We start from the raw sequence: 243,781 nt of genomic DNA, 5'->3' as shown, positions 1-243,781 counted from the left end.
AATAAACTACTTCACACATATTCAGTAATTTATTTGTGATAAAGTGATGAAAAGTTCTAGGTCACTGATCAATATAAGAATGTTAGAAAAAAGATACCGTGTGGAAAACATAACTTAAAATAAAGTTATAGCTGGACATGACAGTCTGTCCAAATATCCAATGTCCTCTAGTTCTTAAAGAATTAGAATTTCTGTAAGTAACATGCACTAACTCAGTCAAGGCTCATGGTATTCACAACAAATGTAATTTATTAACAGAGCAGTAAATCAGGGTATCCATAAAAAATATGCCTGAACATGTAGTGCACTTAAACATACTGTCATGGCTACAGTCACACTATGAAAAAATAGGGTTGCCATGCTTGAGAAATCCCAGATTCTGTTTCTAGAAATTGGAGATCTAAGATATTTGCATTTCTGATAAAAGAAAATTATTTTGTTTTAGTTGAAGGGACGCTATAGTCACCGGAACAACTACAGCTTAGGGTAGTTGTTCTGGTGTCTATAGCCTGTCCCTGCAGGCCTTTTCAAAGAAAAGGCAGTGTTTACATTATTGCTTATATTACTGCCTAGTAGTAACACCTCTAGGGGCAGTGACGGCCACTAGAGGTTCTTCCTGGGTTAGTGCTGCACAATAGCCTCCTAATGCTTTTCTATAGGAAAAAATTGGATTGGATGAGATGATGATCTCAGCCAAGTAGACAGAGCGGGGCCAGGAGCGAGAAGACCCACGCACCGCTGGAAAAAAAGTTGAGTAAAACACCTTTTTAAGGAGGTTAATGGGGGACGGACACTTACCTGGCACATTGACAACTCTAATGTTAGAAATATATGTTTGTATTCCTGACACTATAGTGTTCTTTAAAGAGGCACTGTAACTGTCTGGGGACTTTGTCAAATGGAGAGGACAGGTAAAGGTGAGATTTACTTACCTGCACCTGTCCCTCGCGGGCACAGTCATCTTGATCCCGCAGGTCCTCTTCGGAGCTGACGTCTACTGTAGTTTTCAGGTCTCTGGAGGATCCCGCGAGATTCTCCATTGACAATTCCCTGCAGTGTTGGTGAGAGACAAAATAGTCTTTGTTTCTGTACATCTCTTCACTTTGTTGGAATTTCAGTGAAATTCAAACACAGTCAAAATTAGTATTTCATAAAGATTCTATTTTCAGGGGTGTGTCAGTACCGTTTAAATTGGCTGTGTATTTAAAACGGTACTGACACAACCCTTCTTATTATTCCCGACATACACTGTGTGAATTGACTGTGTATGTCAGGAATAAGATGAAGGGTGGGATGAATTGGCACTTTGAGAATATAAGATGGAGAGTGGCAGCAGGCACTTTGGTGAAATAAGACACAGTCAACTTTTTATAATTGTCAGATAGTACTAGGGTTATTCACTAAAGTGAGAATTATAAGGAATTCAAAGTGAATTAAAATTTAAAGCGGCTCTCTCAACGTGTGGGGTCTGCATAATGTGCGAAGATCAAGGATGGTTACATCAATGCTTGGTGTCCAGTGGCTCAGGGGTGCAAGGGACAATGAGTTATACTTACCTGATCCTGGCCCTCGGTGGAGCCACCATGCTCTTTAGTGCAGTGCTCTTTAACTCTTGGCCAGAATACAGCGCTGACATCAGCTTCTGGCAAATGAGGGGGGGGGGGGGGGCGGTGCTGACCGTCCATGTGCTCTCTAGATAGGGGGTAGTGGTTCTGTGCTAGGCTCCACCCCCTCAGGTAGATTCCACCCCCTCTCGTTAGGCCTTGGCCCTCCACCAGCCAGCGTTGCTCATTCACGGTGGGGCCTAAATGAGGAGGTGGATCTAGCTGATGGGGCAGAGCCTAATGCCAAACACCCCACCTATCCACAGAGTAGCTAGGATCGGACCTGTTCTTGGCACTTCATTTGCCAGAAGCCGACATCAGCGCTGTATTCTGGTGCATGCACAAGAGTACAATACTGAGGTTTATGAAAGATCCCATGAGATTGGAGCATCTTCCATAGACAAAACATTTTCCCCTCAGCCATCAATATGACGGATGGGTACGTGACAAGCTTCGAAAAAGGCTTAACTCCTTCTTTTTGTCAAGCAAAAAAAAAAAATTAAGGCAAAAGAGTCTTTTGACTGGGTTGAAATTTCAGTTAAATTCCAACACAATGAATGTGAGTATTTTATTTTGGGGGGGAGGAGTGACAGTGCCACTTTAAGGTCGGAAAAGCCGAATTTGAAAACATTCTATAATTGAGCTATATTTCCAGTTTGGCTACTTTGGACTTAAATTTGAACTCCACGTTGAATTCTTACTTCAGTGAATAATCTTGTGTGACTCTATGGCTGAGCACAATGGGAGTCATGGTTTAGGTTGTCAGTCTATTTTCAGTCCTACTTAAAGCAGCCTCATCACCACTTGGGGTCCGGTAATTGGGTGTGCAAGGAAAGGTGAGATTTACTTATTTTAGCCTGTCCCTGTTTGTGCCGCCATTCTCTTCCTGACGCTCTTCTTCAGCTCGCAGACAGTACAGCATTGAGGACTATAGAGAATCCAACTAGACTGTGGAATCCTCCATAGTTAGAGCTTAATATCCCTATAGCTGTCACTAGTAACGGGTGGGGGAAATGTCAAGGATTGACGGGGTTAGTCCGCCTTGTGTCAAGCGTTCTCAGACGAAGGTCAAATACTGAAACAAAGTTGACCCTACTTTGTCTCAGTATATCTTTTCATTGGGTTGGAATTTCAGTGAAATTCTAACACAGTCAATTTGAGTATTTCATAAAGATTTTATGTTTATGAACTACTAATTTTGGAGGGGTGAGGATGGGGGCTCAACATTGCCGCTTTAAATTACTTCCCCACTAACGTAAACCTTCCTTCATGTTTCTAAGTCCCTAGTTTATTTCTCATTGGTAAATCGGTGACAGCTTATTTACTGCACACAAGATGTTACAGTCTGTGTTGCCCATGACCTTCATCCTGCAGTGCCAACAGCTGGGGTGGCACAGTGAGCACCACTGATTCTCACTTCATCCAGGTCACCTTCACTCTCATATTCTCACTTACTCCTGTTCTCTCTTTGATTCTCACTTTCTTCTGTTCTCTCTCACACTTTCAGATTCTCACTTTCTCTTATCCTTTCTCAGATTCTCACTTTCTCCTCTTGTCAGATTCTCACTCTCTCCTGTTATCTCTCAGATTCTCACTTTCTCTTATCCTTTCTCAGATTCTCACTTTCTCCTGTTGTCAGATTCTCACTCTCTCCTGTTATCTCTCAGATTCTCACTTTCTCTTATCCTTTCTCAGATTCTCACTTTCTCCTGTTGTCAGACTCTCACTCTCTCCTGTTATCTCTCGGATTCTCACTTTCTCCTCTTATCAGACTCTCACTCTCTCCTGTTATCTCTCAGATTCTCACTTTCTCTTATCCTTTCTCAGATTCGCACTTTCTCCACTTGTCAGATTCTCACTCTCTCCTGTTATCTCTCAGATTCTCACTTTCTCTTATCCTTTCTCAGATTCTCACTTTCTCCTGTTGTCAGACTCTCACTCTCTCCTGTTATCTCTCGGATTCTCACTTTCTCCTCTTATCAGACTCTCACTCTCTCCTGTTATCTCTCAGATTCTCACTTTCTCCTGTTGCCAGATTCTCACTTTCCCATGTTCTCTATCAGATTTTCACTTTATCCTGTTCTCTCACGTTGTCAGGCTCGCTATGATTTCCCCTCTCCCAATTCCAAACTTCCCAGTGCTGCCTGTCCTCCTCCTCCTCCTGCCTCTCCCCTTGCAGCCTGGCTGTATATCCGGTGCTGTGTGTGTATCCAGTGGGGGGAGGCTGGCCGCAGCAATCACAGTGATACCAGGTCAGAGAAGGTTTTTGTCAATTTGCCCTCTCTACAGAACTGGTCGTTTATGGCTCCTTAATGGGTGACAGCGAGAGGACAAGGACAGAGAGAGGCAGATCCTAATTGGAAGGTAAGACTAATACATGCATCGTTCGAGGAAGAGTTAGTTTAACTTATCTGCTGCATACTTAGAGTGGCCGAAACGTAAGTCACCACAGCTTTTAGAGTTGGAATTCTCCTGTTGGGCTGGCTAATCTTGATGTGAGTTATAGTACTTCTGCATTAGAGGAACTTCCTTTCATTCGCAGAGACTTAGAGGATAAGTGACTTATTAATGCCACCAGCATAACATCTATTTGGATTCCTGAACATAGCTTACTCAGACTGCAGGTTAACCCAAGCTGACAGTGCTATTAAATGTCCACACTAGTGTCTGTCAATTTAGTAAACTGGGAATCGCTGGTGTGATTTTAATAATATACAGGCTGATACATTTGATCCTTTACTAACTTTTTTTTTTTTTTTTTACATAAAGCAAAATTCTATTGTAAAACATATTTAGCTGCATATGGTCATATTTATTTAATGTCAGATTTCTTATTAGGTGTTGCCATTTAGATGTAGCTTAAAACAAGGCATTCAATTAATTATAAAATAAACACGCCGACATTAACAAAATGTTGAACAAAACAGCTTATTAAAATTATCTCCCACTAGCAATTGTTACAGTTTTCTTCCACGTTGACTGTTTTGGCGATAACACACAACTCACTGTTTAGTAAATACATATACGGTCACAGCTAAGGCTGTGTTTATTCATGTCAGACTTTTATAAGTGAAATTTAAAATATGAATTAATTATCAAAACGTAGAATAGTACTGCTCATACTTTGATCAGCAAGATTATTTTGAAACAGTTGGCAGAGCAAAATTCATCAAAAGTAAGATTGGTTTTGAACATTTCATTCTAACCAGGCAGAGGTCACATCTAAAACAGATAACAGAACAAATGTCCTAGTCCTTTGAGGCAGATGCTATGGGTGAAACCTTTATGGTTATTAGTTAAAGTGAACGAGTACATTCTTGGGAAATCAGAGTTAATTTCAAATGTAAACCAAAAAGTATCCAAAATGAAAAAAATAGTCTAGGGAATTACTTAAATTAATATTGTCAGGAATCCAAACTGATTAAACATTTTAGGCCAACTTATTTTCCAGTTTGACTATTTTTGCCTTAAAAGGATTACTCCAAGCACCATGACCACTTTAGCGTTTTAAAGTAGTCATGGTGCCTGGAGTCTCTATGTGCATTGTTTTGCTGTGAAACGCTGCATATACAGAGTTTAACCCCTTGGCTGCTGGAGGTGTAACTCCACATCTAGCTGCTTCATGGGGTTTCATCGTCAAGCCTGGAACAAAAGATTTGGGCTGACTAATGTCAAATCTGAAATCTGTGCAGTAGTTCATGCGCAGTGTGCCAGTCATTGTCCGAGAGCCGTCTGCTGCTGCTGAGGTGCTATGTGAGCTGCACGAGAAATTAGGAAAGAAGCGATGTCCAGGCCAGTTGGCAGACTATAAAAGAGACACTGAGAATAGCCTGTCAAGAAGTGGTCGGAGCAAAGAAACATCACCACAAAGAGTGGATCACAGCTGAGACCTTGGGCAAGATAGAAGAGAGAAAACAGAAGAAGGTGGCAGTAAACAACAGCAGGACTAGGGCAGAAAAAGCCAAGGCCCAAGTGGAATACGCAGAAGCCCACACAGCAGTGAAGAACAGCATTAGGAAGGACAAGAACAACTACATAGATGAACTGGCAGCTAGAGCAAAACAGGCATCATACAACGGCAACATGAAACAGCTGTACGACACGACTAAGAAACTGTCTGGGAAGTACAGCAAGCCAGAACGATCCGTCAAGGAGAAGGAGGGAAAGGTCATCACAGGACTAGCGCAGTAGATGAATAGATGGTCTGAACACTTTGAGGAGCTCCTGAACAGACCAGCACCACCAAATCCACCAGAAGAGATCGGGAAGGCCATCACCCTGATGAAGAACGGGAAGGCAGCCGGACCTGATGACATACCAGCAGAGGCCCTGAAAGCAGACCTGAAATCATCAGTGGAGATGCTGTACCCACTCTTCGACTGAATGGAAGGAGGGTTATCTAATCAAGCTTCCAAAGAAAGGTGACCTCAGCAACTGTAACAACTACAGAGGTATCACACTCCTGTCAGTGCCAGGCAAGGTCTTCAACTGGATCCTTCTAGAGTGGATGAAGGACGTCGTCGATCGACAACTACGAGATGAACAAGCAGACTACCGGCAGAATCGATCATGCACGGACCAGATTGCAACGCTGCACATTGTAGTCAAGCAGTCCTTGGAGTGGAAATCATCGCTGTACATTTACTTTGTTTACTTCGTCCGACAAGGATTCTTGTTATCCCCATTCCTCTTCCTCATCGCCATCGACTGGATCATGAAGACATCCACCAGCGAACGCAGAAATGGAATCCAGTGGACCTTGTGGAGTCAATTGGATGACTTGGACTTTGCCGACGACCTCGCACTTCTCTCCCACAGCCAGCAGCAGATGCAAGAGAAGATCAATGTGTTGGCAGCTACATCAGCACAGGTTAGACTCATCATCCACAAGGAGAAGACCAAGATCCTTAAGACCAACTTCAGCAACATCAACCCAATCACCCTGAATGGAAGTTCCCTGGAGAAAGTACAGTTTTTCACCTACCTGGGCAGCATCATCGACCAGCAAGGTGGAAGAGATGCAGATGTCAAGGCAAGGATCGGCAAAGCAAGAGTCACCTTAATCCAGCTCAAGAACATCTGTGCTTCCAGAGAGCTAACCTTGACCAACAAGATCCGACTGTTTAACTCCAATGTGAAGTCAGTACTGCTGAAACCTAGAGGACAACCAAAACCACCAACAGAAGAATCTAGACATTCATCAACAGCTGTCTCAGAAGGATTCTCCACATTGGCTGGCCAGACACCATCAGTAACACCAACCTATAGGAAAGGACCTACCAACTTTCAGCAGAGGCAAAAATCTGGAAGAGAAGATGAGGCTGGATAGGGCATATCCTACGCAAACCGCCAACCAACATCACCAGGCAGACTCTCAGGTTTAACCCCCAAGGAATAAGGAACAGAGGCCGTCTAAGAAACACCTGGCGACGCGACCTTGAGGCAGAATTCACAAGGATGGGCTACACATGGAGTCAACTAGAAAGAATGGTCCAGGACAAAAGTCTCTGGAGATCTACCTTTGGCGACCCATACCTCGGGAGGGGTGGAGGGCATAAGTAAGTAAGTGTCAGCTGATGCTCTCAGCCAAAGATTGGTGAATGGATCATGTTCTACAGCTTTGCAGAAGTTGGAAGCGCATCACCTGCCTTAATAGAAGCCTCAGAGCCCGGTGGGGACCCAGGTAAGAGGGCAAACCATTGCTGAACAGGGAACCGGGCCTAGGTACTCCTGGCATCATAACCACGTTAAATTTAAGATTTACTTTTTATTCACTTTGAATTCCTGACACTTTAATAAATGACCCTTAGCTGATTTGGAAGATTTTTCAGTTAAAATGGTAAAGGACCATTGTAAATGCAATTGGTCCACCATGCTATTAGCAGTGTGTTGTAAGCACATTTTGGGGGAAATTTATAAGCACACAAATAGATGCTATTTATGGACTATATAAGGAACAATACCCATGGAAACTTATGTTTCCCAATATTTAGTGCTTTACACCCAAAATAACACTTGTTTTGCCCTGAAAAATCCATAGAGGGTTATACATAAAAAGCAGTTCTTGGCAAAGGGCTAAAAGTGGAGCAGTCCCTATGGAATCCAAGATTAATTTCTTACTGTTCACTCCACATTTAGAACGGTGCTTCAGAATGACTTCTTATATATAACTTTGGTAAAATTACACAAGGCTCTGCATGTGATAGACAAACAAGAATTTTATACATTTTAGAAAAAGGTGACTAAAAATCTGTTACTGTTGGATAGACAAAATCCTTAGAAAAAAAAGTTTTAACAATTAATACATATAGACAATCTGACAATGTTCTACCTGAATTCTCATGTGCATATTGCATGTATCTACATTAGGGGTGCCCAAACGGTAGATCCCTAGATGTTTTAAAACAACAGCTTCCGTGATGCTTTTGCCATTCTAAAGGCATTCCATGGGAGTTGTAGTTCTACAACATCCGAGGATCTACCTTTTTGGCACCCCTTATCTAAATCCTAGCAACATTTTTTTGTCCTTCAGATGAACCCTTAGTTTTGGCAGAGTTTTTGACCTGTCAGCAGGTCTAGACAGTGCCATCTTAACTGCATTATGGGCCCCCGGGCAAAGCAGTGCACTGGGGCCCTGCCTACACAAAAACTCACAGGAATAAATATGTAAATTATCGATAATATTAAGTTTATATTTATTGGTACCTCCAACAAATGCGATACATACATACAGACTGCTGAATACGCACACACTGACTGCTGAATACACGCACACAGACTGCTGAGTACACATACAGACTGCTTAGTACACACACACAGTCGCCTAGACACTAGCAAAATTAACTAGTCTAGACTGGGTCACAACGAAGGAAAAGCATGACCTGGAATAAGGATAGATCTTGAAGTCTTGAACAGGTTATTGGCAGCAATGTTCCAGAATGCATGTAATAAATCATCTTTTCAAGACTGTTCTTGTTTTTGCATCATATTTATCTGATTTAATTTCTGTTCTGATGTTTTGCAGAGTTAGCAGTGATGGAAAGCTTTCCTTTTAGCCTGGTGTTATATTTTTAGTCCCATGGGGACAGCATCATCCCTGGTGAACCCAGGGGAGGTTATTGAAGACACGTATGGTGGAGGTGGAGGAGAATCCTGTGAGATCCCTGTAGAAGTGAAACCCAAAGCACGTCTTCTACGTAGCTCTTTCAGACGGGGCCTTAGAGTCACTGGAGCAAGTTTTAAATCCACAGCCTCTGTGGACCTGGAATATGCCGCTGAATACGAGAGGCTGAAGAAGGAATATGAGATCTTCAGGGTCAGCAAGAACAATGAGATTGCCTCCATGCAAAAGAAAGAGGTCAAACTGGATGAGGAGAACAAAAGACTGAGAGCGGAGTTACAGGTACATGAAAGTTCCTTATGTATTCTAGGCAGATAGAGTTATACTTCCTGATATTATTTTTAAACCTTTGTCCCTCTAATTTAAGACTATGTCCTCTTGTTGTGGTAGTTCTTCTTCTTTTAAATATAGTCTCCTCCTTTACTGTGTTGGTTTTACCCTTTATGTATTTAAATGTTTCTATCATATCCCCCCTGTCTCATCTTTCCTCCAAGCTATACATGTTAAGATCCTTTAACTTTTCCTGGTAAGTTTTATCCTGCAATCCATGAACCAGTTTAGTAGCCCTTCTCTGAACTCCCTCTAAGGTATCAATATCCTTCTGAAGATACGGTCTCCAGTACTGCGTACAATACTCCAAGTGAGGTCTCACCAGTGTTCTGTACAATGGCATGAGCACTTCCCTCTTTCTACTGCTAATACCTCTCCTTATACAACCAAGCATTCTGCTAGCATTTCCTGCTGCTCTATTACATTGTCTGCCTACTAAGTCATCAGAAAGAATCACCCCTAAATCCCTTTCCTCCGATGTTGAGTTTAGGACTCTATCAAATATTCTGTACTCTGCCCTTGGGTTTTTACGTCCAAGATGCATTATCTTGCACTTATCCACATTACATGTCAGTTGCCACAACTCTGACCATTTTTCTAGTTTACTTAAATCATTAGCCATTTGGCGTATCCCTCCTGGAACATCAACCCTGTTACATATCTTAGTTTCATCAGCAAAAAGACATACCTTGGGGGGCGGAGCCAGCACTCAGCCCGATCAGTCGCATCCTTGCAGCTCTCCGACGATCGGACGACAAAACATCCCCAAAACCGACTAAAATAGCGGCATACGACCCGAAACCAAGCCCACTGGAAAGCTGCAGCGTTTGTGCACACGGCGACACCCAAATCGGGACCCGGCATGCCCGAAAACCGCAGTGGCCGGCTCGGGCCTACCGGAGGAGGTGAGGGGGAAGGACGGCCGCCTTCCCGCCCGACTCAGCGACCCACAAGCGTATGGCAAAAGCTTCCCCCCCCCCCCGTGGACCGGTGGGGGATATCCTGGTCCCCGCCAGGAGGGAGATCTCGCACGTCACACCAAGTGATGGCCCCTGCTAGCCCCTCATGTAAAGTGGCGGCGACGGCCTCCAAGATGGCGGCGCGGAATGACCCAGCAGCACGAAAGATGGCCTCCCAGCAAGGGAGCAGGACAAAGAATACAGACAGCCACAAGCCCCACCGCTCCCTGGACACCCTAGACCGGCTGTGCCTGAGCCTCTGCATGACACTGCAGAGCAAGGGGGTACCCTATCGGCAAGCAGCTCTACTAGTGGCCACATGGCTTCGACCTATAACCCGTCGTCGCCACTACGATCTCCCTGCCCGGGCTTTCCAGGCGGCAACCCGACCAAGCAGAAACCAAAAGCAGGCATTGCGAGCAACAAAGCCACATGATCTGGGCCCACACCCTCGCTATTATCCTCAGAAGTGTGAGACAGCCGGGCAGGCCCCAAATACTCCATCCGAACACACAACACTAGAAACGGGCAACCCATCTGACCTGCACACTCGAGCCCTACGCAGCGCGACACCACGCTCCCAAACAGCAGCGACGAACCAATAAACCACACTGGAAAAGGTACCGCGACACCCCGCAGGCCTAACCGATATACCCATGGGCCTCAATCCATCACCAAACGACCGACTCTCACCTCGGCAGGAGGAACCGGGCCAAAGAATGGACTACCTGTTCAAGCACACTAACGGCATCGGGTGAAGGTCTGCAGCAGAAAGGACTCTTAACTGCAGCTGAACTCAGTTTGCATTCATAATATATTTATTTTTCGTTCACTGACTAGCTTTCCCTATTCATGTCTCAACACTGCAGTCTTTTACAGTATATGCAGGGCCAGCCTGTAATGAGTTCACTGATCATTTGTCTTATTATTACATTGCTCGTTATTTGCTATGGGTATTTTGCCACCTTAGCTTAAGCTAACAGATATCCTACTCTGATTTTTATTTTTATTTTTATTTTTATTTATTTTTTTTATTATTTTTTTTTATTTTTTTCTCTTCTCTTGTTTATAGCATGGTTATAGCATCAGTGTAACTCACTTATAATTTCTTATATATGTCTAAAGCTAAGTGTTTACTAACCTACTTATATATGACTAAAGCTAAGTGTATACTAACTTACTTATAACTACTTATATATATATAAAGTTAAGCGTATGCTAACTTACTTATAGCTACTTATATATGTCCAAAGCTAAGTGTATGCTAACTTACTTATAACTACTTATATATGACTAAAGCTAAGTGTAAGCTAACTTACTTATAACTACGTATATATGTCTAAAGCTAAGTGTATGCTAACTTACTTATAACTACTTATATATGTCTAAAGCTAAGTGTATGCTAACTTACTTATAACTACTTATATATGTCTAAAGCTAAGTGTATGCTAACTTACTTATAACTACTCATATGTGTCTAAAGCTAAGTGTTTAAGTCTGTCAAAAACAAAAAAATTGTGCCTGTCATTCTTGTGCCCCACATGTCAAGTGTGGGAAAGGCCAGAGGATTGCTTATGGGGCACCTCCCGCCACTCTGTACAATTTGTGTGCACAGCAAAAATAAAGAATTAAAAAAAAAAAATGCTAAAAAAAAAAAAAAAAGACATACCTTACCATCAAGACCTTCTGCAATATCACTAATAAAAATATTAAAGAGAATGGGTCCAAGTACAGATCCCTAAGGTACCCCACTGGTGACAAGCCCAAGCTTCGAATATACTCCATTGACTACAACCTTCTGTTGCCTGTCACTCAGCCACTGCCTTACCCATTTAACAATATTGGAATCAAACTTAAATATTGCAGTTTATTGATAAGCCTTCTATGTGTAACAGTGTCAAAAGCCTTACTGAAATCCAGGTAAGCAATGTCTACTGCACCACCCTGATCTATAATTTTAGTTACCCAATCAAAAAAATCAAGAAGATTAGTTTGGCATAATCTCCCTGAAGTAAACCCATGTTGTCTCTGATCTTGAAATCCATGTGTTTTTAGATGTTCAACAATCCTATCACTTTCCCCACTACTGAAGTAAGGCTTACTGGCCTATAGTTGCCCGACTCCTCCCTATTACCTTTCTTGTGAATGGGCACCACATTCGCCAACTTCCAATCTTCTGGGACTACTCCTGTTATCAATGATTGGTTAAATAAATCTGTTAATGGTTTTGCTAGTACACCACTAAGCTCGTTTAATAGCTTTGGTATTCCATCAGGTCCCATTGACTTATTTGTCTTTACTTTTGACAGTTGAAATAGAACCTCTTCCTCTGTAAACTCACGTGTAATAAATGACTCATTTATCCTTTTTCTTAACTGAGGTCCCTTAACTAATCCTTGTTTTACTTTTCTTTTCACATTTATATATCTAAAAAAAGTTTTGTCCCCCTTTTTTACTGACTGTGCTATTTTCTCTTCTGTGTGTGATTTGGAAGGCTCTTAGCCTCTTTCTGCCTAATCTTATAGATCATTCTGTTTTCCTCACTCTGGTTTTTTTTATAATTACTAAATGCTAACTTTTTTTTTTTTTACTATTTGGCCACATCTGCGGAGTACCACAGTGGTTTCTTGAATTTTTTGCTTTTACTGACAAGCCTAATGCAATTATCTGTTGCCTTCAGTAGTGCAACTTTTAAATAATCCCATTTCTCTTGGACTCCATTTAAATTGCTACAGTCTGATAATGACTCCTTTACACATATTCTAATTTTAGAAAAGTCTGTTTTTCTAAAGTCTAAAACTTTTGTTTTTGTGTGGTGTGACTCAGTCACTGTTCTTATATTAAACCACACTGACTGATGATCACTGGATCCTAAACTTTCACCTACAGTAATATCGGATATCAAATCTCCATTTGTTAACACTAAATCTAGTATGGCCTCTTTACAAGTTGGCTCCTCAACGACTTGTTTTAGAGACAATCCCAGTAGGGAGTTTAGAATATGTGTGCTCCTGGCACAAGCAGCTATTTTTGTTTTCCAATTCACATCAGGAAGATTAGTCACCCATGATGATAACTTCCCCCTTCATTGTCATTTTAGCTATTTCCTCAACTAGTAGATTATCCAACTCTTCTATTTGTCCTGGGGGCCTATAAATCACACCTACACGAGTTACTGTGTGATTACCAAATTCTAACGTAACCCAAACGGACTCTATGTTCGCCTCACTAACTTTTATTAGGCTAGATTTTATGCTATCCTTCACATACAGGGCCACCCCTCCCCTTTCCTGCCTTCCCTGTCTTTTCTATATAAAGAGTACCCTGGTATTGCTATGTCCCAGTCATTTTTCTCATTATACCATGTCTCAATAACAGCGACTAAATCTACACTATCAGTTGTCATTATTGCCACAAGTTCATGGATCTTAGTCCCTAAACTGCGAGCATTTGTAGACATGACTATAAGCTTATCATTTTTTAACACACTTGCTACAGGCACCTTCTGTCCTTGTTTTGGGGGATAATTGGATTGATGTTTTATCACCCTTTTGCCCCCCCCCCCCCCTCCCCTAGTTTAAATACACCCTAGCAAAACCTCTGAACTGCTCACTGAGAACATTTGTTCCCTTTTGAGAAAGATGCAAACCATCTTTTTTGTACAGTTTATTTCCATTCCAAACAGAGCTACCATGAGAAATAAAGCCAAAGCCTTGCTCTCGACACCAATCACCAAGCCACAAGTTAAAGTCCCTAATACGCATCCGCCTGTCGTTCTGAGTGTTATGCATAGGCAGAACTTCAGAGAATGACAGTGTGGAAGCAACCTGCCGTATATCATTGGCAAAAGCACTAAAACACTATTTAGTCTTCTTAAATGTTTTTTTTTTTTTACCTCAAATTGTTAGAGTGGTCTTTAAGATTCCAGATCCCCAATTCTTAGTAAATAAAATAGCAAGCAAATTAACCCTTTACTCAGAGGTAAACCAGAGACATGAAAGCCTCTTCTCTGCAGCCCTGTCTGCCTCCACTTAAGCTTCAGACTTGTTCAATCATGCTTCTCATTGAGAGGTATTGTGGATCTAATGAGCATGTGCAGCAAAAACTGCATGTGTCAATTAGAGGATTCTGTTAGAGAAGCATTGGATCTATTGCTACTTTATGAGAAGCATTGGTTGGACGTTCAGTGTCCTTATGCAATGCATCAGGATGTCGCACGTCAATAACTGAGTTAAACTCAACTGTGGAAGAAGAAGCACCATCTAGTAGTGGCTGTTAGTAGTGGCGTACATACCGCAATCACGGGGTCGAAGCTGCGACCAGGCTCGTCACTCCAGGGGGCCCAGCCACCCTGCAGAGCACTGCAACCGGGTGCTGCCGCCATGTGTTGGGGTCCCCGGCCCGCGCGGCAAACCACCGGGGCTGCACTTTGAAGGGGCCCATCGGGTGGCCCATTCTGTTAGGGCCACCTGATAGAGATAAATTTCCAGGGGGCCCCGGTCAACGCTGCCGCACAGAATTAATAGCACAGAATTCTGTTATCTATGGGGGGGCATGGATCAATTTCGCACTGGGGCCCCATGGATTGTGTGTATTCCACTGGCTGTCAGGGTAACAGTCACTAAAGTTTGTATCCAACAATAGCCATAGCACCAAGGTTTAACTGGGTTTAACTGTATATATGTGATGACATCATGATTTCTTTACCCCATATTTTTTATAGGCTCTGCAGAAAACCTACCAGAAGATACTAAGAGAGAAAGAGAACGCTGTAGAAGCTAAATATCAGGCAATGGAAAGAGCCGCTACATTTGAACACGACAGAGACAAAGTGAAGAGACAGTTTAAGGTAAAGCAATAATGCACATTTCTGTCATTGCCTGCCTGATTTCTTAGCTCGGTGACAGTAAAATTCTAACAGGAGATCTCTTTTTTTAATGGTTATTTACAGAGTATGTGGTGCTGACAATATTGTATTACAGGTCTAATTTGTTAAGATACCACAAACTTCATGTGTTTTCTTTCAGTTCAGACAAATCACACTGTGTAAAGAAGCTCCTGTGTAATTTTATCTTATGTTAGGATTTTAATTGTTTTTGTTAAAACTCACAGGCATATTCACTAAAGTGAGAAATTTCAAATGTAAGGCGAAAATAGCTAAAAAAAATAAATTACAAAAATATCCAAGTCAACTATGCTGCCAGTTTGGCTATTTTGGTCTACAATGTGAAATTCCCTTTAAATTCACTTTAGTGAATAATCCTATTTTTTCTAAATGCAGACAGTCGGTCTTAGTCCTATATGCAAAGACAATAAAGCTTTAGATAACAGAATTCTGTGCTATAAATTGATGTCAGAGCTAGATATCAATGATGATATGCAGCGTACCAGATCTTGAGTTGCTTTGTGGCAGACATACTTATTTGAACTAGTTTCCACACTGTTATGAGAGCACTTAAATAGTATTGTATGCTTTTTAGTAGTACACTTAGAATACTTTACCATGTACTGTTTAGTGTATTGGATATCTTCTTTGATCAATCTGCTATATTGCACTTTACTATGAACGCCGTACTTTCAGTTAGTTATTGTCATATGTTTAAGACTGTTAGACACATAAATAAAGGCTACTTACTTTTATTGTCTTCCAAGTGAATGGAGAAGCACATTTTCATTGCAAGGTATTTCAATCAAAAAAGGCAAAATGGATAGGATAATTCAATAACACGTAAGTGTCAAAAACCAGAAGAACAGTCCCCTTTTAAAAAAAAAGGGGGTTATCCAAATAGCATAAATCCAAGGAAGTCAGCCAATCCAGAAAAAGGGTTAAAATAAATAGATGAATCCGATATTTCAATCCGATTCATTAACCAGGAATCAGTCTGTAACATAAAGGGAGAAGATGAAGAATGAATCTTAATACAAGCTAAGGTCAGGGTAGGATCCAGCGATGGCAAGCGATGGCAAGCGACGGAGAAGAGTTGTCAGGGAAAGTCTAAAATTGTTTGCCGGAAGTCAGATCCACAATAAATCGATTACTCAATTAAGGTCTGACTGAAGCTGAAGCGGTGGGACCCATAGAAAATGTACCTGTCGCAAGGAGAACGTGAGGAACACATTGATGACCATGCGGAACACAATAACAGCATGTGGAGACATTGACAGTGCAGACTTTTATTGCGTAACATGGTGTCCATCAGTGTCTTCTTAAAGACAAAGAAATAAATTCATATTATTTTTATTATTATTATTTTTGCCATTTATATAGCGCCAACTTATTCCCCAGCACTTTACTATATAATAGAAAGGAACATTTAACAATAAAAGAGATAAATACAAAATGTTACAGGAACAATAGGTTGATAAACACCCTCTCAAACAAGTTTACACATTCTTCTAAACAAAGTTACAGTACACATATACCCCTAATTCCTGACAGTTATTCTCACCTGGGAGGTTTCTATTGGTTCCATAATAATATACAGCACAAATTAATAGAGTTTGTCCAGGAAGCAGCTAAGATAGAACTACTTAGGGTATCTTATATGACAACTCCACCTTTTCTTATATTGAAAAATATATTTTGCTACATTCTACCTAAAGGTTACATGGCTGGTGGGAAGCCTGGAATTATGGGATTCTTCTCACTACTCCTCTAGATTACCATACTCACCAATTTATTCATCAGTATGGCTGAAGGAACCTTGGTAAGATTTATCAAGGGAACACAAGAGCAATTTTTTTGAAAATAACTAAATCTTGAAAGACATTTTGTTGTTTTTCATGGTTTCCATGACTCCGTATTTAGCACTTTTTGTCACAAGAGCACTTTTTTTTATCTTAATAGATCTAACCCGTTGTCTGGTTCTCCTTCAATTGTCCAAGCTGAGGACAAGCTTTCCACGATTTGTAGTAGATTATATAATCTCTTACTGCCATGCCCAGCCTCCAAAATCTTAGTGATTTATATGGCATTGATGGGAAAATAACGGAGCATAGCTTAGGTTGACTGAGCATGAGGAAATGCTATGGCCACAATTATCTCGATGATGCATTCACCATGATGCACAGTAAGCCTTTAGTTTGAAAATGGCAGCACATGCAAAAAGGGTAATTGCTGGAAAAAAATGGAGAGACTAAACTAGCAATACCCACAGGAGCACCAAAAATACCCTGTCACTACTTGTCACGGACCTTTTACTTCCTGATGCAATAGCTGAGGAACCTTATGTTTTTCAATGTGAACTATGTCGTCATTATAAGTAGATGTCAAACGATAAAACTTTGATATATTTAAAAAAAAAAAAGACAATTAATTGACTAAATTATTTTTCAACAGATCTTTAGAGAAACAAAAGAAAAAGAGATCCAGGACTTACTGAGAGCCAAACGAGATCTTGAAGCAAAATTTCAGAGGTTACAGGCCCAGGGAATTCAGATGTTTGATCCTGGGGAATCAGATTCCGATGACAACAGTACGGAAGTAACTGGTATGTGAAACTGTGGCAAAAGGATAATGCTATGATAAATTAATTTTTATGCTAAGGGGATAGTTGGCCTGAAAGGACCCATAATATGATCAACAAATGTTACCTACGGCAGGTAGAGTACTCCCCATGGTGAAAGTCAGACATATTTAAAATTCCTTAAGGCGGCCCTATCATGTTTCTTTTTAGTTTGGTTTTCCTTTCCTTCAGCTTATTTCAAGTTGCTTTTTTTCATATCACTTGCCAGTTGTTGTTTTTTTTTTTCTTAAAGCCGGATCTCAATATCTGAGTGCCACCATTTTGCTCTCCTCTGACCATGATATCTGCTGCCTGTCCTTATATGGGGTTAGTTTTACTGATGGATTGTGGACAAATTTGATTGGCAACTAATACACAACCTTGCGCTAAATTTTGCCCATTGTAAAGTTTTGTCAGATTGTCTACTATGCATATGGAACAGTAGTCCCTTTCCCCCCTATGTATTTTGTGAAAACAGTACTCAGTAGAAACATAAAAAAAAAAAAAAAAAAACTGGTTTAATATTATACTGTTTTAATATTATACTTGAATGTAATACAAGGTAAAATATTTTTTTTTTTAATATCAATGAATAGACTCAACAATGCTCTGCAATGAGATCAAATGCATTCAAAGTATCTTAACTTTAACTATATTGTGAGATTGCTATGTATATATCTTTTTAATAGACATTTTGTTGCATTCAAATTCATATATACAAGTCAGCAGTCAGAATTAAACTACAGAAAATGGGGGTTCTGTGGATTTTCATTACCGTAAGTTGATTTTTTGAACAGAGTCACCATTGGACTAAATATCCTAGATGTGGGTAGATGGAGTTTCCCCAACTATAGACTCAGTAAAACTTGACGATTGGTAAATTTTCTCCTTAGTCATGTTCATTTACATATTTATGACTGTATTAACATATTTTCTAAGATTCTGACACATAGTACACTTGGACTTTCTCCACTCATGTAAACTCCAGTCCAGTGGTTTTGCTTGTATCTGTTAAGCCGCATTATTACTACACAACTCCTAATTCTTCTACATTAAGTTCCTGGCACTCAATGTGATTATTGGACCGGAGGAGGATTGGGGAGCGAACCTTCAATGGGTAGTATGATGCAACTGCAGCAGTCATTCCGAGGACCTGAGTTTGCTCACAGTTCCATAGATGTGGAGGGGCCATTCGCAAATGTAAACAGAGGTAAGCTAAAATACTCCCAATATCCAGAGGGTATGTATGTTGCTTCAAGCCAATGCAAATTGTAAGCATAATATGTGTCAGTGAATGGAATCCTATATATTATTAATGTCATTTTACAATTATGTGTGGTTTTGTATAGTTTTCCATTAAAACAATTCATACAGTGTCTGAGCTGGGGAAGCTGCATGCCTTTCTTTGTAATTGCTCAATGTTAAACGAAAAAGATGAACAAAGTGACTTTGTAAATATCATTGTTGAAAAGAAATAGGAAAAAAAATATTCTTAGCAGATAACATCTACAGAAATTCTTATCTTTGTACAAAATTTGTACAGCCATTTAGTCTTTACAAGGACTATCTCGGATGGGCCTGGTCAGCTGTTTTGATGGATTGTATCCATAATATATTTTATGCCTACAGTCTAGCAAAAAAATAACTCACCAAAGTAAATGCAAATCTCTGGTCTCTGATCATTCAGTGAATCAGGACACGACTAAGAAATTTCCATCAATTTTGGATCTCTCATTCAATTCTTCTTTCACTGGTTCTCAGCTGGATGCCCTTGCAACTGTATTGCACATGTGCAGCAAGCTCCCCTTCCTGTGAATAGTAGTAAATATGTACATACGCTGCCTGTAAAGATGAAAGTAATGTGTAGTGTAGTGCAGGAGAAAAGCATGTTTTACTTGTAGTAAGGTTGTCTCCAGTTTTCTTCCAGTAACAATGGACCCAATATGGCATCTTAAATCGAGTGATTTAGGTTTCACCTTGACTAAACTTAATTTTACTTTGTAGGTAGTTTTAGTAGGAAGTGCTTCTATTCCTTTAATAAGTTTAACCTGTTGCCTCTCTTATATCTGTAGATGACTGGGATGCTGTAGTTACTAGCCTATTACAGGTCACGCCGCTGTTTTCTCAATCCCTTTGGAGTAACACTGTTCGGTGCCACCTGATGTACACCAAGGAAGCTAAAACTGAAGTGGACATCTTCCTGACGGTGAGAACAAGGCTCTTTTACTGTAATAGTATGTTCCACTGACAGACTCAAAAGGGAATTAAGCACCTAGTGCAGGATTGGCCAAATACTTGTCTCCTCACTGTTCCAGAATTTTGATTCCATGATTCCTTAAAGGGACACTCCAGGCACCCAGATCACTTCAGCTAATTGAAGGTTGCTGTGACCTTTTTGCATTTATTGCTGCAATGTAAAACATTGCAGTTCCAGAGAACTGCAATGCTTACATTGCAGCTCTAAGTCTGCCCTCTGACAGACAGCCACTAGAGGGCTTCTGGAATCCAAACCGACCTTTGGTCAGTTATCTGACGCTGGACGTCCTCATGGACTTCCGGCGTCAGATTTTCCCCATAGGAAAGTTGAATTGCCGCGCATGCACATTAGGTCTTCCCCGTCTGCTGACGTCGGCGGGGGAAGAGTGTGGGCGGATACTGACCCAGTGCCGAGAGACATCGGAGCTGGATTCAGGTAAGTAGCTGAAGGGGTTTTAACCCCTTTAGTGACATGGGATGGGGGACAGAAGGGAGGGGGGCACTCCAGGATTCTCTAGTGCCAGGAAAACGGGTTTGTTTTCCTGGCACTGGAGAGTCCCTTTAAGTCTGGCATGGTTTTGTATTGTAGTTAATGTATTACTTAGAGGGTACCCCTTCACCACCCAGTCCTATTGACTATATTCCTATAAGCTTATTTTCCAGAGATACTGCTTCAGTGGACAGAAATTGTAACTGTGAAGGGCCTTTATTTCTTAAAGTTCAAGGATTTTAGCCGTGAATACACTCAAAGTAAAGACTACAGTCTGTATTGTATCCTCTAATTTCTTCTTTTAAAGTGGAGGGGTACAGAGAGCCAAAACATAAAAAACTTGAATCACCATTCAAACACTTGTTGAATGCACAGTAGGATTTTGTGTAGATCAGTGTCTGAAAGTACAATGTGTGTTGAATTTCAAGCAGGTAAGTATGTTCATGATGTAGTGGGACAAGATAATCTAATTCACACTGTCAGAATCAGACTGTGATGCAAATTGATTGCAAATGGAAAACATCACCTTTATTGCACTAAATACAATAGAACATCACACAAGGGTTCACACTGGTTGCATTATACAAACATGCAGCATGTAAGATGCTAGTTTAGATTCTTTTGTTTCTGTGATAACTCCTCAATTAGCACGAGGCATGTAAAGCCATTTTATTTGCATTAACCCACCAAGGTGAATTTTTATTGTGCTTACTGAAACAAAGGCTGAAGTGTTAAACTTGGAACCTGTTTGCTTTGCAATCTGCCTCTTGTCTTAGTACATTGCTGCTGAATAGATTCCTCTATGTTTGAAGGAGAATGTAGAGTGTTTGGATTTGCTGCTATCAAGGTTAACTCGTATAGACTCTGCAACCATTCAGGAAGGTCAGATGCCCTGGCAGCATTTTAAAAATGGTGGAGCACTAGACTCCACCCCTACAATTTTATCCTGATCCGATCTCTGAACCCCCACACACACTCACACTGGTAACCATTATTATAAACAGACTCTCATACATAAGTAGCCTTTCACATACACACACAAGTAACTATTCATACACATGCGTTCAGGTAATCTTACATATAAGTACTGTACACATACAAGTAATCATTACTATAAATACAGACATACAACACACACTCACGCACAGGTATGTATTCATATATATACATGTGCAGACACTTTCCTTGAGCATTAAACTAGATTAAGTTAGATTAGATTAGACTAGATTAAAGAAAATATTTTTTTACATTAAGAACTATAAGGATATGAAATTTTCTGCCTAAAGAGGTGGTTTTATCAGAGTCCATATAGATGTTTGAAAAGCAATTGGATAAATATAAAAATAGAATCAAAGAGAGAATGTTCCCCCACAGCACAAAAAGGTAGAGGGGGAACACACTCTACTGGCTTTTATTAAACAAATGGGAGATTTTTCCTTTTTTTATTATCTCCTATTTGTTTAATAAAAGCCAGTAGAGTGTGTTCCCCCTCTCCCTTTTTGTGCTGTGGGGGAACATTCTCTCTTTGATTCTATTTTTATATTTATCCAATTGCTTTTCAAACAGGAGCATCTGGCCTGCTTGCAGAGAAGAGCAGGACTGGAACTGGAGGACGGGTAGCTCATCTTAAAGTAGGAGAAGAGGGGCTTGGGGAACCTTACTGTGTAGTGTGTTAGATTGGTGAAGGGGGCAGTGTATTAATTTGAGGGAGGAAGGTGGCAGTATATTAATTTGGGAAGGGTGGGGGCCAGTGTATTAAATTAGGGGCTGGAGTGGGCACTGTATTAATTTGGGTAGGGGGGCAGTGTATTAAATTCGGGGAGGGAGTGGGCAGTGTATTAATTTGAGGAGAGAGGGGGGCAGTGTATTGAATTAGGGGACGAAGAGGGCAGTGCATTGGGGGGCAGTGTATTAGAGTGGTGGGATGGGGCAGTGCGTTAAATTGGTAGAGGGGGCAGTGTATTAGGGTGGTGGGAGGGGGGTAATGTATTCTATTATAGTGGAGGGAGGAGGGGGAGTGTATTAGATTAAGGAACAGTGTATTGGATTGGGTAGAGGCAGCAGTGTATTAGATTGGGTCTGCATTGAGGCGCTGAACGCTCCCCATGAAGATGCTAATAGGCTGCACAGCTTTTTGCCACACATGCACAATAGCCTCTTAATGCTTTCCTATGGGAAAGCGTTGGATTGGCTGAGATCATCAAGCTTGATGATCTCAGCCAAAGTGAAGAACACACTCATAGAACTTCAAAATCAACAAGATCACGTAATTTTTTCTTTTTCTTTTTTATAGCTGTGTAACAGTATACATTCACCAAACTTTCTTAATATGTCAAAGTAGTTGGACTGAAACATTGGTTATATGTAGTGATGTCGCGAACATAAAATTTACGGTTCGCGAACGGCGAACACGAACTTCCGCAATTGTTCGCGAACGGGCGAACCCGGCGAACCGCCATAGACTTCAATGGGCATGCGAATTTTAAAACCCACAGGGACTCTTTCTGGCCACAATAGTGATGGAAAAGTTGTTTCAAGGGGACTAACACCTGGACTGTGACATGCCGGAGGGGGATCCATGGCAAAACTCCCATGGAAAATTACATAGTTGATGCAGAGTCTGGTTTTAATCCATAAAGGGCATAAATCACCTAACATTCCTAAATTGTTTGGAATAACGTGCTTTAAAACATCAGGTATGATGTTGTATCGATCAGGTAGTGTAAGGGTTACGCCCGCTTCACAGTGACAGACCAAACTCCCCGTTTAACACACCGCAAACAACCACAAACAGTCCATAAACATATACAAAGGCTTGAAAAGGAAAATAAAAGGACAGAGCGTAAACCCGACATTAGAATGGCCGGACTAATACGCTAGAGACAGAGAATGGTCAAAGGGAAAGCCGAGGTAAAGGAAGCCTGAAAATACACAATACCGTTTACACAAGCCAAGTCAGGGAAACCAGAATTCAAAATAACCAGGGAAAAGCCAAGATCAGGATACCAGGAAATCAGATTCACAATGATAAAGCACTCTCAGGAAACCAGGAACAGGAAACCACGACAGGGCAAGGTACTGGGGATAGCTAGGGATTTAAATATCACGCGGCGGGCCAGCAGCCGCGACACCCTGTTACGTCCCCCTCATCAGGCCTTTTTTAGTCGAATGTATCGCCCACTGTCAGTCCCTTCGGGATCCATCCCTCATTCATCTCAATAAAGGTGAGGTAATCTAGACTTTTTTGACCTAGGCAACTTCTCTTCTCAGTGACAATACCTCCTGCTGCGCTGAAGGTCCTTTCTGACAGGACACTTGAAGCGGGGCAGGCCAGAAGTTCTATCGCAAATTGGGATAGCTCAGGCCACAGGTCAAGCCTGCACACCCAGTAGTCAAGGGGTTCATCGATCCTCAGATTGTCGATATCTGCAGTTAAGGCGAGGTAGTCTGCTACCTGTCGGTCGAGTCGCTCTCTGAGGGTGGACCCCGAAGGGCTGTGGCGATGCGTAGGACTTAAAAAGCTCTGCATGTCCTCCATCAACAACACGTCTGTAAAGCATCCACCCTTATACGCTGTGTAAAGCATACTTTTTAATTGATTTTGGAACTCCTGCATCCTTTCTGACTTGCCTAAATTCGGTAACATTTCAGACACTTTCTGCTTATACCGGGGGTCTAGTAGTGGGGACACCCAGTACAGGTCGTTCTCCTTCAGCCTTTTTATACGAGGGTCCCTCAACAGGATGCATGAAAGACCCCATTTGCACAAGGTTGGATGCCGAGCTACTCATGTCCCGTTCCTCTTCCTCAGTGATCTCACTGAAGGTATGTTCTTCCCCCCCAGCCACGTACAAAACCACGGGTACCAGATAGGTGACAATGAGCACCCTGGGATGCCTGTTGTAGTTGGTCTTCCTCCTCCTCCTCAAAGCCACATTCCTCCTCTGACTCCTCTTCCTCACAATCCTCTTCCAGCGTTGCCGCAGGTCCAGCAAGCAATGCTGATAAGGCTGTGATGGTGACCACAACTCTTCCTCTTCACGCTCATCTACGGCCTGATCCAGCACTCTTCGCAGGGCACGCTCCAGGAAGAAAACAAATGGTATGATGTCGCTGATGGTGCCTTCGGTGTGACTGACTAGGTTTGTCACCTACTCAAAAGGACGCATGAGCCTACAGGCATTGCGCATGAGCGTCCAGTAACGTGGCAAAAAAATTCCCAGCTCCGCAGAGGCTGTCCTAGCACCCCGGTCATACAAATACTCGTTAACGGCTTTTTCTTGTTGGAGCAGGCGGTCGAACATTAGGAGTGTTGAATTCCAACGTGTCGGGCTGTTGCAAATCAAGCGCCTCACTGGCATGTTGTTTCGCTGCTGGATATCATAAAAGTGTGTCATGGCCGTGTAGGAAAGCCTGAAATGTCCACACACCTTCCTGGCCTGCTTCAGGACGTCCTGTAAGCCTGGGTACTTAAGCACAAAGCGTTGTACGATCAGATTACACACATGTGCCATGCACGGCACATGTGTCAACTTGCCCAAATTCAATGCCGCCAACAAATTTCTTCCGTTGTCACAAACCACTTTGCCGTTCTCCAGTTGGTGCGGAGTCAGCCACTGATCCACCTGTGTGTTCAGGGCGGACAGGAGTGCTGGTCCGGTGTGACTCTCTGCTTTCAGGCAAGTCAACCCCAAGACGGTGTGACACTGCCTTATCCGGGATGTGGAATAGTACCTGGGGAGCTGGGGGCGTGCCGTTGATGTGGAGCAAGACGCAGCAGCAGAAGAGGACTCAGCTGAGGAGGTTATGGAAGAGGATGGAGTAGGAGGAGTAGAGGAGGTCGCAGCAGGCCTGCCTGCAAGTCGTGGAGGTGTCACCAACTCCTCTGCAGAGCCACGCATTCCATGCTTGGCAGCCGTCACCAGATTTACCCAATGCGCAGTGTAGGTGATATACCTGCCCTGACCATGCTTTGCAGACCAGGTATCAGTGGTCAGATGGACCCTTGCCCCAACACTGTGTGCCAGACATGCCATTACTTCCTTTTGCACAATCGAGTACAGGTTGGGGTTTGCCTTTTGTGAAAAGAAATTTTGGCCGGGTACCTTCCACTGCGGTGTCTCAATAGCTACAAATTTTTTGAACGCCTCAGACTTCACCAGCTTGTATGGTAAAAGCTGGCGGGCAAAGAGTTCAGTCAAGCCAGCTGTCAGACGCCGGGCAAGGTGGTGACTTTGTGACATTGGCTTCTTACGCTCAAACATGTCCTTGACAGACACCTGACTGTGGGCAGATGAGCAGGAACTGCTCAAGGCGAGAGACGGAGTGGCGGATGGTTGAGATGGGGCAAGGAGGACAGCAGTGGTTGACGTAGCTGAAGATGCTGGACCAGGAGGAGGATGGCGGCTTTGAGTTTGTGTGCTGCTTGTACTCATGTGTTGATCCCATAGGCGTTTGTGATGTGCGATCATATGCCTTCGCAAAGCAGTTGTACCTAGGTGGGTGTTGGACTTCCCACGACTCAGTTTCTTTTGGCACAGGTTGCAAATGGCATCGCTGTTGTCAGAGGCAGACACACAAAAAAAATGCCACACTGCTGAACTCTGCAATGACGGCATTCTGGTGGTGGCAACAGCATGCGTTGATTGGCGTGCTTTCTGGCTGACCCCGGGTGCCGATGCATGCTGTCTGACTGTGCCACTAGCTCCTTGCGACGACCTCCCCCTGCTTCCAACTCGTCTCCTCCTCCTCCTCTCTGTCTCCCCATCTGAACTTTCCCCCTGTTCTTCTTCTGTTCTAGCGGGCACCCACGTGACATCCACGGACGCATCGTCATCATCAACCGCTTCACTTGTATCTGACAACTCAGCAAAGGAAGCAGCAGTGGGTACAACATCATCATCATCACACCGTACGTCCATGTGTGTAATGCTGCCTGACTGAGACATATCCCTGTTATCTACATCCTCTGGCAATAATGGTTGCGCATCACTCATTTCTTCCAACTGATGTGTAAATAACTCCTCTGACATACCAAGTGAAGCGGCTGTGGTGCTAGTGTTGGTGGTGGCGGCAGGCGGGCGAGTGGTAACTTGAGAGGTGCCCGAAGCTAAGCTGGAGGAGGATGGTGCGTCAAGGTTCCGAGCGGTAGCTGTAGAAGATTGGGTGTCCTGTGTTAGCCAGTCAACTATGTCCTCATAACTTTTCCAGTTCAGGGTACGTGGCCTCTGAACACTGGGCATTATTCTAGGGCCAAAGGGAATCACAGCACCACGACCATGACGGCCCCTGCGGGGTGGCCTGCCTCTGCCTGTCATTTTTTTTTCGATTAGTGGTACTATGCGTGCAAGCTACTGTGACAACAGATATGAGTGGCACTGTGCACTGGCAGAAGTTGGCAGAGTAGACGCTGTAGGCCTGACACACACGCTTGCAGACAACTAACTGCTATTTAATCTATTACAGTCAAAATTTTATTTTATTTTTAAATGTACACTACTGTTACACCAGATATGAGTTGCACTGGTGTGACACTGTGCACTGGGCAGGCCCTGAAACGCACACTCGTGAAGGAAACTGACTGCTATTATATTACAGTCAAAAAAGTTTTGGTTTTGTTAAATGCAAGCTATTGTGACACCAGATATGAGTGGTGGCACTGGGCAAGTGGGCACAGTATACGCTGTGAGCCTGACACACACGCTTGCAGACAACTAACTGCTATTCAATCTATTACAGTCAAAAAATTTTTATTTTTTTTTAAATGTACACTACTGCTACACCAGATATGAGTTGCACTGGTGTGACACTGTGCACTGGGCAGGCCCTGAAACGCACACTCGTGAAGGAAACTGACTGCTATTATATTACAGTCAAAAAAGTTTTGGTTTTGTTAAATGCAAGCTATTGTGACACCAGATATGAGTGGTGGCACTGGGCAAGTGGGCACAGTATACGCTGTGAGCCTGACACACACGCTTGCAGACAACTAACTGCTATTCAATCTATTACAGTCAAAAATTTTTTTTTTTTTTTAAATGTACACTACTGCTACACCAGATATGAGTTGCACTGGTGTGACACTGTGCCCTGGCAGGCCCTGAAATGCACACGCGTGAAGGAAACTGACTGCTATTATATTACAGTCAAAAAAGTTTTGGTTTTGTTAAATGCAAGCTATTGTGACACCAGATATGAGTGGTGGCACTGGGCAAGTGGGCACAGTATACGCTGTGAGCCTGACACACACGCTAGCAGACAACTAACTGCTATTCAATCTATTACAGTCAATTTTTTTTATTTTTTTTTAAATGTACACTACTGTTACACCAGATATGAGTTGCACTGGTGTGACACTGTGCCCTGGCAGGCCCTGAAACGCACACGCGTGAAGGAAACTGACTGCTATTATATTACAGTCAAAAAAGTTTTTTTTAAATGCAAGCTATTGTGACACCAGTGAGTGAGTGGTGGCACTGGGCAAGTGGGCACAGTGTATGCTGTGAGCCTGACACACAGGCTGGCAGGCAGGCAACTGCAATTACATTACACACAAAAAAAAAGCAGACTGATGTTCAGATGAGTCCTTCAGGACTGTAGTGGACACTGAATACACTAGCCTAGCTATCAATTTCCCTATCAAATCAGCAGCAGCTACACTGTCCCTCCTCTCACTAAGAATGCAGCTTCACAATGAATGTAAAATGGATGCTGTCCAAGAGGTGGGAGGGTCTGGGAGGGAGGGTCTGCTGCTGATTGACTGGAATGTGTCTGCTGACTGTGAGGGACAGGGTCAAAGTTCACTCGATGATGACGAATAGGGGGCGGACCGAACAGCGCAAATATTCGCTGTCCGTGGCGAACGCGAACAAGCAATGTTCGCCAGGAACTATTCGCCGGCGAACAGTTTGGGACATCACTAGTTATATGCAAATGCAAGGCTCCTTAAAATAAATCCGCTCTCTTGCCCTCATTGCAATCAAGCTCCGGGGAGGGAGCCGATCAGGTGTCATAACCACGATACCCCTCGAGCACATCGCCCACACCTGCTCACTCCACTCCCAGAAGGTAACTACGCTTCAATACTCTCACATTCATTTCCCAGCCTAGGAATTTGAAAACCAACACAACCCCCCTATCGCACCTAGGCAGACTGACCACACAACACTGTACAATAGTACACCTGATACCGCATGTTCAATGTACAAAAATTGTGCTTTTGTTGATATGCCACATCCATGTGTATCCATTGTTCTTGCTGTGACTATTGTGGCTAAGCAAGCTGATTGTTAAGATTTGCACACACAAAAAAAAAAAATCTGCTCTTTTGTTTACTTTGAAGCCCTACGAGCGTGAGGACATCCAGTGTCAGTTACTTAGGCAACTTTTGTTATAATGTACTTTTCAAAATAAACCTATGTTTCTATGAAACATAGAAACATAGAATGTGACGGCAGATAAGAACCATTCGGCCCATCTAGTCTGCCCAATTTTCTAAATACTTTCATTAGTCCCTGGCCTTATCTGACAGTTAGGATAGCCTTAAGCCTATCCCACGCATGCTTAAACTCCTTTACTGTGTTACCCTCTACCACTTCAGCTGGAAGGCTATTCCATGCATCCACTACCCTCTCAGTAAAGTAATACTTCCTGATATTATTTTTAAACCTTTGCCCCTCTAATTTAAGACTATGTCCTCTTGTTGTGGTAGTTTTTCTTCTTTTAAATATGGTCTCGTCCTTTACTGTGTTGATTTCCTTTATGTATTTAAATGTTTCTATTATATCCCCCCTGTCTCGTCTTTCCTCCAAGCTATACATGTTAAGATCCTTTAACCTTTCCTGGTAAGTTTTATCCTGCAATCCATGAACCAGTTTAGTAGCCCTTCTCTGAACTCTCTCTAAAGTATCAATATCCTTCTGAAGATACAGTCTCCAGTACTGCGTACAGTACTCCAAGTGAGGTCTCACCAGTGTTCTCTACAATAGCATGAGAACTTCTACTGCTAATACCTCTCCCTATACAACCAAGCATTCTGCTAGCATTTCCTATTGCTCTATTACATTGTCTGCCTACCTTTAAGTCATCAGAAATAATCACCCCTAAATACCTTTCCTCAGATGTTGAGGTTAGGAGTCTATCAAATATTCTGTACTCTGCCCTTGGGTTTTTACGTTCAAGATGCATTATCTTGCACTTATCCACATTAAATGTCAGTTGCCACAACTCTGACCATTTTTCTAGTTTACCTAAATCATTAGCCATTTGGCTTATCCCTCCTGGAACATCAACCCTGTTAGATATCTTAGTATCATCAGCAAAAAGACATATGTTACCATCAAAACCTTCTGCAATATCACTAATAAAAATATGAAAGAGAATGGGTCCAAGTACAAATCCCTGAGGTACCCCACTGGTGACAAGCCCAAGCTTCGAATATACTCCATTGACTACAACCCTCTGTTGCCTGTCACTCAGCCACTGCCTTACCCATTCAACAATATTGGAATCCAAACTTAAAGATTGCAATTTATTGATAAGCCTTCTATGTGCAATAGTGTTAAAAACCTTACTGAAATCTAGGTAAGCAATGTCTACTGCACCACCCCGATCTATTATTTTAGTTACCCAATCAAAAAAATCAACAAGATTAGTTTGGCATGATCTCCCTGAAGTAAACCCATGTTGTCTCTGATCTTGAAATCCATGTGTTTTTAGATGTTCAACAATCCTATCCTTTAACGTGGTTTCCATTACTTTCCCCACTACTGAAGTAAGGCTTACTGGCCTATAGTTGCCCGACTCCTCCTACTACCTTTGGTGTGAATGGGCACAACATTCGCTAACTTCCAATCTTCTGGGACTACTCCTGTTAACAATGATTGGTTAAATAAATCTGTAAATGGTTTTGCTAGTACACCACTAAGATCTTTTAATAGCTTTGGGTGTATTCCATCAGGTCCCATTGACGTATTTGTCTTTACTTTTGACAGTTGAAATAGAACCTCTTCCTCTGTAAACTCACGTGTAATGAATGACTAATTTATCCTTTTTCCTAACTGAAGTTTTTTTTTTTTTTTTTTGCAGTCCCCATAAACTTACCGTATATACTCGAGTATAAGACGAGTTTTTCAGCACATTTTTTGTGCTGAAAAACACTCACTCGTCTTATACTCGAGTCAGTTGTCTGTATTATGGCAATTTTCATTGCCATAATACAGACAAGGACCGGGGGCTGTCAGGAAGCTGTAACTTACCTTCACAGCAGCTCCTGTCAGCTCCCTTCTCTCTTCTCCGGTGCGTGCAGCTCCCAGGTCAGCTTCCTCTGCAACTCTCGCGAGAGCCGCGGGGTCAGAGCGTTGCCACGGGTTACCGTGGCAACGCTCCGCGCGGCCGCGAGAGTTGCAGAGGGAGCTGACCTGGGAGCTGCACGCACCGGAGAAGAGAGAAGGGAGCTGACAGGAGCTGCTGTGAAGGTAAGTTACAGCTTCCTGACAGCCCCCTCCTACAGCCCATCCACTGGACCACCAGGGAGTGAGAGCCCCCCTCCCTGGCCAGCTAACAAGCAGGGAGGGGGGCCGAAAAAATAAAAATATTAATAATAAAACAAATAATAATAAGAAAAAAAAATATTAAAATAATACCATAAAAAAATAATACAATTAATAATAAAAGAAAAAAAATAGTTACCTAAAAAAATAATAACATTAAAAAAAAATTAAAATAATAATTAATTAATAAAATGCCCACCCCCCACCAATGCTCTGCACTCACACACACACACTGCACACACACATACACACACTGCATTCATACACACACTGCACTGCATTCATTCTAAACACACTGCATTCATACATACACACTGCACTCATATACACACACTGCACTGCATTCATTATACACACACTGCATACACACTGCACTCATACACACACACACTGCACTCATACACACACACTGCACTCATACACACACTGCACTGCATTCATTATATACACACTGCATTCATACACACACACACTGCACTCACACACACACACTGCACTCATACACACACACTGCACTCATACACACACACTGCACTCATACACACACACTGCACTCATACACACACTGCACTGCATTCATTATACACACACTGCACTCATACGCACACACTGCACTCCATTCATTATACACACACTGCATACACACACACTGCATTCATATACACACTGCATTCATTATATACACACACTGTAAGTAAATATTCAGTTAATATAATTTTTTTAGGATCTAATTTTATTTAGAAATGTACCAGTAGCTGCTGCATTTCCCACCCTAGTCTTATACTCGAGTCAATAAGTTTTCCCAGTTTTTTGGGGTAAAATTAGGGGCCTCGGCTTATATTCGGGTCGGCTTATACTCGAGTATATACGGTAAATCTTGTTTATTTGGCCCGTGTTAGCCTTTGAGTTTGACATGCTTGGTCTTCGCCATTTACACATTAGGCTTATCTACCAACAGGAGCTCAGTGAGCCTGCAGCGGCATATCATAACCAAAACATCACTCTACATCAGACCTTTCCTTCCACTCTTACCTTCCAGAGTCCCAGCCTGCTTGTCTCAGTCAGACTCACCATTCATTACTTACCTTTACATGAGGCCAGTCAGGGACTGCTCTCTTTTGCTTTGCTGCTGTTCCTACAGGCTTCAAGTTTAAGGATTGATGGAAGTTACTTCATATCTTGGCTTTTTAATCCCACTTCCTCATGCTGTGAGCCAAACTGAATAGAGTTTAATATGCATGCTTCTATTCTTGAGCATCAATTGGAAATTTAAATAGGACAGATTTCACAAGCGTCCTGTGATTTTGAAATGTCTACTAGTTGTTGTCTACATATGTGTATCTATCTTTTTTATGTATAACGAAATATAAGTCCATCATATAAACATCACTGGGGTATTGTTATAAATATTGACAATTGTTTTTAATCAGTAGTACAGAGGGTTGGTCTGCAACTGCCTAGATATTGTCAGACTCGGACCCCATTATTCTCTGCTAACCATTTTTTTTTTAATCTGCCATTTTACTTTAAGGACCGCAAAAGGCACTCAGACCCTGTTAACCCTGTGAATTGGTCTGGTTCAGTGTTCCTTTAGTTTTAACCCTACAATGTAAAATATTCCCTTTTAGTAGATAATGGCAATGCTTACATTGCAGGGTTAAATACACCTCCAGTGGTTGTCTTCCTGACAGTCACTAAAGATGCTTTGCTGTCAAATTTGGTTCTCACAGCTAACCTTTATTTGATTTGAGTAGCATACCACTGGCCGCCCTTGCGCTTGTGCACTGCAGGTGTTAGAATCAAGACAATATACATAATAAACCACATATATAAATATAACTGTAATAATAAACACACCGAGACATATATGTGGAAGAAAAAAACCATAGTCATTATTTAGTTTACAAACACATTGTAACAATAACTCATACTTGATTTCACCGCCAAAAATATGCTTGCGGACAAGGGCTCTAATCAGAGCACCGACAGCGCGGACAATAAAAATAAATGCTGACCGCGAGGGCAGCACTCCTGGCGCCAAAACCGATGCCCTTGTGATGCTGTGTGAGCGCGCACAGGGCAATTACCTATCCCAACCCCGCAGGGCAATTGACCATGTGCAGTTCTTGTGCACTGCAGGTGTTAGAATCAAAACAATAAACCACGTATATAAGTAATAACTGTAATAATAAACACTGAGACAGATATGTGCCATAAAAGGCCGTGGTCTTTTATTTAGTTTACAAACACATTGAAACAATTACTTTAGTCATTTTCAAAACAAAATAAGTTGTAACCAAATATCTCCGGTCTCCAAAAACTCTGGTCCCTAAATAGCCAATACTTATTGATAACCAATACCCACCTGCTGCAGCATTCAGCTAATGCTGCTGCCTACCCCACCAGACCACGACCTTATCAATCATATTTTGTCAATTATTGTTAAAAATATATTTAGAGCGTCATTAGAAAGATGGACACCATCAATGACATATAAACGATCACACTGACCCTTAATGTCAATTGATGGCATAAATTTCTCCATGGATTTATTAAGCTTGTTGTTAACACTAAGGAGGCAGTCACCCGACAGACTGTCCGCTTCCACCAGAACAGTACTAGAAGTACCGTCTTGCTCACCGGCTCCTGACACCGGCACTTTCCCAGCTTCTGAAGGCTGACAGGATTTTTTTCTTCATTTTTCCTGATTCTCTTCATTTCTTCCTGCTTCAGATGGATGATGGTGAATAAATTATTCTTGGTCTGCAAACTCTTTTTCCCATGTCCCCTTTTGCAGCCTCCTGCTCTTCGGGTTCAATGTTAATCACAGCTGGCCATTCTTGGGGAAGTGATTTGTACTTGACAGGAAGGGGCAGTCATTAGGCACTGCATTAAAATGACACTATAGTCACCTGAACAACTTTAGCTTAATGAAGCAGTTTTGGTGTATAGAACATGCCCCTGCCGCCTCACTGCTCACACCTCTGCCATTTAGGAGTTAAATCCCTTTGTTTATGAACCGTAGTCACACCTCCCTGCATGTGATTTGCACAGCCTTCCATAAACACTTCCTGTAAAGAGAGCCCTATTTAGTGAAATTGCAGGGGGATGATCTATACACTAAAACTGCTTTATTTAGCTAAAGTCATTTAGGTGACTATAGTGTTCCTTTAACCATTCAGTACCTCCATTGCTGAATGTCCTCCTCTTCAGTTCATCCAATAACTGCTCTACACGCAAATCAGTGTGAGAGTAATCGAGGACTAAAAGTGGTAAACGTAGTAAGAATCTAATATACAAAAACTGGGTAGTGTTTGCACTCAATTACTCGGTGGTGCTGGTATTTTAGAGGTATTCCCTCTACTATAACCAAGTTCCGGAACTTGTCCAACTACTTTATAAAGAAATCCTCAGACCAACAGAGCTTACCAGGACAGCCAACAAGTCACAGCAAATAATGAATTACAACATATAAAGCGGTGAGATCCATCCATAGAAATACTGCACACGTTTATAGTGACTTTGCAAAGGACTTGTTTTCATTCATTTTTTCATCTTTTCATATTTTTTCTTCTTTTTTCATATTTTTCACGTTTTTTATGCACTTTTGATTTTTTCCTTTTTTCTGTTTTTCTTATACATTGATCCTTGCAAGGGTTTGGATCCATCAGGACTGTGTACAAATAGATTGCTATGCATAGCTTTAGATGTGGGGAGAACAGTGTCATACTCATGAATTGGATTAAGGACTAACCTTTTTTCAAGAGTATTTTGTGTATATATATGAACTTTGAGTGATTTCAAATTAATGACATATCTATGAATTTGATCAAGTACTGATCTTTATGCAGAGCTTTGTGTGTGTATATATATGAATTTTGAGGCAGTTTCTGCACTATCACAGTGATTTCAAATTAATGAATTTCAAAGGATTGATTTCTAGACCATATCTCTTATATAAAACTTTGAGTATTTAGTGCAGCAGATGAATTTTCAAACTATGATTGAGATCATCAGAACTTTATATGTACATATATCAATTTTTGATCACATATATATATTCTAATAAATTATTTTTTGCATACTAAAATCATACCTGATTTATCGATTTACTTTTGATACTATATTTTGAGTGCGGTATTTTTATTTTATTTCGTAAACGTAGTAAGTGCCAAAATCGAAAATGTTGGGAAATCGCAAAAAACTTTTTTTGCACATATCTGGCACTTACAACTAGTGACCTCTTTACACGCTCTTTTAAACTACTTAGAGGACTACCAGGCCCTTTTCACGTTTACTACATTATAAAGCATTGCTCATTTGACACTTAAGCATGGAAAACTGTGTTTGAATTATTTTGGGCAAGGGCAAATCACATCAAGAACAGTAATGCATAGGGGGAAGGAAGCAGCACAACGTTGCTTGCGCCTAGTTCACTTTTTGATTCCAATGGCGCCAATCGGAGCGCCGACTGCATGAACACTAAAAATAGCTGCTGACCACGAGGGCATTGCTCCTGGCTCCTAAACCGATGCCCTTGCAACGCTGAGCGAACACAGGCACTGTACAGCGCTATTAACGCTCCCAGCCCCGCAGTGCACATGGTCAATTGACCGTGTGCAGTTCTTTTCATTTACAATGCTCCTGGATGAGAAGAAACATTGGGGACAATGCAGGAGGAAGATGAAGCAGCTGCAGGAACTTGATTTCGGCGCTTACAAAAAATAGGTGGGTATAACCCTTCTTTCCATGTTTTATTAAAATTTTAGGGGTTGGACTTGAAACTAAAGGCAGAGGAGAACACAATCGTGTTAGGAATACAGGTTTGTATGGTGTTAGTCAATATGCCTCTAAGCATTAAGCTCTAATCTATCATTCATTTCTTCACATCTAAAGCAGGTAGAGGAAAATCTCATGTTGTATTTAAACATATGGCTCTTCATTTTCCATGCAGGAATACTCCCCAAAACTTCAGCGAATATGTGAGACTTTGGGCTTTTTCTTTCAAGTGGCTTATTTTCCTGAAGAATGTGAAAACCATTGCTTGTCTGCACGCAAATGGGAAACTGAAAAAAGTTCCCTGGTTCTTTTATTCATGGGTTCCACCTTGCCAAGGTATTTAATTTATTCTGTCCTAACTAACTGCATGTATAAAGATCACCGCTTCAATCTTCCTCCAGTAATCCACAGAGTACGGTAAATAAGAGATAGATGAGGTTAAGTTGAAATCCCATGGACCTCAACATGAAGATATCCAAATGGAGCTTCACAAACATCTTAAAAACATTATATGTATCTGAGTCACTGCTGCTTAATATAGAGGGCAGCATTATTTTATTAGTTCGGTGGGTGGAGGGCAATAATCTAAATCATTAGTATAACACTACAACGTTAGGAATACATATTTGCAGAATACATTGGGATGCAGCTTGAAGAGATGGATATTGAATCTCATCATGATGTTCTTCACCGATCCCTTAAAAGGAAAGAGTGGATTTTTCATTTTTCAGAAGGAATACATGACCTTTATAGTGCATCACCTTGTACCTTTTGTAGAACACAACAGGTTAACCATTAATAGGTAAAGTTAAATCGAAAGGGAAAATTAAAATTCAGCTAAGTGAGTTACCTGAGTAGTTAGATTTTCACTTGCAGATAATTGAATGAAATTCGTACCAATAAGTTCAGTAATAACAATATCTATACCTCAGGAAATATTAGAAAATATCAACTGTACCTTCCATAGCTACATTATTTGATATTAGTCATATTTGTATTGTTATTATTTTAATTGTTTAATTATTCTGTTGGCTTCCATGGTTGTTGGTACATAACCAACAATGTGAATAAAAGACCACAAGTATTGTATGAAGCAAACTCATTAATATATTTTTGTATAGCTTACTGATAGAATTTAATTATCTCATTGCTCATGTGAGTAAACCATTATTTTGGAAACAAATTTCTGATTCTGCTTCCAATTTGAATTTAGCTGCCTAAAGGAGGACTATAAACAAGCATTCCTGAAGAACATGGAGGCAAAACCTCGTATCATTTATCACAAGATGGAGGACCAAACAGCCACCTCAGACTGCATCCAGGAGCTACTGGAGCAAGACCCAAATACATCCAATAAAACCAAGGTAAAGGCATGCTGCTTGCACTCAAACTGACTACCTGAATGTTGTCAGGGTAAGATTAAAGAAGGTATTATTGGAGCTAAAGCTCCAGGCCCAAACATTTCAAGTGGCTAGAACTGCCCGAGCTTTTGAATTGCTGCTCTGAAGTGCGGATAGGCTGTTGCCATATACTGTTTGGCTTGGCTGAACAACATGTATAGGTGCTGTGAATACAACTCAGTATCTGGCAAAAGAGGGACATATTTCTGCTTTGTGGAAGCATACTCTGCACACAGTTTATATGTGGATGGATTCCATGTGACCCATGACCCAAACCACTTGCTCTACCAGTGGATCGATCTCTCTCTCTTTCTCTCTCTCTCTCTCTCTCTCTCTCTCTCTCTCTATATATATATATATATATATATATATAAATATAAGAGACATGTGCACTAAATAAAATATATAGATTTGGCAGAAACTACATTTTCGAAATTCAGACACCCATTATTCCTTATGGGGAATGAGTAAAGTTGGCAGTCACAAAGTTACAAATGCTGATAGCTCTTTTCTTAATTTTGATCTTTCAGCTGTTTAGTAGATCACTCAATATTAGATCATTTGATACCCTAACGAGGGATTGCCATATTTAAGTACACCAAATTGTGTTATCTGCTGAATACCATATTTGGTATTGATACCGGAGAAACTGACGGAAGCCAAGCACAGAGAGATGGACACAGGTTTCTTCAGGAAGGAAGAGATTCTTTATTGGATCACCGATCGGGACTCAGAGGGACTAATGTCACCAAAATACAGCAAGTTCTGAGCCCCGGACAATAGTGCAGGCTCCTTATATAGGCATATAACTCCTCCCATATTAAGCTCCACCCGCACATTCTCTTAACCAATCAACACAAATAAGAATTAACTTCCTGTTTGACCGCATGGCTTGTCCAGCACAATGGAGGAGGGGGAATACTATATCCTGTATTCTTGCACATGCTCCGTACACTACTGATCGTATCTTGCCTCGTGCAACCAACTGATCGATACGTCAGCATATGCACGTACACATGCCACGTGGTAATCTCGGCCTACTAAATTTATTTTTACCGAGATTCCACCACATTCCCCCCTTTGATGCCTCTTGATATTTTACAATTACTTGAGGCATCACATAACCTTAGTTTTGCTTACACCGCAAGTTACCTTGAACCAGACCAGACTTATCTTATGATGTGAATCTTTTAACACTCATCTTCCTGCATTGGTTCTCCTTGATCTAGAGCCTTATACTTATATATCGCCATTATCTGTGCAGCAGCCTTCCTCTCTGCTATACTTCCTATCAGGCTTTGCACAGACCTAACTACTAAGGGTATAAGACACGGTAGGAGTAGACACAACAATAAAATCAGTAGGACTCCACCTACCACTGCCTTAAGCTCTCCAAACCACTCATACCAGCTACCAAACCAACTACTTGGATTATACCCTTTCCATACCTGAGTAGGCACATGCGCTAGTTTAACCATATGGCTAGTAAGCTCAGCTATTGCTTGCCCTTCGTCGTCTATTTGAAGACAGCAATTGCTTAGGTTAAACTTCCCACATACACCTCCCTCTACTGCCAAAAGGTAATCCAAGGCTAATCTATTTTGGTAGACTGCTGTCCTCATCCTGGTGTTATGCTTCGCTAGAAGATTGAGCGCTTGTGATGTTTCGTTAGTGATAATCTCAACCACCGCCTGTAATCTTATAATGCGGTTGAGCATATAAATAGGGGTTCTATAACCAAAGGTACCATCCTCAGCCCACGTGGCTGGCCCATAATAATCTATGATACGCTGGGGAGGCCATTCATTATCTTCCCAGGTGCCTATCTCTATGGGTCCCCTTTTCTTCCTATGATTCACATCATACACTTTAACACCTAAAGTCTCACCTGTTTCAATCGGTAACAAGAAGAAGGATGGTTTGAGCATACCCAACACACATGCCCCTTCCCAGTCCTGTGGCAACTCCGAATAGGCTTTCTTACCACAGATCCAGTACAAATTTGCTGGGGCTCTCCAGGTAGATGTGATGGATAAATCAAACCACACATCCTTTAAATTGGCGTATCTAGCAAACGGGTTTGATGGTTCTGAGACATTTGAAGCCGACCACCAAGTTGTATTCTTTGTATCATCATCATAAGCTTTTTGCCCTAGACAAGTTAATTCTCCTACAGAAGTATTATACATTATTCCTTTCCTTGCTATGCAAACATAACCTATGATGGAGGTCTTTAATCTCCACTCAGATTTACCTCTAACACTCAAATGATAATCGGCTTGTGTAGATATTAGTTGGTCAACTGCCTCAGAACCGGACATTACCTCCTTTGCTTCCCAAGGCCATTGGTCTCCCATGTTAGTACCTCCACACACACAGCAGTTGGTAACATTAAGACTACCGGCAATACTTTCAGCTAGGTCAATGAACAGGTTTTTAGCGTTATGGGGGATCTTATTATCTATACTCATCTCTTCATAAAAGGAATGGTATACTTGATGAGTCTGGGAGGATACCGTATCAGTCTCTATTCCTATAAACAATAATGTCCCAGGATCTAAACCCGTCCCGTATATCTGAAACCCAAATAAATTTCCATACTTATCTAGGAACTTGTCGGGGTTATTAATAAGTATATGGACTGGGTTGCATTCCATAGACTTACAATATGGGCTAGTCGGCAACTTAGTCACTATCATGTCTTTATCTACTGTCTGTCCCCAAGTCGCCCACCCCACACAAGACCAATATGGGCAAAAGTTATAGTCTTTATTTGGGCATCTAGGACTTACATATTTATTTTTACTACTGGGACAAATATATTTATCATTAGACCCATACGTCCTCTCCCATCTAAGATCCCCACATACATTCCACGGCTTTCTACCACTCGATATCGCTTTACACGCATCAAATAGCAGAACACCCGAAGAATGTACGGATTCTAACACCGTCTTATTAATTAGGGTCCCCTGAGGATCTCCATTCCTGAGAGTCAACCAAATTGTACGAGGTTGATACTCCGGACTGAAGCACTTAGGTTCTCCTACTCCTAAATGGCACACACTATAGTCTATATTTAAGTATCTACATCTCGATACATCTCCTTTACACTCGTATTGTGAATGCCAAATTAGGGTTTGGGAAATATGGTTACCTGTTCTCGTAGTCTTAATGCATACCTCACAGCTAGGAGTGTCGGTACCTCTACCTTCCTGAATATAAAAACACATGTAAATAAACACAATCAAAAGCACATCTTTCGCCGTCATCCTCAGTCTTCGTCCGTGCGATGGAACCTCAGCTTCCAGGATGTGAGGGCTGCAGGGAATGGAGTTCTGCTCGTCTTCACAGGTGTCCCTTCGAGACTTTCCTGGCTTATACACTATGTGTTGGTAAGAGGACAGGCTTTATTATGGCCTTCTCACTCACACCTGTAACAATAAAATTTGTAATCCACAATAATTCCTCGTTACTCCGACTGAGTAGTGCGTTTCAACCGGATCTTGCAGGGATTCTCTGGATCTGCTGTAACTTGCCAAGAATCGACTGCTGCTGGTTTAACCCTGGAGTGATGTATCCACGGAGTCACTTCGGCTACTTTTATCGCTGTAGGGGTAGACAAAAGAACAACATAAGGACCTCTCCACTTGGGCCCTAACGGTACATTATTCCACTCTTTAATCCACACTTGATCTCCTGGATGATAACTATGAACAGGGGGATAAATATTCACAGGTAATCTATCTTGTACCCATTTCTGTACCTCCTCCATAGTCTTACCCAACTCTACAACCTGCTGCCGGGTAATTCCTTCTCCCAACTGACTCAAATCCCCCCTTAAGTTACCAAGTACGGGAGGTGGTCGCCCATACATAATTTCAAAAGGAGAGAGGCCCATCCTTCTGGTAGGGGTACTGCGGATTCGCAATAGAGCTATAGGTAAGAGAACGTTCCACTTAAGTTGGGTTTCCTGACACATTTTAGCCAACTGGTTCTTAATAGTTCTATTCATTCTCTCTACCTTACCAGAACTCTGGGGTCTATATGCGGTATGAAGCCTCCACTTTATACCAAGCATATGAGTCAGTTGTTGTAGGCACTGATGAACAAAAGCTGGACCATTGTCCGATCCTATAGAACAGGGTAGTCCATATCGGGGTATTATTTCTCGTAGCAGGAATCTCACAACTTCTCCTGCTTTCTCTGTACGAGTAGGACATGCTTCTACCCAGCCTGAATAGGTGCACACAATTACCAGCAGGTAACGATGTCCACCCGATTTAGGCATCACTGTAAAGTCTATTTGTAGATCGGACATGGGGAGTCCCCCCATAAACTGGACTCCTGGTGGCTTTACTGGTCCTTGTCTTGCATTATTCTTAGCACACGTTACACATCTTCGTACAATGGCCTGAGTCAAGTTGGACAAATTTGGTATGTAGAAATGTTTTCTGAGAGATTCTTCAGTACTGTCTCTCCCAGAATGTGTCCCGTTGTGATAATTGTGGACAATTTCTACCGCTAGTGATGCTGGTATGACTATTCTTCCATCTTCTAGCTGATACCACTTATTCTCCAAATACTTTCCCGGTTCAGTCTTTAACCACTCCTCTTCTTGAGTTGTATAAACTGGAGTCCATTGAGACAGTGGGGTTGGTATTAGAGCAGCTATATGCCCCACATACTCCTGTCTTCCTGATTCAGCAGCACGCTTAGCTGCACTATCTGCCATCCGATTTCCTTTGGTTACATCACCATCTCCTCTCAGATGCGCTCGACAATGTATGATACCGACTTCTTTCGGCTCCCACACTGCTTCCAATAGTTGTAGGATTTCGGCTGCGTATTTGATTTCTTTGCCTTCTGAATTCAGTAGTCCTCTTTCTTTATACAAAGCTCCGTGGGCATGAGTGGTTAAAAACGCATACTTAGAGTCCGTATAGATATTCACTCTTAAACCTTCAGCCAATTGTAACGCTCGTGTTAGTGCTATTAATTCTGCCTTTTGTGCTGATGTTCCTTTTGCCAGTGGCCGAGCTTCTATCACCTTGTCTATTGTTGTTACTGCATATCCTGCATAGCGGATCCCTTCTTTCACATAACTACTGCCGTCGGTATAATATTGAACATCGGGGTTCTGGATGGGAAAATCACGAAGATCTGGTCTACTTGAAAATACTTCATCCATTACTTCCAGACAATCATGTTGACTTTCAGTAGGTTGCGGCAAAAGGGTAGCTGGATTTAAGGTGTTTACAGTCTCTAAATGCACTCTTGGGTTTTCACACAACATTGCTTGATACTTGGTCATACGGCTGTTACTAAACCAATGATTTCCTTTGTAATCCAACAACGTCTGTACTGCATGTGGGACTCGTACATAAAGTTCTTGACCCAGAGTGAGTTTATCGGCTTCAGCTACTAGCAGGGCGGCTGCAGCTACGGCTCTTAGACAAGGTGGAAGTCCGCTGGCCACTGCATCCAGTTGCTTAGACATGTAGGCAACAGGTCTTTGCCATGATCCCAAGTACTGTGTCAATACTCCCACAGCCATTCTTCTTTGCTCGTGTACATATAAGTAGAATGGTCGTGTGTGATCAGGTAGACCTAATGCTGGGGCACTCATCAAAGCCTTCTTCACATCTTCAAATGCCGTTTGCTGTTCTTGGGTCCATAAGAAGGGGTCGTGCTCTGTACCTTTGATGGCTGCGTACAGAGGTTTTGCTAGTATCGCATAGCTGGGAATCCATATCCTACAGAAGCCTGCTGCCCCCAAGAATTCTCGCACTTGTCTTCTATTCTTGGGTATTGGTATTTGGCAGACAGCCTCTTTTCTCTCGGGCCCCATAATTCTTTGACCTTCAGAGATATGGAATCCCAGATACTTGACAGTTGGCAAACACAACTGAGCCTTCTTTCTGGACACCTTGTATCCTGCCTTCCAGAGAATGTGCAGTAGATCGTGCGTTGCTTGCTGACAGATTTCTTTTGTAACTGCTGCTATCAACAAGTCATCTACGTATTGTAACAAGACACACTCTCCTGGGATGGACTCGAAATCCAGTAGATCTTGACTTAGGGCTGAACCAAATAGGGTAGGTGAATTTTTAAACCCTTGGGGCAGTCTTGTCCAAGTCATCTGGCGTTTTGAGCCCGTTACAGCGTTCTCCCATTGGAAAGCGAAAATACATTGACTTTCTGCGGCAATTCGGAGGCAAAAGAAGGCATCTTTGAGATCTAAGACTGTGAAGTAAGTAGCCCCGCCCGGAATTAAAGCAAGCAGGTTATATGGATTGGGTACAACTGGATGTATACTAACAACCGCATCATTGACTGCTCTCAAGTCCTGCACAGGTCGATACTCATCTGTACCGGGCTTTTGAACAGGCAGCAATGGGGTGTTCCAGGGGGAAGTACAGAATTTTAGGATACCATACCGTATGAACTTATCCAGATAGGATTGGATGTTCTTCTTAGCCTTCTGCGGGATGTGGTATTGTCTTAGGCTCACTGGATAAACCCCAAGTTTCAGTTCAATTTTTATAGGTGGAATATTGCGGGCCAGTCCTGGTGGGTTGTTCTCTGCCCAAACTCCTGGTATGTTAAATAATGTCTCATCACTCCTAGGGTTTTGGCTAGTCAACACTGTATAAAGTCGCCACTCTTCTTCCTTTGGTACGGATAAAGTCATAATACCTGAAGGTCCATTAAACTTTAAGGATGTTGTTCCATTTGGTAGGAACGTAATCTGCGCTTGTAATTTTGATAGCATATCACGTCCCAGCAATTGGACTGGACATTCAGGCATATAAAGGAATTGATGTTTTACTACGTGGCTTCCCAATGTACAGAGTCGACTTTTAAGAACCGGTTTTTCAGCACTTCTTCCAGTTGCTCCTATCACAGTAATAGTCCTTCCAGATGGAGGAGCAACTAGATTAGTCACCACTGAATGTTCAGCACCAGTGTCGATCATGAACGCACTCCTTTTTCCCCCTATTGATACATCGACCATAGGCTCCGCTCGACCAAGGGGGATGGAGCCCGGTCGGTATCAATAGTCCTCCATGACCGTGTCAGCCAATCCTACAAAGTCCCTACCTTCTCTATCGCGGGACCTTTGCGCTGCTGGAATATACCTGTCTTCCCTAACACTTCCTCTGTTCCCATTACTCCCTCTATAACCATTACTCCCTCCGGGGCCTCCTCTACCTCTCGCTCTGCCTCTAAAGTTTCCGTAGCCTGCCCTGGGTTGGTCTCTCTCGTACTGCTCTCTTTGCGGACATTCGTTCCTCCAATGCCCTTCTTCCTTGCAATACGCGCACTGATCCCTACTCAAAGGCTCCCTATTCCATCTATTATTGCCTCTATCTGGGCCCCGTTTATCTACGCCTGCGATCGCTACCGCTAGCATATCAGCCTTTTTACGCATCTTGCGCTCTTCCTCTTTCTTACTTTCTGTATCCCTGTTCATATAAACCTTATTAGCTACCTCCATTAGTTGGGTGATGGACATACCTGCAAACCCTTCTAACTTTTGTAGCTTGCGCTTAATATCTCCGTATGCTTGGCTGACAAAGGCGGAGTTAACCATTCGGGAATTGTCTACGTCTTCCGGATTAAAGGGGGTATACAAGCGGTATGCCTCCAATAATCGGTCATAAAAGACACTGGGCGCTTCATCGCTTTTCTGGATCACCTCAACTGTCTTCGACATGTTAATGGCTTTCTTTCCTCCTGCTTTCATGCCAGCAATTATAGCGTCTCTATAGGCTCTGAGTTGAACCATATCAGCACCATTTACGTTCCAATCGGGATCAGTGTTGGGATAGTGTGTTGCGGCCCATGCTGCTGGATTAGCTTGGTTCAAAGCACGGGCTCTATCTTCTAGTGCTTTAATGGCTGCTTGATTTATTCTTGTCCTTTCCTCATTGTTAAATAAAGTCATTAATAACTGCTGGCAATCAGCCCATGTCGGATTATGCGTCTGTACTATTGAGGTGAACAGATCAGTCATGGCTTGTGGTTTCTCAGTATACGAGGAATTATGGGTCTTCCAGTTTAAAAGGTCGGTAGTGGTAAATGGGACATATACGAAGACTGGGTCAGCGTGTGCCATTTGACCTGCGGCATCGATATAAGCTGACCCGGGATTTAGGCGAAGAGGCATCTGATAGTGCTTTAATTGTTGGGCACCAGTCAACTGTCGGGTTTGGATGGGGCTACGTAGAGAGGCGTCAGTCATGGGTTCCGGTCGGGGAGAGGTAGGGTATGGGGATGTGGGAGGTTGGTTTTGGGAAAAGGTCGTAAATAAAACACTTCGAGCCGAGCTAGATGAAGCTTGACCGGAAGTCTGAAGTGGCGCCAAATCAGGATATTCGTTTTTAATGGGGGTGGGTTCTGGTTCCGGAAGGGGAGATTTAGTACGAGGGGGGGTGGATCCTGTACTGGAGGAGGAAGCGGAAGTGGATGAGGGTAATGAGGGGAGGGGTGCAGGGCTTCCTGCGTTTGCGTCACTTCTTCTTAACGGAAAGTAAGGGGGCGGCAAAGGGATCTCGGACTCAGGGGGCGTGTCCAAAATGGGCCTAACACCAGTCCTAGTGGACGAACAAGTCCTAGCTACCATGAGGCGACACTGCTCCTCGTGGCATGTCTGGAGCCATTTTGGCGAGTCATTTACGGCCTGTCTCCAACAGTCAATATAAGGAAACTGGCCGTAAAGTTCAGGCCTACCTGATACAGCCACGTGTAAGCGCTGTACCAGAGTTAGATCCAAACTGCCACGTGGCGGCCATGCCGCAACCAAAGTAGGCCACTCCCTAGTGCACAAAGTAACTAAACGTACAGGAGACATCTTAACCCCAAAATCACAAGTTTTGAATCCCTTTTTAAAATTCTTCACCATACAACCTAAGGGATCCGGAATCGTTGACTGCGACGCACCCATACTTAACAATGGAACGTCGTCGACAACGAATACTATACACGCGTACTATTCAACAGTCACACCCGTTTCCTCTGGCAACAGCACCACGTGGTACGGTTACCAAGTGAAACGTACACAATAACAATAAACACTCAGGGAATTCCCGTACACACACAGCTGTTACACCAGTCACTATATAATCAATATTATGCCCTTTGGCGTAACTATACAGTCACCCACGCTATAATTCTCTATATACGAATTACCCGTCTATAACACACCCCAGTAACATCGTCTTTTACAAATAGCGGTTACAGTACGGTTAGCATAGGTCAAAGCACAAGTTAAGGTCACAATACAATTATTAGTGGTTATGGTGTTAAACATGCAATGGACGACAATGATTAGTACTTATATACAATGTCAGTAAATATACAGGGTTATGGTACCGTGCACTATAATACAGCAACACACTATTAACACTCTCGCTAGACGGCTGAGCTCGCGCTATCTAACAAGATATACACTTTACTAAAACAATCGTTAACACATTTACAATTCCCAACTAAACTATTGGCCAGTACCTTGAATGGACTACCTAAAACTATATACACCCGTTTTGGTTAGCCACACTGCCCAATCACCACATATATAGCGAGCTAGAGAACCGAATTTACACAGGCGCCTCTTAGTCGCACTATCAAAAGTCTAGTGGGTTCCAAATTTACACGCCTTCCCACTTAGCCCAGATAGGATGAGAACTAGCGAACCGAATTTACACAGGCGCCGCTTAGTCTCCCGGTCCCTCCGACCTAGCGAACGTAATATACACCCTAGAACGCTAGTCTAGACAAGACACCGGTGTCCGGCTAGGGCTATTTACACCAGAACCCCGCCTGACTAACCAAATCAAACGGTCTGACTAAAGAGCGTTCGATCGAGCGGTGCGCCTTCGCTCCTTCCCTCCGACAGAGGGGGCAGATACACAGATTCAAAACCCCTTTGGGCCTACCGCACAATCGGTATACCCCTAGTGGGTCCTGCCGTCTAAAACAGCAGTTATCTTACCTCCTCGTTCCTGAACCTGAGTTCACACTCATCGACGGGGACACCCCAGCACTTCTCACGTAGAGGCCGATGATCTCCTGGACAACAGACCAGTGGCGCCGAGACGAAGGGAGGTCCACGCAGAAGTTCAGGGGTGCAGCCGTAGAGAACGTGGGCAAAGATAGACCGTCTCACGCCTCTGCCTCTCAGCTACCGTTGAACGATGAGCTTCCCGGCCAATGCACCAAATGATACCGGAGAAACTGACGGAAGCCAAGCACAGAGAGATGGACACAGGTTTCTTCAGGAAGGAAGAGATTCTTTATTGGATCACCGATCGGGACTCAGAGGGACTAATGTCACCAAAATACAGCAAGTTCTGAGCCCCGGACAATAGTGCAGGCTCCTTATATAGGCATATAACTCCTCCCATATTAAGCTCCACCCGCACATTCTCTTAACCAATCAACACAAATAAGAATTAACTTCCTGTTTGACCGCATGGCTTGTCCAGCACAATGGAGGAGGGGGAATACTATATCCTGTATTCTTGCACATGCTCCGTACACTACTGATCGTATCTTGCCTCGTGCAACCAACTGATCGATACGTCAGCATATGCACGTACACATGCCACGTGGTAATCTCGGCCTACTAAATTTATTTTTACCGAGATTCCACCACAGTATCCTAAAATGTGAAATCCCACATAAGGGTACCACTTTAGAAGGTTATCTGCTACACTGCTGCAAGGTCAAAATGAAGAAAAGCCCTTACTCTTTCAATTGTTTAGTAGATAGCTCCCTCATTTGGTATTGTTAATTAAGGCAGTCCCACGTAAAGATAGCAATTTAGGGAGTTATCTGCTAAACAGCTGAAAGATCAACATGAAGAAAAGCCCTTATCAAAACGAATGGATATGAAAATGAATCAATTGAATTCATTATAGATCTGTTCTGTTTTGTTTTCCTTTTCCTTCATTTAAAAAATCCAGATGCTTCCAAATTGGACAAATTTGTGCACATTTTAATTTGGAATGAAAGAAATTCAGCTTTGGCTATAACTGCTCCTAAGACAATAAATATATATATTTTATCATAAGATGCATGAATGAAATGTAGGCATACATTGTGTGTTTCCTAACAGATACTCTTTAACAATATGAAGGAAGACACCTAGTAATTTCACAATTAAAGGTTCGTTTTATCGTAAACTGCAATATATTTCATTTTTTTGTTTTTTAAAAAAAGATTTATTTGTGAGATTTTGTACATGTGTGTTTGTGTTTTAGATCATTGAACACAGGGGAGATCCAGACGAAGGAGCATATAAAACATATTGTCAGCTGGAACAAGTTATTAAGCAGGTACCACATTACTGTAGATAATTTTAATAGAACGGAGTGAGTACATTGGCATTGTGTCACTCTGCATAATTAGTATAAAGACCTATTTGACCTTCTTTGTGCTTTTCCATCACTTATATATCAGTAATATTATCTTTCTCCAAACAAACATACAGAGCATTACCAAATAAGGGAAGAAGGGCTGTCAACATTTGGTGTGAGGAGCAAGTGCAAATAAATGGCCTGTGCAAAAAACACACTAACCTCCTTTATTGTTTACGGCTGTATGTTTAAACAAATTATAGCACTTTGATTGTCACATGCCATCCTCTTATATAAGCTAATTTACCGATATTGAATATTGTCTGTAATGCTTGTCCACCTGTTCTCTTAAATAAAGAATTTAAAAAATAAAAATAAAAACACACTAATCTCAGTGGTATCAACTATCTCGGCAATTTCTATCAGTAAGATCTGCAGAACTTGACATAGCAATCCCAAAGAGTGATCCATAGAAAGACATGCAGAATGTGATTCCTGAGACTCTGTTGACACCAGTGACAATGTGAGCATCTTATCTTACTCACAGCCACCTAGAGGGACATCATACACACTCATCATAGCTTGGCAACCTGGTTATCCCAGATAGTGCCATCCAACAGGAAATATTGCAGTGGGTCAGTCCAAGTTTGGAGAACACTGTGATTGCAGGCCACCAGCCCATGCTCAAACCTACACTGGACTAGCAAATGCCCTACACAATTCCTGCCTGATACATCACTCCTGCAGTACTGTGCCAGCAGATATCTCAGTGCATCTCCAGCTATTTTGTGAGGCTGCTTCCCTCAACTCCTGTATGATAGTTTAGACTCACTGCTTCTATTGACAGCTCTCCCCTTCAATTAGAACACATTGCGTGGCCTCAGTTTCAATATAATACATTGCTTATTTTGTGACTGTTCCAGGATATGTTGGGCATTGAGATTTCTGACCCTGATGCTAAAGATGACCCAGGTGTTCCAGAGGATGACAACTTTGGGGACTTGCTGTGGGATGTTCATGATGAACAGGAGCAGATGGAGGCTTTCCAACAAGCTTCCCAGTCTACATGTGAGCTAGGGTTCCAGAAAGTGAGTGAGTGGCTTGTTGTGTTTAATAGATTATTGTCTTACCTAGTTATTTTTCTTCTTTAATTAATATTAATTAATATTGTATAAATCTTTAATTAATATTGTATAAATAATGCTAGAAGCAACCGTGTTCACTCCAGAGATCTACAAACAGAATATTTTAGCTAAAGGGATATATAGATTTGATTGTACATAACCAATTATTTGAACATATCATCATTATGTTTTAACATCCTCAAGAATAAGATGGAAGCCGACAATCTTTTTTTTTTCTTTTTTTTGTGCACTATTTTGCTTAGCTCGGGTTATGTGGTTCTCTGTTTTCTTAGAGTAAATCTTTAATATTGTACCACACACATTCTTAATTAGTGCATCTGCAGAACAACCATTCATGCTTTAAATTATTTCTATTAGTTAAAAACTTAAAAAGTTGCAGCAGGCTAATTTTCCTTTAATGTTAAGTTTCATCGTAAATTGTTAACAGTGGCTTACAGGCCATAATACTGATCAAACTGTCTTCCATCCTCACAGTATTATCAAAGTTCATGATTATATGAAACCAGTAGGATGGGTATATATTATTATATTGCTAAAATATGCATTAAGTATATATTGCTGAAAAGCAGATGTGTCTAGTTGAGGATGCCTGTTTATATGATCATTATTAATGTATAGCCAGTAGTTAGTATAGTAATAGCTACTACTGTTTGTCTTTAACATTGTGATATTAAGTAAAGCAGAGCAGATGAAGGGACATTGGACCAGTTCCATGATCTCAAAGGGCCAGTTAGAATACAGTGAGCAAAGCAGTGAGTGATAAATTTTTATATGTTCCTTTAACTAGAGCATGTCATTGAATATTAATCAGAAGAAGGAAAATACTGTAAAGTAAACAGATACATCTGATAAAATAGTAAATGGGTTGTGAAGTGGGCAAATATTTCTAAATATGTCTAAAATGAGCTGAGTCTGGTATGTGTTAAGAAAATTTGGAGTGGATTGAATTGGGCAGAGAGTCTTTTTTGAGTATTATGCTGTGTAGGGACTGTAAGTGAGCAGATGGATATGGAAGATTTTGACAAGGGCAGAGGGGACTAATGTGAATAAATGGTAGACAAATGTCCCATACTTCTCACATGGTTCGATCAAAGCCAACTTCCTTAAGTCACTGAGAAAGACTGAAATTATAATGAATAGTGATATATAGTGATTCACTTCATATCAATACCAGGGGAGGTGGGGACCTTTTATTTAATTAATATCTTTATTTTTTGTGTTTTCTACAAGTATTATGATCGCCTAAATGACTTGGTGGCTGCACCTGCTCCCATTCCACCTCTTCTTATTTCTGGTGGTCCAGGATCTGGGAAATCACTGCTTTTGTCAAAATGGTACGTTCTACTGTATTTCACTCTATAATTTAAATTAAAGTGTGTGTTACTGTCATATGATATGTAAATAGTTCATGTAAGTAGCTAATTACATTTTTAAAGGGACACTATAGTCACCTGAACAACTTTAGCTTAATGAAGCAGTTTTGGTGTATAGAACATGCCCCTGCAGCCTCACTGCTCAATCCTCTGCCATTTAGGAGTTAAATCCCTTTGTTTATGAACCCTAGTCACACCTCCCTGCATGTGACTTGCACAGCCTTCCATAAACTCTTCCTGTAAAGAGAGCCCTATTTAGGCTTTCTTTATTGCAAGTTCTGTTTAATTAAGATTTTCTTATCCCCTGCTATGTTAATAGCTTGCTAGACCCTGCAAGAGCCTCCTGTATGTGATTAAAGTTTAATTTAGAGATTGAGATACAATTATTTTATGTAAATTACATCTGTTTGAAAGTGAAACCAGTTTTTTTTTTCATGCAGGCTCTGTCAGTCATAGCCAGGGGAGGTGTGGCTAGGGCTGCATAAACAGAAACAAAGTGATTTAACTCCTAAATGACAGTGAATTGAGCAGTGAAATTGCAGGGGAATGATCTATACACTAAAACTGCTTTATTTAGCTAAAGTAATTTGGGTGACTATAGTGTTCCTTTAACAAAAGCTGTCGGCAACATGGCAACAAAATCATGAAGATTTCATGTGTAATGGCCAATTTAAATCTGAAATCAAATTCAGTGGGTTGCAAGGGGTCCATCATATGATCTAACAGATCTGTTACCCCTTTATAACTCTGGATAGAGAAGCAAAAATGTTTTTAAAAAATTGGGGTTAGAGAGATTAGACACCTTCTAGGCATCCCCTAGTTCAATTCTAGATGGAATAGTGGACATAGGGACTGCCTAACTTGACACCACAAGCCAGTGAGCGGAGGAACGACTAGGATCATTGATCACGTATCTGCACCCATTATTTAGTTCCCTCTACCTTACCACTCTCTTGAATAGATAGTGGTTAGGGTAAGTGTTAAGTTATGCTGAAAAATCAGACCACAAAAGGTGCCAGGAAATAGCACTCTTTTTTATGCTCTTTTTTTTTTAGCATAACGAATATGAGTTATAACGGCATACTTGTTGGTTATGTGACTAGATTAAGTATTTCAGTATAGCGATGTTCCTATCAGATTTATTCAGTGACATGTTCTCAGAAATGTGATTTAGAAAATGTTAATTAGTTTCATGTGCAACAAAGGTCTGCAATCTGTTATTGTTTTATGGATTTACTAAAATGGTTAGTTGTTAGGTAGGCATTTTATGAACAACCATTGTTTTTTTTTTTGTTTGTTCAGGATTCAGCTTCAGCAGAAGCAATCACCAAACACTCTGATGTTGTATCATTTTGTCGGGAGACCCATGTCCACCAGCTCTGAGCCAGCACTTATAATAAAAAGATTGACTCTCAAGGTAACATCTTGGTAGTAAGAAAAGGCAATTTTGAATGAATTCTGGAATATTTTTGAAATAGGACAGTGAATACCATATATGGGAAGGGTGTGAAGAGAGTGGTTCTAAAATACACTATACCCGACATTGTATAGAAATATACCCTAAATGCCCAAAAATCAGCTGTCTTACCAGGAGTCTGTTGGCATCGCTCTACAATTCTAAGGTTTGCAATAAAGGAACCTGTTTTGCATAGATTCTCAGAACTCAGCAGCTGTTAATGAGCCTATATTCACCACTTTGTATGTACTGTTTCTGTCCTCTTGGAGCCTATTTCAAGCTAGGAAGACAAGGTCACTAAAGGTTCACTTTATGAATCCCTATGAGATTGCTGAGATCTCTACAGCTGGTGGTTGGTGGAATCTTCTGTGTCCGAGATCTTGTGTATGGTTTGCGCTTTAAGAAGCATTTTTTGTTGTATCATGTTATGTTACTGTCTTGTATAATCTAACAAAGTACATTTTATTGTATCTTCTAAAAATTAATTAATTATGTTGTACTAGTCATGCAAGATGTGTAAATACTATAATTGTTACAGCTTCTGTCTCTGGGAGTTCAAATTTTGATTGTGCCTCATCCAGACTCCTTTGCAGTCTGTCCCAGGGACAGGGGGTGTGTCTAGGGACAGGGCAGTTCTGGGATATTTTAGGTTACTTACTAATAACAATTTACTCTACAAAATGTGATTTAGAACAGGAACAAAATATCTTATTTACACAGGCTGATTTCTAAAGGAACACTATAGGTTCAGGAACACATACATGTATTCCTGACCCTACCATGTTAAAATCACCATCTAGCCCCCCATAAGAAAGCATTGAATTGGCTGAGCTTGGCAGAGACAGTACAAGCCAAACACAGCCCTGACCAATCAGCATCTCCTCATATAAAAAGTTCAGTGTCTCCATTCAGAGGGTGGAGACACTGAGGGGCAGGGCTGTACATGAAGCACCTCTAGTGGCCATATGAGGAGTGGTCAGTGGAGGTATCCCTAGGCTGTAATGAAAACAGTGCCTTTTCTCTGAAAATACAGTGTTTACTGCAAAAATCCTGAAGGAATGATTCTACTCACCAGGACAAATACAATAAGCTGTAGTTGTTCTGGTGACTATATTTTCCCTTTAAGATATATCAATAGCTTGCTATGAGCGTCATTTAAAAAAAAACAAAAAAACTTTGAGTGGGTAGATATGGCGTTTAATTCTTTACAGTGAAGAGAAAGAGCTGTGTAAGTAATGTTTTATATTTTTTATTAATATTATGTGTCTCTCTGACTGTGTACCAGTTGATGCAGTATTCCTGGTCTATATCATCTTTGTCTCTGGACCCTGGAAAGTTCTTAGAAGAATTTCCGCACTGGCTTGAAAAACTTTCCATTCGTTACCAGGGCAACATCATCATTATCATTGATTCTATAGACCAGATACAGGTATGCATTTTTCCGATCATGCATAACAATACATTGATCAATTGTTCTATATTTTAATGGGTAAGGATTTTGAAGAACTTTATAGGATGTTCTGAAATGGACAAAGCGCTGTGTAAATCATGCGATCAAGCCATCATCTTATTGATAATTTAAAGTAGATTGCAGTGGTCTAAGTATTTATGGTCAAAAATGTCCCTTAATCTCCTGCCATTGTTTCAGTATAATTCAATATACGCATCTCGATTTGTTGTTTTGTAATATAAGCATTGTTCAGGTGATGTGCTTTATTTATTTGTTAGTGATTAGAATACCCCCCTCCCCTCCCTCTCCCCCCCACTGTAGAATGTCTTTACTACACTGTCTGCTCCATCAGTTTAGATAATAGGAAAGTCATCAAACGTGGCAGTCTGATGTTACAATCAAATTATATTTTACAGCAATCTGAAAAACACATGAAGTGGCTAATTGATCCCTTACCAGTCAATGTACGGGTAATTGTTTCTGTGAATGTTGAAAGCTGTCCTCAGGCTTGGAGGTAAGTACTAGTTTTTTTAAACTAATATATGCCCAGCCTCACACCTCTTGGTAAAAGGAACTCACTGAATGTATATTTCTCAGCCAAAGACAGTATGCACCAATATGACATAACAATGGGTTTCAATGAACCTCGTACAGCTTCACATCCCTCTTCTGCCAACCACTCATAACAGATTTTTGTAGTCGCATAAACCTCTACAAGTCAGGTAATAGCAATAGCTTTCTGTGAAAATAAATACTATATTGAAAAAACTCCTTTATCACACTGGTGCTGGTCTGTTTGATTAAGCATTTTTTTTTTTTGTATTTGGCAATCAAAAGTAAAGAATTTGTAAAGACAAATGCAAAAAAAAAACATCTCAAGTGCTCCATCATATATGTGCTACACTGACACACAGATAGAGAAATTCCACCTTTTGTAGTTTATTTTAAACTTAAATTGCTTGCTAAATTAAATATTACTTTATCTTAGATGTCTTCGTTGAGAATGCAAGACTCTTTAAGATTGCGGACTCAACAGGTGTTATTTGGTCAGTCTGCGTCCAGCCAGCAGTCTGTAGTCATGTGTCAAGTAACACAGCACTGGAAGCTTATTAAAGGGTTACTCCAACTCTTTTTCCACTATATCTTTATTTTAATTCATAATGCCTTATTGGCCACTTGTAACTTTGTCCATCACCTTTTTCCTAATTCCACAAGCTGTAAAATATTTTAAAACTTACCAGGAATCCAAATATCCAAATATTTTAAAACTTACCAGGAAAGCTGCATGTAGTTCTCCTTGGTGCTTTTCATGCCCCATCTATTGTCACGCCACATCACTTCTCCCCTCTCTGAAGTCTAATCAAATTCTTCTCACAGAGAAGCAATTGATTGGATTGCCCTGCTTCCCATAGAGAGTATTGGATTGGAGCTTATGTGTATGTTCTGAGGAAGGGAGGGAGTGTGGGGTGGACTAGGAGGATGGACAAGAGATGAAAAAAATAAATGTAGAAAATATATAATGTAGAAAATATAGGGAGGGCTAAGAGGGGTCACACGAGGCAAGAAGGGAACATACAAGCTTCCTCTTAAAAGCTCAGCAATTCCTTTAAGTGTAGAAGTTGATTACATCTGTTGCCAGTGCACAGTGCGGGCCAACGACAGACTTAATTTTTGCACAAAATTATCTTTAGGCAACCTGGAACAGGGTTCTGGGCTTCCTTAGTCACATGTGCCAGGGCTGCAATAGTGCAAATATCCCCCAGCACAAAAGTGCAAATATCTCTGTATAATTCAAGATCCATGATCAATTCTAAAAGCAGAAGCGTTCATGGAGCCTGGAGTGACCCTTTAAAAGTTTGATATTGCCATCGGGATACGAAGCCCATGAGTTTAAATAGTTCTAAATTTGCAAAACAATACTATTAAAGTGGGGAACAATCTGAGAAAGCAAATGGAAAAATAATCAAAACAAAATCAAAATGCTGATAAAGAAATGCATGATTAACACATGATTTATTTGCAATAAGCAAGATATATTCCAGTGATCCTTTTTTAAAAAAATTATTTTGTTTGCTACTGAGATGTTCCTTACTGGGTAGGGTGTAGGACAGTTGTAGGCATTTACCAATATGAAAAAATACCTTATTTATTTATAAAAAAAAACACCAGACAACATTTGTTTCCATATTTGTTTTAACAGATTATGGCCAACTCTTCACTTGGATCCCCTGAATTCAAAGGATGTGAAGTCTCTTATTAATGTTGAATGCAGCAGAGCAAGTATTATATTGACCAAAGAACAGGTAGCTTAATATTCATATTTTAGGATCCCTGAATTGAATAATTTCTAGCTGACAGCGTGACAACACTCACCATGCATTATGGGATATTTCAATTATTATATTATATTAGTCAGTGCATAATCATTTTCACTGCATAGGAACTATGATAACATTTTCTGACTTTTGTCTAGCCTTGCACAATCCAAATTTCACAGAACATTTTACTTCCAGTAATGCTGCTAAAATCTGAAAATATTATCATCTGAAAACCAGTCCTAAATTTCAATTGTGATTTTAATCGTTAAAGGAGCAGTCTAGGCATCTTATACCATAATAGACTATGCATAAAAGAGAAAAGGAAACACACCAAACACTGGTGTACACATGAAAATTGGAAAACAACTTGCTATATGAATGAGATGCAACACTGGCACAATATATCCAGAGTAAACTAGAGATTCTAAAACCATAAATTACAGACCGTACATAGCGTAATACAGTAGGAAAAAAGAACCCCCCCTGTATGTAATAGGTATTGCACTCACAGACGGAAGTAGATTATGTGCTCATCACCCCGCTGGGGTATGCAGAGAAAGGGCAAGTATGGATTCTTCTTGTAGTAGGTATCAAGAACTCAAATGTAGAGAGAAAATATGTCTACAATGGTGAAGTAAGTCAAGTAAGTTTAATGGTATTGCACTTATACTTAGAACAAGTAAACAGGTATATCTCCACATAGGTGGTATAGTGTAGAGGGATCTGCTTCTTTGCCATTACTTTACCATTGTAGACATATTTTCTCTCTCCATGTGAGCTCTTCATACCCACTGCAAGAAGAATCCAGAAGTTCCCTTTCTCTGCATACCCCAGCGGGGTGATGAGCACATAATCTATTTCACTCTGTGAGTGCAATAGCTATCACATCCGTTTTTCTTTGTGTGTTTTTTTTTTTCTACTGTATTACGCTATTTGCTGTCTGTAATTTTTGGTTTTAGAATCTCTACTTTATCCTGGACACATTGAACCAGTGTTGCGTCTCATTTATATAGCAGGTTGTTTTCCAATTTTTACTGTGCACACCAGTGTTTGGTGTTTTTTTTCTTTTATCTTTTATGCATATTCTATTTGGGTGTATTTGTGAGATACACTAGGAAAATCACTTCCACCAGTGTGTTTTTTCAATTTTAGTGTTTTCGAGTTTTTTTGTATATATCATATACCATAACCCTTACTTGCCAGTGTAGTGATTATGGTAACACTAGGTTGTAGGGGCTTTCCCACTGTTCTTGGTCAATCCATTTTTGAACAGTTAAACCAGAACAAGGGGTTCCAGAAGCACCTGCTGCTCAGCCATCTGTTTCCCTATTCCAAATGCAGGAGGTCCATTGCTTAGCTAGCAGTATTCATATCAATCATATTTTAAACCTATTTCTTGTAGGAGTTGGTCAGGTGAAGCATTCAGCCAATGAGTGGCTTTGAAAAATAGATTAAATTGATATTGCTGGAGTGAAAGTAGAACTAATAGCTGATCAGAGAGCCTGGCCACGGGTGCCCTGGGGTCCCTGGTTTTGGACAAGCTACTTAAAAATGATTTGACCAAGAGCTAGGGAATGGCACACGCAGCCCAATAGAACAATAACTACTACATAAGCATGTACTGGTTATGGTGCCGAGACGGTTACTTTAAGCTTGCATAGTTAAGCTCAGTGGACTGATATTGCAAGGTTAAAAACTTAGAATAAACTAGTGATTGTACAGACCTTTTGATTACATCATAGGTTGAAAGTGACAAATAGTTCATTTCATTAATGATGCTATTATGTGATAGGTATGGGATTTACCTGTTATGATCAGTAGCGCTCAGTGTGTGTTTCTTTAAGGTACCTCTAAATGGACCTTTCAGGTATTATGCACTTGACTATTTATTTTGTTGTATATTTAGCTACATTATATTCTAGTTACATTGATGACATGCCCTTTAATTGGTATAACTGGTTAACAAGAGTGGTTAGTTAAAGTTGTTTCAACCCTGTTAATGGCTCATCAGCAAATTTGCCAGTATATATTAGATATGAGTTTTCAATATCCAGATTTTCAGTCTCCAATATGTCATTGTTAGTTTATTAGTTAGAATATGCTTTCGTGGAGAAGGAATGTGTAGGTAGAATACAAAAATATCGATCTTGTATTCTTTTTATTTTTTTACTTTCTATCCTAGGAGAGAAAACTGGAAAGACACTGTCGGTCTGCAACAACATGCAATGCCTTATATGTGACTTTGCTTGCAAAAATACTCATATGGTAAGAACTAAAAGATATGTAAAAATGTTATTACATGGTTACATGGTTACATAGCTGAAAAGAGACTTGCGTCCATCAAGTTCAGCCTTCCTGACATATGTTTTAGGCAAAAAACCCAGTCTGAAACGCTTCCAATTTTGCAACAAACTAGGAAAAAATTCCTTCTTGACCCCAAAATGGCAGTCAGATATCTCCTTGGATCAAGCAGCTATTACCCCACTAATTAGAAATTATATCCCTGTATGTTATGTTTTTGCAAGTATTTATCCAGTTGCTGTTTAAACATCTGTATGGACTCTGATAAAACCACATCTTCAGGCAGAGAATCTTTTCTTTGCCTTAGATGAAATCTCCTTTCTTCCAGCCTAAATGCGTGACCTCATGTCCTATTTATAGCCCTGTTTATGAATAGATTTCCAGATAATGGTTTGTACTGGCCCTGAATATATTTGTATAATGTTATCATTTCCCCTCTGAGGTGCCGTTTTTCCAAACTAAAGCGATTTACATTTTTAAACCTTTCTTCGTAACTAAAATGCTCCATTCCTTTTATCAATTTTGTAGCTCGTCTCTGCACTTTTTCTAGTGCTATTGTTATGGTACTTTTTAGCAGTAAACCAAAATGTTTAAATGTCTATCTGTTCCTGTCCAAATCAATAAAATTAAATTGCGTATATACGCTGAAGTAATTAAGTCTGACACACAAGGTTCAGGTTAAAATAACTTCGAGAAAATTTATTGGCAAGTGATTAAAAAGCGGACGCGCAGGCCCTTTTAAGAGACATTTTACATCATCATTGATTATTAGAATATCAGCAAATAAACATCATTAATTGGATTAATTGTTAAGTGTCGGGATTAGTGTCCTCCTATCAATATTATTAATTGGCTCAAAAACTAAGTGGTTAGTCCCGTGCCCACCCACCAAGAGGTGGGATTGTTCTGGACACGGGTGGGGGACAAGGGGTCTTGAGCGTCATTTTACACGGTCGGTGATCTCAGGCCTCGTGGCCAGGTGCAAGGTCTCTTATGAATAGAACATTTCATTACTACTGTGTTCTCATGGCCTTCAAATTATACTATGTTGCAAATCTAAGGAAAAGTCAGCAATTCCTGTGTTAATCATGTCTTTATAGAAAATACAGTCTTTGTCTATTGTATTAGATGTGCTGGGAAATTCTGTCATGTAAGGTAGTTTTAAAATGAACAAGTTAGGTTATGAGGACAAAATGGAGGATTGTCACAGTATAAAGTTAAAATGGAGTTAATGCAATAATTGAATACACATACAATAAGGATTTTTAAATAATCCCACATCAGTCCCCCCTATGAAATGTTAGATTCTAAGAGATAAAACTTTATTAAGTTAGTACCAGGAAGACGTGTTAACCCAAAGGCACAGAAACCCCGTGGCCGCTAGCTAGGTGTTAATGCAAAGTGCAAGACTGTCCCTAGATCTGACCCTGATAGGCTGACTCATCCGTCAGTATGGCTCTCGAACACTTCACACCCATGGGTGTCCCATGGCGGCTAACCCACCACTTCTCCACACGGGGCCTTTACCATTCACTGACAGATGCTGTCCCTAAGCTAGTCCCTTCCTAGAATTCCTGCACTTTATCAACAAAAGGGATTGTTTGCAGCGGCAGACAGGGTGAGTTGATGTCTTGGAAATCTTGGTCATCAACTTCGAGATGGGTGAAAGTGGGTGCCGCTTGGTCAACAGTCTTCATGAGGGATTTTCTCAGACATGGGAGGATACAACAAAAGAGAAGAGCAAAGATAAAAAGAAAAATTAGTATAGCCATACCAATATGCATTAAAGCCTTTTGCCATCCTGTCATCCAACCAAACCATCTTTCCCAGGGATCTTGTATCCCAGAATTCCTTTTCAACTCTATAGACAGATCATTTAATTTCTCTATGGCTAATGTAACTTTACCATTAGGGCCTGTGTTTTCTGGGATATAGGTACAACATGTCAAGGTGTCGGGCAAAATTTTACAAACCCCTCCTTTTTCGGCTAAGATCATATCTAGGGCCATTCTATTCTGAAAAGCCATTTGGGATGTGGCCTGCAATTGTTCGGCCAATCCCTGGAGGGCGTCTCTGGTATAATTAACAAAACGCTGTTGATTATAATAAATGTAATTAATCCAATTTAAATTCTTGTTTGTGGTAACTATGGCAAAAAGTGATTCAAATCCTGCAGCAACTTCATCTCTTGCTTTAAATTCATTGGGCACCCCCCTAGGCACCCCAATGGCATCAATATAAACATGAGGATCAAAACTTCCTTTTACTGGGGCTTCACGCTTAACCTTAGTGTGCCTGGACTCATGGGTGACGAGGTGTGTATCAGAGATGATATGTATAGGCATAATGGCTTTAGCCAAAGTACACTCCCCCCACCACTCCTTGTCCATTCTGGATCTTAGCTGTAAATCCCCACACAACCAGTAGATGTCCCCTAATGACCTGGTGTGAAACTGCAACAAGTTCATAGAGACACTCCTGTAGGTAGCACAATACCCCTTAGAGAAGTTACCCAAGAATTTACCAATTCCATCATAATTAGCATAACAAGTGTAATTACCTTTATACACGGTAATACCATCTGGGGGTTTGACATCCTTGGTTAGGAGAGGATACTCCTTTGTCCATGCAATACATATGGACCTGTTAAAATCATAGTGATAGGCAAAAAGGCTTAAAACACATTCCTCTATATCTACTGGCAGGATTAGAGGTACAGTACCCAGGTGAGGCCGGGCACCACCACACACATAGCATGCAGTCTTATTATGCTTATTAGCATTATATTTCATCCATTCTAACCATAAATTTACATCATTAAAACCTGTTTCAGCGGCCATGGTATCTTCAAAGGTGGGGTTAGCAATGGCCATCATGTCTTGAAAGGTCTGGATATGAGGTTTTAATGGGTTAGGGACCATATGGGTGGCCCCTTGCCACTCAGAAGAGTTGCACATATCTTTTAGGAAGAAATGCCCTAATTTACGGTAGGAACCCTTTTTCCAATACATTCCCATCACATACTGGTCTGCATCCGTTGGGCTTGGATGCTCAATGTTAAGGATTAATTTCATTGGTGTACCTCCCCCAGGCTTTCTCAAAGTCATTCTCTGGAGAAGGGACCTACCTTGATCATCTACTTTAGATAAGGCACTTTTTGGTTTGTAACCCCAGGCAGGCCCGGCATTCCATCCCGCCGCCCCCCAATGGTTACAATTGTGCCCCCATTGCTTGTCAACTGCACAAACATATGGGTCTTTTGAATGAGGGATATCTCTGTAAATACTCTGGATTTGTGATGTGGGGAACGGGCATTCTACAATATCACAATAGTCAAAGGTGTAAGTAGCCACATGGGTGCATGATGAATTATACCAGAAGGTATACCCACTAATATCTTTGGTGATGGCTACTTGTTGGGCCTTTATGAGGCTAATTAGGGAGAAGGTGTACCAGAGGTACATGCTTGTGCGGTATCTGCTTCCTCGGGGGCTGGAGATTTCTTGCAGTGGGAAGCGTGGATCCAATTTGGCCTACCGGCCAGTTTGACGGAGGTTGCGGTAATCAGGAGAACTTGGAATGGACCGTCAAATCTTGGTTCCAGGGTATTTTTCCGCACAAACTTCTTGACCAGAACCCAATCTCCGGGAAGCAGGTTATGGGTACCTGTATCCAATTCGGGATCTGGAATTGAAGAGAAAACTTGGGCATGTATTTTGTTTAAGGCACTTGCAAGTTCAGTTACATAATCTACTAAAACATCTGATTGGAGCTGTAACTGCTGCGGATAATAACAACCTAGTCTGGGTGCTGTCCCAAATAGAATCTCATATGGGGACAGTGAATGCTTCCCTCTAGGTGTGTGCCTAACACTAAATAAAGCTATTGACAGGCTTTCTGGCCAGGGCATTTTCGTTTCTTGTGACATTTTTAACATTCTGGCTTTTAGAGTGCCATTCATGCGCTCTACTTTACCACTACTTTGTGGGTGGTAAGGGGTGTGGAAGGCTAGGGTCACCCCTAGAGCAGTCCAAATTTCTTTAGTCACTGTTGCTGTAAAGGCTGGGCCTTGATCACTTTCAATGACTTCTGGGAGTCCGAACCTACATACTATCTCTGTAAGTAGGCGTCTTGCGGTTGTTTTTGCAGTGATATTGGCCACTGGGTAGGCCTCTGGCCATCCTGAGAACATGTCCACTATGACTAGTGCATATTCATGGGGCCCACTCTTGGGCATTTGGATGTGGTCAATTTGAATTCGCTGGAAGGGGTACATGGGCTTTGCCAGGTGTTTTGCAGGCACCTTGATTGATCTTCCTGGATTGCATTTTGCACAAATGACACAGGCCTTACAGAAGCTGCTGATCAATGTTGTGATTCCGGGTGCTTCATAATACTTCTGTATGAGGGCGGCCATCAATTCTTTTGACAGGTGTGCAGGCCATGTGCCCATTGGACAACTGCTGGATATAAATTTTTTGGAAGACAAAATTTGAAGTTGTTGTAATATACTCCGTCCTTTTGGACGGCTCCTTTCTTTTTCCATTTTTGGATTTCTTCAGGAGTGACTGCAGCTTGCTGTTCTCGCAAAATTCGCAAATCAGTAGGAAGAGTTTGCAGAGCAAAAATAGGGACTTCTTCTTCTTCTTCTTCTTGTCCGGACACTTCTTCATCCACTTCCTGCGGATCCCTGGCTGCTAGCTTAGCAGCCTGATCAGCCAAATGGTTGCCCTTTGCTTCATCTGTATCCAATTTCCCATGGGCCTTTACCTTCAAAACGGCCACTTCTTCAGGGAGTAGGAGGGCATCCATTAGCTCCTTGATTGCAGTACTATGTTTGACTGGTGTACCGGCGGTGGTAAGAAATCCTCTTGTCTTCCAAATTAGGCCGAAGTCATGTGCCACACCCAGAGCATATCTTGAATCTGTATAGATGTTGGCACGTTTTCCTTCGGAAATTTTGCATGCTGAAGTCAGAGCCTGTAATTCAGCCTCTTGCGCAGACATTGCTGGCGGTAAGGATGATGATTTGATAACTTCGTCTGTTGTGGTTACGGCATATCCTGTATGATATCTTCCTTCTTCATCAGCATATCTTGAGCCGTCCACAAACAGGGTAAAATCTGGATCTTGTAATGGATTCTCATGCACAGTTGGTAGGTGCACTGTCTCCATTTTCATCTGTTCAAAACAGTCATGAGGTGTTTCGGGGTCATAATCATTCACTATGACCAGATCTTGAAATTCTTTTTCTAGGAAGTGGCGTGGCCACGCTTCCAGAAGGTCAGTTGTTGGGTATTTGACAATACCATTTTCCTGTAGCTGTTCTTCATCCATGGTGGCCCATAGCTTTGCCATGGGCCCAAGATCATTCCATGACCTTGTCTTCAATTTGGTAACAGGAATATGTGGGATAGCAGTATCCCAATGGCGGTAGAGGTAGTTAAGTTGTTGAGGTAGTTGGACCAAGACCATGCTATTGCCTTCAGAGTCACAATAGAAATCTTGAGCAGTGAGCTTCACATCAGTCCAGTGGTAAAGCTCATCTTCATAGCAAGGTTCGGGAGTAATGTCTGGTTTGTACCACATGGTACAGAAGGCGTAATCTGGGCCTTCACAGAGAGGCTTCTCATCTTCATAAAATGTCAAATGTGGATGCATGACTTTCTTGATACATCCACAAAGCAGGTAAATGTAGGTTTCATCTGTGATAAATCCATAATAGATACCCCCCTCAGGGAGTGGAAGAAGAGTGGATGGGTTAAGAACTTGACATCTTTGGATGGAAATGTTGTCAGGTAGAAGAAGATGGCACTGGAGGCGTAGGTGTCTGGCTGGAGACACGTGCTTGAGCTGGACTTGGTTGATGATGGCAGAAATGTCATGAGGGGCCAAAACAACCAGAGGGTGGCCAAGGACCAGGTCTGAGGTTCTTTCTATGAGCTCTCTTGCAGCAAAAACAGCCCTGAGACAGGAAGGAGTCCCTCTGGCCACAATGTCCAGTTGACATGAGAAATATCCAATAGGCCTCTGGCGGCCTCTTAAGTCATTAGTTTGGGTGAGAACTCCTGTTGCGTGGCCTTGTCTTTCAGAGACAAATAATTTGAAAGGTTTTGAGTAGTCAGGTAGGCCCAAGGCAGGAGCAGAAGCAATGGCACGTTTGAGAGCATTGAAATTGTCCAGAGCTTCATTAGGCAAACAGAAAGGGTCAGACTTAAGTGCGTCATAGAGAGGTTGCATGAGCAGGGAGGCTTCTGGGATCCATGCTCTGCAGTAGGAAATGAGGCCTAGGAAGGCATGGAGAGATTTTGAAGTCCTTGGAGTTGGAATATCCAGTACAGCTCTCACCCGGTCCCGGGTAAGATGTCTGGTACCTTGAGATAGGCAATGTCCAAGGAAAATTACTGAGGGTTGGCAGAACTGTAGCTTGATGAGCGAAGCTTTGCATCCTTGTTCTGCCAAATAACAAAGCAGACTAATTGAGCACTTTTCAGTAGTGGGTATATCATCTCCACAGAGCAGCAAATCATCCACATACTGGAGCAGAACAACTTCTGGGTGCTCAACTTGCCATGGGTCAAGGATGGTGGCCATGGCCTTTGCAAATTGACTTGGTGAATTTTGTGCCCCTTGGGGCATGACAGTCCAGGTATACTGTTGCATCTCATGAGTGAAAGCAAACAGGTATTGGCAGGATGGGTCCAGTGGGACACTGAAAAAGGCATTTGCTAGGTCAATGACTGTGAAAAATTTTGCAGATGGTGGGACTCCAGAGAGCAGAGTATGGGGTTTTGGTACAAGAGGGGTGTCCAGGACGGTAGCTTCATTGACAGCACGGAGATCCTGAACCATCCTGTACTTCTCTGGCTCACCTTTTGGAGTTTTCTTTTTCACAGGGAATAATGGGGTGTTGCATTCAGATTTACATTTTACCAGGGCACCCTTCTCCAAGAGTGCCTTGATGTGGGTAGAAATGGCAGCAGCCTGTGCTGGTTTTAATGGATATTGTGGTTTTCTTGGTAATTTAGCTCCTGGAATAAGCTTTACCACCACAGGGGGAACATTTAGGTGACCTATGTCCTCTGGGCCTGAGGACCATAACTTGGCGGGCACCTGTGTTTGTAATGCCTCTGGGAAATTGGACCTTAATTCTGCTGCTTTCTCACGGGGCTTTTCTAAATGCAGCATTAGAGGCAAGGAGCACAAGGCTGAGGTGTCTGATTCAGATAGAGGTGTGGACATTTCTACCTGCCCATCCGGGGTGAAGGTGATGGATGCTTGCAGGCGTGAGAGAACATCAGCACCTAACAGGTTAATTGGGCATGTGGAGGATACCACAAAGCGAGCAAGCAGGCTAGAGCCAACTCGTAATGGAGTTGTTAAAGGGCTATGTCTTGGCTGGCCATCTACTCCAACACAAGAGACATCAATATTTGACAGAAAGGATGGGTCTGGCAGGTCTTGTTCTCGCAGAACACTACGGGCTGCACCTGTGTCAACTAGAAATGTGGTAGGGTGGTCTTCAATGGGCAAAGTCACTGTGGCAAGTGGCCCCCCCTTATCCCCTGTAGACACTGCCATTACAGGGGTTACAGACACAGGCTTGCCAATTTCCTAATCATCGGGTTCCTCAATTATCGGAACCTCTTTCTCGGCCTTGGGGGCCGGGGCAGGCCTGGATGGCTTTCTTGGCTCTCTCTTGGGTTCTGGGCAATCACTTTTAAAATGCCCCTTGGCCTTACAATTAAAGCAATGGCCATCCTCCGGTCGGACGCCCTTGGGAACAGGGGCAGAGCGGGAGACCATGAGAGGAGCTGAGGTGGGTCTTCTTGGGGTCTGAGCAGATTCTAACCCTCTGGCAACTAAGAGCAGGGTATCCAGAGGAACAACCTTATATTCTGGGCGGGCAGCAATAATTCCCTTGCGTATAGAGTCTTTAACACCTTGGACAAACGCACCAGACAACATTTGTGAATGAATCTTGTCAGTAAGATCAAACCCCAAATCTGTAAACATTTGATACAGTCTTGCATGAAACCTTTCCACTGATTCTCCTTTATCTTGAATAACATCAGTAAGGCCAGCAGCCTGATCTGCAAGTTTGTCCTTAGCCCATTCTCTTAATTGGGTGCAAAAAGTTACTCCAGAGGGGTAATCAACGTCACTGCTGAGCAAATCTGTACTGAGGTGTCGGGCCATGCTGGGCCAATATGCATCCCCTGCTTTAATAGCACAAATGCTCAGTAGATCACGCCATGCGGCGGAATAAGTCTTTTGAATTTGAACTATCCCTCGGTAGAAGGGCATAGGCTGCTTTTCTGGGTCAGGGAGTGATTTCATTAAAGCACTAGCTTGAGTGGGGTTGAAAGCAACATATTTAGGAGGGGCCCGTTCTCCCCGACCCTTGTGGCCAAAGGGGTCATCGATAGAACGATGAGCTGAGGCTCCCGCAGCAACCTCCGATGAGACATGGGACACCCTGTCCTCCTCCTCATCATCGAACTCTATGATATTGGCTCTTTTACGCGGTGCAGGGCCCGCGTGAGGTGAAAGGATCGGGGGTTGGGGACAGGTAGTCACCGGGGATTACCGGCATCAGGGCTGAACTGGGGGCCGCCATATTGGAGGCGGGGAAAGGAGTTGCATTAGGATTAAGGGAAGAAGTGGCGGCCATGTTTGATATGGGCACTTCCGGGGCAGACTGAGCCGGACTGGGCATGACCGGAACCTGGGGAGTGGCTTGGGGAAAGGGAGGGTAACCGGGGTAGGGCAGGGCCATGGGATATGGGAAGGGGTAGGGCCAGGCAGGGGAGGGCAGGAGAGTAGGGTGGGTGGGTACATTTAAGGAGGTAGGATATTGGACTGGGGCGGAGCTGGTTATGGGAGGAGACAGGACGGGATTGGTAGGGATGGATGCAGAAAGAGGAGGGGTAGTTAGTTGGGCGGGTGCTGACGGGAGGGGATTAGCCATGGAGAGGGATTGCAGGGAGGAAATGGCAGATGAGATGTTAGGATTAGGCATGGAAGGGAGCGTGGGGATGGCTGAGGATGATGGGACTGTTAGAGAAGGGGAAGGGGTAAAGAAAGATCCGTCAGAATTCAGGACCGGGCAGACAGGGGAGGTGATGGGATGGGATTCGGGAGGATCGGGAGTGGGGAACATAGTCAGCTGGCTATCACCTATTGCTGACTGAACCTTGGGGATAGACATCCCCTGGGCGCCATTTTGGGGCGCCGGCTGAGGGTAAACCCCTGCAACACAATTCTTATGATACACAAACAATTTTACACCTTTGTGATTTATCTCTTCCTCAACCCAACCTTCTAACTGAATAGCCTTCGCTACTCTGTACCATGCTTCAGCAGTCTTTAATAAACCATTGTCTGTAAGCTTGCCTTTCATTTCTGCCAGTAACTTTCGCCAACTTTCTGGTTGCAATCTTCCACATGAAGGCACAGCAATTTTACATACTTTTGCAATCTTCTCAACACCTTTAACCATTTCTTCACCCTCTCTGTTCTCTACTAAATCACATGCTAACCAGCCCTTGCTGGGCTTATCTAAATCCTGTCCCATAGTCCCTCTACCCCTATACCAGCGTCCTAGATATAGAGAGAGAGAAGGAAAATTGAACAGGAACGTCTACAATGCTCGACTGCCACCCGAGAATCGTGGGACTTTCTCAGGTGCGTCTTCCCAAAACGTAGACCAGTCACTGAATCCGCCTACCCGGGGTGGTAGACACGGATTGGAGCGAGGTGAGAAGTGTGTGACCAATCACTTCTCTTTTAAGAGGAATGGGAGTGGATAGTATAATAATATAGAAAGTGTAGAAAAGATGAAAGGCAAGGAAAAATCCTTAGAGACAGACACAGGAGTACATGAGACTCCTCATTAAACAAACAAGACAACAATACAGTTGAAATACAGTGCATGCATCACAGTTCAAATGAAATCAACAGTAATTCCTTTCCTTTGCTCGTGTGCTTACTCCAAAGTCACCTCCCTCAACCCCGTAGTGTCTCCACTACCTACAGCCGCGGAAAACAACTGACACCGGTCCGAGTTCCGCCAGCCTCCCTCAACACAGCAGCCCACTGATAGTGTCTGCGCTACCCTCACCCTTGTAGTGCCCCTATAAAAACCCACTTTATAAGTCTCACTACTCCGTGGCGATGAAAACAGCAATGCCTGCCCGAATTCATCCACCACAAATAAAAAAATTGGAATGGCTCCAGCTCAGCGCTCAAAGCTGGAGGGTACCACCACTCTGCAAGCAGAGTAACGTGCACAGAGAAGCTAGCTAGGCTATCAAAGTGGCACAAGAAGGACCCCCAGGAAACTATGAGTCTACACAATCTCCACAGATCCAACACACCTCTTTTTCCCTACAGCCCCAGCCACGAGGCTCCTAAAAGAGTTAAACAGGAAAAGATGACCCCCAGGAACACATCCACAGGTCAACCCCCCTTTTTCCCTACAACCACAGCACCGTGGTTCCTAAAAGGAGTAAAACAGGCAACAGAAGACCCAGGCAAATCCCCTCAGGTCCACCCCCCCTTTATCCCAAAAGGGGCAAAATACAAACAGATAGACAGATATACTGAAGACCCAGGCAAGTCCCCTCAGGTCCACCCCCCTTTATCCCAAAAAGGGGAAAACAAGCAAGACAGAACCCCAGGCAAATCCCCTGCAGGTCCACCCCCCCTTTATCTCAAAATGGGGAAACAGGCAAACAATTCAAACACACCCAGGCAACAGATAGACTAAAATGCAGGTAAACAAGTGAGTAACGAGGCACCGGGCAAGATATTACCTGTCTTTGATGTCCTCCCGGGAAGCAGTCACAGACACGTGGACAGGTCAATCAAAGGGGCCGGAACATACCGGTGGCTCTGCAGAAGTCTCTACCGTGTACCTGGAGGTGATCAATCTCCTTTCCTTCCCCCTGGATTCCTCCGTCCACCCTTGTCTTCCTTAGGACGGCTCACCGGCCGGACATAGCCCGGTGCCCCACGTTGGGCGCCAAGTTGTTATGGTACTTTTTAGCAGTAAACCAAAATGTTTAAATGTCTATCTGTTCCTGTCCAAATCAATAAAATTAAATTGCGTATATACGCTGAAGTAATTAAGTCTGACACACAAGGTTCAGGTTAAAATAACTTCGAGAAAATTTATTGGCAAGTGATTAAAAAGCGGACGCGCAGGCCCTTTTAAGAGACATTTTACGTCATCATTGATTATTAGAATATCAGCAAATAAACATCATTAATTGGATTAATTGTTAAGTGTCGGGATTAGTGTCCTCCTATCAATATTATTAATTGGCTCAAAAACTAAGTGGTTAGTCCCGTGCCCACCCACCAAGAGGTGGGATTGTTCTGGACACGGGTGGGGGACAAGGGGTCTTGAGCGTCATTTTACACGGTCGGTGATCTCAGGCCTCGTGGCCAGGTGCAAGGTCTCTTATGAATAGAACATTTCATTACTACTGTGTTCTCATGGCCTTCAAATTATACTATGTTGCAAATCTAAGGAAAAGTCAGCAATTCCTGTGTTAATCATGTCTTTATAGAAAATACAGTCTTTGTCTATTGTATTAGATGTGCTGGGAAATTCTGTCATGTAAGGTAGTTTTAAAATGAACAAGTTAGGTTATGAGGACAAAATGGAGGATTGTCACAGTATAAAGTTAAAATGGAGTTAATGCAATAATTGAATACACATACAATAAGGATTTTTAAATAATCCCACATCACTATGATATCCTTCTTTAGAACAGGTGTCCAAAATTGCACAGCATATTCAAGGTGTGATCTTACCAGCGATTTACAAAGAGGCAAAATTATATTTTCATCCCGAGAATGTATGCCCCTATTCATACATGACAAAACCTTACTGGTCTTAGCAACTGCCGACTGACATTGCATATTGCTGCCTAATTTGTTGTCTATAACAATTCCCAAATCCTTCTCGTGTGTGGTTATCCCTAATTCACTACCATTTAGGGTGTAAGTTGCTTGTGCATTCTTGACCCCGAAGTGCATAACTTTGCATTTCTCTATATTAAATTTCATCTGCCATTTTAGTGCCCAGTCCCCCAATCTATCTAAATCCCTCTGCAGCAAAGCAATATCCTGCTCACATTGTATTACTTTACAGAGTTTTGTGTCATCTGCAAACACTAAAACATGGCTTTCAATGTCTATTTCAAGATCATTTCTAAATATGTTAAATAGAAGCAGTTCCAAAACAGAACCCTTCAGGACACCACTTACCACCTTTGTCCAGCTTGAAAATTTACCATTAATCATAGGCGTGCGCAGCCTATTGCATTAGGGTGTGCACCCTAAAGCACAAACACACACGCCGCGTATATATGTGTGTATGTATGTATATACACATATATACACACACACACTTATATATATATATATATATACACTGCTGTGTGTGTGTGAGGGTGCTGTTAGTGTGTGTGTCTGTGCTGCCATGCCTGATCCCTAGTGTGAGTGAACTCTAGCCTGCAGGCAACGCTCCGACCTCGCGAGAGGAACCCAGCGAAACTGCTGGCTAGAGGAGTTGCAAGGGGTGGCATTGTGTGTATGCATATCTGTGTTGTGCACATGTGTGTATTGGTGTGGTAATAATAGGGGGTGTAGTGTGTGTTTAGGGGAGTTGTGTAGTGTGTAGGTGCAGGGGTGTATAGTGTGTAGGTGCAGGGGGTATAGTGTGTAGGTGCAGGGGGTATAGTGTGTGGGTGCAGGGGGTATAGTGTGTGGGTGCAGGGGGTATAGTGTGTAGGTGCAGGGGGTATAGTGTGTAGGTGCAGGGGGTATAGTGTGTGGGTGCAGGGGGTATAGTGTGTAGGTGCAGGGGGTATAGTGTGTAGGTGCAGGGGGTATAGTGTGTCGGTGCAGGGGGTATAGTGTGTAGGTGCAGGGGGTATAGTGTGCGGGTGCAGGGGGTATAGTGTGTGGGTGCAGGGGGTATAGTGTGCGGGTGCAGGGGGTATAGTGTGTGGGTGCAGGGGGTGTATAGTGTGTAGGTGCAGGGGGTATAGTGTGTGGGTGCAGGGGGTATAGTGTGTGGGTGCAGGGGGTATAGTGTGTAGGTGCAGGGGGTATAGTGTGTGGGTGCAGGGGGTGTATAGTGTGTAGGTGCAGGGGGTATAGTGTGTAGGTGCAGGGGGTATAGTGTGTGGGTGCAGGGGGTGTATAGTGTGTGTGGTGTGTAGGTGCAGGGTATATATAGGGTATAGTTTATTAGTAAAGAAGGGCTGGACAGTGTTAAATAATAAACTTTGATTGTTTCATTATTTAAAATAAAATAACCCTACACATTTAATCCCCTTTCCCCTTATTACCTTATTATTTTGCAGGGGGGAGAGGGAGCATGCTGCTGGACATCCCTGGTGATCCAGTGGGCTAGTGATGTGGTCTGTACCTCCGCAGGGTACAGACCATGCCTTCCTCTCGCGAGAGCTGGAGTTTCAGAGCGTTGCCGTGGGTTACCACGGCAACGCTGTGAAAATATCGGAGATCGCGAGAGGGCTGCCCTGCGTGCAGCCTGGAGGCCGTTTGCTCCGTATCCAAACGGAACGGAGCACTTTAGAGCCTCTCTCCGGGCTAATTGGTAAGCTTGAGCCGGCAGGGGAGATTTTTTGATCTTCCCTGCCGGCCTCGATACATGTGCGGCGCACGGGGATTAGAGTGTGCCCAGGCACACCCGGCACACCCCGTGCGCACGCCTATGCCATTAATGACAACTCGTTGTACTCTATTCTTAAGCCAATGTTTACTATGATAGGTGTTTTGTTTTTGCCTTTACCATTTCGTGTGTTTTGAGAAAAATACCTAATTCACATTCATTGGAATATGCTTTTTACATAAACATCTATACAAACATATTAAATTTCTTAACTAGGTATATTTATTTACAGTTCTTCAACACCTGTTATCTACATAATGCTATGGTAACTTTCATAGTAATTTGTATTCACTATATTAAATAATGTTTGTCTTTGTGCAGTGCTGGGAGCATGGGAAACATTGGGGACGTTTTACAGCTCTGTCTGGAGTGTCAGGACACGGTATCACTATATAGATTGGCTCTGCGCTCTATCCAAGAGGTCATGCCAAATGCAAACGATAAGGATATTATGCGGGAGGTAAGATCTAATGTCCAAATAGTTTAAACACCTTCCCATTAATTCCTACATTTAAATATATTAAAAAAGATGTCAGTGGAACTCAAATGGGACATAGTCAAAAAAGGACTTCTGTAAATCTTGACCTTTGGAGTAGGTGGAAAATGGAAGCTGCACAATTCATGTTTTTAGAGTGTCCTCTTATCTACTGGAGGACAATGTTGCTCTTAACGAAGTTATGTATTGTTGAAATACAATTGTGAATGGTTCTATATCTAGATCTGGAGACACCTACCTTTTGTTTTTCTGTTTTTTAGATCTTACTTAACACGTCTGTGCCATTTTAAATGGAACCTGCACTACCCAAGATTATTTATATTATGTTAATATTATATTATTAATAAATGTGTTTGTGAAGTCTTAAAAATACAATCAAATGTAGAAGAGTATGTAAGTACATTTACCCCTTTCCTGAAAGTTTGGAATATGCAGCTTAATTTAATGTCTTCTGTACAGGTTCTCTGCTTGATCAGTGTCAGCCACAATGGAGTGAGTGAAAGTGAGCTGATGGAACTCTGTCCTGGACTGACGTGGACAGTACTATCCTACCTGATATATCATCTTCATAACATGGTATTACTAAGGTACAGCTGTGGTCTGCTTCAGTTCCAGCACTTACAGGTAATGCAACACGTCCTCCTTCCTTATAATAAACAGACACTTTTAATATATTTCTTCCATCTTTTACTCTTTATTTATGAAGCGCACTCACATTATGGGCTCTACACACTGAGAAGAAATGAGTTATAAATAACTAGTGACATTATTATTATTATTATTATTATTATTATTTTATTATTTATATAGCGCCAACAAATTCCGTAGCGCTGTACAATGGGTGGACTAACAGACACATAATTGAGATCAGACAACTGGACGTACAGGAACAGAGGGGGTTGAGGGCCCTGCTCGATGAGCTTACATGCTAGAGGGAGTGGGGTATAGTGACACAAAGGGTTGAAGTAGGGTAATTAAATAGTTTGTTAGAAAAGGGTTTATTGAGTGCTTGGTATGTCATTTTTGACAGTTGCAGGAAAGGAGTCATGGGGTGGGGGATTAGAAACCTGCTGACAGTGTAGTTGATATGCTTTAATGAAGAAGTGAGTTTTCAGAGATTTTTTGAAGGAGTGGAGGCTGGGTGAAAGTCTGATTGAGGAGGGAAGGGAGTTCCACAGAAGAGGTGCAGCCCTGGAGAAGTCTTGAAGGCGAGCATCAGAGGTGGGGATCCGGGCAGAGGATAGGCGTAGGTCTTGGGCTAAGCGCAGGGGTCTCGACGGGACATACTTGTGTATGAGGGAGGATAGGTATGTTGGAGCAGAATTATGTAGGGATTTGTAAGCAAGCACCAGAATTTTGAATTGGGCCCTATATCTAACTGGAAGCCAATGCAGGGACTGACAGAGCGTGGAGGCGTGGGAGGTGCGACCGAACAGGAAAATAAGCCTCGCAGCTGCATTCATTATAGATTGCAGCGGTGCAAGCTGGGAACATGTAAGACCGGTGAGAAGGGGATTGCAATAGTCAAGGCGAGAGAGAACAACAGCATGAACCAGTACCTTCGCTGCGTCCGGCGTTAGATATGGGCGGATGCTCGCTATGTTCTTGAGTTGGAAGCGACAGGATTTGGCTATCGATTGGACATGGGGAGTAAAAGAGAGGTCAGAATCAAGAAGAACCCCTAGGCAGCGAGCTTGCGACGTAGAAGTGATAGTAGCGCCATTGACTTGGATGGAGACAGACACAGGAGTAGCAGCAACAGCACTTAAGGGAGGAAAAACTAGAAGTTCTGTTTTGGACAGGTTGAGTTTAAGGAAGTGAGCAGCCATCCAGTTGGAAATAGCAGAGAGGCAGAAACACGAGTCAAGGTTGGTGGAGAGAGATCAGGGGAGGACAGGTGGATTTGTGTGTCATCTGCATATAAATGATATTGGAAGCCAAAGGAGCTGATGAGTTTACCAAGGGAGGCAGTATTATTATTATTATTATTATTATTATTATTGCAATTTATATAGCGCCAACAGATTCCGTAGCGCTTTACAATATTATGAGAAGGGATTTAACTATAAATAGGACAATTACAAATAAACTTACAGGAACAATAGGTTGAAGAGGACCCTGCTCGATCGAGCTTACATTCTATAGGAGGTGGGGTGTAAAACACATTAGGACAGGAATTTGCAATCAAATAAGGTGGACTGCCCTTTAGGAGAGGGCAAGAGACAGGTATGTGAGGTAAGGGTTAGTCTTGGAGGCCATACGCTTTCCTAAAGAGATGGGTTTTAAGGCACTTCTTAAAAGATGCAAGACTAGGGGAGAGTCTGATGGCGGTAGGCAGGCTATTCCATAGGAAGGGAGCCGCCCGCGAGAAGTCCTGCAAGCGTGAGTTGGCCGTACGAGGGCGGACAACGGACAGGAGGTGGTCACGGGCAGAGCGAAGAGACCGAGAAGGGACATATCTATGGATCTGTGAGGAGATATAAGAGGGGCTAGAGTTGTTCAGTGCTTTATGGGTGTGAGTTAGTACCTTGAATTGACTCCTATAGCATACAGGAAGCCAATGTAAGGACTGGCAGAGGGGTGAGGTGTGAGAGAAACGACTAGAGAGGAAAATCAGTCTAGCAGCAGCGTTCATTACGGACTGTAGGGGTGCAGTACGGCTTTTGGGAAGACCAATCAGGAGAGGGTTACAGTAATCCATGTGGGAAATTACTAGAGCATGGACAAGCTCCTTGGTAGTATCTGGTGCAAGAAAGGGGCGGATGCGGGCTATGTTTTTAAGATGGAATCTACAGGATTTGGAGAGGGTCAAGGAGAGAGTTGGAATTGAGGAAATGAGACACACGGGTAAAGACAAGCCTTTCCAGAAGCTTTGAGGAAAAAGGGAGCAGGGATATGGGACGGTAGTAGTATAGATAGAGAACAGTAGGGGGCCGAGGACAGAACCTTTGGGGACGCCGACAGAGAGGGGTTGGGGAGAAGAGGCAGTGTCAGAGAAAGAAACACTGAAAGAGCGCTGGGAGAGGTACGAGGAGCACCAGGATAAAGCAGTATCCCGTAGACCAAAGTTACGGAGAATGTGAAGAAGCTGTTGATGATCAACAGTGTCAAAGGCGGCAGAAAGATCAAGGAGGATTAGGATAGAGTATTGGCCGCGAGATTTAGCAGCAATTAAGTCGTTGGATACTTTGGTCGCAGCAGTTTCGACAGAGTGACCAGCGTGGAATCCAGACTGAAGGGGGTCAAGCAGAGAGTTGGATTCGAGAAAGTCTGTCAATCTGGCGTACACAACTCACTCGAGGATCTTGGAGGCAAATGGCAGTAGCGAGATAGGGCGGTAGTTGGATGGGGAGTTGGGATCAAGGTTGGGCTTTTTCAGAATCGGGGTTACAGTTGCATGTTTGAAGGGTGAGGGAAATGTGCCAGAGGAAAGGGAGAAATTGAAGATGTTAGCGAGAGGTAGAGCAAGAGAGGGAGACAAAGTGCGGATGAGATGCGAGGGAATAGGATCGAGGGAGTAGGTGGTGGGGTGGGAGGACATGAGCAGAGCAGAAACCTCTTGTGCTGTAGCAAGTGCAAATGAGCATAGGATGGCAGGGGAGTGGGGTTGGGTGTTGTATTGATAGCAGTAGGAGCAGTGGTGTAGCGTGGGTTGTCAGCACCCGGGGCAAGGCAAGTAATTTGCGCCCCCTAACCCGTGGATTTTAGCATAGTGCGTGGAGAGAGTGCCGTTTGTGCGTGGAGAGAGTGCCATTTGTGCGTGGAGGGGTGCTGTGTGCGTGGGGGGGGGGGGTTCTGTGTGCGTGGGGGGGTTCTGTGTGCGTGAAGGGGTTCTGTGTGCATGGAGGGGTTCTGTGTGCGTGGGGGGGTTCTGTGTGCGTAGGGGGGGTTCTGTGTGCGTGGAGGGTGCTGTTTATGTGTGGAGGGGTGCTGTTTATGTGTGGAGGGTGAACAGTGTGAACTTCAAAGGAATTAAAGGATAGGGCAGGGAGGATAGGTTGAAAGGTACATTGAGGGGACAGAAGGATGCCTACACTACCTCCTTTACAGTCGAGTCTGGGAGTATAGGAGAACTGTAGGCCACCGAAACATAAAGAAGCAGGAGTAGCAGTATCGGATGGGGACAGCCAGGTTTCAGTGAGTGCCAGTATTGTGAGTGAGTTAGAGATGATGAGGTCATGTATAGCTGTAGATTTGATATTACTACAAATGGAGCGAGCGTTCCAGAGTGCACACTGCATTTTGGTAGAGGAGGATAAACTGCAGGGTATTTGGAGGAGGTTTGCATGGTTTCTGGTTATTTTAGTGTGAGCAGATGAGATCAGGGGCCCTGGGTTGGGAGAGACGTCCCCAGCTGCCAGAAGTAGGAGGAGAGATAGTGACAGGAGGTGTGAATGGGTTTTATATAAGCGGCGACTAGGGTGAGATTGGGTTAGAGCAGGAGAGAGAGAATAGAGAAATGAGTGCAGGGCTTGAGATGAGAGAAGGGGGAGTGTAGCAAAGAGGGATTAATGTAAATGTGAGTGTGTTGTTGAGGGAAGTGGGTGGAAGGGGATATTTTGATCCTGAGGGAGATGAGAGAGAAGGAGAGGAGGAGAATATAGAGCATTGCTCTGATGGGTAAGTAATTAGAGGAAAGGAGAATGAGCAGAAGTATGGAGAAGGACTGGGTGTTAGTGGTTAAGAAGGTGGATTGTGCTCATTACTGGTAGTGTTTGCAGCTGCTATTTGAAATTATCTAAAGTTGTGTGTGGGATTCTATCTATAAATGTAGTAATAAACTTGGGGTGGGCGGGAATCTGAGCACTGTTCAGGTTTGCTAGAAGTGGTCTTTTAAAACTCAGACTGTGGAAGACAGAGATGATAGGGTCAAAACAGGACTGCAATAAAAGCTATGGAATGGAGATGCACAGAGGAGGTGAGGATTGGTCAAGCAAGACATTCGGGTGGGTATCAATAAAATAAGGGGGGGGGAGCAGAAATAACAGAGAAAGTCTTTAGAGATAATCAGAATGTTGAATAACATTTAAGTTAACAAACCAATGATGAGCAGGGCAGGGTGCAACTAGCTTTAGCATGCAGGACAAGACAAACTGCAGAATATATGTATGTACGAACAAACACTTTTTTATATATATATACATTTATACACGCACACACACATTAATGTGACACAGTTCTTAAACATACCCATTGTATTGTTTATTGAATAAATACTCAGCGATGTCCCTCTTGCTTCTGGATGAAGTCCATTTCTCTCCCCTCTGGACCGAAATCTCCCTCTATACATGCATACACCAGCGCATGCACAGTATAGGCTCCTCACTCATGCAACATACCTGTTTGTAGCCTCATTCATTGAAAACCATTAATGATTCATAACAAAAAATAATGATTTGATTCTACTGCTCATATGCCTATTTGTTTCCAGTTAACCCCTGCTGCTCTGCATTGGCTTATGGGAAATATGCAGTGCTGTAAATGCCTTTGAAAAGTTTTAGTACTCCTAATTTGTACGATAAGGATAAGAGAACAATTTTTTTATCCATATATATTTGAAATGCATTACATGTGCAGTTTATAACAATATGTGAAGCAGCATGTCCACCTGTATTGTCTCTTCAAAAATGCTTCTTAATATCAGCAAACCATATTGTAAGCTTATGTTAGTTTTCAGAGATATTGTGGAACATCTGCTATTATTCACAAACTCAATGACCCTTAGGAAAGATGAGAGTTAGTTGACTTATCAGACTGGGTTCGTGTTCAGGATTTTTCTGTTTAGGACAAACCCTTACGCAAAGTGAATTTCTCTGTGCTTTTAGATCTGCCGCCTCTTACAGTCCTGTGATTAGGTGTCTGTTTCTGATATAATTGTAATCCTAATTGTTGCTCTTTAGATTTTGAACTGAAAACCATCATTTGCAGCCAGCAAGCCTAAACAAATGTCCACAGTCCACAATCTAGATCTATGTTAAAAAAAATCACATTGTATTCTGTATGCTGCATTTATCTAAGGGGAGAGGGGTATAAGTATGTTGTCCATATTATTGGTATAATGCTTACTCACGTTAGACTCTATCCCCAGGCATGGGAAGCTGTAAGAATGGAGTACATGCAAGGAGGACAGAATATTGTATCTGAATACAGAGAAAAACTCATAAAACACTTTACAGCACAGCTAAGGTATTGTATGTATAGATACCAGGCTCTCCAAACCTGCATTTACTGGCATTTTATTTGTGAATTTATTTAAATATTTGTTAGATTGGAAATGAGACAATTCTCTGCCAGCCTGTGGCATAGTAAGACATACAATTCTACACATGGAGAACTAGAGGCACTCCAAGGTCCAAAAAAACACCTGGGGCTTGACCCCCAAATAGATGTGATCATCCATCCCCAAACCCCACCACTAGCCACTCTGAAACGCTTCATCTCAATCTACTGAAACTCTGCCTTGGAGTGCTATTACACAACATGTATACATGACCCAATCTTTCTAATTCCCCCTGCTCCTTCTCAATCTCCCAACTGATCCTTCCTCCTGCTCCTTCTTAGTGCCCTCAATACTCCTTCCCTGTCTTCCTACACTTTTCCATTGCCCCAATGCTCATTCTCTTTCCCCCTGGCTTCTCACTGTCCACTGCTCCTCCCATTCCTTTTCACTACTCTGAATGCTACTAACCTCTCCCCAATCCTTCTCATTCCTCCATGTGATCCGTCTCCATCATCTTGCTTCTTCAACTGTCCTCCGCTCCTTCTCTCTGCCCCCCTTTTCCTTCTCAGTGCCACTAGTTGCTGATTGAATGTTCCTTCAGGCTGTTACTACCAAGAATTTAATTTTCCAGTCAATTAAAGGAACTGGGAGGATATGTAAAGAGAAACTAAAAATCTAGCAGGGGGATTTTTAATAGTGACTGACGGTTCCCTTTTGAGATGGAGGAGTGTTGGTGAGGGTCATTGAGTGGGTAAGTGAGACATAGGAACATTTAATTAATTACCTACCTTAATGATGACATGCAGACCCAGACTCCTTAATATGATATGCCACATGTGCTTGTCAATTTGCTGGTGGCACAACAGCCCGTACTTCTGGAGGGGTTTGCAAGGCAAACCAAAGTCTTGCAAAGTGAAAGCAGTTCAATATCAACTTTGATATACAGTGATATTTCAATACACATCAAAGTTTAATATAATACTCTTTAAATTATGGATACTATAACGGTTAAGTTGTGTTGCTATACAATTCTTGGCAGACATTATAACTATAGCTATAGCTTTACGCAAGTGCAACTCTATTGAAGAAGAATTATCAGCTTGTTTACAAACACACTGGACCCATCAAATTCAGAATCATAAAGTTCTTGTTAAAACACAGAAAACACGTCTATCAATAAACCAATATTGAGAACATGTGTTCTGTTCATACGCCATCAAAGTGTTGGCAAATTAACTGAACAACATCTAAAAAGTTTATGCTATAGAAGAAATGACACCAGACATAAACCGACAATTTAAATTGATCATTTAAAGGAAATTGAATCCCAATAAGCACTTTAACAACAAATAATGTAGCTAAACATAACAAACTCATTTTTTTTTTGTAAATAGCACTCTAGCCATGTGGATTTGAGTAATGTGTAATGTTATTATTAACCCATTCGGTGTTCTCCTGCCAGTCAAGATAGAGTGACGTGGAGAAGTGCCGATGAACTCACGTGGCTCTACCAACAACAAGGGGAAAAGCAGAAACTGCACAAGTGTCTTATGAATCTCTTTGTAGCCCAAAATCTTTACAAACGGTATGTATTTCGTATCATAGATAAGTGCAATAATTACATGCCTTAATATTATAGCTGTGTCAAATTCCAAATAATACTATAGTTGGTGTATGCAGGTATACATTGACAACAGTGGAGAAAACCTGCTGTCTGTTAGCTGACATTAACATGCCTGAAATTAAAAGGACTCTACCTTTGACAGCAAATTTATATAGGCAGGGCTAAAAATGTACACTCGCTTGATGCCTGTTTTGTTGATTCTGTCTATTCTCTTGTCATATATTCACACTTATAAATAAAGATTGTCAAAAAAATTCAAGCAGTTTCCACTCGCTAATGGGAGTGAAAATTTAGCTCTGGTGAGTATGTATTGGACTCTCCAGGTTTGCAGTGCCGAGCAAGGCCCAGACTTGATATACTATTATTATTATTATTATTATTATTATTATGATGTTATTTATATAGCGCCATCAAATTCCGCAGCGCTTTACAATGGGTGGACGAACAGACATGTAGTTGTAACCAGACAAGTTGGACACACAGGAACAGAGGGGTTGAGGGCCCTGCTCAATGAGCTTACATGCTAGAGGGAGTGGGGTAAAATGACACAAAAAGGTAAGGATAGTATTAGACTAGTGACAGTTGCAGAAGAGGAATCAGTCAGGAGCTATTAACAGTTTAGAAGAAGTGCGTTTTTAACAGTTTTTTGAAGGAGTGGAGACTGGGTGAGCATCTAACGGAGGAGGGAAGCGAGTTCCACATTTCCACAGCCCTCGAGAAATCTTGAAGGCGAGCATCAGAGGTGGGAGTACGGACAGAAGATAAATATGTACACTGAGTATATTTATATATACACTGTATATATAAATATACACCGAGCAGCCGCAATATTACAATTATAGTTACAATGGCACCTCTCAAGGGGTTATTAGACCGCATGTAAACAATAAGTTATTTAATTTCATGTATTGGTAGCAGGAAAATGGGCAAGTAAAAATATCCGAGTAACTTTGACAAGGTTAGAGCATCTCCAAAACGGCAAGTCATGTAAGGTGTTGCCAGTATGGAGTGGTTAGCACCTAGTGATTAGTGGTGCAAGAAAGGACAATCGGTAAACGGGCGTCAGGATCATTTGTGCCCAATGCTCATTGATGCAAGGCTAGCCTGTCTGGTCCAATCACACAGAAAAGCTACTGTATCTCAAATTGCTGGAAAACTTAATGCTGACCATGAGAGAAATGTGTCAAAACACACAGTGCATTGCAGTTTCTACATATGGGACAGCATGGCTACATATTGGTAGGGGTAACAATAATGACCCCTGTCCACGGTCCAAAGCGCCTTTTGTGGGATGTGAGTGTCATTTTTTAATATCTGTATATAAGACAGGAAAATCAAGTCCTGACCCAAACTGTAATGTTGTTTTTCAGGGGACATTTTGCTGAATTGCTCAACTACTGGCAAATGGTGGGAAAAGACAAAACTTCAATGGCCACTGAGTATTTTGATGCTCTAAAACAATATGAAAAGAGCTGTGACGGGGAGGAGAGCATGATCCGCCTTGCAGACCTCTATGAAACACTGGGACAATTTCTCAAAGATTTGGGCCTTCTTAGTCATGTAGGTTGACTTCTCTGGCATAAACCTAGGCTGTTCATGGAAAGATCATGTCTGGACTTTACAAATGCTGGATATAAACACACATACAACCTATATAATTTGATTTTAGCTAAAAAGTAGGGCATGAACCGGAGAAAGCAAAAATGCACACATTATTAAGAAAACTTGCAACCTTTTCCTCCAGCAGACTACACAATGTTCATTCCAGTAACTATCGTTTGTTTATGGCAAATTCACTTTGATACTGTAGAAAGGAAGAGATACATTAAAGGGAAACTCCAGTGCCAGAAAAACGATCAGTTTTTCTGGCACTGGAGGGTCCCTCTCCCTCCCACCCACCAATGCCCGGTTACTGAAGGGGTGAAAACCTCTTCAGTGACTTACCTGGGACAGCGGCGATGTCCCTCGCCGCTGTCTCCGCCTCCGCGACGCTCCTCCTAGTGATTACGTCGGCCGGTGGGCGAGACTAATCTCGCTCACCGGCCGAGGAGACCTAATGCGCATGCGCGGAAATTCCGCGCATGCGCATTACGTCTCCCCATAGGAAAGCATTGAAAAATCATTTCAATGCTTTCCTATGGGGTTTTGAGCGACGCTGGAGGTCCTCACACAGCGTGAGGACGTCCAGCGACGCTCTAGCACAGGAAACCTGTGCTAGAACCCAGGAAGTGACCTCTAGTGGCTGTCTAATAGACAGCCACTAGAGGTGGAGTTAACCCTGCAATGTAAATATTGCAGTTTATGAAAAACTGCAATAATTACACTTGCAGGGTTAAGGGTAGTGGGAGTTGGCACCCAGACCACTCCAATGAGCAGAAGTGGTCTGGGTGCCTGGAGTGTCCCTTTAAGAAAATAATTAGATGGAGATCAGAATATCAAAAAAAAAAATGCTTACAGACCCAATATGTCTTGTGTGCCTCTGTCTCTCTGATATCAGTGTTGTATTCCAGACTATTGTATTGTCTTTTGAATATTTACTTGGGGTGTGTACAGGTATATGTTCTCTAAATCTGTTCAGTGATATACTTTCCATGAGCTCAAGTCCTGCAGGGCAGTGACACATGTCAACTTTTTGTTCACCACAACAAATTCAATACGCTGTAGTTGTTCTGGTGACTATAGTGTCCCTTTAAGAAAGATATTTTGTCAAAATGTTGCTTGGTGTCTTTGGATTGGGATTAAAGTAATTACTTTCGTCAAAACAAGAAGTGTGTCAGGACAGTACTGCGTGCTTGGTTATATATATGTTAACTCCAGCCATTCTAAGGCCTGGTAATACGTTTTACCTTAGTTTATTATGTTTCTGTGTTGGACTCAATTCTGCTTGTTGGACCCCTGCACTGTCCTGACATACTCCTTGTTTTGACGACGAAAATAATTACTTTAATCCCAATCCAAAAATACCAAGCAACATTTTGACAAAAAAATGTAAAAACACTGCATTATTAAAATTCTATATACAGAATGTTTAGGATGATGTGAGTGTTCACATTTGCAGAAGTTACAGGGCTATTCATTAAAGTGAGAATTCCAAGTTAATTCAAATGTAAGGCAAGACTAGTTGAACTGAAAGTGTAGCTAGCTGAGAGCATTTTTCCAATGCAAGTATTTTGACCTTAAATTTAAAGTTATTTTTTTATTCTCACTTTAGTGAATAACCTTGTAAATCTATCACATTTAAATCACTACTGAAATCATAGCCAAATCAAATGATAGTCAATGAATAGCATATCTTACAGTAATAAGAGATACCTGTTGACCTGTTGATACCTTTCAGCATTAATCCATTCTTATCTTCAGGAGAGAAAAACAATCCAGACGTGGACCCCTTGCCTAGAGGTTAAAAAGATCGTCTGGGGTTGCTTTATCTCTCGTGCAGAGGGAACTTGCTGGCATTTCGGATCTGGACTGCCCGTATGGGTGGGACCAGTCTGATATGCTTCAGATATGTTCTCTCTGTAATGGCACAAGATGAGCTAAAACCAGCTTGAGATCTGAGCGGGGACCCACCGAAGGGCAGGCTAATTGAGCTGTTGTCCATTCTCACCTCTCTTGCTACTTGTTTTTCTCTCCTTAAGTTTAAAGGGCAATCCAGATGTGGACCCCTTGCTCACGGTGCCTAGAGGAATATTGGCTATACCTCACTGATGATACCTTACAAGGTTGAAACAATCGTCTGGGGTTGCTATATCTCTCGTGCAGAGGGAACTTGCTGGCATTTTGGATCTGGACTGCCTGTATGGGTGGGACCAGTCTGATATGCTTCAGATATGTTCTCTCTGTAATGGCACAAGATGAGCTAAAACCAGCTTGAGATCTGAGCGAGGACCCACCGAAAGGCAGGCTAATTGAGCTGTTGTCTGTTCTCACCTCTTGCTACTTGTTTTTCTCATTCTTATCTTCAGTGTAAATGTCTAAGGGTGTATAGTAATATACTTTACATGTTCCCAAACACCAGAACACAAAACTCAAAACCTTTGTCATTTGTCTAGGCTGTGACCCCGCTGCAACGCTCACTCGAGATTCGAGAGACTGCATTGGATCCTGACCATCCAAGTGTAGCTCAATCACTACACCAACTCGCAGGAGTTTATCTTCAATCTAAGAAGTTTGGAAATGCTGAGCAACTGTACAAGCAGGCCTTAGAAATCAGCGAAAATGCTTATGGCAGTGAACACCTGAGAGTAGCTCGAGAACTTGAGTCATTGGCTGTGTTATATCAAAAACAAAACAAGTAAGATTGTGGGAGGTTCACTGCTTAGGAACAGAACATTTCACATGCATAGAAAGACATATTGTGCTAGTAGCCATGAACTCCGTTCCTCTTCTACTCATTGTGCTTATTCTGAAACAATCTACTCATTTAGTCGTATTCTACATGCATATCTCAAGCATTTCGGAATTCCTTTACTGTGTTTCTGCTAAGTAGCTGAAACAACAAAACCACAATCAGTGGATCTAGAACACTTTTTAAAATAAGTAAAAGAAACTCACCTCTGAATGCTACTTCTGCAGTCATGCCCTGAGGTTTCTCACTCAATATCGGTTCTTTAATCTAATTGTATGGGAGAACTATGCTTGTCAACTAAGTTATTTGGATCCACACAAAAACAGATGCATGTACACAAAGCCCTGTGGGAGATGAACTACCTTATAACACTATATATAACGTATTACCCAATTCTAAAGTTCCAATAGTAGCTTTCCCTAGTCAGCATTAACTAAGAGAAGACGCCAGCAGGCCAAACAGAAGGTGGGAGAATTAGTAAAATTCAGACAGATGTTGAGATCATGATACTGGAGAAATTAAAGCTGTACTAAAAGGCACACAAATGCTAATTCGTCATAGATATGTGAGACTTATTATGCTATAATTATCATTAATATATTTAATATGTCAATTGTTATGAATATTGCACGGTATGTGCAGACTCTCTCTCTCTCTCTCTCTCTCCTCTCTCTCTCTCTCTCTCTATATATATATATATATATATATATATAATATATATAATTATATCTATATGTATTGTTCCTTTCCTAAATAAATACTTTCTTGTTTCCTTAAATACAACAGTTTTTTTTATTTTATTTTTTATCTTTTGTGATTTCAATAGGTATGAGCAAGCCGAACAATTAAAGAAGAAATCACTGAGAATTCGCCAGAAAGCCGCCAGGCAGAAAGGGAGTATGGTAATGTGAATTTTTGACTTCTTAACATCAATGTTGACTTTGGCAGCTACTTAGTTCCTGTTGAGTATTTAAAGTGATAGAAAGAGATAGCAGATTTAATTATGCCAAGGGGTTTACAGGATTCCTGTCCCAGTACATTGTTACAACAATGAAATGTCTATTAATCTGTCACGGCTCCCTCCGAGCGGCTGCAAGTGACTGCACCCGATCGGTACGGTCACTAAGCTGAGCTGAGCCCATAGACTTACCTGTGACGCAGCGGACCACAACCTGATCCGCGTCTATACTGCGGTCCTATATAGCCCCGCATCTGGTGGGGTCAGGGGTCAAGCGGACGTGTGTGCTTGGTTACACTATATATACGTTAATTTCAGCCAATCTAAGGCCTGGTAATACGTTTTACCGTAGTTTACTATGTTTCTGTGTTGGACCCAATTCTGCGTGTTGGGCCACTGTACTGTCCTGACACACTCCTTGTTTTGACGAAATCCAAAGACACCAAGCAACAATTTTACAAAATATCTTTCTTAAGCTTGATAAGAACAGTTATTCTGTCGATTCTGCTTTGTGCCTTTGGTTTGCAATTAAAGAGATTAATGAAATAAAAACAAAGAATGTTAGATATTTTCCAATTTTACTCGACTGGCAAGCTGACTTTTTTCTCTATTGAACTGGAGTGAATTATTAGTTTTCTACCAAAGTCTAGAGGTGTAACCTCACTTTCCGGGTTCCAACATCCCTTTGGACAGTAAGGTAATTTAGTTGATTGAGTCACCATTTGCAAATCGCAAGATTGAGATTAATGCATCTGTCATCAGCGAATGGAGAGCTTGTTCTTAAGAAAAGAGAGTCCGTACTTCATAATGAACAGTCCATTCCTCAACTATTCTTAGTTACATTTCTTATAAACAGTATTAGTAATGAGGTCATGGTAAGGGGCCCTGTTTGTGGATCTGCAGACCTGATGTGGATGGTAAGGCACAGTGCAGTGTGCCAGGATCCTGCAGATTCTTATAATATTAAACAATAACAAACCAATACAAAAATCCTAATGTGTCTATGTATCTCCAATCTTTTGTGAGGGGCGAGTGGGGGAGGTGTTGACATCTCTGAGTTATGGAGTGCCCCAACTAAAGTGTGCTATTTGTTTGTCTTTCCAGTATGGGTATGCTTTATTGCGTCGTCGAGCTCTGCAACTAGAAGAACTCACCTTAGGCAAAGACACCTCTGACAATGCTCGGACACTGAATGAACTTGGTGTGCTTTACTATTTGCAGAATAACCTAGAGTAAGTATCGTTTATTAAAATACTGGATTATTAAATTAATTTTCAGAGCAATTTAGTGTAGCTGGGGTTACCCACCCAATTATTACAACAGACTTTAATGGGAGACAACATCCAATGTGTACATCAATTCTTACCACTTTCCAGTCGTTAACTGATTAAAGGGACACTCCAGGCACCCAGACCACCTCTGCCCATTGTAGTGGTCTGGGTGCCAACTCCCACTACCCTTAACCCTGCAAGTGTAATTATTGCAGTTTTTATAAACTGCAATAATGACCTTGCAGGGTTAACTCCTCCTCTAGTGGCTGTCTACTAGACAGCCACTAGAGGGCTCTTCCGGGATTATAGCACAGATTTTCTGTGCTATAGCGTCGCTGGATGTCCTCATGCAATGTGAGGACCTCCAGCGTCACTAAAATCCCCATAGGAAAGCATTGAAAGCATTTTCAATGCTTTCCTATGGGGAGGTCTAATGCGCGTGAGCGGCATTGGCACGCATGAGCATTAGGTCTCCCCCGCCGGCGGGCGTGATCAGTCTCCCCGTCCGGCTGACGTGGTGACGGGGAGGAGCGTGGGCGGACCAAGAAGCAGCGCCGAGGCACATCGTCGCTGCCTCTGGTAAGTCACTGAAGGGGTTTTGACCCCTTCAGCAACCGGGGATGGGAGGTGGGAGGGAGAGGGGACCTGCAGTGCCAGGAAAACTGATTGTTTTCCTGGCACTGGAGAGTCCCTTTAATCAGTAACAAGGTACCGTATATTCTAAGATTATTTGGTAGCGTACATCATAAAAATTGTATTGTAAATGTTGCACTAATATCATGTAACACGTATGATGGACACATTCAGCCCAGAAGTTTTTTCCGTCAATCATTCAAATCTTTTGAAAAGATTCTAAATAGGGGTATGTTTAGGATTGATGGAACTAAGTCCCTGCAAATATTTTCCTTCTCGCAATGCAGCCTAGCACTATTTAATGAAAAATAAAAAATATAGGAGGCTAACAGCCCTTAAAATGTTTATATATATATACATACGATACATATGCTGTTTCTAGTATATGAATCTATGGGTATAGGACAAGAGACAAATTATAGTGCAGTACAATTGGTGATGATTGGAAAGAATATAGATTGTCAAATTGCACACTCACACTTTTTAGAGCTGTCTCAGCTCTATTTAGAAGGCATGGACGAAAGAATCCCTGTCTATGGATATAAGTGGAGGGTCTTTAGAGCTTGGATTCAGAGTTATGCAAGCATCATGTAAAAGAAACATAAGAGAAAATCCAATGGTATAGAATGTACAGGTTAATGTTATTTTGGAGGAAAATATCCTACTTACATAACCCAGAGCAATGGCCTGCTCTGGTGTGAAGACCGTGAGGTGGAACAATCCCCACCTATGGATGTATGGAGGAACAGGAGGGATGATGAAGCATGTATGAAGGATATACTCCACAGGTAAGTGTATAAAAAAATATTACTTTATTTTATAAAAAAAAGCTGAAAACAGCAGCTATATTAATAAAAACAAATAGTTATAAAAAAACAAACTGTGGGTATAGGAGTCCTCACTTGACGTGTTTCGCCATAGCTTTGAATCAAAAGTGGAAGTTCCACTTTGTATATACAGTATATTAGTTTTAAGTGCTGATCACCTCCTATATTTCTTTTCACTATTTGTTTCACAAGGGTGAGGGAACCCCTTGTTGGTGTATTGCTGCTAGCCTCTGATTGATATTGAGTGCATATTCATAACTGGTTTATAAAGCACTATTTAATATTTCAGTTGGAAAAGCATGTGAAGCAGCAATCTAAGGATTCAGCCATTGTGTAATGTCTACTAGTCAAAGATAGTGTTATTTTGATTTAATAAGCTTTTGAAATGATTCAATACTGTTAGAAATGTTTCCAAGTGATTTAGTATGAAACAAGGGGGGGTTGGCTGCACTCACCTGAACATGCATAAATGGGGGTGCTGCTGGGGCCAAATTATACAATACTCAAGATCCCGCGCACTCACCTATCCCAGTGATGGCGAACCTTTTTGAGCCCGAGTGCCCAAACCGCCAAACATGCCAATTTTTTTTCCTTAAAGTGCCAACACGGCAATTAAACCTGAATATTGAGGTTTAAGTTTAGAAAAAACAACTCGGACTGTTGTCCGAACTAATTAACAACTTTTGTTTTAAAAGAACACAACAACAGAGAGTTCAATGATACAAATTTTAAATAATGATATAAATAGATAAAATTAAGCTTATATTTATTAGTATCTCCAACAAATGCAATACATACACACACAGACTGCTGAATATAGAGACTGATGAATACACAGACAGACAGTCTGCTGAGTACGCAGACAGACAGTCTGCTGAGTACGCAGACAGGCAGTCTGCTGAGTACGCAGACAGGCAGTCTGCTGAGTACGCAGACAGGCAGTCTGCTGAGTACGCAGACAGGCAGTCTGCTGAGTACGCAGACAGGCAGTCTGCTGAGTACGCAGACAGGCAGTCTGCTGAGTACGCAGACAGGCAGTCTGCTGAGTACGCAGACAGGCAGTCTGCTGAGTACGCAGACAGGCAGTCTGCTGAGTACGCAGACAGGCAGTCTGCTGAGTACGCAGACAGGCAGTCTGCTGAGTACGCAGACAGGCAGTCTGCTGAGTACGTAGACAGGCAGACTGCTGCGTACACGCAGACACGCAGACTGCTGCGTACATGCAGACTGCTGCGTACACACAGAGACGCAGACTGCTGCGTACACACAGACTGCTGAATACACGCACACACACTGCATTGAGGGGTGTGTGTGTGAGGGTTGCTGTGTGTGAGGGGTGCTGTGTGTGTGTGAGGGGTGCTGTGTGTGTGTGTGTGTGTGTGAGGGGTGCTGTGTGTGTGTGAGGGGTGCTGTGTGTGAGTGTGAGGGGTGCTGTGTGTGGGGTGGGGTGGTGGGTGTGGGGTGCTGTGTGTGTGTGAGGGGTGCTGTGTGTGAGAGGGGGGTGCTGTGCTGTGTGGGGGTGCTGTGCTGTGTGGGGAGGTAGGGGTGCTGGGCGGGGGTAAGGGTGCTGTGTGTGGGGGGGTAGGGGTGCTGTATGTAGGGGCGAGGGGAGGGGTGCTGTATGTAGGGGGGAGGGGAGGGGTGCCGGGTGTGGGGGAGGGGAGGGGTGCTGGAAGTGGGGGAGGGGAGCTGGGTGTGGGGGAGCTGTGTGGGGGGGGTAGGGGTACTCTGGGGGGGTAGGGGTACTGTGTGTGGGGGAGGGGGGAGGGGTACTGATGGGGGGTAGGGGTGCTGTGTGTGGGTGGGGTAGGGGGTACTGCTGGGGGGTAGGGGTGCTGTGTGGGGGGGTAGGGGTGCTGTGTGGGGGGTAGGGGTACTGCTGGGGGGGTAGGGGTGCTGTGTGTGTGGGGGGTAGGAGTACTGCTGGGGGGTAGGGGTGCTGTGTGGGGGGGTAGGGGTGCTGTGTGGGGGGGTAGGGGTACTGCTGGGGGGTAGGGGTGCTGTGTGTGTGGGGGTAGGAGTACTGCTGGGGGGTAGGGGTGCTGTGTGTGTGTGGGGTAGGGGTACTGCTGGGGGGTAGGGGTGCTGTGTGTGTGGGGTAGGGGTGCTGTGTGTGGGGGGGTAGGGGTACTGCTGGGGGGTAGGGGTGCTGTGTGTGTGGGGTAGGGGTTCTGCTGGGGGGTAGGGGTGCTGTGTGTGTGTGGGGTAGGGGTACTGCTGGGGGGTAGGGGTGCTGTGTGTGGGGGGGGGGGGTAGGGGTACTGCTGGGGGTTAGGGGTGCTGTGTGTGTGGGGTAGGGGTTCTGCTGGGGGGTAGGGGTGCAGTGTGGGGGGATGGGGTGTGGGGGGGGGTAAACGTTTGAAAAAAAGTACATTAAATTATTATCTTCTACCACCCCCCCTTCTTACCTTTAATGAAGGAGGGGGGGGGCACAGTCATCCCTGGTGGTCCGGTGGTCGCAAGTACTGCTTCCGGTTCGGGAGGCAGGGGGAAGCAGGGGAGGGATCTTTGCAGCAGCTCCCCTGTCCTCCCGCGCAATGCTGTGTGGAGCGTTGCCATGGTAACGCGCGGCAACGCTCCACACAGCTTGCTCGCGGGAGGACAGGGGAGCTGCTGCTGCAAAGATCCCTCCCCTGCCTCCCCCTGCCTCCTGAACCGGAAGCAGAGTAGGCGCCTGCCATTTCGGGCAGGTAGGTGCCTACTCTGCAGCGATGGCAAACCTATGGCCGCGTGCCCACAGAAAGGGCCCGGCGTGCCACCTGTGGCACGCGTGCCATAGGTTCGCCATCACTGACCTATCCACTAAACAGCAACTTCAATGTTGAAAGATTTTTTTTTTTTTTTTAAACACCTAATCTAGGCAAAAATAATGGGGGTTTAGTTACAATTTGTGATCATACATTGCATAAGCCCAGGGGTCAAGTCCTGGGGAATAAAGTGTGGGAACTCACTCGAGTTCCACCCTCACCCCACCACCAGAAAAAAACAAAACTTGCATGCATATATAAACACAACACACACACTCAGGTGCACACATACACTCACAGACACACACTCACAGACACACACACAGACTCACAGACACACACGTACACACACACACACACATACGTACATACATACACTCAGACACACACACACACACACTCACATACACTCACACTCACAGACACACACTCCCAGACACATACACTCACATACACACACACACTCACAGACACACACTCCCAGACACATACACATACACTCACAGACACACACACACACACACTCCCAGACACATACACAACCAGACACATACACAGACACACACACATACACTCACAGACACATACACACTCCCAGACACATACACACACACACACACACATACACACACTCACAGACACACACACATGCACACATACACTCACAGACACATACAAACACACACACACATACACACATACACTAACAGACACACATACACACAGACACACTCCCAAACACATACACAGACACAGACACACACTCCCAGACACACACACACTCCCAGACACACACACACACACACTCCCAGACACACACACATACACTCACAGACACACACACATACACACATACACTCACAGACATACACACACATACACACTCCCAGACACATACACAGACACACACACATACACTCACAGACACATACACACACTCACAGACACACACATACATACACTCACAGACACACACACTCACATACACAAAAATTATTTGTATTTTTTTTTTTTAATTTAAAAATGTCCACCCAGCCTTCCTACCTGGAGAGCTGGCGTGGACCTGTCCCTGGGGTCCAGTGGGGCTTCAGTGCGGCCGGCTCTTGTCTTGCTGTCAGGCGCGGCGAGGGAGCTGTGTCCTCTCTGCTCCCTCTCGCCGCGCGGGCTGTCTGCTGATGCCGGGAGCCGGAAATGACGTCATATTCCGGCTCCCAGCATCAGCAAACAGCGCGGCAAGAGGAAGCAGAGAGGACACAGCTCCCTCGCTGCGTCTGACAGCGAGACAAGAGCCGGCCGGGGGGGATTCTTCAGGTGGCCATTAGGCCACCTCTTGGGCCCCTCATGACAGGGGGAACATGGGGACATTTGGGGGCGGCATTTTTTGCCGCCCCCTGAGTGCCTGCAGGACCACAAACGGGAACGGCGTTCCTGCACTAAAAAAAAGTGCAGGAACGCCGTTCCCACGCGTTCCTGCAAGACTCGAGCCCTGCATAAGCCTGCCACAACGTCAATGTACCCCATCTTTGGCAGGTCCTACACTAACAGCCTAATGTCTACCTTTATGAGATTAACCCACGTACTTGGGGAAAAAATTCCATCTAGGGCTCTCTGCAGTACAAGGCTAAATAGGGCCCTGGGATGAGGCACCTGTGACAGGGAGGGGTGCAGGGCCGGCGCGTCCATAAGGCGGCACAGTCGGCCGCCTTAGGGTGCACCGGCTCTGGGGGCGCAAGATTTCGGTGACCGGCAGGAGGGAAGCGCTCCCTCCTGCCAGGTCACCTTCTGGACCCCCGGCGGGCGGCAGCGTTCTAATGAGAGGCGGCGAGGGAGCTCTAACCTGTCTGCTCTGCTCCCTCGCGCGCCGTGTGCTGATGCTGCGGGAGCCGGAATATGACGTCATATTCCGGCTCCCGGCATCAGTAGACAGCCCGCGAGGGAGCAGAGCAGACAGGTTAGAGCTCCCTCGCCGCCTCTCATTAGAACGCTGCCGCCCGCCGCACGGAAGCCCCACTGGACCCCAGGGACAGATCCAGGCCAGCTCTCCAGGTAGGGAGGCTGAGTGGATATTATTATTAATTTGTGTGTCTGAAAGTGTATGTGTGAGTGTCTGTGAGTGTGTATGTATGAGTGTGTGTTTGTCTGAGTGTGTGTGTCTGTGTATGTGTGTGTCTGTGAGTGTGTGTATGTCTGAGTGTGTGTCTGTGTATGTGTTTGTCTGTGAGTGTGTGTGAAAGTGTATGTGTGAATGTGTGTTTGTCTGTGAGTGTGTGTCTGTGAGTGTGTGTGTATGTGTTTGTCAGTGTGTGTGTGTATGTGTTTGTCTTTGTGTGTGTGTTTTTCTGTGAGTGTGTGTCTGTATGTGTTTGTCTGTGAGTGTGTGTCTGAAAGTGTATGTGTGAGTGAGTGTGTGTTTGTCTGTGAGTGTGTGTATGTGTCTGGCAGTGTGTGTGTATGTGTTTTTCTTTGTGTGTGTATGTGTTTTTCTGTGAGTGAGTGTGTGCCTGTATGTGTGTGCCTGTATGTGTGTGCCTGTATGTGTTTGTCTGTGAGTGTGTGTCTGTGTATGTGTGAGTGTGTGTATGTATCTGTGTGTGTATGTGTTTGTCTGTGAGTGTGTGTCTGTGAGTGTGTGTATGTGTTTGTCTTTGTGTGTGTGTTTTTCTGTGAGTGTGTGTCTGTATGTGTTTGTCTGTGAGTGTGTGTCTGAAAGTGTGTGTATGTGTCTGGCAGTGTGTGTATGTGTTTTTCTTTGTGTGTGTATGTGTTTTTCTGTGAGTGAGTGTGTGCCTGTATGTGTGTGCCTGTATGTGTTTGTCTGTGAGTGTGTGTCTGTGTATGTGTGAGTGTGTGTATGTATCTGTGTGTGTATGTGTTTGTCTGTGAGTGTGTGTCTGTGAGTGTGTGTCTGTGTATGTGTTTGTCTGTGAGTGTTTCTGTGTGTGTGTGTCTGTGTATGTGTTTGTCTGTCAGTGTGTGTGTCTCTGTGTGTCTGTGAATGATTGTATGAATGTGTGTGTCTGTGTGTTTGAGTGTCTGTCAAATCAGTGAGAGTATGTTTGTGATTGAGTGTGTGCCTGTCAATGAATGAGTGCGTGTCAGATCAGTGAGTCTGTGTCTGTCAGTGACGTCTGTGTGTTTATCATTGAGTGTGTGTGGCCGTTAGTGTGTATACACCACTGAGTGTAGCGTGGCGGAGCGCAGTACAGGAGCTTCTGTTTCCTGTACCCGGCCAGACTGAGAGGAGGTGCTCACTGAGAGAGCACTTCCTGTCAGTCCAGCCAGGTACAGAAAACTGAAGCTCCTGTAGAGGGTCTGCTCCGCAACGCTACAAGACAGGTAGGAGGCACACCAGGAAGGGGAGTGTGACCGCTAAGAGGGTGGGGGGTGCACCAAGGGACAGAGAGGGGAGGGGAGAGAAAAACCAAGGGACAGGGAAAAGAGGGGGGAGGGGAGAGGAACACTAAGGGACGGGGAAGAGGGAGGGGCTGGTTAGGAGGCACATAGGTGAAGATGTTAATTTTAGAGGGGGGGCGGAAAAATTCATCTTCGCCTATGTACCCAAAAATCCTTGCACCGGCCCTGGAGGGGTGCAAAACCAAGGAGTTAGCTAGACTAAAGTGATTTAGTAGCAGAAGTCACCATTAAAGTCTATGGGTATTTTTGTAGATAAATCATTTGGACATTTTTCTGACAGTATTGAATCATTTACAAAGCCTATTAAATTGAGGCCTCATTGATTTATGATGGAAAGAACAAACCTCTATGTTTATGAACAGAACATATGCATCTACCTGTAAATGATGTTGCCTACAATAGAAAAAAAAGTGTAATTTCTCATCACTTAGTAAATCTGGCTCTATGTATTACTGTTACTTCTAAACAGTAGAACTGTATATTTGTTCTTGCTATTTGTGTGTAGAACAGCAGAAATGTTTCTGAAACGCTCGTTGGAAATGAGGCAGCGAGTTTTAGGTCCAGATAACCCTGACTGTGCTCAGTCCCTAAACAATCTGGCTGCACTGTACAATGAAAAGAAGGACTACGACAAGGCAGAAGAGCTGTATGAGCGGGCATTGGACATCCGCAGGAGAGCTCTGTCCCCTGACCACCCATCCTTGGCCTACACTGTCAAGCATCTCGCTGTACTCTACAAGAGAAAAGTAATGGCTGTTCATTTACTTTACAAATGACTTTTCAAACTCTAATGTTTTAAATATTAATCTTACACACTTTTATTTTATTTCGTTTTGTGGCGGTAACTAAAATTTTTTTTTAGCAGAAGCACCAGAAAAATATCAAATGAGCGAGATATTGAGGAAGGACTGGTATAAGCGCTAAAGAGATTGATAATTATTTTTTTAATTGTTCCTTATATATTAAAATAAGGATTTGGCTAGAACGTATTAGCTGACCCTAGGTTTGGTAGCTCTAAGTGCACTGAATGAGCCTGTATTTTACCTTGCAAGTGCACAGAACACTACTATGCATTTGATTTACCTGTGCGTCAGTTATGCCTACCTTAGTTGAAATTCATTTAGCATTTAATACAATTCAGTTTTGTTCTTTTAGTATATTTACAATACATATTTAGTATATTTACAATACATATTATATTGTATAATAGTTTATCAAGAAAAAAACTGTTGCAAATGCTTTCATTGCAATATGATGGTACTTTTGTTACTTGTGTCTTGTTGTCTGCTCCTGTACAGTCACTTTTTCCCTAGTGTAATCTGCTTTTCTCTTTTGTTTATAAATTGAAAGGGTTATTTACTGAAATGAGAATTCAAAGTGAATTTCAAACTTATTAACAAAATAAGACTCACCAGAAACAATCTTTAAATCAGCTAGGTTTTCACGTTGGGTACTCTGGCCTTAAATATATAATTTACTTTGAATCCTCACTTTAGTTAATAACCCTGTTAATGTTCTGAATGTACAAATAAGAGTTTCATAAAAGCACAGTTTATTTTCCATTACATTTTTCGTGAAAAGCAGAAAGCATAAAAGGTAAAGGTTCTATTTTATACATAAAAAGATGGCTCGTGAGCAAGGAACACTGTTAACGGTAACATTTCCTTAATGCTATTCTGCACTTTAATACATAACTTTCCTGGTTTGTTTTTGGCCTTAGGGAAAGCTTGATAAGGCTATGCCACTTTATGAGCTGGCTGTGGATATTCGGCAGAAGTCTTTCGGCCCAAAGCACCCCAGTGTTGCCACCGCATTGGTGAACCTTGCAGTTCTCTACTGTCAGATGGTATGTACTTCATGGTAATAATGGGATTTACTACATAATTTGAAAGTCTGAATTTAAGGGAATATTTTTTTATTTGCTGGTTCTGTATAAAAATAGCAGCAAAATGTCAGGGAATGGTAAACTCTGCTCACTAAAATGGCTGAAGGCCCAGAGCAGAACCAGAGAATGATGTTAAATGTGTTTACAGATTTCCTACATACACATTGCATAGTACTGTGGGTTTTATTGCTATATGATACACACTGTATATTACTGTTTTATTGCTGTGGAGCTCTGTGAGAACCATACACAACTTCACATTATTGTGAACAGTTAAATTCTCCATCCCTGGTTCACAATGTTATTTGCCCTATCCACCCATGCCTATATCATCTGCCCCATACATACTAGTCTTTATCGATGTCACTTGCCCCATTCATCTTTCATAATGTATTCCTTTTTCCTCTTTCCCTTCCAGTAGATAGAGCCTGATAGATTTCTCCACTCCAGTCTCAGCAGTTTAATTACAGGCTAGGGGAGGTCTTCTATTTTATGATGCTGATTGTGTTTTATGTTGTCCATGTATTTCTATTACATATCTACCTTAATTTTTCTATTTTAACTTCATTACTCCCACTCACTACATGCCCTCTTGTTACATCTTGGCCTTATCCAATGACCCATCCACATTCCATATCCATTCATCCCATCGAACTTTACTTTGATGCTCCCCTACTCATTTTACCTACCCATCACACTCCACACCTCATTCTACAAAATCTTTTTCTTTCCATTTCCTCTCATGCAGTTTTCCATTCCAACATGCACCATCTGTGACAGTAGGTCTCTATCCAGTTGCTTTTCATTGTTCCTTCCAGTTCGTATTCCTGGGGTGATAGAAGAAGCTAATAGTCTGCGCGGATGTGAAATACTAACACATCTACCTAATTTTCACGCCCCTCTGACTCTTAAGAAAACAGAGTACAGGAAGGAACAGTGGCAGGCAGCCATCCCAAGGACTATAATACACTTATCATGTGAAAAATGATCTTTAACCCCTTAAGGACCAAACTTCTGGAATAAAAGGGAATCATGACATGTCACACATGTCATGTGTCCTTAAGGGGTTAAAGACTTGCAGATTATGTACAACTCTAAATTTTAGCTTTTCTCTTTACAGAAAAGGCAAGTGGAGGCTCTACCTCTATATGAACGTGCCATGAAGATCTACGAAGATAGCTTGGGCCGAGTGCACCCTAGGGTTGGAGAAACACTAAAAAATTTAGCTGTTTTAAGGTAATGCTGCTGGTGTCTCTTTTTCTTGTAGCTCCATTGAATTAATATGCTGCTGTAATGTTTTAAAGCAGTATAGGCAAAGAAGGGAATTGATTTAAATTTGGTTATTCGTAAACATCTCTTTATTTACCAAAGGAAAAAAAGAGTTACCTGCGCTCTTCCCAAATCCCTATGCATATTTAAACAAACAGAGGTTATTTAGTTGCTCCAATGGCCATGAGAGTTTAGCCCATCTGTCATGTCAAGGCAGATATTTTTGCCAGAAGCTCAAGGAAGCAAGGTAAAAAGTCAGTGTAGGACCCACCAAGAGGTTTGACGTGACCTTGACTTGGCAAGTGGGCTAAACTCTCATGGCCACTGGAGCAACGAAACAACCTCCTCCTCAGTATTGCGAGTAGGGGCAGAATTTACTATTACTTAATCTAATCTGCTATAATCTTTACTTAGTATTAATAAATTTGGCTGAAAGACCAATTTAGGTCTTTCAGCCTTTTGGTTGATAACTCCCTAATACCATGGGAATTAGGGAGTTATCGACTAAGCGGCTGCAAGAGAAGTCCCGAAATTCCGAATTGCCGAAGTCCCGAATTTCGGAATGCCGAACCGAACCGAAACGAAAATTTTCCCCATGCACATCCCTAGTATGTTTTGGGGCTGATGTGTACTGTGGTCATTGCTTTCAGAAGCAACTTTCAGAAGCAAATGATTGGCTGAGACTGGGAAGCTACCACACACTCATACTATCACTGTGGTCCAAGATTGATGTAACTGCATTATGTGATTGGCTGCTGAAGGGCCAGATTTGGGGTATCAGAGATTTTTGTCAATTGCTCGAAAACAAAGACTCATAGCATAATTTGCATCTCAATATAATTAAAATATAGATTCTGACTGCATTGTAGATGACAGGTTCAGCTTACACCAACCTATTTACATTTTTATTTAAGCATGCGGATGTTTGGATCTTTGAGGAAAAGTGAAAGAAAATGAGATTGGCCATCACTTAGTCAATCATTCTCTATTATTAACTATTTCATTGTGACGAATGGGATTAAATGTACATTATATTATTACATATAGAGTTCCTTAGCCTTGAGCTTTTAATACATAATAAATGTACATCCTTCTCAATTAGTATGACTGATGGTAAATCTCTGAATGGAGCAAAATGAGACCAAATGCTGAATATGTATGAGAAGCCCTCAACATAGTGTTTCTTTATCTCAACAGGTACGAACAAGGAGATTTTGAAAAGGCAGCAGAACTGTATAAAAGGGCAATGGAAATTAAAGAAGCAGAAACATCAGTCTTAGGAGGGAAAGCTCCCTCTGGGCATTCTTCTAGTGGTGGAGATACTTACAGTCTCCGAAATAACCTACCAGCCAATGCTTTCTCTGAGTGAGGAGGGGAAGATACCTCCTCTGATCAGCAGGGTTAACTCCAGCAGTTAAATAATGGACATGGCATCTTGGCACTTTGGTATACCAGCTGCTGGGTCCAGGAATACAAATATAACATCATTTTAAATACACAGGTTTTCTTTTATTGAAGCAGGCTGCTTTCCAAAGATTTGTAGCGTACTTCCATTGTAAATTGTCCTCATTTTACCACACCCTTTTCTGCATCTGAAGGTATGACATGGAGATCGGAGTTATATATTTTGGGAACAGTGATTCAATTATGCCAGTTTACTTTGATGAGACTAAGATTAGCTTTAACTGGAGATACAAATATTAGATATAATATAGATTATATCTTCAGGTGATTTTTAAGAATAAAGAGAGACACAGAATTGGGCACTAACGCCATTGTAGGGATTTGTTCCCGAGAAAAATAATATCCATCAGTTGCAGTCAGATAAATAGCGTTTTGAAAGATTTATAGCCAGCTTTGTTTTGTATCCATCTGTACAAAGGGTAAAACATTTCTGTGCTGCACTCCTCTTAATGTGACTTTGGGGATGGAGATATTGATGTGGTTTATGGTTTTTACCTGCACTATATCTAAAGAGATATGAACTGTGAATTAAAAAAAACAGCACACTTGTATTAATGAAGATGAGAAATGAATAGATTCAGTATTGCTTGGATTTGTGTGTGAAATGAGGCCAGTATTAAATAAAAATGTATTTTCATTAATGAACCATTACAACAAGCATATTGGTACTCTATTGTTTAGAACTCTAGTCCTTTCCCCCTGATAATGCTAGAAAGCTAGCTGCCTGCTTTGCTAGCATGGCAGTGGTAAAATCCTTGTCAGCAAAATAAAGCACCACATACTACATACTAAGTCGTGACAAAAAAACATTGTACACAGGCCCATCCATTTACCTCGATATATACTAACGTGTTGGGAATTGAAAGCAAATGTAAATTTTAGGACCAAAATAACTGAATTGGAAAATAGAGATACTTTGAATTCGTTGTGAAATTTTAAAAATTAACAGTTTAGTGAAAAATGCTCACAGTGATGGACAATAAAAAACAAAAGATACATCAGAGCCATATTCAGTAAAATGCAGATGGCAGTCAGCAGTCTTTATTGTATCTGAAGACTGATATATGACTGAAATATAACTTTCTCCAAAGATGCCATTTACGTTGAGGAGTGAAATATTCTGCATGATTTACCATACAAAGCACATTCTGAGGTAAAAATGTTCTCCAGCTAATACATCTCTTCAGGGAAAAAAAGTCACAGACACCTACAGTACCAAAAGTTAGCCATTAGTGGTAAAAGTAATTTATGAAAGAAAACACTTTAAACCCACTTTTAACAATGTCAACAGTTATATGATCACAAGTAAGTTTTCATTTAAATTACAGAAAAGTATTAGACTGGGTTTTCAATGTGATATTGCACTATTGTAATGCATACAGTGTTGCTTACTTAAGTAAAACTTAAATGAAATGTTAAATTTTAGGTGAAACTAGCCGAAGTCAAATTATCTAAGCCAACTTAGATATTTATTCCAGTTAAGCGATTTGGACCTTAAATGTGCATTTCACTTTGAATATTTACTTCAAATGCACTTTCCAGAATATTTACTTTATTACTCTATCTCTGTGCAAAAAAAACAAAACAAAAACCTGATATTTATTTGTATATTTTACATACCAGATTTTGTTTTTTTATATCAATTTAAATGTATAGTCAAATACCAGTTTCAACATGTTGATGTGATTTGTATTATTTTCTAAACTATTAAATTCATTTTCAACTAAAAATGTCATTTTTGTATGCTCTATTAAAAAAGATCTGTGCTAGATGACAATACAGTATAATAAAAGGAGATTTTTTTTTAACAAGTTAACAGAAAATAATGCTATTGCAGGCAATTTTCTAAATAAGGAAACCAATGGAATCAACAGGAACATTCTACAGACTTCCATATTGATTTTGTTAGTGATGGTTTGAACATGTTCCCCAATGTGTGTAGATGTGCACTGACTGTAGATTTCATACAAATTAGAAACATTGCTTGGTCAAAAGTATGTGAATATCTCTTCTAATTAGAGGCTATTTCAACCCATTGCCGAAGAATCATACATACAGCCATGCAATCTTCATAGACAACCATTGAAAGTAGATACTTTAATTCAAAAAAGCTTAAGGATTTTCAGCATTGCATCGTCATAGGACACCTCCTTTTCAAAAGCCAGTTTGTCAAAGTCCTAGAAGAGACACCCAGTCAAATTAAACTGGTTTAACCCCTTAAGGACCAAACTTTTGAAATAAAAGGGAATCATGACATGTCACGTGTGTCCTTTAGGGGTTAATTATAATGCTGAAATATCTAACTCTGGAAAAGTGAAAACATGTCTGGAAGAATTCACCATCAAGCAAAATGAGGGAGGAAAACTTTCTGGATTGTGGTGTTGTAGGCAATCCACTTTCCTGATGCAGACAAATGGGAAGCGGGTCATCTAGAGATCTTCTAGGTATAGGGTCCTGGAAACACATCTAATGGCCTCTTGTTTGAATGCTAAGTTCCTGGTGTTTAGCACCAGAAGAGACCTGTGTGTGGCTCTGGAAATTGAACTGAGGGTGCCTTGGAACTTCCAGTTGATTTACTTGCTTCTTACAATCCTTTTAATACCTTGAGAAAAAAAAAAAAAAGAGAAAAACCTATCCCTACTTTTAGTATATAACAGGATCCAGTTCCGCCATTCGCAAGCAACTTTAGTCAGACAGTGAAATGCAGTCCTTGTGATTGACCACAAGATGGTGCTGAGAGTACACCGAAGACACAGCGGTAGAAGTCTGTAATGATGTATTTAGCTGTTAGGGTGAACACAGTGGGTTTGCACAGGATGCAGCTAGCTATTCAGAAAAGCGTGTCGAAGTTCCAGGTGAGTATAATGGATAACAGGACAGAGTAAACATTAGTTGCAGGAAAAGTGCTCTTACTATTTCATTGCTGGGAGAGATCCCAGTGCAGCAGGAGGAGTGTTGGGATACTGCAAACAATCACGACTGGGTCAGAAGCAAGCAGGAAGGAGTTGAATGCTAACAGCTTGCAGTCCTTTGCAGGTCAGGAGAAGACCGGATGGTTGGTTTGTAGGTAACCAAAAATCAGAATCTACAAAGCAGCAGAAGTAAGAGAAATGCCGGCATTCATTAACCCTCAAGAACGCAGATAAAAGCAAGTCATTTCTTCCAGCACAAGTTCCCTGATATACCTGTATCTGGAGGTGTGTGCTTGGAAGTAACCCTATGTGTTAGATCTGTATCTGGGGGTGTGTCCTAGGGAGTTAACCTTGTGTGTCAGACCTTTAACCTTCTTCACATTTTGAAACTCTTTCAGGTTATAGGTTTATCAGCAATGATCAGATTTCAGCTCTTTTGGTGCTCTTCTACTGTTAGCTGGCTTGGCATCTGAACATCCAGGAATTTGTGCATGCTGTAGTATGGAACAATCATGCACTCCCAGTGCTCAAGGTGCTGCAATATGCTTAATTTGAGCCTATGCATTAAATGGATTTGTAGTTATCAGGAAAGTGTTGTTTCAAGTTCCTTTGCTGGGAGGGTTTCTAAACATTCATCTCGCTTGTTGTTTGTGCCTTCAATTATGTTGAAGCCATTACGCCTTTTAGAAAGTGTTCCTCCTGGTTTGGAGCCATCATTCTCGCCAACTGTCTCAACTCTTAGCTCATTTCATCCGAAGGTTGGCTACCCCCTCAGGCTTTTACCGCAAATCTGAAAGGCCACTTGATCATCCTTGAATACACTTCCCGAATGTTATTGTTTTTATGTTTTCACTTCTGTTGAAGTGTCTTCTTTGGCAGGAAGGTTCTCCTTGCAATTATTGTTTAGTCACCGTCACTACCCACCACTCCTCTTCTGCTCGATGTTCTGCTACACCTTCCTCAAATTGTTTTGGCATTGTTATTCAGGTTTAAAATGGGCTGGTTAGGTTAGACTTTTCACCTAGTGCACATTGAACCATGCCCTATATAATTGGTATAATGGATATTCCTAGATATGTCTCACACAGTTTTAACTGAATCCTATCTTCAAAAATAATGTCTCAACATTTTATTGTATTTATAAATGAATATTATAATGAGTCACTGGATAATTTGAAACTTCATGATTTTATTAGTCAACATTAATATACAGTATAGCATTTCTGTAAATAAATAGCTCTAACAGACCCAGCTACATATCAGCGGACTAGAACATTTTAGTAGTAGTAGTTTTAGAAGTACATGGATTGCAAGAATTCTTTTCCCAAGCAGACAAATTGACCAGACATGAACTTTACAGTCCATCTACATATTCCTCATCTGAGCCATGAGTTCATCCAAGCTCTGCTCCGACTCTTCTACTGTAGCACCAGCTGTGGGTTCCTGTATAAAGAAGATTAAGATGCAATTAAATAAACTACTCATACTAAAACCTTTAAGCACCAAATGTTACATTGTGTGTTTCAGTAGAAAGGTCTGTATATTATTTCCGGAATGAAAACGGTTTTTTTTTTTTTTTTTCAGACAAGCTGGAGCATCGGCAAACAAATAAAGAACATTAAAGGACCACTATAGTGCCAGGAAAACACTTTTTCCTGGCACTATAGTGCCGAGGGTGCCCCCACCCTCAGGGACCCCCTCCCGCCGGGCTCTGGGGAGAGTAAAGGGTTAAAACTTACCTTTATTCCAGCGCCGGGCGGGGAGCTCTCCTCCTCCTCTCAGCCTCCGATCTTCCCTTTCGGCTGAATGCGCATGCGCGGCAAGAGCTGCGCACACATTCAGCCGGTCTCATAGGAAAGCATTTACAATGCATTTCTATGGACGCTTGCGTGCTCTCACTGTGATTTTCACAGTGAGAAGCACGCACGCGCCTCTAGCGGCTGTCAGTGAGACAGCCACTAGAGGATTTGGAGGCTGGATTAACCCTATTATAAACATAGCAGTTTCAAAGAAACTGCTATGTTTATAAAAAAAAAGGGTTAATCCTAGAGGGACCTGGCACCCAGACCACTTCATTAAGCTGAAGTGGTCTGGGTGCCTAGAGTGGTCCTTTAACCCCTTAAGGACCAAACTTCTGGAATAAAAGGGAATCATGACATGTCACACACGTCATGTGCCCTTAAGGGGTTAAAGGGCCACTATAGTCACCAAAACAACTTTAGTTTAATTAAGCAGTTTTAATGTGTATATCATACTTCTGCAGTCTCCCTGCTCAATTATCTGCCATTTAGGAGTTTAATCACTTTTGTTTAGGATTATGCAGCCTTAGCCACACCACCCCTGGCTGTGACTGACATAACCTGCATAAAATAACCTCAAACTGTTTCATTTTCAATCAGATGTTTTCAGACGTTTTAACTCCTGCTCTGTAAATTGAACTTCAGTCACTCACAGGAGGCTCCTGCAAGGTATAACAAGCTGCTAACATAGCAGGAGATAAGACATTCTAAATGAAACAGTATTTGCTATAAATGATGTGTAAATATTAGATGACTCTTTATAGGAAGTGTTTAGGAAAGCTGTGCAAGTCACATGCAAGGAGGTGTGCCTAGGACTGCATAAACTAAAAGGTTTAACTACTAAATGGCAGAAAACTTAGCAGTGATCCTTACACCAAAACTACTTTACTTGGCTACAGTTGTTTTAGTGACTATAGTGTCCCTTTAAGCATCCAAACTGCGGCCCACAATCTAGACAGCACAATGTATTTTTATAGGAGGCACTGAAGATTCCTAGGCATTGCAATCTCATTATTACTGCAAGTATAGGAGAGGGACAGATCTTTTTGCTCAAAGAATACTGGAATTTTATTTTTAAAACAGAGCGCAGGTCTTGTATGATGACATGTATTTTTACATTAGGAGAGATTCACATATTCAAAATAATGGTTTCAAATTAAAGAAGTGCAATCCCATCAACTACATGTCTGTATATAAAATAAAATAAAAAATAAAAAATCTGTTCCAGTGAATGTCTTAAAACTGTCACAAAACCTGTGCAATTTTAGATGCCTTTTTGTACCACAATTCTCTACCGTTCTGTATTTGACATTATCCGTTCAGTCCAAAAAAGATATTGTAAAAATATAAAGAGCTGCAATTGTGCCCTTTTTGTTTATTAGTATAAAATCCATTAATCCATTGTTGTATGTTGTCTATGGGATCAACAGCAGAAATAAAAATAAATGGATTATGCTTAATATTAGAAATAGTGCAATATGTACAATTATATTATATTGAATATTTATTAGGAAATGCACATATCAAGCCATGTCCACTCTAAATCATTGGAATAAAGTCATGCTAAATGTGACCAAGTTGTTGTGGCTCTCATCTTTATTATAGTTCCACTGTACAGGCACACTCTGGTGTAAATGTCAACACCTCCTATGCCATTCTATGAGAAAATTATTGCGTATATGCACACATTTGTTGTATTTCCCCATGGAAATGAATGCAAAAGGAACTCACTGCTCGAATTATCTCTTTCACTTACAAAAAAAAAAAAAAAAAAGTAATAAGAACTAGTTGTGCAATTCACTCTATCCTTCTCCCTACGTTCATTATAGCCAGTAAGACTCATTATACAACCCAGATTTTGTTTGCAATTGATACTAACTGGACCTGCCCACATTAACCAGCAAAGTAAACTAGGAGAAGCAGTTAATAACAATTAAGTCCCATCATACCGTTATGGGTATAGTGTATGCCACAGTAATTCCCTCTGGGAGATCAGGCACTGGTCCAGAAGCAGCCTTTAGCTCTTCTGCTGAAACCTCTGAAACCAGCTCAATACCTGGAGGAAGGCAAGTAAAAAAAAAAATAAAAAAAACAAACAAACATATAATAACCCCAAATTAAGGTAATAAGAAGAGATTTTCATGTTTACAAATTGTCATCCTATTAATTAGCCAATCCTCCCTGATCCTTTGACAGACACTATAATAACCATCTACAGATACCATAAAGCTCTAACAACATTACTGTAGAAAAAAAAAAACACATAAAACAATCTTAAAATAATGTTATAAATTATGCTGAAACACAAACATGCTTTGATATGGCAGTAGAATGTTTATGGTTATTTAAAATAAAGAGGAAATAAGAATAGTCTTAGGGACTCACAATCAAAATGCATTTATGGTCCTTGTGAGTCTAGGCAGGAATATTAAAGCTGGACTTCTACTATTGGCTAGATGCTCTATAGATCTAGATCTGATGACCCACAACATATACAAGGCCACTTCCGCAATTAACCAATCCATTACTTCTCTAAGGAAAGTATGAGCAGGGTTCAGTCATCATGCTGTGTGGGATGATGGGCAGAACATGAAGTTAACTGAATTTAAGTATCGGAAGGAGGAAGTGACTGTTTAATTGACAGCCACTAGGGGTATGTTTTTGGCAAATGGAAACACTGCTGTTTCTCAGAAACGCCAATGCTTTAAACGGTCAGACAAAATGAGAAGCATTTATGCAATGCAAACAACCACAGTAAGATGTAGTGGTTTTAGTATATATAGTGTACCATTAAAAATATATACAAGAGCAAACATCTTTACATAATATAGTGGAGACAATAAAGAAGCATGCATGTTCCCAGACAAATGTTAAAACTAGCCTCTTATAACTGTTTTGATATATTTTGTTACCGGTAACCAGAATGGCATGCTAGATTACCAATTAAGCATATACATTTCCAATTTCCCAAGTGATTTTTCTACCCTTAGCAACGACCAGCTTTTTGTGGCTCATCAAGGTAGTACAAATCAGGTGCAGATTTAAAAATCGCATTTAATAAAGTTTATTTGAGAATATAATCAGTGGGTAGTTTCATCACCAATTTGTTTCACAATTGTATTAATGCTCTGTTGAGCATACAAACAAAGCAGAGAGAAGTAACATATACTATACACTCTATAATCAAAATTAATGTTCCTTATTCATTTTGTTCAAAACAGCCACATTGCAGGAAAAGGAAAACAAAGATGGGAAATCAATAGTGCAGTACACATTGTCCAATGGATCATAACCCTGAAATTGTTTTATTAAACTGACAAATGGTCTTACCCCAGTCATTATCCTCATGAACAATTTCTTCTTCTTCTTCTACCACTACTGCTTCCTGTTTTGGTTTTGCTGCCTCTTTTAGCTGAATTAGAAATTGACATTTAAGAGTTGATGGATTAAAATGATAAATTGCAACATTACATTTATTTAAACCAGGGATGGCAGAAGTAATCATCAAATACTGTAATCTTAGTGTTTTCCATGTTAGAGTAAGACATGGAATGAAACGGCCACGGGATATCATGCATATAAGTGTAACTGAGAACATCCCCTTCCACAAATCAACCACTTCAAGCAGAAGCTGTTTTGTGGATCAAATTGGCAAAAAGGCTGGGTTAGTTCTCTGATTGAGTGACACTCTGCCCATGCAGAGTCTTGATGTCACCTTCAAAAGGTATTTGTAAAATATCCAAAGACCCCCTCGTCTGACGTAGCCTCTAATTATTGTAAAATCATTTGACAATTTTATAGGGAAAATTAACATCCAGGAAGACAATTTGTTTCTCCATCGTGTCCACCTCACACATGTGCAAGAACACTGGATATGCTGGTTCTTCCAAATAGATAGATTTGTTTTTAGGAAATTTGCTTAGTTAAGAGACACATGTAAGGATTGTCAAACAAAATTGGCAAATGTATCCACCTGGCCTGCTAGCTAGAGGCTTTCGGGGAATTGAGAGCACGGGAATCCAAAGATATCACCAGCTATACCAGGCAGGTGCTCTCAGAACCTTCGAAAGCCTCGCCACCCTAGCCCCATTAACCACAAAGGACCACTTCAGATATATTCAGCTCAGGGACTTTGCGGGTAAGACACAGGTGAGGGAGGCTGCTCATACCAGACCAACATTCTTTGAAAAATTGTGCATATCCGAGGGGCCACGTACCGGCCTAATCACCCTCCTCTACGCCCAATTAAGCGCACCAACTGATAAGACATACACTCCCCCTTTGTCACACAATGGGAAACCGATCTACAACAAACACTAGAGGGGGGAGAGTGGCAAGATATCTGGGAAGCAGCAGCAAAAACATCCATCTGTGTACTCCATCAAGAACAATGCTATAAAACTCTTATGCGGTGGTACACCACACCGGTTAAACTGTACCGCATGGGTAAAACACCCATTGACACATGCTGGAGGGGGTGCAGGGAGAAGGGTACGTACCTACACATGTGGTGGACGTGTCCCAAGGTGATGACATACTGGGAGGGAATAGCCCACCTTATGACAGAAGTACTACACAAAACACTGACCCCGGACCCATGGTCCTTCCTGATAGCCAGACCAGTAGACTGCCTGACCAACAAAGAACAAAGACTGTTCAATAAGATATCCCTGGCCGCAAGGCGAGCCTTGGCGCATACCTGGCTACAAACTGACATGCCACAAATAGAAAAAGTCATCCACAACATCAAAGAGGCACACCTTATGGATAAATTGACAGCACAAATAAGGGACACATACCCTCAATTCATCAAGACATGGGAGCCGTGGGAGGACTATACTGATAGGTGAGAATGACATAGACACAGTGACGAATTTTCAGGTACACACTTTTTGGAGATGGCCACCGGTGCCGGCCACCCCGATCTCATGGATGCCCATTCTACACGGACGCAACCCTGTACTGCCCCTTCCCCCCTCTCCCCTACCTTCTCTTCTCCTCCCAAACTTCTCTACTTTTCACCCCGACCCACTCTCGGGTCATATCATAAAACTGTTCATGTATTGATAGGGTGTATAAGACACAGATACAAGGCCACAGGCCGCAAATGTATAGAGTATATTGATACACAGAGATAATGAAAGGGGTACACGTGGATAGCAACTAGCATCTGAGATGGACCAGAGGCCGAAGACACACCCTCGAGAGAGATCGATTGTCCTTACCTCACAAAACCAGGATAGTAAACTAATGTATATTGAAGGATAAGCTCCCATTACTGTTCATAATTGCTCTGGCTAGACCAGTCTTGTGTAACCTGGTATGGAACGTTTCAATAATCATTGTATATTTGTACCACTGGCAAGCAATATTTTTCTGTATAACCATACAAGCATATACCCTATAAGTATGTTATATCCAATAGACATGCATGAACTTATAAATAAAGATTTAAAAAAAAAAAAAAAAAAATTGGCAAATGTAATCGTACATTTAAAAATCAGTATTTGCATTTACATAGTCTTCTACAAAAAGCCCAGTCCTGCTAGCATTGAACATAGAAGGACTTTAACAAAGTCAGTGATACCCCGCTCAGCTTATGACACTACTGGATATGAATAAAAAAAATAATAATAATAAAAAAAAAAAAAAAAACATCCTATTGTTAACAGTAAAACTGACTCAATACCCAATCTTGTACTACATGTACAATAACATCTCTTAAACATACTTTGCATTTACCTTGAATTCCGATTGCTGTATTTTGCAGTATTTATCATCACACTGTGGATTAGGTTTCATTGCCATAGAGGGGAAGAAGTCTTGCAGCGCGTTGTATCCCAGGTAGAAACTAACTGTGCCAAAGTTCAAGAGGTACCTGGAAGACCAATTAAATGCAATTATACAGTGAAACACATTCATACCTCTGGGGTAGATAGGACTATAGATGTTTTTAACTTAAATACACAATTCCCTGCCAGCAAAGATGGGCAAAATGTTTCCTGTAGGTTATTCTACAGAGATGAGTACGCTGTCTAGAAAAACTCATAAGTAATTTAAACTAAGAACAACTTCAACAGGCACACTTTAATAAGAATAAATGTTTTCATGGTCCTATGGGTAATCATCGCTCAGGATGTTGTAAGTAAGATTTAGCTCACCTGAGCAATTACCAAGTAAACATGTTCCAGTAGCAGGACTTAAAATTGAATGTCTTATATTACTAGCCAGCCCTTAAAAGTTACTCGCCATGCAAGCCAGAAGGACCCATAGCACGTTTCTACTGGTGAGGGTTACATTTTCACTCACCAATGGCTTGTGGCAACTGGAAAATGTTTAGCCCGGTCACTAGTATATAAGATTAATTACACACGCGACCAGTTCATAGCTGGAATACAGCAACCACAGACAATGTTAGACTTTCAAAAGCTTCATCAGTGAGGTACAGCTGATACTGCTCTAGACTCAGGACTCCGCATCTAGATTAGAAGCTGTATCTCAATTAAGGCTGGATTAAATGCAGTTTAAAAAACGCAAAATATCTATTAATTGGTCATTCTCCACATCATTCAAAAAATATTAAAGAATATGGCTGCGTTAAAAGTGCTAAGTTACTTACTTAAGAACATTTTGTACAAGAAGCCCTGCCACGACTCCCATAGTGGTGGGAAGGCTGGCCGCACATACTCCCTCCCTTTTCAGAGTCTTTTCGTCAATATTTGCAGCAACTACCAAAGGAGGAGCACACTAAGTAGGGAAGGAACACAATTAAAAAAAAGACAAAAATAAATAAATGGAAAAAACTCAAACACAATTAAAAGGCAATCTCAATTAAATTAAAAAAAAAAAAAAAATGTTATAAGTAAATAATTTCCTTTACTATCTAGCCATCCATTTTACTAAAACATACTACAGTACTACTTACGTAGATTTAGTAGTCATACCACTAAGTCAAATTCTCTCAAAATACATTAAGATGTATATGCGAGTCTTTAAAAAGCATTTACACTGTCCATGCTGTGTGATTATATTGCAGATCCATATGTCGATTAATTAGGAAATGTAATGTTCTGCAGGTGAAGATAAACCTGTCATGCCAAGTTCCACTAAACATATAGCAGCTCATAAAGAACAAAAAGATCTAGATTTATCATAATAAAGTAAAATATTTATTTGCTTTAGGAACAGTCATAAAACTTAACTTCTGCACACTATTCCAATGCCACCATTATCAGAAGTCTACGGGTGCTACACTAGTTTAACACCCACCATCTGGCCCTGCTCCTCCGTATAGTCATTGGCCCTGCCTAATGATGCCATCTTGCCGTTTTCTCAGCCAGTGCATTTTCATCAGAACAGAGTCATCATACCCCATAACAGGTATGAGAAATACTTATTGGGGCGGGATTTCACTTTGATGGAGAGCAGGAAAACTTCCTTAGTGAGGGTTCTCCTGTCCTACCCTGTCATTCAATACTTACAGTACACCTGAAAGCTGCCAGTATAGATAGGTGTATCCCAAGAATTGACTGGCAGGTGGGGGGAGAGACCAAATGTTTAAAGAGCTTTAAATAAAAATCAAAAAACCTTGTTGGCATTTTTCAACACAATACATTGATGACATTTTCTGCTCTTAATTTAAAAGCCAACTTGTGTGTACCACAACAGGTACAGTGCAAGGTTAAAATGTAGTATTCCAGTATTCTGCACTTCTTACGGGTCCATCCAGGTTCTAGTGGAATGGAAGTGTATATCCCTTACATTCTGGTTCTAGAGATGCTCTACACACTAAAAACAGTTAGATTACATATTTATTTAAATGATTATTTACTTCCCAGGGATGAGCAATAACATCTATGGGATACAAAGGACTCTAATACATCATTATAAAATGTTTCACATAAATCAATAAATACCGCAAAACAGGCAGTTTCTCCTGGTTTGATAAGTTGAATGTGTCCTGAAACAGCATTCTCACTCACACCAGATTCCATCCAGGTTTGTCCAAGTTCATTGCAAGCCTATATTTAAAAGAAAAAGAAATAATATCTATAAAAAAAGTCAATAATTTAAAGACTAGGAATTACGAAAACAATGTTAAATTGTGATTTGTACAGAACATAAACACAGTGGCCACTTTATTAAGCACACCTACTCATGAACACAAGACATGTGGATTCCAAAATCTCAGAACTCTACAACCTTTATAGTTTGAAAATGTATGTTTAAAGAGAGTCATTCAATTTTCTTCAAAACTGGACTGTAGACAAAGGCTGATACCTGTTGCTACATGATGATTGTACAAATCCATGGATCATCCAGCCTCATTAAACATAGGTACATTGAGGTGGTAAAATTGTGTAAGGAATGTTTTAATATAAGGAATATAAGCACTGCGAACACAGTGACTACTGCAGCTTATCGTATTCATGCAAGAATTGCCATCGTTCCACCTGAAAACTGTTTGACAAAGAATTAAGGCACTCCACTCAAACAATCTTTGCACCATAACTGCTACAGTAAACTGTAGTGGTTATGGTGCTTATAGTGTCTGTTGAAAAATATGCTTGCTCCTTATTGAAGTCTACAATCAATTATTACCACAGTAGGATATCAACACTGAACTTCTTAATGCTATATGTCTGTTGAGAGAGAAATACATTCTAATAGGTTTACTTATAATAAATATACATGCTAAATTAAAATATTCAAACATCTTTCATTTGCTTAATCTTTGAGAAATTACCACTCACAGTGTTAATTGCCATCCGAGCTTCAAAGTTGTCTACGCAGCTAAGTACAAGGTCAACAGGATGCCCCTCTTTTAAACCTCCTTTGCTATTGAAAGGTAAAAAAAATACAATTTAGAGTTGGCCTTATGAAAACAGAGCAGTATACGGCAATATTTTTTTACTAGATATGTGTAAAACGGAACAAGAATTAACTTTTTCTTTCACATACTGATACAGTTATTGAGATAGCTCAGTAGATTGCATTCCAGTTGTAGCGCCAAACAAGATTATTCATTATTGTGAATTCAATGGGAATTTAAAATCTTAGGCCAAAATAGTCAAACTAAAGACATAGAAAACTTGAAGAATTGTTTTAATTCAGCTATTGTGACTCAAAATGAGGAATTCACTTTGACTTAATGACAAGGTTATGCATAAAACCGACATTTTGCAAACTAAATCCAAGTGGAAAAATTGAGCATAAAACAACTGATCTGGAAAAACTCTCCAACACCGTGGCTATTTTTGGCTAAATGTATGCATTTGTTATTTTTAAAAAATAAATGTTTATAAAATCCATATAGGCCTCCAAAATGTACTTGGAATCTAGCAAAAAGGTAAATACATGTACTTATTAAATATCTTGATATTAATTTTAGGAGTTTGTTTTTTTACAATATTTGCCTTCTTGGCTATTTTCTTCCCTCATAACGGAATCTGTCCAATTTTTAGAGGATTTTCCACATTGCATGTGTATGCGTGTATATACACTTAGAAACACAGTTACATGTATTATTAACTATAAATAAATCATATCTAATTATTCCTCCAATCATAGTTTAAAGAGATACTGAATTGTAAAAACGTTCACATGTATGCAAACACCCAATTACTATTAAAACCAACCCAGAGTAAATATGTTTTTATAAAAATATAGGAGCTGTGGGGAGAGGGAGAAAATCTTCTTCGAATATAATAATAATAGTACAATAACCAATTTGGTGAATTAGCAAGCAAATTAATTACAACATCACTGAAGTTTTTGAAGTAGTGTTGCCTCTCAGAAAAATGAAAAATGTTAACATCTGCATTTGTTTTAACATCAAAATAATTGTGGTATTCAGGTAAGCTGCCATAGCTCCATGATATGAAATAAACAGGGCACACAACTAATGCAGGAGAGGTTGAAGCATGAGAATATGCAAACGCAACCTCATATAGACAAACACATTCAAAACATGGCACCCAGCAGCCATCAGGCTCCACCACAGGAGGGAAGAAGACAAACTGGCCTATGGTTAATAACATATGTCTACCTTATTCTGTCCATGAAATGTTGAAAGTTGTCTATTGTTGTTATATTGTAGTTGTGCACTTCAAAGTGGACATCCGGGTTTATGTCCCTAAGTGAAGATAGAGGAGGAAAAGAATTCAGAATTTCAGAAGGATATTACCTAGATTCCTACAGTGATGCAGAGGAAATACTGTGCATTAATACAGCTGCATATAAACATAGGTCACCATTAAGGATGTGAGATTTATACACATACATTATGAAAAACAGCTGTGTTTTTGACAGGAGAAACCTAAAATAACAAATAGTGGCAAACTTAAACAAACATAAGGAGAGCAAAAAACAAGTTCTCCGCACTCAATTGCAACTTGTTTTTTGCTCTACTTAAACATGATTATGACAGCTATACAGAGCAGGGGTACAAAACAAACAACCCTATATCTGTTGTATGACAACATAAAAATTGTTAACGTTTAGAGTGTTACTCCAACCACCATGGCTTTTAGGAGTGGTGATGGTAGTAGGAATCTGTATGTGCAACATCTACTTGAAACTGTTCCAGAATGCCTAATATCTATTTTGTGCAAAATGACATCTGTTGCATGCGGAAAGCATCAGTAAAGGAAAGCATGCATCTCCCTTGCCTTCTTTCATTTAAGTCTCACCTCCCTATACTATTAAAGGAACATCTCAGACCCCTAAACAACTTTAGCTTGCTAAAAATGCTTTATGTGAAGAGTGTGTTCTCAGATTTCAATAAAAAAAGGACACTTTTGTAATGTAAACTGGTTACACCCCCTTGGCTATCAAATCGACAACAGGTCCTGTTACTTCCTGGTTTCGTTAGCTCAATGGAGATAAACTCAAGAGGCAGCAATGGCTCAGAGAATCTGCCTTGCATGCATGTTTTCATTAAAGTATCCCTTAAAGGACCACTATAGTGCCAGGAAAACATATTTGTTTTCCTGGCACTATAGTGCCCTGAGGGTGCCCCCACCCTCAGGGACCCCCTCCCGCCGGGCTCTGGGGAGAGTAAAGGGTTAAAACTTACCTTTATTCCAGCGCCGGGCGTGGAGCTCTCCTCCTCCTCTCCGCCTTCGATACTCCCTTTCGCTTGAATGCACATGCGCGGCAAGAGCTGCGCGCGCATTCAGCCGGTCTCATAGGAAAGCATTTACAATGCTTTCCTATGGACGCTTGTGTGCTCTCACTGTGATTTTCACAGTGAGAAGCACGCAAGCACCTCTAGCGGCTGTCAGTGAGACAGCCACTAGAGGATTTGGAGGCTGGCTTAACCCTACTATAAACATAGCAGTTTCTCTGAAACTGCTATGTTTATTTAAAAAAAAGGGTTAATCCTAGAGGGTCCTGGCACCCAGACAACTTCATTAAGCTGAAGTGGTCTGGGTGCCTAGAGTGGTCCTTTAAACTTTAATTTTTTTTTCAATATTCCTTTTCTCCCTCCCTCTGTCCACCCCCACTCCCTCCCCTTACTGGCTCACAGCTTGCACGTGCACTCTAAGCCAGTGATAACAATACAATCAAAAACTTCTCTTTAGGAAGCATTTGATTGGACCTCTCTGCATTGTGTAAAAGCTGGCTAATGTGGCGTACTAAATAAACACGCATGCAAAGTATGTTTAATCCTCATGGCAAATAAGGAATGTTACCGCAAAGTGCGTTCCGCTGCCTCCACTTTAGTAAGTCCTGCTTGGTGAGGCTGGAAAAAGAGCCTGTTCATGTTTGCCATTTCCACCTTGTCATAATCAAATAGCAGCAGCTGGAATAGAAACAAAAGCATTTACTCTAATGACTCACTGGGAGCGGCCACCTTAGAGTCATTGGAAATTGTTGTGAAATTTCTTCTGCAAAGAAAAAGCTTTATTGATCATACTATTAGTGTAACTAACTTTTTTTTTTTTTTTTTTTTAAACCAAACATTTTTTTGTCACATCTAAATTGAAACACAGAATACTAAAAAATACTAAAAATACTCTTTTAAAAATAAAAATATTTAATTCAGCTATTTTTTGCATTATCTAATTTGACATTTATTTGGAACAATTATTGACATTGTGTGATAACGTGTGTGTATAATAGAGCATTTATAGACTCGTCTGATACTCCTATGTGCATCTTATTACATGGGTTAAGTGGGTGACCCTATAGAGGGTTTTACATCTGACACATATAAACAAGCACACACAATTGGTATTTTGAGAAAAAAAAATGTATTACCTTACCAATGCCACATCTTGTCAGCATTTCTGCAGTCACGCTGCCAATGCCACCAACTCCCACTACCGCCACCGTGAATGTGCGGATTTTCTATTGTCACAAGAAAAATATAATATTAACAATTTAGTTATCAAGAAGATTATTGGTAAGATCAATAATGATTTCAAATTGTGGGTATAAAATCCATGTGGTCTCACCTCGTAATCATTGACAATTCCCATTCGTTTCAAAGCCATTAAACGACTGCAAAGAGAGAAAAAATGATGACAGATGTAATGCATTTTAGAACAATACATTCTATTAGCTAGCCATAACTTCCTGCGTGTTCTAGAATGTAGAGTACAATCTAGACAACAGACCATTTTAATATAAGACTTATCTAAACTTATATTATCCATATGAATATATATGCACCTTGAAGGGAAGTACACCTAACCCTATACCCTCTCTAATCACCCTTAAGGGACCTCTTTACTTGTTTCCTGGCACTTTAGGGCCTCTGGGCCCCCTCAACCTTATGACCCTCCCTTCAGCCCGGCGCTGGGGACTCTCCTCCCTCTTCCGACGTCATCCGATGAATGCGCATGCACGGCAAGAGCAGCGCGCGCAGTCAGTCCATAGGAAAGCATTGCTCAATGCTCTCCTATGGCCGCTGGCATCTTCTCACTGTGAAAATCACAGTGAGAAACGCGGAAGCGCCTCTAGCGGCTGTCAATGAGACCGCCCCTAGAGGCTGGATTAACCCATATGTAAACATAGCAGTTTCTCAGAAACTGCTATGTTTACAGCAGGCAGGGTTAACCCTAGATGGACCTGGCACCCAGACCACTTCATTGAGCTGAAGTGATCTGGGTGCCTATAGTGGTCCTTTAAACCCACAACGTCCAAATAGATCTACTGCATGGCATACACTGCTGTTATCAGCTCTGGATTTAACAGTGCTAATACACTTTATGATATAACTGTTATAATATTATTATGTAATTGGTGCTAGAAACCCCAAAACACTCCATTTTTAAAGAAAGTAACATTATGGACTTAGTCTAATAGCATTGAGCTGTTTATTTCAATATCAATGTTTTTTTAGGACAATACGTTCAATCAACAATGAAAAGCAAACATGTTGGTTCTTTTAATAAATGAAAAGCTAAATGTTAAAGTCAATAGCCATGTGAGGCGTTTTTCATATAAAATTGCATTCTCCTTCTTTTGTTTATTTTCCTATAGTGAAGCAAACATAATAATTATTCTGTTTATTTGCTTTTCATTTAAAAATGGTGCTTTCTGCTGTTGCTGTGCACAGCATTATTTTTGCTTTTTATAAGTTCAACAGCTCAGAGCCATTGCCAGATGTGTGTACGATCAAGCACCTAGCCATGCAGTCTGCATTCACAAACATTTGTGAAAAAAATAGGTCGTTCTGAAGAGCTCTGTAAATTCAAGTGTGGTAATGTGATAGGATGCCAGTTTTGCAAAAAGTCAGTTTGTGAGATTTTAGCCCTTCTAGATATTTCTCGGTCAACTGTAAGTGGTATGATTGGACAGTGGAAGCATAAAAAAGCAGCAACTCAGCCATGAAGTGGATGACTACGCAAAGTCACACAGCAGCGTCACTGAGTCCTGAGAGATATGGTAAGTAAAAGTCGCAAACGCTTTGCTGATTCCATAGCTGAAGAGTTCCAAACTTCCACTGGCATTAATATCAGTACAGAAACTGTGCGGCAGGAGTCTCATGGAATGGGTTTCCATGGCCAAGCAGCTGCATGCAAGCCTCACATTACCAAGCACAATGTAAAGCGTCAGATCGGGTGGTGTAAAGCACGCAGCCACTGGACTCTCGAGCAGTGGAAATGTGCGACGAATCACGCTTCTCTGTTTGGCAGTCTGATGGTCGAGTCTGGGTTTGGTAGATGCCAGGAGAACGTTACCTGTCTATATGTATTGTGCCAAGTGTAAAGTTTGGTGGAGGTAGGATAATGGTATGGGGCTGTTTTTCAAGTTTTGGGAAGGCCATTTTATATTACAGCATGACTGTACCCCACTGCACAAAGAAAGGTCCATAAAGACATGGTTGGATAAGTTTAATGTGGAAGAACTTGACTGGCCCCCACAGAGCTCTGACCTTAACCCCACGAAGACCTTGGATGAGTTTGGAACAGATATTGCGAGCCAGGTCTTCTCATCCAACATTAGTGTCTGACCTCACACATGCTCTACTGGATGAATGGGCAAGAATTCCCACAAAACCAGTTGAAAATCTTGTGAAAAACCTTCACAGAAGACGGAAAACGGTTATAGATGCAAAGGGGGTGAGGGGGGAGCACAAACTACATATTAATGTCTATCTATTTAGAATAAAATGTCAAAAGTTGCTGTTGGTGTAATGGTCAGTAGTACCAATACTTTTGTCCATATATTGTATATATCGTTTTGGACACACATCACACTGCATACAATTGTGACATTGTTAGTTTTGCTTTACAAATCAGGGTCCAGTTCACTACAGCTGTTAAGATCTTACCAGGAGTTTTACCACAGCAGAAATACATTTAAAAATATATCTATTTAGCAGATATAGCCCTAATGAATAAATGCATGCATTTATTTATGCATGTAGTCATGGTGAGTGTTTCTAAAAAGAGCTTGCAAAACCTGCAGTTCTTATGACTGCAACCTTTGCAAGCCATCCCCTTTTTCCTTGGAAGCGACTTTCACTCTCTTCACAGGGAAATACCGAATCAGATGCATCTCACTCAGAAGTCTGTGTGCACGCGCAAGCTCGTCTGCGTCTAGGCAGAGATCTGTGGAGGTACTGAAAGATGCTGGTCTGAGATCTGTGAGCAACAATGGGGAACAAGGCAGGTATGCTCAAGTAGAATGCTCAGAGTTGCTAACAGAAGGAGGAAGAAAACCTCCCTGGCTGTTTGACAGCAAGGTAGGCGTTTCCAATTCTACTAATTTCTACTAAAAAGTGGCGATTGCTTTAAAATAGGATACTCAATAGACACAAAGCACTTCAGAATGCTGAAGTGCTTTGTGGGTGTGGAGTGGTTTCTTAAGTGTAATAACTTTATTGATTAAACTAAAACTACATACCTACCAACATTTCATAGGGGCAAAGAGGGACTATTTAAAGAACTCGTTTTCCTGGCACTATAGGGTCATTAGGTCCCGCCCACCCTCAGGGCCCCTCTCCCACTGGGCTGAAGGGGTTAAAACACCATTAATTAAAGTTAAAACTCCTTCAGCCACTTACCTTTCTCCAGCGCCGAGGATGCCCTCCCACTGACGCCAGCTCAGAATGCGCGGCAAGAGCCGCGTGCGCATTCAAACCGCCCAAAGGAAAGCATTACTCAATGCTTTCCTATGTACGTCCAGTGTCTTCTCGAGAATCGCGGAAGCAGGCCTCTTGTGGCTGTCAGTGAGACAGCCACTAGAGGCTGGATTAACCCTCAGTGAAACATAGCAGTTTCTTTGAAACTGCTATGTTTTCAGCTGCAGGGTTAATCCTAGAGCAGGGATAGGCAACCTTCGGCTCTCCAGATGTTGTGGACTACATCCCCCATAATGCTCTTACACACATAATGCTGGCAAAGCATCATGGAAGGTGTAGTCCAAAACATCTGCAGAGCCAAAGGTTGCCTATCCCTGTCCTAGAGGGACCTGGCACCAGTGGCGTACATACCAGGGTCGCAGGGGTCACGGCTGCGACCGGGCCCGGCCCACCAGGGGGCCCGGCCGCCCTTCGACCCAGGTATGTACCCACAGGGCCAGCCTCTTCTGCTGGGGGGCCCAGGAGCCGGCCACCTCCGGGCCCCCCGAGGCTGGCCCTGCTGTCACCCGGCTGGCTGGCGGGCGCGCGAGGGAGCACTGTCCCCTGGGTGCTCCCTCTTCAGCTCCCTTGCGCACCGCACTGAAACCGGAGCCGGAAGATGACGTCATCTTCCAGCTCCGGCATCAGTACGCGGCACGCGAGGGAGCTGAAGAGGGAGCACTCAGGGGACAGTGCTCCCTCGCGCGCCCGCCAGCCAGCCGGGTGACAGCAGGGCCAGCAACACCACTGGACCCCAGGGAATCCCCCCAGCTCTCCCACAGGTAAGGAGGCTGGGGGGATTAAATTTAAAAAACAAACAAAAAACGTGTGAGTGTGTTAGTGTGAGTGAGTGTGTTAGTGTGTGTGTTACTGAGTGTGTTAGTGTGTGTGTTAGTGAGTGTGTGTGTGTTAGTGAGTGTGTGTGTGTTAGTGAGTGTGTGTGTGTTAGTGAGTGTGTGTGTGTTAGTGAGTGTGTGTGTGTTAGTGAGTGTGTGTGTGTTAGTGAGTGTGTGTGTGTTAGTGAGTGTGTGTGTGTTAGTGAGTGTGTGTGTGTTAGTGAGTGTGTGTGTGTTAGTGAGTGTGTGTGTTAGTGTTAGAGTGTGTGTGTTAGTGAGAGTGTTAGTGCGTGTGTTAGTGAGAGTGTTAGTGAGTGTGTGTGTGTGTTAGTGTTAGAGTTAGTGAGTGTGTGTGTTAGTGAGTGTGTGTGTGTGTTAGTGTTAGAGTTAGTGAGTGTGTGTGTTAGTGTTAGAGTTAGTGAGTGTGTGTGTGTTAGTGTTAGAGAGTGTGTTAGTGTTAGTGAGTGTGTTAGTGTTAGTGAGTGTGTTAGTGTTAGTGAGTGTGTGTGTTAGTGAGTGTGTGTGTTAGTGAGTGTGTGTTAGTGTTAGTGAGTGTGTTAGTGAGTGTGTTAGTGAGTGTGTTAGTGTTAGTGAGTGTGTTAGTGTTAGTGAGTGTGTGTGTTAGTGAGTGTGTGTGTTAGTGAGTGTGTGTGTTAGTGAGTGTGTGTGTTAGTGAGTGTGTGTGTTAGTGAGTGTGTTAGTGAGTGTGTGTGTTAGTGTTAGAGTGTGTGTGTGTGTTACTGAGTGTGTGTCAGTCAGTAAATGTGTGCGTCTGTTCATGAGAGAGTGTGTGTGTGTCTTAAGCACTTACCTTTCTCCAGCGCCGGACTCCCTTAACGCTGGGGATCTCTCCGTCCCCATCCGCCTCTCAGCTCCGAATGCACATGCGTGGCAAGAGCCACGCGCACATTCAAACCGCCCATAGGAAAGCATTACTCAATGCTTTCCTATGGACGTTCAGCGTCTTCTCACTGTGATTTTCACAGTGAGAATCGCAGAAAATCCTCTAGCGGCTGTCAATGAGACAGCCACTAGAGGCTGGATTAACCCTCAGTGAAACATAGCAGTTTCTCTGAAACTGCTATGTTTTCAGCTGCAGGGTTAAAACTAGAGAGACCTGGCACCCAGACCACTTCATTGAGCTGATGTGATCTGGGTGTCTGTAGTGGTCCTTTAAGTGTATGTGTTTATGCATGCACTGGCATACATACCGCAGGTGCATGGGTCGCAGCCCTGCCACCAGGTGCCCGCCGACATGTGTTGCGGCCCCAGCCTGCGCAGAGTAAGCGCTCGCGCGGGGGGAGGGGGGGGCCCCGGATCAGTTTTCGCACCGGGGCCCCATGGGTTGTGTGTACGCCACTGCCTGGCACCCAGACCACTTCATTGAGCTGAAGTGGTCTGGGTGCCTATAGTAGTGCTTTCATTTCATGGGAGTGATTAGAGGCGTGGCCAGGGTCGTTCTGAGAAGTTTTAGGTGGCTTACTAATACATTTATGCAACTAAAATGCAATTTAGAACAAGGACAATGTATCTTATTTGCGTATACTGATTTCTTGAGGTTTATTGTAGTGTAAGGACAGGTTACTGTGCGTATTACTGCTGTGGAGCTATGTTGTACACTTAAGCACACCAAGAAAGCTGAGCTCCTACAAAAGATAAACATTGGGCAAGAAAAGAGGGACAGAGGAATTTGAACTGAAAATAATGACTGTTACCTCCTACATAGGGACACTACGGAGGTATAAAAGTAGAACACACAGACAACAAAAAAAAAAAAATCTATTTAAGAATTGAACCTCTCCTGTATAAAATGTATATACTATGTGGTACAGTAGTTAATCATTGCAGACATTTTTGGACCCTATTTATCAATGGAAAACATTTGTTATTCTCGATCAAATGGCTAAGTGCCAAGTGAGATTGTGATGGTTTGCTCACAGACTGCTCATTATTAAGCACATATTAGCAGTATATCAGAATACAGAAAATGCATGCAGGGTTTGAGAATGGGTTACATTGACCATGTGTCTTCATACCTATAAGGGTTGGAATCCACCACTTCAGCACTCATCTTGTCAATCTTGGTCCTGTGGGTGTCATGTTGCTGCTCCTTGCTCTGGGCCAGTCTCAACTCATTCTCCAGCTGTCGGATCCTGGCTTGGAGCTCCTCTACCTGGCTACCAGAAGCCATGCTAGCCCTGCCAGCAGGCAGTATGGCACAGTGGGCACCAGGGTGGGTGTGATTCAGCCTCTGCAGGGATCTCCTGATCAGACAGACCCAGCAGCTCTCTCACTGCTCAGAGCTGATTATATGAAGGAGGGCTACTCGCTATGTATTTGGTAGTGATGGACTGGCCACTGGTCCAGACACTCTCTCCTTAGTGTAGCCTAAAGACACGTCTGCACTCAGGAAGAGGAGGGACAGACATGTGAGCAATACTACCGAATCCAACAGAAGGGAGATTGTCAACTTTTTATGATACACGGAAAGCTTATTGCGCCTTTTAATTCTGGAATTTAATTACCCTCATCACTAGAGGCATTAGAGAGTTCACTCCATCTAGCATTGTGTGTGCCCTGCCTGCTAAAGAGCTGTTGCCATCACCAAAGATGGCGTCGCACGCTTCAACTTCCGTTATCCCAAGCCAATGCGGATTTCGTCAAATACGTAAACCTGTAAACCTGTTTTTTTTCCCAATGAACTTTATTGACCAGTTGCATTAATAGTGTAAAAATTGTGTCAAAGGTAAAAAAAAAAAGAAAAATGAGTGTAAACATTGTACTTTGAGCTCAGTGTTTGTGATTGCTCAGCGATGGCGGACGAGGAGCTTGACACTAGCGAGGTGCGAGGGAACCACCGGCTGGATGAAGGCAGGTTAGATGAGTACCTGAGCCGCCACCTGCCCGGGTACAGCGCAGCTCCATCCGCCGGGCTCACTGTCAGACAGTACAGGTGAGAGCGCTGCCTGCACACAGTACCATGCCTGCAGATATATACCCTAATTACTATTTAACTGGAACAGTCATTCTATAAAGAAACAGTCATGGGGAAAAGTCCAAAAAGTTTAGCATTAAACTGGAACATTGGTAATTCTTTTTAGAATTTCTCTTTTCTCTCAATTTTAAAAAACAAAACCTAATAGTTTGCACAGCACATATAGGCTGGAGCTAGTGTACAAGCTGTGCCCAGACACTTATTTAATCCTTTTCCCTTAGATGAGGTCCCCAATGTACTTTCAGTGTCCGTTTTGGGTTAGCGCTCTTTATTAGATTAAAAATAAAAACCATGAAAAGTGACTGCCCACGTCACAGGTTATGTCGCTAAAGGGAAATATATATGTTAATGCCTTTTATTAAGTATATATTCATTTGATAAGTAAAGTTCAGTTGGACATTTAAAAAAAAAACTAAACAAAAAAAACATTGTTAAGGGGATGCAGCAGGCACCATAACAACTTCATAGGAATAAAGTTATTATTGCACAGTTTGCTTCCAGGTACTGATTTGCCTGAAGGTGTTAAACCATTTAACCAACAAAGTTGTCAAGCCTCTGCCCTTGTATATTTGCTCCATGTCCAAGGCATCAGTCAAGAAACTACGGACCTGGCTGGCTCCACTGATCAGCTGATGCTTTCAACCTATCAGCAGCGCCCCAATGAGAAAAGAGAGAGTGTAGAAATTATGGATATTTTTCACTCTTTTCTAAATGGGGAGCTAAAGGTGCTGCGCCCAGTCTGAGGCTTACTGATTGAATTGGGGGCAGAGCGATTGGGCGCTTAAACTTCATTTAAGATAGTGCCAGGGACCTCTTTGCACCATAACAACATAATTCAGAGAAATTGTCATGGTGTCTGAAGTGGTCCCTTATGTCTTAGTTTCTTTGATGAAAGAAAATTGAACTACATTTGCAGTAGATGTTCACCGTTTATTCAAATATATGAATAAATTCATTAAAAACTGGTGGTATACACAACCTAATAAATGGGCTGTGAATAAGATTTAATATGCAACTGTCTTCGGATTTATATCATTTGTAGATGTGTATAGCTAAGTGAAGGTTAGATTATGTATTTTTGACTTTTTTTCTTTTTGTATGAAAAAGATGTTTGGCCCTCTTCCTAGTTGTAATGTGTAATATAGACTAAGGTTGTACTTGGTATGTGAATCTGGAATGACATATTTTAGAACAGCGGTTATGAACTAGGTAAGAATAATGTGCATCTGGAATTGACTATTAGCAAATGTAGGTATTTTACCTTGCCACACTGAAGGGTTGCAATTGCATAACATTATACACTGATCAATCACTACATTAAAACCACCTGCCTAATATCGTGTAGGTCCCCCTCCCCCTGCCAATATAGCTCTAGTGCGTTGAGGCATGAACTCCACAAGAAGTCTGACCATGTCCTGTGGTATCTGGCACCAAGACATGAGCAGCAGATCCTTTAAGCCTTACAATTTGTAAGGTGGGTGAATCGAATTTGTTGTTCCAACACATCTCACAGATGCTCAATCAGATTAATGTCTGGGGAACATGGAGGACAGGGCAACATCTTGAACTCTTGGCCATGTTCCCCAAACCATTTCTGAACACTTTTTGTAGTGTGGCAGGGTGCATTATCCTGCTGAGAGGTCACTGCCATCAGGGAACACCATTGCCATTAAGTGGTGTATATGGTCTGCAACAATCTATAGGTACATGGTATATGTCAAAGTAACACATCTATGTAATATAGAATGCACACTATAACCACTCCGAATAGTCAAAAATATAACTTTATTCTGTACAAAAAGTACTACAGCGAAAAAAAAAATACAGAAAATAAATAAACACAATGACAGAAGCAAGGGCAAATACAATAATGCAATCCTACAAAGTCAAAAAGTTTTTAACCAGCCTTAGAACAGAGACACGACTCACCAAACTCCCAACGTTTCGGCACCAACTGGCTGCCTTTATCAAGGGTATACATGTCAAAGTAACATCCACATGAATGCCAGGACACAAGGTTTCCCAGCAGAACATTACCTAGAGCATAGCACTGCCTCCGCCAGCCTGCCATCTTTCCATAGTACATTCTGCTGCCATCTCTTCCCAAGGTAAACAAGCACACGCACCCAGCTATCCACATGATCTAAAAGAAAAGAAAACATGATCCATCAGACGAGGCAATCTTCTTCCATTGCTCCATGGTTCAGTTCTGATGCTCACTTCCCCTTTTAAGGCACTCTCAGCAGTAGACATTGAACCATTTTGGTAGGTACTAACCACTGCATACTAGGAGCGCCCAATAATTAGGAAGAGAGCCATTTTGGAGATACTCTAATGTCTCGTTTCCACTGAGTGGTAGGGTCTAGTACGCTATTTGAGTGTTTCCATTATGAAAGTGGCCCATACAACCGAACTAAACCGCACCATTCCTGGGCCCCCTTCAGATGTAGGTCCATAGGAAATGGTACGGTAAGGTTAGGGCGGAGCTACTGGCGTCACACTATACAATCCATTTATTGGCGGACAGGAAAACGTCAATGCTCACAACAAATGACACGCTAGGCGTTTGGTCTAAATCCAGCATGCCCCTTGGCTGTCCGACTTGCAGTGGAAACACTCACCTGAATAGGCTGGACCATTCTAACCCTTCCGAACCGTACCGACCCGAGCCATACCGCTCAGTGGAAACGAGGCATAACACAGTTGTCAAGCCATCACTATTTGTCAAAGTCACTCCGATCTTTTCACTTGCCCATTTTTCCTGCTTCAAACACATGAAATTCAAGAACTGACTGTTCACTTGCTGTTTAATATATCCCACCTCTCGGCAGGCTCCATTGTAACAAGATAATCAATTTTATTCACTTCACCTGTCAGTGGTTTTAAAGTTGTGGCTGATCAGTGCACATTCCTGAACAAAGCATGAGTTTAGGATGTTTTTTTTTTTTATCAATAAGAAGTTGAGGTCTAGCTGTATAAATAATACTTATTGAAGTCAGCAGGTTAAAGGTGTGATGTGAGTCAGTTTCATGATAACCTCAAGGTATTTGCTTTGTTCAAAACACAATTTAAAAAGGCTATTTTCTCGATCTGCTGTAAATTTATCCTCAAGTTGTGATATTTATTATCTTAGTGGAAATCACTGAAGATCCACTGAAGTAGCATAAGGATCCCAATCCATGAGTAAGAACCTGTACTGTTCAGGTGTTCTGAAACACAGTTACAGTCATGGGAAAAATACTTTGACTTAGAATTTTATGGTTTTACATATGAAGACATAATCATCTGTTCCTTAGCAAGGTTTCTCCACTTTGGCTTTATTTTTGTTAAATAAATTATGACACCATGTAATATGTCATGTGTTGTTTATCTGAGGTTATATTTACCTAATTTTAAGACGTACTAAGGAATAGATAATATGTTTATGATATTATGTTATCCTGATAAACACAGATAGTAAACAAAACTTTACATTAAGTCAAATTGCCATGAGAAAAAGATGGATCTTTATTGAAGTAACATCATGACTGAATACAGGGGGAATAATTAAATCAGCCTGACTTGTTTTGTCCCACTCCAGCTGAAGTGGGCACAAAACATGTCAGACTCATTGTTTCCCTCTATTTGACTGAGCTGTGGAGTTACTTTAACCCCTTAACGACGAGTGACGGACGAGGTCCGTCACTCAGGGGAAAGCGTTAATGACGAGTGACGGACCTTGTCCGTCACGCGTTAAAATTAACCCCCGATTGCCGCAGTGCCGGCAATCGCGGGGTTAACGCTGTTGCTGGGTGCCTCCGAGTCAGGGGCAGACCAGCAGCAGCAAATCCCGATATCCCAGCCCGTGTGATCGCTGTGACAGCCAGTCACAGCGGTCACAATGCTGCTGGGATATCTGATCTGCCTCCCTCCACCTCGTGTGGGTTTGTGAAGTGGAGAGAGACGGATCGGTGCTACATTGTGTCCCTGCGTTACTGCTAAGTACTTATAAAGTATACAATTCCTTTCCCTGTAGTTAAAAACAAAGATTAAAAAAAATAACCCTTTCCCTGCTGCTTGATGACTAGCAGTGATCAATATACAGGTCACAGTACTTTACTGTGATCTATTTTTTTTTTTTTTTTTTTTTTTTTACTTTCAAGGGTTACATTTTAGGTTTTTTGTAACCCTAAGGGGTTACATTTTATTATTTGATTTTATTAATTTGTGATTTAGTTATTTTGGTGGGTGGAATTTAGTGGGAATTAGGGAATAAAAAAAGATTATTTTTAGTTAGAGTTTTGTTAGCTGTGTTAGCTGTATTAGCAATGTTTAGAAAGTATAGCGCAGAGGAGGCTTATGCCCTGTTAGCAGACGACTCAGAGGCGACTGACACTGCCTCAGAGAGTGACGCAGGGGACGCAGGGGACAGGGATTATGTGCCAGATACTGCAGGACCATCAGGGGAAATCGACGATTCCCCTAATGCTGAACATGGCGCAGATGACTGGGTACCCCCTAATAATTTTTCCCCAGACTTCCCAGTGTTTACAGCCAATCCTGGCATACAGGCTGACCTGTCTGCCTATAGTGCGCTGGATGTTATGCAGCTGTTCTTGGGGGATGAGATTTTTGAGGAGATAGTCACCCAGACTGATCTCTATGCGGAGCAATATCTGGCACGCAATCCAGACTCTCTTATCTCCAGGAAAGAGAGATGGAACCCAACCAGTGTGCCAGAATTGAAACTATTCTGGGCACTGACCATGCTAATGGGGCTAATTAAAAAGCCCACAATTAAGATGTATTGGTCTAAACATCCTATTTGCAATACCCCCATTTTTGCCGAGACAATGACGAGGGAAAGATATGAAGACATACTACGATTTATGCACTTTAGTGACAATAACAAGTGCCCCCCAAAAGGTGATCCGCAGTATGATCTTCTTTATAACATACGCCCTTTAATTTCCCACTTTAACAGTAAATTTGCCACTATATATACCCCCAATAAAAACATTTCCATTGACGAGTCCCTCATGAAGTTTAAGGGATATATCCCATCCAAAAGATCCCGATATGGGATCAAATTTTATAAACTGTGTGAAAGTGGCAGTGGCTACGTATACACCTTCCGTGTATACGAAGGAAGGGATAGCCACCTTGATCCCCCAGGTTGTCCAGATATAGTAGGGACAAGTGGAATAATTGTCTGGGACTTAATAATGCCACTACTTAATAAAGGTTATCATCTATACATCGATAACTTTTATAATAGCATCCCACTGTTAAAAATGTTGTACTGCTTTAAGACCGTGGCCTGTGGCACTATTCGGAAGAGTCGCACAGGTTTCCCAAAGGCTCTAGCGAACAAAAAAATGAAAAGTGGGGAAACAGCAGCTCTCTGCCAGAATGAACTGCTGGCACTCAAGTACAGGGATAAAAAGGATGTTTTCATCTTAACCACCATTCATGTAAAGCACTCGGAGGGTCGCAGTTCGTGGCAGAGACGAATGTAAACGGGTGCCAGTCTGCATATGGCAATATAATCGTCATATGGGGGGCGTTGATCTGTCCGATCAACTGATGCAGCCGTATTTGATCATGAGAAAGACTAGGGCATGGTATAAAAAAGTGGGCATATACCTGATGCAGATGGCAATCCACAATGCCTTTGTCATTTTTAAAAAGGCAAATGCTGGGCTGAAAAGCACTTTTCTTTCATTCCAGTTTGAGCTCATTTCTGGGCTGCTAGGTTGCCACCCAAGGAGACCATCAGTGGAGCCTAGCAGAAGAATAGAGGCAGGTCACTTCTGCTTTAAGATTCCACCAACTCCTAAAAAACAAAACCCCCAGAAAAGGTGCAGGGTGTGTTACAAGAGGGGCGTAAGAGTTGAGACCAGCTATTACTGCCCTGATTGCCCCTCTCAGCCCGGCCTATGTATTGGCCTCTGTTTTAAAAATGTTCACACCCAGGCCGAATAAGTAGACCAGTTTTGGGGTGTGATTTTTAGTAATCTGTCTGATTGGTTACCAAATCTTGGCTTTGTCTACCGTTTATCCTGTCTTCTCTGATCCTTGACCTCGGCTTGTCCTATCGTTGTTCCGTTTCTCTTTACTCCTTTGACCTCGGCTTGTACCTTGACAATTCTCTGCTTGTATAGCCCGGCCATTCTAAGGACCGGTATTACAAGTTTTTCTCTCTGTGTTCTCTCTTTGTGGTCTGTCTGTGTTTTGGTTTCGGAATCCATGACAGCTTTGCCCGGGACGCAGATGACTGGGTACTACCCCCGGATAAGTTTACCCCAACTATTTCCCCTTTTCACAGCAAATAGTATGCACTTGTTCATAATTTGAATTGATGAGCTGCTTAAACTTAAAAATATATGTGGCCTTTGAGAGGTAATTTGCAGTCCTGAGCCGCTAAAATGAGACTTGGGCCCAGCATCCACTTTTGAAAAAATATGGAAGTGGTGTGTCTCCAATGTGCCCCTTCAACATCCACTCTGAAAAAGGTACACATGGGGGGTATTGTTGTACTAAGATGACATAGCTGAGCAACATATTAGGTGTTATACTGCCGTAGCACACATAAGGATAGCAAAATATACAGTAACATCTCCAAGTGTGTGTCAAAAAGGCAGAAAAAATGCTAATTGCAACTAGACTTGTTACAAACTAACAAAAAAATGATCCTACACTAAGGTTTAGAATATACCTTTTGAAATACCCCGGGGTGTCTACTTTAAGAAATGGTAGGCCTTTGTGGGGTAGTTTGAATTTAAAACCTGCTAAGATGCTTGGAAATTGCACATAGGCCCAGCGTCAAAACTCAAAGTTTGGTAAAAACCCATATGACTTGGTCTCCAATGTGCCCCTTCAACATCAACATAACCATGAAAAAGGTACACATGTGGGTATCGTTGCACTAAGATGACATAGCTGAGCAACATATTAGGTGTTATACTGCCATAGCACACATAAGGATAGCAAAATATACAGTAACATCTCCAAGTGTGTGTGTCAAAAAGGCAGAAAAAAATGCTAATTGCAACCAGACTTGGTACAAACTAACAAAAAAATTATCCTACACTAAGGTTTAGAATACACCTTTTGAAATACCCCGGGGTGTCTATTTTAAGAAATGGTAGGCCTTTGTGGGGTAGTCTGAATTTAAAACCATTTTATTAATCTGACATCATCAGAAGTGATTCTTTGAGCCAATCACAATGTTTTCCCATAGGATTGGCTGAGGGTGTCAAGGAGGCAGATCAGACAGAGCCAGGACAAGCCAAACACAGCCCAATCAGCATTTTCAGTGCATCTCCATGAGGAAAGTTCACTGTCTCCCCCAGGAAGCACCTCTAGTAGCCATCTGAGAAGTGGCTAGTGGAGTTATCCCTAGGCTGTAATGTAAACACTGCATTTTCTCTGAAAAAGACCGTGTTTTACTGCAAAAAGCCTGATGGAAATGATTACTAACCAGAACAAACATAATAAGCTGTAGTTGTTCTGGTGCCTATAATGTCCCTTTAAGTTTACATAATATATATTCCATTATTTGGTAAACCACATTTTCTTTCCTTACAGGTCTGGCCAGTCGAATGCAACATATTTCATTAAGAAGGGGTCAAATAAATATGTACTCAGGAAGAAGCCACATGGCCCACTTCTGCCTGGAGCTCATCGGGTAAAGTGCAATTTACAATTCTGTTTCTATCTTTCAGTGTTTATATCGCTGTAGAACATTAAACATGTATATAATAAAAATTGTCAATATTATTCATAATAATATATTAAAGGGTCTCTAAAGGCACCATAACTTCTACAGTGTGTTGTTATGGTTCCAGGAGCCCCCTATTGCAGTCTGGTAAACCAATGCTTTAGGGTGAAAAACAACCACCAGCCCTTCAGAGTGGAGTGCTATGTAGTTTAATACAGTATACACTTAGCCCTATAATGGGGATATGGAATAATGCTGTAATATTATGTAGCTGGAGAAAGGAAATATATATATATATATATTTTTTTTTTTTACAAAATTAAAAAACAAGAAGAGAAGAGAAAACTGTGGCAAAAGTAACCTCGACACAGTCTCTTGGAGGGGCCTGCTGGACAATCTCTTGCCAAAAGTCTATGGGCCCTTTAAAAACGTATGTGATTTATGTACTTTTGTACTCCAGAAAGAGACACTGACCGTTACACCTAATTCCCTTGAACTGTTTTGGGCATAGGACCATGTGCATGGTCGGTCAAAGCTATGACTTCTATGGAAATCCCGAACCCCTGAATCGATCTTGGTGATTTTTGGATATGTTGGTCCCCCAGATCGAGGTTATCAGGGGATGTGACTTTTGTGGGGTTTCCATGTGTTTTGGGGGTACTTTCAGGATATTGTAAAATGTATGTTTTCTGTGCCTGGAGATAATTGGGTTAAGTACAGTTCCTGACTTAATTATCTCTCAGGCACAGGGGAGAGATTATCCTATTTTGTGTGAGAGCCAATGTCATTACAGTGCGTACTTTGTCATAGTCCCCTCTCAGATCCAGTGGGGATTGCCCCAGGAATATGTTGTAGTAAACCCCTTACATGGGGACCTGCATATAAGGCCAGTTGTGGCTGCCATTTAAACAGTTCCTCTTCACCCGCAACATAGAGCCTCAGCTCATGTGTGGAGGGGACAGCTATATTCACTCTGGAGATTGCTATACTCATTATACTCCCTTGGATTCTAATCACTAGCTCTTGTAAGAGCTATCCTGCTATACTCTCTGGAGTAGGAGAGGTCTACCCACTGGAAGCTTGATCCTGGTCTTGGGTCCAGGGTGGGTGGAGGACAGCGAGACCCCAAGCAAGCTGTAACGCTGGCTGTGGGGACTACGGTGTTTATGGTGTCTGGTGGAATGCTTGGAAGTACTCGGAGTTACTAGGAAGCAGCGATTGGAGGAGGCACCTAGTCAGGGTGCCAGACGGTCTGTCACTAAAACCCTATGGTGTGTAACCTTAAACACTCTTGTGTGTATAAAACAATGCTCAAACTCACATGGATTTAAGCCAAAAAGACTCCGATCGTAACAGCACTTGTGAACTTAGGTGACCTTTTCTTATGTTCCAGAGATGATAGCTTGGAAAAAGCACAAAGACAGAAGCAACAGATCCTAGTGTAGATTGTCACACATAGTATCCAGATTTCTAAAAGTAAAATCACTGCTCACCTTATCCAGAGCCAAAGTCACCTGGCTCTGCGTATAGTAGCTTGTGGCGTTTAAGGGGGCACAACCCTTGTTGTAGTAGCAGTTAAGTTGGAGGCTAAAAGGTCTTTGAAACATTTATTTATGTAGCAAAATAATATAAAGTAAGATTAAAAGCAACATTGATAAAGCAATCTAAAGTGCAGTCCAAAGGTTCCACTTTGCCCTCCTAATGGGCTTTATCAATCTTACCTCTGTATGCTCAGTACCCTTTGTCCTTCGGGTGTGAGTTGCTTTAAAAGCTGAATTTTATACCCTCTACATTACCATTGTCTCAAAAGTATTAATTGGCTGAAATCTGTTAAAACGTAATGTGAATTGATATGATAACGTGGAAGTATGAACTAATGCTTTATTAGATCAACTCAGACCAGAAGGGATTCAGGCACCTGAAAGTAAGAGTCATAAGAATTTGTAAATAGCTTGACAGATTTGTGTCAGACAGCATCTGAGGACTCTATATGTTACACACAACCGCTCACAGTAACAGCTGTGGTACCAGAAGTGTCCAATTACATATGGAATATTTATATATAGTTTCATTGCAAGAAGAAACCTTAAAGGATCACTATAGTGTCAGGAAAACAAACTTTTTTTTTATGACACTATAGCATCCTAAGGACCCCCCCCCGACCCTCAGGGTCCTCCTCCCTTGGCGCTGAAGGTTAAAACCCCTTCAGCTACTTACCTTTATCCAGCACCGGCCTCCCTCGGCGCTGGGGACCTCTTCTCCCCCGCCAACGTCAGCTCCCGAGTGGAGCGGAATGCGCATGCACGGCAAGAGCCGCGCGCATTCAAACAGTCCATTGGAAAGCATTTCTCAATGCTTTCCTATGGACGTTCTGCACTCTGGAGCAGATGCGCCTCTTGCGGCTGTCAGGAAGACAGCCACTAGAGGTTGGATTAAGCCTGCAATGTAAACATAGCAGTTTTCTCAAACTAATCAGTAATATCTATACTTTGTACCATATGTGTTTATGACGTGTAACTTCAAAATGTGCACTGTTTCAGGGATAGCTATCTTTGGAAAACAACAAAATCATATACATATCAGTGAGTTGTGTATTATCTGTGCATTATGATATTTCTAGGTTAGTGTAAGTTAGTGAAAGTTTTGCAGGTTAATGTTTACATAGTGCAGGGATTAGTGTTTCCTAATTGCCTACACTACCCGAACACGTGTTAAACACACAAGATTAAGGTTGCCTAGGGTCCTAGTTAGGATGCAGATTAGGGCCACCTCTTAGAGCCCTGGGCTGTATTCAGTGAGTTGTGCGTGTGTGGTTGCTGAATGTTGTATGTGTCTGTGGGAGACTGAATGTGCCTTTGAGTGCTGGTCGAGTGTTGTTTGTGTGTGTGTGTGTGGTGTCTGAATGTTGTGGAATAGTCTAACCGTTGTTTGTGTTTGTGGCGTGTTTTGCCCCTCTCCAGCTTACCTTTCCTTGATGGTCTGGTAGAGGAATCCTGAGAGCAGAACCACTGGTAATCTGGTGAGGGAAGTTTGATCTGGACCAAGTAGAGCTGACCACTTTAAGATCTCCCTTGCTGTCTGGCGCTCGATTAATGAAAGCTGGCTGAGGCACTTGAGTCATTGAGAAGTGCTGGTGGACCATGAGGGAGTACTTATGCCTTATGAGTAATCCGATTCTGAGTGTAGGGGGTGAAAGGGGAACATGTCTCAGTCCTGCATGAGAATAGCATCAATGTCAGTGTAACTCCCACTCATTTTGGGAAGACTAGGACATGTATGTATGTATGTGTATAATGGAATTCTAATAAATATAATATACAAAATAGAGCGCACTCCACTTGAAATTAGCTAATTTTAAAGCCAGTGAAATTTTTAAACACTTGACTTAGCAAGGTAAATTTTATTTTCAAAGGATTTCCCATGCAAAGTGGGTTAATTTCACAAGAGCAATCATTAGGCTGGTACATTTGTCACAGGCTTATGCAATATATGATCATATTTTATATCAAAAATTTTTAGTTGTGTTTATTTTCTTTTTTTGTTTTTTGTTTTTTCAAAGATTTACCGGCTTTAAAGTTGAGAGTACTGTATTCTGTATATAATGGTTAAATATAAAGCTTTTCTTAAACTTGTGTTTTTTTAAATTAGGTTGACCGTGAATATCAGGTGGAGCAGGCATTATATGCGGCAGGCTTTCCTGTCCCAAGGCCATTACTGTACTGTAACGATGTTAAAGTTGTTGGAACTGAATTCTTTGTGATGGAGCATGTGCAGGTTGGTGCCTTTTATATTTTTTTTACATTCTTTCTTTTTATAGCGCATTGGTATACATACAGAGCTTGCATTGACATTTTTGCAGTATCATGTATAATAGTCGTGGATATACGTGTAGTAGAAATTGCCAAAGAAAAAATATTGCGCTTTTATTAAAAAAAACAAGATAAAACATGAGTAGGCACAAAGGGTTAACTAATAATGAAGACATGCTGAACTGCCATATTAAACAATATAGTTGTAGTGCCACTGGGTACTGGTTTTAATAAAAAAGGATAAGGAGGAGAACAGGAGGCCCTGCACTAACAGCTTGGTAACAGTAGTTAGTAGATGTACACCATCAAAAAATGCTTGGTTTAAATGAGGGCTTGTCAAAGCTAGGATGGGCAAGTTTGGCGACTTGAAACTCAATGTAATATTTGGTAGGAGTACCCAGAATAAAATATCAACAATCGGAGCGGGGCTTGGGAGCTGAGTTGAACGGATGCCATCTCCAACAGCTCCCGACCTCGCAACGATAATCTTGTGAATATCACGAGCATCTTAACCCTCTCGCAGACATCAACCCCACTCCGAGCATTGGGTAACCGAGAGGTGTCGACTAATGCCCTTCTTTCACCAAACGAAGCCGGGAAAGGTGAAACTAAAACACCGGGCTGCACGCTGAAGCGACTGGACGCATGCTGAGGGAGCTCCGGGCCCCAAACGACGAAAAACGTGCAAAATCGAGCAAAATACCCCGCAATCCTCAATCTTGCATACCAGCAACTACCCCAACACTCAATGGGGAGAAAGGGGAAGAAATCAGTGCCACACAGACCCACCCCGGGCCTCACGATAGGGGAGATGTGGATACAGGCGCGCGGTAACACTAAGGCTAACATGGCGGCCCAACACGGCGGGTGCTCGGATTTCTCAGAGGACCTATCCGATGCAGACGAAGCGGTTTACCAACGGCCCCCAGACCCACCACGGAAGGCACAACGCTGTGGTAAAGAGGCCGAAGCTGAACTGCTCACTGTGGCGGTCATGAAGGAACTCATGGCGGACCTGAAACATAGCTTTCACGAGGAAGTCGGAGCGCTCCGAGCGGATCTGCAGGGCCTGACAGGCCACATCTCCCAACTGGAGGGTACTACACTGACCCAAGCCCAAGACATCACCGCCTTGCAACACACTTTACTGGAACAACATAACCGGCAACTTGAGAATCGCCTCGCGGCGCTTGAAGACGCCAGGAGGGCACCCAACATAAAAGTCAGGGGAGTCAGCGAGGACATTGCTGAGGCCGAGTTGCCAAAATTAATAGAACGCATGCTACACGCTATAGTGCCACAGGGAAAGCGCACAACGATTGCCCCGGAAGGGATATTCAGGATCCCCAAACCACCAAATGCGCCCAATAACACCACAAGAGACATCATCCTAAAACTCAACAACAGCAGCCAAAAGGCGATGATTCTATCAGCCTTCCGAACCAAAACCCCTTTCCGATTTGAAAACATGGATATTTCGCTCTTTCCGGATCTGTCTAATGGCACCCTACCTTGGCGTAGATCGCTAAAGCCACTCACCTTGATCCTCCGTGAACACAAAGTGGATTACAGATGGCGGCCTTCCAGGACACTCACAGTCACGAAGGGTGCGGACTCACATAGCATTCAGGACATCCAAGACGCCCCGGCCTTCTTGCAACTTCTGCACCTACCCTGCGAACAACTGACCCTGACGGGGCCTATCAACGCAAATGACCACAGCCTTCACAACCGCACCCATACATGGGACCCGGACCGGAGTGTCCCATTTATCCCCCAAAGCTCCACGCCGGAGGCATACGCAGCGATCACCACTTAAAGACTTTGGGACTGTCACAACCTATTGCTGGCTGAGCTCGCTGCCTGCCATTCCACACTTGGAAGGGGCGAAATAAGGCATTCCGCCACCTATCATTGACTGCTGGAGCTCAACTAACTCCAAACCTTGAAATTGATAAGTTATGCTCAAAGTAGAGTATTCATTTTAGATGTTATGCTAACCTACTTTTTTCTCCCGTACCTTGACTAGCATAAACCTTAGCCTTCTGTTTTAGGTATTACCGTTTAGCGTAATCAGACTACACAAGACTATATACACTTTACGGGGCAGTTATACTCATACCCCTAGATAGCACCGATGAATACCTCTTCGGCACTTAATGCTTGGGACCCGGGGGGGGCGCGGACAGCCTGCTACTTAAACTACTCTGTGAGTGAGAGACCCAACTCTCCTTACAGGCCGGTCCCGCAGGTCGGCAGCATGGGATACCATTACACATAGCTCACTCCACTGTAAAGCGGGCTTTACAGCTCATAGCACTGCTGCACGTTATGTGCTGTACATTCTCCCGAATTGCCACAGACATTCTTCCCTCCACAGGGAGCACCCTAAACTCCACGAATCGACCAGGGCTATTTAGCGAGAGGACCCGTTAGTCCATATCCTCTAGGTCCCATGCACAGACCTGCCACCCAACACGCTGACCGCATACTCATAACTAACGGCGCTGAAAGTGCTGCCGAAGCCTCCCCCTTACATACCCCTATGGTATGACGCCCATGGGCCTTTAATATTCGCCCTCTAAGCTAGGATCTCACATCGACACATATAGGGACTGACAAGTGGGCTACTGCACGAAGCAGCTGCTAGTGACTAGCCCTACACGTGTAATCCAGGGAGTTAGAACCAAGACTGATAGACGGCACTTGAGGCGGCCATCCCTTTACTCTTAACGCCATCTCTAGGCATCTTATGTTATTTGTTGGCAATGTTTTACCTAGTGTTCTTGTTTTTTCTTTTTGTTTTTATCTCATGCACACAAAATGTACCTTGGTTAACTAGGCGGTTAACGGTGGCACCTTACCAGGTCAATATGCTGATCTGCACCAAGAATTTGTCTGCCTTACCCTGTAACTGATGTGTTGATTTACACCATTGAAACCACTATCTAACCAAAACGATGCAAAGGCTATAACTAGCCACGACTTGTACATAACCCCACGTTCCACCTGCACTAGCGTTAGCTCAAGCCTTGTACGGCCCACCCGAGATTTGCAGACATGCACTTAACGCAACACAGAAGACACAATGTGACACTTCCCTGCTTGTTAAATTCTCGGCCTATTTAAACCGCATCGTGACACCACCTAACCGCCTCTCAGTAGCTTAGCCTGAGTGGCTATGAATGATGGCATACCATGAGACGAGCCACACATAGCAGGGCAGCGCACAGTTGCGAAGTAAGCAACACATCTTTACTCAGACTAGGTAGGCGAACAAAGACAAACACCTATTTTGTAATCACAGCCGTGGTTTCCCTATTCATGTTTTACTGGCTTTCATGTTTTATCCTTACTGATGTTCACCATAACTATAAAAATGTGCTCATGTAATTTAAACCCCCATGTAAGAAATGTCAATGATGTAAGCGAGTGGATTGCCTTTGGGGTACCATGAGCTTTTCTGTTGAACCTATATGCACGAAAAAATAAAGAATTTAAAAAAAAAAAAAATAAAAAAAAAGAAACGAAAACACCGGGCCTACCTCACTCCTACGAGATACGGCCTGGAGACTCTCCTAGACAGCATCGGGACGGAATACCGCCCAGACTTGGAGGAGACGGTCACCACAACACACAGCAGCCCCACTGCAACCATGGGGCGCCGCACGCAAAAACAGCACCCGGTATCGGAAGCAGACCAACCAAACATCGGGGAAATGCTGCAACGACACGCACCCTCCAAAATGGCCGCCACGAGATCCTCCACAGTAGGCCTCCCGCCAGCTCTATCAGAGCGGGCTCACTCACCGGAGCTAAGGCCTGAGGACAAGCGAGACAACTCACCCCTGGCTGGCACAGAGCTGAGCGAGAACACCTTTGCTACAAAACAAGACCTACAAACATGGATGCAGGAGATTCAATCCCTGCTAGCTGCGGATATTGGCACTCTCAAGACGGACGTACGTAAAACCGCGGAGAGGGTGAGTGCCATGGAAGGGGACATACAATCACTGACAAGTGGGACATCAAATCTCACCGCAGCCCTGCAATCCCTGCAGACAGCCCACCAAGCACTTGCGACTCAGGTGGCCACCCAGGAGGACCGCCTGCGTCGCAATCATATTAAGCTTAGGGGAGTCCCACAAAGAATCACCCCAGAGGAGTTACCCCACTTCGTGAGGAGGCTCCTAACCTCCATACTACCGCCAGCTGCAGCCAGAAAACTCACCCTAGAGGGCGTATTTCGTCTGCCAGCAGGGAACAACACACCAGCCGCGGAGGCTAGAGACGTTATACTAAAATGTGCTACAACACATGATAAAGCGGCAATACTGGCAGCAATCAAAGGCAAGACTCCCCTACCGTTCGAAAACTCCAACCTGTTCTTCTTTCAAGACCTCACTCGAGCGACACTACACTGGCGGAGATCAATAAAACACTTAACAAGCCGCCTGAGAACCGCAGGCATGCAGTACAGATGGGGCATGCCGCGGACCCTGCTGATTCCGCACAACGGGACTATTCATAGAGCCACATCGGAGGCATACATACTTGCAGTCCTTACACTTTTGGGACTATCGGATGCTCCCCAGATAACAGCCCAGACAGGACCATCCCGGATGGGAGATCCAGCCACCACGAGACCATTTACCCCCCCCCGATCCCCAAGCACCGGCTCGGAAACCTGACACAACCTGCAAGCAGACATAGCAAACCCGGCTCCAGCGGACTCTAATATACCCGCACACTGAACTGTTACTCTTCTTATATATCTGTTTAGTTATTTTGTTTTACTTGTTACTACCTCTGTTATTAACCCGCACACTCCGTGCCAATCATTCACCCACGCACTCAGTGATAGTCACACACACAGTGATAATCATACGAGACCTCACTAACGAAGGGAAACTCCAGCCAAGCTACCTACACCTCCCCCCCCCCCCGAGCCCCCCTAGGTTAGAGGCCCCCACTACCGTGGTATGAGCCGTGACCCCACGATGACGCTATGTTATAGCCGACTGGCTCACAGAGATTGACCACAGCCAAAGTAGCACCACGGGTAGACCACCCATGACTTCTCATGAACGCCACAAACTAGTGCACTTACACATAGTAATACATAGCCTTATCAGGAGTACAACCATGTGACCCTAACTACGAAGAGCAGAAATAGGGGCTAACACTACTACATTAAGGGTTATACACCCAGAAACATATGTAAGCACTAATACTCGCAACCGTAATGCAACATGTTATAAAAAAGAAAAATATGTGCTGAACAACTTGACTACATACCGTGAAATGCATATTCTAAACTTTTGTATTTGTCAATATATTGCATGAAACCAAATAACGCACAAACAAAATAAAGAATTAAAAAAAAAAAAAACATGAGTAAATATGAATTAAAAAAAAAAAATATCCACAATCAGCCGATTCCCAGGCTAGGGAAGTAGACATGGTATACATGGTGGGAGCATTGAAGGTAAAGGTGCTGTGCATGCCAGGTAAGTCCCCTCTCCAGCCGCAGGCCTGTGCAGAGGCCCGCATCTCCGAGCTTTGGGCTCGGTGGTATTTATCCCTCTTCCTGTAAGGGGGGCACCTGTAGGCCTCAGTGTTTTGTCACCGCCAACGGTGGGTGGTTTTCCGGCCGTGTGGGTGACTTCTTAGGAACGGGACCCTGCATAAGTAGGTAGCTCGTGAGGATGGAGCCTTACGAGACTGAGGAGAGCGTCCGCCTCTCCCAGGCAGCAAATTCACCAGGCCTCACTTGAACCTCAGGAGCATGAGAGGGTAAGAGCGCTGCGTTTGCAGTGAGAGTTAACTCTTTCAGTTCTGTTGACTGGCAGGTCACAGATTGTGGCGGTTCAGCGTGCTGGGAGTCGATATTTCAGCTATTTTCAGAATTTGAGTGAGGAGCGCTTTGAAAATGCGTCCAGCCTCCATGAGGTACAGCCCCGCCCCCCAGATTGATGCCTTTTAATCAGCTTGTTGGTAACTAAGCTTTTATTTTTATTTAATTTTAATTACAACATATAAACAATGTTAATACACCTATATTTTTCATAGGTGTTGCTCAAACCAGTTAATGTCAGGTTTGTGTCATAGGAAAGCACTTTCATAGCTTGGCTTATATATACTTTGGCTGACTCGGCATAGAGTAAATTTGATAGGGAAGTTACTCTGGAAATCACAAAGTGACTTTGTGAAAGGCCAAATAGTGATGGATAGATACATAGACATAGATATATTGAATAAAACCTTAAAGGACTACTCCGGGCACCAAAACCACCTTAAATTTCCAACAGTATAATACTTGAGTGGAGTTCCACAGTACTCTCAAATGTGGAAGCAGCTGTACTAAGCTGAGAGAGTGTCAGATGATGCTCCCAGCTTAACCCTGGCTGTCCATAGTCAGTAATGTTTCAGAAAAAAAAGGACCAGTGCCTCAGACTCCAACTCAGTGTGAAACCTTTCGAAAACGGTTTAACCCTTAAATGTTAGAAAGCACAGGTGGACTCTGGCTGAAGTGATTGATATCAAGTGGCTTTGGTTTCTGAAGATGTCTTTTAAAAATGGCCATTAACTTGTTACGATATATATCTCTGGCATACTGCAATTTCTCCCTCCCTCCCCTTTTTTTTTTTTTTACTTATGTCCCCTATATGATTATACTGCCTTCTTGCCCCTTCCATTTATTTTTGATTATCTGTTCCCAATATTTGGCAGCAGTTAATGTTATCACCTCTGCCCATGATGTCTGTTGTTTGCCCTTATGTGGGATTAATTCTACTATTGAATTTATAATTGAAACAGAACCTTGCTTAAGCAGATTAGATAAAGATTTGGTGACAGAGCCTATTTCATGATTTTGCAAATTGCATCCCACATCTTTTTGTCAAGGCAAACATTGAAAATGAGAGCGAGAGAGAGAGAGAGAGAGAGAGAGAGAGAGAGAGAGAGAGAGAGAGAGACTAGAAACTGAACCGTTTCTCCTCCTCTCAGAATGTTTTCTGTATGCTTGCTGTCAGGTGCAAAGGACAGAACTTATAACAGTGATTGTCAGCGAGCCAAAATGGAGGCAATCAATTGCATGATGGAGAAGTGTATTCTACATTTGATTTGATTTTGATACCTCACAAATACATATTAAAAGATACACTGATCATCCACAACATTAAAACCACTGACCGGTGAAGTGAATAACATTGATTATATTGTTACAATGGCATCTGTCAAGGGGTGCGATACATTAGGCAGCATGTGAACAGACAGTTCCTGAATTTCATATGTTGGAAGTGACTTTGTGATAGACCAAATAGTGATGGCTAAACATAAAAAACGAAAACATTTAAAGGTAATTTAGGCACTAATGAGCATAAAGCCCAGTGCAGCTTAATTCACACAAATATAATGTCACCCTTTTACACGTCTTACAAATGATACAATATACATGTAGAGAATGTGACAGTGCCACTAGTGTTTATATTTACCCAATGTTACAGGTATTTTACTGACACTTCCAAATCCTATAACATAAAAATATAGGGAAAACACATCAAAGTGTAGTATACAGTTGTGCTCGAAAGGTTGCATACCCTGGCAGAAATTGTGCAGTTTTGAATTGATTTTGAAAATCTGACTAATCATGCAAAAAAATGTGTTTTATTGAAGGATACTGATCATATGAAGCCATTTATTATCCATATTTAAGCCATTTATTATTACATAGTTGTTTGGCTCCTTTTTAAATCACAATGATAACAGAAATCACCCAAATGGCCCCGATCAAAAGTTTACATAACCATGTTTAGCCTTGTTACAGAGACACAAGGTGACACACACAGGTTGAAATGGCAATTAAAGGTTAATTTCCCACACCAGTGGCTTTTTAAATTGCAATTAGTGTCTGTGTATAAATAGTCAATGAGTTTGTTAGCTTTCACGTGGATGCACTGAGCAGGCTAGATGCGGTGTCATGGGGAGCAGAAAACAACTGTCAAAAGACCTGTGTAACAAGGTAATGGAACTTTATGAAGATGGAAAAGGATATAAAAAGATATCCAAAGCCTTGAAAATGCCATTCAGTACTGTTCAATCACTTATTAAGAAGTGGAAAATTATGACGATACTTGAACAAAAATGAACTGCATGATCGGGTTGCCAGAAAGAAGCCTTTACTGCGCCAATGCCACAAAAAAGCCCAGTTACAATATGCCCGACAACACCTTGACACTCCTCACAGCTTCTGTCATACTGTAATTTGGAGTGACAAGATCAAAATAGAACTTTATGGTCACAACCATAAGCGCTATGTTTTAAGAGAATAAAGAAAAAAAGAAAAAAATGCCATTCTACCTGTGTATGATTTACTGAGAAGATTATAGGCTTAAAAAGTAACTTTTAAGTTATTAAAAGTTACTTTTTAAGCCTATAATCTTCTCAGTAAATCATACACAGGTAGAATGGCATTTTTTTCTTTCTTTTTTCTTTCTTTTTTTGTTTATTCTCTATGATATTCACCATTTAAGGGTTAAATTTTGGCCCTAGGTTAATTCTTTTCATTTTCTTCGTATAACTATGTTTTAAGAGGGGTCAACAAGGCCTATAGTGAAAGAATACCATCCCGACTGTGAAGCATGATGGTGGCTCACTGATGTTTTGGGCGGTGTGTGAGCTCTAAAGGTTTGGGGAAGTAAGTGAAAATTGATGGGAAAATGAATGCAGCATGTTATGAGAAATTACTGGAAGACAATTTGCATTCTTCTGCACAAAGGTTGCCCATGGTAAGCTCTTGGACTTTCTAGCATTACAATGACCCTAAGCACAAGGTCAAGTTCACCCTCCAGTGGTTAAAACAGAAAAAAAGTGAAGGTTCTGGAGTGGCCATCACAGCCTCCTATCTTTAATATTATCGAGCCACTCTGGGGAGATTTCAAACGCAGGGTTAATGCAAAACGACCAAAGACTTTGCATGACCTGGAGGCATTTTGCCAAGACGAGTGGGCATCTATACAACCTGCAAGAATTAGGGGCCTCATAGACGACTATTACAAAAGACTGCACGCGGTCATTGATGCTAAAGGGGGCAATACACAGTACTAAAAACTAAGGGTGTGCAGACTTTTGAACAGGGGTCATTTCATTTTTTTCTTTGTTGCCATGTTTTATGTTTGTGCCATTCTGTTATAACATACATATAAAAATGAATCCCATAAGAAAGAAAAGAATTGTATATTTGCCTGCTCACTCATGTTTTCTTAAAAATGGTACAAATATTACCAATTGAAGGGCATGCAAACGTTTGAGCACAATTGTCTGTAGACGCCTCAATCTAGCTAGACTCATTTAAGCGAGTTTAAAACTAAGAAATGCTTCACATGTCTCTCGCATTTGCACCACATCATACCTCCTTGAATTGGCATATGTCATGTCATGTTTATTTAGACATGTTGATTTAACCTGTCTCTGCATGTCTTTATAGTTTTAAAAAATGAGGTACCACCAAGCTATCATGACTTATCTAGCAAATCCTGTAGAATGTATACTGTATTTCTGATTGCTTGCCATGTTTTCACATTTACCTCAATAAAACAAAGATTGCCCAGGAAAAAAAAAAAAAAAGTGTGCCAAAAAAGATCATGTTGAAGTTAGCTTCATCTTCCTGAACTGAAATGTTGACTTGCAAGAATTACAGAAGAATCATGGGAAATAATTAGCATAAACAGCAGAAAAATGACTTATTGCTTATTTAAAATGGCAGTGCACCTTATTCGGCTCTATCAATAAATGTATGTTTTACCAGAAGTGTTTAGCAGAATGAATACACTCTAAAACATCAAAAATATAATTGTATAAGAATTCCACTCGTTGAGCCAGTCATCGGTATTGTTACTTTTGTTCTACTGGTCATTTATGGGGTAAAAATATTTATATGAGAAATTGTTTTCTTTCTTTTCTTGTCCTGCTTTGTGAAATGTTTGTCTGTTTTTCTTTTCCTTAAATCTTGCTAGGGACGTATCTTTAGAGATATAACTTTACCCGATGTCAGACCTGCGGAGAGAACTGCCTTATATGTTGCGCTCACTGAAACGCTGGCCCGTCTGCATTCATTTGATATACGTACCTTGAATCTAACTGGATATGGCATAGGGAAAGGATACTGTAAGAGACAGGTAAAAATTGTAACAAGTAAATTTGGACCCTTCACTCACCGCAAGGCTGCCATTGCTGTGGATAAACTTCAGTTATTGGCCAATGCTTCACTATTAAGGTATTCCGGGTCTAACAATTCTTTGAAATTAATTCACTAAACACTGCATTGTAGAGAAATGAAAACTTAAAGGACCACTATAGTGCCAGGAAAGCAAACTTGTTTTTCCTGGCTCTATAGGGTCTTTGGGTCCCCCCCACCCTCTGGGTCCCACTCCCGCTGGGCTGAAGGGGGAGAAATGGGTTAAATTCTTGCCTTCCTCCAGCGCCGGGCTCCCTCGGCGCTGGGGAGTCTCCTCCCTCTTCCGATATCTTCCGCGCGCGCATTCAGTCAGTCCATAGGAAAGCATTTCTCAATGCTTTCCTATGGACGCTGGCGTCTTCTCACTGTGAAAATCACAGTGAGAAGCGCGGAAGCGCCTCTAGCGGCTGTCAGTGAGACAGCCACTAGATGCTTGTTTAACCCTATTGAAACATAGCAGTTTCTCTAACACTAGATGGACCTGGCACCCAGACCACTTCATTACCACTTAATTTCCTTTAAAGAAATAGTGGTCCTTTAAAGACCACTTAATTTCCTTTAAAGAAATAGTGAAATGAAAATTTGAAGGAATAGAGTTTATTAAGTTGTTATTGGGGCTGGAGTCAGAGTGCCATCTTCCCTTGAGAAGTTCCTAAACAGTTTAACCCCAAAGTTGTATAAAAATATGAAAAAAAAAAAAAAAGGTATGTTAATAGAAATACAAATTATCTTGATACTTTTACTATGTATTGCATTTGATTCAAACATAAACCGTATATGATGAGCTAGAAATCATTTAAATTAAGGTAGATTGGATTGGTGGGTAAAATACTATTATGTAATGTTATACAGTACGTTAGAGCCACATTGTTAGGCAAAAAAAAAGTTGTGTTTTTTTTTGTTTTGTTTTTTTATTGGTAGCAGTCTTTTGACTCTAGCATATAACATGCCAATCTTTTTTTTTTTTTATATATATTTTTATATCTAGGTCTCTAAATTGTAATTCCATATAAAATGTTCCTTATTTCTCTGGTTATGCAAAGTTATTTGCATGTTTGCTGATTTATGTGTCAGGATTACAGTATGATCCAGCACGTAGAATTGTGTAACACAGAGGACTGATGGGTAACGTATACCGGACCTTAGAATGGCCGGACTAACGTACCAAAGAATAGTCAGAAATAGTCGAGATTAAGGGATACAGAAAGAGACACAACGATAAAGAAAAGCCAGGGGCCAGGGATGCCAGAAAACAGGGAAGTCAAAGTCAAATAACCAGAAAAAACAGAATCAATAACGCGCTCTCGGACAACCACAAGGGAAACCACGACAGGGCACAGAGCAAGAGGAGAACTGGGCCAAAATACCCCGCCTGTGGATCTGATTGGTTGTAACCGACCTTTGACCCTAAAGGCAGTTACCAGGTTCCTATTTGCATGATTGCTGCTCCGCACAAACCCTCCTGTGGATTGATTGCTGCTCGGCACAACTTTTTCTGTCAAGACAGTAAATGTCATTACCGTATATACTTGAGTATAAGTCGAGTTTTTCAGACCATTTTTTGTGCTGAAAAAGCCCCACTCGACTTATACACGAGTCAAGGTCTGTATTTTGGCAACTTACATTGCCATAATACAAACCAGGACCGCCGGGCTCATTACAAGTCCGGCGGTCCTGTTGGGGGCTGGCGGCAAGCTGTTACATACCTTTTTAGCAGCTCCGGTCAGCTCCCTTCACCTCCGTGCAGCTCCCCTGTCCGCTCCCAGTGTAAGTCTCGCAAGACCCGCGGCCATCAGACCGCGAGATTTACACTGGGAGCTGCATGGAGGTGAAGGGAGCTGACCAGAGCTGCTACAAAGGTATGTATCAGCTTGCTGCCGGCTCCCCCACTGCATAGCCCATGCCACTGGACCACCAGGGATTAAGATAGCCCCCCTCCCTGACCAGTTAACAAGCAGGAAAGGGGGACTAAAAAAAAAACTAAATAATAAAATAATAATGCAAAATATATTAAAAAAATAAATAAAAATTAAATTAAAAATAATAAAAATGCCCTCCCCCCACCCAGTTCACACACACTACATTCACACAAACACACACACTCTGCATTATATACACACAGAGTGTGTGTGTATATAATGCAGAGTGTGTGTGTATATAATGCGGAGTGTGTGTGTGTATATAATTATAAAAATCACAGAATTTCATAGCCCCAAGTTTTACCCTCAACTTATCCACGAGGCATAGCATATTTCACAATTGTTGGTCACAAAACTGCACTCGACTTATACACGAGATCGACTTATACACAAGTATATACGGTAATCACATTTTTATGTGCAGATGAATACGTGACAGTATGCCTACATTGTTATGTTAGACTGCCCACATAAATGCGTATACGCTCAATATAAATGTGTTGTTGCAGTACTGAAAAGCAACTACTACGAAAACTATCTTCTGAAAGCAGTGTAAGTGTTGTTGTATATATTACATAATTTTTCCTGGTGTTTTACAGGTAATCACCTGGACCAAACAGTATGAGCGAAGCGCACATACAGATATTCCAGCAATGAATCAGCTGGCCCAGTGGTTAATGGATAACTTACCAAGCAACGATAATGAAGAGTCCTTGATACATGGAGATTTCAGGATTGATAATGTCATTTTCCATCCAACAGAGGTATGGCGCATGTTTCCTATATCCAGACGAAACTCACCATAAGGCCCTATTACCATATTTACTACCGATATTTCTTTCACTTGTTGACATCAGTCAGTAAGAGCTGCATCAGCATTTCTAGACCAACATTAGAGTAAATCTACCAGGGTCATTCACTAAAGTGAGCATTGTTCAAAATGAATTTACATTGTAAGGCTAGCATAGATAAACTGGAAGCATAGCTGACTTGGGGAATTTATTTCCCAGTTTGACTATTTTGGCCTTAAATTTGAAATTCCCAACAATTCTCACTCTAGTGAATAACCCTGTGCTTCTCGTTTGAGGCTCTGAAAGACTATTTGCAAAGACAGGATAACGAGAGGGAAAAAAAACATGTGGTTTTAGTAATTGGCATTAATGGACATCAATAGAAGCTGAAATCGGAACTTGGTTAAAAGTCTCATAAGAATTTGTGCTAACTACATTTCTCCAGTCATAATACAATAAACTGTAATGTTGGCCAGACTGGTTACTTGTAGCACGTTTAGTGGTGTTTATTTGCCTTGGTTCTTCTGACAAATATTTCAAGATGTCTCTATAAACAGACTGACCTTCACTTAGAAAATAGTTGCCTTGTGATCACTACAAGTAAAGATTAAGCTCATGCCACCTGATACTGGACTCCATTCAGCATTTGAGTTGCTGCTTTGGCTTGGTCACATGGAATTGTATTAGTCTTATGGGTGTAAACGGTTTATTACAGTTCTGTCAGTGCAGCGTACACTATGCTTTATCATTGTGTCCACATTTTTTCTTTCTTCTAAACTCCTTAGTATATAAGAAATAGGAATGTAGGTCAAGTGCATAATGATAATTCAAACAGGAGTAAGTATTAACAACCACGTTTGTATACGCTCTCCCTACAAAAACAAAAACAAACCGTAACAGAAAAATTTATGAAGTTGCTCACAATAGAATATTTTAACAGAAGATACAGGTTCTTACAAACAGCATTTGCATACAATAACAATAATGGATATCTACACCTAAATATAACAACACTTCAAATGAATACAAAATCTTGATTGTAGATATTTGATAAAGCCAATGGTAGCTCTATGGAAAGAGCACAGGTGGAATTATTTGTAAAATGTGTGTCATTAGGATAACATCATATGTAGAGGTACTTGTAAAAGAAAACCACAAATAGATGCTAAATGGTGTAGTATGCAATAGCCAGCGTAGAAAATAATGTCTAGTGAGCCAATTCAAGCTTCTTTCGTAGCCCCTCAAATGGTACAGCCCATGTTGAACTCCATGTTTTAAACTGCCAGAGAAAAGTGATAGCATATATGCACCAAAACTACTACATTACGATGTACTAGGTTTTGAACCTAGGAAGTCCATTAGATTGTGTAAACGTTATTAATGATGCTTCTCATATTTATTAATCTCTCTCTTTTTTTTAATTTCCTATGCCTTTGAAAAAAGTTATTTCCGTGATTCTTTTTTGTTCTGTTAATAGATCAGTTTTTTGTTATTTAGTTAGGTGTTTTGCTATTATTAATATCGTCATGTTGAATCTTACTCATTAAGTTGAATGTTCAAGCTATTCCTGGTATTTTTACATAATTTTAGGCTCGTGTGATTGCGGTTCTTGATTGGGAATTATCCACCATTGGACATCCAGTGTCTGATTTGGCTTACTTCTGTTCACCTTATTTTTGGCCCTCAGAAGTCCCGTTATTTGGACTCAGCACTGACAAAAAGTTTAGTGAGATAACTGGTAAGAAATATGTAGCTAAATTTTTTATTTTTTTTAAAACAATCATTTTTTTTATTGAGGTAAAGGCATGACATACAAAGTAAGTATAGATCTCACTAATCTAATTTAAAATAAAAAAATAAAACTCTAAGTAACAAAAATTTAGGAGACCCCAGTGGGATTCACAGGCCTCTCATTAAAGGACCACTATAGGCACCCAGACCACATCAGCTCAATGAAGTGGTCTGGGTGCCAGGTCCATTTAGGATTAACCATTTCAGAGAAACTGCTATGTTTACAAATGGGTTAATCCAGCCTCTAGTGGCTGTCTCATTGACAGCCGCTAGAGACGCTTCCCTGCTAGAGAATGCTTTCGAATGCCGCAAATGCGCATTCAACCAATGACGGGGAAAGGAGGCAGAGAGTCCCCACCGCCGAGGGAGCCCGGCGGTGGCAAAAAGGTATGTGATGAACCCCTTCCTCACCCTAGAGCCTGGCGGGAGGGGGACCCTAAGGGTGGGGGGGACCTAGGGACCTTATAGTGCCAGGAAAATGAGTGTGTTTTCCTGGCACTATAGTGGTCCTTTAAGGTACTTAATATTGGAAAGTGATTTAAAGGGTTACTCCAGCCCTTTTGGAGGGCAAAACTATTCCGGTGTAAAATTCCCTATAGGGTATTGTGAAGAAGCCACCCTTCCCCATCCCGTTTGCATTAAAAAAATTGTGTTTTATTTATCTGGAATTCAGAGCTAATTCTGGGGCTGATCTAATATACCCCGACCAATGTCACTGGGGCCTCACGTGATCCAATCACAGGTGTCTCATAGAGAAGCCTGTCTTTGGTCCATTTCTCCAGCTCAGAGCACATGCTCTGTAGGGAGGGTGGGAGGTTTCTTTAAAAATAATTCTTAGGGCAATGGAGGGACCACACACTAGGAGGAATGGAGGGAAGCAATCCCTTGCACCTGCAAGGAAGTATATTTCTACATCTGTTGTCAGCGTGCTGTGCGCACGCACAACATTGACACTGGCAGCCTGGAACAGAGTTCTGGGCTGCCAATGCCATGTGTATCACCTAGCATACAATTACAAATAATTCAGTATGTGCAGGGTTTCAAGCAGAAAAACTGCACATACTGACTCATACCACTACAGCCTCTTTAAACACTGAAGTGGTCATGGTGGTTGGAGTTACACTTTAATCCGTGAAAAATAAATTACTACTCAAGTGGGTATTATGTATTTTACCCTTCATTTCCAATAAGCTATCTCAAACATAAGTCTCTTTTTAACTGTTGTAAATGTATATATTGTGTTTGCATATTGTATATTTTACAGCTTCTTTATTTTTGTTAGGAATGCCTGCATTTGAAGATTTGCTGAATATTTATAGTCATTGCCGTAGTATCTCCTTGCCAATCCCGGACTGGAATTTCCACCTTGCTCTTAGCTTTTTTAAATTGGCTGGCATATTGCAAGTAAGGATATCTTTTTTTTTTTTTTTTAATATTTCATTACTAATATTACTTTAGAATTGTTATAACATGTTCTCTATATAACCAAATTCTTGCATTTATTTCCATAATATTTTGGATTGCGGTTGTGGGAATTTGTGCCCATTTAGCTAAAAGAGCATTTGTTAGCTAAGGCAGTGATGGTGGAAAAGAAGGTGTAGCTCGCAACTGGTTCTTAAATTCATCCCAAAATTTCAGTGAGTTTTGAGATCAGGGCTTTGTGCATGTCACATTAGTTTCTTCACACAAAACATATTGGACCATGTCTTTATGGACTTTACTTTGTGGGCAGGGGCACACTTATGCTGAAACTGGAAAGGATCTTCCCCAACCTGTTATCAGACAATTGGGTGAATCCAGTCGTATTAAATGTCTTTTGTATCCTGTAGCATTAGGATGACCCTGCACTGGTATTAATGGGTCTAGCTCAAACCCTTTAAAGAAGCCCTTGACCATTACCCCCTTTCCACCAATATTTTACAGTAGGCATTGAAACACATCAACACGCAGCTGCACAGACACACAAATACAAACAATGATACAGACACAGGGATACAAACACTTAGCACATAGATACTAACACATAGATACAGATACATACATGTACAAAGACAGTTTCCTAAAATGTTAGCCTCCCTCTAGTTTCCTACCTTTTGAGTTCAGGAGGGTGGTTTCTGCTTTCTGGGACCTTTTGGAGTTAGATGCCTACTCTCCCAGTCTGCACCTCCCACACTTCTTGGTCTGTGTTAGCTGGGGAAAGTGACAGGCTCTCACTTTCTCCAAGTGCTGCAATATTACAGGGGCCTAGTCACGCTGTTAAGTATGTGAGGTGGTCCTGAGTGCATGCGCCACCTAGTGGACCCCCTTAGACTGCAGTTCCCAACCTGTGCAGTGCGGCTGTCATTATAGTGGGTTTTTTTCACGTACCTCTGTGGAAACTGGTTTGTACCTCTGCCTATACGCATACCACATGTTAGGAACCACTGCTCTCTAGGGTGTATCTTCATTGTTTAAATTGTTTGGGCTTGTGTCATAAAACCCAATCAGCAGTCCCCTTACCGCACTTCTGTTTCATCGATCACCCTGCCTCTGAGTCTGATGTCAGACGCCTACCTATTTTGTCCGACTCACAGCACTATTAAATCACTCACTCAAATGTTTCAGCGATTCAATACAGCCGTTTGAGCTCAAATTTACCCGTAATTCCTGTGTACCGAACCTCAACTTGTGACCTTAATTCTGCCTACCTCTCCACTCCTTACCTTGGACTCCAAGACCAACTCTAATGCTAAAGTCTTATAATTATTCCTGCGAGGTAAAGAATTATACAAAACCACACTCTTACTAAAGCGGACCTTAGTGAATTTAACTTAATTTCCTTCTGGATACTTTATTTCTAATTCCTCAACAATTACTTTTAGGTTCACTTTGGCAATATTTCATATTAAAGGACCACTATAGGCACCCAAACCACTTCAGCTCAATGAAGTGGTCTGGGTGCCAGGTCTCCCTAGTTTTAACCCTGCAGCTGTAAACATAGCAGTTTCAGAGAAACTGCTATGTTTGCATTGAGTGTTAATCCAGCCTCTAGTGGCTGTCTCCCTGACAGCCACTAGAGGCCGCTTCCACGATCCTCAATGCAAAAATTGCATTGAGGACACGCTGATGTCCAAAGGAAAGCATTGAGTAATGCTTTCCTATGGGTGGTTTGAATGTGCATTCGGTGCTGACGGCGGCAGGGGGAGGAGAGGTCACCAGCGCTGAGGGAGCCCGGCGCTGGATTAAGGTAAGTGGCTGAAGGGGTTTTAACCTCTTCAGCCCAGTGGGAGGGGGGCCACGAGGTTGGGGGGGTGGGAGGAGGGGGAGGGGGACCTAATAACCCTATAGTGCCAGGAAAATGAGTTTCCTGGCACTAAAGTGCTCCTTTAACCCCTTAAGGACACATGACATGTGTGACATGTCATGATTCCCTTTTATTCCAGAAGTTTGGTCCTTAAGGGGTTAAATCGAAGAGAACCTTTCTACCTAAAACATAGGACTTTATTGACAAGTTTTTTGCACTTACTAATTTCATTTAAAGTAAACATGCTATCCTGCAGTTCCACTAGAGTCACTCATCTCATCATCAGAGACTCTAAAGTTATGAAATATTTCTTCATAGTGCTTAAAGAGACTGTTGGTATTTATAATCTCTTGTTCAATCAATTTCCAATCACACAAAGAATTTAAAGTGACTTTTCATCTAATCAAATTGTTCCAACTTCCTTCCAAACTGTTTAAATTCAATCTCCAGCTACTCAAAGTAATCAAGTCTTCCGCAAAACCTCTTAAGATATTTAAAGTGAAATTGTACCTTTTTTAAATTCTCAAAGTGAAATTTTAATTTTAGGAAGAGATCTTAAAGATACAGTTTCTATCTATGTTTTCAATTAAAGACCCTTCAAAATCTTTTTGAAATATCAACTTTAGTGACATAATAAAGAGTTGAACCTGCAGTTGAGTTCCAGTCTTTCTTGGTAATTGAAAAGCCTAACAGCATGGTTACTTTAATGATGAAACAGAACACAATCTATAATATATATTGTATAATCATTCTTCTTAATTAACAGGGTATTCATGCACGGTGTATCATTGGCAATGCAAGTGGAGAAAATGCCAGCATATATGGTGCCATGGTGAAACCTATAGCAGATTATGGACTTGCTTTAGTGAAAAGGTAATATTTTCTACTAGCAAATTAAAGTACATAAAAAGGGTTAACAGTAACAAAGTGTTGTGCAAATTGTAAATATATCTTTAGTAATTAAAGTGATCAAATGGCCTAGTGAATATAAACATTGGTCAGCTATAACATTAAAACCAACCTGCCTGATATTATGTATGTCCCCCACGTGCTGCCAAAATAGTTCTGATGCTTTGAGGTGTGGACTCCACAAGGATGTATCATCTGGCATCAAGACATCAGCAGCAGATCCTTTAAGTCCTGCAAGTTGCGAGGTGGGGCATATATGGTTTGGATTTGTTGTCAAAGCACATTCCATAGATGCTCATTTGGATTGAGATATGGAGAATTTGTAGGCCAAGGCAAACCTTGAACTCTTTGTCTTCTTTCTAAAACCATTCCTGAACACCTGAAACCTGCAGTGTGTGGAATGCAAGATGGTTTTATTGGAGCATCACGAAATTCTAGGAGAAAACATCATGCCATCTGTGAGGAAGCTGAAGCTTGGGCGACATTGGACCTTCCAACAAGACAAATATCCCAAGCATACCTAAGATTTCGCCAAGTCTTGGTTGCAAAAGAAGTTCTGGAAAATTCTGCAATGGGCATCACAGTCACCTGACTTGAACCCCATAGAAAATCTCTGGTGGGATTTAAAAAAGGAGGTTGCAGCACACAAACCCAATAACATTACTGAACTGGAGGCGATTGGTCAATTGCAACGAGTTAACAGTCCTCAGGAACGTGGTCAGAACTAGTGTCTGGCCTTGCATCTCTTTGCAGCAGGTCATAACATCAAACGGGTGCTCTACTAAGTACTGAAGATGCTTGCCATGAAGGGGGTGAATAATTGTGAGACGGGAAAAGTCATTATAAGTTGCATTTTCACTTGAATTTGTGGAAACGTGAATCATTTATTATGTTGAGCCATTTCAATTGCTTTTGGTTGCTTTGTTCATTGCAAACAGCTGAAAGGCTGTCAATTTGACAATAAATACGATTTTGAATGGGAGTTGAATAATTTTGATTACAACTGTATATCAGTAGATCATCTCTCTCTCTCTCTCTATCTATCTATAATCATAGACCTATCATGTGATGTTAAATTGTGTCATGCATATTTAAGTACGTTCTTATTTATTTATTTAGAGGGAACCTTACTTTGCTAGATACCTCTAAACCATCAGGAGAGCTGTTTTTACAGAGTGTTAAAGGACAACGTTTGCTGGAGCAGGTGAAGAGCTTCATGCAGGAGCATGTATATCCAGCACAGCAGGTGAGACCTGTGGCAGTCTGTTTATTATAGCTATTGACATTTTTTTTTTTTTGTCACCTTTTGGTTTACTACTACTTTATGTATGTGAATAATACTGGTAGCAGTAGAGTAATGTTTGTTTGTTGGTCTAGATTTTCCAAGAAGGAAGGGTAGATTGCTGACAGATCAGAGCTTTTCCCCATTTTTTTTTACCTTACAGTCCACTTATTACTCTCCATATCTAGAGTAGTGAATCAGTGTCTGCTTTTATATGAAGAATTGTTGGGGTATAATTTGGACATATGGGTATAGCAGTAGACCACTTATGAAACTACTACAACTTGATTTCCCCAAATCAGATTTCTCTCGAAATCTGTCTAGTGTCCAGTAGAGGGCGCAAAGTACTATGCAATTGTATACTGTGCTTTTTGTTTTTTTAATTCTGGACTGTTAAAGGGGAACTGTAGTTTCTCAGTATTTTTAATATTATGTTTATTAATCCCCGTTATTAACAAATGCGTATTTGTGTTATTGAGGTGTGAAAAATAAACTTCAATGTAGAAATCCACACTTTATCCTGCAGCCAGGCGAGATCATCTTGTCAGTCATTGTTATAAGCTCTGCCCTTTGCATCTGACAGTCAGCATGGAGAGAATAGGAGAAATTTCTCCTCTTAGTTTGCTGTGTTTGCCCTGTCTTTGCCTTGTCTGAAGTGGATTGTGATGTCATATGCTAAATCTTTAATAAAAGTAAAAAAAAAAAAAAGAGCATGTTGTAAAAAAAAAGAAAAAGAGACCGAGCATGTTGTAAAAAAAAAAGAGAAGAGACCGTTCGCTTTTAAATATAAGCAAGTATGTAGTTAAATTATTTGGAGGTTTATTTGCTTAAGTGAGAATTGTCAGGAATTCTAATTAAATTTAACATTTTAAGGCCAATGTAGCTGAACTGATAGCGTAGTTGACTTGGAAACTTTTTTTTCACTACTTTGGCCATACATTTTAAGTTCACTTTAAATTCCTGAACATGCTTACCTTTGCAAACAACTGTGTTTGTGTTTTCAGCTAGTATATTGACATTCTTTATTGCACAATATTAGTATTGCAAGTAAATTTTAGACTTGGGCACGGGAGAAATTTTCTTTTCGTCCGAACCGTATTGCGTCCATTTCCTCATTTCCTAATTTCCTCGTTTTGAAATTCAGATATTATTTTTATTGATCTTCCCTGAAGCCGTGCTGCCCTGCTACAGTCTATAATGAATGCTGCCGCCGGACTGATTTTCCTCTTTAGTCACCCCTCTCACACCTCACCCCTCTGTCAGTCCTTACATTGGATTGAATTAAAGCATTGAACAATTCTAGCCCCTCCTATATCTCTTCACTGATCCGTACGTATGCCCCTTTTCGGTCTCTCCGCTCTGCCTATGACCACCTCCTGTCTGCTGCTCGCACCCATTCTGCCAACTTACGCTTGCAGGACTTCTCACTAGCGGCTCCTTTCCTTTTGGAATAGCCTGCCTACCACCATGAGGCTCTCCCCCAGTCTTAAATTGTTTAAGAAGTTCCTTAAAACCCATCTCTTTAGGAAAGCTTATGGCCTCCCAGAGTAACCTCTACCTCACATACCTGTTCCTTGCTCTCTCCTAGAAGGCACAGCATTCTACTCTCCTCCAGCTCTGCTTCACTCCACCTTGTTTGATTGCTATCTCCTGTCCTGTTGTGTTTTATACCCCACCTCCTCTAGACTGTAAGCTCGATTGAGCAGGGTCCTCTTCAACCTATTGTTCCTGTAAATGTTTGTAATTGTTTAATTTATTGTTTAAATCTCCCCCTCTTATAATATTGTAAAGCGCTACAGAATCTGTTGGTGCTACATAATCTGTTGGTGCTACATAAATGTCAATAAATAAATAACTCCAGAAAGCAGTCATCACAGGGGCTGTTGCAACCTTGGTGCTTCCACTATAGTCTGGGATCCATCCTATTATCCTTTCTACTCATTTTATGTCCATTGTATGCACTGTGGTATTGCATATCTCACGGTTATTGTTACCGTATATACTCGAGTATAAGCCGAGTTTTTCAGCACATTTTTTGTGCTGAAAAACCCCAACTCGGCTTATACTCGAGTCAATAGTCTGTATTATGGCAATTTGCATTGCCATAATACAGACTGGGGCTGTAGAGCTGTAACTTACCTGTCCTGCAGCTCCTGTTCGCTCCCTTCTCCTCTGCGCCGTCCGTTCAGCACCTCGGTCAGCTCCCAGTGTAAATCTCGCGAGAGCCGCGGCTCTCGCGAGACTTACAGTGTAAGCTCACAGAAGAGCTGACCGGACGGCGCGGAGGAGGAGAGAGCTGACAGGAGCTGCAGGATAGGTAAGTTACAGCTCTGCAGCCCCCACTGAACTACCAGGGAAGGAGAGCCCCCCTCCCTGGCCAGCTAGCAAGCAGGGAGGGGGGACGAAAATAATTATAAATAATAATAAAATATAAATAATAAAGTAATATTAAAAATAATAAAATACAAAATAATAATAACACAAATATTAATAAAACAAAAAAAATATTAAAATAATGTTAAAAAAAATATATAATAAAAATGCCCACCCCCCACCAAGGCTCTGCAACACACACACTGCATCACACACACTCACACTGCACTCATACACACACTCACACTGCACTCATACACACACTGCACTCATACACACACTGCACTCATACACACACACTGCACTCATACACACACACTGCACTTATACACACACACTACACTCATACACTGCACTCATATACACTGCATTCATACACACTGCATTCATACACACTGCACTCATACACACACACTGCACTCATACACACACACTGCACTCATACACACACACACACTGCACTCATACACACACTGCACTCATACACACACACTGCATTCAGTATATACACACACACACTGTAAATAAATATTCAATATAATTTTTTTAGGATCTAATTTTATTTAGAAATTTACCAGTAGCTGCTGCATTTCCCACCCTAGTCTTATACTCGAGTCAATACGTTTTCCCAGTTTTTTGGGGTAAAATTAGGGGCCTCGGCTTATATTCGGGTCAGCTTATACTCGAGTATATACGGTATATAGTGCTTTACAAGATAATATAATGAATTGCTGCAAAGTTGCTAATATACTTTACTTCTAATATGCGGTTTGTGTACATATATTTGTGTACACAATATTTTCTGGATGCTGCCAATGTAAATTAATACAACCCCCCCCCCAAAAAAAAAAAATTTTAACCCCAGGAATGGAGCAATCACAATGATTTTGATTTTCTGGAGAGTATACTTACTAACCGTGGTGGAGTGAAAATGATGTACACATGAGAACATAGAAAATATAAGATATAGACTTCCACAAAAGGGTTACATTTTATAAGGATGCTCTCATGCTTTTCAAAGAAAACTAAATAAACAGACTTCCCATACTATGTTTATGTTTTGCCCCCACACGCTTAAAATTTCCAGACTACATGGGTTCTCTGGCTAACTGCCATTAAAAACACTTGAAATTATTTATTTATTTATAATTTTTTTTAATTTTTTTTATTTTTTTACTTGGATGGATACATTGAGATTTCTCTCGTTTTCAAGTATGTCCTGGGTCCACAAAACATTGCATTGTTACAATAGGATACAATATTACAAAAATACAATATACAAAAAAATATACATTACAGGTAATAAATATATTCAACCATGACAGGTGCATTCTGCGCTGAGGTATTTTAGAATATATTATTGCTTTACCACTGTGAGTGTTCTGTGTTATTGGTCAGACTCCATAGAGATTCCTTTCCCAATAAAATTTACCATACTACTCCCAGGACTAAATGGCAGGTTTCCTCTCGAACTTACCTAATGCTTCAAATTGGTGTCTAGATGCTGATATTATTTTTTCTGAGGTTAACTTACCACCTGATGAGTCAAACTACTCTTTAACAGCGGGGTTTAACTCTTTAACTCAGCTATATAAGCAACAAATCAGAACTAGCTGGGAAATAGCATCCCTGGAAAATTATTTAAAGAAAGGCCTAATACCTAGAGGTCTGAGAGTTCCCACAACATCAACCTCACACTTAGATGAGGAAGACTTTGTAAAAGAGTGGGAAGAGGCAGCCGGACATTGCTCAGCAAACTTTATGGAAATTATCTGTAAATACGAAAATAAAAAGCTAAAGGAGATAGAGAAAAAGGTGGAAAAAGAGGTAGAAAGGGTACAACAATTCAAAACAGAACCAACGTTTAGTCTGAATGAAACTAAATTACAAAACAACTTGGAGAAATTCCAATCCATTATAAAACAACGCAAACACCACAAATTCTTAAGGGATACAAAAGACTTCAAAACAGGCAACGTATACAGGAGATCCCAAAGGAGGCGGAGGGTCAATAGAGACCAGTTCTCCACCTCCGAATACGAAACCAGTGAGTCAGATCCCGAGTCTCAAGCGTCTACCTCAACTGGAGACGAACAGAGCGGTGGCATCCTTAAAAAAGGGGTGACTTTTTTAGAAAAACAGGGGGTAGGCCGCCCCCAATTAAGACCAAGAACCAAGAGGCAGTACAACCGAAAGAGCCAGTTCTAGAGAATAAAAACCAAGTGATCAACTTATCTATATACAAGTTGTCACAAACAGAACTGGACCTCCTTAACAAGGGCCTATCCTTTATACCCACCCCACGCATTGATAAATTCACCTGGGTGAAAGATATCCACCTGTTTGCCCGAAAACTTCTGTTACACAAAAACTATCTCCTTACAGAGGAGAAAAAAGCAAAGACGCTAGGACTAGATCCTAAAGACTACAGAATGACTATGCTATTAGTGGGACTCTTAGAAGAAAATGAAGGGGGAGAATCAGTCTCACCCCCACTAACCAATTTAAAGAAAAAAAGTCGATACTGTCCCAAATTAGCAGACGCTAAGTATATAGAGACATTCGTTGAACTTGTGTGCAATGAGATCGAGAAAATCAAAATGTCAGATCTAGACTTCACACCCAATTCAAACCTTACCACTGCAGAAGTGAAAGCGTTAGACTCCCTAAGAAATAACAAGGAAATCACAATCAAACCATCCGACAAAGGGGGCAACGTGGTCATTATGGATACCACTAACTATGCCAATATGACTAAAACAATATTGACAGATGTAAATACCTACAAAGTTATCCCTAATGACCCCACTAAGAAATTTCAGGAAGAATTTAAAACGATCCTTGAAATAGGACTGAACCAAAATGTGATCTCCAGAAATGAATATGAGTTCATTATAGGTGACAGTCCACGCATTGCTACCTTCTATAGCCTCCCGAAGATACACAAAAAATATGACATCTTAACAGGGAGACCAATAGTCTCGGGAAACAACAATTTAACCCAAAATGCAAGCATTTACATTGATCAAATACTAAAACCATTGGTTACTCAACTCCCATCATATTTAAGAGATACCAAACAGACCCTAGCTGAGCTAACTAAGATACAGATGCCCCCACACTCTTTATTGTGCAGCCTAGATGTGGAATCTCTGTACAGCTCCATTCCTCACTCCTTGGGTTTAGAACACACAAGCTACTTTTTACGTCAAAGAGGTACCCAACTATATGAACATAGTGATTTCACTACACTACTACTCAAGTTCATACTAACACACAACTTCTTCTTATTTGACGGGGTATACTATCACCAGGTGCAGGGAACAGCTATGGGGACGTCTTGTGCGCCCTCATATGCCAACCTGCACCTGGGATGGTGGGAGGAAAAAATAGTATTTGCTCACCCACAAAGCCATCTAGTCCAATGCATCCACTATTGGAAAAGATACATAGATGACATAGTGATTGTATGGACTGGAACACACGACCAGTTCCTAGAATTTGTACAGTTGCTAAACATCAACGACCTTAACCTCAGATTTACTACTGAGGTAGGAACCCCAAACCTGACATTCTTAGATCTTACCTTGATCCCCAATTCAAACGGGACGATCAAAAGCGATTTATTTAGGAAAAGCACGGCCACAAATAGCCTATTAAACTGGAAGAGTCACCATCCAACACCCCAGAAAAAGGGAATCCCCATCGGACAATATCTGCGCCTCAGGCGCAATTGCAAAGATATTGACTATAAGACTTTAAAACCAGGGCCAGGGCCTTAAGAACAATGTTCAGGACTAAGGGGTATCCCAACAAATGTCTCAAAAGGGCCTATCACAGAGCCCTCTTAGTAGACAGGGAGAGCCTAATAAGAGAGGATTCTGTTCCACGCAAGAAATTGATGGAACAAGACAACAAGCAATTAAGATGTATAGCCACGTACGATGCTGGATGGAACTGTGTAAGATCAATTATGCACAGATTTTGGCCACTGTTAAAACAGGACGAACACCTGAGGGATATCATCCCAGCACAGGTAGCGCTTGTAGCAAGGAGAGGTAAGAACCTTAAAGACTCCTTGGTACACAGCCATTTTCAGAGACCCAAAGCACCAACACATTGGCTAACAAATAACCTCAAAGGTACGTACAAATGTGGTAGGTGCAAGGCATGTAAATACACCAAGAAAGATTCAAAAACCTTCACCGACAGTACCAAAAATCAGCATTTTGACACACTTTCCTTTTTTAATTGTAGCTCAAAAGGTTTAGTGTACCTGATTACCTGCCAATGCTCAATAGCATATGTGGGAAAAACCTTCCGCCCCTTCAGAAGAAGAATCCTTGAACATATCAATTCTGTCAAAACTACCAGACATATGGAGACTCCCATCTCTAGGCATGTAAAGAATGCACATAGTGGAGACCCTACAGTCTTGAAATTTCAGGGAATTGAATTGATTAAACAGGATCAAAGGAAGGGCAACTGGAACCAACAAATTAGAAAAAGGGAGTGTTACTGGATTTACCGGTTGAAAACCCTGTCCCCCAATGGACTGAATGAAGGGTTCACCTACACTCCCTTTATAACATAATCTCTATCTATAATGACTTACAACTTGATGAATATATAGAAACATATATTCTTTCCAGCACTGTAAATAATTCACTGTAAATAAATTAGTTAACCACTTAGCACATACAGATATCCCTTTTAAAAACCTGTGCCCAATCATTTTCTCTGTGCAGCATTATCCTTGGACATCACCTTTATAAATGAACCTCTGATCTATACCTACATAAATATTTTTGTACTATATCCCCTATAGAGGATGACATCCGTAGAGGATTACCACAATTATCCTGCGTATACCAATCCTCCAGGGAAATATCAGCTTACAACTCTTTGAAGTGGAAGACATTAGAATGTGATACTACAAGTTAATTATAAAACATAGCAATCAACATCCATACAAAGTCTACCACTCCTACTGATAAATCGAGAATAGATATAGCAAATGGATCACGGAGGAAATTTAATGTATTAACATTTAAATATGATGACCAAAGAGCATACCTATTTGAAGACTGGCACTATCTCAACAGAAGCCGTCAATCAAAATCGATGTTTGTCACAGAGTCCCTCCCACTGCTTCCACCCAGTGACAGTCACGTGGGGCAGGGCGTCACTATTGACGTTTGCTATTTTCCACAATCAGTCTAACTGTCAAATACACTTCGCCCCGCCTACCAATCCGCCCACGGCTAGTCACGTGGGCGGACAGGGACACATGACGCTCTGGTCACATGATGCAGGGCGTCATGATCAACGTCACAGGACTCCGGTCATGTGACCGGCCCACGGAGGAAGTACGGACGAAGGTGATTGGACACAGGGGATTTAAAAGTCCCGGCTTTTCCCAGGTGACAAATTCTTAGCCCCTGACGAAGGTGTCTGAGTACACTGAAACGCGCGTCGGGCGTTAGCCTTATTATTTTATTTTTTCACCTTATCACTTGTTTGCACACTATGGGTATTTAGACCCTCACTGGTTAATGTAATTTTCTTCCACTTTCACAGTGTTGTCCTTACAGCGATTGTGATGGCACATTAGGCAGTATTCGCTCTATTTCAGAGTCAGTAACAGATTAGAACACCCTCGAAGGTGTTGGGAGGTTATTAGGGACTACTGTACAGGCTCTCGGTTAGACAAGATACCAGAAGAGTGGGTTACAAGCCTCTATATAGATATTAGGGGAACTGGTCTCCAATCTATACCTCCTATGTAGAATCAGAAAGGAAGGGATTACTTTTAGCTGATCACTTTTTGATCATTGCAACACTGTATTTAGCCAGTATTGTAACTTCTTATCCTATGATTTCTTTATTGCTGCCAATGTACCTTTATGGGGTTTTTTTTTTTTTTTTTTTTTGTTAGCTTTTTGGTAACCAGACCTTAGCCACCGATACTATTTATTTATTGGTTAGGCTATAGCTACAGCAAAGGGAGACTGTTTATCGGCAAACTACGCTATTAAGGATTCAATAAAGACAGCAGTCAGTTTTTCTGTGCATTAGTACCGATTTCTAGACAGAAAGGAGCCATTTATCTCCTATCTCCCAAGTTTACCCCTTATAACACATCACTGTAAGGCTTAGTAGGCACAGACCTCCAAGTTGTTCAGCATAACCATCTTGCCAGTTAATTTATATCTTTCAATCTTCAAACTGTTTTATACAATCATGTATAAAAAGACAAGGGAGAATTCCCACTCACAATTTATGGAGCTAATGTATAATAGCTCAATAGTAGCGCTCTTGGGGTCCGTAAAGGCGACCCTCACCCTTTTTGCATGTAAATGCTCCTTGTTTCCTATAGGGATTGAGAAAGCGTATATGGTGCAATACCGTAGATCTTATATGTGAAAGATAACTGAGATGGGGTACTCACAAGCTTAGAGCCATCCAAGTCGGCTCTGATCCAAACGCTTGTGTTAAGATTAAAAAAAAAAATATATATATATATATATATATATATATATATATAAAAAAACAATACTAAGTTGGCATAAAACATAAAATCCAATAGTCCAAAGTCTCACAGTCTCTCTCTATATATTTATATCTTTACTGTTTATAATAAAGTATATGAATTTTTTTTATACTACATGCTATTGGCATCATCCTTCTATTTTTAAAAAAAGGTGTGTGGTCCTTAACCACACAAGCGTTTGGATCAGAGCCGACTTGGATGGCTCTAAGCTTGTGAGTTCCCCATCTCAGTTATCTTTCACATATAAGATCTACGGTATTGCACCATATGCGCTTTCTCCATCCCTGTAGGAAACAAGGAGCATTTATATGAAAGAAGGGTGAGGGTCGCCTTTACGGACCCCAAGAGCGCTACTATTGAGCTATTAAACATTAGCTCCATAAATTGTGAGTGGGAATTCTCCCTTGTCTTTTTATACATGATTGTATAATACAGTTTGCACTATGTTTGGTTTGTTTTTTATGTCTTATAGAAACTAAACACATTACCGAGAATATAGACATAAAGAATACCCAAGGTATTTCCACGTATACACTTTTTTTTTCTCCACTATCTCCATCACTATTACCCTAAATAGCGCTTCACCTACCCAAGGTTTTAGTTTCTATTTCAAAAGATAAGACTTAGGTGTTATAGCAGCTTCTTATATACATAGAATTGTTCGGACTATATTGTCACTGTCTAGAATATTAGCGCTGGTACACTCCCTTTTTCTTTGTGAAAAAGGAAATGTTGTGTAATATTATCAGGGTTATTTACTAAAGTGAGAATTCATTCGAAGTGAATTTAAAAATTTAGGTCAAAATACCAGAATTGAAATTTTTCAATTCCGTTTCAGTTTGTCTATTTTGGCGTTAAATTGGATATTCACTCTGCATTTACATTCAATGCCCAGCAGTTCACTCATTTGTGAATAGTCCTGTGTGTCTTCATTATTTTGTTAACTATTCGGATTCTCTTTCTGTGCTTGCAGGAGGTTTTGGAATATTACATCAAAAATGAAAACTCATCAGTGAGATGGAAGAAGCCTTTGGTCATTGAGAAACTGAAGGTACCAGATAGGGATTAATCCTACAGATAATTTGATCGTCCCTAGCCTCCCCTTCCTTTTTCACACTCCCTAATATATATAACAAATGTTTATATTCACTTTTTTTTTTCCTCTGCTCTCCTTTTGGAATAAGGTATATTTATTCTCTGTATAGACTCCTTGCAAAAGCGTAGAGTGATTGTACGAAATTGTTTGACCATAAAATATGTACAAATTTTGTTGTATTGTTCTTTCTTCAGAAAGTTCTAAATAAAAACAAAAAGTGTACAAAAAAGAGAAACTGAAGATACTGTAAGCATTCTGTTGCTGGAAATGTATTTGAATGTATTTTTTGGGAACAACTATGTCATACGCAGAAATGTCAAATCAGGTCAAACTAACCTAAATGCATTCTACGAAGAAGTAAGTAGAAGTATAGATCTGATTGCTGCAGTGACGACACTACTTGGATTTTGCCAAGGCATTCATCATGGTTCCACCCAAAAGATTAGTGTTCTTATTGGTCCAGAGGTAAATTCATGTTTCATCTTCGGTAGAACATAGGTTTAAATATAAAGTACAGAGTTTTCACTAATGGTAGATTTTCAAGTTGTACAAAAATGGTAAGTAGTAACCCTCAGGTTACTTAACATATTTTTAAAGGATCTTGAAATAGGTATTGAAAGTCATCTGTTTAGTATATATACCTAAAAAGCACACAAACACACAGGCTTCCATAGTGTAGTATACCTTTTATTAGGTAAATTGGATAAACCGTTATTATTCCTCCTCCCTCCCCATGTAGTGTACTCACAGAAGTGTTCACTGAGAGATAGAAAAATATAAGATATGAAGAAATAAATCTCCTAAATTGTTCCGATGTTACTCCTTCCAGCTGCATGCTGGTGAGACATTTGGAAAATTGTGATTGTTTAGAACTCTGCGGGAAACAACTTGCCTCTTTTGTCCAGCTTGAAAATTTACCATTAATGCAACTCTCTGTATTGTCTTTAACCCCTTAAGGACACATGACATGTGTGACATGTCATGATTCCCTTTTATTCCAGAAGTTTGGTCCTTAAGGGGTTAAGCCAGTGGTCTTCCCAAGAGCAAGAAATTTCTTCCAGTTTTAACACTAACCTTTTGTGTGGAACCCCATCGAACGGTTGGCCAAATCCAAGTAGATCACACACACTGCAACACCTTGATTTATACTTACTTCTTCATAGAATGCAATTAAGTTAATTTGACATGAAGGTGTTGGGCCCATTCAATTAGCCAAATGTTATTCTCACTTCCCACCCACAAACATCTTAGAATAATTTAGAGTCAAATGCTGGACTGGACTGTAGAGTTTAGAGACTCACTAGTGGACAAATAATGGCTGTAAATTAAATCACACCAGATGGCATCCTTCCCCCTCACGCTATAGTATACTGAAATTCATTTGTTTGAAGTCAACAAACAGTGAGGGAAAAAAATTATTTGATCCCCTGCTGATTTTGAACGTTTGCCCACTGACAAAGAAATTATCAGTCCATAATTTTAATTGTAGGTGTATTTTAACAGTGAGAGACAAAATAATTTTTTTTTAAAAAAACGCATGTCAAAAAACGTATAAATTGATTTGCAGGTCAATGAGTGAAATAAGTATTTGATCCTCTTATCAATCAGCAATATTTCTGGCTCCCAGGTGTCTTTTATGCAGGTAACCAGCTGAGATTAGGAGCCCTCTCTTAAAGGGAGTGCTCCTAATCTCAGCTCATTACCTGTATAAAAGACACCTATCCACAGATGCAATCAATCAGATTTCAAACTCTCCACCATGTCCAAGACCAAAGAGCTGTCCAAGGATGTCCGGGACAAGATTGTAGACCTATACAAGGCTGGAATGGGCTTCAAGACCATCGCTAAGAAGCTTGGTGAGAAGGTGACAACAGTTGGTGTGATTATTCACAAATGGAATTAACACAAAATAAGTTGTAAAATAGATGTCAGGTGCTCCATGCAAGATTTCACCTTGTGGAGTTTCAATGATCTTCATTGAGAAATCAGCCCAGAACTACACAGGAGGTTCTTGTTAATGATCTCAAGGCAGCTGGGACCATAGTCACCAAGAAAACAATTGGTAACACACTACACCGTGAAGGACTGAAATCCTGCAGCGCATGCAAGGTCCCCCTGCTCAAGAAAGCACATGTACAAGCCCGTCTGAAGTTTGCCAATGAACATCTGAATGATTCAGAGGAAAATTGGCTGAAAGTGTTGTGGTCAGATAAGACCAAAATCTCGCTGTTTGGCCTCAACTCACTATGTTTGGAGGAGGAGGAATGCTGCCTATGACCCCAAGAAAACCATCCCCACCGTCAAACCTGCAGGTGGAAACATTATGCTTTGGGGCTGTTTTTCTGCTAAGGGGACAGGACAATGCACCGCATCTAAGGGACGATGAACGGGGCCATGTACTGTCAATTCTTGGGTGAGAACCTCCTTTCCTCAGCCAGGGCATTGAAAATGGGACGTGGATGGGTATTTCAGCATGACAATGACCCAAAACACACAGCCAAGGCAACAAAGGAGTGGCTTAAGAAGAAGCACATTAAGGTCCTGGAGTGGCCTAGCCAGTCTCCAGACCTTAATCCCATAGAAAATCTGTTTAGGAAGCTGAATGTTTGAGTTGCCAATGTCACCCACGAAAACCTTAATGATTTGGAGAGGATCTGCAAAGAGGAGTGGGGCAAAATCCCTCCTGAGATGTGTGCAAACCTGGTGGGCAACTACAAGAAACGTCTGACCTCTGTGATTGCCAACAAGAGTTTTGACACCAAGTACTAAGTCAAAGGGGTCAAATACTTATTTCACTCATTGACATGCTAATCAATTTATAACCTTTTTGACCTTCATTTTTCTGGATTTTCTTTTTGTTATTCTGTCTCTCACTGTTAAAATACACCTACCATTAAGATTATAAACTGATCATTTCTTTGTCAGTGGGCAAAAGTTCAAAATCAGCAGGGGATCAAATACTTTTCACCCTCACTTTTAGCTACATAATGAATAGTGTGATGTGTTCATCATTATTTTGTAGGAAAAAGCTAAAGCTGAAGGTTTATGGAACATGTTCCTTCCGGCAGTTAGCGGCCTTACTCAGACTGACTATGCATTCATTGCAGAAGAGACGGGAAAGGTTTTTTTTGGCCCAGAAATATTTAATTGCCAAGCACCAGGTAATCATATTTTAGTATTTATGCATTTTACACGAGATAGGACAAAGCAAGGAAAAGGGACATCCTGTACACAACAATGGTAATCCTGACCATTGCAGATTGCTTTCTTTGTCCTGCTCCTGCTTGACATTTTTCTCTACTTGTACTAGTCTTCTTAGTATTACAGCAACAGATACCTGTATCCAGAGCCTGCAATTGACCCACATTTCAAAAAGCAATATTTCTGATCTCTTTTCCACACAAAGCGTCAGGGTTTTTCACCATATTCCTAATTGTAGTGAATTTAAAACCCAGATGTCAAATTATAGGTTAAAATTGCTCATTTAGAAAAAAAATCCAAATCCGCTATAGTTACAGCTATTTTCACCTAAATATTGTAAAATTGATAAAAAATTTTCCAGTTCCAGTTTGTAGTTAAGTGGATAGCTCTGTGTATCTCTGTCCATGTTCCCGATGACCAATCTGGTTAAAGGAACACTGGAGCACCCAGACCACTTAATTTCATTTAGGGGTGACATCAAAAGGCTCCTGATAGAAATGAGGCAAGTCTGGAGGGCCCACCTCATGGAGGTCCAAGCCGAGATTGGAGTCATCCACCAGAAGATCAGAAACAAATGTCCAGATTAATAGACTTACCCAACAGGTACAACACCTGAATCGGGCAATAGCCGCACTGCAGGCCCAACACAGACACCGAAATATCCGCCTTTGCAGTATCGCTGAGATGGTGGGAAGTGAGGCACCACTGCTATTCGTCCAAGAGATGATCACCTCTATGGGAATTAAGGGGTGCTTTAACACCCCGCAGATAATTTCACTGTTCCGTGTTTGCAAGTCTGCTACAGCACCAACCGAGGCCCCAAGGGACACCATAGCAGTTACCAGAGACATAGCGGTGAAGACTTCTTAAATCAATCCAGAATACGGGGGATGGTAACCTACAAAGACTGCTCGGTGTCCATATATGGTGACCTGCCTTACTCGTTCCTGACAGAAAGGATACAGCAGGCCCGATTGCCAGGAGGCTGAGGGACCAGTCAGTCAAGTATAGGTGGGGAATAGAGGGCTCCCTTTTAGTCCCCCATGAGGAGAAGATGCTTATATTAAAGGGACACTATAGTCACCAAAACAACTTTAGCTTAATGAAGCAGTTTTAGTGTATTGATCATGCTCCTGCAGTCTCGCTGCTCAATTCTCTGCCATTTAGGAGTTAAATCACTTTGTTTATAAACCCTAGTCACACCTCCCTGCATGTGACTTGCACAGCCTTCCTAAACACTTCCTGTATAGAGTCATCTAACGTTTATCCTTCCTTTATTGCAAGTTCTGTTTAATTTAGATTTTCTTATCCCTTGCTATGGTAATAGTTTGCCAGACCCTGCAAGAGCCTCCTGTGTGTGATTAAAGTTCAATTTACAGAGAAAGAGTTACAATTGTTTAATGTAAATTACATCTGATTGAAAGTGAAACCAGTTGTTTTTTCATGCAGGCTCTGCCAATCATAGCCAGGGGAGGTGTGGCAAGCGTTTTATAAACAGAAACAAAGTAATTTAACTCCTAAATGGCAGTGAATTGAGCAGTGAAACCTTAGAAGCATGATTTAAATACTAAAACTGCTTCATTAAAGGGAATGTCCAGTGCCAGGAAAACTATCCGTTTTCCTGACACTGGAGGGTCCCTCTCCCTCCCACCCACCCACCAATCCCCGGTTACTGAAGGGGTGAAAACCCCTTCAGTCACTTACCTGAGCCCACCGGCTGAGGAGACCTAATGCGCATGCGCGACAATGCCGCGCATGCGCATTAGGTCTCCCCATAGGAAAGCATTGAAAACTCCGACGCTCTAGCACAGGTTTCCTGTGCTATAGAGCAGGAAGTGACCTCTAGTGGCTGTCTCGTAGACAGCCACTAGAGGTGGAGTTAACCCTGCAAGGTAATTATTGCAGTTTATAAAAAACTGCAATAATTACACTTGCAGGGTTAAGAGTAGTGGGAGTTGGCACCCAGACCACTGGGTGCTTGGAGTGTCCCTTTAAGCTAAAGTTGTTTAGGGGACCATAGTGTTCCTTTAACGTCCGCTGATGACTCAAAGTCGTAAAAGATTACAGGTGTAACATGAAATGCTATGAGATTGCTGCACTTTTTATAATATAGAAAATAAATTGGTCTCGATGAGCTGACATACATTATGTGTATGAAAACTAAAAACTGCTCCTGCAAACAGCATGATTATGTTTTTAACGTATGCTCCAATAGAAAAGTTTTCTGATAAAAGTATAAACTATATTTTTCAAACATTTTAAATTATTTTTTCCCTATATTGAGAGAGATGCAAATTCATACATCATTAATACATCATCTCCATTACTTATCAGAAAGCTTCTGAATCACAAGAACCGTCTCTCTCAACAATTTAAGTATGTAGTGCTAAGTATTTTCCATGCAGAAATTAAAGCACATTCTCTTACCGATTTTTAAAAGCTATTCAGTGTATTACACCATACCGTGCCCATGCTAAAGCATTTGTATAGGTTATTTTTCACCTATTTTGTTAATTCTGAGTTGTATTTCTTTGCAGACACGGGTAACATGGAGGTTCTTCATATGTATGGCACTGAAGAGCAGAAGAGGCAATGGCTTGAACCTCTCCTTGCGGGACAAATCCAGTCTTGTTTTTGCATGACAGGTGAGAGTACTTTAGATTTCTGTAAACAATTTTAAGCAATCTCTACTCTCTTGCTCTATAAAAGCATGATAAAATAAATACAGCAAAAACCAAACAAACAAAACCACGGTTTGGTAAAAACGAAATAAAATAATCCATAATGGCACCTTGCAGCAGGAATCCTTTAAATTGAGGCAAATTGGTATCTGTGACTATAATGCGAGATGCTGTACTGTTGAGACTAACATTTTTGAAATTTAGTTGATTAAAACTAAAATATGACTAAAACTAAAATGGCATTTTAGTCAAAAGACCATGACTAAAACTAAATTGAAATTTGCTACCAAAATTAATACTGCACAGAGAAGCTGTGGAAGGGGCAAAAGAGACCGACAGAGACTTGGTTGGGGGAGACACCTAGAGGGGCTGGGAGGACACAAAGACACAGAGGGGCTGGGGAAGGGGCAAAAGAGACAGAGGCTTTAACTAAATCCATTAGATTTTAGTCTTGTCATCTAAAATCTCCAGAAGATTTAGTCGACTAAAACTAAAACAAATCAGATAACTAAAATACAACTAAAACTAAAATGGCTTTTTAGTCAGAAATTTATGACTAAAACCAAATTGATATTTGACGCCAAAATTAACACTGCTGTTGAGGAGCACATTAAGAGTATCTTCTTGTGTGGCTGCGCTACAACAAAAACTGAGAGCACCGAGCTACAACAATATGTCATTACTGATTTCCTCCTGCTTCTCCTCGTTAGATCTCCAGAGTGAAGATGTTACAATATACATTATTATGTGTATGAGAGAATTAGAACAGAAATTGGATTAAGAGATTTCTTCTGTTAGGTTATCGGTTGCTTTAGTGTAGTACAACCGCTTGACACAGATGTACCAGAACTGTTTCTAATGCATTTAATAAAAGTCAGGCACGGGTTTAGCCAACACAAAGAAATGTAAAGTTGTGCTACACATGAAATGTCATGCTATAAAATTTTGCAATCCAGGGCTAAAGACGCTGAATTTATTTTCCATCATTAGACTTTAATTAGACAAAATGTTGAAGCAATTAGTGACTTGTTCTGCACTAACTTTAAGGGAATTTTGCTTTGAAAAAAATAGAGTGCCACTAAGTGCAAATAAAGGAAATTCAGTCAATCTAGTCTACTAATGTCAATGTGAGTCATCAGTCTTGGAAGCAAACAAAGGTTTTTTTATTCTAACATTATAGTTGAGCTAATATCACAGATCATCCATCCTTGATAAACTAATGAAGGTAAGTATTCCAATTCTGCGAATGGCCACTGCACTAATATTAATAATAAATAATAATAATAAAACGTAAACTCTATATATAGTGCAATAGCTTTAAACCATGTTTATTTTTGAGATTGTCTTTAGAACTTTGACGTTGAAAGATGCAGCCAACTGTCTTGCTAATCCAGGGTGGTTTTGCTGTCTGTTCCCTACTTTCCCTAAAAAGCAAACGTATGATCGAAAAGTTCTACTTATCGTGTTGTGTTTTTTGTTTTCTTTGCATGTTACTGTATTATCTATGATGTTTAACAGGAATGGTTGTAAATCCACTTTGAAGTGGCCTTTTAAATTCACGCAGAACTTAACATTGACGTTGTCAGGGTGGCGGTCCGGTGCCCGGGACCCAGACACTATCCAGGCGGCGGAGCAGGACCAGGACCCAGTATGCCTGATGTTCAGAGTAGGAGTCACAGCGTGGAGGTGGATTAGCAGCGTCTGATGCTGGGTAACCGCACGCCCCCTGGTGTTGAGCACCAGCGTTTGTGCAGCCACAACCAGAACCCCGAATCAGCTTAAGTGGATACCAGGAACTAGGAGCTTGGAAATTAGCAGACCTCCCAGGAGCTGAATAGGGAGGCTCTGCAGCAAGATTGTATCCAGTACTAGAAACAGGGCAAGACTAGAGATAGGCAACAAACATGAAAACAAGACAGAACTAGTAGAACCCAGAACCAGAGAAGGATAGTAAGCTAAACCCAGAACATATACACAAGACATGAGGAAAACAAACATAACATGGGCATGACTAGACAGGACTGTACATGGACTGGGGATGCAAACTAAAACAAGATAAGATAACAAAGGCAAAACAAGAGGAGAAATAACTAAGTACTACATATGGAAATCATGGGGATTTAGTCACATTATATGATCATACATTGCATAAGCCTGCCAACAACGCCAATGTACCCCATATCTGGCAGGTCCTACACTGCCTAATATATGCTAAAACAACCAAAAGACATATATAGCACTTACCTGCAAGAAAGGGCAGAAGCCTTGAGGAGCTGCCTGCAGGAACACTGAAACAGAGTGAATGATGGAAAACGGGTGTGGCAACATAAAACAAACATTTAAATGAAACCTGGAGACTGGGAATCCCAGGGATGGATTACAGGAATGAACCCAGAAATCCCAGCATAAAGAAAACCAGACATAGAATAGAAAACCAAAAACCAAGAAAAACTAAACAAGAATTGTAACAAGAGTACTGGATACTAGAAGCCAAGGCCAGACATTCCACAGAACAGAGCAGGACGTGACAGATGTATGGTCTTTTATCTCAAACTTTTCAACCCACTCATTCCAACTGAAGTAATAAATTGGTGGGCTAAGAGGGTAGTTAAAGTAGACAACATAATACATCTGTAACTTTAAATAAGTGAAAGTAAATGCAAAAATGTTTCTAAGCATTTGAGTGACTGTAAATTAGATAAACCTTGGAACTGATGGAAATCAAACTCTGTTGAAATGTGTAATTGTACAGAATATAGCAATTAAAACATGCAGGTTTATTCCCTGAATTGAGCATTGCCAGAAACTGATAATGTGTCACAAATTCAAAGAGTGTCTACTGCAACATATTGGCCAACATCCTAAAAAGGGGCAAATAAGGAACGCTAGAATGGCATGTTACAGTGCCTAGCATAAACTTTTAGACAGAATCAGAAAGTAACAGTACTAGGTAAACCTAACAATTATGACCTCATTAGCAAGAATAACTCAAGGTCAACAACATAGCAAGGTCAGAGAAACCAGGAGAGAGAAAAAACAGGGAAAAAAGCAAAAGACAATAGCCAATGTACTTAGGGGAATACTGAACACCATGAACAGGCACTGGTCTTATGAAAGCAGGGGTTTAAACTACAACCAGACCCTGACGTCATCAACTTCAATTTACGATTTGATGCATGCACATCAATAATGCTGAGTCAAAGGTACAACAACAAAAATAAAGGTTTGCATCATTTTAGAAATAAACAATGCAAGTAGGTGTAAGTTGCAGGGAGGCTGCATCCAGATGGACACAAATACAGCAAACTTGATGCAGGAGAATCATACACAGCAAGTGACTACACATGACATATTTTTAGGCTGGAGTAAGCCTTATTAGAAAAATACTCCATACACTTTTCAAACTTGACTGTTTGGTCTAATATTTTGAGTTCCTTTTTTAGCTCTTGGCCATTCTGGTTTAGTGAAGCAACCTATGTTGAGTGTTAAAGTAACACTGCAGTCTCAGAATTCCTCCTGAATATAGAATACTTGTATATCCGAATCTGATATAGCTGAGCAGCCAACTCAAAAAGGAAATACAATTAATAATTAGAACAAGCTCTGCAAAGGATATTCATCATTTGATATTGACCAGGAAACTGTGTTTATAGCATTTTTTGCGCCAAAAACTTTCCAATACTTTCCTATAGGAAAGCACTGGATTGGCTGAGATAATCAAGCTTGATGATCTTAGCCATAAAGGCATGGGCCATGCGCAGGGAGACCAACTCAACGTGGGGGAAAAAATAAGTAAAATTACCATGCGATCGGAGAGGGGTTGGTCACCTAAACATACAGACACATACCATGACAGACACACATACACAGACACACACACTCATAGACACGCTGAAACACACACAAATTATTCTGTTTTAATGTTATCCAAGTCCACCCAGCCTCCCTACCTTTGGAAGAGCTAGAGTGGATCGGCTTTCCCTGGCTGTGGGAGAGTGATAGTGGGCGTCCGGCTGTGACTTCTGCAGATGGGCAGCGATTTCCCTGCTCTGGTCCCATGGCGACCTGGTGTCTGGGATTTGTCGAGCCCTAGTTTAAATGTTGATTTACATAACCTAAGCTTCTTATAGATGCAAAATGTGCTCGACCTGTTACAATTACACAAAAAGCAAAAGTGAGCTTCTTCTTATACGACCATAATTAGCGAGTATCTAAAAACGGCATAAAAGATACAGTCTTATTAAATCCAAATGGAGAAAGTGTATTAAGGGTCTTAATCCAACATGTGTCTCTTTGTAAAAGCAACCTTCCTCAATCCCCACTTCTTTTCAGCGGGGCACCTTGTCAATTGATGCAAATTTCATAGTGGCCGAAGAATGTCCCATTTGGATAAAATGATTGGCTACTGACTTCCTGTTCTATCTCTATAGGCTATGTTAATTGCAGACCTGTATCCCCTTAATGCGATTTTGTAGAGTTCAATGTTTCCTATGTAATAAACAAAGTGGTAAACCGCGCCACAAGATAAAAAATAGTATAAACAAAATTGTACATACATACAAGTAGTCCCAGTATTGAGGTAGTAAATATGAACCTTAAAGGATAAAAATAGAAACAATAGTGCAGTATGCCAATGTATAAAAAAATACAATAGTGCTATAACATAAAGAACCAGTAGAAGGACCAACTCACACTTTTCAGAGCTGCTAAGAGCTCTGCTGATTAGCGCCTGGACGGTATAATCCCTGTCTAAGGATATGGTGGGGTTATCTGGTATCCAAGGCTCCACAGGCGTGTATAAAATAGAAACACAGAGAAAATCCAATAGTGTATTATGTATAAATATTGGGATAAAAAACAAGGGGTAAATACCCTACTTACAATTTTCAGAGCACTAAACTTGCTCTGGTGGTGAGCGCTTTTGGTGGTATAATCCCCACCAAGGGATATAAGCAGGATCCAAGGTGCACAGGAATGAGAGGTAGATCAAAAAGCTGGAAACAAACTGCAACTTTATTGTAAAATAAAATAAAAAACCTTTGTATATAAAATCTCCAGTGAAAATACAAGGTCCAAAATTCAAAGTCCAGACTTCTTGATCCACTTTACGCGTTTCGCCCGAATAGGGGCTTCTTCAGAAGTGTAGATAGTGGGGAATGACAGTTCCGTCCTTATATAGGGCATCTGTCTTCTGATCCCAGTGTGTGCACTCTTCCTGTTTCCGGCCGGTCGCATGCGCCAACCGGAAGTGACGTTACGCAATCTGCAGGGGCTGATGGGACGTGTAGTCCTAATGATGTTACTAATTCCGGTAGTCGCGTGCGTCGCCCGGAAATGACGTCACGCGACTAGCGGTGCATTGTGGGGGGAGTAGTTTATAACACTACCCTTTACAGCATCCTCAAACAAAGGAGAAATAAAAAGCAATTATATATACATAATGATTATGGAGAGCTGTCCAATCTTAGTTTATTTACATGACTGCATATATAGTAAAGATTATAAGATGAACATATAGTAGTCAGGGTATTATGAATGAACAAATTTTTAAAGGGCCAGTATATATGGCCATAGAGGTATACACTTATACATATAGTGATATGGGTTTTATAGATGTATAACAAATTCTTAAAGGGCCAATATATATGGCCATAGAGGTATACACTTAAACATATAGTAATCAGGTGTTTTTTGCACTTTCTGGGTAATAGCAGGTATTGGGAAGTCCTGCTGGTTTACTGCTGCCGTTCATCCATACATTCTAGAGAGCGCCTACACCTGTGTTGTTTCCTATGTAATGTAGTCCACAAGGCAAAATCTGATAGACACATAATGTAGTGTTTAAGCTAGTGTTGTTTATTCTTGTGAGGATGAGAAAGCTTTTTAGTTGGTAACATGTATCCGCAAGATACGCATCCTGAACAGCAATACCAACCACTTTTCATGAAAATCCTTTGAAGCCAATTTTTATCATCGCAGTGTTGTGGGTCTGTTGACACTAGCTTATTGCTGACACTTTTCCCCTCTGTGCAAGAAATCATTGGTGGATTGAAAAAAGATTTAAGTAATGACCCATTCGTAGAAAGAATATAACATTTTTCTTAAAATTCTAGAGCAGTAGTGTACGTCATCTCACAGACCAGTATCTTATGTACTTTTGTCCAAAGAATGCATTCTAAAACACTTATGGACTGCGTCCATAGCTTTTTTTCTTCTTTATCAATAATAATGGCTTCTGGTATGCTCGGCTGAGGAAATAACTCATCATTTCGTGTAAATAGATTTCTGGCTCAATCATATTGGAAATATTATGTAGCACTCGCAAGAATTGTGTGTATGGAATGGATTAAAAAAACAAATGTGGAGGATTAAAACTTCTATAGTGTAAAATCGTGCTTCTATCAGTCTGTATCCCAGGTTACAAATCCAAAAAGTGCACTCTCTCTGAACTGCATTCTCATGACTAATTGTGGATGGAAGGGAATACATTTTTTTCATAGCCAATTGAAATAAATTGTGATATCCACGCCAGTCATTTGTAGTATGGAGTATTAAACAAAATTTGTTCTACGGCTTTGTAACGGAATGCAGTACATTAGTCCACGATATCCGTTGGTATCCTCAGGAAATCCACAGTCAGAACGGAAAGCACGGTAATATTCCCCATCCTCCCAATAACCGGACGGAACACAGTTTGGGAGTCAACTAACTCAGTTTATTCACAGGCTGGCATATTTAAGCAGTTCCCCATGCAAGGGGTTTCCTCACAGATAATCCAGGGGATTTCTCCCAACATGCATTACTCTTTTCCCAGCAGGCATTGCTGCACGAGAGGGATACTCCCACTAAAATGGACGATTAAGTGGATTATCCCCTCGTGCAGCAGAACTGACAATTTACTTTAAAATACATATTTTCCACAATATTCGGTATTTTAAGATGACCGAACGTTCGGTAAATAGCTGGGGTCGAAGCGCATACTTTGTGGGAATACCGCTCCGATCCCAGCTGAATTGACCGAACGCCGCACAAAACACATTAAAACATGGCGTTCGGTTTAAAAGTACCGACTAGCTAGGGGGAACAGAATGTGCCGAACGCGGGACTCCCGAACGCTCTGGAAGTCCAGCGGTGTTCGGATCATTGAGTAGCCGTTTTCAGTTCCAGGCTCTCGACGACCGAACACCGCTGCAGAGACAAAGGATCCAAGATGGCCGACCGCCGCATGGTCGGTAGCCGAACGGCGGCCACCTAGGAGAGCCCTTAATTACCGATTGCAACATTGTTGCAATCGGTTAATTGGTGCCACACGACTTGTGAATGGGTGGTCTACCTGGGGAGCCCGCATTCGTACGGCGAACGGCCGGGATAGCCGTGTTTCGTCGAATGAATGTTTTGTATGCTGGCAGCGTACGGCTGCCAGCATGCGAACGGCCATAACACAGCACATATACAGGTAAGGACACACAGTATGCATTCAGCCTATGGACAACCTACAATAAATATAGTTCAGAAGTGGCTAGGTTTGCCACAATGCTCCCCCAGAACCAAGCCGGCATACACAGTCTGATCCCAACGGATCGGCTTGGGGATGTCCGGGAGAGTACTCACAGATCACTTCTCGAGTTCAGTCTGTCTGGATAACCCATCAGCGTTACCGTATTGTTTTCCTGGCCGGTAATGGATGGTAAAGTCAAAGGGCTGCAGCGCCAAACTCCAGCGCAGCAGCCTGGCATTGTCTCCAGACACACGGTTTAGCCACACCAACGGGTTGTGATCTGTGAGTAAGGAAAAAGGTTGTCCATACAAATACGGCTGTAACTTTTTAAGGGCCCACACCACGGCCAGGCATTCTTTCTCAATGGCGGCGTAGCTCACTTCACGGGGCAACAACTTGCGGCTTAAGTAGGCTACGGGATGTTCTCCGCCATCGGCTCCCACTTGACTCAGCACTGCCCCCAATCCAAACATTGAAGCGTCTGTGTGGACAAGAAATCTTTTAGTTGGATCAGGAGCAGTTAACACAGGAGCATTAGTTAGGGCTGTCTTGAGTTGTTGGACTGCCTGCTCACACTCTGGGGCCCAGACAACAAGTCGGGGGAGGTTCTTTTTGGTCAGGTCCGTCAGGGGTTTGGCCAGGGTGCTGTAGTCGGGTACAAATTTCCTATAATACCCTGCAGTCCCTAGAAACGCTAGCACTTGAGTTTTGGTCCTTGGGGTAGGCCACTTAGCTACGGCCTCAATTTTGGCTGGCTCGGGTCTCTGGCGCCCACACCCTACTCGGTGTCCCAGATACTGCACCTCGGCCATACCTATGTGGCACTTACTAGGTTTTAAAGTTAACCCGGCTTCCCCAATACGGTCTAAGATCGCCCCTATATGGTGTAGGTGATCTTCCCAGGTCTGGCTGAAGATGGCTATATCATCCAGATAGGCACAGGCGTACTCCTGGAAGCCGTCCAGTAGCCGATCTACCATCCGCTGAAACGTAGCCGGAGCGTTTTTCATTCCAAAGGGCATGACCTTAAACTGGTACAGGCCAAACGGAGTGACAAACGCCGACTTGGGGATGGCATCCTCGGCTAGCGGAATTTGCCAGTATCCTTTACACAAGTCAATGGTAGTGAGATACTGACCCCGTGCCATCTTATCTAGCAGCTCGTCTATCCGAGGCATCGGGTAGGCATCAGACACTGTCTTGTCATTCAGCCTCCGGTAGTCAACGCAGAATCGGGTAGTGCCGTCCTTTTTAGGCACCAGGACTACCGGCGATGCCCAGGGGCTATCTGAGGGTTCGATAACCCCTAGCTGTAGCATTTCATCCAACTCGGCCTTCATATGGGTCCGGACTGATTCCGGAACCCTATATGGAGCCTGTCGCATTGGTAGCTGTCCCGGGGTTTCGACTCGGTGGGTGGCTAGCGGAGTGTACCCAGGTAAATTGGAGAAGGTAGCCCCTTTAGCTACGATCAGCGCCTGTACCTGGGCGCGCTCGTGCGGGCTTAGCCGCTCCCCCAGCTGAACTCCCCGGGCGGGCTCTATCGGTTCTTCCGGCTCTAGTAGATCAGGTAGGGGCAAGTTCTCCTGATCTTCTAAGGCGGAGGCACAGATTGCCGCCACATCCTCTATCCTCTCATGGTAGGGTTTGAGCATGTTTACGGGGAGCATGCGTCTCTTCCCTACCCATGAGCAGGGGCCGATCACATAGGTAGTGTCGCATCGCTGCTCTACTACCTGATATAGGCCTTGCCAGATGGCCTGCAGCTTGTCTGTGCGGACAGGTTTTAAAATCAAAACCTTCTGTCCCACTTGAAAGCTGTGGTCCCTGGCTCCTCTAGCGTACCAGCGTCGCTGACGTTGCTGCGCCGCCTGGAGGTTGGTGTGCACAGCCTGAGTTAGCGCCTCCAGACGGTCTCTGAACTCCAGTACATATGATACGATAGGGGTCTCGCTAGCCGTACTCTCCCCCTCCCAGTGTTCCCTAATCAAGTTCAAGGGTCCCCGTACCCTTCTCCCAAACAATAGTTCAAATGGGGAGAACCCGGTCGATTCTTGGGGAACCTCTCTATACGCAAAGAGCAGGTGAGGCAGGAACCTCTCCCAGTCTTTGTGGGTTTCCCCGAACGTCCGAAGCATCTGCTTCAGCGTCCCATTGAATCTCTCACATAGTCCATTGGACTGGGGGTGGTAGGCGGAATTGATTATTGGCTTAATGCCACATACCTTCCACATATGTTGGGTGACCTCGGCAGTAAATTGGGTGCCCCGGTCGGATATTATTTCTTGGGGAAATCCTACCCTGGAAAACACTTTCATTAAGGCTTCAGCTACGGTTTCAGCATGAATGTTAGTGAGGGCCACCGCTTCAGGGTACCTGGTGGCGTAGTCCACCACGGTTAAAATATACTTTTTGCCAGAGGGACTGGGTTTTGGCAAGGGCCCTACTATGTCTACCGCTACCCTGCTGAAGGGTTCGGCAATAATGGGTAGGGGACATAACTTGGCCTTGTGGCGATCCCCTCGTTTACCTACTCGCTGGCAAACGTCGCAGGAGGTGCAATACTGTCGCACATCCTGCGAGATTCCGGGCCAGAAAAACGCATGCGTCAGGCGGTATCAGGTGCGGGTCATCCCTAGGTGTCCCGACAAGGGGATATCATGAGCAATTCTAAGTAGCTCCTGCCTATACTTCTGTGGTACCACTAACTGTTTGTTAGTCAAGGTGACAGATCCCCCCACGTCCTTGGCCGTGACACGGTACAATAACCCTTTCTCCCACGTGTAATGCTCCCCCTCTAGCCCTGTCTGGTCAGCTTGTGCCCGGTCCCTATAGACTTGTAAAGTGGGATCGGTCTGTACTTCAGTGACAAAGGTAGTCGGGGTATCCCAGGACATGGGAGTCGGGTGGGGGTCATGGTCTCTTACCTGAGCCTCAGAGTGTATCGGTGTAGCCGTGGTGCGAGCCTGTTGTCGTGTGGTTACTGGATGGGCTTCCTGGTAGGGAGCCTGTGGGACAAAGGCCGAGGTCATCTGGCCCAAATCATTCTTTAGCACATCTGCTGGTAAGTTCTGCATTAGTCCCACTTCCACTGTCCCCTCTCCCGCACCCCAGTTCAAATGTACTTTCGCCGTGGGTAGTCGGTATACCGCTCCCCCGGCTACCCGAACGGCCACAGATCCGCCAGTATGCGTGCCCTCCGATACCAAATGGGGTGCTATCAGGGTTAAGGTAGCTCCCGAATCCCGCAGTCCCTGAACCTCGTTCCCCTCAAGCGTTACCAGCTGCCGGTGATGTTGCCGGTTATCGGTGGCTCGGACCGACATTACTTCGTGCAAGATACCCAGGGGTTCCTCCGCATGAACACTCCACAACTCCTGCGTGGCTGGTTCCCTCTGGTAATGGTGAGCAGCCGCCCTGGGTACGGGGCTTGGACACCCCTGATTCCAGGTGGGCCTGCCCCGATTCTGGGTGCATTCTCGGGCCATATGCCCCCATTGTTTACAGGCATGGCACTGGATGTTGGCCCGCCCGTTGTATCTGGAAGGAGTGGTACATGTCCTTGCGAAGGACGGAACGGGGCGGCTGTGGGCGCTAGAGGTGGTGGAGCGCTAGGTAGTCCTGTGGGTCGGGAGTAGCTTTTGGCTACAGGTCCCTGGTGCCTCCGGGCATCAAAGTGTTGATCGGCCAATCGAGCTGCTTCAGGTAGGGTGAGGGGTTTCCTGTCCCGCACCCATTCTTGAGTCTCCGGGGATAATCCGTTAAAAAATTGCTCCAGCAACATCATCTGACGCAATTCCTCCATGGTGGTGGCGTTGCTGGCCTGTATCCACCCTTGGGAGGCTTGATCCAGTTTGTGTGCCCATTCGGCGTGCGAATCTCGCTCTGGTTTGCGTAAGTGTCGGAACTTGCGCCGGTATGCCTCTGGGGTAATGGCATACCTCTCCAAGATTGCGCGCTTTACTTTTTCGTAATCTTTGCTGTCCTCACTGCTAGTTTGCTTGCTAGCAGTTGCACCCATACCGACCGTTCTAGCTCATGTAGATCACACAGTCTTTCAAAGTCCTGCAAGTACCCATCGATCTCGTCCTTTTCCTCGCAAAAGGCTCTGAAGGCCTGGTACGGGATCTTGGGCTTTACCGGGTTGTAAAGAGACCCTGTGTTGGACTCGGTTCGAGTCAAGGCGTGTTGTGGGCTGTGTGCCATTACGTATTCCTGCACATTTGCCATCACCATATTCAACATGGCATCCGATATAGGCTGCGGCAAAAATGCTAGCCTAGTCCTCATCTCTCTTTCATAGAGCGTTTCTTCCATAACTACTGGTGGTGTAGCGCTGCGGGTTTGGTCTCCCTCCATCAGCTCGGCAATTAGTACCGCCTTGGTTTTGCTGCTGGCTACTTTCCCCCTGGCTTCCAGTAGTTCTTTTAAAGTCTGTCGTTTCAGTATGGTATAATCAATCTCCATACGAATTGCCCTTGCTTTCCTTGTTCGGTAGTTCCAGTTACACGAACTCTGCTTTTCGGCTGTAAGGTTCGGATCCCGTCGCTTGCCACCAATTGTAACGGAATGCAGTACATTAGTCCACGATATCCGTTGGTATCCTCAGGAAATCCACAGTCAGAACGGAAAGCACGGCAATATTCCCCATCCTCCCAATAACCGGACGGAACACAGTTTGGGAGTCAACTAACTCAGTTTATTCACAGGCTGGCATATTTAAGCAGTTCCCCATGCAAGGGGTTTCCTCACAGATAATCCAGGGGATTTCTCCCAACATGCATTACTCTTTTCCCAGCAGGCATTGCTGCACGAGAGGGATACTCCCACTAAAATGGACGATTAAGTGGATTATCCCCTCGTGCAGCAGAACTGACAATTTACTTTAAAATACATATTTTCCACAATATTCGGTATTTTAAGATGACCGAACGTTCGGTAAATAGCTGGGGTCGAAGCGCATACTTTGTGGGAATACCGCTCCGATCCCAGCTGAATTGACCGAACGCCGCACAAAACACATTAAAACATGGCGTTCGGTTTAAAAGTACCGACTAGCTAGGGGGAACAGAATGTGCCGAACGCGGGACTCCCGAACGCTCTGGAAGTCCAGCGGTGTTCGGATCATTGAGTAGCTGTTTTCAGTTCCAGGCTCTCGACGACCGAACACCGCTGCAGAGACAAAGGATCCAAGATGGCCGACCGCCGCATGGTCGGTAGCCGAACGGCGGCCACCTAGGAGAGCCCTTAATGACCGATTGCAACATTGTTGCAATTGGTTAATTGGTGCCACACGACTTGTGAATGGGTGGTCTACCTGGGGAGCCCGCATTCGTACGGCGAACGGCCGGGATAGCCGTGTTTCGTCGAATGAATGTTTTGTATGCTGGCAGCGTACGGCTGCCAGCATGCGAACGGCCATAACACAGCACATATACAGATAAGGACACACAGTATGCATTCAGCCTATGGACAACCTACAATAAATATAGTTCAGAAGTGGCTAGGTTTGCCACAGGCTTTAATGCCTAAATTATGGGGAATCACTGTGTTAAAGCTTACAACTATAGTACCTAGCACCACATCACCATCAGGCAACTATAACTTGTTACGGTCATTAATCAAAGTTCTGCTATCTAGCAGGTAAGAATCAGTATGTTGGATACAATCTTGTAACTAAAAATGGAAAAACAAATTCAAGCTGTTCCAATATTCTCCTTTTAGCTGAAATAATCGGCCTGTCGGCGACCTTTGCAAGATTCTTATCTAATTTCAGGATAGTATACACAATGCGAATTTGGGGATTTTGCTGAATGAGAACTAATTTAGTCTTGTGTTAAAATCCCAGCTTCAAAATTCCTCATTACTGTAGATTAGAGAATTTCCATATATTTTTCAAAGTAGGATGAAAAGTCAGTAACTTATAAGTATTGTGGTCTGAGAGTTGACTTAGGATCTTTTTTCTGCAATCCATATAATTTAGATTGGCAATACCTCTGCCCTTATCAGAAGGACAGATGACAATTATTATGTCGCTTAAACAAAACTACACCATGCATAAAATTACTGTCTATACATTTAATAATAGTCTGGAAAAACATAGTTTTACTGTAATGTTCTTTCTTCTGTTGTGTGTGTATATATTTACCAGTATTGCAATCCGTAATGAACAAACCTTGAATTTGTTTTTGCCGTAGAACCTGATGTGGCTTCCAGTGATGCCACCAACATGGAATGCAGCATTCAGAGAGATGGGGATAGCTATGTGATCAATGGGAAGAAGTGGTGGAGCAGTGGTGAGTGGACACATCAATGCATGACAAGGGCTACTTTCAGATTGTGTTCATGTTCTAAGTCTATAAAGCAAATTTCAGCCATATTTAATGTAGCCAAGTTCATAGCCTAGTAATAGGAATCGTTTTTTGAGTTACCACTTGCTGAACATCTTTAGATTTTGCAGAAAATGAGGGAGGGTGGCTGGTGGGCATTGTTTTAGCCTATAATGTACACTTTCTCATAATACAAGGGGAGAAAAGTCAACCTTTATGAAAGATTCTAAATATAGGACTTCACATGCTAAATGTATAAAACTGGTGATATTTTATTGCCTTATGTAACAATACAATTTGCAGAAAAGTAGGGGGCATCCTGAATTAGCACATCCTACTGTGGTATAGGAAATACAGTGATCAAGAATGGATACAGCATTTTCCAATTTTGAAGTATCATTTCCAAGTAAACCAACTTGTTCTTGCTTAATTTAGGTACCATTTTATTCTTGATCATTATTGCTACAGATCTCAATTACCTAGAACAGGGGTAGGCAACTTTTGGCACTATAGATGTTGTGTATTACATCTCCCATAATGCTATTACATAAAAACATTGGCCTTTAGCTGAATACCTACTGAAAGTGGTGTTATTTCATTGTCTTTCTATGGTGCTTCTTAGCATTTTCAGGATACTTGCCAACCTCGGATGGATTCCCACACCTGGCATAGCCTCCCTGATGATGCTGTCAAAGCTGGCCATAAGAATGGCCTACACACTGCCTGTAGATGTGTTCTTAGGCAGATAGACAGAGTATATGTCTGTCTGCCAGGATGAGGGGAGGACAATATTTGTTTAATTTTTAACAGAAATGTATAAATTTGCTAGTGATTTGACTAGCACAATGTATGGATGAAATCTATAACATGCTCCAATTTTTTAGCAACCAGGTGGTTGGCAGTTTCATATTGAAATTGTTATATAATCCTTATGGTGATCACTTTAGTTATATAGGACATTATTTAGCAGAAGCTCCAGACTCATGAGGAATACTGCAGTGGGCCACATAACATATACCACATGCTACTAACTAATACCTACAGTATTCCACATACAATCGCGTACCTAGTACATTTTCGTACATGATTCTGTGACTGGTAATGGAGTTATATCTTTCAAGCTCTGTACAAATATTGTGCATTTTATGCATATGTGGTCCAGCTGCTAATGCTTTTCTTAATCAACATGTAATGCAAACCAGATTTTCTTAGCTTTAGACGCTTTTAGTTGCACCCTTTTTTCCCCTGTGATCTCATGGTGAATGTTTGACCCGTACCAAAGAAAATATGTGTCTCCCCCCCCCCATATGGTTCCCTCTGTTAGAACAGAAAGCTCAGATTTGCTCTCCAGACCATCAGATCACAAATCTTGATTTGTTCCAGGCTTTCCTGAAAAGAGAGCGTAATAACAAAACTGTGGCATTGCTGCAAGCCATGGTTTCCTTGGCGATTGTCTCCAAAACACATCTGAACACTCATGGAGTTTCTTCGCAATTTCTGCAAACATGTTTATGTAGAATCATGAACAGAGTGGTAAAAATTTACAATAGTGTGACAATCAGCAGGAGCATTCCATTTGTTTCCATAGTGATTGCCCCTTCTTTTAAATGTTAGCTGCACATTCATTTATAGACAACAGATGTTGGTAAGTCTAACTACAAATCATTGTACCTGTTATGAAAGCATGATAGGCATGGATCTAAATACCACACTCGCAAATATTTAAGTATCACTATAGGCACCCAGACCATTTCATCTCAATGTGTTCCCCTTTTTAACCCTGCATCTAAGAACATTGCCGCTTTGAAGGAATGGCAATGTTTTCTTTGTAGGACTAACTTGCCTCTAGTGACTTTCATACTTACACTTCTGTGGAATAGGGGAGCAAAACTCCACTATTTCAATTAGATGGTCGCAGAGAGGCCATCTGATTGGTGTAGTTCAGCTTTTTGCCAAACATGCGCACTAGCCTTCCAATGCTTTATTATGCAGATGGCAGAGATATATAGCAGTAGTACCAGCACTAAGCGAAGCCTGGATGTGCATGGTCGTGCTTATTAGCTGAGAGCACTCTGCTTATGAGCCATCCCAGCACTTCAGGGCTTAGCTTAAGAGAGCGAACGATAACTCATTGCAGGGGCTTCCTTCTGAAAACGATGCAGCAGGTAGGTGCCCAGGAGTGTTGCCAAACCATTCTCAATTTGTTTAACTGCTTACACTTGGGAGGATGCCAGGACTCTCCTAGCACCAGCAGTGGGCTTTGGGCTGTAGTGATTGTGGTTCTTGGAGTGTTCCTTTAAAAGCTTGCCACAATAACCAAAAGCATTCATGGGTGAAATTAATTTACTACGTATTAACTGGTTACAATCTGAATGGTAGCCAATATTGGCAAGTTTTAGATACCGTAAGATCCCATGCTTGAAACACATCTTGAAAGATTTAAAATACAGTATAATTGAGTAAGAGTCACAAATCACCTGATTCTGCCCCTTCTTCAGATGTGGTAGGATAATCAATTAGAATGTATTGTGATGTGCATGACTGCACGTTTGTGATCTCCGAAACTGCTCACGGGGGCAGAAAATTAGCTTTACTGTAAAGACATTTTCACAAATTATGCAAAACAACAAGAAAAATTTGATTTTCAAATACAAAAAACACACAAAACAACCACAGGAATAATATTTTCTTTACTATAAATTGATACATGTAATAAGTAATATATTTTTTTTAATAATACATTTAAAGTTCATAATTATGTTAGCATTTAAAAATTATCTTTGATGTATTCTCTCACGATTGTAACTTGTTCCTTATTCTTGAACTGCTTTCCACTGTTTTCTGCATTCCCCATACTGCCACCTACCCAACTAGGATTAGTGTTTATCTGATTCCTATCTGAGAAAATCCTATGGATTTGGATCGTTGTCTTGTTGACATTGCTCCATTGCTCCAATGAATTAACATGGTGAAATTTACTGACTGCTTGCTTAGTGGTATACTGACAATGCAAATGACCAATAAACTCCAGACAGACATCTTACTAGTACTTTTTGTTTAATTTTCATGAATAAATTAGCCATTTTAAATGTTACCTGTCTGGCGATTCTGTCTTTGCTTTACTGCAAGGGAAGTTGTCACCAATGTGGACAACAATTCTCTTTATAACTGGACTTGCTCTTATTGTTATAGCTCAAATCTTATTGTGCACTGTGTTGGGCACTCAGGGGTCTTCTTGTTGCAGAAATAAAGTAACATTTTATTCTGTTTTACAAACAAGCAAAGTCAACATTCTGGACCTCTTTTGCTCCTTTCTCAAGACTAGTCATACGTTTATTATGTGTTTTTTGCTGCCCTTGGAGCACCCGGGCAAGTATGCATATGAAGATTTGGTGAAAGTGTGTGTCATCACATCCTGTGCTTTAGATAGATAGATAGATCTAATTTTGATTTTAGATGCGGAAAGTGAAGGCAGTAGTTGTGATAGGAGCACTCAGGGCTGTAACCACCAAGTTGGTGGAGGGGCTTCAGCAGATTCCAGGTGGGACATCTGAGATCACTGTCCAGAAGAGTGCAGTTCTAGGAAAGATACTGCACAGAGCCATCAGACTCCCAGACCTCTGGTTGAGGACCCAAGAATGAGGATTACACACAAAAAATACTGCCTGTAGGGGGTAAACAATTAATTTTTCAATTTATTTTTTAAAATATTTTTTTATATCGCACTTTGTCCCAGGCCACAAATGTAAAGGCAGTATGAGTGGAGTTGTGTGAGAGGTTGTTGTCAGTCTTATTTTACCCTTTTATAATACATGAAGACCAATCAAAATTACTCGAACTGTGACTTACCATCCACAAACACTCTAAAATATATATATATATTTTTCTTTGTTTATGCTTGTCTTCTGCTTTAAAGCAGAACTGTCATATGTGAGGTCTATGAACATGCTGATATTTATCCGAAAAAGCTGGCTACGAGTTCTTTGAAATGTTCAATTTTTTTAAATTTTAATTTACATGGCATGCCAGGCTACAGCCAGAGCATTTCATTCAAATTAGTTTAATCATGGTGTGGCAGTCCCCATGAACACAGAACTGCAGCTGGGGTCATTTTTTTTCCTTTCCTACCTCTAACTGTGCAGTGCAATTTATTTACTGAAGTAAAGGACCTGGAGCAAGAAAAATTCCCCTTTATCTACTTGACGACCAAATGAACAAAATTAAGTTTTAGTTTTGCTACTCTCTATTGACTGTATCTGCTTTTGTCGAAGATAAAGAAATCAGTTTGTGAAGAAATACTGGTTGCTACCGTGATTAAGCATTGCTCGCTCCTTGCATGTTAAAACAGACTTTTATCCTCAAAAAAAAATTTTAAATCACACTTGGCATACAGTAAGAAGCAACTGTGACTAACAGTTAGCAATCAATGCGTTTCGTGTACCAAAACACTTTATCAAGATCTCGATCAAGATTTTGATACACAAAACACGTTGATTGCAATGATATGCCATGTGTAATCCCACCGGCCGAGGAGACCTAATGCGCATGCGCGGCAATGCCGCGCATGCGCATTAGCGCACCCCATAGGAAAGCATTGAAAACGATTTCCTATGGACTAAGGACTTAACCCTGCAAGGTAATTATTGCAGTTTATAAAAAAACTGCAATAATTACACTTGCAGGGTTAAGGGTAGTGGGAGTTGGCACCCAGACCACTCCAATGGGCAGAAGTGGTCTGGGTGCCTACAGTGTCCCTTTAATCACAACCAATGCCTAATCACTGGGGCAACCAGTATTTTTTAATTTACATATATCATTTATTAGATTGACTATTCATACTGTGACACAGATTCATTGATGCACTTAGGACAAATATAAGAGAAATGTAGGATTTGTGATATTTAAACATTTAAACAGGAGGAATCCCAACCACCCCCCCCCCCTCCTTTTTTTTTTTCTTTCTTTTTTTCTTTTTTTTTTCTTCTTCATTTTCTCTACTTTTTCTAAAGAAATAGGTTTAAACAATGTTAAATATAAAAGTTTTATCTTAATAATGTTCAATATATTTTTTCAAATGGAGAAGCTGTTTGTTTCTTCAACGGGATTTTCAGAATACATGGAATACTCCTCAATACTTGGTGTAGTTGATCTTCTCCAAGAACTGACCTTCTTTACAGTTTTAATAATGTATGACTGAAATGTGATCCCCATAAAAGCATATAATATTGGATTCAGGCAGCAGCGGGATAAGGCTATACTTTCGGTGACCTGCATCATTATGTCTATGATCCTGCTCATATTGCAGGTTGTAATCAATACATATATTAGATCTATAGCTCTTAAAAACTTAACAACATTATATGGTAACTGAGTTATAAGGAAAACACCCACCACTGTCAATAACACCTTCAGAGACCTGGCTTTCTTGATATTTGGCGTCTTGAGGATAATCTTGGCCATCGCTGAATAGCAATATAACATGACAATAAATGGCAATACAAAACAAAATACAATATCCATGATTTGAACTGTCGTCATCACCTGCTTAATGGAATCTTTAGGATAATCTCCAACGCACGCATGCCTGCCATTGTGTTCCTTTACTGTGCTAAAGTAAAAATCAGGGATACTCAACAACATTGACGTAATCCAAACAAAGAGACAAATAATCCAACATTTCCTTTCAAAATTTTGATGACTAGAGGCCTTTTTTACAGCAAAGTACCTATCCAGGCTAATACAAGCCAGGAACTGCATACCAGAGCTGAAATTTATAATGTACAGCGCTGAGGTTATCTTGCAAATTCCTCTTCCAAATTGCCACCCAAGGGCAGCATCCACAGCCCAGAACGGAAGGGTGAGGAGCAGCAACAGATCAGCTACTGCCAAGTTCAAAATGTAGACATCTGTCTTTGTTTTCAGCTTTTTTTGGTAAGCATATATAGCAATCACTAAAGAATTGCCTGCCACTCCAGTCACAAATGCCACAGCATAGAATGCAGGGAGAAAAATCTGGGCAAACTTCCGAACTTCTTGCTTCTCGCAGAGTACCTCATGCATGTCATAGTCAAATGTGCTGTCTACATATTCGTCGTAGTTTTCTGTGGTTGTTAAAGTAATGTTTGCTTGCTGGTCCTTCATGGTGCTTTTAAATAAAAAAAAACAAAAAACATTATATTCTGAGCTTTAATGTGCAAGGGTATTTTTCAGTTTTTAGACCAAAAAAAAAACCAAGAAGATTATGTATAATAATAATAATAATTATAATAATTATGTATACTGCAGACAGTAGTGTTCTTTATTAAAATGCAACACCACCAGGTGCAACAAAGCACACTGTTCCTTTTTTTTTCTTCTTCCATTTATTAGCATTATTGCATATGCAAAATTAGAGGAAATGTAATAATGTCTTCTGTATCAATAATTCACCCCTTCTGAGCTAATCAATAGAAGTACACTTACTCTAGTTAGAACAAATGACTTCATGCAGCATCCCAAAATTAAGCGTGACATAAAAATAGGGAGTGTATAGTGCTAGTGTAAAAATTGTAAACAATTATTATATAGACAAATTTAAAAAAGCAGTTTACAATATATAATTCTGATGCTGTAAGCTCACAATAAAAGGTTGCAGCCAGTTTGTGTTTTGGTTTGGTGCCACCTTCAACATGCACAGGTTATCCTCCCGAGTTAGATCTGCGTCCTGTGACCTCACATAATTACATCACACTGACGCGTTTCACCCAATCTACATCATCTAATTGTGACGTTGGCATGTAAATGTCCAAAACGTAGTGAATAATGGGGGATGCAAGGATCAACAGCAGTACATAAAAATATATACTTATTACAATGAGTGTAGAGCCTCCTGATCTTTCTGTAAAAACAATATGAGCAATCATAGCATAATACTGTATATCAGCAATATAGATCTATTAAAAATGTAATGGGTCACTCACCCTTTTCCGAGCCACAACAAACAGGCTCTGGCTATAATGGCTGTTGAATATTGAGCTTATTCAGGCTGTGAGTATGGAGTGTCCTTCCTGGTACCACATAAAATATGAGGATATTCAATGTAGTAAAAGTAAGGTAAACTTTACTGGATAAAAACACACAGGAAACCGCAATTGCATAAGCTAAAAAAATAAATAAAAGTCCACAAACACCAACGTATTTCAACCTGGATCGGACTTTTGTGGACTTTTATTTATTTCTTCATTCCATGAAGTTTGCATTTTTGTTTGTTCCCATCAAGGTTGTGTTACATCTGAAACTCATCCAGATGCCTATTTTTTTTTTTTATAATTCTTTATTTTTCAGTGCATTAAGATATAACAAGCGGGCATGTGGTACCCCAACGACAGTCCTCATGCTTTTCGTGAAACAGTTTTAACATTAGGGTTTAGGTTAGTACTTGCACAATTTTTATATTATAGTTTAATTCACATAGAAAGCATTGCAGTCTCAACGTATTCTTATATTTATGCAACGGTGGACAAGCTGGGTACATACATCTAACTGCAAATTATCTTACATGGCTAAGACTTAGCTGATTGTTAGTTAAATGAGAAACTAGCTTTAGTGTAGCTGAGATATAGCATAATCATAGTAAAACATAAGATCGAGTGGGACATGTAACTAGATCAACTCCGGCTGCCTAATCAAGTACTTGCTGAGTGTTGCCTAAGCAAAGGAGATATTGAGCAAAATAGTTGAACTATATGTTAACAAGTTGAAAGACAATTTACAGTATATAAGTTCGCTAAGACCTGCTTATGTTGTATAGACATATATTTTTAACAGCTAAATCGAACGAGTGTATCAAGTCATTTATAAAGGGTTGGGTGGTGCACTGGGCATTTAATTTTGCGCTGCACGGCTAGTGTCCATAGCGGTGGGTCTGCAGACCGTCATCCGATGCCACTGTTGTGCTGGTCCATGTCCACTGTCGCTGGTCCATGTCGGGCGTCGGTCCTTGATCGGGGCCATTGCTGTCAGGTACGGTGTGGAGACTTCAGGGCATCCCCGCTGGTTAGGTCTGTGCTGGCAGTTGCCTGTACCGACATGGTAAACTGGGGACATCTCTTTCGCATCGTGAGCCGGGATGTGGACTCCATCGCTGTGGGCCTTGTGCTTGCCGGTCGTCCGTGGTCTCACTGATGTGGGTCGCACGCCTGGGTGCTGTTTCGTCTGCGTGGAGCTGCGTCGTTTCGGAGGCGGGAGTCCCCTTCTGCCCCGGGGTTGCATGAGGGCTGGTGCTTGTAGGCCACGAGCCTGGAGACCATTGTGGGCCAGGTTCAACCCTTTCGGGATGGTGCGAGGAATCTTGGCAGGTTGCTTGGGGCTTCGCTTGGCTGTTCCCCGCTTATGTGGCCGGCACCTCAGGGGCTTGCCCCTTATTGCTCTCAGCCCGGGAGGGGTTGAAACGTGGGGATCGGACGCTTGGGTTGTGGTGGTGCCCTGAAGCGGACCCTCACTCACCCGACTGCCATCGGCTCCGGACGTAGCAGAGGAGATTCGGCGTGGCACTTCAGTCCATAAGCGTGCCTCTAGCTTGGCCCAGAAGCGTTCAAAAGCGAGTGTTATGGAGTCACTTGCTTGTTCCCAGGTGTGCATTGCATCTGGTTGTGTTCGTAGCTTGTCTGATATTGATGGCTGGTGGTGAACCGCCATCTTGGGTGTTCCCGTCACCGCGTGTCTCCTAGATGTGTTTGTGCCTGTCGCTTGGTGCTGGGTCCGGGACACTCCATCCGGCGGGGACCGGGATATCCCCCACCAGTCCACGGGGGGGGGGGGGGGGGGTGCACGATTTGCTCTCGCTTGTTGTGTTCCGCATCAGGCGGGAAGGCGGCCGTCCTTCCCCGTGCGTCCGCTAGGCCTCATTCTATTGCCGCGGTTCCCGGTCGGGATTGGTGCCGAGTCTGGTATCGACCGACGTTTCGACCCTCCCAGGTCTTTTTCAAGATCTTGAAAAAGACCCAGGAGGGTCGAAACGTTGGTCGATGTTTGTATACACCTTATGTATTAATAAAGCACTATTTGTCACCTATATGAAGACCTGTGAGTGCATCCCGTTTTTGATTTTTCTATATATATTTACAATTTTTTATTGTTGTAGTTAAACAAGTTCAGTGCAAAATTGATAAATAACATGGCAACATCGATACCATGTTTGAAGAACAAAGCACAATAAAGTGCATTTAACAGATACAGTAAATACGATGAAAAATAGAATAGAAGTTTAAATAATGTTATTCTTTTTCTGGGAGTAAGTAGCTTGAGCTTGGCTTTCTGTGTTTCCACGCCTCCCCCATCCCATAGCAGCTCCTGGTAGCCTAATTTGCCTGTTCCTGTGAGCCCCCCACATTCATATACACTGTGTGTGCCATTGGCTTCTATTGGAGATCCTGATAGAAATCCGATGTCACAGCATATTTCCTGTTTCTTGTGGTATTTCTTGAAAGCAGGCTAGTAGATATCTAACTATTTACTTGCTGTTTTATGCACACACTGACCCCCACTGTTAATTGTCCTGCTTTACAAATCTGCAGAAAGAAGGAAGTGGCTGAATTTTGTTTGCATGTCCTTGATCTAATTTGTTTCATATGACATGTGATAGGAAATGGGTGGCACAGTCCACAACATCTGGAGCTCCGAAGGTTGTCTGCCCCTTGTTGTAACACATGTGTTTCATCAATCTCAAGTACTTTATTCAAGTGGAAAAATAATGAATAAGTCTACTTAGAAAGCGAATACTGTAGTGTAGTGCAAGATCTTGTACAGTAAGGGGGACGTATCACTAATCCTTCCTCCTGAGATGTTTAGAGTGCAGGGGGCATATAGCATAGCAGCTGCTATTTTGGCAAATAGCTCCAGTGGTAATGAATAGGATGAAGAGAGTGTTCGGAGTGTTACATTAATGTAAAATCAAAAACAAAGATCGATAAGAGACACAGCTTATAAAAGCAGATTCTGATTGTGTGGTAAACGTATAAAAAAAAAGACATTTAGCACTGAACAACCTTCAATAAAATTTAAACAACCAATTTAAAAATATTTTATAAACTAAATCCATTCTGTTTAATGGAATACAACTAACGTAATGACTGCTGAAGAAAATGTTTAATAGAAACAGATGGTTAAATAATAAAGTTAAGATTACATTTCAGAAAAGAATGCACAAATGAAAAGAACGTGTAATGATTATGCTAAGTACCCTAATAGCAATAATAAAGATCTACAAATACACATTTTAATCGTCTAGATGTGAAACTCATCCAGCGGCTTTTCTGCAACTGTTTGTAAAGGCATGGCTTCCTCGTTGCTGGTCCAATCCAATGTGACCTCATAGAGAGGAGTGTTGGGGACCTTATGTGTATTCACAGTGAGTGCTGAACACATCCACTGCTTCTCAATAAACAGAACCCTACTTTATATCCAAATTCCAGTTTTCTCACAACAATGCTAATAATGAAAGGCTTCAGTCACAGTGGTACTGCCATAGGCTTATATAACATGCAAAACAGAGAATAGGGATTCGCTTAGTGCTAAGACATCTCAGACACTTCCTTGTAGCCATAGACCATGGGAATGTCCAGCAAACCAGATAATTTAGATGTATCTAATTTTTATTATGTTATACAATACTTTTTAATCTCCAAATTAAACATAAATACAACTACATCTTGGGCTGTGCTTTTAATATAAGCAAAAGTATGAATGAAATATGCTCCTTACCAGAGTAAAGTAGACAATGTATTTTTGCAAGTACAGTCCACACTTATTAAAATTTAGATTCACACTTTGTATAGAATCATTCACATAACTATAGATTTGAGGATTTTTTTATTTTTACTATTGTTTTGAAGGTCTACCCCGTCCTGAAATTGCTTCACATTATTACATTTATATATATATGTGTGTGTGTGTGTGTGTGTGTGTATGAGGGTGTGTGTGTGTATATATAGTTTGTAACATTGTATCCTATTGTATCAATGCAATGTTTTGTGGACAAAGACCCAGGACATACTTGAAAACGAGAGAAATCTCAATGTATCCATCCTGGTAAAATATTTAATAAATATATAATAAAAAAAAAAAAAAAACAACCAGAAAATGTAAAGATTGTGACTGCTCTTATTACTACTGAAGGTATTTGTATTGCTTTTATCTTTATTATTTTCTACAATTCGTCCTACTCTTATTCTTAAAGGCATTTGAATGTGTTTTCAGACAAAAAACACAGAATGTGTGTGTGTATATATATATATATATATATATATATATATATATATATACCCGTTTAGAATATAACATGTTTTAAAAAAATACACACAGATTTATTTCCAGCTCATATATTATAAATATATAATTACCTGTAACTGGAGATTCCAAGTTTCTGGACAGAAATAACAGATTTATATATTTTATAATATTATATCTGTTTGAGGTAGTTCATAGTATTCAATTACAATAGTTCAAGTACAATAATTTTCACATCATTCTCAGTTTTATGGTAGCATTTTAAAAGCATTGCGTTGTTAATGAAACACACATAATTATGTATATACAGAATTTTTTAAAAGAAGCATGCTCACCTAATAGCAGATCCCAAACCGTATTTAGACGAACGCAGAGTTTCTGGATTGTGTTCAGTGGTAGGGAGTTTCTCAGGAAAAGTATGCTAAAAGCTCTGTCACTATTCCAGCACCCCTCCCTTTTCTGTAAAAAAAAGATAAACTGTTTTCACATTACATCTTTTTCTCCCTGTAGTTTTTTCCCCCCATGTATAGGTACACTGCACCAGAATATAATGTTACCTTGTTTGCTATAATAAACAAATATTCACTTACGGTATGTTTGAAATATTTTTCCTGGCTTTACTGTAGTTTGCTGTGTTGTTTAAAGAATAGCAGCTGTAGTATATTTGTACTCTGGGCAATTTTAAACAGATTACCGGTAATTGTAATGAGATATAGGATTTGAGAACTGAACACCGATATATAAACAAAGAATTAAAGAATTAAAGAATTATACTTTTAGACTCTGGCACATCTTGGTAAAATCTCAATTCTGTCGTGTCCTCAAATATAGCAACATTTCAGACCTAGTTCAAGGCCTTTATCAAGTCCCTGGCCATCACTAAGGACACAATAAAGGAATATTTATTTTAAACAAAGTGCTGGACCATTCCTTTAAATTCAGCTGGAATTTTCGCCATTATTTTGGAGAGGACCAAAAGTCCTTTGCACCCACTGAAGAAAATGGTTTCCATTACTTATATACAAAATTCACACGGAGAGTACAGCAATCATCATCACGGCACCTGGTCAGCTTGTGTGGATCCTACTGATTGCACTGGGAACCTCTGGGCATTAGTAGTAGCAGGGCCGGCCTGGGGAAATAATTTGGCCCGGGCATTTTTTATTCACAGCGGCCCACTGAAAAGGGGGCGGGGCCAGATAGGGTGTGTTTTGTCATCCCCAATGACAAGCACGCCCCATCTCAAAGTGAGCATGTTGGTTCAATGCTCTTCCAGGGCATGAGAAAAGGGCCCTGTATTTGTTCTGCACAGCGCAAGCAAATTTAATAACATGCTTGCGTTGTGTTTGCTTGAAACTTGTCTCAGGGGTTTCCATAATTGGGATACTCACGGTATCCCATTTATGGAGACACTATGTGTTTGCTTAAATGGAATCTAGTGTGTGCATAGGGTATCCAGAGTGTGTATGTCAGAAATGTAGTGTGTGTGTGTAGGTGGTGCAGCGTCTGTGTGTAGGGGATCTAGTGTGTGTGAAGGAGTGCGTATAGGAGATCTAGTGAGTGTGTGTGTGAGTGATGCAGCGTGTTTGGGGGCTGCTGTGTGTGTGAGGGTTGTAGTGTGCATTTGTGAGGAGTATAGTGTGTGTGGGAAGGTGCTGTGTGTGTGGGAGGGTGCACTATGTGTGTGTGAGGGTGCAGTATGTGTGTGAGGGCGCTGTGTGTGTGGGCACTGTGTGTGGGTGCTATGTGTTAGGATGCTGTGCGAAGGTGATGTGTGTGTGTTAGGGTGCTGTGTGTGTAAGGGTGCTATGTGAGTGAGGGTGCTGTGTGAGTGTTAGGGTGCTGTTTGAGCTAGGGTGCTGTTTGAGCTAGGGTGCTGGGTGAGCGTTAGGGTGCTGGGTGAGCGTTAGGGTGCTGGGTGAGTATGTTAGGGTGATGGGTGAGTATGTTAGGGTGATGGGTGAGTATGTTAGGGTGATGGGTGAGTATGTTAGGGTGATGGGTGAGTATGTTAGGGTGATGGGTGAGTATGTTAGGGTGATGGGTGAGTATGTTAGGGTGATGGGTGAGTATGTTAGGGTGCTGGGTGAGTATGTTAGGGTGCTGGGTGAATGTTAGGGTGCTGGGTGAGTGTTAGGGTGTTGGGTGAGTATGTTAGGGTGCTGGGTGAGTGTTAGGGTGCTGGGTGAGTATGTTAGGGTGCTGGATGAGTGTTAGGGTGCTGGGTAAGTATGTTAGGGTGATGGGTGAGTGTTAGGGTGTTGGGTGAGTATGTTAGGGTGCTGGGTGAGTGTTAGCGTGCTGGGTGAGTGATAGGGTGCTGGGTGAGTGTTAGGGTGCTGGTGAGTATGTTAGGGTGCTGGGTGAGTATGTTAGGGTGCTGGGTGAGTGTTAGGGTGCTGGGTGAGTGTTAGGGTGCTGGGTGAGTATGTTAGGGTGCTGTGTGAGGGTGATGTGTGTGTTTGCAAGGATTGTGTATTGGGGGGAGGCAGGTAAATGCCGATATTGAGGTTTTTTGTTATTATTAAAAAAAAAAAAAAAGATTATATCCCCCCCTCCCTCCCCTCCCTTCTTACCTGTAGCCTGGAAGGGGGGGGGGAGGGTGCTGACATCCATCCCTGGTGGTCCTCGTGGTAAGTGAACTCTAGCCTGTGGGGCTAGAGTTCACTCTCGCGAGACCCGGCCGGTTGCCATGGCAACGGCCCGGATCTCGCGAGAAACCCGGCGGAGCTGCAAGTTAGAGCTCCGCCGGGTCCGCCTCTCCAGGCTGGCTCCCTCCCTCTCCCAGCCGGCGGCCGCATTTGACAGCATGTGGGCCGGTGAGGGAGATCTTTGATCTCCCCACCGGCCCTACATGCAACACAGCAGGGCCGGCGCTCAGATAGCGCCGGCCCTGCATAGACCGGCTGGATCCCCCCGGCCTCGGCCCGTGGCCATCGCGGCCCACCGGGCATTTGCCCGGTTTGCCCGATGGCCAGTCCGGGCCTGAGTAGTAGTGACACTATAGCTGTACAATCACCACTTTGTATGCCTATTATTTCACCACGTAAATCAATGGTTTTCTCTCGTTTTCACTGTATACACTGTATACATTCTTTAAAAGAATGAACCCTGGATTTCACTGTTGCATTTGTTTTTAAATGAAACGGGATACTAATTATACCAAAATAATTAGAATTGTTAAAGAATTAAATATTCAGAGAAGTCAATTTACCGTAATTTGAAAGTGAAACTAATTTAAGGGTGTGCCTGTTTTTCTGAAGTTGTTTATACAAGCCAATTCATGCATACAATAGAATTGAGTATTTGTACTTTTTTTATTAATGCAATGTTCAGTTCAGTAAAATAAATATTACCAAATTTATCACAGAAATAACAAACTAGAATAAAATATGTCAGCGTAAAAGATATTGATTAAAAACGCATCAAACCCACTATTTACACGGGGTACTGTAACATTAGGAACCTGTATTCCTAATGTTACAGTACCCCATTCCTTTGTTAAATACAGTTCACCCCGTTTCTTAAAAAATTAATAAAACAAATGTTTATAGTGAAATTTTTCCAGTGCCAAGGTGTTAGAACGCTGTTTAGGAGACGGAGCTCAAGATGCAGAAAAGGCCTGGAGTAAACCGGAACGCAGCACAAAAGGGGTCAAACAGAGAGTGGTCAGGACAGGCTGTACAGGATCGTCGTCAAAGGCAAGCAGGAGACAATACCAGGAAGCAAAACAGGACAGGCACTGAAGGTAGTTGGCACGACAGGAGCACAGTATATCTGAGCAAAGAGTCAAGGGTCAGTGGAGTTTAAATAAAGAGAGGAGGCATGTCCACTTGCTGTAGCTCCACCTTCCTGTATACCCCCTTCTCTGATTTCCATCCACTGTCCCTTTAAGAGGCCTTGCTTCGGCGCGCATGCCATAGGATTTCCCCCAAGGCTCCTCCTTCTGTACAGCCGTGTTAGTGAAGCAGCTTGCTTGGATGAACACAAGTGGCCGGCAGTGATATGGTTGGGCCAGCCACTCTGCAGGGAGGGTCGCTCTATGGAGCTGCCTCTCTGTGAACTGAGAAGGAGACGCAGCGTGGGAGCTCGAGGTACGTGAGCATGGGAGCAGGGACTGACGCAAGGCTACTTTGGTGTTGCTCATATCTCCACCACCAATGATGTTATGGAGGAGGCATGGTCTCTGCATAGTCTCCTCCATGATGATCCAGTCCAATGCTTTTCATAGAGGAGCAGTGGGAACCTGATGTGCACAGGAGGCATGTGCATTTAAGCTTGCCTATGGGAAAGCATTGTATTCAATGCTTTTCTATTGGCTTATGCGTCACATAATCGAGTTTTACTTGGTCAGTGTAGCTGAAGCACCTCTAGTGGCTGTCAATCTGACAGCCAATAGAGGTGGATTTAACCCTACAATGTAAACATTGCCATTTTTAAACATTGCAATATTTTACATTAGAGCATTGTTAAGCACAAGGCCAATTAATTGAGATGAAGTGGTCTGGGTGACTATAATGGAACATTTAGAAGAACCCTATGATATCCATGAGTTGTGTGAACACCGATCATGTTTTGGTTTACATATGATATTACTATATATAGTGATTTTACAGTTTCATGCGGCCATCTGTAGAGACTCGGCTGCAGTAATAAACATCTGACACAAAAAGCGTGTGAGAATGACAGCATCTCTCCAGTTTCATATCTCCACCCTGTAATGTTTCCAGAAAACACTATCTAGGAGAGATTGACCAAATTACTTTTAATTGTTATTGACCTTTAATTCTTCTTGTCTTTGGGCATCAGCACGACATATGAGCACAAAAGTATCAGTGTTGGATGATTTTGATAAAAAGGCATTTGGCACTTTAATATTTGACAGCAAAGGAAACTTCTTTTTTATTTTTTTGTTGGTCGATGTGATAGAATCCCATGTAACGTGGACATAGTGTGACTGAGGCTGGATGTACATTTTTGATGAAGAACTCTTTTATCCTCCGCTTAATATGAAGGGGCTGGTGTCCTTCTATCCACTGCTCTTTTTGTCTCTTGTCAGTTTGTTCGTAGCAGTGACTCCAACAACTCCCAATGACCTACCTTGTGTCACAGCTCCTCTGCCGGCAGAGAGATTTCTGACTTACCTTGGTACCGGCGGGCACCTGCCCGGTCTACTTCCGGTCCCCAGCGGGTGCGACGTTCTTAGGAAGGCCAGCCGCTGCGGTTCGGATTTTTATAGGAAACTTACCTTCGACCACATCAAAGATGGCGCCAATGTGCGTGCGACGGCATGTCATAGACGCACATGCACATTTTGGGGTCATAGGTCAGAGACAGCCAATTAAAGCCTATGAGGGTTATTTAAACCCAAATTGCCTTTTGGTCAGTGCCCTGTCGTGGTTTCCACTAGCTGGTTATGCGAGAGTGTGTTCCTGATTGTGTTTTTCTGGTATTTGACTTTGGCTTCGTTTTGACTTCCCTGATTTCTGGTATTCTTGACTTCTTGCTTTCCTCATCGTTGTATCTCATTCTGTGTCCCTGACCTCGACAAATATTTTGACTATTCTCAGGTACGTTAAGTCCGGCCGTTCTAAGGTCCAGTTAGACGTTATCCTTAGTCCTAGGTGTGATACTATTCTGCGTGCTGGAATAACTATATAATCCTGACACCTTGTCTGAAATGCTCTCTACTATGAATGGAACATTGTAGACAATAGTAGTGGATGAGAAAAAAAGAGTCTGAGGAGGGTAACCATTGTGTGAAGGGGGTACATTGGAGAAAATCATGGAGTTGTTAATTTAATGCCAACTCGCCTAGTTGCGAGAGCTGGACCCAGATGATTTAGTGACCATTGGTTTGGGAAATTCTATCCACTACAACCAATACATTAGTCTGACATTTGCAAGATTTGGAGATCTATGAGAAATGTGTATACAGAGGCCTTTATCAAGCTGTCAACTTAGTGTCACAATACCCTATTTAAAGGGTGTCAACCATAACCACAATTAACATATAATGTGCAAAATTAATCAATTAAATAAAAACAATCAGTCAATTACACACCAAATTAATATATATACATATTCCAGTGCAAAAAACAGTGCATTCATAATTGTTCAATTCCTAATAAATTAAAAAGTTCATCCATGAGAAAGAAACAAGAAAATTAAAAGAGAAGGGAAAAATAATTGATATAGCTTTGGACTCCATGAGGGTGTGGACACCACCAAAGACAAACCACACTTTTCTCATCCTAGCTGAAGTCTAGCAGGTGTTAAATAGTATGAACCATAATCTTTAAAATTATTTACATTTTGTTTTAGGATTCTTAATATGTAAATTAAACATGGGGTGGTGGCAAGCAGCCAAGCGAGCAGGGCTCAAGCATACTGAACACCTGAGATTTCACTCAGAGTTAAATGACTAATCCTCGAGTTCTGCAATTATTTATCCACATTTGCTTTACTGCTCCTCTTAAGGACTCTGCCTGTCTTGGACTGTTCTACCCCGGTGTCTTGGCACTATTATCTTGTTTTTATCCACTGTAGGTCCGCTGCATGGCATTGCTGAGATGACTTTATCGTGGCTTTCATTCTTTGCTCAAATTTCAGGCCTCCAGAGTGGGCATTTACGAATAGCTACAGACTGCTCCAGAAACTAGTCATGATCACAACAATATATATATATTTAACGCATTGCTAAACACAAATACACACACTCAACAATGAGCTCAACAAAGAACCACATTTGTGCCTCATAATTCCACTTTGTACATAGATTCATTGGAGCTTGTTTGCATATGCCTACCCACAATCCCTTGCAGTAGTGAGATCACTGTTAAAGTGAGATTTCTGTGGGAAAAGCAAGTCTTGTGGCTTGACTGGTGTGTGTATTTGTGTTTAGCAATGTGTTAACTATCCATTTTCTTCAGGTGGAAGGGGTTTTCATCCACACTTTTTCACCCACCACAACCCTCGGTGTGTGTATCTCTTTCTCTCACTCTCGATAAATGAACAGAGAGAGGTGGGACGGGTCAATGTTCTGTGAAAATAATGCTGACACAGAAAGACCTCAAAATAAGCCACAGTGCATAATCAGTTGGTGAGACTTCCAAATACACAAAATGTGGACTGATAATTAGTTGGAATTTATTGCTCATTGATAAATGTGAAAGGAAGTGGTATGGCTCACTGTGTTCCATGGTAGGTGAATCAAATTGCTTGATGAAAGATAAACCAACAGGTCCTGGAAGCATTTCTGTACGTGAAAAAATAGAATGTAGTACAAATAAAGCCCATTCCAGGGACAGGTTATGTGTGATGTTTCTCTACACTTTTGAATTCTTGTTGCTGCAGTTTCACAGATTAAGTATTTTAGTTATTTCTTCCTTAATACTTTATTAATATGTTACAAGTTATAGATATACATTTTTAGCAAATTAAGAAATTGCTATTCTGTTACTGAGGTTTGCCAGTTTTTTGCACCTCGTGGTATCTCCTGTGATGTCACACTGATGTTGTCTTTTTCTTTGTGTTACTCTTTGATATTTATAAGTCCTTGTCTTAAAGACTGCCCATGATGATCTTTTCAAAAATGTATTTTCTAACCCAATGTTCTCAACTGTGTTCCTACTTTTTGAAAATGTACCAGAGTGGTTATTTTCACATATATACATGAGCTTATGCATTTACAAAATAAAATATTGAACGGCACAGAAGGAAGTATAGTTATGATTAGGATACTATACTCACTGGATTATTGTAATTTAAATGTCTTCAGGGGGCCTCTCCAATGTAGGCTGGGTGGCTGGAGTCTTCTTTGCATTCCTCTCCACCACGTATGGGGTCAGGTTTTCAAAGATGACGTGTTTACCATCCAAGTGATGTTCAAATTGTATTGTATTCTATTGTAAACAAACAGGCATATAAAAACAATACTACAAATGAAACAAAAGTGTAAAAGGTGGCATTTCCTCAACCTTAGTGGACATCTTCGGGGACAAAAATTAAATACAGTAAAATAAATCATAAAAAACAATCACACAATGGTGAGTGTACTGTGAGTTTACTAGTGTAAAATAATGAGAGCAGATGTGCTGTTTAATGTTTTCAAACTCACTTTGTCCCAAAAGCATATAAATTAAACTGTTAATACCTCCCAATTGATTAATCTCCTGCAGCTGTCATTAAAAAAAATACACTAAGTCTCCAGTGAATTCTATTCTACCAATCTACTTATCTAATACTATCCTTACCCTTTGTGTTACTTTACCCCACTCCCTCTATCATGTAAGCTCATTGAGCAGAGCCCTCAACCCCTCTGTTCCTGTTCGTCCAACTTGTCTGGTTACAATTACGTGTTTTAGTCCACCCACTGTACAGCGCTGCATAATTTGTTGGTGCTAAATAAATAATAATAATGAATGCATGAAGTTGTATCCCATGGGGATATGTGTATATATATGCTAATCGAAAAAGGTGGCTATTTGAAAACGCCAACTGGGAAGCTGCATCTTTAAAAAGTTACGTTCCACTATTTGTGGTATTAATTACACTTCATACACAGTGGTGTAAGGGTTGTGTATAGACCTGTTTTTTTCTTTTTGTCTTGTTTTGTTAGAAACACTTATCATTTTGGCAAGTTTTTTTTAATATATTTTCAGTTTTTGGGCTTGATTTGAATATTTTTGATAAGCATTCCAAATGATTTAACATTTTGGGAGAAACTTTTAAAGTATATATTTTTTTTCATATTAAAATATATACTGGTATATAATATTAAAATATTTTACTAAATATTAAATCATTTGAAAACCTTATCCAAGAATATTAAATTGAGCACTCTGTTAGCCGCATGATGCCTAGAGAAAGAACACTGCTATTTGATTCTGACATTTGGAGGCAACAGCTGACTCCAAATGCAAACGCCACACTTGGAATCACATCTAGATCCTTTGTGCATGAGCAATGAAATAATGCATACTTCACCAATTGTATGGTTACTTTTAGTTCTGGAAAAGGAAGATACATTAAAAAAAAAAAAAAAAAAAAAAAACAGCAATGTTCAGAAATATTGGCTATACATACTCTCCCCTTTATATTTTGTTTTCATCTCAATAAGCCAAGGAGACCCATTTATATCAAGACATTCCTGGAAAGTAATCTGTCAGAAGGATTTAATATAGACAGCCCTTTGACGATATTCACATTGTATTTAAACACCACTAGTCCCAGATTTCATTCAGACGAAATGTGTGTTAAATATTAATGGTTTATTATTATTAGGATTACTAAGCGATAATTAAGTTGCTTGCATAAATAGAGACAAAAGTGATCTAACTCCTAAATGGCAGATAATTGAGCAGGGAGACTTCAGGGTATGATCAATACACCAAAACTACTTCATTAAGCTAGAGTTGTTTTGGTGACTATAGTGTCCCTTTAAAAAGTATAACAAGCCATGTGATGTATTATAATTCTATTCACATTTTCTTTTTTAATATTTAAAGGGTAGAGAGTTAGGAGGTCATTAACTAAAAATAAATAAATACAAATCCAGAGAGGCAATACAAATAAACATAAGAGATACTAGCAAGCAAGGTATTATAATATTGATGACCTAAATGATACTTACGTCTGCTATGAGCTCTACCCACATCAGAAAATGTAAACCTCTTCACAACTCTTGCCCTGTCAATGGGTATATTAATCATACTCCATACGCCTCTTCGCAGCAGGGATTTGAGGGATTTGTTGTTTCTGCACTGTGCATGGAAAAAAAATGAATTGGAACACTGCACAGATTAGATCCATTCATAGTAGGCTTACAAGCACCATTCAGGTATCTTTTAGCAAAACCTCTTTATTTTTTTAAAAAAACAGGACGGATGCCAAAGTTAAAGCCACCTCCACAAACCTTGTTAATATAAATAATACTTTATCGGTGTGTCAGTAAAATTGCCATGACATGAGCAAAAATATAATTCAGAGATCATCCCCATTGTGACTTGGTTTGTGGTGGCGGCCCACTGGCATGCTATGATGCGTTATTCGCTCCTATCAATGGCATTTTAATGATAAGTCAATAAAAGCTAAGTATTATTTATATTTATATAGTTTGTGGCTATTGCTTTAACTTTGAGATCTTTCCTGTGTAAGCTGTGTAGTGGATACTATGTTGCAATTGTTTGGTTAAATGTTGCAGTTGTTTGTAAAACAGTAGCAATGTTTTACTGTTTGATCATTTTCTCACTTGCTTATCTCTTTTTTTTGACAGGTGCTGGTAATTCAACTTGTAAAGTAGCGATTGTGATGGGAAAGACTACAAACTCATCCTCTTCCAGGTATGATGATATAAATTATTTGCCAGTCTCACCTCCTGAATATACATTTAAGATGGGAACGGTAATCTTCCATAAAAACAATGGCAGGATGCCTATAATCTGTAATGGCGTCTGTAAATGTACACGGGAAAGGTATGTCTTTAAAAACGACAACAGGACCTTTGAATCATGTTTAAGTTACTATGACACCTTGCAAATGATATCAAAATGTATTTAGTCAAATTCTAAGAAAAAAAATACTTTTTACATTTTGTTCTTGTAGTTACAGTGCTAGACTGTTTTTTTTTTTGTTTTTTTTTTTATTTAATAAGGTGATTTCTGACATCTTTTTGATGACTTGGAAACAAAATGGTGGGACATGTTAGAAATTATAATAAAGGGTTACTCCAAGTATTATAATCACTATAACCCTCTATAGTGGTTGTGATGGTTGTCATTCCCCGGTAATGATGCAAACCGTTTAGCAATGGTTTGTGCTCTTACCTTGGTCTTTCTGGGCTCCTAGCCTGTTTGCAGAATGCTAATCTTGCTAGCTATTCATTGGCAGAGAGTGTCAGCTGACTGCTCTCAACCAATGAATGGCACACTGTGCATGGACAGTAGCACAAAATTGACTTGAAAAACTATTACTATTTAGTTTATTACACTAAAACTATTAAGAGTATTGTTGTTGTGAAATACAAAGATATTCGGTTTATGGTACGATTTGTGACAAAGCACAACCTGTTGTGTTACTGTTTGTTAATTGCAGGTACAAGCAGCATAGTATGATTATCGTACCCATGGATTCCAAAGGTGTGGAAATTGTTAGAGCCCTGAAAGTTTTTGGCTATGAAGGTATGCATATTCTTTAGTTCTAAATTCTATACAGATGGACATTTTTGCAGTAGTACATGTAATACTAATGTTTGACATCAGATGATTGTCCAATATAATAATGAGTGATTCTCCAACAAAGAAATGTATTAAGGATTTGATTTAAAAAATGAGAAGCAAGTCTGGTGAAATAAAACATGCAGGTAGGTACATGCAAGTAGATGGCACAGTGGAAGATAGCACATACTCTGGATTTGCTATAATAAGTTCTGCTTCTATGTGCTTTTAATTTGGCAAGAAAACAAGCTATAAGACATAAATCCTATCTCCTCAATGAAATGTTAAAGGGACACCCCAGGCAGCTAAACCTGTTAAGCTTAAATTAAAGCGAATAGGCTCAAAATGCCAGTGGCTAGTTTATTTTCTTTCAAGTCTGTGTAGTTTTCCTGCAGTGCTGTAAAATGTTTTGCTGTTTTCCCAGGCTACTTAGCCACCCCCCTCTCACATTTCAACATGTTCCCGATGCCCAGTCTATGAAAGAAATATACATTTTGCAGCCAATGAAAATAGACGCATGTCTTTTCTAGTGTAAGGAATGCTCACAGTATAGACTGAACTGCAGCTAGAGCCCATATGTGCTCCTCTCCCTCCCTCCCTTTAATGCACGTAATACATTCTCCTCCAGTCAGCCAGCCTGCCTACCCACTGTTAACCCCTTATATGCCAGTTCCAGTCAACCAACCTCACTACCCAGTGTTATCCCCTCCCCTGCCAGTCCCTGTCAGCCAACCTCACTACCCACTATTAACCCCCGTCTTTGTCTGCCAACCTCCCTACCCACTGTTAGCCCCCATGCCAGGTACTTTGAAAGTAGTGGTGGGCTTAACAACATATGGCCATACGGTGGAACCAAATCCCCATGTTTATTCTTAGATAGGCATTTTAGTAGCCTTCTTTGTATTATGTTTTGTAGTCTGAGTGCGCCGCAACTATTTATTTTCTCATTATGAAGTTTGGTCACTGCGGCAGCACCTTTCATGCAAAATGCAAGTCTCGGGTGTGCCCCCAATCCTTTCTCTGTACCCCTGCCAGTCGCTGTCATCCAACCTCCCTACCCACTGTTAACCTCTCCTTTGAGTTTGACAGGCTTGCTGTAAGTAGTCAACAGAGTGAATAACTTCACCATCTGAACATTACCCAGGAGAATCTCAAATCATGTGGAATGAGAGACGTAGTTTTAGGTGACATTCACTAACAGCATTCATTGTTTTGCTATTAGTTCTGGTGGAAGCAACAATGCCTTGAAGCCTTAAACATTTTGGGACTTGCTTTTCATATTTAATCACAGTTTGATTTGTTGCTGTTTGGGAGGGCCAGTAATGTGAGGTTTAATTACATGAGTATCTCTCACAGTCCACATAAGATTACATTAAATTAAACAGGACAAAAGTTAATCTTTAACGTTATCAACTGCTAGCAAATGTATAGGTTTTGTAATAAATCAATACAGAGGTGTGGTCCCTTCCCTCACCTGTCAATCACTTTTTGGCTTATAGGACAATGCTGATTGCATAGCACTCTATGATCAGAAATAGGGCAGAGCAGTAGAACCCTTGCTCTATGTTGCATTAAGTACAACTCACATTACTGTGATTATTCCTGTAGTGATTATACGAACGACCAGGTAGATGCAATAAAGCCAACATGTCTGCATCATGAATATTATGAAATGCTGCTAAGCAGAACCAGTCATCTAGTGCAAGCTTGTCAAACTCGCAGGCCACATGCGGCCCACAATGAATATCTTTGCGGCCCAGCGAGCAACCAGTAGATGCTTACTGTTAAGGCAAAGTAGGTGCCGACTCTGCTAAAATTTACCAGGCCGGGTGGAGAAAAAGCAGAAAGCTAGCAGCAGTGATTGCAGTTGTTCTTCCTGCTCCTCACTGCTCGCGCGTGCACTCTGTGGTGATACCGGGTGCCGGAATATCACATGATTCCGGCCCAGCATCACTAAACTGCGTGCGTGAGGAGCAGGAAGGGAGATCTCCAGAGAGAAGATCCCCACTTGACCCCAGGGAGAGTCCCCACACCAGCTCCCAAAGGTAGGGAGCAATCAGCAATAAATAAAATGATTTGTGAGTGTATGCAAGAATGTGTAAATGTGTGTGTCTGTCTGTGTTTTGTCCAGCTGTGTGTTTCTGTGTGTGTGTCTGTCAGTGAGTGTGTTTGTGGGTCAGTGTTGCGATGGCAGCGGACAGACAGTGAAGGACCTGGAGGTGGACAGAGGCACGCAACGCCACGTTACGTTCCGATGTGCTCCACCTTCACAGAGTTTCAAGGAGTAGTGGGAGGATCCGCTTTGGCCATTGGGGGTGTACCAGAGACCGGACTCCGGAGTCGCATACTGGCAGCGGCAAAATGAGTGGAGTTTGCTTGTTGGCTAATATTGTTTTTTTTTTTTTTTTTTTTTAAACAGGGGTAGGGATTTAGTAGAGGGGGGGACTGGGATTAGAGGGGAGAGACTGGGATTTAGTTAAGGGGGGACTGGGATTTAGTAGAGTGAGGGAGTTTGGGGTTTAGTAGAGGGGGGGACTGGGGTTTTGTAGAGGGTGACTAGGGTTTAGTAGATGGGGATGCTGTTTTTTTGTTTTTACTGAACTTTTCAAAATAAACCTACGTTTCTATGAAAATGTGTGTTTTAGTTTTTTTGGGGCCCACATAAACTTAAACCTTGTTTATTTGGCCTGTGCTAGCCTTTGAGGTTAACATGCTTGATCTAGGGGGATGTGACAGCTTTGGTGCCACCATTGTTGATTCTTTAGTATTTTTACAAGCATTTAAGGCACTGAATATTGTTGTGAATATATTGACTACATAAGTAGATGCTACCAGAACGTGCCATGATAGGTTCACTATAATTTCCAGAGAATTTACCAACCTGAAGCATGTAAGCATTTAAACAATTTTTTTTTTAAGTGTTATATGTGAACTATGTTTCACTTTCACAGGTTGCTTCTTGGGGTTTAAAAAACGTTGGTTACCCCAAACAATTGAAAAACTTCAATTGCATCCTGGGGAAAATGACACTTACAGGAACATTTAATGAGGCCTTTATTTTATTTAATATGAAAAGCCAAATGTATTGTGGAATGTGTTAGGATGACTAAATCAGACTCTGTATCTTATTTGTTAGGGTTATTAAAAGTGTACCTGTGACCAGTGTATAAATCACCCGCATAAACAGTTTTGTGTATTTTAATTGTTCAGGAACATTACCAACTCTGCTTTCTTTTTTAGATACTCACCATGGAGGACATTTTGAGGTGCACTTTAATGATGTTAGAGTTCCGGTCTCTAATTTAATACTCGGTAAGCCTCGTTTAGTGGATACTTAGATTCATAAGGTATTTGACAATTCCTTCAATGAGACTATATATGTTACTACTCATCCTACCCTTATTACTAATATTATACTTCCTTTTCCACCTCTTGTAGGAAATGTATATTGGAGAAATGTGATAAATTAAATGTATTAGTAAACATCTTTTCATCCTGCGACTGGGAACTTCCATCCTAGCTCACTGTCAATCACTGTTATAAGTTCTGGTCTTTACACAAGGCAATCATCATAGAGAGAGCATACCGAGAAAATGGGGATATGAAACAATGTTTCTGTTTTACCTCCTTATTTGCGATGTGTGCCCTGGGTGTGCTTTGACTAAGCTGGATTGTGATTGTAACGGAGCGCCTGTATCCAAAGTGGTACCTCCGCTGTAGTCTCTCCCAGGTCCTGCAGTAAGGTAGTGAATATGACGCCCATATACCCAAACATCAGTTGAGACTTGATGAAGGGTACAATAGCTGGTTTTATTAGGCAAAAGCACACACATTTATATACAGACCTCTAGCAAAGCCCTGGCGTCTTTGTATCTGGGAGATAATTGAGTTGATTTTCAGTAAACTAATTATCTTCAGAAGAGAATGTAATACAGAAATATCCCCAAAACACATGTCATACATACCCTGAAAGGTCTGATTCTGGAAAAATAATGTTTGGATCCATGGGATACTGTTGAAACGCCATCCTCTCAAAGATTTAGCCAACCGCAGTAATAACCTAATAGCCAAAAAGAGTTCTATACGGTCGGAGTCAATTGTCAGTGTTTTAACGGGAGGTATATCTCCTTGGGGAAAGGGAGCTTCCTGGTGGTTCTAGGGAGCGATTGTTCGTCTTGAGGAACTGTACTTTCTTTCCAAAAAGCACCTTTGTAGGACGCTGGAAAGATAGGGAAAACAGTGTCCCAAAATGACTGTGAAAACCAAGTGTAAGTGACCACGCCGGAGTTCCACGGCGATTTTAGGTTTGTCCCGCTGATAGCGCCTGGCCCTTCCGGCTCTCTAAGAACGTCTTGTGGGTTAGGGAACAGGGGCATTGAGGCAGGAGCTTAGTGGCTCATAGTGTTTTAACTGAGTTTTTCACAGTAATAAAAATGTAAAAGAAAAGGAGCATGTGATTTTCAGTGTTGTATTCAGCTATATCATTTGTAGAGATGTGGTGGTTCCCCTTTGAGACAAAAAAAATTGTTGGTATGTGTTTTTACTTCTTGTAATATGAAAACGATTGTGACATTTTCCTGAAAATTTTATGTTGTGATTAGATTCGGTCTGCTTCCCTGTGCACATACATCCATTGGAAACCTCATTGCAGCCGGAGAACTAAATAATTTGTGCACTTGGACTAAATACTTTTATGAAAACTTGGCAAACATGCAACTAACTCTCTGTTAAACTCTTAATGATGTTTAAATATGCTTGAAATATAGCACATTAATATTAAATTTTCCCAAATGTAGAAATAGCAAATAGTTTTTGTCACGTTACTATATACCAGATAGTTTAAGTAACAGGGCTTGTCAAATATTGGTGTATGCATTTGATTAAAATAATAACTTTAATAACAGAAATGTTGTATAGTACAGGATTAATCCTATAAAGCGTCACTGTCACCATCCAAGGACATTGCCAAATTCACAAAGATTCCCAACGGTGACATCACCACAGGGAGTCCGGTGGCCGGAAAGGGGGGCAGGTAATGGTGAGCTTTATTTCCCTGAACCTGTCCCACGCGGGCACTGCTACCTTCCTCCATCTGGTCCTCTTTCACACCTGGCACGTCAGCACCAGTATGTGATGTCATTAAGGTCTATGGAAGATCCCGCGAGACTGCAGGACCCTCCATAGACAGAGCCAATTCCCTGCAGCCATCACTGGTGACAGTTGTTGGCATTGACAATACCTCTGCCAAGAGCCTAAGAAACTCAGGTGGGGGAAATATGCAGAGACAAAGTAGTCCCTAATTCAGTGAAATTCCAAACACAGTCCAAATACGTATTTATGAAATATTAATTTTTAGGTTGGATGACCGTGCCGCTTTAAGCAATACTTTGACTAAATTACAATAAAACACATCTAATGTATCTTCTTGTGGGTGCCAGACTCTTTGACACGGAGTACTTATACACATTATAGTAATATCGGTATGTTACAGTGCTATGTGGATTGCCTTTCAATAGAAAATAACATTTCAATAACTTTGTGCCAGTGATTCTAAAATTGCTACCAATAGAACACAATGTGACGTTTAACTGAGATATATTTAGGATGGGTAACATAGAAGTTGTAAGTTCCACCACATTATTGTGCATATGGTAAGACTAGCACATTTGTTCATTGCTTTATAATAGGAAATATGTGCTCTAAGGCTGAATATACCTTGGTACTGTCTGGTTTTAAATTGGAAGCTTCAGGCATGGCCAGACAGTATTACATATGTTATTGTTAGTGCCTCTATTTTTCGTTGCATTACTGATATGTAGCTCCACCAACTCCTATATCCTTTGCCATCTCTTTTTACTTGTTAGCCATCTCCAATAATATAGTGATTTATCACTACAGTAACCTATTGTAGCCTATTCTATACAATGCTATTGTATAGGCATTCATATTAACCATAACATTCCTAAATATTCTGGATCCTGCAGCAACCTTCTAGCGTGTTTAAAACAATTCAGATGGTGTAACGTAAGTGAATACAACTTTTTATTACTGTTTTACATTTAAAAAGCAAGGAGATGTTTTACACCTTTGACATACCCATCAGTAGGTAGATAAGAAAATGGACAACATACTACTTTCAGGCAGACCAACAAGGAAAGTATAAAAAAAATAGTATCAAATAAATACATACATTAAAAAAAAACTAAATCAGGACAAAGCTGTTGGGAAACACCTCACCATAAACTAAGGCTCAATCCATAATGTTACAAAGCTATTACCTTTAAAGGACAAGGTGTCCATAGAATCCCGAGTCCCAAAACTAAATGTTCTCCCCAATAAGTGAATGAATAATATGGCTTCACGATAAATTGAAAATCAGCAATGTGGTTAAAGGAACACTATAACTATATACTCCTAATGCTATAGTGTGTGCTGTCCCTAACTTAACAGTTCCCCCCACCTCCACTCTTGAAAGGGTAAAAAATAATGATTTACTTACCTCTTTCCAGCACTGAGGCTCTCTTTTCGCTGGCTAGATCTCTTTCTCCTGCAACACAACAGCAATGGGGGACCTAATGCACATGTGTGGCCAGCACTGCGTGCATTAGAGTTCCCTATAAGAAAGCATTGAATGAAAGCTTTTTTACGTGTAGTTTGAAGACGTTGGGCGTCTTCATACAAAGCGTGGGAATGTCCAACATAATTTTGCAAAGTAAACTCTGTTAGGCACCAGAAAGCACCTCTAGTGGCTGTTTGCAGTACAGCATATAGAGGTTCAGTTAACCCTGCAATGTAAACATTGCAATTTCTCTGAAACAGCCATGTTTTACATTGCAGGGTTAAGAAGACTGGGGCACTTCACAAAGGCCAATTCAATGAGATGACGTGAACTGGGTGACTTTAGTGTGCCTTTAATCTATAAAGAGAGTAGTAATGCTTCATTACCTATTTTGAGACCCCTGAATTGTTTTTGATGTATTGGTTGCATAAAACACCCAATTTTCTGAAATGTTTTTGTAGTGCCTACAATTCTGTATTTGGACTGCACTTCCATTAAGAAGTTGTCTTTGTTTATCCTCCGATGTCCAATTTAAGGATTGCCTCTTTGCTTTAGTGCTGTAGCTAGACAACCACATGAGGAGAGCATGTAAAAAGTTGCTGCAAACCTATGGCTTGCGTGCCAACAGAGAGGCCTCTGCATACCAACTTTGGCACTCATGTCATAGGTTCGACATCGCTGTCAACAGAAGGCTGCACCTATTACAGTAAAGTTACTCCTCTTGATGACATGGGATTTAAAAGGGCACTCCAGACATAATGTGGGCACCAATATAACATAAACGTATTTGATTGGCTTTGAAGTATTTATGTATTTTTCTCCACATTCTAAACTGTTTAGCTTTGCTGTATTCTCACAAAGCAACTTCCTTGATAGATGTGCTCCGAGTATGTACTCAACTCAGCCATTAATAGATCAGTGTGAACAGCACTGCTGACTCCACTCCATAGTCTATTACTGTCCTCTTATTATTTGCCCTTTTGCCCTTAAAATGGGTTTGAAATAATGTTACAGAAAATAAGAGGCCAGTAAATGACTGTGGGGAGAGTCAAGTCAATAGCTCAGCTCACACTTATCTCTCATTGGCTGAGCTACTCTGTTTAACTTCCAATCTGGCAGACGTTTTGTACTGAAGGGGTGGGGAAGAGAGTTAGGCTGCAAAATAAATTTCTCTTTTTTTTTTTTATATAAAATCTAAACATATTTGAATAGGTAAATAGTAAAAAAAATGGGATTCTGAGACCAAAATCGATTAAATGCACTTAGGCTGTGTTGATACCCAGAGTGTTTCTTTAAAGTTGCATTCTAACACTGTATCCTACAGTGTTAAAATACCTTTATCGGTCAGTGAGCAAAATCATTCATAGTATATGAACAGTGATTGATCCCTGCCATATACCCTTACATTGGCTGCCAAATTCCATTAATCCACTTAAAATACAGAATGCCATGTATTGTGTTAGTCATACACATCATTTAATTCTCTTACTTCCCTCTGTGTGTTCGATCCCCATCACTTTAGATTGTGAGTTAATTTGGACAGGGCTGTCTTCACCTAATGTCCCTGTATGTCAAACAGGTTTTGATATACCAAATTAAATGTTTGTCTTGTTTACTTATTTTACAGTGCTGCTGAATAGGTTGGCACTATGTAAATAACAGTAATTGTAAGCCATTTAAAATAAAGAACGCCTTCTGAATGGGTTAGTGTAATGTGGTTCATCTCTGTATCTTGATGAAACAGATACAATTTATAGGTGTTCTGTTATAAGTGTTATTATTATAAGTAACAATCACTGCTATCAGAAGAAAATAGTTTATTTTTTATTTTTTATTTTTTTTAGGTGAAGGGAGAGGTTTTGAGATTGCTCAGGGTCGCTTGGGTCCTGGTCGTATACATCACTGCATGAGGACAATTGGAGCTGCTGAAAGTGCTCTTCAACTAATGTGCGCAAGAGCCGCACAGCGCAAGACCTTTGGGAAAAGACTCTATCAGCATGTAAGTACCAATCAGTATTATTGACAGGGGCCAAAATTTCAAGATCTAAACTAATAGACAGTCCTAACATGTACTTGCCATCACAGTGTATGTAAATCATTTTTAGGTTTTGTCCCATCATATCTGTAGCTCCCCTAATACTTTCAACCCCAACAAACCGTCTTTTGTTCCCCTAAAGTCGCCACCTACCCCCTCTATCTTCCTTGTCCGTGTCACAAAGAGCACTCTCACTAAAGGACTGGTAGTGTAAGCTAGAGAAAGTGTTAATAAAATGGTAAGGCATGCAAAGAGTTAATAAGATGAAATTGTGAACAGAAGGTTAACGATATGAAAAGATATCGTTCTCTCCCTGTTAGTCTAATTTTTTTGAATTTCCCAATAATTATCTGTGCTGGGTGCTTCCTGAGGAGTGTGTGTCTGATATGAGGTTGGGTGGGAGGATGGAGCCCAGGTTGACTGGCACTGCCGATAACCCGAATGTGCCTCTGACAATGAAGCCCTGGAGTGCTGGCGAGGCATTCTTCACACTCCCAGGACAGAAAGTGCCTTCTCAATGTGGAGTTAATGTAACATTTTGAGAGAGTGCAAGAGGGAGGAGAAAGAGTATGAAGTTACATCCTCTCCGTCAGTACATGAAATTCCGCACTCGTAGGTGCTTACTTTCCACTCGCAAACTGAGGATGCGAGTGTATATTTTGAGCCTGATAGGAACATAAGTAATCTTTATGGTTACCATCATACAAGTGCTGCGTACTGTCTAGTGTAGTCTAATATAGCTTGCACTGTTCAGTGTAAATTACTACTTGAACATCATGAATGTACCATGGAATTTAGTTTTACCCCTAAGAAGGAAGTGGGGTAGAAACGCACAAAAAAAAATTAGATTATATATTATGACGGTAGCCAAGCTTCTCTTGATCACTTCATTTACATCCTTATGAATAAATGGGTAAAGAAATATTACAAAGGTGAAATACAATGCAAGTGGTGAAGCACTTACCGGGAGCTCGTGTAGTGTATTGGAAGCAAGAAAACCCGGCCAAGAGTTTCTCTTCCCTAGCCAATGGAGGCATGATTGACTATGACAATTGGAGTTGTGCCTCAAATGTCCCGAGTATTCCAATATATGTAAAACATAAAGGGCACCAACACAGAAAAGGAGAATGTGATGTAGAAGGAAAGAAATTCACTTACAATTTCCAAAGCCAAAATTCACTCTAATTGGAGCGCACCCCCCTGCCCTCCTGGCATGTGATTTCTGGAGACACCACTTGTAATTGCTAAACTAGAGGCTTAATAATCCCAATAACTATTGTGAACATTTTTAAAAGCCTTTTGTTTGACAGTATGCTGCTTGACATTTCCTTAAGATGATTTGACTAACAGAAATTGTTTAATGTGCTATTTGTTGCCAAAAACAAATTACACCCTCCCCCCAACCCCTTTAAAAAAAAGTATTAAAATCTAATTTAGATTTTTGCACACGGGCCCTTAGATTTCTAGTAAAGTTTTTTATTTTTATTTTAATTACCTCCATTTCTTTTCTCTTAAACTTTTATGGCTGTGGATCATAATTGGACTATAGATTGCAAGGGGTAGTGTATTGTTTCTGTCTTTGAATTAATTTTGTATTGAGGGAATATTAATGTGTTTTTAATTATTTATTTACTCCTAGCACCAGATTTAGAATTGCTGACAGGAACAAAAGCTCTCTAGCAAATGTATCACTTATTTTGTTATTTAATGGTAACAATTTATGTTCTTCTCCAACATCTACTCTGAGAAATGAGTTGGGTCTTAATAGCTTCATACATTTTTAGCATTCTTCAAAATGTTAATTAAGTGTTCTTGCATAGCAAGACCACTTAATGTTATCTCACATATATATTATTATTATTATTCTTATTATAGCCAAATTTGCCACCCTAACTCCTCCCACAGTTTTTACACTACATAGACAAAAATATACCAAAACGTGCAGATTGTTCCCGATCGGATTGCTATTACTTTGTGGAACGTTTCGCCGAATGGTTCACGGAATATCGTCGTTCTTGTGGCGAAATTTGTCCCATAGGAATGAATGGCAAAGCTAGAGTGGGAGCTGGCAAAAGCTGAAAAATCAGGACATGATTTCTAAACTGCCACCACTCCCTCATTTTCAGGCCCACCTACACAAATCTTATATCAAAACGTTCAGCTATCCCTGCTGCCACTAGAAATGTCCACGGCTAAGCCATAGTCCTGATAGTTTTCACAATATGACCATTTGTTTGCAACTCACGCCTTCCATTGACATTCATTGAAACTCCACTCTGCAAAGCTCACATTTGAAGGGCAATTTCTAAACTGCGACTGTGCCTTCATTGTTAATATCTCAGAGACATACTATACATCAAAATGTAGGTCTGGGTCTTGTGATTCTCACAATATAAAGCTCTTCACTGTAGGAATTATAGTTTTTAAAATACGACAGTTTGAAGATGGCAACCGCCAAAATACTCTGACCTGTGCAAGGCTGCAGCAGCAAGTGATGTCATAGACCATGGGTCGTCAACCTGGTCCCTACCGCCCACTAGTGGGCGTTTCGGGATTCCAGGTGGGCGGTAGGGATTTTCAAATTTTTTTATAGATTGGGTGAGCGGGCGGGTGCGAGCCGGCGGTACCCCTGCGACCGGGTACCGCCATCACCACTTGCGGCCCCGGCCCAGGCGGCAATCCGCCGGGGCCGCATATAGAGGGGTCCATCGGGTGGCCCATGCTGTCAGGGCCACCCGATGGATGTGGATTGTGAGAGGGCCCGGTCAGCGCTGGGCACTTTAACCACGCGACCGGCCCCCTCTGATGACATCATCTCTGCTGGGAGGAAGTGATTCCCCGGTCACTCCTCCCAGCATACTGAGAGCCCGCGCGGGAGGAAGGAGGAGGAGGGAGTCAGAGTGGGAACTCTGACTCCCATCCACCTGAGCCACCACTGGACCCCAGGGAAAGTCACTCTCCTGCACCTTAAAGGTAGGAAACAGGAGGGTGACTTAAATATAATGTGTGTTTGTTTGTGTATGTGTCTTTGTATGTATGTCTTGTGTGTGTATGTGTGTCTTATGTATGTGTCTTGTGTGTGTCTGTATATATGTGTCTTGTTTTTGTATGTATGTCTTGTGTGTGTCTGTCTGTGTGTATATATATATATATATATGTGTGTGTGTCTGTATATATATATATATATATATATATGTGTGTATGTATGTGTGTGCGTCTTTGTATGTATGTTTTGTGTGTCTGTATGTATGTGTGCCTGTCTGTCTGTTTTTGTGTGTCTGCATGTGTGCCTGTCTGTATGTATGTATGTATGTATGTGTGCCAGCAGGGCCGCCATCAGAAATTTTTGGGCCCCTAACACAGCTCAAGGTCTGGGCCCCCTTCAAGCCCGCCCACAGGGCCCGCCTCCAAATCCTGCCCACAGGAATACACACACACACACACACTAACAGATACAAATACTGAAACAGACATACACACATGCATACACACAGTGCACAAACACTGGCATACACACAATGGCATACACACAATGGCATACACACAATGGCATACACACAATGGCATACACACAATGGCATACACATATACACTGGCATATACACATACACTGGCATATACACATACACTGGCATATACACATACACTGGCATACACACGTAGGCATACACACGTAGGCATACACACGTAGGCATACACACACACACACTGGCATACACACGTAGGCATACACACATACACTGGCATACACACATACACTGGCATACACACATACACACATACACTGGCATACACACATACACTGGCATACACACATACACACATACACTGGCATACACACATACACCTCATTTTCAGCCACCCTCCTCTCTTCCTTACCGTCTCAGGAGGGTGGCTGGGGATGATGCGAGTCGGCTGCCTCTCCTCGCGGCCTTTCTCTCCTCCTTCCCGCACGGAGTAAACTGGGAGGAAGTGACCGGACGTCACTTCCTCCCAGCAGCACTTGCTTCCGGCTGCATTTTTTTTTTTTAAAGGGGCCCGGTCGCGCTATTACAGCGCTGACCGGGCCCCTGAAGATAATAGGGCCCATTGGGTGGCCCTAAATGCTTGGGCCACCTGATGGGCCCCATAAGCGTGTGGGCCCCGGTGGAGAGGCACCGGCGGCAGTTCGGCTGATACACGTCAGGCCCGGGCGCCAGTGTGCCCTGTGTGCCAGTCTGTTATAGTGGGATACCTAGCTCAGCCTTCCTACTGGGCATTGCTATAAGGAAGGTTAAAAAAAGGGGGAAAAAAAAGGTGGGGAGGGGAATTGAGGAGGGAGAAGAGGGGAGATGACGCACAGATGAGAAATCCTATTATGCGCAAACAGAGAAGTCGTCTGAATATCACCGAAAGAGGAGACCTTTGTTTGTTCCTTACGAAAATCGAACCAGATATCAAATATTTAGTCTTGCAGCATCAACCTCAAGGATCTCATTAATCACTAGTAAAGGTAATTTCAATTTACTTTATTGTTTTCTCATTAAACTTTATAAAGTTAAAAACATTATAAACATGCATTAATTGGAAATAAAAAGATAAATGAACGTACATTTATTTTTTTTTAAAACACCCTCCTTCGAAAAAAATATTCCGCACTTGCGCGAAAACTGGTGGGCGGTAAGGAAAATTTTTCAACCAAAAAGATGCATTAGTGGGCGGTAGTTAGAAAAAGGTTGACTACCACTGTCATAGACAAAGCCTTTTACACCTGCTAATTTTTTATAACTGTATGTTTTAATGTAACTGTGAAGCACTTTGGGCAACAACATTGCAATTAAATGTGCTATATAAATAAATACTAACAGTTACTCCGCCCACTCTAGTTGTAGACTACTGATGGAGGCAAGAACACTTCGCACAATTTCCCCAGAAATTGTAGCTTTTCTAGTCTTAATATACTCTACTCCTACCTGCTACACTCTGGTTCTCAGAAATGATTCCTACTTAGCATGAGCAGCTGCATATCAACCCCAGACTTAACACTTTCAGTGCAGCAATACAGAGCAGTAAATTCAAGAAAGAGACACAAACGCATATATGTCTTGCCTCAGGAACCAGGCAAGTTGGCTCCCTAGGAAGCAGGGAATTTCCAAGTGGGCCACAGCAGCATGGGAAGGTCCTGTGAGAAAATAAAAAGATTAGCAGAGTGGAGGAGCTAACTAGCAATTGGGAACATGCTGAGAGTTTTGACAGTCAGTCTCTTCTCGAAGTGCACAATGCTGAAGGCCATCATGATACACAATGTCATAACAGGTCTGGACTGGGAATAAAAAGCAGCCCTGGAAAAAAAAATGTATGCCAGCTCAGTAATACATTCTGGCAGTATATTGCAAAAGGACAGGTGGGAAAAAACACAAAATGACACCAAAAAAAAAAAAACAAATGATTTCTCCAACATGAAAGAGTGCTCTCATAGGTCTACAGTATAAACTCCACATTTTAACCCCATTACTTTGGAGCCTTGAGAAAAGTCTTCTAATGGGACTGAAACAAAGCTGTTTTGTTTATTTTTAAATCCCAGGGGTGCTTTCACATTGAATAGTTTATTGTGCTGGCGATTAGTTGGAGATATAAGTTTTTATCCTGTTAACTATGAGGTGTTGCAAATAAAAATCTGAATTGCGAAATGTAGGCTAAAATAGCCAGGCTATAACTACAGGGTGAGATGGATTTTGTTTCTCAAACTAGCTATTTTGGCCTAAATTATGTCTAAATTTGGAGTTTAGGGTAAAATCCTGCGAGGAGTAAAAATCGCCTATTTTGGAATATATGATGCCATTTGGATTATCATTCGCTATAATTTGGAGTTTAGTGCATAACTATTGTCAAACCATTTTGCTATCAGACAATGCATCTCAAGGGCCAGCAACCATTTATGCTTGAGAACTTGGAAGGAGAATCTGAAAAGGGGATGAGTAAAGAGGAGAAGGAAAGCAAAATATTTTTGGAAGGATTTGTATATTAGAAGAAAAATTTTGAAAAGGACAATTAATTTGATGATGAGGGTTGCTGAGAAGTAGGGGATTGCAAATAGTCAAGGCTGGTAAATGAAAGAGCAGATAAGTACCTTTGTGGTACAAAAATAGATGAGCAGACAGGTTTTTGAATATTGAAGAGGTGGAAACAGCAGGTAGGTTGATTAAATATGTTTTTCAATTACCGTAGTAAGGAAGAATGAAAAATGACAATTGGATTGTAAACTGTTGGTGAAGGTCATCAAAGGAGACAGCAGAGGTGATGGTGGTGTTAGTGGAAATGGTCTACTAAAGAAAAGCATTTAACTTTTGTCTGTTTATTTTAGGAAGTTAAAAGACATCCAGGAGGTGGCAGGAGCAGATTGTAAGGGAAATTTAGTTGGGAAGAAGGGACAGAGATAAATAAATGGGTGTCATTTAATACAAAATGACCCCAGCCCTCCCCCCCCCCCCCCCTTCGTTAACCCCTAACCTCGCAATTTTCTTATGTCACTCTACCCCTTCCCCTACTCTCTAAGCACAGCACAGACTCTGATGTCAAGTGCAGGACACTACTTTGCACAATCCACCATGACACACCAATGGCATGGTACAGTAAAAACAAACGTAAACATAAAAATTTACTGTTCTGTGATACTAGCACAATGTTATGAGCCGCATGCTGCGGGATATTTTACTGCAATGGTGTATTGCATTGTCTATATGGTATTTCTCCTCTCCTTTCCTTCTGTTACCCCCCCTGAGAAAATTGGTAATAAAAATTGTCAAAGTAAAAAAAAAAAAAGAATAATGACTCCATGAGAAGAAACATGGTCAAACAAAGGGCAACTGGAAAAATAATATTTGTAAAGGTAATAGGCGAAGAGGATATAAGGTTGAAGAGATGACGACGTATGAAAAGTACGATCAAAACCAGGTGAAGACCGAAGCAGTGGTAGGAATATAATGAGGGTGTGATGATTAAATGCACCATTCCCGGCAAAGAAGACTGTTATTGTTGTCAGACCCCGCCAAAAGATAAAATGCCTGGTAAATGTTCAACATCAACAGAATCATTTAACCTTGACTCATGCAAATATTCTAAAAATATACAGACAGAAGGATGTCTAGTTTTACAAACATGCTTTTATTTTTTATAGTAGGAGAAGGAGACGTGTAGATAAACAGTTTGTTTCCTGTTTAGTTTTGCTTATATATATATCCCTGTGCTCTCTTAATCAAAGGGATAAACGGCATGATTTTAAAAGTTAAATTAGAGTTCCATAAACACAAAGGATGCTTTTTTTGTTTTCATATTTTTTTGTCTCTCCATACAGGAAGTGGTTGCTCATTGGATTGCTGAAAGCCGTATTGCTATTGAACAGGCCAGATTACTGACACTGAGAGCAGCAAAAGCCATAGATACGGTTGGCAGTGCACGGGCAAGGAAAGAGGTATTGCCCATAATTACTGGTTTTCAGCATTAATTATTATTGATGGGTTCTTGTGGTTAGTAAATATTTACTGATTAGTAGAGGGCTAGCTTTAATTACAATTAGCAAGACTTGTTATTGTTGACAAAATACTTGGCTCTCACAAGTAGACACAACAATGTTCTTACAGGGCCAGATTAATGTAGGTCAGGGGTTCCCAATTATTTTTTGAACACAAACACACTTTGACATAGTGTATCAACATCGTGGGAGGGGGAGTGTCCACAATCATTGTGGACACTCCCCCTCCCACGATGTTGATACACTATGTCAAAGTGTGTTTATATTCAAAAAATTATTGGGAACCCCTGCCCTACATTAATCTGGCCCTGTTGGAACATTGTTTCAAATTTTTTTTTAAGTATATATACACACTCATTTCTACAGATAGTAAACAGATTGCAGTACTTAGGAGCAGGTGTGTTTTTGTGTGTAGAGTTGGTGTTTGTATGTAAATTTATCGTTTTAATACAGGGGTGTGTTTGTATGGAATGTTAGCATTTGTGTTCAGAGGTGTATTTGGATGAAATGTTGGATTTTAAATGTGGATGTACATTTGTGTGTAGTACATGTATTGGTGTTTGAGTGTTTCTATATAATTTATGAATAAAATATAATTTTGGAGAAAGAGTTCAAGGGTGTCTTTTTATGTCATGTTTGTGTTTGCAGGAGTGTGTGTTGTGTTGGTGTTAGATTGCAGGGATGTCTGTACATGTACTGTCACATACATACACATTAACTAACAAACAGAAACACACCGAGACATACACAGTAATAAACACACAAACACAGAAACACACGCTGACACAGATACACAAACCGGCGCATGCAAACACAGATACACACCGGCACATACACACTTACACATACGCACTGACACATATGCACACAGATACAACACTGGTACAAAAATACACACACTGACACACAGTGTATCTGCGTGTGTGTATGTATATGTGTGTCAGTGTGTGTATCTGTGTGCCTGTGTGTATTTGCCAGTGTGTATATCTGTGTGTATGTGCTGGTATGTATCTGTTTGTATGTGCTGGTGTGTGTGTGACAGTGTGAATCTGTGTGTGTATGTATCTGACACCGATACACACACTGACAGAAACACACACCTTGGCACACAGATACACTGGCACAATTATACACACACACTGGCACAATCATACACACATTGGCACACACCCACACACATATATATAATATCTGTGTGTGCTCATCAGAGCATTTCTGGCAGTAAGTATCCTTGTTTGTGTGTGTGTGTGTGTGTGTGTGTTTGGCAGTTTGTGCATAGGTGAGTATCCACAGTTTTTTCTGGAATGTATATCTTTAAGATTAGGTGGGCATATGTGCGTGGATTTTCTTTCTGCAGTGCGGGCACTACCCGTGACTTTTATAAGTGGCTCCATAAATTCTGATGGTAGCCCTATGTAGTCTCAATGAAGTAGTGTACATTCAAGTGAAATCCATTATCCAATTGCAGCTTGCACTACTGTACTAGTGTTTCCACTTGTTACAGAAAGTGGTGCTTACACATATATCAAAATATAATCCTATGCAAAGTAATACGGATGCCATATGTTTCAGAAGAATGTATAAATGGGAAGAAATGACAGCAGGTGTGATAATATATAAAATCTGACTACCATACATTTTCCATTAGCCATGTGTTTAAGGCTTCTGTTGGTTTGATATATGGTGCGTGATAGGAATACAAAATATTCTGTTGAATGTATTATTTGCTAACTGGGAATCACAATCCTTCACAGATTGCTATGATCAAAGTTGTTGCTCCTAGAATGGCTTGTGCAGTTGCAGACCGTGCAATCCAAGTATTTGGAGGAGCTGGAGTTTCACAGGACTTTCCTCTGGCATTCATGTACGTAAATCAAAGCATACTTTTATATTAATGGCAATCCATCCAGGAAAAATATACTAGACAACACGTGCACAATGTAATATATAATATAATTTCTTTGTCGGGAGGCAATGGCTATAATGTGGGCACCCACTTCTAATATTCTTAGAATACCGACAGAATAGTAACACCATTTATTATATATAGCACAATAGATAAGTACCTAGTCTATATTTCATATTGACATTCAGTCCAGTCTTTTTTAGTAGCCACTTAGTCACAAACACTGGCCAAAGTTAGCATTTATATTTGTTTGTGTGTTCAAAATGCAAAAAACAATTATGAACGCTAACTTTGGCCAATGTTTTTGACTAAGTGGCTACTAAAAAAGACTGACCATACCACATTTGCAATACCTTGGGTTGTCTTCTTTTGCAAATGGTATGCAATCATGGAGGTAATTCTCATTCCTGGGCTACCATACACTCTCAAAGGCAACATAACCAACCTGGCAATTTTCAATGTAAAATATTTGACCCTGTAACTTTCAAAAACACTATAAAACCTGTACATGGGGGGTATTGTAATACTCGGGAGACTTTGCTGAGCACAAAATTAGTGTTTCAAAGCAGTAGAACGTATCACAACAATTATATCATCAGTGAAAGTGCCGTTTGTGTGTGAAAAATGCAAAAAAAAGTCACCTTCACTGACAAAATCATCGCTGTGATATGTTTTACTGTTTTGAAACAATAATATTTATGTTCAACAAGTCTCCCGAGTAAACAGTACCCCCCATGTACAGGTTTTAGGGTGTCATAGAAAGTTACAGGGTTAAATACAGTGCTAGCGAATTAAATTCTCTGGACTTTCAGCCTCAGTGGTGAGGCAGGTCCCTCAAATTGCAATCAATAAAATTACTTAATTATGTAAAAATATTACATAAATACGCACGTAGAATTTAAATATATATGCATATTTATATATTTGAAGTCTACGTGTATATTTATGAAATTATTTATGTACTTTTGTATATTTCGTATTTTGATTTATTTATATATACATAAATGTATATATAATTTCATTCTAAGTGTATTTTGATATAAATATATATATTAATATCAAAATACAGTTAGAATAACATTTCATATATATTTTTTTAAATTATTTTTTACGTTTTAAAATGTATTTTAATTTACTTATTTGTATTTTATAATATATATAGTTATAGTTATATATACGTGTGTAATTTAATTATAAGTGTATTTTTATATTAATATATATATTAATATAATATAATATATAATATATATATTTAGTTACATTATATGATCATACATTGCATAAGCCTGCCACAACGTCAATGTACCCCATCTAAGATTTGCCTAGATTAGGTGTTTTTAAAAAAAAAACTTTTACAAACTAATAAAATCTGTCAACATTGAAGTTTCTGTTTAGTGGATAGGAGAGTGCGCTGGATCTTGTGTATTGTTTATTGTATAATATGGCCCCCAGCAGCACCCCATTTAAGCATGTTTAGGTGAGTGCAACCATCCCCCCATGTTTCCTATATATATATATATATATATATATATATACACACACATACATAATTATATTTTTATTAACATTAAAACATTTTTAATATATTTTACACATGCAGGGAGACTACCTGTCAACACAGGCAGTCCCACTGCAGGCAGATACTTGGACACCTATTGTGGCCATGTGACCGCTCTGTTGAGCGTTCACATGGCCGTGGGGGCCTAATTCGCCACGAGGAGACTGTCAGGCAGTCTCCCCACACCGGGAGCAACGCCGATCGCCGCCGGGGGAACGACGGCGATCGGGTAAGTACATAACACCGTTATGACGGTTCAGGACAGTCACCGGTCCTCAAGGGGATTTTTCCGATGACTGTCCTGAACCGTCAACGGTCGTGAAGGGGTTAAAGGATACCTCCCAGACACTGTGTGTCTCTGAAATGCCTCTCTAGCTGTCAGACAGCTGGGGAGATTTTTTGCCACTTCTGTTGTCACCACAGAGCTAAAAGGGGCACGACATTAGAAATTGTGTGGCCCCTGACAGTGCTCAAGGTCTGGGTCCCCCATGGGCCTGCCCCAGAGTCCGCCCACAGGATAGTACTGATTGTGGTATGTGTATAGTGGATGTAGAATGTGTATGGTGGATGCAGAGTGCGTGTGTAAAGTGGATGCAGTGTGTGTGTAATGGATGCAGATTGTACATTTGTGTAATGTATGAGATGTATATTAGATGCAGTGTGTGTGTGTGTAGTGGATATAGTGTTTGTGTATAGTGAATGCAGAGCGTGTGTGTGTTTGTGTAGTTGATGCAGTGTGTATAGTGCATGCAGAGTGTGTGTTTGTGCAGTGGATCTAGTGTGTGTGTGTGTGGTGAATGCAGAGTGTGTGTGTTTGTGTAGTGGATGTAGTGTGAGTATAATTATTATTATTATTTTATTATTTATATAGCGCCATCAGATTAGCGCTGTACAATCGGCGGACTTGGGGCGTGTCTGTCGAGGTGAGCGCGCGCGCGTGTTGAGCGCGTTGAGCGTGCGAGTGGGCGCATGGAGTGAGAGTTCTCTGCTCGCGGCTCGCTGGTAACCGCTGAAGCATGGATGATAGCGGCGGTTTTTAGGTCCGTTTCCCTGCTGCCTCTACTGCTGCTAACGGTAACGCCATTTACCACTGTTTGATACATGTTACACCTGATACATGTTATTGATGCCCGAATGCTAACCACCACTGCTCATTGCTCAAAATACTGCTCAAAACATCGATACCGGATATGGGATACTTGATACTTGATGCCTGATGCCTGATGTCCGAGGCTTTTTTTTTTTTTTTCCCTGATACCTGATACCTGATACTTAATATCTGGGTTTTTCTTACCTGCTTTTCCTGATTTGTCTGCCTTGGGTTTAGCAGGATTAAGGCTACAAGTGCTTCAAACGACAAGCTTGTGTGGTGCTACAAGCGCCCATAAGTGGTGCATAAGCGAACCATAAGTGTTACAAACGCTACAGTGTTACAGTCCCACAAGTGACCAAAAGCGACCATAAGTGCTACAGGAGTGCTACAGGAGCAACAAGTGCTGCAAGTGACCATAAGCACTACAAGCAGTGCTGTAAGCGCTAGAAGTGACCGTAAGTGATATAAGTGTGATAAGTGACCGCAAGTGCAACAAACGCTACAGCATTATAGTGCCATTATAGTGCCAAAGTGCCATAGTGCATCAAGTGACTGTAAAGTGCTATTATAAGTGACCAAATAAGTGACCACAAGTGCTACATAAGTGCTAAAAGCGCTGCAGGTGACAGTAAGCGTTACAAGTGCTACAAGGGCTTCAAGCGTCTGTAAGTGCTAAAAGTGCTACAAGTGACCATACGTGCCACAGTGCTGCAAGTGATTGTAAGCGCTTACAAGTACCACAAGTGACCGTAAGTGCTATAAGTGACACAAGTGACAGTAAGAGTTACAAGGGACATAAGTGACTGTGTGCTACAAGAGCTACAACGCTACAAGTGAGCGCAAGCGCTGCAAGTGTCCGTGAGCAAGCCACTGAGCAAACCACTGAGGCCACTGAGGTGCTACGAAGAATGTCCCGGGCTAAGCAATCTAAACTGACTGACCAACTACGGCATGGTAAGAAAGACCGTTCGAGGGCAGCAAATGAGGATGAAGAGGTAGATCTAACACCAGATCTAACACAGGTCTCTAACTGGGGGCCAGAGAGTGAGGCTAGCCAGTATACAGATGATCCGGTTTCCGAAAAGAAGCTGTACGCTATGCTGCAGAACTTTAGGGTATCTCTGCAATGTGACCTGAAAGAGGTGACTAACGAGATAAAAAAGGAGATGGCGGAGCTGGGGGAAAGAACAAATAGCTTAGAAATCCGTTCAGATAAAATTTGTCAAGCTCAAAATAAAATGGCAGAGAATGTAACCTCTCTCACCAATGAATGCAAGTTTTTAAAGACGAAATTGGCGGATTTAGAGGATCGCTCAAGGAGGTGTAATGTCCGCTTTCGTGGGATACCAGAGAGTATTTTAAAGGATCAACTTTCAGAATTTGTTACGACACTATGTAGGCTACTGGTCCCAGATCTCGCTGAGGCAGATTGGTTTATGGACCGAATTCATCGATTACCAAAACCACAAAGAATGAGCTCTGAGATACCACGGGATGTAATAGCACATTTTTTGCTGTACAAGTCAAAGGAAGCACTGTTTAAAGCGACAAGGAACACACCAAGCTTACCTGATCCGTATTCTAGCATTCAATTATATGCTGACCTCTCAGCAGCAACTATGATTAAAAGAAGAGAATTTATCAACGTAACTAAGATCCTTAGAAATAATGTTATTCAGTACCGATGGGGGTTTCCAACTAAACTCCTCATTTGGAGAAATGAGAGAACATTCAGAATAAATGAACCGGAGGAAGGTATGAGGCTGCTAAAAGAGTGGGATTTAATCCCTACAGAGATTACGAGCGATATGGCAGGAGCTACGGTAGGAGCCACTATGAATTCGAACCCCTTGCAAAAAGAATGGCAGACGGTGGGATCATTATCAAGGAGGAAGAAAGAATGAAGTGTGAAGAATTTCCGCTATCTAGAAAATGGATTGTTGGCTCACTGACCTGGGACATTTGAATAATTTGGGATATATAGAACTCAAACTTCCAGATATCCATGTATCAAGGTCGTGAGTATATAAATGCAGTAACTAAAAGGGAAAAAAAAGAGAGAAAAAAGGAAGGAAAGGGAAAAAAAAAAAAAAAAAAAAGGGAAAAAAATCTTTCTGTATGTGTATATATATATATATATATGAGTATACAAATGACTAGGGTGAAAATGGAATAATGTGTAAATACGATGTTAAAGTGGGAAAATATGTGAATATATTTAGCCACCTAATTGCCTAATTTTAGTTCAATAAGTATCCCACAGTAGTATGATGTATAAATATAAAGCATGGTATGAAAATGTGGTATGGGATGCGGGAAAACTTTAAATGAGCGGTATAATAAGGTGGATATTTGTAACAGTGTGAAGGGAAAAAAGAAGGAAAAATAAATAAATAAAAAATATATAAAGAAATAAAAAATTTAAAAAAATTAAAAAATAATAATAATGGATAAGAAAAAAGGAGAAAAAAAAAGAAATAAAAAAAAAAAAAAAAGAAAAAAAATATTTAATAAAAAAAAAAAAAGGGGGAAAAGAAAAGGGGAAAACAAACGGAAAAAAAACAAACAAACATATATATATTTAGATATTGAATATAGATGACAAAACTATGAAATAAGGTGTAAATAAAGAGATGATTCGGCTAAAAATCGGATAAATGAATTGATAAATATATTTTATGCATTATAATGTGAATCATAAATTCACTGATTACACAATAATACTAAGCTCCATATATATATAAGGTCTAGCGCATTACGAATTGGTTTAAGCAAATAGAATTTTGCTACTTGGAATAGTTAAGTAGCTGTCAAGATAGCAGGGCAATATACTGAAGGTAATACTAATATAATGCTAATAATGATTATAAGGGGTAACAAGGAAGTTGGAGATGTTTAGTTGCGGTTAATATAATGCTATTAATGATTATAAGTGGAAACAAGGATGTTGGTGATGTTTAGTTGTTGCTAAGGAGGATAAGCTGTCAAGATAGCAGTGTAATATACTGAAGGTAATACTAATATAATGCTAATAATGATTATAAGGGGTAACAAGGAAGCTGGAGATGTTTAGTTGCGGTTAATATAATGCTATTAATGATTATAAGTGGAAACAAGGATGTTGGTGATGTTTAGTTGTTGCTAAGGATGATAATTAGTGGTAATAAGGCTCGGTTTGTAGATAAATTTGGACTGCAGCCTATAGAACATTTTTTTTTTTTTTTTTTTTTTATCTATTTTTATTTTAAGGCATGGTAGATTTAGCACACTATGAATTAACTTAAATGAGAGTTATTGCTATCTGGAACAGTTAATTAACAGTATCAGTTAAGCTAAGCTATTAAGAAGTATTGTAATATATGGACGACATTATAAATATGACGCTAATGATGTCTATAAGTGGATGATAACTAGTAAAATAAGGCTTGGTTAACAGATTAATTTCAATTGAAGATTTTTTTTAGCTTATTCGCTTGGGTTACTGCATAAGGTATTAAGTTAAAAAATTGTACAATTGTTCTTTTAAGCTTGCATAAGTTATTAAGCTAAAAAATTGTACAATTATAAAAATATAAAAATAAAAATAAAAAAAAAAGAAAAATAATAATAATAATAATAAAAGAGGTAGAGGGATAGGGACTTGAAATAATTACATAATTAATGGTTACATGTATTTCGATCAGTCAGAAGATACGCCCTTGGATGAGGAACAGGTCGGGAATATTTTTTGCCCGCTTAGACTTCATTCAGGTAGAGCGCTAGGAAATATGGCGCTGTGTATATACTTAGGTTGGATATTTTTATTTTTATTTCTCTTTTTTTTTTCTCACCCTGCCCTTCCCTGGGTCACTACACTGCCTGGAGAACCAACAAAATATTACGTATCTGTATCTGTATAAGGGTATAATGGATAATGGAATAATTTAATTAGGAATATGTCCAATTATTTAACTATACTTACTCTAAACGTTAAAGGCCTAAACAGCCCTCATAAACGCAGAATGTTAGAGCATGAAATGGTGAAATCAAAAGCTGCAGTGGTATGTCTTCAAGAGACACATTTGTGTCTTAAGAATCCACCTAAATTTAAAATTAAAGACTACCCCCAAAGTTTTCACTCTATGTTTACGACCAAAAGTAAAGGGGTATCAATTTATTTTCATTGCGATTGGTGTTTTATTCCTGATAAACAATACATTAGGAATGATGGGAGACTGTTGATTTTGGTTGGATTACTAAACGGATTACAAGTAACTATAGTGTCACTATATGCACCAAATGATAAGCAAAAATCGTTTCTCACTATGACCTTTCGAAAGATAGAGCAATATAGGGTGGGACATATATTTATCTGTGGGGATTTTAATTGTGTTCCAGACCCCTCTTTCGATATCAAAAGAGTAGAGGATAAACCTCCGAAACAGTCATCAGTTTACCTTGGTAAATATTTAAGGAATTTATTGCATGATTTTGATTACTATGACCTTTGGCGTAATCTTTACCCAAGTGAGAGGGACTTTACTTACTACTCAATTGCACATAAAACTTTTACTAGAATAGACCTCTGTCTGTTGGACATTAAAACCTTGCCCTTTGCAATTAGCGCACAAATAGGTTCAATAACGTGGTCAGACCATGCGCCTCTAAGCATTAAGATAAAAGTGCCATTTTCTGTAAGGGGGAAGAGCTCTTGGCGCCTAAATGAGAGCTTATTAGATAGTGAAGAATATCTCCCAAAGTTGCAATCTCAGGTAGAAATGTTTTTCAGAAATCATGTTAACTGCCAGACTAATGTCACTACTCAATGGTTAGCCCATAAGGCAGTTATAAGAGGCATGTTAATACAGCAAGGAGCAAGGGTAAAGAGATTACGGTCACAGGAAATGAGCGAATTAGAGTTGACAAAGATGGAGGCCACTCATAAAGCTGCCCCTACTTCACGTTCACATTCACAACTGATGGTGATAAAGTCAGCCTTACAAGATTTACAACTATTAGAGACAGGGAAGCATATGAGACTATTAAACCAATCACATTATGCTATGGGGAATAAAGCGGGTAGACTTTTAGCTAATAAAGTTAAACAAAAAAAATGACAAGTTAAAATCCCTTATATTGTCTCAAAAAGGAATGATAAATTATATAATCCTCAAGATATAGCAAATGAACTGGCAAATTACTATTCAGAGCTCTATCAATTAGAGAGAGATATTAATACATATCAGCCAAAGGAGGAGGAGATCAAAATTTTTTTGGAGAAGGCAAATTTGCCTAGGTTAACACCACTTCAATGTACCTCCCTTGATAAACCATTTGAGGAAGAAGAGGTAGCAGTAGCAATAAATTCCCTCACTAAACATAAGGCTCCCGGGCCTGATGGGTTTTCAAATTATTACTATATAAAATTAGCAAAACAACTGATCCCTACTCTTACGAAACTTTTCAATTTTATAAAAGTTACTGGTGCCATTCCCCAAGAAATGTTGGAAGCAAATATCGTGGCTTTACCGAAACCTAACAAACCGCCTATACAGAGTGAAAATTTAAGACCGATATCCCTACTTAATACGGATATTAAGATCTACGCTAAATTGATAGCTTCACGAATTAAACACCTCCTCCCGGATCTTATCTCGGAGGAACAAGCAGGGTTTACACCTGGAAAACAGATAGGGGATAATACTAGACATTTTGTGAACTTGGTGGAATGGGCAAACACTTCATCACAACAAGGATTAATTTTAGCATTAGATGCTGAAAAAGCATTCGATCGTTTACATTGGGGGTATATGTCACTTACGCTTATTAAAATGGGTTTCCCATTAAATTTTTTAGCAAGCATATTAGCCCTATATCAAAATCCTAGTGCAAGAGTGCTTAATACTGGCTTTTTTTCTGACAAAATAAAAATAAGTAACGGCTCTCGTCAAGGTTGTCCCCTTTCCCCTCTCATTTTTATTATATGTATGGAACCTGTAGTAAGGATGATTAAACAAGATAATAATATCAAAGGGTTGATTACACCAGGGGGTATTAAAAAAATAGCGTTGTTTGCGGACGATATTCTGCTCTTTATTAAAGACCCAGAGTCTTCTTTACCAGCACTGATTAAACTACTAATAGAATATGGGCAGGTATCGTATTATAAAAATAACATAGCTAAAACACAGGCACTACCTATTAAATTACAACAAACAGTTATAGATAAATTGAAGCTACAATATAAATTTGATTGGCGTACTTCATTTATAAAATATTTGGGAATTAAACTTACTAAAGCAGCTAAAACATTAATTAAAGTAAACCATTATCCAATGCTTCAACAAATTAAAAATACAATGGCAAAGTGGGAAGGTTTGGAGATTTCATGGCTGGGACGAATAAATCTTATTAAAATGATGATACTACCTCAGATACTATATCTCTTTAGAACATTACCCATAGCACTCTCTAACAAATTACTTAAACAGATTCAGAGCACTATAAATGCTCACATTTGGAAGAGGAAACCCCCAAGAGTGGCACGAGGGAGTTCAGGTCTTTCATATGTAAAAGGGGGCCTGGGAATGCCAGACATTAAAATATATTATAGAGCATTCTTTTTAGCAGAAGGGTTTAGACTACTTAGAATGAGAAAAACCTCTCAATACCCAATTTGGCTAACATTTGAAAATGCATGCTTAGATGCAAATAATATAACATACTACTTATGGACAGGCTCGGTTCCCCAGTCTCCTTTAAAACCCATGTTACAAAGCACAGAACTCTTACTAAGAATATGGAAAAAATGGTGTCCATGTGTAATAAATCTTAATTTGATGTTTAAAGCTGCACCAATAATGGCGTTAGCAGCTCTTTCTTTGGACCTTCAGATGAGAAGGTGGCTAGAGAAGGGGGTAAGACAAATAGGCAATTTAATGATCGGGCCACAAGTAAAATTATTTCCTAATCTTCAAAAAGAATTTAACTTAGATGCTAAAGAGATGTTCGTATACTTAAGGATTAAGAATATGATAAAGGCATATGCTATGGATAATCCAGATAATGAGGCAAATATCTTACCCTCACCAGAATTTATTTTGTCACGTAAGTCTATTAAACCATTTTCTTGGTGTTATAATGCACTGATTGAAAGCGAGGCACCAGAAAAATTAAAATATATGATTAAATGGGAGAATGAAATTGGAAAGCAATTTTCAAGGAGAGATTGGCACTTAGCTATGTTTAGCACCAAGCAAGCCTCACGTAGCTTATCGTTATGGGAGGCGTACTGTAAGGTGACAATGAGGTGGTACTTGGTACCGCAAAGATTAGCACATATGTATGCTGACTCATCAAGGCTGTGTTGGAGGTGTGAGAAAGAAGATGGTTCTATGCTGCATATTTTTTGGGAGTGTCTATATTTAAGAGAGTTTTGGAAGCGAATTCAGAATTTAATATATGAAAAAACAAAGCTTTTGATTCCATTGCATGCGGAGAAACTCGTACTTCATATTATTCCTGGGATTAATACACATGCTCACAGAAAGGTAATTTTAAATATCCTTACGGCAGCAAAAATAGCCCTAGCAGGCAACTGGAAGCAGAAAGCTATTCCTTCAGATGAGGCAGTATATGCTAAAATGAACAAGATTAGCTCATATGAAAAAATGGCCAGTGAAGTTAATGGATGTCTCGACAAGTATAAAAAAGAATGGTACAGTTGGATAAAAAACGACTGAACTATGCTCTTTATATAGATATAGAGGGATTAAATAGAGTACATAAAGGTAATGGGTGACTAACCAGGGTTGGGCGGGGGGAATGGTGGTGAGGGTTTTTTTTTTTTTTTTTTTTTGTGTGTTTGTTTGTTTGGTTGTTTGTTTTTTCTTGGATGTTGTTTAGTTAAGGAAATTAAAAAAATGTAAATTAATTGGTAATTGATACTGCAACAAATTAAAGGGAGTATATTACAATTGTAAGATAGATGAGAAAAAGATAAACCAGAAAGAAGGCATTCATTTTTCTCTTCTTTTCTTCTTTTTTTTTTTATAATAGGAATATAAGATGAATATAAATGATTACAATGTTAATGAACAATACTAAGGCAATGTTATAATGTAATGATTACAATATTAATGAATAATATAAAAGGCAGTGTTATAATACAATGGGGAAAATGTGCTATTCAACTGTGTTGTACTGCGTGTTAATACTCTTTTTGGAATTAATAAAAACTATAATTGGAAAAGATTAGCGCTGTACAATGGGTGGACTAACAGACATGTAATTGTAACCAGACAACTGGACATACAGGAACAGAGGGGTGGAGGGCCCTGCTCCATGAGCTTACATTCTATTGTATAATGAATGCAGTGTGTGTTTTTGTGTAGTGTGTGTATAGTGAATCCAGTGTGTGTTTTTGTGTATTGTGTGTTTAGTGAATGCAGTTTGTGTAGTGTGTGTATAGTGAATGCAGTGTGTGTACTGTGTATAATGTATGTAAAATGGGGCTGTAGCAAGACTTACTTAAAAGTATTGTCGTGGCTACTCGCAGTTTGCGATTCGCCCAAACAAATTTTGTGAAAAGTGAGTGTGAGTGTGTTTAAGTAAGTGTTGGGTAGATAGATTTGTAGTGTTCGTATTAGATATTGGAATTTCGGCAACAGGACCATTTTCACAGCCGCTAGCCTGCCCACCCATGATAAATATTTATCGCCCCTTCCCTGTACGGTGTTCGTTATCTCGCTCAGTAGTTTATCATAATTGAGCACTTGGCGATCTGCAATATTTTTGGGTAGCCGCCATCCCAAGAATGTAATATGGTCAGTTCTCCAGTCTAGAGGGAAGGCTGTTTTCAGTTGTTCTATAAGTTGACTGGCCATCCCCACCCCCATAGCCTGAGTTTTTGTGACATTTAATTTATAATATGACTTATGCCCATATGTTTGAATTTCCTTTAGTAGGTTTGGTAGGGACACCTGTGGTTGTGTGAGTGTTAACAGGACATCATCTGCAAACAGGTTTGCTTTGTATTCCTTCCCTCCCACCATGGATTGATGTGTTTCCCCTGATTTTAATTGCCAAGGTCTCCAAGGCCAGGACATATAGCAAATGGGAGGGGCTCGGATAAAAATCCAAGTTGAGCACCCCCCCCCAGGCTGTGTCTGGAGTTTGTACAGAAGGTTGACTACTTTTTTGGTTTTATCCGAACCCTGGCACCCCAGAACAAAGCCAACCTGATCGCTATGTATGATATGGGGCAGCATGACTCGCAATGTGGCTGCATATAATATAGCAAATAACTTTGTGTCTATATTCAAAAGTGAAATGGGACGGAAGTTCTGCGGCTTGGTTGGAGGTTTGACAGGTTTTGGCAATGTGACAATATGGGCTAGAAGGATTTCCTTGGGTGGTGTTTTTGTGGCTATAGCAGTGTTGAATATTTTCAAAGAAGGGTGCTAGGGCTGAGCTAATCTTTTTGTAGTATGTATTATTTAAGCCATCTGGGCCAGGAGCTTTCCCCGTTGGCAAGGATTTAATTATATCGATAATTTCCTTTACCTCTATTGGTTTGGTGAGATCCTCCTGCTGTTGTTGCGTAAGCTTTGGCAGGTGAACTCTGTCTAAGTAGGTATTAATTCTTGATTCTGTTGGTTGTCTAGTTTGTGCTTACCCACGTAAGTTGTAGAGTTTGGGATAATAGTGGGCGAATTCATCGCTAATAGCTTTTGGTGTTGTGTTTAGTCCCGTTGTGGGTTTCAAGATATGGGATCATCTGGTTTGATTGTCTCATTTTAACCCGACGTGCCAGCAATTTGCTAGCTTTGTTGCCTTGTGAGTAGTGCGAGAGTTTTAACTTTTTCGTGAAGGCGCCTAATTGGTCTATGGCTTGTTGGTGGAGAGTTTAGTAATCTGCCGTATTTGGAGATGTTTTTTCCTTTAATTATGCTTCGTGACTTTTGACTCACTCTGTATAATACATTTGAATGAAGTCTGAAATACTGCAATATTTCATGGGAAAACTGATGCCAAGTAAATATGTATGTTTTTCAGGTATGCTGCTGTTAGAACTCTACGCATAGCAGATGGTCCTGATGAAGTGCACCTTTCAGCCATAGCTAAAATGGAACTGCTGGAACAATCAAAGCGATTTGCAGCAAAAATGTAACCACTACATGCTTGCATTACATCTGCCTTCTAAATCATTACATAAAACATAGTTAAATATTGCAATAATAAACTCTGGAATTGAGTATGCATGTATAAGCAGTAACTGAATAATAAAAATGATTTTATTTTTGCAGTAAGTTTTTTAAATCATGCATTTTTAAAACTGGTAATTTTAAAATGATTCTGTAGCTTAAAGTAACAGTAAACTTGTTGTTTTTTTCCCCCATGCAAATCATGATGAGTAATAATTTTCTTTACCGTCTAATCTTCTTAATATCATTGGTTTATTGACTAAACCTAGTAATTTAAAAGAACTGAGTGAGTTCATTTTAAAAATTCTTCGAAGTTGAGATGTATTAGAACAAGACATGCGATTGTGTTTTAACAATATTTGAATTATAAAATCACCTCAAAATAGTTTTAGTTTTGTGCATGTAATATGGACATGTTGATGGAAAAAAAAGTGAAAATTACTAAACCGTCATTAAAGGTTAACAAAGTTTTTTTTTTTTAATGACAAACAATTGAATGTATTGTGACTTTAAAAAAAACTGATCTCTGAATACATGTGTATCTTATAATACAAATAAAACATTCTGGAAGTATCTTTAAAAATAAAAATTTTCTTAATTATATATTTTATTACTTTTCCTAATGTCGATTATTAATTTAATGTTGTGTTAATAGAATCCATCAGTAAAATAGAAATAATAAACTGTATTAAACAAATTGGTTTGCATAAAGAACAGGTAGTGGTATCTATAGCATAAGAATAAAATGGAGTACTCACCAGATTACATGGAGAGGATGGCCTTTTTGTAGCCTCTTTGAATCAAATTAAGCAATACCCAGGACATACTTGAAAATGAGAGAAATCTCAATGTATCTCTACTGGTAAAATATTTTATAAATAAATAAATAAATTGTGTACAAGACACCAAAAACAAGCACTCACCAGAGCAGAGCCTGGTAAACCAAAAAAAAAGATCTAGCTGGAAAAATGGATGAAACCGCAAAGAATGGGCAGTCATCTAAAAAAGAGAATGGCTTAATTGCATTTTGTAATGGCAACTAACCTGTGAAGTATTTCTGTGTGTATATTTTTAAATATAATTCAGAAAATGCTAGAAGCTCAAAGTGCTAGAGTAACGTTTTATCTGTGTACCTTTAACACATTTTCACCAGAACAATACAGTCACAGGTTCAGTTTTTGAGAAGGCAAGTTCAGAGTTTCTAAATTTGATAAAATGAGTAATGTTAAAATGGGTAATGCTATCTGGACACCAACAAATTGTGGCAAGCAAAAAGTACCCTATCTAGTTATATTTATTATACAATATGATCTGTTCTATGCTGGCTTAATTGGCTTACAGAATTTTGTGTTTGTTCTTCCACCTGGAATGTATGTTACAAAAACGAGATTACAGTTACATAGTTACATAGTTGAAAAGAGATTTGCGTCCATCAAGTTCAGCCTTCCTCACGTTTGTTTTTGCTGTTGATCCAAAAGAAGGCAAAAACCCCAGTCTGAAGCGCTTCCAACTTTGCAACAAACTAGGAAAAAAGTCCTTCTTGACCCCAAAATAGCAGTCAGATGTCTCCTTGGATCAAGCAGCTATTACCCAACTAATTAGAAATTATATCCCTGTATGTTATGTTTTTGCAAGTATTTATCCAGTTGCAGTTTAAACATCTGTATGGACTCGAATAAAACCACCTCTTCAGGCAAAGCATTCCATATCCTTATTGCTCTTACTGTAATAAAAACCTTTTCTTTGCCTTAGATGAAATCTCCTTTCTTCCAGCCTAACTGCGTGACCTTGTGTCCTATGTATAGCCCTGTTTAGGAATAGATTTCCAGATAATGGTTTGTACTGACTCCTAATATATTTGTATAATGTTATCATATCCCCTCTGTGGCGCTGTTTTTCCAAACTAAAGAGAATTTTTTTAACCTTTCTTCGTAACTAAAATGCTCCATTCCTTTTATCAATTTTGTAGCTCGTCTCTGCACTTTTTCTAGTGCCATGATATCCTTCTTTAGAACAGGTGCCCACAATTGCACAGCATATTCAAGGTGTGGTCTTACCAGCAAATTATAAAGAATCAAAATTATATTTTCATCCCGAGAATTTATGCCCCTATTTATACATGACAAAACCTTACTGGCCTTAGCAACAGCAGATTGACATTGCATATTGCTGCCCAATTTGTTGTCTATAACAATTCCCAAATTCTTCTCGTGTGTGGTTATCCCTAATTCACTACCAATTAGGGTGTAAGTTGCTTGTGTATTCTTGACCCCAAAGTGCATAACTTTGCATAAGTTTAGGTTTATATTGTAAGAAATAAAACAGATTTGGGAATCATCAAGCTCAAATGAGAAAGGAATCCACCTCCAAAACCTTACAACTCATAGGGGATTATACACTGAACCAATGATTGTGGAAAGATGATAAAGCAATTGCAAATTCTAAGTAAAAATAGACAAATTGGAAACATTCTCCTACTCCACAATTTCTTCACCTCCGTTGTTTTAGGCTTATATTTTAAAGGGACACAATAGGCACCCAGACTACTTCATCTCAATGTCCCCCATTAACCCAGAATGGCACTGTTTAAAAATGCCTCTAGTGACTGACACTCACAGAACCACTAGAGGTGACTCTGCTGAAATAGCAGAGTTAAACTGTGCTATATCAATCAGATCATTTTATAGAGACCATCTGAATGCTGCAGTGTGGCGATTTGCCTCGCATTCTCACTAGCCTATGGAAAGTACCGGATTGGCTGAAATCTAACTTAATGATCTTAGACAAGGAAGCAGGATGGCTGTGCGGAGACCAGCTCTGCAAGGGAGAAAAGATAAGTAAGCTACCTTTTTCACTTCTCACAGGTGGGGACCAGGGACCTAAGCGTACACTACAGCGTTAGGAATACAGATTTGTAATCCTAACACTATAGTGTTACTTTTATATTTCCTTGTCAGTTTTCCACAATATCCGTTTTAGCAAATAGTCATATTTTTTCAATGTATGATGGGGTGGCAGAAAATAGTAGTGCTGTATAAGGAATTAAAATGTATTTATACCTCATTAACATGCAGCAATTTGTCAGATTCAAATTTGCATCCACAGGTCTAAACTTCAGAAAAAACTGCAATGTAGATAGAGTAACTTACAGGGAGTTAGCAGTGAACAGGATATCCAGATGCAATTTATCCATCAGCCTTGTTAAACATATGGAGTAAGTGGAAACTTCCTAATTTGGCAGTACTGTGTAAAAACAACCTGTTTCTGGAATGGGGATTTCCAGATTCATTTAATAGTGTGTCTGGAAATTTTTGGGTGTGATCTACCTTCCGCAGGATTTATATATTTATTATTACCACTGAGATTAGTGATATGTGTGCCTGGAGTGTGACTTGCAAATGTACTTTTTTATATCTATAATTTTATGAAAGCTTAGACAAAAAATAGTGTTTCTCTTCTACCAGGGCCATAGTGTTCTTGGGATGTCCAAAGAAATTGACATGTTCTGAATAATATAAAATTGGGTGTTCTCTCATATGTATGCTATTTTTCCTGAAATTTAATTTTGTATTGCATGTTATGCATCTTAAGGTGACAGCTTACATAAAGGGTACGGTGAATACTAAACCCCCTAATCATAGATCTTGTCGCTTGTAGCGACGCCTAGCTGTTACTGAACTCCTCAGAAGTGACCTTCCCCAGAGAGCTGGTTGCTTTGGCACCATGCCACAGCGATCGCATGCCAGCTCCCATTAAAAACCTTTGGTGACCTACAGATCTCCTATTACATGCTGCAATTGTGGCACGTACCAGGCTTTTGCTGCATGGTTCAAGCAGGAGACATCCAGCAATAGCGTTGGTGAGCCTGCCCCATCATATCACCACAATCCAGAACACTTTGGCCCACTTTGTATCCAGTAAACTCAGTGAAAAAAAGTATCCTGGAAGCAAGCACTGCTATGCTTGGGAGATGCAATACCATACAGATATGGAGCTTATAAAGTAGCACTATTAAAGTAAAACTATGTATGAAAACAAAAAATGCTGCTAAATTCCCTACTGGGATTGCCTCTAAAACAAGTCATTGAGCCAACTCGTAAAGAGGCCACACTAGATTTAGTGTTAGCAAATGGAGATTTGTTATCAGATATTACTGTAGGTGAAAGTTTAGGATCCAGTGATCATCAATCAGTGTGGTTTAATATAAGAACAGTGACTGGGTCACACCACACAAAAACAAAAGTTTTAGACTTTAGACAGACTTTTCTAAAATTAGAATATGTGTAAAGGAGCCATTATCAGACAGGAGCTATTTAAATGAGTCCAAGAGAAATGGAATTATTTAAACATTGAACTGCTGAAGGCATCAGAAAATTGCATTTGGCTTGTCAGTAAAAGCAAAAAAATTCAAGAAACCACTGTAGTATTCTGCAGATGTGGCCAAATTGGTAAAAAACAAAAAAGTTAGCATTTAGTAATTATAAAACAAAACCAGAGTGAGAAAGATAGACATAGCTATAAGATTAGACAGAAAGAGGCTAAGCAAGTTATAAGAGCTTCCAAATCACACACAGAAGAGAAAAAAGCACAGTCAAAGAAGGGACAAAACATTTAGATACATAAATGAGAAAAGGGAAGTAAAACAAGGAGTAGTTAAATGAAAAACTAAAGAGATATGTAGAGGTATGTAGACAGGGCCGGATTAAGAGCCCAGTGGACCTGGTGCTGATAATTATGATGGGCCTAATTACAAAATCTTATTGACCAAAAACACTAAAACAGTCCTACCTCCTAAGCATCATGTATCTGATGGAGATGATGCTGTAGGGAAACTCATAGGATGCAAGTATGAGAAAACACATACCCTTTGCTAATCTCATGCTTTCATCTTTCAAGTAAACCCATACCCCCTAACAGCAGTGTCCAGTAAAGCAGGAAGTCTATGGATGCGGTAAAAGGGTGGGCTACTGACACAAATCACATAACCAGAACGGCCGAAAGGGCGAACATACACAAAAAGGGGGAATGTCTGTGTCCCTATGTCTTCCAGTCCCTTAGTGTTTGTGTCCTCATGTCTTCCAGTGTTCCCATGTCACTAGGGGACATTGAGAGACATTGGGACACTGGGAGACATGGGGACACAGATACTAGGGAACACTGGGAGACCTGGGAAATCTGAGACTCTTGGGGACACTGGGTGACAGACACATGGAAGCACGGGGAGACATGGGGCACTGAGACACTGTGATATATAGGGGACACTGGAGACTTGATAAAAACCTGGGTACAGGTCAAAATGTTGCAGTGTCCAATAAACCTGCTTAAAGCTATCACAGTGAGTGCCTGAGATTTTTTTCTTTTAAACTAGGGGACACAGACACTACGTGCACAGAGACACTACGGGCACAGAGAGACATGGGGTGTCCAATAAACCTGCCTAAATCTATCACAGTGAGTGCCTGAGATTTTTTCTTTTATACTAGGGGACACTGAGACACTAGGAGACATGGGGACACAGAGACATTGGGAGACTAGGGGACTTTGGGAGTCTAGGGAACACTGAGACACTGGGGACACTGGCACACTACAGACACTGAGAGACACCAGGGACACATG

General features: G+C 41.2%; 4 protein-coding genes and 1 pseudogene across 5 annotated transcripts; 3 read left to right on the top strand and 2 right to left on the bottom strand.

Annotated features, from left to right (window-relative positions):
• Window positions 1-2,032: 2,032 nt before the first annotated feature.
• Window positions 2,033-8,659, top strand: LOC134609438 (uncharacterized; annotated as a pseudogene).
• Window positions 3,787-100,925, top strand: NPHP3 (nephrocystin 3). 2 transcript variants are annotated; one of them, XM_063452163.1, is made up of 28 exons: window positions 3,787-3,856; window positions 8,629-9,006; window positions 14,737-14,862; window positions 17,353-17,503; window positions 18,576-18,728; window positions 19,591-19,724; window positions 35,769-35,929; window positions 36,807-36,957; window positions 48,261-48,335; window positions 49,280-49,444; window positions 50,732-50,835; window positions 52,177-52,291; window positions 53,616-53,759; window positions 54,197-54,294; window positions 55,981-56,083; window positions 58,281-58,363; window positions 72,432-72,570; window positions 73,066-73,230; window positions 78,695-78,792; window positions 80,289-80,411; window positions 81,821-82,010; window positions 84,503-84,744; window positions 85,625-85,700; window positions 86,861-86,988; window positions 95,154-95,394; window positions 96,369-96,494; window positions 97,654-97,769; window positions 99,000-100,925. In XM_063452163.1, exons 2-28 carry the CDS (start codon window positions 8,683-8,685, stop codon window positions 99,169-99,171), a joined length of 3,903 nt encoding a protein of 1,300 aa, XP_063308233.1. In that variant the 5' UTR covers window positions 3,787-3,856; window positions 8,629-8,682; the 3' UTR covers window positions 99,172-100,925. The 2 variants fall into 2 exon arrangements, with proteins under 2 accessions (XP_063308233.1, XP_063308232.1); XM_063452162.1 differs by having other exon boundaries at window positions 3,795-3,968.
• Window positions 100,926-103,347: 2,422 nt separating this feature from the next.
• On the bottom strand, window positions 103,348-122,966 carry UBA5 (ubiquitin like modifier activating enzyme 5). Its single transcript, XM_063452161.1, has 12 exons — window positions 122,427-122,966; window positions 116,439-116,484; window positions 116,242-116,331; window positions 115,674-115,783; window positions 114,026-114,112; window positions 112,731-112,815; window positions 111,894-111,998; window positions 110,597-110,724; window positions 109,720-109,855; window positions 107,308-107,389; window positions 105,927-106,033; window positions 103,348-103,621 (listed from the first exon to the last, which is right to left on the bottom strand). Exons 1-12 carry the CDS (start codon window positions 122,579-122,581, stop codon window positions 103,544-103,546), a joined length of 1,209 nt encoding a protein of 402 aa, XP_063308231.1. The 5' UTR covers window positions 122,582-122,966; the 3' UTR covers window positions 103,348-103,543.
• A 135-nt stretch (window positions 122,967-123,101) lies between these two features.
• On the top strand, window positions 123,102-238,616 carry ACAD11 (acyl-CoA dehydrogenase family member 11). Its single transcript, XM_063452159.1, has 20 exons — window positions 123,102-123,343; window positions 130,955-131,054; window positions 134,736-134,861; window positions 144,913-145,074; window positions 147,652-147,816; window positions 149,434-149,581; window positions 150,917-151,038; window positions 153,684-153,790; window positions 154,946-155,072; window positions 165,008-165,085; window positions 168,153-168,291; window positions 170,869-170,976; window positions 184,708-184,806; window positions 206,381-206,447; window positions 207,199-207,284; window positions 210,561-210,632; window positions 215,724-215,878; window positions 223,248-223,364; window positions 225,179-225,288; window positions 238,017-238,616. The coding sequence occupies exons 1-20, from the start codon at window positions 123,204-123,206 to the stop codon at window positions 238,129-238,131; spliced, it is 2,343 nt and encodes a 780-aa protein (XP_063308229.1). The 5' UTR covers window positions 123,102-123,203; the 3' UTR covers window positions 238,132-238,616.
• ACKR4 (atypical chemokine receptor 4) lies at window positions 189,885-196,506 on the bottom strand. Its single transcript, XM_063450664.1, has 2 exons — window positions 196,440-196,506; window positions 189,885-190,984 (listed from the first exon to the last, which is right to left on the bottom strand). The coding sequence occupies exon 2, from the start codon at window positions 190,978-190,980 to the stop codon at window positions 189,910-189,912; it is 1,071 nt and encodes a 356-aa protein (XP_063306734.1). The 5' UTR covers window positions 190,981-190,984; window positions 196,440-196,506; the 3' UTR covers window positions 189,885-189,909.
• Window positions 238,617-243,781: the final 5,165 nt, after the last annotated feature.

Source organism: Pelobates fuscus, chromosome 4, assembly GCF_036172605.1.
Source record: "Pelobates fuscus isolate aPelFus1 chromosome 4, aPelFus1.pri, whole genome shotgun sequence".
NCBI lineage: Eukaryota > Metazoa > Chordata > Amphibia > Anura > Pelobatidae > Pelobates > Pelobates fuscus.
This window is presented reverse-complemented; position numbering and strand designations above follow the sequence as displayed.

Bases quoted from the DNA above. Each gene is read 5' to 3' on its own strand.
- UBA5 (XM_063452161.1), bottom strand. From the start codon at position 122,581: ATGGCTTCTGGTAGCCAGGTAGAGGAGCTCCAAGCCAGGATCCGACAG. The intron at 115,784-116,241 runs GTAATACATTTT...TTTCTATTCCAG, and splicing joins CAAGATGTGGCATTGGTAAG to CTGCTGCTATTTGATTATGA. The intron at 109,856-110,596 runs GTAAGTAACTTA...TTGGTCTTCCAG, and splicing joins CTTGTACAAAATGTTCTTAA to GTACCTCTTGAACTTTGGCA.
- NPHP3 (XM_063452163.1), top strand. From the start codon at position 8,683: ATGGGGACAGCATCATCCCTGGTGAACCCAGGGGAGGTTATTGAAGAC. The intron at 50,836-52,176 runs GTACGTTCTACT...TTGTTTGTTCAG, and splicing joins TCACTGCTTTTGTCAAAATG to GATTCAGCTTCAGCAGAAGC. The intron at 96,495-97,653 runs GTATGTACTTCA...TTCTCTTTACAG, and splicing joins CAGTTCTCTACTGTCAGATG to AAAAGGCAAGTGGAGGCTCT.
- ACAD11 (XM_063452159.1), top strand. From the start codon at position 123,204: ATGGCGGACGAGGAGCTTGACACTAGCGAGGTGCGAGGGAACCACCGG. The intron at 147,817-149,433 runs GTATGGCGCATG...ACATAATTTTAG, and splicing joins TCATTTTCCATCCAACAGAG to GCTCGTGTGATTGCGGTTCT. The intron at 149,582-150,916 runs GTAAGAAATATG...TATTTTTGTTAG, and splicing joins AAAGTTTAGTGAGATAACTG to GAATGCCTGCATTTGAAGAT.
- ACKR4 (XM_063450664.1), bottom strand. From the start codon at position 190,980: ATGAAGGACCAGCAAGCAAACATTACTTTAACAACCACAGAAAACTAC.